Source organism: Ammospiza caudacuta, chromosome 6 (assembly GCF_027887145.1).
Source record: "Ammospiza caudacuta isolate bAmmCau1 chromosome 6, bAmmCau1.pri, whole genome shotgun sequence".
Classification (NCBI taxonomy): domain Eukaryota; kingdom Metazoa; phylum Chordata; class Aves; order Passeriformes; family Passerellidae; genus Ammospiza; species Ammospiza caudacuta.
In genome coordinates, this window is record NC_080598.1 from 12,929,627 (window position 1) to 13,166,514 (window position 236,888).

Consider the following 236,888-nt stretch of genomic DNA (forward strand, 5'->3'; position numbering starts at 1 on the left):
CACAGCTGTTTTACCGACCAGTGAGGCATCAAGAGGAGATTTCTAGAGCTTTCCAGAGCTTCTGTTAATATCTCCTTTTGGCCAGTTTATGGCACCTCTGGGGGATGTCACATGGTGCCACACACAGTGCTGGCACCACGAGGGGCAGGGGGAAAGCAGCAGCGCCCAGGAGCTGGCAGGAGGAGCTCGGCACTGTTACCTGTGCAGGGCGGTTCTGGGCTTGCCACTCCTCTGGGCGAGGGTGAAGGGCAGCTCCCTCACCTCCTCCTGATATCTGCCCACTGCTAGGCACAGGCAGCTCCCTCCCAAGGCAGGCACGGGTGCCACACGGAAGTCACAGCAGCTCTCGGTGCACATGAGACCTCGGGCCAAGGAGCTGGGGAAGGAAACCGCAGCCTGAGAGAGCCCAGGAGCCGCCAGCCCTCTCCTCAGGGATCTGCCCTGAGGGGCACCGAGGAAGGCTCTCCACTTCACCATGCAGGTAGGAACAGAAACTGCCCTGATATTCCCAGGATTCTGCTTTTCAGCACCTCTGAGCACCTGTGGCTTGGAAATACAGGATACACTAATCTCCAACCTCTACCACTCACCTGCTTTCACAGCCTTTAAGGTACAAAATTCCTACCACAGGTGTGTGACAGGGAAAGCAGGGTGTGCTGCCGGTCCCATGCACCATCCCAAGGTGCAGTGGGGTCACACTGGCCCCACATGTTGGTCCCAGAGCATAGATCAGGGAAGGATGGCGTGGATGGAACTTATGTAAACCTGGGAATGAGCACTGCAGAGGTGACAGCCCCAGGTGTTTCAGCAGCACATGGAATACAGCAAGGGCAGAGGGGGAGCTGTGATCTTTTTCTTCTCTAATTTGGAAGAAAATATGTGAGGTTTTTTCCTGGGAAAAGCCAGGCAAACTCCAAATTCAGGGTAGGTAGTAAAGGTACAGTGCTCTGCCTGTGCAAGCAAAGGCTGTCCCACTTCTCAGCAAGCCATGGGCTAAGGTGGAAGTGGTCCAAGGGAAGCTGAGTAAGAAACATCCTGGAGATAAAACCAATTTGATCATCCCAGTGTGGGTGAGGGAACCACCCAACCCCACACCAATTCGTGACTGGAAAGGAAAACAAGGATGCCAGATCCTATCCAGGTCCTTGTCCTGAGTTACTCACACTGGTGACTCTGCACACAGCCCAAGGGTGCCTGTGCCATTCCCAGAAGGAACTCTCAGGGCAGGGGTTTACCTGGCTGGGGACAAGGACCAGTGGTGCACCTTGGAGGCACTGAAACCCTTTTCAGTATGGAAATTCCTGCTTCACATTGTGCCAGTCACTTTTACACCTTTGCACAGAGGCATGTCCACATCCTGTTCCACAGGGCAGGAAGGAGTGAAACTGAAACTGTCCTTCCCAAGAGCAGGGACAGAGCCCAGGGTTCCTACAACCACTGCAGAGCCCAGGTGGCCTTACCAGCAGCCACAGTCTGACAGCATCCCGAATTCCCAGGAAAAAACAATTACTTGTGAGAGTAGCAGTGATCCAAAGTCCCTGCCCTCTGAGGCGATCGCTGCCCATACATCCCTGCCTTCCCACCAGGAACTGCAGCAGCAGGACAAGGGAGATGCCTTCAAACTGACAGAGGGCAGGATTAGATGGGATATTGGGAATAAATCCATCCCTGGGAGGGTGGTGGGGCCCTGGAATGGATTTCCCAGAGAGATGCTGTGGCTGTCCCATCCCTGGAAGTGTCCAAGGCCAGGCTGGAAAGGTTGGAGCAACCTGGGCCAGTGGAAGGTATCCATGCTCATGGCAGAGGATGGAACTGGACAGGCTTTAAGGTCCCTCTCACCCAAGCCACTCTGGGATTCTGGGATTCCATACACATCCCATATGGCCCCAAAAGCAACCTGGGCACCTGCATGGCAGCCTGAGCTCCAGCTGGGATGAATCCAACATCCCATTTGTGAGCCCACCTTGGTAACCTCCCAGCCTCTTCCCAGGGAAGTGGATGTGCTGGCTGGGATGCTCAGATGCCCAAGCAGGACGGTCCCTACAGATGCTGGAGTTGGGAGCCACCTGGGAACAGAAGGTGCGATGCCAGCAGGTGCCTTCACCTCATCTTAAGCTTTACTGGGAACAGCAGCAGCAGAAGTGTGCCAAGGTGGCATTAGGAACACCCCAAAACGTTCTCATACCCAAAGGATGCTTCCTCTCCACATCCATCCACAAGACCACAGGTGGCACCGGCTGGGAATTGCTGCAGGATGCAGCTGGTGCACATGGGGGCTGAGAGAAACCAGCCAGGCAGGAATGAGCCAACACAACAGTGGAGAGTGTGCCAGGCCAGATCCATGCCAGCATCCCAGCACTGGCAGTGGGCAGATCCCTGAGAGGCTCCCACCCTCTCCTGTGCCCAGAGGGAAGCTCATACCGGGATACAGGGAACTGCTGCACCCAATCCTGCCCCACAAACCTGGCCAGAGCAGATGACAGCACCAGAACCCTCCCTCTGCTTCTTGCTGTAATCTGGGGTACTTTTATCCAAGAGAAGTTCTGGCTCTTGGCACAACACCACCTCTGGGGAGAGCATCCCTCTTCTCAAGCCTTCCCACTCCTCATTCCTGTCAGTCAGTCTCCTCATGGCTCCTGTGCTCTGGCTGATCCATGTGAGCGAGCATCTGGCAGAATATCTCAGCCCTTTCCTCATCCTGGCCTCTCTGCTCCCATGGCCTCATTCTCCAGTGAAAGCTCGGGATGCAGATCTTACATCAGGGCACAGTTACACCACCACGGCTCTGCTGCCAAGATTACAGCTGGAGGAACTCGTCTGGCTGGCTGCTCTTTTAGGTCACAGTGTCTCTGGTGACACCAAGTGACAGTAATGCCATCCCTGGAATTCCCATTCCCCTTCCTGCTGCGTTGCTGCATCACCTTCCCTTGGGAACAGTGGTGTAACTGTGGGGACACACCACAAATCACACCAAAGGGTGGAAAAACCCTCACAGGGGCAGCTGATGGCTTCAGCTGAAGGAGAGCAGGGTTAGATAGGATATTGGGAATATATTCTTCCCTGTGGGGGTGCTGAGGCCCTGGCACAAGGAAGCTGTGGCTGTTCCAACCCTGGAGCATCCAAGGCCAGGTTGGAGCAACCTGGGATAGTGGAAGGTGTCCCTGGGGGGAGTGGATGGGTGTGAAGTTCCTTTCCAACACAAACCATTCCATCATGCTTGCTTTGTGCTCCCCCACATCTGCACCCTTGGGTGTCTGAGTGTAATTACCTGTACCCAGGAAGGTGGGAGCTGCACAGCTGCTCTCTCCAGAGCCGCTGACACACAGGAGGGGAACAGAAGCCAGAGTTCAAGCAGTGCTTGGACAACACTCCTAGACATATAGATGATTAAGGTGGTCCTGTGCAGGGCCAGGAGCTGGATTCAATTATCCTTGTGAGTCCTTTCCAACTTGGGATATTTTATGACTTCATGATCAGCAGCTCATCCTCCCCTCTCTGTCCCTTGGCTGCAGCCTGAGGTATCCAACAGGTTTTCCAAGGAATTTTTTCACCTGCTTTCCTGCAGAGTTGTGCCAGCCTCCAAGTGTCCATGCTCCACTCTCCCTTTACTGGAATTTAAAACTACCTTCCCCACCCTCCCCCAAAAAACCCAAAAACCTGTGACCTATCTGACAGGAACAACGGACAAATGGAAAAGGCTGATTAAAGCCTGTAAAATCCACTGTAGCATGAAGAGAGAGGGTGAAAGGCAAACATTTCCCAGTACAAATATCAGGGCATCAGGTGAAAGAGCTGAGAGAGGCTTTTTCCCCTGGTCCCCATCCCTCACAGCCCCAGGGCACAGCTGGGCACAAGGAGTTCTAGGGGAGGCTGCACACCCTCCCAGTCCCAGCAGCATTCCTAAACACAAACCCCTGGCTGGCCTGGCCAGACCCCAAACTGGTGATCAGGAGCTTGTGGGAGAATGTTTCACACCAGCTGCTCTTACCTTCCTCCCTGGGCACCTCTTGGAGGCTGCTGGAAGAGGAAAACACAGGATCTCCCAGGGAGCCTGCTGAAGCCTCCCCTTCACTGGTTTTCTTTTCACCAGGATGAAATTCTGCTGACTCCCTGCAGGGAATCCCCTGCTGAGGACACGGACTCCTTTGCCTCCCCGGTAAGCTCTGCTCCTTCTGCATCTGCAGCTCAGAGAGGGGACAAATCCCCATTTCCCCTGCTCATTCCCAGCTCCCCTCTACACAGCCACAATGGGGGTCCAAACCTCTAAAGGCTGGAGCTGGGAAGGAGAGCTCTCAGCTTTCCATCCCTAATAATTCCCTGCTTGTTTTGTGGGCAGAATGAAGAGAAGTGGGATTTTGTCCTGGTGAGTGACATCCATGAAATGGGCAGTGAGAAGGAGATCAAGAGGAAAAAGTTCCTGGATGAGCTGAGCAAGAAGGGTTTCACTATCAAGGTGAGAGGCTCTGGGAGGAAAAGGCAGCAGATACTTGGCCTGACTTGTGCTCCTGCATCCCAGAAAATGGGAGAGGCCTGAACCATTGAGCTGTTCACTATATCAGAGCTGGAAAAGTACCCACTTGCTCAACCAGCAGAGAAAGCAGAGAAAGACCCCAGCCCCAGGACTCACACAGCCCCCAGCCCTTCCAGCTCTGGCTCTTCCCTGCCTCTCTGGCTCTGTTTTAACAGCCCTTCTCTTCCCCTCACCAGAAAATCGAGGACACAAAGCTCTTTTATGGAGTCCGTGCCCCGCCGCACATCTTCTGGAAATACCAGCGTCTCCTGACGAACCCCAACAGCAGGCAGCAAAACTCCAGTGCCTACCAGGACGTCCCAATGACCACCAGGTGGGTGCTGAGCTGACTTCCAGCCTCCTGCATTCACTGTTCTCCACACCGAAATCGATTTTCCAAAAGGCTGTCCCAGCTTTTTAATTTTCCACAGAACCCTCCTTCACCTCCCACATAGAAAGCTGAGCATTTCTCACTGCTCAGATTTCTCCCTCCCTCACTTCCCTTGATTTTAGTGCACACCTTCTCCCTTCTCTGCCCTGTTTTCCTGAGGCACACAACACAAGTCTGTACCCCAGAGCAGCCTTTAAGCAGAGTTTCTCTTGTTCAGGATACGGGTTGTGCATTTCATCCTGCAGAACACTGTGACGTCCGACTTAGGTAAGGGAATGGGGATCACAGGGGTGATGCTCAGCCTGGATCTGCAGGAAGAATTCTGCCCAACAATCCTGGGCACTGGCATCCCAGCTGCCTTGCCATCCTGGGGAGAACAGAAAAGGGGGGAGCTCAGACAAGTCAATTTGCTGCTGCAGCCAGAGGCTGGGAGATTTGGACTGCAGGAACCAGCAGTTTCTCTGCTCTGTCTCCCCAAAACCCTAAGCCTAACCCTGTCCCTTCTGCCCTGCTCCCAGAGAAGCTGCATGACCTGATGAAGAAGAAGGTGTTTGAGGCAGCCTTTCCCCTGCACAAGGTGAGGCTGGGCACACAGTGCCTGGGTGGAAAATCCAGGAGAGATGGAGGAGCAGGATGGGGTGGGGGTGACTGGGGCTGCACCAGGAGCTCACTGGGTGAAGGGCACAGCAAAGCTCCCAGCAGGGCATTAAGGCTGCCCTGATGTTCCTGCATTCAACCAACTTCTCTACTCTCCAGAAAGAAGAGATAAGGGAAATACTAAAGAAGAAGTGGGCTCGCTGGAGAGTTCTATTTAAGGAACAGCCAATTGAACAGATCAGGTAACACAGGCACAAGAGGCAGATCTTTCTAACCAGAAGGTCCAACCTGAAACCCAGAGAGCTCAATGCCCTTTGCCAGGCTTCTGCATTGTCTTAAAAACCATTAGTTTGAACCTGGCTCTTCTCAGAAGCACTGGGCTGCCTCTGCAGCTTCCAAAGCTCTTAGCCTGAGGTTATCCCTGTGGCTCTGAGCTCCATCTGCTCATCCTGCAGCATCAAACAACCCCCTCGTCTCTGAGGACTGTAATGAACCTGTTTGGTTTCCAGGCACATTCAGAAGGCAGAAGAGGCGGGAATGGAGCATCAGTGCTGCACAGCCAGCCCGAGGCTGAACTCGGGGCAGGAAAGGCAACATGGGGCTCCTACAACCACATGAAATCCCAGGAAAGAGCAGGGCTCTTGTTTCTGAAAACTAACTCCATGGGCAGGGGGGCAAAAAAAACATGTTACCTTATAAACCTGCCAGGGGGCTCAGGTAGAGAGGGGAGATCTTAAAATAGAGGTGCACCTCTGACAGCTGGCACAGGATACAGGGCTCCCAGTCCCTCAGTCAGGTCATTTCTTATCCATGACTCCAACCTGCTCCCCACACCATGAAAACTGAGATACTGCCACCACGGGCATTTTCTAGTGCCTCCCAAATTCTGATCTCCAACCTCACCTTTCCTCCTAGGTGCTATTTTGGAGAGAAGGTGGCCTTGTACTTTGCCTGGCTGGGCTGGTACACCTACCTGCTGATTTTCGCTGCCGTGGCTGGGCTGGCGACCGTGGCAGCTGGAGCTACTGTTTTCAGCTCCAGCCAGGTGAGGTAAGGCCCTTGGGAATGCCAAATGCACATCCCATCCAGCTCTGCAGGTGGCTCTGAGGCACCCTCGTCCCCCTTGGCTTCTCTTCTCCTTTCTTCCAGCAAGGAGATCTGCAATGCCAACAACACCATCATGTGCCCGCTCTGCGACCAGAACTGCTCGTTCTGGCTCCTCTCAGACACCTGCACCTATGCCAAGGTAGGGAACCCCCTTTCCAGGGCAGGGTAAAGGTAAAGGATGGGGAAAGCAGCTCATACTGCTCCCACATCACTAAAAAGAAGCCCCACCCCAGATCGTTTTGCCCTCCTGTAGCACCTTTACATGTCTCAGGGGAGATGAGCATCCTAAGACTCCAAGGTACCACAGCCCCTGCACCTCAGTGCCCCATCACACTCTTCCCTCATCTCTTGCAGGTCACTCACATGATTGACAATGAGGCCACGGTGGTGTTTGCCATGTTCATGGCCATCTGGGGTAGGTGTCCATGCCTGGGTGCCCAGCATGTGTGGATGGGAGAGGGAGCAGAAGATGGAAAAAGGAACACCAACACAGCTTCCCCGTTTGGGAGAGGTTTATATCTCCTCTGTTTCCAGAGCCTTCAGCTCCCCTTCCAGACACAGCAAGAGACAAAACCACCCTGGTGATATCCTCCAGCTCCCCAAATATTCCTTACCTGAAGCTTGTCCTACCTCAATCTTCTGCTCAGCATAGCCTCCCCAAAGGCACCCAGCAATTTTCCAGCAGCTGCCTATAAATAGCCACGACCACAGGAAGGAGAGGCCTCCAAACTCCTCCTCCACCTTCCCAAATCACTGCAGGGCGTCGCATTTGCTGTGGGATGATGGGATCCCATCACTGCCTTAGTTACACACCCATCTGGCTTTTCCACAGCCTGCTCCCTGACCAGCCACCTCAGGAGTGGGCTGGGTGTCCCACCTGCAAAGCCATGGCACAGTCCTGAGTGTGTCCGTGGGCTGGCTCACACAGGGACACAATCAGGAGCATCCATCCAATTAACATAAGGGGTGGTTGGAATTGGAGTTGGGAGAGGTGTAGCCTTGCCAGGGAGCAGTGCAGGACACCCATTCCACCTGAAAAGTGACTTATCCCAAATTCCCAATGGACACACCAGACCAGGCCAGTGAAAGCTCACCTGCACCATCCCTGTTCCCTCACTGCTGCCTGTCCAGGGCCCTTCCAGGTCACCAAGGCACAGAGGGGACTGCCTGTCCATGGGCCAAGAGCAATCCAGGCTGGTTTGCCAGCAGGTTGGATGTGATATGACTCTGGGAGACAGAGCCATTCCTAAATGTCACTGCACTTTCTCCTTCCCAATCCAGCCACTGTATTCCTGGAGCTGTGGAAGAGGGAGAGAGCCAATGTGGTCACCAGCTGGGACCTGTATGGGTGGGATGAGGAAGAGGTGAGGACTTTCATCTTTCTTGCTCAGTGCTCCGCCTTTCACGGCAGGAGTCACCTGGTTCTCTAAAAGACACATCAGAGGGTCCCTTGCCCAGGCTGAACTCAATCAGGCTTGGCCACGCTCTTGTGGATTGGGTGCTCACCCCTGTCCTTCTCCAGCACTGCTCATCCCATAAGTTCACTGACACAAGGGGCACAATGCACTGCTGGGTGCTTTTTCTTTGCAATTTTTGACTTTTATTTTTTTATTTTTTGAAGGAGGAGCTGGCTCTGCAGCTGATCAATAACTCACAGCACGAGCCCCGGCTGTACCAGCACTCCTACCTGCGCAGCACCATCGTGCTCATCCTGGCCCTGCTGATGGTAGGTGCCAGCTGACAACGGGAACGTTTGGTTTGAGGGCACATGGACAAAGGAGCAAAGGTACAGATCAGGTTTTTGGGACACCTCCATGCCCATCACAAGGATCCTGGGGCTTCCTATGCCCACACCTCACTGTGCTGACAGCAGGGGCCACCCACCCTTTGGGGACATGGGCTGAAGGCTCTGCTCTTGCAGTGAGGATCAAGGCAGTGACATGGAGAGCAGGAAGAGGCAAATCCCAATGCGCTTGTCCCTGCTGTGGGTCACTGGAGACTGGCTTAGATGGAGACATAGAGTCCTGTAATCACAGAATGTTAAGGGTTGGAAGGGACCTTATCTAGTCCCAAGCCCCATGCCATGGGCAGGGACATCCCCACTACTCCAGGTTGTTCAAGGCCTTGAACACTGCCAGCGTTGGGGCATTCACAATGTCCCCGGGGAGCCTGTTCCAGTATCTCCCCACCCTCACAGGGAAGAATCTTTTCCTAACATCCAGCCTAAACTTCCCCTCCTTCAGTTTGCACCCGTTACTCCCTGTCCCATCACTACAACCACCTCACAAACTTGTCGGCCTCCACTGAAGTGCGCTGGTTTGCCTTTGAGGCCTCCTCCAGGGCCCTCCTGAGGGCACCATCAGGAGCGACGGAGCACTGGCCTGGGTGTGTCCTGAGCCCTCCTGTCGCTCCACACAGATCATGGTGCTGATTGGCATTGCCCACGCACTCGTCATCTACCGGGCGATGGCCGTGGCGGTGTTCACGCAGAGCGACACGAGCCTGCTGAGCCAACACGCTGACATTGTCGCCGTGCTGACGGGCGCTGTGCTGCACTATCTCACCATCGTCGTCATGACCAAGGTGGGGAGACACACGGCGTGCCTGGCAGCATTTCCCCATGGCCAGCTTCTCCCCCTGCTCATGGTATCCCTCTGTCCTGCAGGTCAACTGGAAAGTGGCCCTCTTCCTCTGTGACCTGGGTAAGGGAAATTAATGAGGTGTGTCCCACCTGCAGCGCCCAGCCAGCCTCCCATCCCCTTCCCTGCCTCCACCAGCACAAGGCAGTTCCCAGGCAGCTCCAGACAGGGGACCAGCAGCCCCCCAGCACACACTCACCTGTGCCCACATGGTGCCCCACAGCCAGCTCTGCAGAGCTGAGACCTGGCATGAGCGGGATCCACCCCAGCTCCAGGAGAGGTCACAACATGGATTTCCTCTCAGCTCTAAGGCCCTTTCTGCCTCAGCTCATGGCTCTGAGGGACCTCCCTGCTTGGCTGGACTTACCTCCCTCAGAGGGCTCAGGTGGAGGGCAGGGAAGGCTTCACAAGCAGCAGACACCCTTTGGATCTGTGATGGCACCCATGGGGGAGCAGGGCAAGGTCCCACTGCTCTATGAGCAAGCCCCTGGGCATTATTCCCTTTCCTAGAGAAACCACGGACCTCCACCCAGCATGAGAACAGCTTCACCATGAAGATCTTCCTCTTTCAGTTCTTCACACACTTCTCCTCACTCATCTATGTTGCCTTCTTCCTGGGACGGTGAGTGGAGAACACCGGGCAGCCAGGGTTTGGGATGGCTGCTCCTGACTCTCCCCAGGGTGTACGGACAGCCCAGCCCCTCTGCCCTCCCCACCAGGCACAGGGACCCCGCCTGGGACTCGGGAGGGCCATGACTCCATGGGTGTCACTGTTGCTTCCTTGCTCAGGGTCAATGGCCACCCAGGGCACTACGTGCGCATCGCGGGCCACTGGAGGCTGGAGGAGGTGAGGCACCCACTGACCCCACAAACAACTCCTCCTCTTCCTTTCCCTGCTGCCCAGGCAGCCTCTGGGAAGCTCAGCTTTCTCCCATAGCACCTGCCAAAGGGTCCCTCAGGCCCAGCCACCCTGCTTGCAGGGCACTACCCCTGTCTTGCTGTCCCCTCCAGTGCCACCCTAGCGGCTGCATCACCGACCTCTTCATCCAGATGGCTGTCATCATGGTGCTCAAGCAGACCATCAGCAACATCATGGAGTATCTCATCCCGTAAGCTCCCCACACTGGCACTTTCCATGGAGAGGAACCCTGGCCTTCTTCCTTTTCCCCTTCCTCCAGGGATGTGCTGACCTGACAGCAGCCCAACCCTGCTGTCCTCGTCAGGCAGCCACACAAATCCCTCTCTCCCGCTGCAGCTTGATATCCCACCAGCTACGGAAGAAGAAAAAGCACCCCCAGAGGAGAAGTCTGATGTTAGGAGAGGAGGAGGAGGCAGAGGACCCTTGCAAAAGGCAGTGGCTGAATAACTATGAACTCAACGAGGTCAATGTCTTCAGCTTGTTCAACGAGTACCTGGAGATAGGTACGTGGGGCAGATCCTTGGCTAGGGAGTGATGGATGCTAGGGAGTCCATTCACAGGCAGGGAGCCACAGTTCCACACCCAGCCCTGCTCTGAGAGCCCTGGGACACCAAGATCATTCCCAAAACTGAGAGAAAGCAACTGTGCTAGCAGAGAGCAAGAAACTGTGCTAGCCTTTGGCCTTGCCTTGGACCTCCTCTCCTTCCAGGGCTGTAACCCCAGGGTGTGCCTGTGCCTGGCTAGCTCAACTATCCCCACAGATCCCACTCTCTGACAGCCCTGTGAGAGCTGGGTGTCTCCAGGATGTGGCTATTTCCCTTTCCACCCCTGCAAACCCCTCTGACCCAAGCCACAAAGCAGGACAAACCCAAGCAGAGGGGACATCCCCTCTGTGGTGGCTTCACTCCAGCACCTGTGTTTGCCCTCCACAGTGATCCAGTACAGCTTCACCACCATCTTCGTGGCAGCCTTTCCCCTGGCCCCGCTGCTGGCCCTCGTCAACAACGTCATCGAGATCCACATGGATGCCATCAAGATGATGCGGCTGCGCCGGCGCATGGTGCCCAGGAAGGCCAAGGACATCGGTGAGAGGGTCCTGCCAGCACCAGCCTGAGCCCCCAAGCCCCCCACAGCCATGGGACAGCACAGGGAGAGCCATGGATGGGAGAAGGACAAGCTGCTTTGACTCTGCCAGAGGCTGAAGCGCAGCTTAGAGGCTCCCTCCTTGACCTGGCTATGCTAGAGCTGTCCCTGAGCTGGAATGGTGGCACTGAGCTGGCAGAGGGACCTCACTGGCTGCTCCTCTCCCACAGGGATCTGGCTGCAGGTCCTAGAGGCCATTGGCATCCTGGCTGTCATTGGGAACGGGCTGGTGATCGCCATCACCTCCGACTTCATCCCCGTGCAGGTCTACAAGTACATGTACAGCCCCTGCACGAGGGAGAACCACACCAACATGGAGTGAGTTCAGCTCTGAGACAGTCCCTGCCCACAGCATCCCCACAGCTCTGTCCCCACCACCGTGTCCCCTCCTGCCTCAGTGCCACCACTGCAGGAGCACAAGACAGCTGAGCTGTCCCCCAGAGCAAGGTGTGGGGGGAAAGGGGAGCAGGGGAACATTCCCATATGGCATCATCACATCATCCCTGTGGTGGGTAAACTGAGTGGAAAGGGCAGTGTGTAACACTGGAGAGCTACAGGATTCCCAGGGTGCAGGCACGCACTCTCTCCTGCCCTCCCCCTGTTTCTCTAAGCCTTGTTGACTGACCCAGCTCACTCAAACTAGACAGAAGTCTCTGAGCCCTCCATTTCCACCAGGCTTTGTGGAAGTGGGCAGTGAGAGCCCCAGGTGGGTCCTGCTTCCCCAGAACAGGAGGTACAACCCATGCTCAACCCACTCCTTCCCCACAGCTGCTCCACCGGGTACATCAACAACAGCCTCTCCGTATTCCACATCCAGGACTTCGAGCCCCACACCAAGGTGCTGCCAGTATTTAAAGGGGAGCAGATCAAGGAGTGCAGGTAAGAGCAGCCCCCTGGCACCCCCTGTGACATCCAGGCCAGAATGGAAGGGCCTGGGCTGGCCCTGACGGGGCTGTGCTGCAGGTACCGGGATTACCGCAATGCTGACGACTACACCTACACCGTCCAGTTCTGGCACATCTTCGCAGCCCGGCTCGCCTTCCTCATCCTCTTCGAGGTGAGCACCCAGGGAGGCAGGAGAGGGCTGGGAAAGGGGTTGGATCTGTGCCTCGTGTCCAGGCTGGGAGCCCCTGACTGCCTTTGCTTCCCACAGCACGTGGCTCTGTGTGTGAAGCTGATCGCAGCCTGGTACATCCCCGATGTGCCCCAGAGGGTCAAGAATAAAATTCTGACGGAAAAACACAACCATCTCCGTGAGGAACTGAGGTGGGTGATGCTCTGGAAGGTGCCAGGGGTTGCCAGGTTTCAGGATCTCTCTGCTCTGGAGCCCCTCTTCCTTCAGAAAAAGAAAAGCCCCAAGTTAAAACAAGAAGCAATTTTGACCAGGGAAAGAGTTGGTCTAATTTCTCCATCTAAACTTTGTTTAAAGAGAAAGGATTAAGTATTTCTGTAGGAAACAGAACTATTGTAGCTGCCCCAGTGCTGCTGTCCCATACAGACAGCCCTGCTCTGGGAAGGGCTCAGCCTGACCCCTTTCCATGGCCACCCTGTCCCAGCTGCCACACGTAATCCTGATGGGAGCAGATAGTGGGGTTCAGGAAACACCTACATCTCGGTTTTATTTTACATTTTCCTTCCTTGAAATGGAAAATGTAAACTCCCTCCCTCCAAATTTTTATAGTTTTGAAATTAAAGGGCCTCTCAGGCAAAGATATGGGAATAGGAATAACAGATCTTTACTAGGAAAACTAAAATTACAAATGTCATAGCACAAAAAAGAAAACAAACCACTGACAGAGTTAGAATAAAACCTGACACCCTGTGGGTCAGGGTGCTGGTAGCAGTCCCATTAAATGGTGGCTGCAGCCCTCCTGCAGTGCCAGGCGTGGTTCTGTTGGAGCAGGGATCCTGTAGAATGGTGGAGTTCCCCTCTGAAGGTCCAGCGGTGGTATAGATGGGCCTGGCTTTCCTCTGGGAATGCAGTGGAGAAGAAAGCTGCTTCTCTGGGAATCCAGTGGGAAAAGGGGGGCTCTGTGTTCTAAATCTCTGATTATATCCAGGTGGGAATGCTTGGCTCCTCCCCCTGGGCAGAGCATCTCCCAATGGGATGATGTAATTATATCAGTCATGCAATGAGATTCAATGGCCCATTAACAAAGATCTTTCCCGAAGGGAGGATTGGCTGTGGGAGAGATAAAGAAAAGTGCCAAATTTACAGAAGATAACTGCCCCACCTCTAACAGATGGCAAATAGAATACACACCCCCACTAACATCTTCCAAACTAAGACAACTTGTCATGGTTTGACACTGGCCAAACTCCAGGCACCCACAAAAGCCACTCACTCACACTCCCCTGCCACAGCTGGGGAGAGGAGAGAAAAAATTAGCAAAGGGTTCATGGGTTGAGATAAGGACCGGGAGAAAACACTCCAGGGGCCAAACAGGCTCAACTTAGAAGTACAAAGTGAATTTATAACTAACAAAATCAGAGGAGGATAATGAGAAGTAAAAAAAGCCCTTAAAACACCTTTGCTTCCCCCAGTCCTTCCCTCCTTCCCACTGACAGTGCAGGGACAGGGCATGGGGGTTTTGGTCAGTTCATCACCCAAGGTTTTCTTCCACTGCTCAGGAAGATGAGTCTTTCCCCTGCCTCACCATGGGGGCCCTTCCCACAGGAGAGAGTTCTCTGCAACCCTCTCCACCACGGCTCCAATCTCACGAGCAGGAATCCTCCCAAAACTGCTGCAACGTGAGTCCCTCCCATGGGCATGCAGTCCTCCCAAAGCTGCTGTGGTGTGGGTCACTCTTCCACAGGCTCAGTCCTTCAAGGACAGGCTGCTCCAGCTTGGAAGCAGGGCCCCCTCTCTCCACCAGGTCTCCCCTGGATCACAGCCTCCTCCAGGCACCCACCTGCTCCAGCCTGGGCATCTCCTCCACGGGCTATGGGGGGATCTCTGCATCTCTGCATCCCTGTGGATCCCCATGGGCTGTGGGGGTATCTCTACATCCCCATGGGCTGCAGGGACACAGCTGCTTCACCATGGGCTGCAGGGACACAGCTGCTTCACCACGGTCTCACCACAGTCTGCAGAAGAATCTCAGCTCCAGTGCCTGGAATGGCTCTTTCCCCTCCTTCTGCACTGACCTTGGTGTCTGCATGTTTCCCTCACATGTTCTCACCTCCTCCTCTTCTCTGGCTTGCCAAAAAACCCGCTCCCCTGTTTTGTTTTGATTTTCTTCTTACATATGTAATCTAGATCTCTAACTGGCCCAGCCTTGGCCAGTGGCATGTCCATCCTCAGAGCCATCAGGGACTGGCTCTGCCAGACAGGGTGGGAGCTTCCAGCAGCTTCTCACAGAAGTCACCTCTGTGCCCCCACACTACAAAAACCCAGGCTGTGCAAAACCAAGCCAACACCACACTGCCACAGCTTTCCATCTCTGCCTTCCTACTGACTCTGGGATTTCCCACAAACAGGGGTTCCCCACCAACAGCCTGTCATTCTTTCTCCATCTATTTTGGGGAAGAGGCCCTGTTCCAACTGGGAGTGTTTTCCCACACCTCCCAGCTCAGACAGTTCCCTTCCCAACGCCTCTCTCCTCTCTCCCCAGCACGGCAGAATACTCCACCGAGGTGTAGCCACTGCCCACCAAGGAGAACACAGACTCGAGCCTCTTTCCCAGCCTGGCAGTGCCAGGGGTGCTGGATGAACCCCAGGACACGGTGCCACATGTCCCATCTGGGACTGAGCTGGGAAGTGATGACAAGGACAGTGGCTTCACAGGAGCAGGCTGCTCTCTGACTCGGGAAGGAAGGATGCTGTGGAGAGCTGGGATGTGCCTCCCTGGCACGGGGAGTGGCTGGGACAGAGGGACAAACCCAGGGGCAGCACCAGGATGCTGTGCTGCAGGACATCACCTGGGTCCTTGTCACTCGCTTCCTTAAGCACAGGAAACACCACTTACCTTGTTCCAGCCTCCCTCTCCAGCCCTTTTGTTGCACTTTGGCCTCTTTTTCCGCCGCCTTCCGTGACCTCCTCACTCTTGCACCACCGGGGCATCCGAATCCCTCTTTCCCGAGCTCCTCCCCGTGTGTCAGGACTCCCACACGGCTGCAGCTCCGCCCGGCTGTCTCCATGGACGCGGCTCCACGGGAAAACGCCGCTGTTATCTCGGGTTCAACCAGGTCCTGATAGCTGTTTCTGGCCCAGCAGCCACCAGCCATCGGTAAATAAATACAGCACCCACGTGGAAAACTGCCTGGTATTGCTCCTGCCTTCCTCCTCTGCCACCCCAAATCATCCCCCAAATCCTTTCCTTGTCTTGGTGGGGACAATCACAGCTGCAGTGCCCGCGCTGAGGGCTGTGTGGGAGCTGGCTGGTGGGACACCAGGGTTTGGCCATGCACAGTGGGAACACAGCCTGGTAAACGTGCAAGGATAAAAGAAATACCTGGGAAAATTGGAAAAACACAGCAAATCTCAAATTATAGGGTTATCCCACCTTTTCCTTTAGACATCACTACTGGCTGGCCCCCCTGCTCCAGACAGAACGAGTTTGTCTGCAGCAGGAACGGGGTGACACCCCAGGGCTGGACAGGTGCCACAGCTCAGGGGGCTCTGACAGGGGACCCCAGAAGCAGGACTGGGGGGCAGCCCCCTCTTTCCCACCAGCAGTGACCCCAGCCTGGCTGGACACCACCCTGGCACTGCCCCTGTCCCACGAGGGTCCCACCACGGACACTTCCAAGGTGTCAGTCCTGGGAGCTGTGCCCTGGAGGTGACACACCCACAGCCAGGACTGCAGGGAAAGGCATCAGGGTCAACTCAGCCTCAAAACTTCGCTCCCAAGAGCATGGAAAACCACAAACAACCCCATAGGAGCTTGCTGAGCCCTCAGGCTTGTCCTGGTTTTGCACCATTGTGACCAAAACTGGATCTGCTCCTCCATGTAACTTACCTACCACAGGGATAACCCTGATGGACAAGAAAGGTCTTATCAGCTCCTGGTTTGCTCCCAAGCCTCCCCACACCCCTGCCATCCCCAGGACCTGGGCTTCTTCCATGCAATCCTTCACCAACCCACAAATCCAACAGATTTACACAGGATTTTCCAGCTGATGCATCACAGTGTCCATGAGAAGTGGGCAGCCCTCAAAAAAAGGCTGCTCCGATACCTGCTGCTCCAAACACACACAGCCAGTGGCTGTGGGGACCAAGAGCAGGGGATTCTCCCCAGGGATGCCAACGGGATCTGTCCCTTTCCCTCCCACACCAAGCCAACAGCACTGGTAGCTTATATCCTAAACAATGAGGAGTCAGAGTCTGGGTGTTTCTCCATGGGAACAGGCCCAGAGTCCAACCTGTGACCTGCACCTGTTTATTTATATATACATAGATATTCAATATACATCTACATATATTTATGTATTATTAAATATCATTATAATTATATATATATATATATATATATATATATGAAAAGACATACTCTGCACCCGTGGCCCTCTTCTCTTCTTGGCCTCAAATCACATGCTGGTTGATGTTTTTCTGGCTCAGGCTGGTGCTTGTCCAGGGGCTGCTGGTGCTGCTGCAACCACATCCATGATCCATGCCTGAGGCTCCAATCACCTCCATAGTAATTAGCACAGGGAATTTCTGCTATCCACAGTGGCCACGGCCGGATCTGGCTCCCCACGGCCAGTGCCAGCTGGAGCAACCACCTCCAGCACCAGCTTCATCTGGCAAAAAGGCTCTAAAGGCACGGAGAGAAGGAAAGGGAGGAGGAGGAAACAAACAGGAGCCCCCACAGCTCATGACAGGTTGCTCCTCGCCCTGACACCTCCGTGGGCTCTTTCAGCCTGGAAAACCGGGGGCTCCTCCTTGGCCCCCAAGCCTTGTGACACCTGCTGGGTGTGTTGCTGTCCCCCTCCTCCTGTTTTTCTCTTCTCTTTCCCTCTCCCCTGCAGCCGGAGCTGTCGAATTCCCTCCCGCAGGTTCAGGTGGAGGTGGAGCAGCGGGAGGGAGGGACAGCCAGCCCTTCCCAGGGCCTGGCGCCCGGGGATTGGGGCAGCGGGAGAGCCGGCAGGGGCTGAGCTGGGAGGAGAAATAGATAAACTATTAAAACAGAAAGGGGAAAAAAAAAACTCGAGAGAAATTCCAAGCACTGATCTGGCCGGTCGGGTCGGCTCAAGCGGGAGGCGACGAGCAGGAAGCCTGCGGCTGGGGAAGCTCCAAAGGTAAATGCGGCTCTGTTCTGCTTTTCTTTCCGTGCTGAAGCCGCCCCAGATGAGGTCAGCAGGCTCTCACCTTCACCCCATTCCCTGTGCATTCCCGTTTTGGCTCTCCTTCGCTCTCCATCCCGCTCCCTGCCTCGGCACACCCACCCCACAGCCCCCTGGCCAGGGTCCCCCCTGCCCTGCTCGCTTTCCCCATGGCTGTGGCTCCAGGGAATGCCGTGCCCAGCCATCATTCGCCACCCCACAACATCCACACGCTCCTCTGCCTCCAGTCCGGGGTGTCCCCATGCCAGGATGTGGGAAATGCAGCCTCTGCTGCCCGTTAGCCGGTGCTCCTCCCTCCCTGGCCCTGGGCAGCCCCAGCACCCACTCCCTGCCATCCAACACTGTCCTTTTCCTGGAGCAAGGGGATCCGGGGTTTTGGGGCCTCCCCACACCCCCTGGCCAGGCTGCAGTTTGTTTGAGCTTCCTCATTCCGACTATCAGAGGAAATGGTTTAGGAGTGACCCATCCAGAGACAGAGCTGGAGCATCACACCAGGCAGAGACAGCCCCATGCCACCCTCATGAGCGTCTCCCACCCTTTCCCCGTGTGAAATCCAGGTGGGCTGGCTCGTCTCCATCCCATCCTCTTCCTTCCCTGGCCATGGAGGAACCCAGTTAATCTTTTAGGTATAAATCACTCCCAGCCGGTCAAGCTGAACACGTACTGGGCGTCTCTCGTGTACCTTGATCCCTGGTTTCACCCCACGCCTGGCACTAGGCTGCTCCAGAGGGAAGTACCGTGCCTGCATCCCTGCTCCAAGCCAGAGCACAGACCTCCCCTTCCCATTCCACTCCCACAAACACGGGGGGACCAGCCCTGCTCCTACCCAAAATCAGGGTGCAGCCAGGAGTGCTGAAGCTCCACAGCAAAGAGGAGCCCTGGGAGAGGCTTTCAGCCCTCCTGATTCCCAGATTCCAGGTGTTTACCATGGAAACATAAGCCCTGGGACATCCCTGAGACTCCCACCCCAGCCCCAGCATCACCTGCATCACGTGCATGAGTTGTGTGGGGACAGAGCCCAGCCTTGCCAGGCTCTGCCTCTTCCCACGGGGTCATCACAGTGATGCCAGCTGGGGGGGTCCCTATGTGCCATCCCTGTGCTCCCTCCTTGCCTGGACTGTTGTGCCAATCCCCAGTCCCTGGGCACAGCCACAGGTTAACAACGCGCCGAGGCTCCCAACACGCCGGGGAGCTCTCCAGGTGGGAGCTGCGTTTCCATAAACAAACCAGACTGCTGGTAATTAGCAGGTTCAAGGGCATGTCAGGCTGGAGGCAGCTCTGCAGCCCAGGCAGGGGGTTGGCAGGGGAAGGAGGTACCACCGAGCCCCCCAAAGCTGGGGTTTCCCACGGCTGAGCTCATTTCCCCACTTTAGTTTTGGATTCAGTCTGAAGCCACATTTTTTTAAATCCTGCAACCCCCAGCTGGTCATTAATCACCTCCCACACATAAATTCACGGTTGGGAAAGCCGGGCTGGGAGGCAGTGCGGGGAGGGCAGGTGACACAGTGGCCACCAGGCTGTGGGTGAGACGTGGCTTTGCCTTCCCCGCAGAGCAGCACCCGCCACCCCCAGTGGGAATCACCCCCACCCGACGGGGTGGCCGGGCCCTCCCTGTGCCAGCACTCAGGAGCTGCTCCCGGTGTGTCCCAGGCCCAGCCCGCCCTGTGGCAGAGGCAGGTGGACTTTGTCCCCCCGGGAGATGCTGGCAGCGCCCGCGCCTGTCATCTGAGCGTGCCATGGCAGGTAGGTGAAATCCCACTTCTCCTCTGTTCTCTGCTGGGAAGGATACCTGTGCAAGCTCAGCCGGGGGTCCTGCTCTGGTGTCACCTCTTAGGGCGCCGAGGGTCCTTCCCAGCCCCCCAAACCGGCTCAGCGTGTTGCTAAACAGCCATGAACGCCACTCGCTGCCAGACCCCCAAGGCAGAGCTTGTTTTTCTAGGATGGCTACAGCAGTCATGATACAACCCTGGGGGGAGCTGGATCAGCTTTCCCATCCAAACCCCCTCCCCTCTGTGCCCCCAGACCTTTGCAGCGTGTCCCCCGAAATCCTGGTGCCAGCTGCCAACGAGACGCTGGAGCTGGTGCTGGGCAGCCAGGTCGAGCTGAACTGCACCGTGCGCTGGGCAGGCACCGAGCACTGCCAGCCCATTCCCACCTGGAGCAAGGACGGGCAGTGGCTGGGCAGGGGCAGCAGCCAGGACACTGTCTGGTAAGGAGCCTGCCCTGGGGACATCCCTCCATCTGCTTTTGGGGGCTGTCACCACACAACCCGACCCACAGCATCGCCCATGTCCTCCTGTCAGGTCTGGCCAAAACTCCTCGGAGCAGCTCCTGGCCAGCGTCCTGCAGCTCAACCTCACCCAGGATGCCGATTTTGGGGTGTTTGCCTGCTGGATCAGCAATGCCACGGCCACCTTCACCCTGCGGCAAGCAGGTAGGGACCTGCTGGTGACAGGGAGGGGGCATCCCACGGAGAGCCCAGGTGCAGGGGGATATTGAGGAGAGTGATAGGGGACCTGCTGCTTCTCCCACATTGGTGTGCAAACCCACCAAACCCAGGTGTGCTGCTCACTGTGCCTTTCCCTGTCCTGGCAGAGGCAGTGGGGCATGTGCCAGCCGTGCTGGCAGCCCTCCTGGTCCTGCTGCTCCTGGTGCTCCTGGCTGTGCTCTACGTCCAGTGCCGCCTGAACGCGCTGCTTTGGTACCGGGACCGCTACGGAGAGCTGGAGATCAACGGTGAGCCAGAGGTGTTCCCACTGGGAGCAGTCTCCTGTGGCCTCAGAGGGCTCACACAGCCCTTTCCACGTTATCCCTGCCCCGTGGATCTCCCCAGATGGGAAGCTGTACGATGCCTATGTCTCCCACGCCAATGCCCCTGATGATCGGAAGTTCATCCACTTCATCGTGAAACCGCAGCTGGAAAACCGCCACGGCTACAAGCTCTTCCTGGATGAGCAGAACATCCTGCCCAACTCAGGTAGGCACCAGGCAGGGCTGGGCAGGGGGTGGCACGGGGACCTGGGGGCTTGACACCCCTTTTTGCCCACAGAGCCATCAGCTGACCTCATCATGAATGTCAGCCGGTGCCGGCGCCTCATCGTGGTGCTCTCCGTGGCGTACCTGGAGCAGGAGTGGTGCAACAGCAGCTTCAGGTGGGAGCACAGCAGCTCCCACAGGAGGGGAGAGGGGCTGCCAGGTCCCTCAGCCTCCTGTCACCCACTTGTCTCACAGGGAAGGGCTCTGGAGGCTGCTGGAGCTTTCCAGGAACCCCATCTTCATCGTCTTTGAGAGCCAGTACCGGGAGATCACTCACCCCGCCATCACCCTGCTGAAGCAGCACCGAAGCGCAGTGACCCTGCTGGTGTGGAGAGCCGGCTCCATGGTGAGTGCCGAGCAGGATCCTGACCCCTCAGAGCCCCCTTTCCCTCCCCAGCACCCCACAGTGCCAATCCTGACCCCTCAGAGCCCCCTTTCCCTCCCCAGCACCCCCAATGCCAGCCTCCCTGCTGCCCTTTGGGGCTGCCCCATGGTGAGAGCAGAGCAGGGCCCATCCCACCAGCACCACCTTCTATTCCCAGCTCCCCATTTTGGGTCAGCCTCTCTGTTGCCCTCTGGGGCTGCGCCCCGGGCTCCAGAGCTAAAGAGCAGGTTGGGGCACTTACCTTTTGGAGGACATGTAAAAAACCCAACCAGAAGAGCCCCGGATCTGGGAGCTCACCCCCAAACCCACATGGTCAGGACCCCGTGACACCCCAGGGCCTCTCCAGGCTCAGCTCCTGGAGCAGAGCTTTGGCCCAGGGCCACTCCGGCCATTTCGGGGCCAGGCTGGCAGCCGGAGCCTGGGAGCGTTCTGGCAGGTCGGGCCGGTTTCTCCGCCGTGCGTGGGCACGGTGCCACGCTGGAGCACAGCCCTCAGCCCTCACCTTGGCCAAGCTCTCAGCGCCAGGGAGAGCGAGCCGGGCCCGGGGAACCCCGCGGGGCCGTGCTCTGGCGGTCCCGGCCCGGCTCATCCCCTCCGGGCCCTGCAGACCCCATCGTCGGACTTCTGGAAGGAGCTGTGCCTGGCCCTGCCGCGCAAGGTGTCCTTCCCGGCGGGAAGGAGCGTGGGGGACCCGCAGACCCAGCTGCAGGAGGACAAGGACCCCATGCTGATCCTGCACAGCAGCTACCTGGACGGCGCGGGAGACCTGGACCCCGACGGGGACCTCGGCACAGGTCCGTGTCCCCGCTGCTCCTCCCGAGGGGACAGACGTGCGCTGGATGTCACCCCTGTGGCGGCAGGGTGGGTCCTGCCCCTTCCCCCTCCAGCTAAACCCATGTCCCCGCTCCTGCCAGGCCTCCGAGGGCGCATCTTCGGCAGCCCCCCGCCCCCCCGCCTCGGTGGGCCCGGCATTCCCAGGGCTCCAGCCTCCAGCGGGATGGAGGAGGCACAGCTGAGGGACGGGCAGCGCTCCGAGATCGATGTCTCGGACCTGGGGTCGCGCAACTACGGCGCCCGCACGGACTTCTACTGTCTGGTGACAGAGGATGACATCTGAGCAGGACCTCAGCTGTCCCCCAGCACTGTGGGGACACACAGACCAGGTCAGGGCTGAGGAGCCCAGAGTTATGATGGGATCAGAGCCATGGCCATGCTGGGAAAGCAGGAGCTGGCTCCAGAGTGGAGGACTGGAAAACCATCACCAGGAGCACCCTGCCTGTAATACCTCAGTGCCACCCCTGGGCGCCACCCATGTGGCTGGGCCGTGTCCCTTGCCGTGGGTGGCAGGTATGTTCTTCCTGCACGATGGACAGTGCTGGGATGGGTGATGCTCTCCGAGGAACAACGTGTCCCAGCCCCAGGGAGTGCCCGACAGGAGTGGTGGCAGCACCTTTGTCCCATATGGAAACCCCCGTGACAATAAAAGGCTGCTGCACCCACGGCGTCTGTCCATGATAGGGACACAGGTGACACAGAGGGAGGGGCATTCCCCACTACAGGCAGTGCTTTGATCTGTCCTTCCCATGCCAGGGTCTCTGTCACGCTAACTTGGAGCCATGCCAGGCACAGAGCCTCACCCTGTGCTGGTGTCCCCATGGCACTGCTGTCACCGGAACACTGTCCCCCCTCTCCCAGGTGCCATCCAAATGCAGGTGCAGGTGGGCATCACTCAAGGCCTTTATTTCAGGGGTACACAGGGCGGGGGGGTTGTACACAGAGAGCTGCAGAGCCAAGCAGCCCATGCCCCGAGCCTGGACTGTGCCGGTGCCGCTCACTGTGGGGGCTGCTCCAGCCCCTCCGCCCGCTCCCCCCATCCTCCCACCCCTCTACCTACTCTACATCGTCCCCCCGGGGTGCCCTGTGCCCCCCAAGCCTGGGGGCTCCCCCAGCCCCAAACCCACCGGCAGCCCAAAGCCACCCCCAGCCCAGCCGTGTGTCCCCTCCCGTGAGCTGTGGCACAGAGAGCTCTGGACCCGTCTGCACCCAGCACAGGGACACCGGGGACATCTCCCCACCCACGGGGTGACACTGCTCAGCAAACATGACCCGGACGGCCCTGCCTGGATCCTGCTGTGCCAGCAGGGCCCAGCCCTGGCAGCAGCTGGTGAGGAGCCACTCTGCCACAGTGAGACAGTCCCCGCAGGGTGACAGATGGGGCCCTGAAGCTCTCCCAGGCTTCCCGCAGCGAGGGCATAGAACCCCGTCAGACACAACCCCCTGCCCACCCTCCACAGCAAAGGGGGAATGCAGCGCTGTCACAGCGTCCCTTCCCAGCTCCCTGCAGCTGCTGTGCCACCCCATAAATGTGGGAAGCCACCTCAGAGCCCTCCAAGCCCCCAAGCCATGCAAAGCTCCATCCCCCCCCCAGCCAGGGCAGAACAAAAGTGTAACCTGCAGCGCATCCCGCTCTGGCACAGGGCACGGACAGCCCTGGCCCTGCAGCTCAGGGAGCTGGGATGAAGCTCCACCAGAAGCCCCCTTGCCCCAGAATCGCTCTACAGGAGCCTTCCCAGCTCCCTACAGTTCCTGCCCCCCTGTCAAGCCAGGACAAGCCAAGTTTTGCAGACAGCTGCCTGAGCATGGGGACCATGGGGCAGCTCCCTCCTAACTGGTGCCCCACAGCAGAGCCAAAAGCAGCTGCTGGGTTTAAGGCTGGGCAGGAGGGAGGACAAGTGTCCCCCAGCCAGGGAAGGGGACCTGGCAGAGGGGGGAGGCATGTGGGACATAGGGATTAGGCTACAGAGTGGGGGTCTGGTGGCGAGCAGCCTCCCCACGGCATGGCTCGCAGCACGGAGCATCCCAGCGAGGCATTCCAGCTCCCAGGGTGTCCTCACAGGCTGAGGAAGTCCTCCTTCCGGTAGCCCTTCTGCAAGGAGACAGCCCCATCAGGCACAGGGAGCCCCTGTGCTCCGGCACTGATGGGCCACAGTGTCCCCACCCCACCCAGAGCACAGGGACAACGCTCTGGGATGGCCCCACACCTGGAGAAAAGCAGGTGTGGAGTGGGGCCCCACCATATCCTGGGAAGCATTTGGGTGGTGAGGCTCTCCAGGATGAATCTCCTTGGCCTCGATTCCCTAGGGATCCCCCCACTGGCAGCGGGAGGCTCTGGAATGGGTACGTACCATCTTGAAGTCCCGGTGGAGCTTGGTGTACTGCCACATGTTTCCCAGGAGGCTGGCGGCGGCCCGGGAGGACTTCTCGTTGTCCGAGCTGGGAAAGGGACAGGATGCCATGATGTTTTGGGGACCACTGAGCATGGGACAGCTCAAGGACACCACCCCAGAGGGGTCTGGAGGGATTTGGGGCTTGGTGAGAGTGGGGAGAGGCAGGAGATGAATGGCTGGATCCCACAATAACAGGAATAGGGAGAGGTTTTCTGATGGGAAAAGGCAGCTAAGGCGATGATGGGGTGTCCTTAGGGGGTGACAAAGGGCTGGCAGGTGGCCACGAGGCCACTCTGAGCTAGGGTGGGGACTCCCAACACCAAGGCTTGGGAAAGGAAACTTGTGACCCTCTTCCACTGTGCTGGAGCAGGGAGGGAGAGGAGAGCAGGACAGGAGGCCGGGTGTGAGCTGGGACACACAGCTCCCACCTGTCCCGTCGCTTCTTGATGAAGAAGAGCTTCCTGAGGCCGTCGAAGTAGACGATGTCGCGGGCGGCCATGGGGCTCTCCACCACCAGGTTGTTGAGCACGGCGATGATGTTCACGATGACATCAGCGGGCGGGGCCTTGTCCCCAACACTCCCCGGCAGCTTCTCGATCAGGTGGCTGACCACCTTGGTGGCTGTGGGCAAAGGGAACATCAGGGCTGGTGGCCAGAGCTGGAGGGACAGAGCGACGTCTGGAAACAGGGGACGGAACAGCCTGCAGGCTCAGCTGCATGGGGGGATGCAGCAGGCAGGATGGAGTTGGGATGTGGCTGGAGATAACGGGAGGCAAAGGAAAAGGTTGGGAAGCACCGCCCAGCCCTGGCTGACCCCTGGCACTCACACATCTCGTCCTTGTTGCGGGCGTGGCGGGACAGGTTGCGGATGAGGCCGGTGAGGGAGCGCAGCTGGTGGTGGTCGGCGGTGCGGACGCGGTCCAGCACGGGATTCAGGATGCGCTCCTGCTCCAGCGCCAGCCGGCTCAGCACCCCCGCCCACTGCAAGGCAAACATCCCCTTGGAGACCCCACCAGCCCCCTGCTCCTCCTCCTCCCACTCACTGGGAGCAGGTTGGGGTGAGCCCTGCCCAGGTGCCCCCCTCCCACAGGGCTGTGGTGGGCAGGCCATGGTGGGCAGGCTGTGGGATGCCGGTGTCCCCAGGCTCACCCTGCGGTCCCCAGCCGTGATGTTCTGCAGGGCACCCGAGGCCGCCTCTGTCGTGTGCTTGTTGAGCTCGCAGCGCTGCAGCAGCCGGTTGTAGATGCCCACGATCTGCGGGTTCCAGAGCCACTCCATGCCCTTGGGGTCCTTGGAGACCTCCGTGAAGGTGACGATGTCCGCGTTCAGGTAGTGCTGAGGGACAGGGGCATTGTTAGACTCCAGGGATGTCCCTTCCTCATGTCTCTCACTGCCAGTGTTGCCTTTTCCAAACCTGCCTGGCCTGAACTGCTGGGCAGGGAGCTGGCAGGTCACCCTGGCTACACCATGCCCCATAGTATGGAAAAGCAGGGGTTCAGCACCTGATTCACCCCAAACACCTGATTCACCCTCTGCTGAGCTCACCCATGTGTCCCACCCACCAGCTAAGGCTGGCGTCCACCTCCGCCCTGGCATCACCTCTGCTGCCAGCGCTTCCCAGTGCCAGCCCCACCCCGGTGACAGGGCCAGGATGTGCCCCCACTGACCTCCCGGGCTTTCTTGCTCTGGGGGCTGAAGCAGCCCACCAGCTCCCCTGTCACCGTGCCGCCGGCATTCCTGCGATGGCCCTCGAGGCGCTGCAGCGAGGACGGGGGCATCTCGTCGTACAAGCGGTAGGAGAGGTTGCGCAGGACACAGACAGCATTCTCCACGCTCTGGGGGGCACAGGGGACACGAGGGTGTCATCCCTGGGCCACCTGCAGGGTGTGTTCCGCTGGCACAGGGGCTCTACAGCAGAGTCATGAGGCTGGGTGTGCCCAGCGAGCCCAGCTGGTGGACTCCAGGAACTGGGCTGGCTCTCCCAGCAGCACACCAAGATGTGCCTTTGCACAATGGGGTGGGGAGCAGCACCTCAGCTCCTCTAGCACCACTTTGGGGTCTCACCTTGTCCTCCGACTTCCCCACCTCCAGGGAGCTGTTCACATAGTGGATCATGGAGTCCACCAGCCCGTGACACTCACGCATCTTCTGCCGGGTCTGCTGGCTGGCAGAGCTCAGGTTCCTGCATGGGAACAGGGTTTTGTCATGGAGAGAAGGGGATCCCCCACAGCCACCCCTTCCTGAGCCCAAAAACAAACCCTGCAGACAGTGCTCCTGTCTCTCCCTCCCTCCAAAACTTCACTCCCAGTGGGAGGAGCTGGAGGAGATACCTGAGGAAGCCTGTGGAGTTATAAAAAATCTCTGCCTCTGAGGGGTTCTGCTGGATGACACCCGAGGCCCCCAGCCCAGAGAGAGGGACCAGGACCAGGTCTGTGAGCTGCTCCAGTGTATCTCGGGCCAGGCGATCCTTCAGGTTGTCACTGGAGGACAGATTCCACAGGATCCCTGCACAGAGGGGGACCCTCAGTACTGGAACGGCTGGAGAGCACATCCACCCCAACTCCCCTCCCCACGGGGGTGGTGACAACCAAGCAAAGAGATCATCCCTGTGGAGCTGCACTCACAGAGGAACAGAAGCCACTCCTGGGGGAGGAGGACCCTTGCCCACCCCACCATTGTCCCCAACCTGTGACGTTCTTGCGGAGCTCGTCGTCGGGCTCCCGCAGGGTGCGCATCAGCTCGTAGATGCCGTTCTCCTCCACCAGCGCCAGCTTGTTCTCGGCGTTGTCGTAGATGAGGTTGCGCATGGCGCCGGTGGCGTGGCGCTGCACCTCCTGGTTCGGGCTGTTGAACAGCTTCACCAGCTTGGGCATGGCCTGCAGGCTGCGGGCCTGGGGGACAGCCCGGGGGATCAGACATGCTGCGTTCCCAGGGCTCCCTCCAGCCCCTGCACCTGCCTGCGGTGTCAGAGGGGCTGGGAAACCCCCTGTTCCTGCTGGGAAACCCCCTGCTCCCGCTGGGAAACCCCCTGCTTCCACCCTTCCAGGGCCTCACCTGCTTCTTGGCGCTGCTGTCGCTGTAGCACTTGTGCTGCAGGTAGGCAGCGCCCAGCACCTGCAGGTTGGGGTCACTGGCGATCAGGTACTTCACTGCTGAGGGCAGGTCGATGTCGTCAAACCTGGAACCACAGCCAGGTGAGTCCCAGCAGAGCATCCCAAAGGATCCTCCACCTCTGCACCCCACTGTGTCCCCCATGTCCATAGAGCCCAACCAACCCATCTATCCCCTTCCCACTGTGTTCTGGGCACGGGACTCCGTTCCCAGCGGGAAGAGCATCATCCTCCTGCCATGTCTCAGGATGTGTCCATGGAGGAGCCAGGATCAGGGGCAGGACACACTTGGAGGTCAGCCTTTGCGGTGGTCCAAGCTGCGCCCACCATCCCACCCCTCTTCCCAACATCCCTTGTGCCCAGTGGGAGTTGGAAGGGTTCGCCCTCCTCCAGCAGGGTGGGACACACTCCTGCCGTGGGGACAATGACCAGGACACCCCGAAGCATCCCCCAGCCCTCACCCTCCGGCATGGTGCCCGAGCAGCGTGCTGTGCCCGTTGTACATCTCCATGGCGCGCGGCTCCCCGAGGTGGTGGCCGGACTCGGCCAGGCTGCGCACGGAGGGGGCGCGGGAGCTGTGCTCCCCCAGCCCCAGGAAGGCGCCACCGCCTCCCGTGGGCATGGTGCCGAAGGAGCCGGCGCTCAGCCGGGAGCGGTTGTTGCTCTGGAAGCGCTGCAGCGTGCGCATGGCGGGCGCGCGGATGGCGCGGCTCGGCGGGCCCTCGGCGCCGTCCAGCCAGTCACAGGTGGCCTTGCCGGCCGTGCCGCCGCTCAGCTGCCGCTCGAAGGCAAAGGAGCGGCCGAAGCCGCCGCCGGCCTGGCTCTTGTAGAGCTGCCGGTGCCCGGGAGCATCCAGCTGCTCCGACAGGACGCTGTAGCGGTCGTCGGCGAGCGGGACGGGCCCGTCGGCCAGGCGCAGGGAGCGCAGCGACAGCGTGTCCAGGTTCTGGCGGCAGTGGAAGTTGCGCTCGTGGAAGGAGCTGGGCCGTGGCGAGGTGGCGGCTTGTGAGGCCGCGTAGCCGGGCACATACGCGCGGCCCTTGGGCAGGCCCCCGTTGCTGATGGTGGCCATACGCTTGTGAGGGGTCAGGTCCACGGCCGAGCGTGAGGACCAGCCACTGCCCCGCAGCGTGCCGAAATCCTTCTTGGCCAGCGGCTGGTACAGCTGCAGCGGGAAAAAATGGAAGGTTAGGAGTCCATCCCTCCACCAGGGGAGCACAGAGCTCTCCTCAGCACAGCCGAAGCGGTGGGCAGGGGACAGAGCCCCAGTGGGTACGTACCGAGGTCTTGGCGTCCACCCCATTGCTCTGGGAGCGGGAGCTGAAGGAGGAGCGCAGGGTCGAGCTGTACTGACCGCCTGCAGGACAGCCACAGAGGAGGCAGAGTGAGCACGGGCAGGGCAGGAAGGGATCGGCAGATCAAAGATCGCCCCAGCTCATCCCAGGGGGACCTGCTGCGGGAACCGTGGCACCGCAAGCAGAGCTGGGGGGACACAGGGGTGGGAGGAGGCCGCATTCACCTGCCCGCTGGCCACGGAGAGCCGAGGTGGCCTCCCCGCCCTGCCCGTGCCCCGACGGCGAGGGCACTAATTGCCACCTTCGTGGGGACGCCGCGGCGCAGCCCGGTCACCCCTGCCGCGGCTGGATCAGCAGCCTAGGCATCCCCAGAGCCAGTCCCGGCTCCCCCGCCCTGGGAACGGCACCTGGAAGCCCAGAGCCCCCCACGGCACCCCACGCTGCCCATCTGCCCTGCCACCGCCCCAGGGCCGCCGGCGGGATACGACAGGGACGGGACGGGACGCGACGGGACGGGAGAGGGACGCCGCCAGTGCTGGCGGTGCCAGGAGCGTGACTCACGCCTGGGGCAGCCTCGGGGTGTCAGAGGGGTCTGTCCCAGCACGGGGGTCCCCAGCGCAGGGGTCGGGCCCGGGGAATCCCGGCGGTGCCGGGCGGGGCGGCAGGGCGGAGGCCGCCGGCGCAGACGTTAAATGGAGGAGCTGGAGCCCGGCCAGCGCCGCCGCTCAGGGCTGGGGGGGCTCTGCCAGGGCGGGAAAATCCTCCCCCCTGCCAGCCCAAAGCGGGGCGTGGGACCCCAGCAGCGCAAAGGCCTCCAAGGGCAGCTGGGGGAACTGAGGCAGGACCCTGAGTGCGGTAAAACGAACCCACGCCGGGGCTGAGCTACCCCCGGTCCCAGCGCTGGGGATGCTCGGGGACACTGGGGGAACTCGGTCAGGGTGGGGGGCACCCCCAGCCCGCAGGCAGACTGCACCCAGAGCCCAGTTCCGACCGAGGGGCTCCCCCCCCCCATTTCCCACCGCGTGTTCCCAGGGGCTCCGGGGGGGTCTCCCACCTCTGGTGCCGTCGGCGAGGTCCTCGGGGCGGGCGGGCGCCTGTCCCCGCAGCATCATGCGGATGCGGACCTGCTCCTGGACACGGGCGCTGCGCAGCCGCTGGGCCTCGGCCGCCTCCCGGCCACGCTCGTCCAGCTGCCGGTCCGAGGGCAAGGCCAGCGAGCAGACGCCGGCCTCGGGCTGCAGGGCCGACAGCAGGAAGGCTGCGTTAGTCTCCTGCATGGTGCCGAGGGGTCGCGGCCAGCCCGGCCGCCCTGCGCAGGTGAGCGGCGGCAGTGGCGGCGTTCCGGCGTTCCCCAGCCGTAGGGAGGCTCCGTCCCGGCCCGTCCGTCCCGCCCCGCCGCCACGCCTCGCCGGGAAAAGGAGGGGGCCCCACCGGGGCCACTGTCACCATTGACAGCGTCGCCATCGTCACCGCCACAGGTGGAGGTGGCCAGGGGTGGCCTCGGGGATGGGGGAGGTGAGTGGTCCAGGGGTCTGGGGGTCCTACCTTGGGAAAAGCCAGGATCCCCTCAGACAGTCAACCCCTGACTCCTGGGCAGCCAAACAGTGAGCCCCAGATCCCCACAGTGTCTCATTAATGAGCCCAAGACCCCCAGGAAACCCCCCAGAAGAGCCCTGGGCCCCCACAAAGCCTCCCCATTGATCTCTGCCATTCAACCCTGGACACCCACATTGTTTCTCCAGTCAGCCCTGGAGACTCATGTGCTCTCCTAGGAGAGCCCCAGATCCTTGGAGAACCTTCCTGCTGATCTCCAGAGACTCACACAGCCCTGCCACTGAGCCCCAGATCCCTACAATGTCCCTCCAATGAGCTCACGACCCCCAGGAAACCTCTGAGGAGAGTGCTCTGGATCCCCATATGACCTCTCTGTCCAGCTCTAGACCGCCAGACTGTCACTCCAGTGAGCTCCAGATCCCTTTATGGGCTCCCAGGAGTGTCCCAGACCACCAGGGAGACCCCTCAACCAGCCCTGACCACAAAGCCCCAGGCCACCTCCACAGGGACACCCCCAGATCACTCAAGGCACTCTCCAGGAGCGCTCTGGACCCCAATGTGTCACAGGGGTCCAGCCTGGAGTGGGGGCTCCCTGCAGTAATTCCTGGCCGGGCCCTCCCTGCTTTGCTTTTCAAATCAGCCGGGGAATGAAAGAACAACAATAATAAAAAAGGGGCGGCAGAGCGCCGCGGGCCCGCGGTGACGAACGCGGTGACTCAGGCCCCGCTGCCACCACCACAGGTACTAATTAGCCTCGCCCCACCTGCCGAGCCGCCCCACGGCAGCCAGAGCGGGGACACCCCGTCCCCTCAGCCCGCCGTGCTCGGGGTCAGCTCCCAAATCCCCCCGCTGCCCACAGCCCCAGCTCGCGGCTCATTCCCGACCGAGCTCGGCCGTTCCCAGCCCCTGCTCGGGGTCACGGTGGCTCGGTGTCCCCGGCCGGGAGTTTTGGGGTGAGCATGGGTCTGGCTCTGCGGGCAGCCCTGGCTCAGCGCTTGGCGTCACCGCTGCGGCAGTGACAGCGGCGCTGCGGGCTGGGCCGGGTTTACAACACCCGGCGGTGACACCGTGCGCGCTTCAGTGGCGGGTGAAAAGGGCGGCTGTCCCCGAGGAATGTGCCGCCGTCAGCAGGAGCTGCGGCAGGGGCGGGGTGCCGACAGCTGCGGGACAGCAGTTTGGGGTGACAGTCCCCACAATCCCCCTTGGTGGCACCATCCCCATGTGGCAAGGACCAACGTGGGGGCAACCCATCTCCCCAACTCTGGGGTTTGTGGGACCCCCGTGTTTGCCCATGGGCCAGGCCTGGGCCTTTTGGGGTACAGCACCCAGGAAAGCCCCCGAGGTTCCCCCCAGCGCGGCACCACCCCACGGGCGCACGGGGTTTGGCAGCGCTCGGCGGGCGCTCCCAGCCCTCGGAGCCCGGATGAATCACGGGTTCCCCCCGCAGCGGAGGGGCGGAGGGGGTGGATCGCTCCCTCTGCAAGCCGACACTTGCCCGCCGTGCCCGTGCCAGGATCCCGGGGGATCGGGGCCATCCCAGCAGCCCCCCAACTCCGGGGGACAGAGGGGCTCCGGGGACAGCCCTGAGCCCACTGGCACCCCCACCTGCCCCCAGCTCTGCCTGCCTCCCAAACCCGCGTTCCCCCAGCATAACACTGCCCAGCAGCTGACAAATGGAAAATCGGGGGTCCAGGGGGATTCAAGGAATGCTTGGAGCAGGAATGGGCAGCGCTTGCCTCATCAAGCAGCTCGTTAATTGGGGAAGGTCAGATAGGAGGGGGATACACCAGGGGGCTTAGAAACAGCAAATCAGCAAAAAGAAAACGTTTGAAGCAAAATTGAGGGATTCCCGAGGGGATCCGACCGCAGCTGGAGTGACACGGAGTGAAATTAACCCAATCTGGGGTCCCTAAAGCGGCCGCTGACCACCCCCAGCCTGGAGTCACCTCTGTCACTCCCCCGCGGGGTGACAGAGCCACATTCCCGGGGAGCCCCGGCTCCTGGGAGCGCTCCGTCCTCTCCCACCCCCCGAGCAGCCCCGGGGGCCCGTGTCCCCATGCCCCGGTGCCCCGGGCTGGCCGTGCCCGTGGGGCCGTCGGTGTCGGGGCGGGAGCGGCCGCGGTGGCAGCGCGCAGCCCGGACAGCGCGCACGTGCCAGGAGCCACGCTGGGGACAGCGAGGCACAGCGAGGGACGGAGCGAGGGAAAAGCCTCCTGGGCAGAGCTGGCCGCTGTTGGGCAGCCGCCAGACCCACGTGTCGGAGCCCCAGACCCTCAGCACCACCCCGGGCAGGGGAAGGGGACAGGGTGCGTGGCAGGGCGAGTGACACCGGCTCTCCCCAGGGACCCGCCGTGGGGACGGTGGGGACAGTGGCGAGGATGGCCGCGCTGGGGACGGCACGTACCTGGCTGGGTGGCCCCGGAGGGCAGCTGTCCTGCAGCATCCTCGGGCGGGCAGGTGCACCCCTGGGTGCTGCGGGGCGCGGGTGGGCGCCGGCGTCTGCGGCGGGCGTGGGGCGTGCGGGCCCGCCCCGCACCTCGCCCAACCAGTCTCCTCGCAGGGCTTTTGCATGGAAGCCGCTCGCCTCCCCGCCGAGGCTGCCATCTCGGGGCTCACCGGGGCTCCTCAAAATGCTCAGCACGGCCAGGGGTCCGGGGGGGAGCATCCCCCACAGCAGAGCCACGTCTTGGCCGCCTTCGTGCTGCTGCAAAAAGTCCCCAGGGATCCCCACCGCCACCATGGCCGTGATCCAATGTGTCCTTCCCACCACATCCCCCTGAACAGCCAGCTCGGGGCACCCATGGGTGTAACAGGGAGGGTTTGGGGGTGTCAGAAGGAGAAGATGGAGGAGAGGCAGAGTTTGGGGGGCACAGACATTGTTTGGGATGCAGGGGGCTCCCCCTGGTTTGCAGCGAGCGTGTTTGTGTGCGTGGGATGGAGCAGGAGCCCTTTGAAGCCAGATAAGCTGAGAGGGAGCATTTGAAACAAGCCAAACCAGTTTGGGGGGATCACCACTTAGCTCCTACCACCACTAACCCAGGCCCCCCACCACACCCCACACCCACCAGGGAATGCCAGGAGGGAGCCCCTCAGCAAAGCCCAGTGCAGGGCAGGAGGTGCCAGCACCCTCCCCATGGCCACTGCTGTCACATGTGGGCTGTTGTCAGCCCGGGGGTGTCAGGGGGACCCTGTGCTCCCCTCAGCCTCCACAACCTCCAGTCTCAGGCCCATGGCTGGGGGAGCCCCTCAGCGAGGGAACTCCAGGCTGGAGTTCGCCTCCACCACCCCCGACAAGCCCCGACACCTTTGCAGTGTCCCCGCAGGGCAGGGAGGGCCAGGGCTGATCCTCCACCGTGGGGACCTGCCTGCACCCCGCTGTCACCTGGGGCTCCAACACCTGGCCCGGGACAGGCTCCCTGTGGCTCCTGCCATCCCCATGATCCCTGTGTAAACCTGTGGCCACAGCTCAGCCACCACCAGAGAAACAAACCCTCTGGCGCTGTGCTGCTGGCCCTGTCCCAAGCAGACACCATCAGCTGGCCCCAAACTGTCCCCAGCACTCGTGGGGATGGCACTGCTGGCACCAGCCCGTCCCAGCACCAGCAGCAGCTCTGGATTAGCTGGGCCCTGTGCCTGCTTTGATGGTGGTGGCTTTTGGAGCCCTCGTGGCTGGGAAGCTGCTGGAAAAGCTGTGCCTAAGGCCAGGCAGGTTTTGGGATGGGACTGGCGGCCCAGGGGCCGTGGGCCACCCGCTCTGCCCAGCCACAGAGCAGCTCCCAGCGCAGCGGGCACAGCCCTCACCCACAACAAAGCCTTCCCAAAGTGCTGCAAAAAAACAGGGAGCAGGGCAAGGAGAGGGGAGAAACAGCTCCTGCCTGCCAGGACCATCCTTTCCCAACAGAGCCTGGGGCCACAGCTACCAAATTTGGGACAAAATGCCCCCAGCTTGGCTGTTTGCTGATGGCATGTGGGTGGCTGAGCCCCCCTTTTCCACCCTCACCTCAAACTCGGGATGCTCGGAGCGAGCATGAAACACCTGGGGGAAACTCCAAGACTATTTCAGGGAGGAGCCCAGGGGATTTGAGAGACGGGGAACCTGGCTGAGGAGGAGCAGGAGCCCATGGCAGGTGGGACACGGCAGAACCCTCGAGACACCCCCACGGGAAGCACCAGCACAGGGCTGGGACAGGGGCAGGCAGGGATGAGTGTGCCAGGACATGCAGGAGCACGGGGAACCAGGGCAGCCCTCCCTGGAGCTGGGTGGAGCCCAGGTGTGGGGCGGAGGCTCAGCAAGCCCGGGCATGTGGCCGGGCATCAAACAGGGCGCAGCCTCCTCCTCCTCCTTGCATGAAAACAGCACGGGAATGCTGCTGCCCACTCCCACCCCAGAGAGGGGACCAAGGGACAAAGGCCAGCCTGGCTCCATTGCCCTGCATCCCTGTCCAGGCATGGGGGTGATGGAGCAGAGGGAAATCTCAGCCAAGACATTGATTTTAATTTTTTAGGAATAAAAAAAAGACCAAACCAAACAGACAAAAACTTCCTGAAAACAGCTTCCTACCTCATAATTTCACAGAAATTAGCTTGGAAATGTCACCTGCCCGTACCTGCTCCAGGCTCTGCCTGTCCCCCCCCAGCCCAGCCCCCCCTGGCACGGGCAGTGCCAGCCTCAGGGCTCTGCCCCCCACCCACAGAGTGTCCCCAGTGCCAGACCCCCCTCCCTCCGTGGGTCCTGGAAGGGGAACAGGAGGGTTTGGGCAGCCCTCATGAGCTCTTAGCCCCCCCACCAAAACTCAGCTCCCCAGCCTGACACAGGGATGAGGTACTGGGTATTTTGGGGAGGGGCAACACAGGAAAGGAGCTGCAAAGGGATCCTGGATGTCACAATTGCACCTCCAGTGTCCCCAGCCTGGCACAGCCCTCCAGAACCCAGCAAAGCCCCCGGCACCCACCGGCACGAAGGAGTTAATGAATTCATTGCTGACTAAATTAGACCCTTAAGGACAAAACCACTGCCACCACCCTGGCCCTCCCCAGGAAAGCCACAGCAGGCACAGGTGCCCCCGTGGTGGCTCAGTGGCTGTGGTGGCAGGGGACAGGCAGGTGCCAGGGGTCAGGGGCTGCAGGCTGGGCTCAGCACTACTCCTTGGAGGGCTTCTTGCTGCGGGTGTTCCACATGCCGCGCTTGGAGTGGTAGTAGTGGTAAAAGTTCCTGAGGCGCAAGCGCTCCACCTCCAGCCCGCTCTGGAGCACCCTGCGGACAGAGAGACAGAGCTCAGGGATGGAGGGACAGGGCTCAAGGGATGGATGGATGGATGGATGGATGGATGGATGGATGGATGGATGGATGGATGGACAGGGCTCAGGGATGGATGGATGGATGGATGGATGGATGGATGGATGGATGGATGGATGGATGGATGGATGGATGGACAGGGCTCAGGGATGGATGGATGGATGGATGGATGGATGGATGGATGGATGGATGGATGGATGGATGGATGGATGGATGGATGGGGCTCAGGGGATAGATGGATAGAGGGACAGGGCTCAGGGATGGATGGATGGATGGATGGATGGATGGATGGATGGATGGATGGATGGATGGATGGGGCTCAGGGGATAGATGGATAGAGGGACAGGGCTCAGGGATGGATGGATGGATGGATGGATGGATGGATGGATGGATGGATGGATGGACGGATGGACAAGGATCAGGGATGGAGGGATGAGGCTCCCTGCAGATGGAGGGAAGAGGGATGCTGCTCAAGGGACAGAGAGATAAAGGGACAGGGCTCAGGGGATGGATGGATGGACGGATGGACGGAAGGACAGGGCTCAGGGATAGATGGATAGAGGGACAGGGCTCAGGGATGGATGGATGGATGGATGGATGGATGGATGGATGGATGGATGGATGGATGGGGCTCAGGGGATAGATGGATAGAGGGACAGGGCTCAGGGATGGATGGATGGATGGATGGATGGATGGATGGATGGATGGATGGATGGATGGATGGGGCTCAGGGGATAGATGGATAGAGGGACAGGGCTCAGGGATGGATGGATGGATGGATGGATGGATGGATGGATGGATGGATGGATGGATGGATGGATGGGGCTCAGGGGATAGATGGATAGAGGGACAGGGCTCAGGGATGGATGGATGGATGGATGGATGGATGGATGGATGGATGGATGGATGGATGGATGGACGGATGGACAAGGATCAGGGATGGAGGGATGAGGCTCCCTGCAGATGGAGGGAAGAGGGATGCTGCTCAAGGGACAGAGAGATAAAGGGACAGGGCTCAGGGGATGGAGGAAAGAAGGGATGGGGTTCAAGAAATGGATGGACAGAGGGATGAAGCTCTCTGTGGATGGATAGATGGATGTGGCCTTCCCAAAGGGAAGTTTTCCCCTTCACCAGCCCATCATCCAGCCCCTAGCCAGCTTGATGGATGTGCCCAAATCCACGTGGCTGACCCTGCTCACAGGGGTTTAGGGGCTGCAGGACCCCCAGGCTCACCTGTCCAGGAGCTCCCAGTCCTCCCCGCCCCAGCGGTCCCGGAACTCCTCCGTGTTCATCCCTCCCACACGGTCAAAGTCCGACTTGTAGATGCCGAAGAGGCCAAAGCCATTCACCTCCCAGTAGCCTGGAGGGGGGGAGCAATGAGGTGAGGGGTGGGGGCACCCCCAAATGCCCATCTCATCCCCTCTGTGCTCTCCCCACCACCTGGGAGCCACAGGGATTCCCCATCCCAACCCCTCTTCCCACCCATCCCCATCCGTGCCAGCTTCTGCAGAGGTGCACCAGGTCTTGGCCTGGTTTTGGGGTGCTCCCAGCTGGAAAGGGGTCCCTGCTCACCATTGGGCTCCCGGGGGGAGCTGCCACAGCTCAGCCTCATGACGATGGGGGCGTAGGCCAGCTTCCCCTCCACGCAGTGCTTGCGGATGCTGTCCAGGATATTGGCAGGGAAATGGATGTGCAGGTCACACAGGAACACGATGCTGTGCTCGTCCTGGGAGGGCACACACACGGGTCAGGGGAATCAGAGAGGAAGAGCCCTGCGAGAGAAGCCACAGGCAGAGCTGGTGCCTGTTCCCACTCACCTCCACCATGTCCACACCCGCCTGGAGCCCGGCAGAGCGCTCGAAATTCCCCGTGCGCCGCAGGTACTGGAACCTGGGGAGAGAGGACAGGGCAGGTAGCACTGGGGACAGACAGGGACAGCCAGGAGGGACAGGAACCACCAGCATGGGGTTCCCAGGCAGGCTCAGGTGCTACAGCTCAAGCTGAGGCTTCCCCCATAGAGTCAAGTTTCTGCACCCCCAAATCCACATGGAAAAGTAGTTTAAACCCCCAAAAATGAGGGGGAGGGGAGGGGCAGCAAGGCAGGGACTGTGCAGGCGGGGAAGGAGCAGCAGGCTGTGTGTGTGAGCACCTGTCCCACCACAGGGAGCCCCCCCAGACCCCGAGGCTGCAGGTGGGAGTTACCGGGGCAACCGGGCATCCCGCAGGGCCTTCTCCACATCCATGTCCTCGCTGTCAAAGTCCACCAGGATCACGTTGAAGTTGGCGTCCCCCGTGGCCCCGTAGAGGCCGGCCATGTCCGAGATGAACTGCTGCACCCAGCGGGCCTGGTTCTTCACTGCCAGAGACACATCCCTCAGGCTCACAGAGGAACCCTCAGCACCTCCCCCTGGCCCAACCAACCCCTTCTGAGGAGAGGTGACACCCCCATCCCACTGGAGGCTGCTGAGGCAGCAGCACGGACCCCGCAGAGCCGTGTCCCGCTGTCACCTACCCGGCACCACGAAGTGCACCATGACGTCCTGCCTCCAGCTGAGCCGCAGCGGCCGGCACAGCACAGATTTCCCATAGAGGATGCTCCAGGCGCTGGGCTGGGGCTCGGTGGCACCCAGGGCCAGCCCGTCAGGGTTGGCCTCGGTGCTGTCGTCCTGCTTGCCCTGGTGCAGGAGCACGTAGACGTACTCGGAGAGCCGCACCGTGCGCTGGCCCCGCTCTGCCAGCTCCAGCTCCAGCAGGTAGCGGTTCCCCCGCGCCGTGTCCCGCCGCTTCTCCACGTTGATGATCCTCAGGAGGGTGTAGATCCTGCCGGGAAACGAGAAGCTTTGAAATCGCCGCCATCCTGAGCTCTGCTCCCCGCAATCCGGGACCCACCCTCCGAATTCCCACCGGCATCCTGCTCCCCCCGTACCCCCCGTTCTTCTCGTTGAGCCTCTCCATGTACTGGGCCACCACGTCCACCACCTCGCTCTCGGCCAGCTGCAGGTTTCCCGACACGTTGCAGCGCAGGTCGTTCCAGTCGGAGCGCAGCAGCTCGAAGTCCACGGAGCTGACGCTGAACGTCCGCTGCCAGTTGATGGAGTCCTCCAGCCAGCCCTGCTGCAGCTCCCCTGCCTCGTAGGAATAGTCCGACACCTCTTCCTCCTCATCCTCCTCCTCCTCCTGGCCCTTCCCCTCCTGCTGCTGCGACGCAGTGGTCTCCGACACCTTCAGAAAGGACGTCACCCTCGTCCCCTCGGAGCGGGTGGCCTCGGAGGAGTTGTAGCCAGCAGTGGCCGCTGTCCTGCCCGGAGCAGGGGTCGTGTCCTCGTGGCTGAAGAGCCCCTCGGTGCCCAGGGCCAGGAGGCCGGGCAGCACCCGCTGCTTGGGCGGCCGCTCCCACCTCCTGCCGCTCTTGTGCCTGGCAGGGTCCCTCTCCCTGGAGATGTTACCCAGGAGCCAGGGGCTCCAGTGGCCGGGGAGGGCCCGGAGCTTGCTGGGGGCGATGGGATGCTTCTGCGGGGTCTTGGAGCGGAGGTGGACTCTCCTCACAAGCTTTGGATACAGGAAAACTCCAGGGAAGGCCGGCTCCTGGGCCGGGGCTTTGCGCTTCCCGGGCTGCAGCCGGGTCACGTAGACCTTCTCCTGGCTTTTCCGGGGCTTCTTGTCCTCGCTGGGAGCCGCTGGCCTGCTGGGACCCGGCGTTTTGGCTTTGCCACCAAAGATGGGCACGGAGAGGTGGGGCTGGAGGTGCTTTGGAGATGCCGCCGGCAGCCCCAGCTCATCCTCCTCTTCCCCATCCTGGGGCAGCCAACGGAGCGCCCGGCGCGGGCCCCGCTCCAGCACGGGATCCCCCTGGAGTGCAGCTGGAGGGCTGGGGGTGCCCCATGTCCCCCCCAGCTGCCTGGGGGTGCCCCACGTGCCCCCCAGCTGCCCGGGGGTGCCCGGCCCAGCCTGTGCCCGGCCCCGCTGCTGGCGGAAGCTGTAATAGTCCAGGTCATCTCCGTAAGCCCCGGTGACCGGCGCAGGATCCTTCCCTTTGGCTCTGGGTGCCGGCCCAAAGCTCCGCTCCTTGGCCTCGGGAGGGGCGTCTGTGGGCTCAGGGCTGTCCACTCCTTCCTCTTCCTCCTCCTCGTCATCCAGGAAATCTAGGGAGTGAAGGCAGAGATCAGTACCCTGAGGCAGAGTCTGATCCCAGCAGGAGAGGAACCTGAGAGTGGCTGAGGTGAGGGAGCAGAGCTGGGGCACCAGGGGACGCCCACCCAGGAACACCCACACAGGGCTGGCAGCTCCAGTTGCTGCCACTTATCCCCACCTCAAATCTCAGCACCAATCCTACTCCATCCAGGAGCAAACCCGACCTGCCAGGGCTTTGCTAAGCTGCAAATTCACCAAGGCAGGCTCTGAACAGCCTCTGGCTCCCCAGGAGCACCCCCAGGCTCCACACTGGGTCTGGCTCCTGCTGCCACTGCCGAGGCCAATCCAGGAGATGCTGGAGGGACAGCAAATCCCAACCCAGTGTCCTGCTTCCCACACCCCACACCGCCCTGTTGTCATGCCAAGCAGGATGCTCAGAGGGGTGCTCTGAGGGATGCTGCTCTGCACAGCCCAGCCCTCCTGCAGCCTCTGGCACGGCTGGAGTCACTCCAATGAGCCACAGATCTGAGGAGATGAGCTGCCAGCAGCAGGATGCCGGGAGCTCGGCCCCGTGCCCAGCCATGCCTCACTGTGACTCACTGTCAGGGCCAAGGAAGAGAAACGCTCGCTGCCGCGGATCCTCCTCCTCCTCATCCATCTTCATGTACTTGTAGAACCCAAACCTGGGGATGAAGAGGGAGGGTGAGGGCCTGGGAGAGGGAGGAGTGAGGAGGTTCCCAAATCCAGGAGCGCTGCCAGCACTCAAGCTGCTGCACGCCTGGGAGATGGGGATAGAGCCAGCCTGGGGTGGCCCTCCCATGGGGACAGGGACACGTGGCTGAGGATGCATCATCCCAGCACTGCTGACATCAGCCCCCTGTGCACAGCACCCCAAAATCCCAGCCCCAGTACCTACTTTTCCAGGTAGAGGGGGGACTCCCTGTAGAAGCACTTGTTCTCTGTCTCCATGTGAGTGAGGCGTGTGAAGTCGTTGGGATACACAAACGAGAGGTAGACCTGGGGGGTAAATGGTGCCGTGTCACCCCAAGGAGTTGGGGACCCGAGGCCACCACCAACACCTAAGTGACCCAGTACTTCAAACACAGGGATTTAACCCCAATTCTCCCAGGCTGAGCCAGTGAGAGATGCTTCCCGCTGGATTTCACCCAGCTGGGAACATCCCTGGGCTCTGCCATGTCCCCATGGGGAGCGTGGCCCTGTCCCCAGGGAGACACTTACGAACTGCAGGCCCTGGTAGCGGGCGATGGGGAAATCCTTCACCACGTAGGTGGGGCTGTAGGCACAGGGCACCAGCACGTTCTCCACGCGGGACGCCTCGATGGCAGGGGCTGTGGAGAAGCCCAGAGCATCCCAACATGTTCCCACACACCCCAGCAGAGAGGCCTCCGCTCAAGAGATGGGCAGAGGCTGGCAGGGATGCCCAGAGCAGCCTCTGTGCTCCCCCAAACCCCACCAGGGACGCATCTTCGGGCACTCACTGAGGAAAAAGGTGTCTCTGGGGTCAGCCTTGAGCATGTCAGCCCCGTGCTCGTCCTGCTGGGCCTCCCAGAGGTGGCTCCCACTGTGGCTGGCCAAGGTCTGCGGGATGTGCTCCACGTGGTTCATCTTCAGGGACGACTCATCTGCGGGACAGGGCCGGGCTGAGCCCCCGGGCACACCCTCCAAGGGGGCATTTCCAACCCCTCCTGCTCCCAGGGAAAGCAATGCTGCCCTCCCAGCCATCTCAGAGACCCTGTGACTAATCAGCCTAATGATTATTGCATCCACTAATGAGGACAGGAGAGGGCACGGCTGATCCCAGCCAGGCCTCCTGCTCCCATTACCACAGCCTCAGAAAGGAGGGGATGCTCAGGGCTGTAACACAGGGGTTAAACCTTGGATGTCCTTCCTGCAGGTACCTGCAACACGAGCTGGTTTGCTTCCTACCCAGGCATGAGGGTGGCACGTCACCCTTGGCCACCAACCAGCCCCCAGGAGGTCACCCTGCTCCTGTCACCTCGGCCATGTTCCCATGGGTGCTCCCTTCCCTGCTGCAGGGCCACAGGGAAGCAGGATGCCCCTTCCCCAGCCCCAAATTCTCCTTCTTGTGGCAGGGAAAGGCTTCCCAAATGTGTCCCTGCAGCTGGCTGGGGTGGGGCTGAAGCCACTGGAAAAGAAGGGAAGGGAAGGGAAGGGAAGGGAAGGGAAGGGAAGGGAAGGGAAGGGAAGGGAAGGGAAGGGAAGGGAAGGGAAGGGAAGGGAAGGGAAGGGAAGGGAAGGGAAGGGAAGGGAAGGGAAGGGAAGGGAAGGGAAGGGAAGGGAAGGGAAGGGAAGGGAAGGGAAGGGAAGGGAAGGGAAGGGAAGGGAAGGGAAGAAGAGGAGCTCTGCCTGCTGCTGGCAGCCCCCAGCAGGGAGGGGCTCCCCAGGGCTGCCATGGCTTTGCCTCAGGGTGCTGCTGGGTCTGAGGGAGCAGGGAAGCAGGAAGGAGGAGCAGGAAGAGCCGGTGCTGAGGGACAGGGATTTATCTGCACATCATCCATCTCAGGGGCACCTGCATCAGCAGCACTGGCACCCCTCATCCCTCTTGTCCCCAGGGATGCTGCCTGCCCCCTCCTCCTCATGGACACCTCCCAGGGCAGGAGCGATGGCCACTCCCGCTGCGTGCGGAGTGCCAGGGCAGGGCCCATCCATCACAGCCCTCCCTGCTGCCAGGGCAGGGGCAGCAAGCACAAGATCTATAGATTTAATTAAAACCTCTGCCATCCATCCCCGCTTCCACGACAGCTCCTCGTAACTCAGGCCCCGGAGCCAGAGGGCTCTTGGCAGGCAGGACGAGCCTGGGGCACCAGCAGAGCTGCGCTTCCACGCTGTGGTGACTGCACAGCCCACTTTTAGCAGCATCTCATCTTGCTCCCAGCATCAATCCTACCCACTGCAGCCCCTGCAGCCCTCCTTACAGCAGGCAGAAATCCAGTGGGGGGATTCAGAGGCTGACATGTCCCCCCAGGACCCTATTTCCCAGGTTCTGCTTTCCTTCCCATCTCTCCCAGCACGCGCAGCCCCTGGAGAGCCTGCTGGCCGTGGCACCTGGCCCTTACCTGTGTACAAGGAGATGTAGGAGGAGTCAATCACCTCAAACTTCAGGCTGGGGAGGAAAACTCGCCACTGGGAAAAAAACAAAAGCGGATGGGGAATGAGCAGGGGGGTGGCAGGGGTCAGGATGCAGCTGCCCAAGCCCAGCACCCACAATGGGTCCTCCCTGTGCACAGCTCCCAGAAACTTCCCTGCAGAAGAGAAGCCAGAGAGAGGGCTGATCCTGCCCCATTTCCCACAGGGTTTGGGATCCCTGCAGGGTTGGAGGGAGAAAGGCTCCTGTGGGGGGTAGGATACAGGCTCATGCTGGCTCCCTCTGGGACTGCCAAAACTCCTGTGACCAAAGGGCTCCTTTCCTCACTCCAGTGCTTTATAAAGAAGAGCTTGCCTTGATTTAAGAGGGTCTCCAGAGCTGCCTGCCCTGATTTAACTCCAGCATTTTAAAAGCCAGTCTGGAGCCCTTGTCGGGACAAGCCCTTCAATGCCCCCGGGGCGAGACACATCAGGGTCCTGCTTTTGTTGTGGATGCTGTTGTTGTCTCTCTCTGCACAGCTGAGAGCTTTTTCTGCACGGCTGAAAGGCTTCACTCCCTCCCTCCAGCAAAAACATCCCATCTCAGAAACATCTCCCCCATCTATTTGCTTTCCCCACTATTTGTTTTTGCCCAAAGAAACGCAGATCTTATCAGATAGAGGGGATGGGGAGGAAGGGGTGTAGCTGGCCTCCCTGATGCTTTGCTGGCACCAGCTTGATCCCAGTGATTAATGAGTTCTTGGGAGAAAGGAAACCTTTGCTAACGAGCCAACATCTTGCCCTCAGCCAGCCTGAGCCCCTGACACATGCTCCAAGCTTTGCCAGGGCTGTGCTGCCAAGGCAGGCAAGTTCAGATTCGAAACCCATGGTAATTCCAAGGGGGAAAAAGAAGAAAACAGGGAATGGGAATGGCTCCATCGTCTGGGCCACCTCTCTCCCACTGCTGGGATGCAGCCTGCAAGGTGGGACCTGCCTGTGGGGGCTCTTCTTGCCCATGAGAGTCCATGGCAGGGCCACCAGCAGGAAAGGAGAACAGCACTCCATGCATCCCAGTGCTGGAATGACCAGGGAAACAGTGACACTGACTTGTCCCCACTGGCAGCCGTGGGAGGGGGAAACCTGGCTTTGCTCCAGGATAAAGCCCTTGGGGACACACATGGAAAAGCCCTGGCATGGGGGGTGGGCATTTACTCACCCCAACCTCCACGTGGTCCGAGCCCCGGTCGTCCTGCTTGTGCAGCAGCTCAAAGTAGTAACGTCGGGAGGACATGAGGCTGCAGGGGAGGGGACACAGCTGTCAGAGCCCAGGGCCAGCCTGGGAATTCCTCCCTGTCCTGCCCACGGGTGGGTAAAACCTTCCTGAGGCAAGGAGACAGGCAGCTGGGGAGGGTGTCTGCTCCCCATCCCAATGCTCCCCGTCTGTGGGATTGGGGGCACACTGTGACATCCCTGTCCTCATCTCATCACCTTCAAACCATGGGTCTGGGGTCCAGCCCAGCCCCACGTGCCTTTTGGGAAAGGAGCACGGCCCAGGGAGGTCAGAGGCAGCACCTGCATGTCCCAGACTCCATCCCCATGGGATGATCCCCATGGACACACGGACACACTCACCGCAGGGGCTTGGACACCTGCGAGCTGAACTTGGTGAACTCCCCTGGCGCCGTCCACTCAGTGCCCAGCTGGGAAGGAAGGAGGAGATGAGAGAAGCAGGACACCATACCAAAGCCCAGCAGCTTCCCATTACAGGAATTAACCCCAGGGAAATCTGGGAATAAATATTAAAGCTCCTGGTCTTTGGCAGCTCCAGCCAAGAAGGGACCAAGGGGCTCCTCTGGAAGCCAAGCCAGGCCTGGCCAGGGAGGGGAGCAGGCAGAAACAGCCTGGCATTCCCAAAGGAGCAGAGAGGCAGGAGAGCTGCCCCCAGCACAGGCACACACGGATCCCTCCCCCTGGAGCAGGACAAGGCAGAGGTGGTGCCATACCTTGCCCACAAATGCAGCCAGTCGGGAATTGGAGGGACTGTCGTCAGAGCTGAGCCAGAACTCTGAGTTGTCATCTGAAGCCACAGAAAACTGGAAATCCCCTGCAGAGAGCCATGGAGAGGGTCACCACTAGGGACACAGGGACCCTGGTGGTGTGGGATTGATTCTATTGCCTCGTGGTGAGATGGGGAACAGGGATGGGGCCATCCCAGACCTCACGTCATGGCTCTGTCCTGGATGGGATCAGGGCTTTGCCTCCCTTCAAAGCCACAGGGAAAAGGGGCTTTGTTTCAGAAGGATCCTCCTGCCCAGGAACCAGGATTTGGGGCCCATCTCCGAGAGCCTTTCTGTGCTCCTGTGGCCAGGAAGGGGAAGGACACAGCATCTCCACGTTGCTGCATGGGGGAAAAGCCACACTCCATCACTCACCATCCTTGAAGGGATGGATGTAGCCAAAAATCCTCAGCCCATAGTTCTTCCACTTGGGAGACACAGCCAGCTTCTTCACTGTGGTGCGGGTCTGCCGAGGAAACAGGCGTGGATCACCTTCTCCATGGTATCCTCCTCCATGGATCACCTCCTCCATGGTACCCCAGCCTCCCACACCCACAGAGGGGGCCCCATCACCTCCCCAAGCCAAGTCCTGCAAGCCAAGGTCCTGAGGAAGAGCAGGGGGCACCCAGGGAGGGATGTATGGACCCTCCCACCAGTTCCTGTACCGGGACTCACGTGGGGGAAGAGCGGGAAGTGGAGGTTCTTCCTCAGGTGCCTCACGGCCCCGCCACACCAGTCCTCGAAGACGTGCAGATTTGCCTTCCCTTTGTACTGTGGGAGAGGAGAGAGGGCTCAGTGGGGCTCCTGCTCCTCCCCATGCCCTCCCAGGCCGCTGCCCACACCCACCTGCTCGTTCCAGGGCAATGCCTGCTTGGTCAGGTTGAGCTTGGGGTGGGCGCTGGCGCGGCTGGAACGTTGCTGGCCTCTGGAAAACCAGGCATCCCCGTCCTGCCCGTCGCTCTGGGGAGGCACAGAGGGACACAAGGGATGGGTGATGAGGGCCAGCATGGCCTGTGCTTGTGGGATGGCTCTGAGCACCCGTGGCTGCCCAGAGAAGCTGTGGCTGCCCCATCCCTGGAAAAGCTCAAGGCCAGGTTAGACAGGACCCGGAGCAACCTGGGCTAGCAGAAGGTGTCCTTGCCCCTGGAAATGGATGGGCTCTAAGATCCCTTCCAACCCCAAACCATCCCAGGATTCCACGATCTAAACACCTCATTTTGAGCCTTGCCTAACCAAGGCAAAAGATTTCACGGCTCAGGGCAAAGGAAAACAGGAGGTGGCACAAAAATATTGGCAAGGTGTCCCAGGCAGCAGTTTCAAAATGTTCCAGCTAAACTTGTTTCCCTTCCTCTGCCAAAACTGCTCCAAAACAGTGAGTTTTCTGTTCATCCAAACTGTTTGGCCAGTCTTGGAGGCTGCTGGGATTTTGGGCTCTCTCTCTCTAAAAGCACAGAGGGAGCAGGATGCCTCTGCACTCCCCCTCTTCCTTTAAAGGGGATTAGGTTAATCCCATTGCTTGTATCTCGTAATTTAGAGATTAAGTGAGCATTTACCTGCCTGCAGCTCGCTGATGAGTGACAAGGAAGAGCCAGGGGCCCCTCCAGAGCATTCCCCTCTTCCTCAGCTTCCCCAGAGCATCATCCCCCTCTTCCTCCACCCCCCACTGTCACCACAGCACAGCCCATTTGGATGCACAGTGCCAGGGAGATAATTAGCAAACTGCCTAAACAAACTCATTAGAGCCCCGGAGGAGGGAGCAGTGCCCTTGGAAGACCTCACAAGGAGGGAGGGTTTTGTGCCAGGCTCACTGGAAGGATTCTCCCTCCTCCCAGGAAAAGCCAGGATGCAATTCCTGCTGTGCCCTCTGTCCTGACCCAGCACCAGCCTGTGCCTCCTCTGGGCACCTGAGGTTCCCCCTTTGTCCATCGGTCCCTTATTTCTGAGGAGTTGGGATAGGGCAGGGAATACCCTGTGGCTTCCCCCTTCCTCCATCCCACCTGGCTGCCTTGCTAGGAGGCCTCCTGGTGACAACAGGATGGACAGGGACAGCAGGGCCTTGGTGACACAGGCACAGCAAGGCCTTCAACAGGGACAGGGACAGCAGGGTGTCCCATGGCTACAATTCCAAGTGCCTCCTGCCTGCAGGCTCCACCTGGGGTGTAGTGGCTCTCCAGTCCAAGACAGAGCAGAACACACAAGAGCAGGTGGCTCTGCCCAGAACAGCAGGAACTGCAGAGCAGATGAAGCTGGGCCCTGCCCAGGGAAGCTGTGACAGGGCACATGGAGTACAGTGTGGGATATGGGGGGGATATCCCGCCCCGTTTCAATGGGATATTAGAGGGTTCATCCACTGTGAGGGCTGCTGGGCAGAACCAGAGGTTCTAATGCACCCCCAAACCCTTGGATCCCCTCAGCTGGACGAGACCTGGAGCACTGTGCCCGCCGTGACCTCCGCAGCCCCTCCTGCCCCGTTACCATGGGATCTTCCTCGCGGCTCTCGCTGGAATCCTCGGCCTTCCTGCGCCGCGCCAGGGCCGCCGGCCGCCTCCCCGGATCCGTCACCTCCCCCAGCCTCTCTCCATCTGCCAGAGAGCACAGGGGGTCACACCACAGCCTGCACCTCTCCTGGGGACACCCCTGTCCCTGGCACGGGGGACAAGGACACGGAGAGGGGGCCCTGGCTGCAATTCCCCTCATTCCATCTGCACTAAGCAGCTTTGCAGCAGCTCATCAGCAGCAGGTTTAATTACACCCCCCACAGCTCCCAGCCCTTTACATAAGAGGTTCTGGGATGGGCTGCTGGGGTCTTGCTCCCCTTCCATCCTCAGGGATGCATCCCTGCTTCCTGCCCCTCCAAATCCCAGCTCTCCCAAAGCATCCCACAGCTCTACCAACAGCACACCAGCCCCAAACCCCCTCAGACACCATCCCCTCAAACCATGTCTCTCTTCAAAATCACACTGACATCAAAACCTTGCTCCCAGACCCATCAGCTTCGTTAATTAATGTGCTGAGTTAATTATCCCCAACTTTTGACTCCTCTCTGCAGTTCCTTTTCCTTGGGCAGGCAATTTTAAACTAGCCCCCGCTTCCCACAAAACAACGGTTCAGACCTGGAAAATGTTACTTTCGGGGGGGGGGGATGACATCCTCTTTTTGTGCCACCCACCCCAAAACCCAGGGGGATCCACAGTTCAATCCAGAGTCAAGGGAAGCTCAAGGCAATGCTTGGAGAGGTGGGTGTCCAAGAACCACCTCCACAAACACCTGAGGCTCCCCAAAAACCAGCAATGAGGAGGAGCCCCAGGTGTGCTGAGCAGCGACCCCCACCATGGGAATTGCAGGAAAGAGGTCACAGACCCACTTCCAAGGGTATGGAAAGATGTCCCTGTCCCTCCAACCTCCTTCCCACCCCCAGCAGGTCCTGGGGGCTCCCATTCCCAGAATGGAGCAGCCTCAGTGACTGCCAGGCCAGGGAGAGGCTGGGGGTGCCCGGAGCCCCCCGCCCCACGCCTCCCACCCCATTGGTATTCCAGCGGCCGCGCTGCCGGCGTCTCCTTGGAGATGGCAGCACAAATCCCATCCCCACGGCAGGGACAGGAAATTAAGCTCTAAAGCCCCTTCTTCTGCTCCCGGCCATTCTTCAGCCCCTGGCAGCCCCAGCTGGCTCCTGGCAGCTCCCCAGGCTGCTCCCTCCCCTCTCCCAGCCCCATTCCCGCAGCCATCCATCCCTCTTCCCTGGGCAGCAGGGTGACGGGAGCGGCAGCACACACAGACAGCAGCATTCCCACATTCCCAGCGCTCTGATCCAAGCATCCATCACGGCCAGGAGGAGCTCAGCGCCCCCAGGGGACCTGCCCAGGGCTGGGAGTGGCTCTGTGGTACCCGCTCAGGGAGTGTCTCCCAGCCTTGGAGGAGATAAACCTGCCTCTCATGAGATCCTGTGGGATTTGCCATGGACAGAATTCCCTGGATGGCAACCTGAGCCAGCAGCCTCCCTGGGATGGCTGGATGTGGCCACCCTGCTTCACTCTCCTCCATGTCAGGACTGTGAACTGGAGGGGGATTATTTGATATAAATTGGGTAAAAACCAGGAGTTAATCCAAGCTCATCCTTGGAGCTCTCAGATCCCAGAGCCACGAGCCTCCTGCTTACTCCCATCCCTTCCAAGGGGCTCGCACATCCAGGGAGGAGCAAAAGCACCAGCAACGCTCCAGAAAAGGCTTCTGGGCTTCCCTGGCAGTTTAAATATTGGAAAGTGGCTTCTGATCAGGCTCTGGGGACCTGGGAACCAGTGCCACGGGGATAAGGGGTGGGGATGGGCAGTGCCTGGTGCCAATGAGCATCACTGCCCAAAAATCCTGAGCTCCTTGATCCCAACCACAGCCCTGTGGGAGGAGCAGCTCAGAGGCAGGAGAAGAGGAGGAAGAAGGATTCCAGCTCCTCCCAGCATCCCAGCAGGATGCAGAGCAGCTCTGCTGTGTCCATTCCCTCAGCCAGCCTCCCTCAAGGACCAGAGAGGGCAGGACAGGGACAGGGGAAGCTCTGGGGACAAGCTGTGGGCTGGGGATGCTCAGGGAAGGGATGGAGGCACTAAAAGCTCTTTCCTGGAGCGACACCGATGCTTTGGGAGCAGGGAGGAGCAGGCAGGAAGCACAAACCATGGCACAAAGCAGCTCTGAGTCACAGCAGCCTCCAGACAGGGAGCCAGGATCCTCACCCTGGGGAGGAGGCCATGGATACCAGGGATCCAGGCAGGGCACGGAGCGATGCCTCCCATGGGAGAAGCGCGTCCCGTTATCCCGGCCCTGGAACTCCGCTGGGAAGCACAGAGAGCCTTTCACATCCCACCTCCCTCCTCCTCCTCCCCAGCTCCAAACACAGCCCCTTTCTTCCAGGCCGGGGTTTCTCCTGGCCCTTTTCCAAGCCCTGCGACGTGGAGGAGACATCTAAACCCTGACACAGCTGCAGCAGAGGTGGTGGCAGCAGAGGTGGTGGCAGCAGAGGTGGTGGCGGTGCCTTCCTCAAACCCAGAGGTTCCATTCCCAAAATTTCCCCCCTCGGAGCAGGAGCATCCCTGCAGGAGCCTCCTAACGAGGTGTTGAGTAATTATACTTAGTGATAAAGGAATCAACACCACAAATCCCCCTGTCGGTGCCACAGAAACACGGGACAGAAATCCCAGACAGAGAGTGGTGGCACGGGCTGGGTGACAGCCGGTGACAGCAATGGGGAGGAGGGGAATGGGGTTTGTGACCACCCTGGACACCCCTGGGCGCTGCTGGCACCTGTCACTGCCTTGCAGAGGGAGCTGGAGCAGCCAGGGGGGTTTGAACTGCCTCCCCCATTCCTGGGCTGCTGTTTTCCCACTCGGTGGCAGCACTCTCAGCTGGAGCCGTGGAAATCGATGGAATCGCTCTGGCTGCTGATGGAGCTGCCATGAGACCACTCCAGCTGACAAACATCCACCAGGAGAGGCAGCTCCGACACTTCCACGCTCATCATCAGCATCTCAAATCCCTCCCAGGATTGGGCAGCTCCCAGACTCCCTGACTGTACATCCAGTGCCCCTCAACCCCAGGGAGAGCTGGATCAGGACCCTGCTCCATCCCAACAGGGATGATGCTCAGCTCACAGCCCCCAGCACAAAGATTTGGCTTCCTGGGATGCAGCCTCTGGAGGAGGTCACGGTGAAATTCTGGGAATTTTAGGGTGCGTTTCACCCCAGAAACATTCCAGCCTCTGAGCTCCACGTTGCCTGTGGGGTCACCATCCCAGGTTCAGCTTCCCAGCCTCTTGCAGCAGCTGGTTCCTCATCCAGCCAAAATCCCTGTCCTGACAGTGCCAAGGTCCCTGACACCCCAGGGACTGCTCAGTCCTTCCCAAGGAGCAGCTCTGGAGAGCCCCAGCTGCAGGCACAGGGAAAGGGATGGAGGGGAGATCCAGGGCAGATCCCAAACACCAACACAAAGAGCTCCTGGTGCTTGGGAAAACCCATCCCTCACCTCCCCTGGCTCCAAGGGATGGTTTTGGGGACCCTCCAGGTGCCAAGGGGGCTGGCTCACAGCCAGGCTGGGACAGTGCCACCCTGGGGTGCCACTTGTGCCTCTGAAGAGCCACATTTTTGATTCTGAAAAACCCAAAACAGGCAGGTGCCAAAGTTTTCCCATTGGGCACCCCAGAGGAGCAGGGCATGGAGCCTGGGGCTGTCCAGGAAGGGATTCCCATGTGGAAAAAGGACCCCAGTGACACCCAAACCAGCCTTTCCCAGCAGGGATGGGAGACTGGGGTGATGCCAGCAGAAGAAAGAGCAGCTCCCAGCCCAGTCCCAAATCCCACTGCCCTTCATCTTCAAAGGGCTCTCTCATCCCCTTCCCTACCTGCTCCTGGCATCCCTGACAAAAAGGATGAGCCCCACACCAGCTGCAGCATTCCAGGCTCCCAATTAAAATCAAAGGACCTGCAGAGATGGATCCCAGAGGGACACATTACCCCAAACCCTCTCCCCAAAAATGGGTCCCTGGGGACAGAAGAGCCAAGGACAGGACACAGAGCATCCATCCCACTGCTGCCTCGGGATCAGGGGGTTTGGGAGCCCTCTGGAGCATGGCAGAGGGGTGACCCAGGCCATGCCATGTCCAGCAGGCAGAGAGAGCCCCACTCCACCCCTGACCTGGCTTTACCCCCCTTGAGCGCCCATCCTGTGCTCCCCCAATCCCCCAAAACCTCACTCCAGGCTAAACCCCAAACCCCACACCCCCTCTGCCAGCCACTTCAGGGCATTATTGCCTTTTTCCCCAGTTCTTTTTTCCTTTTCCATCCTTTCCCCACCTGGCACATCCCCGTTTCCACCCCATTGCCTCAGCGGGTTTCCAGCCGGGAGAGCTGGAAATGGCCTCATTATTTCCACTGAGGAATCCTGTGCTCAATTAGCCAGAGAAGGGTAATTATCTACTTGGAGAAGATGAGGAAAGGGGGGGGATGTTTTATCAGGGACCAGCCCAGCTCCCAGCCCAGCCCCTGGATGCTCCAGGTGTCAGCAATGGCTGGGACATGGGAGCCCTGGGATAATCCCACTGGGATAACGCTCCCAACCCCACCTGGCTGGGTGTTCCCCACTTTACACCCCCAAAACTGCCTACAATCCTCATGCCCTGCACCTGCAGCCTCCAGCTGCTCACTGACATCCTGCTTAATGAGTAATTAACCTTTTTCCTTGTTAATTAACCAGGCAGCACCCCTGGCACAGACAGACAGGTCCTGGCTCATGGTGGCCAAATCCAGAAGTCATCTCCAAGCTCATTTTGGTGCACACACCCCTGGGGTGCCGCTCTTCCCCCAGACACTTGCAACAAGTTTTTTTTCCTTAATATGGTTTATTTCCTATGACCTATTTGGGATTTTTTTGTTTGTTTTGTTCTTTTTTTTCACTCCATTCCATGTTTTTCCACCTAAAACACTGCCTGCCTCTCCCACTCTGGCAGCAGCAGGATGAGGTCCATCTGTGCATGGCCAAACCCTTCCCCAACCTCCATCCAACCCCTTCCCACATCCAAAAAGGCCGAGTGGGACCTAAACTCTGCCTCTCCCACACCTTCACCCGGGTTTTAGGAGCCCACTGGAAAATCCAAGGAGCATCCCAGTTGGATCCAGCTTTCCCTGGAGAATCCCCCACCTCTCCACAGCCAAGGAAGGTGCCCTCCCCATGGCAAAGGGCAACATTTTCCCCTCCCAATGTACTTTCCCATCTCTGTCCCCACCTCCCAGAGACCCCGTTCTCCACCAAAGCCCAGCTCCCCTCACTCCCACTTTGCAGCCATTGCACCCCCTCCCTTCCACAGCAAAACCTCTGGAGCATCCCTAGGAGCCAGCCGGGATGCAGGGACAGCAGGGATGGGCACCTGGGAACGTCCCTGAGCATCCTCCCCGCAGGAAAACCACGGCTCGCCCCCCAACACCCGCGGGAATCCCATCCATGGTGTTCCCAGGGATGGGGACAGCGATCCCAAGCCAGGGTCTGGCCAGAGGACACACAGACACGGCCGTCCCAATCAGCAGCGGGGCCAGGGGGAAGCACCTCGGGTGGGGGTGGGAATACAAGGAAAACCGGGACACCGGGAAAAGCCCTCGGGCACGGAGGATCCCGCAGAGAGCCGGCAGCCCCGGTGCTCTCCCCTCCCTCTCTCCCTCCCAGCCTCATTTCCTGCCTCGCTCATTCCCATTATCCCGATTTCACCGCGAGGCCCAAAATTTTGCAGGCTCATGCTGCTGCTGCTCCGCTCGGAAACTTTGGGTTTTCCAGCCGGGAGGCTTCGCCAACCCCCGGGGCCGCTGGGACCCCCTCGGGAAAGGCTTTTCCTCCCAACACATCCCGGCCTCTTGGCGTTTTTTAGGACACGTTTTTTTTTAGGCGAGGTCGGTCCCGGAGAACGGCGCGGCTCAAGTTTCGCCCGGCGAATATCGCGAGTGGCTTCGTGTCCCCCCGGGCTGCCCAGGGACAGCTGGCCCGGGAAAAACGGACCGAGCCCCGGGGCACCTGTCCCTCCGGAGCATCCCGGAATCCATCCCGGAATCCAGCCCGGCCGCTACCCAAGGGAGGGGGACAGAAAAATGGAATTTTGGGTATTTTTACAGTAGAGAAGTACAGGCTGAGAAAGTGCTGGGATGGGATGGGATGGGGGGGTTGGGAAAGGATGGGAGCGTTGGGAAGGGATGGGAGAGCAGAGATTGTCCCTTCCAGCAGGGCGAGCGCCTATAAATGGCCTCTTTGTCATCTCAGCCAAGGCAGCGGGTGGAAAAATGAGGACGGAGCGAATCGAGGGGGGACAATGAATGTCCCGGCCGCTTTGGGGGCCCTCCTGGGTGTCCCCCCATCCCGAAGGGCCAACGCCGGGGCGCGGAGCCCACGGAGGGGTCCCGCTCGCCCCAAACCCACGCGGGTGCTGCGGGACAGAAACACAGCGCTGGAAATGGGGGGTGCTCCGGGTCCCCAGCGTGGCAGGGGGACCCCCGAACCGCAGGTGCTCTGACAGCACAGTGCGGGGGGAGCCCCGGCGCTCCCTGGGGACCCCCAAACCCCAGATGCTCCGGTAGCGCGGAGTGGCGGGGGAGACCCACCATCCCTCGGGGACCCCCAAAGGCCCCCGAGGCCCCGCTCCGAGGGCTGCCGGGGACCCGCCCGCCCCCGTTACCTTTGCCGTAGGCGAAGGGGAGGCGCAGGGCGCGGCCCTGGCGCACCAGGCTGATGTGCAGGTAGGTGAACCAGGCGGCCGAGGTGAGCAGCGCCAGCAGCAGCAGCAGCTTCAGCTGCTTCCGGAGCTTCTTCACCGGGAGCCGCGGCATCCTGCCGCCCGCATCGCCCCCGCCGCCACCACCGCCGCCGCCGGGCTAACCCCGGCCCATGGGGCCCCCCGCCCGTCCAGCCCGCGCGCTCCGGGCCGGCCGCGGGGCGGCTGCGGCTCGTGGGGCCGGGGCTCGGTGCGGGGCTCGGCGGCCCCGGGCCCGCCGGTGCATCGCCCCCCCCCGCGCCGCGCCCGCGGGGGGAATGAATGAGCGGGCGCTGCGCGCGGCCACGCCCCCGACCAGGAGCGACGGCCCCGCTGGCCAATCGCAGCCCGCCCACCGCGGGCTCTCCGCCAATGGGCGCGCCGCGGAGGCGGGGCCTGCGGAGGCGCCGCGCGTCTCCACGCCAACGGTCCGGCAGCCCCGCGGGGCGCCGCGGGCGCGACCATGAGGGGCGCGGGGGGAAACCGAGCCCCCGGGGCTGTCCCCGGCCCTGCGGGGCGGTGAAGAGGCGGAACCGAACGAGGTATCCGTGCCGAGGACGGAGGGCTCGGCGCGATTAGTGACGCGGGTCTCGGCCGGGTCACCCCCCGACCGCTCCCCCCCGGCGGCGTGGATGGTACGTTCCCGGCCGTCAGCGGCGGGGGCTGCAGCGCCCGGGCCGGTCCGCGGGGGGGCGCTATCCGCAGGCACGGACCGCACCGGGATCGTCCTGGGCCGATGAGTGCGGGCATCCCGGGATCAGGGCTGGGATTCCGGGATCGTCCCAGCAAGATGAGTGCGGACATCCCTGGGAGCATCCCCCCGCTGGGTGAGGGGGTCCCATGGGGGGTGCGACCCCCCGACTCCCACTCGCTGCGAGTCCCATGGGAGCTGGATCCCCAGGATCGCCCCAGCCGGATCCCCCGGGTCACGGCTCTGTGCCCTCTGCTCATCCCGGCCACAACTCGGTGTCCCGATCTGCCGGCCGGTTCTTCCCCCTGCAGCTCAGGGCTGGAAAATAACGGGACTTTTCCCTCCTCCGCCGTCCCACAGGTTGAGGCAGCGTCCCCGCCCTGCTGCGGCTCAGGGTAGGGGTGAAACCACGGGAGAAATTCGTCATTAAAGGAAGAAACACACGGCGGGGGAAACTAGAGGGCACCAATGCCCTGGGCTGAGATTCCCAGAAACCAAATCCCAATTTCCAGGGCGGGGCCATGCTCGTTCGGTTTATTTAATCAGAAACACTCCCAGAGTTGCCAGGAAAAGGTTCCAGGACAGCGGATCCTGCGGATTCCGGTGCATTAACACGGTCCAAGCACACCCCGAAGCCTGAGAGGGGGATTCCTTTAAGGGCAGCCCGAGCTTTCCAGGGATCCCAAATGGCATCCCCAAAAAGTGGCACCCACTGGCTTCAACCCTGTGTTTGTGGGATATGGAGGTGGGCTTGGGGCTCTGCAGGATTTGGGGATTTCACAGGGATTAGGGACAGAGAAAGAGTGGGAAAGAAGAGGAAAGAAAAAGAGGATAATGAAGGAGCTAGGGGCAAAAAAAGGGGAAATGAAGGGGGCATAGAAAGGCGGAAAACTGAGGAAAAAAGCAAAGGGGGAGGAAAGAACAGGGTAAGGAAATAAGCAGGCAACGAAGGGACAAAACAGGGGGAAAGGGAAGAAAAGGACAACACAGGTGGCAAAAAAAAGAAAAGGAAAGAATAGAATAAAGGATGAAGGGAGGACAGGGGGCAAAAAAAGTGAAAAAGGTGACAAGGAAAGGGAGGAGAAACAAGGGGGTAAAGAAAGAAAACGGTGAAGCAAAAAGCGGGCAAAGAACAGGTAAAGGTGGAGCTAAGGAAGGAAGCTGGCAATAAAGGGGCAACAAAAGAAGCGGGGAAATGAGTAAAGAGGAGGATTAAGCAAGGAACTAGGAAAGGGGCCCGGGGTTTCCCCGGCGCCGAGGAGGAGGCTCCCGTGCCTCACAGGGGCGTCCGGAGGGGCGGTCTGTTCCCGCTCCGTCCCAAATCTCGAGGAAACGAAACCGCGGCGCTGCGCCCGCCCCGCGGCGCCTCCACCTCCCGGAGCCGCACGCGTTCGCAGGTGCCACCACAGCTGTCCCCCAGCCCGAGGCATGCAGTCGCCGCTTCCGCCCTACGAGGTGCTGCCTACCGAGGTGAACATGGAGGAGATGCCCCGGAGCACCACGGTGGTGGTGGAGGAGACGCAGCAGCAGCAGCAGCCGCCGCCGCGGGACCACCTGGTGTGGTCCCTGTTCACCACCCTGTACGGCAACTTCTGCTGCCTCGGCCTCCTGGCATTCGTCTTCTCCGTCAAGGTGAGGAGCCCGGGGGGACACCGCGGGTGGGGGCCGCCCCAGGGACACCCACGGAGTCCCGGACATCAGAGACACCCACCGAGCCCTGGACCTCAGGGACACCCACCGAGCCCCCAGCCCGGGATGGCCCATGGACCCCACTGAGCCCCCGTGGACCCCACAGAGCTCCCCGTCCCAGGGTGACCCATGGACCCCTCAAACCCCAGACCAGAGGGTGTCCCAGGGTACCCCACAGAGTCCCCTCTTCATGGAGCCCTGACCCCAGGGAGTCCCCTCTTTACAGAGCGGTGACCCCAGGGAGTCCCCTCTTTATGAAGCCCTGACTCCACAGAGTCCCCCCTTCATGGAGCACTGATCCCACAGAGTCCCCTCTTTACAGAGCACTGACCCCAGGGAGTCCCGGCTACGAGTTCTGCAGGGTTTTGGGGCAGGGAAGGCAGTGGGCACCTCAGGGTATCCCCGGTGTTTTGGGGGGTTCAGCCCGGTCTGGCACCTCCAGCATCTCTCCCACAGCCCTGGGCCCCCCGGAACCCCCCCACCCCACTCCCCTGACTCTGCCTCTGCCTGTCCCCAGTCCAGGGACCGCAAAGTGCTGGGTGACTACAGCGGGGCCCTGAGCTACGGCTCCACGGCCAAGTACCTGAACATCACGGCCCTGGTGATCAACATCGTCATCGTCATCCTCGTCATTGTCTTCGTCTCCCTGGCCTTAGCCGGGGTCTTCAGCCCCCGCCACCCGTACGGGCCGTACGGGGGGTACGGGTACAGCCGCACTTAAGTGCCTGCCCTCCTTGCCCTCGGGCTGTGCTTCTCTCCCCGGGCTGGAGCCAAAATCCACGACAATCCACGACAATCCACGTGCCTCGCCCGGAGCCCGCTGCTCTCCTGTCCCTGTCCCTCCCCACTCGGAGCTTTCGTGGTGGCTGGAGCTGCCTGGGCATGGACACGACGCCCCCGAGAGCAGCTGAGCACCCCAGCCCTGCCACAGCCTGCTTGGAGCCCCAGCTGCCTCAAAACAATTCTGGGGAGAAGCGCCTGGTTCAGAGAAACCCTGCTCCCTGAAATAAAAGTTTCTTTTACTTTTGCCGTGTCTTGGTTTCGTATCATTGAGGATGTGGTTTGGGGTTTGTTCTGCAGCAGCTTGGCAGGATGAGAAACGGGGTCAGCCCGTGGGATGGGCCTGGGGGAGGAGGTGTTTGAGGGTCCCCAGGAGCAGGGGAGAGATGAGAATCTTGACTCCAGGTTTCAGAAGGCTGATTTATTATTTTATTATATGTATTATATTTTTTAAAATTATATACTAAAGCTACATTAAAGAAAGAGAAAGGAGACATGAGAAGGCTATCAAGGAAAGGAATGATAACAAAATCTTGTGACTGACCAGAGACACAACACAGCTGGACCTGTGATTGGTCATCAAGTAGAAACAGTTTGTGTGAGACCAATCAAAGATGTACCTGCCACATTTCGCAGCAGCAGATAATTATTGTTTGCATTTCTTTTCTGAAGCTTCTCAGGAGAAAAATCCTAGCGAAAGGATTTCCATAAAATGTGTCAGTGACACCTGAGGGAGGTGAAAAGTGTCCCCCATCACGGAGACACTGCTCAGGGGACACCACAGGCACCCTGAACCTGGATGCTGCATCTGCACGGGCAGTGAAGCTCTTGGAAGGGTCACACGAGGGTGAGGGTGGGAGCTGATCCCTGCTGGGCGTCACCAGGAGCATTCCCATCCTCACCGGCCCTCAGGAGGGGCTGGCAGCAAGCAGAGCTGAGGGCAAGCTGGCTTTGGGGGGGCAGGAGGTGCAAAGGGCTTGAGCAGGATGAGCTGGAATGGGACTGAGCAGGGCTGGAGAGGCTCCCAGAGGAAAGGGCCGGTGGGTTCTGCTGCTCCACCCCCAATCACCCCACCAGGGCTGGATTGCCCATCTCCCCCTGCAGCCAGGGGAGCTGTACGATGCTCACAGCCCCCATCCCACATGCCTGGAGCCCCGTTTGCCTGGGCACAGCCGCCCATGTGCCCGCAGCAGGAAGCAGGGCATGAATTCCGTGTCCCACCCGGCTGCCATGCGCAGCCTTCGCTTTCGCTATCAGCTCATCCCAGCCCGCAGCTCCCTCCCTTTGTGCTCCGGATTCCCTCCTCATCCCACAGGGGAGCGAGCTGCGGCCAGAGGGAGCCGCACCAAGCACCAGGAGTCCGTGTCCCTGTCCCTGGCTGGCAGGGCGGGATCCTCACACTTCGAGGGTGCCACACGTGTCGCTCCCTGCCCAGCCCGTGTCCCTGCCTGCCCGGCCCCGGAGTGGCCCCGGAGGGGACGTGGGCAGCCCTGGCCCAGCCCACGTGGCAGAGCCCCGGCCCTGCAGCTGGCCTGGCTCCCCCTTCCCCTGGGCACCCCTGGCCCTCGGCAGGGCCCGGTCCCGGGGGCTGGGGCCCCGCACGGAGGGGAACAAAAGCGCGATTTTGCCTCTCCCCACGAACATGGGGCTCCTGCCAAGACGCCACTCGTAAGATGTCAGAAATCCCACTCACAAACACAGCGGATATTTGTTGCAGGATCGCTGGCACGGAGCCTCCGGTGAATCATTTTCTGCTCTGCTTTTTTCCCGGAAAACACGGGCTCCTTGCTGCAAAAGGAATCCGCTGCCAGCCCAGCCCCAGGCTCGGCCTGCCCAAAACTAGCGCGGCCAATGGGACCTCAGGCCAGCAAAGGCCGCTGCTCCAAGATCCCCATTTCCCCCTTCTCCCTGTTTTTATCAGCAGCTTCCGGCACAAATCTAAAGGGCAACCCCACACAAGTTGACACGGAAAAAATTGACCCTTTCACATCCCAAAACAGCCACAGGCAAAGGCTCCCTCCCTCCCTCCTGTGACCACCCCAGGCTGCCATGGACAGCTCCCGCAGCCCACCTGCCACCCAAACTCGGGAGGAGAACAAAAACCCTCCAGCACGACGCTTGTAGTGACAGAGAATGAGGCATTGCTTTGTCCTGGCCAGGACATGCCATGGAAAACATTCCCATCCACGCATAGTTCCTTACATGGTGTTTCCCATGTCTACACGGACAAAAAGCCAAAGAAATTCCCGTTCAGACGTCTTAAATTACACTTAGGAATTGCACTTACACTTGAGAATTACAATTCTTAGTATTAGATCTCCTATCAGTTCTTGATCCCTTCACCTTCGAATCCCATTTTTCGGTTCTCTCAAGGATTGATTTCCCAGACAGGGAGGCGATGTTGGTTAATGGTCGCTAATGGTCCCTAATATTCGCTAATGTTCTCTAATGCTCTTTTGGCAACTCCCAATCTGTGCCTGTTCAGATCACGGCCCTCTCCCGATGAGCAGAATCTTTCGAAGAAAAACTTGATTTCCCCTCCCCTTTGGCATAGGCGAACAAAATCCTGATTAATGTTGCATTAAAAAAATTAAATTTTTTATCATTTCAAACATTCCCTCCAGTCCTCTCGGAGTCCTCAGGGCTCTCCCAAACCCCTTTAAGCCCCCCAGGGTCCCCAGGGCTGCCCTGCACCCCCAACCTGCGTGGGCTGGGGGTCCCAGCGGGCCGTGCCCCCCCTCCCCCTGCGGGGCGGTGCGGGGCCGGTCCCCCGCCCTGAGCGAGCTCCGCTCCCGTTCCCGGCGCTCATTCCCGGCCATGGAGCCCCGGCAGGCGGACGTGTCCATCCCGCTGCAGTCCTCCGGCTGGGGGGCGGCCGCCCCCGGGTCCCGCTCCGAGCCGCAGCCCCGGGACTACGTGCTCTGGTCGGTGTTCAATGTGCTGCTGTGGTGCGCCCTGGGCGGGATGGGCTGCTGCGGCTTCCCCGCGCTCGTCTGCTCCGTCAAGGTGAGGGAGGGGCCGGGGACCCCCGCCAGACCCGCCCCGGATCGAGCCCTGATCGGCCCCGGGACCCCCACCCAGACCGACCCCAGCCAGACCCTCCCGGGGCTCCTCGAGCCCGACCGAGCCCGGCACGGGAACCCCGACGTGTCCCGGCTCCATCCCCACCTCCGGAGCCCCGACCCAGCCCCACCCGGACCTTCCCCTCACCCGGGGATCCCCCGGCCCTCCCTGACACCCCCGCTCCTCTCCCCCTGCCCACCTCCCTCCAAACCCCTCTCCCCATCACCTGATCCCCTCTTCCATCCCGGACCCCCAGTCTGGTCTCCCATCCCCGATGCCAGCCCCCCCTGGGACCCCCAAATCCGTGTGCCCACTCCGGGACCCCCAAATCCGTATGCGCACCCCAGGATCCTCAAAGCCACACTGTGCCCACCCTGGGACCCCCAAAACCGTGTCCCCCCAGCCCCCGCTGGCCTCACCCCGTGCCCCGGGTGACACCCGCGTCCCCAGGGTCCCAGCACAGCCTCGCAGCCACCCCGGGGGTTTGGCCCCCCAGTCTGTGCCCCACACACCCCGAGCCCCCCGCTTGTCCCCCAGGCCCGTGACTGCAAGCAGGCGGGGGACCTGGAGGGTGCGCGGCGCCACAGCCACCGCGCCAGGGTGGCCAACATCGTCTGCTCCGTGGCGGTGGCCCTCGTCTGGCTCATCTTCATCGTCATCGCCGCCACCTTCATGTCCCGATTCAGGCACACCTGACCGGCGCCCGGCCCCACCCGCGGGGTGCTGCCCCCTCCTCCTGCCTCCAAAATGTGCCCGCCCGGGGCGCGGGGGCGCAGGGAGTGACCCCGCTGTCCCCGCTGTCCCCGCACGGCCGCGGGACGGGACGGGGCGGGGCGGCCAGGCTGGGGCGTGGGGGACAGGGGACAGCCCCCCACTCCCCCGCTTGGCTGCGCTCACACGCTCCCTGGCACCTGTGACACACCTGCGGGTCACTGCACCTGTGACACACCTGTGGGTCACCGCTGCCACCGATGGAGTTCGTCCCCTCGCTGTCACCTCCTCCACTGAGGGACATCGCGGAGAGAGAGTCCTCGGGCATCCTTGCGGCGTCCTCCTCCTCCTCCTGCTGCTCCCATCCCTGCCTCCATCCCGCCGCGGAGTAGGGCGCTTCCAGCCCAAATCCCATCTGGGATGTTATAGATACATATTATAATATTGGCTTTTCGCAAACATTAAAATAGATTTTATATGTGTAGCGTTATAACAAAGTTATACACCACACATTTTATACTTGTAGTGTATAACTCTGTTATAAATATATAGTTTTTATTTCTGCTGTTAATTAAGCTTGGGCATTTTGGTAAAACAGCTAAGATAAGCATACTTGTGTTAAAATGCCTGCTTAGATGAGATAACATCCAATAAACAAATAAAAAAAGACTCCTGCTTACAGATATACCAAGTATCAGCCCTCGCGATCTAGAGACAGTGTGGGCCAAACCAAAACTAAAAATAATAATAAAAAACCCCTAAAACCACGACCAAAAAATTACACATACTCTAAAAAAGTAAAACCAAAAAAGAGTCATAGTAAACAATCCTTAAAATATGCAAACTAGTTTAAGAAAAAAGTTGACTATACGTAAGAGTCTATAAATATACAACAGGCTGATATTAGAAAAAAGGTGTTTAAGAAGTGTCTCCGAAGATAACGGTGTGCTCTTGACTGAGCACCAAGGCACACCCAGCTATAATCTTTGTTCCTTATCTCCTACTATCCTTTATTAAACTTCTAAAATTTTCACAAGAGAGTAAAAGCGTTTTCCACGTTGGAGATGGCAGGAAAATGAAATCAAAGCCCCTCCGCGTGTTCTGGCTGCACCCTGCAGCCCGGGTGCCCGGGATCCCCATGGGTGCTGCTCTTCCCCCTTCCCACACGAACTTCCCATTCCATCCATCCCGCAGCCCCACAGGTGCTGCCGAGGAGGGTCAGCCCTGCCCAGCTCACCTGGAGCGGGGTTTGGAGGTGCCTGTGCCAGCCGGGGCCGCGCAGCTGCCGGGCTCCGCCCTGCAGCGCTCCTCATCCCGGGAGGAAGGCTGGGCTCGCCATCCCAGCGGGACAACCGCATCCCTCAGGGCTGTAATTTCCCGGGTTTATATTTAGCGGAGCAGGGATATAAAAGGGGCGCGGGCCGCCGGAGCCGCGGGGTCCCTCTCCGTGCCCACCATGGACACCTCGTACCCGCGGGAGGAGCGGCCGCGCCCCAAGCGGGGATCGCCCCCCGCCGCCCCCCAGGCGCCCCGCGACCACCTGCTCTGGGCCATCTTCAACACCCTCTACATGAACTTCTGCTGCCTGGGCTTCGTGGCGCTCGCCTTCGCCGTCAAGGTACGGCCCCGGAGCGCTCGGGGCTCGGGAGGGATGGGAGGGATGCCCGAGGAGGCAGCGAGCGCTCGGGAAAACTCCCGGAGGGGCTGGGGAGGGCAGATCCCAGCTCTCCACAGGCGGTGGGGTGGCACCTGCCGCTGGTGAATCCTCCCAGCTCTTCCTGCCACTGATTCCGGAGGCTGGAATAACCACAGCCCCCTGCCCAGCACCCGAGGAGCAGCTGTGTGATCCCAAAAAATGCCATGGGGGCTGTGATTTCATCAGCACCCCCCGGCAGGAGCAGCTCCAGCTGGGCAAAAGTGGGAACAAGCAGGGACTGGAGTCAGAGAGGCTCTGGAGGTAGCAGGAGGGAAAATAGGAGAGAAAATCGCAGTTCCAGCTGGGCTAGACTGGGACAGGAAAATGGGGACAGGCAGGGGCTGGAGCCAGAGAGGCTCTGGATGAAGTAGGGAGGAAAACACAAGTGGGAAAGGATGCAGGGCTGGAGGGGAGCCTGGGATGGATGGATGGATGGATGGATGGATGGATGGATGGATGGATGGATGGATGGATGGATGGATGGATGGATGGATGGATTGTGGGTTGCAAGGGGAACAAAGCCCTGGAGCAGGATGGGGCTGCAGGAAGGGGGTGCAGGAAGGGCTCAGGGAAAGAGCTGCAAGAGAGGGCTGTGGGAAGGGGATTTGGGAAGGGGTGAAGGAAGGGGCTGTGGGAAGGGAGCTTTGGAAAGGGGCTGTGGGAAGGAGCTAAGGGAAGGGGATGAGGGAAGGAGCTGTAGGAAGGGGCTGAGGGAAGGGGGCTTTGGAAAGGGCTGAGGGAAGGGGCTGAGGGAAGGCTCTCTCCTCGGCTGCTGCAGGCTCGGGACAGGAAGGTGTCCGGGGACGTGGAAGCCGCTCGTCACTTCAGCTCCAAGGCGCGGTGCTACAACGCGCTGGCCACGGCGGGCAGCGTGGTGCTGCCCCTGCTGCTCGGGGCCCTCATTGTCACCGGCGTCATCCACCTCTCCAAGCTGGCCCAGGACTCCGTGGGCTTCTTCACCTACCAGCTCAGCGGCAGCGACGACGAGGACCAGTGACCCCGGGTGGTGGCACCTCCTCTGCTCCCAAAAGGCCACCACCCCTGTCTGCCACCCCCCACCCCCCAAACCCCGTTATTTTTGTTTATCCTGTGGGATTTTTTACCTCCTGTTATCCCGTGTGGAGCCCCAGTTTCTGTTGTTGCTATTTAAATCATTAAACGCTTCACACAGCGCGAGTTTCTGCGTGTGGGAAGGGGCAGGGGGGTGCCAAAGGGAAAACATAAATTGGGATTTTTGGCTCTGATGGGGCTCCTGGCAGCCAGGCGACACCATTGTTCCCACAGCCTTTAGGGCCACCTTTGGCCCCAGGACTGAGGAGGGGAGGAAGCAGAGATGCTCCTGGGCCTCGTGGGGGCAGGATGAAGCAAACGGGTGGAGCAAAGGGGTGTCTCCTTCCCAAATGGGTGTCCCCTCCCCACCCCAAACGCAGCTGAGACTTGCAAAGCCATTGCAGCAACGCTGACACCCCCAGCCAGAACAGGGGGGAGTCGGGAAGCGCCGCCAGTGCTCCCTGCTCTCCGTGCCTGGGCTGGAGACAGCTCATTTTGGGATAAGGGACCCCTTTTTTGAGGCTGAACCCCCTTTAGTGCCGACTAGCCCTGGCTCCAGCGGGGCTGCATCCCAGCCCCATCCAAATCCCAACCCCGGTGCAGTGCACAGGGCTGGGGACAGCACGGTCCCTTTGTCGTGCCAAGGGCTGCCGCTAATTAGGGGCTGGCTCTAATTAGGGGCTGGCGGCTCTGATGAGGCTGGAGCAGGACCCGAGTAATTACAGGGCAGCGGGAACGTCCCTGCTCCAGCCCTGAGCATTCCCAGATGCCTCGGGGCACGGAGCAGCCGCGGGGCTTTTTATAAACCGGGCCGAGATTCCTGGGGTTGGCCTGGCCGGGACAGAGCCCTCGGGGCTGGGAACGCCCCCGGCATTCCCTGAATCCCACCCAGGACGGGACACGGAGGATGGAGAGAGGAGGAGGATGTGCAGCCCAGAGCCAGGGGCTGGGAGCACCGAGCCCGCCCTGGGCAGGCACGGGAATTCCTCGGGATTCCTGGGACACCAAACACCGTGTGCCAGAGCAAAGCCACAGCAGTTCTCTGCTCAGGCTGCCCTTGCCACCCTCGGACAGGATAACACTGCAGTTCTCTGGTGTCCAGGCTTCCTGCAGCCCTTCAGACGCCAAGTGAGAAAGGATTTAACTCCAGAAGTGCTTGAAAAGAGAGGAAATAGTGTAGATAAGGGTTTAAAAGCATGTGAGGGATGTTACACACCAAATAACAGGAGTGCAGCTGTGTGCTGCCCACACGGGGTTAAAAGGCTTTCTGCTGCATATTTTGGAGTAGTACTTAGAGCCAAAACATCGTTCATCTGGTGCAACAGCACTGGCTGAGCCTCCACAGCCCTTTGAGCCCACGGAGCAACACATGGGGAAGGCAAGGAGCAGCTGGAGGAGCTGGAGTCAGGAATGGGCTTCGTTACGAACACAAACATGCTGAGAGCAAAAACAGCTCCTGGGTGCTCAGCAAACACCTTTGAAAGGGACATTTTCAGGCTTGGTTTCCTCTCCTGTGCTGAGTAAGAGATGTGTGGAGGGGAGTGGGGGTTCAGACGTGGTGACAGCTCCAGCCATGGTGACAGCTCCAGCCCCTGAGTCCCTCGGGCCACAAGGACAGGTGGCACACAGGGGCAGGCGGCACACAGGGGCAGGCGGCACACAAGGGCAGCCCTGGGGGGGCAAAGGGCTCCTGGCACAGCCTGGCACCCCCTTTCCACCCCCTGTTACCTTTCCCCTGCACCAACATCCCGGATCCGCTGCTCCAGAGGGCAGCACCCGGATCAGGCAGGGCTCAGGGGGTGCTGCTGGGCGACCTCTGGATCCATCCAGGCGCTGTGGGGAAGGAGACACTCTGCCCTGCGACAGAAGAGCTTTGTGTGAGGGATGGGGATGGTTTCTCCCCAGGTTATTTCAGGGAGCAGATGCAGGCAGTGCTGCCGTACCCTCCCACAGGGGAAAGCGCTGTCCCGACTCCAGCACAACTTCCAGGGGAGGGGCTGGAGGGTCCCAGGAGGCTTCAGTCACTGCCATCCTGATCTCCTCGCTGGTGATGGTGACCTCCAGCCTGTTGCCCAAGTAGGAGATGCTGGAGAGTTTCAGCTTGGTGACACCGTCGGGAAAGGCGGGATCGAAGAGGAGGGCAGACCTCGTGATCCTGGAAAGGCAGGAGCAGTCAGGGGGGAACAGCAGGAGCCACAGAGGAGCCCAGCTCGGGGTCAGGGTCAGGGAGCAGCCACCCCTCCAGGCATCACCACCTCACGCACACCAGAGGGGTCTGGGAGGGTCCTCAGAGCATCCAAGGAGCTGCTGGGGCTGTGATTCCCAAGACATTCCTGCGTCCCATCCCAGTTCCACAGCTGGGGCCTGGGTTTTCCAGATTTCATATTTTAGAAACTTAGCCCAATTCCCTGCTCTTGGCTCCAGCAGCAGCTGTGCTGGCAGAGCTTGGGGAATGCCCTGCTCCTCCTGCTCTCAGAGCAGGGAACCCTCACACGCCCACCTCAGCTCCCATTCCCATGGGATGGAGGGCTGGGAGCTCAGCAGGAAATGCAGGCACAGGGAGCTCCCAAGGCTCAGAGACAGAGATGGATGCAGTGCTTGACCTAAGGCCTCAGAGAAGAGACTTGAAGGTTTAGAAAAGAAAAGAGAAACAGACACAAAGTAAGAATTAAGATTTGTAGTTGAAGCAGAAATGCGTTTTAAGCAAGCAGAAAAATGCCTCATGGAAGTGAATAAATATCTAAAGTGAGGTAGTAGAAAATTTTAAAGTCTAGCAGTAGAACTTGTTATAAAGCTGGCAAAAAGTAGAGGATCCAGCAACAAGTGTCTGGAGGGTTGTATGATTGGACAGAAAGAAGCACATTGCATCAGAGTCCCGTAAAATGTAGCAATGATTTCCAGCAGTTTGCTGTCATTGGTAGCAGTGATAACAAATTATTAATTGGGTTATGAACATCCTAGTGAGCTTTGTAGCTAATAAGGAATATATAAGATATGATAAGAAATATATGACAAGAAATATATAAAAGACATTGTAACTAAAATTAAAATGCCTTCTGACGTGCTGGCACTGAATGTCGGTCTCAGCCTTCCATGAGACTGATTTTGCAATAAATAAACCATCTTTTAATTGCCTCATCGGTTGACCCTGTCTGCTCTGTATCCCCAGCAGTGCTCCCTCCCCAGAAACAATGGAACAAACATCCCAGCCCAGCCCTGAGCCCTGGCCAAGCTGCCTGTGTGGGCGTTGGCTTTGGGTGAGGAAAAACAAGGGCCCCTCTTGTCCCCGGCTCAAATCCTGCACTCCAGAGCTCTCCACCAGCAGCTCCAGAGGCTGAGAGGGCTGGAGGGGACTCAGGGGAGGTGTGGGGGCCTGGGGAGCCCCAGCACTGCACAGGATCCGTGTCCTATGCAGGAAAAGGCAGGACTGTGGTTGCACAATGTCACCGTCACCTCTGGAACTTGGCCAGAGCACAAGGCTGTGGCTTGAGCCTGTGCCACCAGGGGCCTGACCCAGCACACACCGGGCACCTGGAGACCTCCCAGCTGGGCCAAAGCCCAGATTTCCAGCTGGGAATATGGGAGCTCACACCCAGCTCCACCAGGGGATGGGGAACGGGTGGCTTTTCCAGCTGGGAATGGGGCAGCTCACACCCAGCTCTGCCAGGGAATGGGGAGGGACTCCCAGCAGCTCTGGCCACACACATGGAGTGAAAATACATGGTTAGGGCTGGAAGTTTTCAGTGGGAATCAAAAGGCTCAATCCAGCCTCAATTAAACCAGGAATAGGCTGAAGAGACAGCGGCTCCAGGGTGGAAACCACCACGGCTCTGAAATTACATGAACAGCTCCATGTTTTTCCGGGATATTTTAAAGCTGAGGCGATGCCTGCCCAGCACTTGGCTCCAGGGAGGCTGCAGGAGGTGTTTCCTCACCACATCCAAACGAGACACGAGGATGCTGCTGCTGAAGCAGTGATGTCCTGGATTGTCAAACAAATTTATTCTATTTGCCACCTGTATGGCAGCTATCTTCTGTTAAGTGGGCAGTTTTCCTTATCTCCTCCATAACTATTCGGAGGAGACATCTGCTGATAACAGCTACTGAATGTCACTGCATGGCTGATAAGAACTACAGCATCCCATTGTGAGATGTGAGCCCAGAGGGGAGAGACAAGCATTCCTACTGGAGATATAATCTGGAGATTCTGGAACACCAGCACGGCTTCTCCACTGGATTTCCCAGAGGAACAGCAGCTGCCTCTGCTTCCACTGGCTCTTCAGAGGAAGACTACACCTTTCTACAGGATCCCTGCTCCAGCAGAACCACCCCTGACACTGCAGGAGGGCTGCAGCCACAATTCCAATGGGACAGCCGCCAACACCCTGACCCACAGGGTGTCAGGTTGGGTTCTGACTCTGTCAGCGTTGTTTTAGTTTATTGCATTGCTTGTTTTATCTTTTTATTTTCTTCCCCCTTAAAGAACTGTTATTTCCTGCTCATACATTTTTTGCCTGAGAGCCCCTTAATTTAAAATTTATAGCAATTCGGAGGGGTGGGGAGGGTTTACATTCTGCATTTCAGGGGAGGCTCCTGCCTTCCTTAGCAAACACCTGTCTTTCCAAACCAAGACAGACTGCTACCAACCCACAGGGTGTCAGGTTGTATTCTGACTCTGTCAGTGTTGTTTTAGTTTATTGCATTGGTTGTTTCATACTTTTATTTTCTTCCCTATTAAAGAACTGTATTTCCTACTCGTGTATTTTTTTGCCTGAGAGCCCCTTAATTTAAAATTTATAGCAATTTGGAGGGAGAGGCTTTACATTTTCCATTTTCTGCCTTCCTTGGCAGGCACCTGTCTTTCCAAACCAAGACAAAAGAACAGGCTTAGGGAATGGAATTTTGCTTCCCAAATGTGACCTGTCATGAGCTCTTACCTGGGAACAGGTAGGAGCTCCAGCCAAACAGGGACATTTTAAGGGACAAGTGATTGCTTGGGAGTTAAAAGTGACACAACAGGTCTCACCTGAACCCCGTGAAGCCGAAGAGGATGACCTGCAGGAATCCACCCATCCCTGTCAGGAAGTTCACAGCTCCCGACCCATCCGCGTTCTCCACCCAGACCTGACCAGCAGGAGAAAGAGGTGATGCAGGAGTTGGGTTGGGATGCCACCTGCCTGGGAGCAGGAGGGACCTGCAGCTCCTCCACTCACCTTGAAAGGCTCTGTGATGTTGCTGAAGCACTTTTCCAGCTGGCTCCAGGCTCTCTGTGGCTCCTTCAGCTCCAGCCAGCCCACGGCAAACATGCTCTGCCGGAGGGGCACGGTGACAGCGTGGTGGAGCAGCACCACCTCCCACCCCTCCATCCAGAGAGAGCATTTCCAGGGCACATCCCAGCTCGGCACTGTGCCCTGGATGGAGCCCCCGCTCCCAGGGGAGAGTGCCAGGCCGGGCTCTGCCCTCTCCTCACCCAGGTCATGGCTGGCCCGGCTGGGTCCGTGACGGGCTCGTACATCTCCAGGTCGTTCCTCCGCACCTCGGCACTCATGGGGTGCATCAGTGGGAACCCCAGCAGGACCACATCTGCCTGCTTCACCGGCTCACCTGGGGACAGGGCTGCTCAGACACCTCCCAAATTTCCTAAATTTTTGAGCCCACTAATGAGAAGCAATCCAGTGAGGCAGGAAAGCCTCCCCTAGCCCAGTTTGTTGCACTGCAGCAACAGCAGGGACTCTTCTTCTGCCATTCCCAATGGAATTCTGATCCTTCCAGGATTAAAAGTGTGATCCATGGGCTGAGCCACCTCCATGGGCTGCTGCCCCCTGCCTCCCCGCTCACCTGGGCTGTAGCCATCGTACTCAGGGTGGTATTTCCTCTCCTCATCAAAGGGCACTTTGATTTTCCTGGCACGGTCCTCCCACTCCTCTGGCGCTGGGAGCAGCAGGTCCCGAGCCAAGACAGTGGCAAAATTTAAGCTGGAAAGAAGGAGGAGCAAGGTTTTAATGTCAGGGATGGGTGCTGGTGAGAGGAGAGAGGGGACTGAAGGAGCTGCGAGTGAAAGCTGCTGTGAAAGAACAAGGGGCAGGGATTGAGCCAGGGATAACAGATCCTATCATGGAGCTGGGAGCTCCTTTCCCTGGCTGTGGGTGTCTCCAGCTGGCCAACAGCACAGACACCCCAGGAATGCCCAGGGAGAAGCCCTGCTGTGGATGGAGATCCCTCCCAGCCCCACATGGGCACCGAACAGGTCAGAGGAGCCAGGGGAGCTCCCACTCTCCCTGTGACTGCAGAGGGGAGTGAGGGGAGGGAGGAAGGATCCCCTTGGGACCCCCCTGCTCCCACCCCTACAGAGTGCCAGGGGGAAGAGCAGAGAGCCAGGCCAGGCTCCCAGGTGGGATCCCAAGCATTACCTGCGCCGGGCCACGGCGTTGGTGTAAGCAGAGTTATCCACCTGGCTGTGGTACTCGTCTGGGGGCATGACACCTGCAGGGACAGCAGGGGACACCTGGCACCCCAGCACACCCTGGGCTGCTCTGGGCCCCTCCTCGGGGACACAGTGGGGAAGGGGACCCTGCTGCCCAAATGGATCCCAGCGGGATGCTCAGTGAGGAACACGCACGGTGCTCTGTGGGAAATGGAAAGATAGAAACTTCCACAGATGCAGGAAGGTTTAATTTGCAGCCTTGGAAGGAGCTTGGATTGATGTAAAAATAAAGCATGCAGACATTAAGCAGAAAAATCAACTTGTGCTTCTATAGTTATAAGTAAGAATAAGCCTTAAGTAAGAAACTATTGATAAGATGGTGAAGGGTATATAAAGTAAGAGTGTAATTGTATAGAATAAGCTATGAGTTTAGATGTTACAATAGAGGTGTGTGTGTGTGTGTACATAAAATAACAGCCTGTTGGTTAAAAGTATCGACACTGCAGTAACAGTAAGCAAAGGTGACAGGTTAGAAAAGCAAAACATACTCTGTAGCAACAGTCCATTGGATAAGAGAGTTATATATCATCTTGTAAAGTTATACATTGTCTTGTAAAGTTATACATTGTCTTGTAACAAAGAACTTTTGACTATCTTGAGCTATGGCTGACTGCTTGCTGTCTCAAAATCTCACAGCCTCTGAGACTGATGTCTATTTAAACAATAAATTGTCTTTAGTCCTTAAAACTGATTTTAGTCCTGTTCCTTTAATGAATGCAGTGACAGTGCTGAAGCAGGAACAACCCGGGGTGCAGCTCTGGCTGGTGCATGTGGGCACCTCATCCTCAGGGCAGCCTGGAGGGCACCTCCAAGCCATGGAACCCCAGGGTGGTTTGGGTTGTCTTAAAGCTCATCCAGTTCCATGGGCAGGGACACCTTCCACTAGACCAGGTGGCTCCAGACCTCTGCTTTCCACCCCATTGCCATGGCAGATGTACCTCTGATGTGGTAGAGCTGCTCCTCCTCACTCCACACCATCCTGCTGCACCAGTACTGAGCCACGGCTTCCACCAGCTCCCAGCCCCCGTCCTCCTGGAACAGCTTCAGGTCCTGGGGAAAGACAGGGGAATAAGGGAGAGACTCCACCAGACCCAAAGCCAGCAGGAGGATGGAGAGGAGCTCTGAGGAGATGGAGGGAGCAGGAGGAAAGACTGGCCTGGTTTGAGCCAACAGCGTGCTGAGACGCCCACAGGAGCAAGGGCAGAGCAGGCAGGGCTGCAGGAGGGAGCCTGGGGAGCAGAGAGAGCAGAATTCCTCAGGGAAGGGACAGTGACAGTGTCCAGGTGTCCTGCCACCGGGCCATCAGGTGGAGCACCGTCCCTTTACCTGCGTAGTGCAGTAATACTGCTCGAAGGCCATCAGGACATCCCCGCTGATGTGGATTTCCTGCGCTCCGTAGATCTCCTCAGGACACACCTCCCGGCCCGTGGCTGCACTCTCCCACGGGAACTTCGCGCCCTGCCAGAGAAGGCATCAATGAGCACATAGCCCTGCGCTGCGCCCGCTGAAACAGCCCGGGACTGCCCTGGGGACAGGGGCTGGTGCCACCCCAGCCAAGGACTCCCCTGGGGACAGGGACAGGTGCCACCCCGCCCGGTGTCCCCTGGGGACAGGAGTTGGTGCCACCCCCGCCCGGTGTCCCCTGGGCACAGGGGCAGGTGCCACCCCGCCCGGTGTCCCCTGGGGACAGGAGTTGGTGCCACCCCCGCCCGGTGTCCCCTGGGGACAGGAGTTGGTGCCACCCCGCCCGGTGTCCCCTGGGGACAGGAGTTGGTGCCACCCCCGCCCGGTGTCCCCTGGGCACAGGGGCAGGTCCCACCCCGCCTGGTGTCCCCTGGGGACAGGGGCAGGTGCCACCCCGCCCGGTGTCCCCTGGGGACAGGGGCAGGTGCCACCCCGCCCGGTGTCCCCGTCGCACCTCGTAGCCCTGCTCCCGCGCGTTGCGCCTGGCGCCCTCCAGCGTGCGGATGCGGTAGTGCAGGATGGCGCGGGCAGCCCCGGGATGCAGCAGCAGGATATTCGGGAACATCCAGGTGTCCTGCGGGGCCGCCGGCGGCATTGGCTGGGGGGAGGCATCCGAATGCTCCCGCCAGCTCCGCCCTTCAAGCACACCCTCATCCCGATGGAAGGATGGAGTCTCCTCCATCGCAGTCGCCGTGCCAAGCCCCCAGGTGAGCACGGCCCCCCTCACCTGGTCCCAGAAGACGTGTCCCCAGTAGTCCTCGCCGCGGGTGCCGTTGGACAAGCCGCCGGGGCTGATGCCGTGGAAGGGCACTCCGGGGCTGTCCCGGGGCGGGAGGGCGCTCAGCAGGTAGTAGAGGCAGCCGTGGAGCGCCTGGCGCAGGGCCGGGGGCCCGTCCAGCTCCACGGAGCTGCCGCGGCGCAGCGCGGCCCAGGCGTGGATGTGGGAGCGGAGCAGGGAGCCCGCGGCCGCCAGAGACAGCCCCGCGCTGTAGCTGCGCTTCGCCTCCTCCTCGCTGCCGGCCACCGCCGTCAGGAACTGCCAGCAGCGCTCCCGCTCCTCCCCGCCCAGCGTCAGCCACTGCGGGATGGGGGTCCACAGCATGTGCACGGTGGGACGGGGGCCCCCCTCCACCTCCGGAACCAGCGTCTGCCCGTAGATGTAGCTGTGGGAGACGGGAAGCGATTGGGGAAAGTGTTTTTTCTCAGTGTCTCCCATCTAACCCTGCCCTCTGGCAGTGGGAAGCCATCACAAACGGCCTCTGGAACCAGGAAAGCTGTTCTAGAGGTCACATCCTACAAATCTCCTGTTTCCCCCAGCCTCACTTCTTTGGAATCACATCTAGCCCCTGTCACATTCACCGCCCTCACACATCAGAGTGAGGGATAATTCTGGAGTTTCAAGTAATAAAAATGTTTCTATGCTTCATTTCAGGGTCTTTTAAATACACTTACCAGGATGAAGCAGGTGTGAGAAGCCTCCACACCTCTCACAATTCCAATCCCACACTCCTCACCATCCCAGCCCTACACCCCTCACCATTCTGCCCCCATGCCCCTCACCATTCCAGCCTCACCGTTCCCCTCACCATTCCAACCCCACAATTCCAGCCCCAAACCCCTCACCATTCCAGTCCCACACCCCTCACCCTTCCAGCCCCACTCCAGCCTTACACCTGCAGTTTATTCTCCGGGGAGAGCAGGGCACTGCACCACAGCCCACAGAAGGTGAGCTCAGGGCAGGAACCCCAATCCCCACACTCACTGCGCTCCCTGGAAGTCTGGGCCTGAGCTCAAGTGCAGGTCCTGGCTCTGTGGCACGAACAGGCTCTGGAGCTGGACAGTGATGGGATGTGTGGAGCCATCCAAGCGCCGGATGGTGACACTGGAGGCCATCAGGTGCACCAGGGAGTGGTGGGCGTACAGCTGCTGCGTGGCCGTGTAGCCAGGGCACTGAATGGTGTGGCTGAAGGTCCCTGCAAGCACAGCCAGAGCCACCAGCCTTTGGAAACACTTGGATCCTGCCCTATCTATTGGTTCCGACTGGCCAAGGAATTGCTTTTCCCGGGATCAGACCCAGTTGTGGACTGGACAGCGGGCTCGGCCAAGCTGCTGAGGGATGGTCTGTGCCATCAAACATGATTAAAGAGCGTGTGCCGAGCCTGGCCCCAGCAGGGATAGAGCTACAGCCTGAAAATCACTTATCCCACACAAAAGGGGGATTTTCCGCTCGTTCCAGAGGAGCAGCGCCCCGAGGCAAACGGAGAACGGGAGAAGGAAGGTGTGACTGAGCACAGGAGGCAGCAGAAGCAGAGAGAATGGAGCCCTGCAGAGCCCCGGGGAGGTGCCGGCTCCCCGCTCACCTGTCCAGGTGTCGAGGGCGAAGCTCTGGGCGGCTCCGGGCGCTGCCATGCGCAGCCCCAGCGGGCTGGGGACATCGGCGCGGTGCGTGTCCCCCGCGGCGCCGCTGTACACGCCGGCGGCGTGCAGGATGTCCCGGAACACGCGGGTGCCCAGCAGGGCGTTGGTCACCGTGGGCAGCAGCCGCGGGTCCCCGGGCAGGGCCGTGGCCGTGAACACGCCGGGGTCGCCCTCGCCATCGGCCATCGCCCACCTGCGGAGCCGCAGGGATGGGATGAGGGTTGAGGGGACAAAGCCAGCTTCCTGTCACCCCCCCCGCCTGCCACCAGCGATCTCTGCTCCTTTTAGTGTCCCCTCTGGTCACCTCCAGCTGTTTTCCCCCATCCCAGCTACCTCCCAGCCCTGGGGTGCATCCCCTCCTCTCCCTCACCCCATCTCTAGCTGTCCCATAATCCCGACGGATGAAGGACGAAGCTCACGGGCTTCATCACTTCTCAGCCTCCTCCCTCCTCCTCTTCTGATGCTGGGAGGGGGTTGCACCAGTTTCTCCCAACACACACAGACACCTTCCCCATCTGGCCTCCTCTTCCTCCCGGTGCTGTTCCGTGACACTGAAAAGTTCCTGATACTTCCCCCTCTGTCATCTATCTCACTGCACCCCTCTGTTCCCTTCACTCCTGCATCTCCAGCTCAGTCTCCTGGGGCAGGACCTTTCAGTCCCACTGATTTATACATAAAACTATATAAATAATGTAATGTACAAACATATGAATAATTACAGACTAAAGATATGTACAGATACAGACGTGCACAAGCAGCCCTGACAAAAGGCAGCTGCAGCTGGCTCCTGGCAATGCCGGGCACAGGAAAAACACAGGAATGACAAAACGAGGCTGGGAGAGACTCCGAGCAGAGCTGACAATCCAGCCGGGGTGACACAGAGGCAAGGAGGGCGCCCAGCCCCCAAATCCTCCCCGACAGCAGCCGGATGCAGGAACGCCCAAGCTCAGCTCGGTTTCCTCACCGAGGCTGAGCTGGGAGGGAAATCCTGCCTTCGGGAAAGGGATAAATCCCGGCCCAGCCCAAGCCCCAGGGTGCGGGAGGGAGGAGGTGGCTCTTGCCTTCTGTCCCGAGGCCGGGCTGAGCCCGTGCGGGCGGAGAGACGCCGCTCCAGGCAAGGACGGAAGTTGCCCAACCGAGAAAGAAGGAAGGAAATCACTTTTTTCCCCCCCGTCTCCTTAAAAAGAAATAGTTGGAAAAATGATCCTGGGCACGCAGGTGTTTGTCCAGCTGAGCTGAGTGCCCGGGAGGGAGCGCGGCACTCCTGGGGCTGCCCTGTGCCGGAGGAGGAGGAACTGAAAGGGGAAAACCGAGTCGGATGAGCTGAGATCCCAACGCCGGTGGCAGAGAGCCGGGTTAGCAGCACACCCCACTGACCTCCCGTGGCCCCAGCCATGCTCTGACCCTTTCCCGTTTCCAGGGAGGACAAAAATTCCATCTGGACTTTGGCTTTGGCATGATTTCCCAGCCCCTTCCAGCTGGTGCCATGCTCGTGGGTCAGGGATCCAGGGCTGGAGCTGCAGCCAAGTGCCACTGGCTGCTCTGAGCAGCCTCAGGGGCTCACCGGGATCCAGCACTTGGCATAACACATCTGTCCTGTGCTGAAAATCCATGGAAAAGCCCCCTGGAGCCTGGCTGGGTCAGTCCTGCAGCTGCCAATGCCCCAGGGATCCAGGGCTGGGATCCCAAGCCTGAGCAGTAACACTTGCTCCCAGCTCTACTCCTTTGCTATTCCAGGGTCTAATCCCAGCTGGGCCCCAGCAGGATTCATCTCCCCTTTGGCTGGTTCCTCGCAACCAGCATAGGCTGAGTCCATGGCAAGGGCAGGAATATCCATCCCCTGGGCATCCATAGGGGTTCTGGGGCTCTGGAAGCGCCCTCCAGCAGCCACCAGCACTCAGGGACAAGCAGTTCCTTCCCCAGCTGATCCCAGTGGCATGCACCCCACTTCCTTCCCTTTATCAGAGGAATTTGGAAATAGCCCTTTCCAGTGAGCCCTTTCTCACTGAATGGTGCTTTGAGTGTTTCAAAGTTTATAAAAGCCCACAGAAAAGGATGTACAAGAAGAGAGTTCTGTTCCAAAGGAAGAATTTTGCTCTAAGGGTAAAGGCTCCTCCAAGAGGAGGTCTCTGCTCCCCTGCAGAGTCTCTCAGTGTCCCCCTGTGCTGGCTGGGGATTGTTTTTGTCTCAGAGTCCTGGGCAGTGCTAATGGGAAAAAAATCCAAAAACAATTAAGGGTAGAAGCAGAGATCAACTTGGGCAAACCTGACTGTGTCAGGCTGTCCCTCCCTGTGCCCTGGAGCTGTGCCAAGGAGTGGCAGGGGGTGGTGGCAGCAGTGACAGTGACAAGCTGGGCAGCTGCAGAGCAAGGAGGAGCAGCGGGATCGCCCTGAGAGCGCCATGAGGGGTTTCCAGAGGGGCTCCCAGCTCCTGGCAGCCGCACTCCGGATCAGCCGGGCCCCCCGGGCACAGATCCGCTCCCACCCCCCCGAGCACCCCATCTCTCCTGGTGTGAGTATCCTGGGGGGCTGAAAACGTGGGAACAGCCCACATGGAGGGGCCCAAACCCTCTGTGTCAGGGCCAAATTGTTTGGGAAGGGGTGGAAGCAAAAGGGGAGGGGGAGGAAAAGAAGGAATGAGCCCTCAGGTTCCAGCCCACACCCCCACAGTGTCCATGCCCTGCTCCCCACCAGCTCCTGCTTCTGTTTGGCTTTGTCCTTTCAGCCCCTTTTTTAACCTTTGAGGTTTGGGGGTCCCCCAATCGTCTCATTCTAAGCTGGAGCCTGCTTTGTTCACTCCTGGTCACATTTCACAGCAGACCCCAGGGAGAGGGTATTCTCATGGGGGCACTGGCTCTGTGCCAGGCCTAAACCATGACAGAGCCCAAGGTCCTTCTGACAGCCCCCCTGTGGGGACAGTCCCCCCAAAACCAGACCCTCCAGGCTGGGTGAAACAAGCTGGGAAAAAGGAGCTTTCCACCAAAATCCTGCCTGGTTCCCCCATCACCTCTTTATTCGGGGTTTTCCCTCTGCTGCCTTTCCAAGGTCTTCAAGCAAGGAGCTGCAGAAGCCTGGAGAGGCTTTTTCTAGGCAAATAAATCAAAGGAAGGTGCCCGTGTGGGATGTTAATGCTGTCCTGGTTGCACTAGGGAAATGAGGGGCTGCTGCTGGCTGCAATTCCCATCCCAAAGTCACCTGAAAGTCAGGAACACTGCAGGCCCTGGCCGCCGCCTCAAGGTCACACCCTGCTCCAGTGTCCCAGAGGAACAAACCTGGAGAGCACCAGCCCCATCCAGAGCCAGTGGGAACAGCTCTGCTCCCCACAGCTCCCTCCACAGTCCCAGGGCAGGTGCCAAGGGCTGGGAAGAGCACAGGGAAGCCAGCTGGGGGTGGTGTTGGATTGCAGCAGCGCAGCCATTTCAGGAGCCCTGTGAGCCGTGGCACAGCCATGCCACTGATTCCTGCTCCTTGTCCCCCTCAGGAACAAGCTGTGGCCTTCAGCCTGACGTTCTTGTCCTTCCTGGTGCCCACAGCCTGGGTCCTGAGCAACATCTACAACTACAGGAGCAGGCCTGAGTGAGGAATGGCAGGAGCAACCTGATCCCTGCTGAAAGCATCCCCAGGGAAGAGGCCTTGGGACAGAGCCTTGCAGGGATGGAACCCCCTGAACCTGCTCATTAAAATCCACCTTTGCATCCAACAAGGGCTCACTGGGTTTGCTCCATCCTGTAGGGAAGTAACCAGAGCTGTGCCCGCTGTCCTGATGGCAGCACTCCCTCAAGGGCTGCCAGCAGGTCCCCATGGGAAGGCACACTCCCTCTGGAGCCTCTAACACCTGCAGCACTGTGTGCACCAAGTCACTCTCCCAGCACAAGCAAGGAAACCATTCCAAGGCAAATTCCTAGCAGGAAAACTTCCCAAAGGCTGGAAGTGACATTAAAAGGGTGCCACAGGTTGGGGGCTGCATGCCGGCCCACTCCCTGCCCTGCAGGAGGGGCCTCTCCACCCACCACATCCCAAATTACCTGTGCCAGGGAAGCAGCCAGCACGTGGAAGGTTTGGGCAGCGAGGGGCACTTCCAGGTGACTTGGAAAAGCCTCTGGAGCTGTCACAGTTCCACAGATCTGACCCTCATTCCCAGGAGCTGCTCAGAGCTTCACAGCCAGGAGAGCGCAGCCACAGCATGGGAGCTGTTGGAATGCTCCTGGGAGAAGTTGGTACTGCTTCCCACAGTGACATTCTGGGTTTTGGATGCTGATCTCAAGCAGCAGCAGCCCCACAACTCAGTGACTCCAGTGGTTTCCTTTATTCCCTAAAGTGTAGCAACAGCCCTGGGAATGAGGATGAGATCTGACATGGCACTGGGAAGGAGACTGTGCTCCTTAAAGCCTCCTCCTGTCCTCAGCTATGAAATAAAGGGAGTATTTTCCTGATTGGAACACCTACTTCTTCCACATGCTCTCCTGAAGTCAGTAAAAGTGGCACCAGGAGTAAGCCTTGGAAGACAGGATGCAGCAGGAATTGGGCAAATCAAACCAAGTGGCTGGGCAGGGAAGAGGCAGGCACTGGGCACTGAAAAACCCCATCCAAGGGGGAATTTCAGCCAGAAGGGCCTGGAGAGCAGCAGGAGGAAGGTGAGCAGGGACAGACTCCAGCAATTCCATTTTGTCCTGTTTTCCAAACTTTGTCTCCCTTGTGTGAGGCATCTCTGCACCATGCTCCCTTCTTTCTCTTGCTGGATTTACACCCTCAGCCAAAGCAGGAAAAGCACAGAAATTCCAGCAGTGCCATTTGCTAATGACACCAGAGAACCAAACTGGTGAGGAAAGCTCCTGAATCCCAGGAGTGGCAAGGCCTGACCACAGAAACAGGTTTTTAAAGGCAACATCAGCAGCTGAGCTGCCAGGGATGGAGATGACACAGAATTCCCAAAAAGGGAAGGCAGAGACGTTTATTCCGGCAATGCCGCTGCACCTCACCTGAGCACAAAGCGTTGGTGAAAGACACCCACCCCTCATGTATGGACACACCCACTAACCAGGAATCCCGGGAAAACCCTTGGATGAGCAAACACTCCCTCTGCTGCAGATGAGGAGGGGCGGAGGGAAGCAGGGCCAGGGGAGGAAGAGGATTTGGGGAAGATGATTTGGGGAATGCTGCTTCAGGCTGCTGCAGGGGCAGGGGGAGAGGGCAGCAGGACAGGCTGTGTCCCCTAAGGCCAAGACCCCTTGGATCCTGCACTAGGATCCCACCCTCCCGCAGCAGCTGGAGGCAGGAGGGATCAGGAGTGATCCACGCCCCCTGAGCCACTCCTGCCAGCAGAGGGAAAGCTTGGCTCGAGCACCAAAGGGTCACACAGCAAAAGGCCACATCCTCCTGCTCACTGCATCCCAGGCTGCTCCTGCTCTGCCCACCCACCCCTCCAAGTACAGTCAGTGCTCTGAGTGCTGCTGGCCTCAGGAGCAGCAGGAATCTCTCCTCTATGTCAGGATGTCGTGGGCTTGGTGCTCCACCAGCATCTCCATGCTCCGCACGTCCGTGCACCAGAACTCCAGGCGATCCTTCATCCCCTTGATCTGCAAGGCAAGGCCACAGGGACAGAGTGCCTCAGCTCCTGGGAAGGCTCACAGGCTCCTTCTCACACCTGAGAGCTCAAACCATCCCTCAGAGCCCCACACACTGAGAAAGGGAGATGCCCCACTCCTGGAAGAGTTCCAGGCCAGGCTGGATGTGGCTGGAACAACCTGGTCTAGTGGAAGGTGTCCCTGCCCATGGATGGGCTTTAAGGTCCCTCCCAACCCAAACCATCCTGGGATTCTGGGATTAACAGCTTCTACCAGCACATCAGCAGGGGTTAAACTGAAATGCACCACAGGAATTGTCTGCAGTGGAATTTCAGGCACTTATTTTGGGTTTGAAGGTAAAGACACCCTGCACAGTCTCCTTAAGTGTTACAAGGATGAACTTGAGAAGCTCAACAGCTCCATTATATCCTGGACTTCTCTCTTCCCAAAAGGAATGTGCCTCCTACATCCCTGAAACTCCCAGAGGTTGTTTCATGCATTCAGGAATGAGGCCTGGGTCCTTCTGGAACACACAGCCATGGCTTCTGTGTTCCATAGTGTTTGTGTGGCTTTCACAAGGGAGGTGCCAGCCCTGTCCTGTCCCACCCCCTGGAAGGTTTCTGGGTGAAACACCCCGGGGGCAAAGCCAAGCCCCCAGGGAGGCTCATTCCCAAGCCATGACTCACCCCAGGTGACCTCACCCAGCCCAGCTGGAGCTGGTGGCCATTACCTGCTGCAGGTCCAGCACCCGTGGCTGCACCCATGTCATGTGCACCCTCTTGTCCACTTCATCGATGCTGCCCTTCACCAGCCCCACTGAGAGCGCCTTCATCACCAGCAGCTCCACCTGGCAACACAGATAATCCTGGGAAATGACCCAGACCACCCCATTCTCCCCCTGAGATGAATAAAACTTGACATCTTCACATGAGATCCCCTCAGAATCCAGGGCAGCAGCTCTCACAGCTGTCCCCTTCCAGGGGACAGAACTGCCTCGAGACTCAGTACCTTGGCAATGACGAGCTCTTATCCCTAGAACTTTTCCCTAAAACTGCATTTTAGGGTGGTTTTTTTTTTAGTTCTTTTCCCCCTAAAAAACTAGAGTTATTTTCTTTTCTCTGAAATCCAAGGAAGAAAAAGGCATTTGGAAAAAGCCAAAAGAACCCAACTGTCCCCAAGCAGCAGGTGGGAGCTGGTCTCTTATCCCAGGGAGCAAGTGACAGGACAAAAGGAAATTGCACCAGGGGAGGTTCAGGTTGAACATCAGGAAGAATTTCTCCATGGGAAGGGCTGCCAGGCATTAGAAGGGCTGCCCAGGTAGGTGGTGGAGTCCCCCTCCCTGAAGGTGCCCAAGGAATGACTGGATGTGGCACTCAGTGCTCCGGGCACAGGTTGGGCCCGATGACCTCAGAGCTTTTTTCCAGCACAAATGATTCTGGGATTCTGTGTGGTTCATGTCTATCCAGGCACTGTCAGAGCTCCAGAACCTGGACATGACCAAGGGTGTCCAACCCCAAACTCACCTCGTTGACGGTGACTTTGGCACTCTTGGCAATCTCCTCGAAGGTGAGCTGGCGGTGGTTGGCCGGGCGGGTGAAAGTCATCTGGATCCAGGGAAAAAATAATAAAAAACAATCCCCACAGGGTTTTAGGGATTCCCACAGCTCACAGAGCCTCCCCCAAACTGCCCTGCCCAGTCTCACTCTGCACTGGAAACTGCATTTCTCATGTTTAATCAAAATAAGTCAAACAAGAACGTTTTACACTGGCATGGTGACAACAGAGCCTTCCAGTGACAGGAAGGGACTGGTCCAGGCTATCCATCAGGGAAAGGACCCTCAGTCCTTGGGAAACAAAGATGTTGAAATCTGTTCTAAAAGCCTTTTTTTATCCTGGAACATACTGCAGACACCATCCCTGAAGGATTGCTCTCCCCTTCCTCCATACCACAGAATGAGCACCTTCCACTATCCCAGGCTGCTCCAAGCCCTGTCCAACCTGGTCTTGGACACTTCCAGGGATGGGGCAGCCACAGCTTCTCTGGGCAATCTGTGCCAAGGCCTCAGCACCGCCACAGGGAAGAATTTCTTCCCAATATCCCACCTAACCTTCTGTCAGAGAAGCCATTCCCCCTTGTCCTGGCACTCCACACAAGAGTCCCCCTGGAGTTAGGGACAAGCAGCCCAGCACAAGGCGTTTTCCCTCATGGCACCTGCTTGTGGCTCCATCTACAGGCCAAATCCTCACTTCCTGTATCCAGGAGTTCCTGTGGGTGGGTGACCAGACACACTGAGCACATCCCAACTCACCTCCATGAGACACAACAGCTGGATCTTCTGCAGCAGGAGAGCTTCGTTGGCAGCCAGGTCGGGCTGTGAGGGGAGAAAAGACAACAAATCAGGTCAGGATTACGTTTTCTCCCCATCCTGGGGCAGAACAGCTTTACATACAGGAATAAATCCCTGGCAGGGTTCATTTAAGGGGAAGGAGGCCACCACAACCGACCCACTAGCCAGGAACGGTTCCAGAAAACAATCCAAGCGCCAGTGAACTCACAAATCCACTGCTATGCCAGTGATTCCTGCTGTAGCCAGTGCAGGTAACATCCAACATCACTATTTCCCCCCACACTTCCCAGAACAGGAGGGAAACCCATTGTTTTCCACTGGAAGCAGTCCAGAGGGAAGCCAAAACAAAATTAATGATGTGTATCGAGATGGAATAACCACTCCTAGGCTCCGACCAGAACTGTACCAGTGCTCCAGAGCCAGGAATGAGGTAAAGCTGATTAAGAAAAAGCCCACAGACTCCAAGAGTCAGGTGGAACTCCCAAGCCTGGGCCTTGAGCAGCCCCAGAGCCCTCACCTGCTGCCCCCAGGCCGACTTGAGGGCCTGGAAGGTCTCCACGTTGCCGCTGTTGAAGGCGAAGAGGGTGTCAATGAGCCACTGCCGGTCTGTGCTGCGCAGGGACTCCAGCACAGGGTGCATCAGCTGCAGGGACAGGCAGGGGGCTGTCAGCAGGGGAACCCCACCTCCTGGGGCTCCAGGGATGAAGGGATGTGGCAGCACTCACCAGCTCCCCAAAGTTGTAGACGCCTTCTCCCAGCAGCCCGGCCAGCCCCAGGGTGAAGGCTCTCTCCTGCTGCTCTGATACTGGGAAAAAAAAAAACAAAACATAAAATAATTTGGATGAAAAAATACCCAAACCAAAACCATTACAGATAAAAAAATACCCTAACCAAAAATAATTGGGATAGGAAAAAAATATAAAGCCAAAAATAATTTGGATAAAGGACCACTTAAAGCTCCATTGAGCCCTCCCTCACCTACACTAGCATTAAACTATTCCCAGCTTTCATCTTCCTCCACACCATCTGAAATTCAGGAGCCTGCAGCAACCACAGCACAAAAGGGCTGCTTTTCTGAATCCAGACTGAAGATTTTTGGAAATTGGAACAAACTTGTCCTTCTGGAAGGAGCATTCCCCCTTTTCCTGCAGCGCAACTCAGGAGCAGCTCCTCAGGGGTCACTCCTCAGTCCAGCCACACCTCGGATCCAGCACAGCACAGCCAAACGACACAGAGGGAAAACCTCAGCCAGGGCACTTATCTGGGCTGGGGGCATGAGGCAGAGCGTGGAAGGTGGGATTTCCCCTGGGGAGGAGTTACCTGGCAGGTCCTTGACCTCGATGCAGCCCAGGAAGCGCAGCGCATCCTTGTAATAGGCGGCATGGTTGCCCACGGTCTGGTAGTACTTGCTGGAGAGGTCATAGAAGCGGCTGTGCACGGATGTCACCCCAGGGAGGGTGTTCAGCATCTCCTCCACCTCCTCAATGGTCTCCTGGGAAGGACAAGACCTGCCTCTTACAGCTCTGAGGATGGCAGCCTTCCTGAGGAATCCATGGTGACATCCCGGGCAAAGCCACCATGGCTCCCACTCCCTTCCCTGTGGGGGTGCTGAGGCCCTGGCACAGGGTGCCCAGAGAAGCTGAGGCTGATCCAGCCCTGGAAGTGTCCAAGGCCAGGGTGGAGCAACCTGGGATAGTGGAAGGAGTCCCTGTCCATGACTGGGTGATCTTCAAGATCCTTTCCAACCCAAACCCATCCCTCAGCACTTGCTCTAAGAGAACCAAAGCTGCCTCATGTTGCTATGACATTTTCTGAAAAATTTCTTTGCCAGGATTTTCCTCCTGAGAGGCTGAAAAGCCTCAGAGGAAAAGAAAAACAATAATTATCTGCTGCTGTGGAATGCAGCATCTTTGATTAGTCCATGTTGGTTGTTTCTAATTAATGGCCAATCACAGTCAGCTGGCTCAGACTCTCTGAAAGTCACGAGCTTTTGTTATTCATCCTTTTCTATGCCTTTCAAGCCTTCTGATGAAATTCTTTCTTCTATTCTTTTAGTATAGTTCCAATATATAATTTTCTTTTAATATAAAATATATAATGAAATAATAAATTAGCCTTCTGAAACATGGAGTCAAGATTCTTGTCTCTTCCCTTGTCCTAGGACCCCTGCAAAGACAATCACAGCCCTGCCTGAAAAACACCATTTTGGGTTTAAAAGACGGTTTTAAAACCAGCCAAGGATGACAAACCCCACGTGCTTCACTCAGGCAACAACACTGCAGGTCGCTGTGAGCAGCTCGCACATCCTGGTGAGCTCAAAAGCCCCTCAGGGCTGGCAGCTAGGATAACCAAGGAATGTCACAGCACTCCAAAACGCCCCTTATCCCAGGCCACCCCTCACCTTGGTGACCTGCAGGTCCCCGATGTTGAGCTTGAGGGCCCCGATGGCTGTTTTGCACAGGATCACGGCCTCGTCGCTGCTCTTCACCTGCAGGGACACAGGGACCTGTTCAGTGTCACCTGCAGCCAGGTGTGCTCAGCTCCAGGGGCTGGGTAAACGTCACTTGTGACCATATTCCTGCATTCAAATCCCTGTGGAAAGGTGCTGCTCTCCAGCACAGGTGACACACGTGCCAGTGACTCCTGGCCTGAGGAGGAACTCAGCAGGAACAACTTCCAACATACCTTTTCCCGGGTCTTCTCCAGAAAAGTCAGGGCCACATTGGGATCTGGAGTAGAGGGAAAAACAGATTTAAACGAGCAGCTCTCATACAGATAAACCTCACCTACCAGACCACCTTTGACAGGATTCCTAATGCTGGAATATGGGTTTTCCATGGTGTACCCTCAGCCTGCAGCAGCTGCTGGCAGGTAAGCTGGGCTTTTCCCCACCATCCCCCTCTCCAGGGCAGCTCTGGACTTCCGACTCCAGCAATCAACAACAACCTAAGCTTGCTAAGCCAGCACTTTCCCTCCCCAGCGCAGCAGAAGCACAACAACTTCCCATCCAAGACTGACCCATCCCTGGCCGCCTTCCAGAGGTCACAACAGGACAGGGAAGAGGGGAGGACACTCACCTGTCATCTGCCGGACCACGTGCAGGATAATCTCCACCAGGGACAGGGGGTTCACCCTGCAGGGAGCAGCTCAGAGTCAGCACCCCTCCAAGTGGCCCCCAAGCCCCCCAGGTGACCCCCAAGCCCCCCCAGGTGGCCCTCAGTAACTCACCTGTGCTCAAACTCACTGATGAAGTTCTCATAGAGCTGCAGGGACAAAGACAGGGACACTCAGGGCAACGGACACCTCAGTTCAGGGCTTCTCACCATATTTCCTCTCTATTCCAGCTCATTTGAACATTCCTGGAAAGTGCTGGACAGGGCTCTGAGCCAGCTGGGCAAGTGGAAGGTGTCCCTTCCAGGAAAGGTCGAACATGATGATCCTCAAGGTCTCTTCCAACCCACACCACTGAAATCCCTCAATCCCATGATTTTTCCGGAAAGTCGGGCAACCCATACAGAAATTCCAGCACTATTCAGAACTCAGAACTACTCATTTTAGCTTATCCTCATAGGCTTCTTCCAGAGAACACCCATCCTGCACTTGCAAAGCTCTTGCTAAAATATGTAGCGAAAAAAAAACTCTCCGCAACTCCCAAAAATAAAAATTTTAGTTAAGTGAGGTAAAGAACCACTTTGAAGTTTCTGAACCTGAGACATTTAACTTCAGTAGAGTTTCCACACAGCCACCAGTGCAAACACCCCAGGAGCTGAACCCACCCAGGTCAATAACTCTCCGAGAGAATTAGGGAAGAGAGAAGCCGCAGGCTGAGTTTTTCCCGGTACAAAGAGATAGGAAAAGTCTGCTCACCTTGATGAGCCCATCTCCCTGGGCGAAGCAGGGGTCCTGCACGAAGTCCAGCACCTGCAGAGTGAGCTGGTGCCATAGCCTGGGGACACAAACAGCGCCGTGAGCCCAGCGCCGCCGAACCGTACCCCATCCCGGGCCGTGCCGAGCCGGGACTGGCGAGGGCGCGGACCGGGGGTGAGCCGGGGGCTGGGGCAGGGGCAAACCCCGCCGGAGTCACCCCCCGGGCGGGCGGCTAAAGGGACGCGGGCCCAGCCCGGCCCCTCGGCCGAAGGGAGGAGGGCAGCGGGACCCGGGACGGGCGATCCCCCCGCACCCCGTCCCCGCTCACTTCTTGTTGTAGAGCTCCTCGAGGCGGTGCCACACGGCGGCCTGGCCCGGCCCCGCGCTCTGGCTCTGCTGCAGGAAGCCCGGCACGTCCTTCATGGCGGCGGCAGCGGCGGCGGGGCCCGGACGGAGCCGGGGCCGGGGCCGGGTCGGGGCCGGACGGGAGCGGAGCGAGGAGGCCGCGCCGTCCCCGCGGTGCGCACTCACTTCCGGCCGCGCGGGGCCCGCCGGGTACCGTAACGCCCCGCGCCCGCCGCCGCCGCGCACTCGCCCCGCGCCGCTCCCGCCGCGCCCCGCGGTCGCCACGGCAACGCCGCCGCGCCGCCGAGCCCCGGGCCTTCCCTCGCCGCCTCTCCCCGCGCCCGCCCCGCCGGAACCAGCCCGGGCGGGGTGAGCGGCGGCGGGCGGCGGCAGCGCGGGCGCGCGCGCTCGCGGCAGTGCGGTAGCGGCGATGGAGCGCGGGGCGCGGGCGCTGCTGGCGGCCGGTGAGCGCCGGGGCCGGGGGGAGCCCCGGGAGCCCCGGACCGCCCCCAGCACCGCTCTGCTCTCTTGCAGCCTGGAGGAGCCTGTGGGAGCGCCATGGGCCCTGCCACGGCGGCAGCGCGGCACGGGCCGCCCGGTGCGGCGGGCACGGGACGGGGCCGGCCGGCGGCGGAGCCCGGAGGTAGGTGGGGAATGCCCGGTTGGGGGTTGGAGCAGCCCTGCGGGAACAGGAGCACGGGAATCGGTGCTGGGATGGGACTTGCTCCCGTGATGGAGCGTGTCCCGTCCCCGTCCAAACAGGGACATCACTGTGAGAGCCAGGGCTGGCCTGGGAGCCCGGAGAGCGGGGATCTGCCAGGGAAAGCTCAGTGGATTTCCAAGAATGTGAGTTCAGACCCCCGGGAACCCGGTGTGACAGGGCAGAGCCGTATCCTTGTGACAGCAGGGAAAGGCAGTGCGGTGTCACAGCCCCGGGAAGGCGCTGTCACATCGCTGTGACAGCAGGATAAGGCAGGGTCACAACCCTGGGAAAGCAGAACCACATCCCTGTGACAGCAGGGAAAGACAGTGCAGGGCACCTCCTTTAGGAAGTCGGTGTCACACATCCCAGGGAAGGCAGTGTTACAGCCCTTGGAAGGCAGAGCCACGTCCCTGTGACAGGAGGCTAAGGCAGTGCAGTGCCACATCCCTGGGAAAGCAATGTCATGTCCCTGCAAAGGAACTGTCACATCCCAAGGCAGGCCGAGCTGACCACCCTGGGGCCTGGTAACACTTCCAGCTCTGTCCTTGCCAAGCTCTCTTGGCTCTCTCCCTGCCTGCTCTGGACTGCGCACAATACCGTGCTCCAGCAGCACTAATTTTCTGGGAGAAGCTGTTCCCTGTTGCTAATGACTGTTCCCGAACTGCTAATGACTGTTCCCTGATGATAATGGCTGTTGCCAGCCCAGCTGGGCACGGGGCTGTGATTCCTTTGGACAAGGACACACGGAGCCCAAGTGGGGAACAGGGACAGGACAGTGTCTGTGCTCACCCGGGCAGGGTGACATATCACCCTGAGAGAAGCTTGCTGATTTCAGGACACAGCAGGGTCTCCTGGACCCCAGAGGGGTGTAAATCAACACTGAGACTGGTGATTCCCAGTGAGTCCAGCCTTGTGTCCATCCCTGTCCAAAAAAAACCCTCACAAGAATACTAGTGACTTGGTATTTTAGACCCACATAAAGAATTGCTGAGGGATGTGTCTGCTCTCAGCCAAGCTTTCTCCTAGTGAAGCCCAAGCACAATCCTGCCCAGAGAAGAGCTTTCTGAGGAATTTTGGGGTGATTTTCTCCCCCTGAGCCAAAGTCACCGTCAGTTCTCTCAGTGCTGTGCTTCCCCCTGTGCCGAGCAGGATCCAAAGCTCCAGGCCCTTCTGTGTGAGTGCAGCTGCCAGAGCCATTTTGGGCAGGTGGGGAGGTGACAAGGGGAAGGAGAAGCTCACCTTGAAGGACGTGGCCGAGCTGCTCCGGAAGGAGGAATGTCGGAGTGTGGTGGTGATGGCCGGCGCTGGGATCAGCACGCCCAGCGGCATCCCCGACTTCAGGTGAGGCCTCTGTGTCCTTGGAGGGCTGAGGTCTTGTCCATGGAAAGGGTGATTAAACATTGGATGGGGCTGCCCAGGGAGGTGCTGGAGTCACCATCCTTGGAGGTGTCCGAGGAATGGCAGGATGTGACACTCCTGTGGACGTGGCACTCTTTTTGACAAAGTGATGATGCACCACAGGCTGGATAGGTTGATGCTCTTGGAGGTCTCTTCCAACCTCATTGATCCTGGGATTCTGTCTCCAGTCCAGGCCCCCCTGCAGCCCCTCTCAGCTGCCCTCTGTCCCTGCAGGTCCCCCGGGAGCGGCTTGTACAGCAACCTGGAGCAGTACAACATCCCCTACCCCGAGGCCATCTTTGAGCTGGGGTATTTCTTCGTCAACCCCAAGCCCTTCTTCACACTGGCCAAGGAGCTCTATCCTGGAAACTACCGCCCCAATTCCGCCCACTATTTCCTCCGGCTGCTGCACGACAAGGGGCTGCTCCTGCGCCTCTACACCCAGAACATCGATGGGCTGGAGAGAGGTGAGCTCCCTCCTCCCAGCTCCAGCAGCAGCACCAGGAGCTGAGGGGAGAAGCAGGACTGGGGAGATGCACAGGGAGGCTATGGCTCAGTCCTTTCCCCCATGCTGTATTCCAGTGGCTGGGATCCCTCCTGACAGGCTGGTGGAAGCCCACGGCACCTTTGCCACTGCCACCTGTACGGTGTGTCAGAGGAACTTCCCCGGAGAGGACTTCAGGGTGAGTGGGCCCAGCCGGGCATCAACACAATTAACACAAGGAGGCATTAATTATTACAGCAATGACAGATCCAAACCTGTTGTTTTGCCCTGGGGGACAAGAGGTTTGTGGAGGTGACCAGGTTTGGGGTTGGGTGTTGCTCTGAGGACACGTGGTAGTTCTGAAGCCCTGTGACAGGCAGGTTTGGGGTCTCCTTTCAGGGGGTCTGGGTCCCTGTGACAGGCAGTTTTGGGGTTTCTCCTTTCAGGGAGATGTCATGGGGGACAGGATCCCTTGCTGTCCTGTCTGCACCGGAGTTGTCAAGCCTGACATAGTGTTCTTCGGCGAGCAGCTCCCACCGCGCTTCCTCCTGCACCTCACAGACTTCCCCATGGCAGACCTGCTCTTCGTCATCGGGACATCCCTGGAGGTCTGGCAATAACGGAAACCCCTGGGAAAAACTCACATGGAGAACAGGGCCTGAAGGGACTCCAGAGGGGAGAGAGGGCTGAGAGAAGACAAGAAAATGGGTTAGGGAGGTGAAATTTGGGGTGGAGGGTAAAAAATAGGGTGGAAGTGCTCTGAGAGACCCTCTGGAAACCAGGTGACACCTGGAGAGCTGAGGAAAGGCCACCAGGTGACGGGTGACACTGTGACCTGCTCAGAGCCAAGAGTGCCAGGAGCAGGTTCCCCTGGCAGGGTGACTGTCCCTGTGTCCTCCCTCAGGTGGAGCCCTTTGCCAGCCTGGCCGACGCCGTGCGCAGCTCCGTGCCGCGGGTGCTCATCAACCGGGAGCTGGTGGGGCCCTTCGCGTGGCAGCAGCGCCACAACGACGTGGCCGAGCTCGGGGACGTGGTCGGTGGCGTCGAGAGGCTGGTGGAGCTGCTGGGCTGGAAGGAGGAGATGCAAACGCTGATCCAGAAGGAGAAAGAGAAGGTGGGAAGAGGCTCAGACCCCCCAGCTCCCCCCTCAGCCCCTGTGCTGGAGTTATGCACAGGAGTGGGTTTGTGCTTGCTGGGGTCACATTGCACAGAAAAGTGCAAAAAAAGCCCCATTCCAACCCAAACCTGAGTGCTGTTTCACAGCCAGTGTGCCAGGGCAGAGCCCTGTGGGCTGAATGTGTCTGTGGGAAGACGTGGATCTGCCAGTTCCAGATGAGTTAGGAACATGGAAAAGGACAGGATTTGGGCTGAAAGCAGTGATCCTCTCAGGGACTGAGAAGCTTCCAGTTACATCACCTGGTGTGTGATTTGTTCTCAGACAAACCCTGTATCTGTAGGTGCAGATGTCTGATTACTCCCAGCCCCTGGCAGGAAATGCCCTTGGCCAGCAGCACTAGGCTGTGAGGCGGCAAAGCCTCAAAACAGAACTGGGATGTTCCACAGGGAGCACTTCCCTCAGCTCTGAGGAGCTGGAAACTCACACCTCTACAGTCCCTTCATGCTGTGCTTCCAGAGATTCCTCTAGAGCAATAAGCTGTAGGAGAGAGGGAAGGGAGGCTCCAGTTGTGCTGAGACCCCACTAGTGCTGCCATGGCTGGACAGGGAGTGGGATTCCTGCTCCTGCTCCACTTGGCAGTGATGAATCCTTAAATCAACTTTTTTTCCCCCCAACATTCTCACATCTGTAACCTTCTGGGATCTTCAGGAGTGAGAAATTGCAGGGGAACAAGTTTGTAATTACTTGGAGCTTAGTGCTGATGTTAATTACTACATTCCTTTAGACCACTGGGAGGTTTTTTCCACATTTGACATCAAACACAGATGGTGTTTTTTAGGCATACATTGTCCAAACGTGACTTCATAAAATCTGGCTTCAAGGTTCCAGTTGTAACATCCAGGTTGTTCTTACTTCCCTCAGATTATGCAGCAGGAATGAGTAGGAATTCTTAGCCTTTTTGCCAGGTTTTTGATTTTTCAGTACCAACATTTTGGGAACCAGCCAGCCCTTGGCTTGATGCTTGTGCTGCTCTGAATCCCTGAAGGATAATGCTGATGCAACAGTGATGGAGGAAAACCAGTTGCTTGGAGCAACCTAGATTAGTGGAAAGTGTCCCTGTCCATGGCCAGGAGTGGGACTGGATGGCCTCTAAGGCCCCTTCCAAGCCAAACCATCCTGGGATTCCAGGATTCTGTGGGGATGAAGCTGGGGCTGGAATGTTGGATGCTCCCTGGCAAGCACTGTGGTCTCTGTTTCCAGCTGGATGCCAAGGACAAGTAGGAGGGCGCTCCTGTCACCCCTCAGCACATCACTTGAGGATCTCCAGCCATGAGTGTCGCCAGCAAGTGTCCGAGGGCCTGGGGGCTCGTGCCAGCACATCCAACGAGCTCTGTGGCTCTGTGGCAGCAGTTGGCTGTTTGGATCTCCCTCCTTCCGAGCCATCCATGTCAGAGCCCCTTAGAGGCACTGGTTCCATGGGGCAGGAGCTGGAATGCCATGAAGGTCAGGCCAGGACAGCCTGGAGAGTGTTTTCCAGCTCCCACTGGGCTGAGCATCCAGTTCCTGTCACAGCTCCTCCCCAGCCACTGTTCCCTTGGCTGTGATCCTCAGCTGCTGCAGGCTGTGTTTAGTCTTCCATAAAATCTCTGCTAATCAGGGGACAAGCCAGGGGCGGGGGGGCTGCCCCCCATTCCCATTCCAGCTCAAGCTGCTGGGGAATTTTTGAATCACTGGAGTGTTAATTATTTAATAATAAAGAAACAATTCATTTCTGGATGTCACCTGAGGGGTTTTCTGTAGAGTCACATCTGTCCCCACCACTGGTTTTTTCACGTGCTTTTTGGTACCTTTTCCACTCACACAAGTGCCTTTCCCTGCTGTAGATGCCATCCTGGGGGGTGGCAGTGCCATATCCTGCTCTGTCCCACACCTGACACAACACAATGCAGAACCTTGTGGCACGTCCAACTGGAAATGGTGGGGACTTAGTTTTTAACCATCCCCTGCTGCCTCCCAAACAGAGTTCCATGATTCTATGAACACCTCCTCCCAAAACACTCAGTGCCAAGCTCAGCCCCTGCTCCAGGGCATTCCAGGCCAGGCTTGACAGCTGTTCTTAGGGATTTAAGCACTCTGGAAAATTGCAACAATATCAGAAGCAGCTGCATTAAAAACATCAAACCCCCCTTTTCCTTTTGCACAGAAAGCTTGGGAAAGCTTCCACAGCTGGGAAGGGATCGTGGTCTGTGCCTGCACACAGAAGGGCTGGGGAGGGGGGTTTTGCTAGTTAAAAAAAGAAGATGAAATTGCCCTAAAAGCTCACACTGTGACACAGCAGGGCTGTCCCCAGCCCAGCAGCCTGGAATGGCATTTGGGGGTCAGTCAGGAACTAAACAGAAACAGAATCATCCAGGTTGGGAAAGACCTCCAAAATCATCGAGTTCAACCTGTGACTGATCCCTACCTTGTCACCAGCCCAGAGAACTGATTGCCATGTCCGGGCCTTCCCTGGACACCTCCAAGGATAAGGACTTCACCACCTCCCTGGGCAGCCCTTTCCAATGCCTGACAGCCCTTTCCATGAGGAAATTCTTACTGATGTTCAACCTGAACCACCCTTGGCGGAGTTTGAGGCTGTTTCCTCTTGTCCCATCCCTTGCTCCCTGGGAGCTGCACCCTCCTGGCAGGGAATTGTGGCAAGGCAGGTCCCCCCTGAGTATCCTTTTCTCCAGACTGAGCCCCCTCAGCTCCTTATGCTCGAGACCCTTCCCCAGCTCCATTCCCTCCCTTGGACATACTTCAGCCCCTCAATATCCTCCTTGCCATGAGGGGCCCAGAGCTGGACACAGCACTCGAGGGTTTCCTCAACAAACTCAGTTTCCTCAGCAGTGAAAACTGGAAAACCAACCAAAGCATCCCTCCAGCTCTTCACCTCCTAGACCACGCTCAGGAACACCCTCAGCTCCTAAGGACACATGGGCAGAACACTTGGGATGCTCTGCCACAGGAATTTCCTTGCTGGGAGGAATCACTGCCACACTCCCACGTGTCAGGTTGGCTTTATTCTAGCATCACTTGTGCATTCCTACTCGTGATGGGAGGTTTGGGAACTCAGATACATGAGACAAATGAGAAGATTTTCTCTCCAAAGAAAACAGGAATAAAAATAAAGAGAAATCTACACCAGGCCCAACAGCAGCCCCTGGGGGACACAGCGACCTGGGCACAGCAAGGATGAGCCAAGGACAGAGCACAGGTATTGGCCTTTTGTCTGGAAAGCAGGAGGTGGGGAGAGGCAAATGCCCAAACCCAGCTGGGTGGTGACAGGGACAGTGCCCAGTGCCAGGGAAGGGACATTGGAGCATTCCCAGCAGATGCCCACACGCTCTCTCCTGCGGCCAGCGCAATGCTGGAAGCTTCCAAGACCACACCAGCTCTGCTCACCCACACATTCTGGGTGTGCACAGACAGGGATACAGCCACCTGCACCATGCCCTGCAGGTCCCACTCCCACTGGAGGTCCACACCCCTCTCTGGCAGCCCCCCTTGCCATGGCATTCCTGGGGAGCAGTTCCCACTCTAGGGCTGGGCACACACACAGCCACAGGAGGCTCCATGGATGGCTGAACCCTGATAAGTGGCAGGAAGAGCCTCCCCCTGACCCTTTTTCCCAAACAGCATGTATTTAAAACCCAGAAATCCTACTGGAGAGTCCTGGAAGCAATTTGGAGTGTGAAATCCTCAAGGCTGTTGACAGGAGAGACCGAGGTGGAGCCAGGTCACAGAGACCTCTGGAAGGAGAGGTGGCTATGGAGCTGGGAAGGTGGCAGGTGTTCCATGTGGTGGGCTGTGAGGGGCCCAGGCTGGACCCACATCCCACAGGGAGAGTCCTGGCACAGTGCCAGCCCCTGGGTGCAGCACCAGTTCCGAGGGAGAGCGGCTGGAGCTGCCTCAGTCCAGCCCCAGGTCCGAGTCGGAGGACGAGCGCTCGTCGGCGATGTTGCGGATGGCGTTCTCCATGGGCGCCAGGTTGCCGCTCGGAGTGATGCCCATGGGCTGGATGACCTTCTCCCTGCAGCCAAGAGAGGGGACAGGTAAGGCAGAGCTGCAGCACAGCATGGGAACAAAGCAGGAATAAAGCAGCAAGGTGGGGCTTGTGGAAATGGCCTGGAACACACTTAGCATAACTAAAGATCCCCTCTGAGAAATGGGGACGGTGCCAGCCCTAAAAATTCCAGCATGGCCTGGAAGCACAATCCTATTCTCTGGAACAGGCTCCTTTCTAGAGTTCTGTTCTGTGTGGTTCGGGATTCCCAGAGGAAAACTAACACTGGTGTCCATGTTCCTTTCCCTCCAACACAGGATGGACTTCCCTCCTTTACTCTTGAAAGTCTGAACTCAGCTGGGCTCCTGTGGGTCAGAGATAACTGGAAAAAGCACTCCAACAGGGAAAGAGGCTGGTGGCACTGGCTGCCATCTGTCCCTGCTGTTTGTCCCCAGAATGCTGCTTCCTCCAAGCTGTATTGCCAGGACAGCAGCTGCTGTCCTTCCCAAGCACCTGGACAAACCTAGAGAGCACCAGGTGCTTGGGAACACCACAGACACAGTGAGGAATTCTGCAGTGTCCCATCATGCCAAAGCTGGAGGAGCTGGCAGTGCTTCCCTTGCATGCCATGGAGCCACACTGAGGGAAGAATTTCCCCACATATCCCCTGCCACTCCTGCTCCTAGATCCCTCCAGGCCTTGGGAACACAGCCAAAGGAAGGTTTGTCACAGATGTACCCCCTGACACACACATGTCCCAGTACCTGGACAACTTGTCAAACATGTTGACCAATTTCATGGCTTCATGCTCCTTCTGCTCCTCCGTCATCCCTTCCATGGGGTTGGGCAGCTTCTCCTCCACACGTCCTGTCACAGGGTTGATGCTGCACAGAGAGAGAGCAGTGAGGCCAGGGTTCAGGAGGGGACAGCAGGTGACAAAGGGCTGTTTAGAATCCTTCTAAGCCTCATGGAGCAGAGGAATGGCACAGCAGGACTGGCTGTCACCGCTGCTCATGCCCTGAGCCCCAAGTGCCATCACAGTGCTACTGGGGATTCTAACCTACATCCTTAAAAACACCTCCCTTTCCTCTACCATCCCCTCCTGCCAATGCCACAGGGCCACTGGAAATGAGGGATATGAGGGCAGGTGACATTCACTCCCTCTCCTCAAGGCAGGAGACAAAAGCTAATGGAGAAAATCCCAACAAACCCAACCTGCAGGGACACTGAAGAGATGTTTGGGGGATGCATAGGTGGGTACAGGCCTGGATCCCCCACCCTCAAGATACCACCCACTGCAGAGGAAAAGGAGAAAGAGAAGGGAAAAAGAGAGGGAAGGGAAAAAGAGGAACCAAGAACCAGCTGGGTGTAGCAACACTGAGCTCTGGAGAGGGGTAGGAAAAACAGTCGTTTCCACCCATGCTACACATGCATGAGCAGAACAGGGTGATGGCAGCAGGTACATGAAGAGGGATAAAGCAGGAGGAAGGTGTGGGAGAAGGGGAGCTCTAGAGGAAGAGGGGATCTCTTTACTTGGGCTTTGCCTCTTTGTACTCCTCCGTGTCCGTGTCTTCATCCTCCGAGTACTCGCCCTCTTCCCGGCCGCCGGCCATGAGGCCCCGTGCCGCCAGCAGCCCCGCGGCGTTCCCATAGCCCGTGTACTTCACAAACCGGGACACTGCCAGGACAAGGGAGAGAGACCATCCTTCTGTGCTCCCACCAGCCCCAGCAGCACAGTTTTGCCATGTCTCCAGGCCATGGAGGTGCTGGCAGGGAGCAAGGCCCGTATGTGGGAGCTGAACATGGGCCAGGCTGTGTGCAGGGGTGTCCTCCAGCACAGCCTGTCCCTCACCGCTGGCCTGAGGGACACCACCTCCTACCCACAGAGCTGCTGGAGCTCTCCCCTTCCCCCCACTCAGCAGGGCTGTCCTAAGGGAAGGCAGCAGCCCTGCAGAGGGTCTCCATCTCAGGGTCTCCCTGTGGAAGCCCCAGGACTCACCGCTCTCCTTGCAGAGCACGAAGAGGAACTCGGCGGCGCAGTGCTTGACGTCGGTGTCAATGTGCGTCATGAGCCTCACCAGCTTGTTCCGCAGGGAGTTCCCCACCTCCGGCCGGTTCCGCACGTCCCGCAGCGGCGGCAGCACCTGCAGGGCCACAGCAAGGGTGACAGGTCACTGTGGTACCAAAGCCACCCACAGCAGAGGTGTCTGGGGGTGGCCACAAGCAGGGCTCTGCTGGCCTCCCCTCAGGGCAGCACCTCTGAGCGTGGGGCTCAGCACAGCATACCCTGGCCTTCAGGAACTTCCTGGTCTGCCGGTGGACTCGGGCACTCTCCGTCAGCAGGTTCAGCACAGGGGTCAAGCTCTCCTTCAGCTTGTGGCCCTGCAGGAACATCCCCAGAAGGAGCAGCATGTCAGTCATGCTGAGCTCAGCTTGTCTGGCTCATGCTGGAGAACACGAGCACAGACCACCAGGGAGATGGATGGACAAGGAGCTTCCCAACATCTGCCACAGGCATTCAGTGCCTCCTTCCTCCCCACACCACTTGCTGTGGCACAGGCACTGACAGAAATATTTGGGCAGGGCATCCAGGGCAGAGAAGTGCAGTGGTAAAATCTGGAGGCCCTTTGGAACAACTCCAGAGGCTGAAAACTGTAGTCAGCTTAAAAATAACATGAACTCAGATTTCCAGAACTGCCCACTGGATCACGGCTGAATGAAACAGGGCTGATTTGTCAGTCACCCAATTAATTATCAGCTAATCATCCACTGTTCCACCAATCTCACTGCCTGCAGCCCCCAAAGCAATAGCAGTCACCTTCCCAGTTCAGGGATGTTGGTTTAGTCCCACCAAGCACAGCTCTGCCAAAAGCTGTCCCTCCTACAGAGGGCTAACTTCAAACCAAGCTTGCTGCTCCCACCAGGCTCTTCCAGGCTGAGGGAAAGGTGCCCCAGACCCGTGGGCAGAAGCAGCCCCACCGCTCACCCTGTCCAGGCGGCGCTCCAGGAAGTCCAGGAGGATGCTGACCGCATCCATGTTGACACCCATGTACTCCAGAGAGCCCGGCCGCACTTTGGGAGTCAGGAGCACATCCAGACACTTCAGGGGCAGGTTGCCCAGCAGGTTGACTGTGTGGCTGCACGTGTGAAAGAGAAGAGAAGTGAACACACAGTGATGGAGCTTTGCTCACAGAAGTTCTTCAGCTCTGCAGAAATGAAGGCCCATCATTAACTTGCAGGAGTGTGAGGACACTGTGATCCAAGTTTTCCTGGAGCATCTCAAGCTCCTCACACCACTGAAAGAGGATAACTTAAGACGCTTTTTGGGTAGCTAACTATATGCTGAGAGTCCAAAGTAACATCTGAGAACCCACAGATTTTGACACACAGCCAAGCAGGACCAATCTGGGTGGTCCAAGGTCTGTCTCTGGAGTCTCCTGTGTCACTCCTAATGCTGATGTTCCACACCAGCACTGCTTGGGATCCCTCCAGCTATGTATTCTTGGGGACAGGGTGGTGTCTCCTGCTCCAAGCTGAAACCCCTGCACCAATAATGCTTGGCAACATGACACAGCCAATTTCTCAGCACAGCTTAAGACTAATTAAGGCCATCTCATGGACATTTAAAGCAGCTTCTTCTCTGGCCAGTTGCCCACTGAGGTGGATGTCACCATTGGGACACAGAACATGGAACAAGATCTCAGGGGTCAGGATGCCATGGCACTCCCACATGGCATTCTCAGGCCAGGAAAGGCTGTTTCTGAGTTCCAGTAGCATGAGGGATCCCCAGGCTAAACCCAAAAGCTGCTGGTCATCAGGGTCCCTCCCAATCACCCACGGAGAGGCAGGATGTGCCTGGGGGAGCTGGGGAAGCTCCTCCCAACACAGACCTGTGGAACTCCTCGGTGCGGTCCTCGCCGTCGGCAGAGATCATGAGGCAGTGGCGCAGGAGGGCACCCAAGTGCCTGTACAAAGCAGCATCTTCCTGGCCCCAGCATGGAGAGAGGAACACCTCGGTCAGCAAAGGGCAGCCCACACACCCCAGAGCCTGCAGCCCATTCCCCCCTCCAGCAGCCTGATCATGAACTGCAGGGCGTTCCAGGGAAAGCAGACTCTCAATTCTCCATTTGGGAATGCTAAAAGCACAGGTAAAGTAAGGGATAACACTGCACTGGGGCAGTGCCCTAAGGACACCTGGAGTCCCTCACCACCCTGAGGGTGCACAAGGACCAGTCTGGGACATGAGTAACTGCAAGGGAGGAGAAAACCTGAAAAGCCAGAGCCCAGAGACACATGAATACCATGGGCCCAAGGAGCTCACCTCATCCACCTCCCTCTTGCTGGAATCAAAGGTGATGTTGAAGAGCACTTTGAGGATCTCCATGGCTCGCTCCGTCTCCTGCCGAGGCAAAGGTGGGAGCAGTCCCTCCTCGGTGGCCACCTCGTAGGGGTCCAACCACTTGACCCCAAGGGTCAGCTCCAGGGTGTCTGTCATGAGGCCGATTCCCCGGAGCTCCTGGGCCAGCTGCTGCCGGATGTCCACCCTGAGGGCCGTCAGCAGGAACAGCAGGCGCAGGTCAAAGAACTTGATGTCGTGAGGAAGACTCCGCTCGTTGTACAGCTTGATGCGCCGCGCCAGCCCCACCACCAGCCGCCCCTCGGCCGTCAGCTCCTGCGCCATGGCACTGCTGAACACGATGTTGCACAGGCATTTCAGGGATTCCAGGATTACATCCAGGTCCGGCACCTCCCGGATGAGCTCCTCAGAGTAATCGATGCCGGCGTGCCTGGACAGGGTCTTCAGGCCCTCCTTGGTGGTGAAGGGGTCGAGGCAGTGCTTGTCCCGGGACAGGATGCGGATGCTCTCCAGGCAGGTGACCTGGCAGGATGGCTGCAGTTCCCTCTCCAAGAACTTGATCAGCAGCTGGGCCATTTTCTGTGCAGTTGGAAATAAGCAATGCCTTGGATACTGACACTTCCCAGGGCTCCCTATGGCCCTGGCATGCTCTGCTCTGGACAACAGCAGTGTCACCTGGGCCTGCTCAGCTGTGCACTCAGGAAGTGCCTGGCTCTGGCATTGATCCTGACCAGTTTGGGCAAGGACAACCAGGAAAAGATGTCTTGCAGAGAGTGTTGGGTGCAAAGGGAGAGCACAAACAGGGCACTGTTGTAGCTCTGCCTTGGTGAGGATGGTTCAGGCTGACAGGGCCAACCTGCCCACTGCACAAAGGAGGGACACGGGACCCAAGGGATGTGAGGAGAGCACCTGATGCCTTGGGAAAAGAGGTGAAGAGACCCCAGGAGACTCAAATAAGCAGCATCTCCTTCATTTCAGTGCTGTCTGGAGACCTACTGGCCCAGATCTTCCATGGGTACAGACTGGCAGAACCCCACTAACACAATTCACAGGAGCTGCAAAGCTCATGGGGAACAGTCAGTCATGGAGCAGCACAAGAACACGGGTAAGGCCTCACAGACAGAGGCAGCTCAGGCTGAACCACATGTGGCAGCACTTCACATCACACCAGTAACCCACACACACTGCTGGGGGAGCCCACCAGACTGCAAACACAACACAGCTCCGAGCATGGGTCTTTCTGTGGGGTTACAAGAATGAAAGAACTCAAAAAATGAGGTTTGTAACCTCATTGGTCACACTTCAAAATAATCAGAGAATCATTAAGCTTGGAATCATTAGTCATAATCATCCAGGTTGGAAAAGACCTCCAAGACCAAGTCCAACCTGTAACCAATCAGCACCTTCATAACCAGACCAGAGCATGGAAGTCATTCCCTGAATACCTCCAGAGATTGATAATGGCTACACCACCTCCCTGGGCAGCCTCTTCCAAAGCCTGACCACCCTTTCCATGAAGAAATTCCTCCTGATATCCCACCTGACTCTCCCCTGGTGAAATGAAAATACTAAGGGAAAAAATTAAGAAAAACTGAACTTCAGTCCTTAATGTGGGGCTCATGGTGTGCCCCACACCCACAACCTGGGGAAGTGATGAAGTACAGCTGTTCCTCTTCTCCTTCCTCACAGGGAGACAAAGTTTCAGATACAGTCCCAGCAACCAAAGCCTCAGGCTGGCTCAGGGGAAAGGGATCTCAGGGTGTGTGCCTGAAGCTGAACCACCTAAACACCCAAGCACCAGGAAGTAGTGGTGATGTTCATCTCATATTTCATGGCAGACACCCCAAAAGTGGGACACTGTGCCTGAAGCCACTGTGTGACTGTCCCAGCTCACCCAGCAGGTCAGTGCAAGGCAAAGAGCTCAGATCTCATCAGATCCAGTCACATGTTTCAGGCTGTGCTGGAACTCTCCATGTGGCAGCAGCTGGCCCTGGCACAGCCAAAGGAGGTCCTGCTCTCCACCCAGGTCACCTGGCCTGCACTTGCTGTGCTCACAGGCATTGGCACCATCCACCAGTGAACTGACCAGAGAACTGAGCCAGCTGGAAAACAACCCAGGGAAAACAGTAATTTTTATGGCAGAACAGGCAGACTGAGGCCTGCCCTGTCACAAAGTGCTGCAGGAGCAGGAATGAGCAGGCAGAGTGTCCTTCCCTCCAAGTGCCAGATTACACCAGCTCAAAGGATTTGCTAATACACAGCTCCTGGGAAATCCCACTGCTGGCTCCCAGGGGAGCCCCTCACCCTCCCCCAGAGCCAGCACTGCTGTGATCCTTGCCCAGAGGCATCAGAGATCACATCCATGGCTGGGACTAAATGGATCATGGAACCATTGCTAGTGTCAGAAGGATGCTGACCTTTACCCAAAACAACCAACTACTGATGGAAAAAACCAGAGCCAGACACTCCAAGCACACAATTCCCTAACCAAGTTAATGGAAAACTCTCAGTTCCTCTCCTGTGGGAGCTGCTTGCCAAGCCCAGCTGGACATGAGCACAGAGCAGCAGATTTACACACTGACCAGAGGAGGAAAGCAAGCAGCATGTGCCTACCTTCCTCTCTTCCCGCTCCTCATCCTCAAAGATGAAGCACTGAGATTTCTGTGGGAAAAACAAAATCAATCAGAAAGAGGAATAGGTTAAAACTCCACAGGACCAGAGCAGAGCCATTCAGCTGGAAAGCAGCAGGTCCAAAACATGCTGCAACAGCAAACACACCATCTCCTGACAGTCCCCCTCACATCATGGGCATCACCCCTGGATGCACAGCACCAGTGCAATGCCACAAGCCAGCTGACAGATGGATTTAGTTTAAATACTGCAGCAGCACAGTGGGTATTCATCCCAATCCCAATATCCTATAAGAGCCGGTAATTCCTGCTCAGTGATATCACTGAGCTGTGCCTGCACGTCCTCCCCTTGATATTTATTGGTCCTTTTCCTGCCCCAAAGAAGTCCTGTCTCCTTGGTACATGGGAATGGATCCTTCTGGTTAGCAGGCTGTTCTTTAAACACAAGGGACTTCATGTCCAGATTCCATCCTGTCCCTATGCTAACAAACACTCCTGATCTCCATTCCTTGGGTTTCTCTTGCGATTTTGTTTGTTCTTCACTGCCAGTCTCCCTCCTGACTAAACCTGCTCCCATGGAACTGGAGACCACAGGTGCCTGGGGAGAAGCAGCACCTCCCAGTCATTGAGGCAATCCTTGTTCATACCAAGAGAGCATTTGATGCCAGCTTGGAGAACAAAAACACTTAAATCCATAAAACACTGATTATGTGTGTGCAGTCACCAAGAGCCCAGGGTTGTGTCCAGCCTGGAAGGAGAGATGGACACAGTGCCTGGAGCAGCCCCAAGTGTGTGCTCCAGCCAGGCTGTGTGTGAGCTGATCCATCCACACTACCAGGACCTGATGGCTCAGTGCTGTTCCACAAGCAGGCTGCTGCTTCTTCCCCCAAGCACATCCTCTTTTCAGGCTGTAATCCCATTTGGGGATATTTTGGCCACACCTGGGGTTTTGCTTTAGCTGTAGTATATTCCCAGCAAGCAAAAACTGTGTGCACAACAGTGAATTAAAACAAATCCTCAGGAAAAGCATACAGAACCATCAGCTTTGCAGCACAAGCAATGCCAAGCCGTGCCAGGTTTATCTGCAGTTTCATAATCCTCTTTGACTGCTCCATTTCCTCCAGACGGGCCAGCAAACCCTGTGCTTGCAGTTCCCTAGGCTTGATACCCCAGGAAGGACCCAGCTGGGGGAATCCAACAGGAAATATCTTGTTTTGGGGGCACACAGACACTATTTGCACCCCAAGGATGCTGGTGCTGCACCTGCTGCTGGTGCTGTTAATTCTCAGTGCTGTCCTTAACAAACACCTGCTCCTCCTTGGCCAATATCTCGCCATTCCAAATCTGACTGACAGGAATAGTTCCACACTCTCTCTCTCTCTCACACACACTCTTGCAAAATATTCCTCAGGTTTTCCCTCCTGGCTTCCACCTACTCCAGCCTGGTGCAGAGTGAGTCAGAGTGATCCACAGGGCCAGCCCCTCTCAGGGGAAACCTCTGAAGGAAATTTCCCTGACAACCAGAGTCTGTTTCAAACAGGATTTCAGAGAGCCATAGAATATCCTGAGCTGGAAGGAACCCACAGGATCCATGCAGTCCAGCTCCTGGCCCTGTGCAGACACCACAACAATCCCACCCTATACCTGAGAGCATTGTCCAAACCCTCCTGGAGCTCTGGCAGCCTTGGGGCTCTGCCCACTCCCTGGGGAGCCTGCTCAGTGCCTGACCACCCTCTGGGGGAAAGAAACTTTTCCTGATATCCAGCCTAAACCTCTCCAGCTGTTCCCTGGGGTCCTGTCACTGGTCAGAGAGAGAGACTGGAGCTGCCCCTCAGGAGGAAGCTGTAAACGGCTGAGGTCTCCCCTCAGTCTCCTATCTCCAAGCAGAGATTTACCACCACAGAAAATCTTTTCCTACTTTAAGGCGAGAAATGCTCCCATCTCTGCTTCCAGATCATTGGGGTTTGATATTCTACATTCATCATTTACTGCCTTCAGAGCTGCACCCATATGAGAGCCCAGCAGTCACCTCCAACCATCTTTTGACTTGCAAATCCCAACATCCTTTCACCTGCAGCTCCTCCCTGGACTCTTTCAGCACCTCCAAAACTGCCTTAACAAAAAAGCTCCTCTTACTCAGTCCTCACCCTGACTCCTATTTCCTGGCCAGGCTTTCTTGGAATCTGGATAACAATTTTTTAGGAGTCCCTGAGCTGAGGGAAGTGCTGATGCTCACTCACCTCTTGGTTGTAGACCTGGAGCACCTTGAGAACCGTGTCCTGCTCCCCGTTTTCCAGCGTGGATACCACAGCCTGGAGCTCCATTATCCCAACAGCTCAGCTACAGCACAGCCCAGAGGAAGGGGAGCAAGGGGATTTCCAGCGTGATGAAAAAGCAGCTCGGCACACAGACCTCTGAGAGGGAAGAGAGAAAGGGGCGGAGAGAGCAAGGAGGGAAAAAATGCAACACAAAAAAATCCCTAAGCGATATTGCTCACACTGCTGCATCCATAAAAGTGGAGCAGATGGATAACCCGAGCAAAGCCAGCAGCCAGCTTCCTCTCTCTCCTGCTAATCCTCTTCTTCCTCGCTTTGCTTTTCAATGTTTAATATATGCCCTCCCAGTAAAGCACTCAGGGAAAACCTTCCCCCCACCAGCTGGGGATTAACGTGGAGCAGATAACAGCAGCTCCCTGAAATAGCTCCCTGCCTCCTCCTCCTCCCCGCCGCCTGCCCTGATTTCTGCTGCCGCACAGGGGGGAAAATAACAAATAAAGCCAGAAACACTCCCGTGGAGTGACAAGGGATGGAGCGGCGAGGCAGCCGGGCGGGAGAGCATCCTCCGGCCGCAGGCGGAGCTACCTTGGCAGGTGGTGGGAAGCAGAGCGGGGAGGGCTTGGTGGCAGGCTGGATGATGGCCGGTCCCTGCAGGCGCGGCCAAAAGGCGCGTCCGGAGCCCCCGGGAGAGGCTGTCCCTGCCCACACTGCCAGCGAGCAGATGCGCAGCTCCGCGGGATTATTTTGGATACAGCACCGGGTTAGCGGCTCACGGAGCCCACGGTGCTGGGACAGCCAGCAGATTTGGGCTCGGACATGTGTTCGGCTTCCGTGTTGCCAGGAGGATGGGCTGAGCTGGTCACCCCAAGCTCAACAAACCGGGATCCCAGGGCCCCCAGGGCTTGGGAATCACACGGGCTGTCCTCTCCTGCCCACGCAGCCCCAGAGGGGCTTTTCGGGGGACCAAAAGAGGCAGATCCAGCATTTTGGAAGGCAGAAAGCCGTGGAGCCAGAGGCTGGGCTGGCCCGGGGCAGGGACACAGCATCCCCATGTGCAGGGGCTGGGATGCAGGGGATCCACCTCTGCTTTTGGGGGGATGACATGAACCAATGGACCATTGGGCATATCCCCATTTCCGTACTCCTACTGCTTCCTCACACTGCCACCTCCTTCCCCCACCATCTGGGTAAATCCCAAACCCCGGGTTTGTCCCCAAAACCCTGTTTATGTCCCTAAACCCCTACCTTCCCCCCCAAACATCTATTTTCGTCTCAAGCCCCTATTTTTGTCCACAAACCTTTCTTTTTATCCCAAGCCCCTATTTCCCCCCCAAACCTCTATTTTCCACCCCTAATTATTTCCCTAAAACTTGTTTTCGTCCCCAGCCCCTTATTCTTGTCCCCAAACCCCCATTTTCGTCCCAAATCCCCCCGTTTTTTGTCCTCAAGCCGTTGTTTTCCCCCCCAGCCCCCCGTCCCTCCCCTGTGCTCGGCAGGGTGCTGGCCGTACCTGCGGCCCGGGATCCCTCGGGGGGCACTTCCAGCCCTTCCGCCCCGGCCCGGGCGAGCGGCCCGAGGGTCCCGGTGCCGGGGGGAAGGAGGAGGAGGAGAAGGAGGAAGAGCGGGCGGACATTTCGTGGCGGCTCCGCCCGGCGGGGCGGGACGGGCCGGGGCAGCCATGGCGGAGCGGGGCCGAGGTGAGGGGACAAGGGACAGCGACAGGTTTGGGGGGGGGCAGAAGGGGCTGGAGCGGGTCAGAGGGAGGAGGAACTCCCGATCCCACTGAACCCCACGGCGCCTCTTGCAGTGCCCCGATTTCTTCCCCTATAGCCCGGGAATTACCCCCCCCCCCCAAAAACCCTAATTGCCTATCTGGGCCCCTTTTGGGGTCCTGGGCTGCCCCCCCAACCCCTAATTGCCCCCCGAAACCCTTAATTTCCCCTCTTGAAACCCTAAGTGCCCCTTTGAGCCCCCAGCTTCCCCATAGCCCCTAATTGCCCCAGAACCCCTAATTCCCCCCCCTCCCCTGGATCCCACCTGCCCCACAATGGGGGGCAATGCCGAGAGACCCCAACACAGCCGAGGGGCAAACGGCCCCGGATCTGCCGGGTTTCACCCAAATCTCACCCCTGGGTGTCACTGGCCACGGAACCCCCACAGCTGCTGCTGAGCCATGGTGGCAATCCAGGGTGCAAGTCTGGTTCTCGCCCTGGCGCGTTTGGGGGAAGTCTGTGGTGTTTTGGTCACATTTTCAGAGGGTTCCACGGTGCAAACCACACGAGGAGGGGCTGTGACAGGAACAGAGCTGTGCTGTGGCAGGGCAGGGATGATGTGGGCTCCTTGTTCCTCTCTCCAGGGCAGAGTCCGAGCGCCATGGAGGACCTGCTGGACGTGGAGAACAAGCGGATGGCTGACAGCCTGGCCAGCAAGGTCACCAGGCTGAAGTCGGTGAGTGCCGAGGTCACAGCGGGTGCTGAGCTGAAGGACAGGCTCTGATTACCTGGGAGTCCTGCAGGGGATCACCAAACCATGGAGAGGTTTGGGTTGGAAAGGACCTTAAGGCTCATCCAGTCTCACCCCTTCCCATGGGCAGGGGCACCTTCCACTAGACCAGGTTGCTCCAAGCCCTGTCCAGCCTGAGCACAGGGGTGTTGCTAAGCTCACTCCTCAGGGAAATATTAATGAAAAAAAGGCAGGTAGAATAATTTTGGAAAATACCTGTGTCTCTGTGTAGCTGTTCTTAAAGCTGGTTTGCTCCTATTAACATCAAACACTTTGATTTAAGCTTTAAGCTCTAAATTATTATTAAAAGCTTAGTACAAGCCATGAAAGAAGGCAATGACTCACTGTTGCCATCTTATTGCAGGGGTTCCATATGTTGTCTCCTTATCACAAAAGTTTCATACCCTCTTGGTGTTTCTCATGGGTAACCCCTTAGAGTACTGCCTCTTTCTTCTTCACAAAGTGGCCCACTAGCCCCCAATCGCTTCTCACCCAGACACCCCACCCTTTTATAGCACTCTTCTTCTCATTGCTTACAGCTGTGGCCTGTTAAAGTCAGGCCTGTTCCTAATCTTTGGTAATTGGCCCAGCTGCAACTCCTTAGGGGCAAGATTACTTTCTACACTATCTTTATTTTCTTATATTCTATCTCCCTACAGTTTGGTCCTATTAACATCAAACACTTTGATTTAGAGCTTTAAGCTCTATATTATTATTAAAAGTTTAGTACAAACCATGAAAGAACACAATGACTCACTGTGTAAAAGGGCAGGTTGAATTCCTGCCATTGTGTCCCAGGGTTTAAACTCCCCTCTCTAGCTGGCAGATTTAGACATCCAGGCTTTATTTTCAGAACTGGAAAACTTCACCTGCCTGGCAGGGAAATTCCATTTTCCTTGTTCCTGCACCAGACAAGCCCCTGCATGTCTGTTGGAGCTGGGAAAGCAGCAGCTTGTTCAAATAATTCACATTTCAGATTTTAGAGGTTCTCTGGACATTAAAAGCTCACTAATGCCCATTTCCTGCCTTGCCCTGCAGCTGGCTCTGGATATTGACAAGGATGCTGAGGAACAGAACCGCTACCTGGATGGCATGGTAAGGACCTGGGAGACAGGACAGACAGATGGGGCTTTCTGTGCAAATTAGGGAACTGGGATGAGAGGTGGGATGGCAAAAACCCTGAAGGGAGAAGCCCTAAATCAGCACTGGGATTGTTGGGTGTCCCGTGCAGGGCTTGGAGCTGGACTGGCTCATCCTTGTGACTCCTTCTGTGTAAATCAGGGAACTGGGATGAGAGGTGGGACAGCAAAAACCCTTAAGAGAGAAGCCCTAAATCAGCACTGGGATTGTTGGGTGTCCCGTGCAGGGCTTGGAGCTGGACTGGCTCATCCCTGTGAATCCCTCGGGACTCGGGATGTTCCCTTGGGAAACTTGGGAAGTTTCATGATTCTGCAAGGCCTCCAAGGTGTCCTTTCCCACCAGGACTCGGATTTCCTGAGCGTGACCGGGCTGCTGACGGGCAGCGTGAAGCGCTTCTCGGGCATGGCGCGCTCCGGCCGCGATAACCGCCGGCTGCTCCTGGCCGTGTCCGTGGCCCTCGTCCTCATCTTCTTCATCCTCTACTACCTGGTGTCCCGGGCGGGGACCTGAGCCCGGTCTGGGAGGTGGCACAGGCTGGACCCCACCATCCACAGACCTGCCCACACGTTTTCCAGAGGAGCCTCCAGCCACACCTCCACCTTCCCAGTGATTTTCCTCCCTCGCCGCTCTGGCTGGGCCCAGACTGCTCTTCCAAAACAAGTTTGGCTCCAAAGGGATCTTCGTGTCTAATGGGATTTTGGGGTCATGGCTCTGGCTATGACCTCCTGCCTTGTCCACATCCTGTGGGCTGTTCCTAAGGGCCACTTCCACCGTCACTTCCTTCAATGAAAACCAGGAACTAACAAATCCAATGACTTGTGGATACTCCATCCATAACCCAGCTGAGCTCTGCAAGCTGTACGATTTAGGATGCTGACTTATGGGATTTGGGAGTACCAGTGTGTGACTGACATTCCATGTGGCCACTCTCCATTTCCCTGGGCTGAAAGGAAACCTGTGCTGTGCTGCTTTTGGGTGGAATTGGCAATGGATCTGAGCGGGGATACTCCCAGATTGTTGCCGGGAAGAGATGCAGGGGAGCAGAACTTTCATTAAATCCTGGCTTGGTTTTTTTCATCATCCTTGTGGGAAAACTGGGCTGGACCCTGTGGGAAGGGAGGACCACAGTCCATAACCACACGGATTTGCACTTGTGTGGAACCTTCCAGAACCTTCCCACAAATTTAGTTGCTAAATCAGGGTAAAGAAATCCGGTGGCAGAAGGTCTAGTTAATTGTGGTTACTGTGCCACCTTGGTTTTAGAGCACTTTGTGGAGATGTAGTGCCAATAAAATGGAGGTTGAGGTGAGGTGGAATTCCCCTCTCAGTGCTGTCAGGAGTGGAGAGAAATCAAGGAGGGATTTGCTGATTTGTTTATGCATTTACAAGGTACAAAAGGAACCCCTGCCTTGCTTATTTCCTTCTCTCTTCCTGTAACAGCAAGGGCTCAGCCATTCCTCCTCCTCTGATTTAGACTCTCCAGCAAACCCTCTTCATAGATGGATGGCTGAGTGTTCCTTTGCTTTTTCCCTGTTCCCTTGGGCTGACTCGGGTCCACAGCTATGAAGGGAATGTTGTCCCACGTACCAAACTGCTCACAAAACACACCCTGGATTAGGTGTGCTCTTTTCCACGTTTGGGAAAAAATGTGCAGGAAAGGCAAGGAGCAAGGAGGCACCAGGAACTTCCTCTGGCTCTTCCTGCTTTCCTGGTGCAATGTGGCAGCTCTGGGCTCTTCCTTTGGGAAGAATCAATGGCCTGTGGTTCCTGGAGCAGGTGACTCCAGATGAAAGGACCCTGGAGCAGCCCGGCCCTCACTCTGGCGGGGTTTCTTTTGCCTTTTCTGCTGTAAATAAAGCTGATTTTAGACCTTTTAGCCCAGATGTTTGTTCCTTGTGCAAGGTGCAATGTCAGTCACCTGGTAGTACCTGTGGCCTCACAGCCCAATTCCAGCGTCACCGGGAGCCACCCCGGGGCTGGAGGGGGACCTCGGGTGGGGTGGGGGACTCACGGGGACTCACAGGGACACTGGGGAGGCCTGCGGATAGGTGGACAGTGGTGAAAATGGACGGTGAGAGACACAGGCCCCGGGTTGGGGGCGCCAGCGGCCTCTCACTCCTCGAGGGTCGGTGTCTCCACCCATGTCTGAGGCCTCACGGCAGTTCTGTCCCCATGGCGCAGCAGAACAGGGCCGCGCCGGCTCCGTCCCCGTGGCAGCCGTCCCGGGCCTCGGTAACTGGGCCCCGCCATGTCCGGCCCCGCTGTCTCGTCACCATGGCAACCGGGTGTCGCATCGGAAGTGTCGTAAGGGACAGGCCGGAAGTGGCTGCTGGGGCGGAAGCGGCGGCGCGATGGCGGCGGCGACAGCGGGGAGCGGGGCCGGGAGCGGGGCCGCGGGCAGCCCCGAGGCCACCGGCAGCAGCACCGGGGGCGGCGGGTGGCGGCGCCCCCACGGGCCGCTCCAGCGCTACTATGGCCCGTCCACTGCCGAGGCGGCCGAGGCGCCCCCGGACCCCACCGACATCAACGGGCCCCACTTCGACCCGGAGGTGTTCATGACCAAGGTGGGCACGGAGACCCCTCCCGCGGGCACTGCCACCTTGGCGACGGCTCCGAGGGGCCCTGGAAGGTCACGAGAGATCTCCATGGGTGGCCCCGACCTTGGCGGGGGGGAAACGCAGGGTCCCCAGAACCTTCGGGGCCCAAGGATCTTGAGAGGATCCCATAAAGATCCTGTTCGAGCATCTTATGGATCTGCTCCCCTGAGGACACCGATTCCGTGCGGGAACGGTGCTGAGGTGCTCGGCAGCAGCTGGATCGGGGCAGTTAGCAGGGCAGGGGAGGCTCCTGGGGATCACTTCCATATCCCGGCAGGAATCCAGGGAGGACAGTCAGGGATCCTGCAGGGAAGCTGAGGGTCTCAGATGTACTATGGAGAGCAATTGATATCAGCTGGGGGGCTCCGGAGGGGGCAGTGGAGGCAGATGTGTATCCGTTGTCCCCTCAGGTGCGCAGCGAGTGTCCCTTGGGACAGCTCCTGGCCCGTGAGGCCGCGCTAAGCCGGGAGATCCGCGCCCTGGACAGTGACATGCAGACCCTGCTGTACGAGAACTACAACAAGTTCATCTCCGCCACTGGTGAGCTGTTCCCTCTGGAGCCTGCTGATGGCAGCAATGGGAAATGGGGATTTGGGAGGGTTCACTCTGGAGCCTGCTGATGGCAGCAACGGGAAATGGGGATTTGGGGGTGATCTCTCTGGCAGCACTGGGAAGCTGCCCTGGGGGGTGTGGTGGTTCACTCTAGAGATCAGTGACCTGCAGTAACCAGGTTTCTCTGGGGGTTATGGCTGTGCTGTGTTAATCCTGGGTGGGCTGGGGGGGTCCTGGGCAGCTGAGGGACCTGGCACTTGGCTCGTGTTCCCCAGACACCATCCGGAAGATGAAGGTGGATTTCCGGCACATGGAGGCGGAGATGGACGACCTGGCGGCCAACATGGCGGCCATCAGCGCCTCGAGCGCCCGCGTCAGCGCCGCGCTGCAGGACCGACACCGCCGTGGCGCCCAGCTGGCCGGTACGGAGCGGGGCCATGCGGGGACACATTTATTGGGGTGAATTGTGTGGGGCAGAGGGGCAGATTTGTGGGGTGGAGATCCAGCAGGTGGTCCCACCGCTGTGCCTCATGCTGCTGTGTGCCCACCACTGACACCGTGTCCCTGCAGGGGTGCAGGCGCTGCTGCGGAAGCTGCAGGCGCTGGTGGAGGTGCCGGGGCGGCTGCGGCGCTGGGCGGGCACGGAGCCGGCGCGGGCCCTGCGCTGCCATGCCCGCGCCCGCGCCGTGCTGCGCCACTACCGGCACCTGCCGTCCTTCCGCGCCATCGAGGACGAGAGCCACGCCATCATGGCCGAGCTGGCCCAGCGCCTGCGCACACGCCTCCGGTGCGTTCACCCAGAGCCTGCTGAGGGCAGCGCTGGGAAATGCGGGTTTGGGGGTGCTCGCTCCAGAGCCTGCTGATGACTCCTATTGCTTATTCCCTATTTTCTGCCATCGGCCACCAGGGAGGAGACGCTGGACCCCAAGGAGCTCACCGAGTGCGTGGAGATGCTGCTGCAGCTGGAGGAGCCGGCCGAGGAGCTGAGCGAGGAGTTCCTGAGCCAGGCGGGCGCGCGCCTCGAGGCCGAGCTGGCGGCGCTGGAGGCCGAGCTGCCCGCGGCCGACCCCTCGGGCACGGCCACCACGCCGCCGCCGCCCGCCTCCGACATCCTGGACTTCGTGGACCGCGGCAGCTCGGCCTTCGTGGGCACGCTGTGCCAGCTGGCCGGCTCGTACCGCACGCTCTTCGGCGGGGACACGGGGCGCCTGGAGCCCTTCGCCGCCGCGCTGGCCACCCGCTACTTCGCGCTGCTGGAGCGGCGGCTGGCGCTGGAGCGCGGCCTGGGCGACACCTCCCTGCTGGTGCGGGCGCTCGACCGCTTCCACCGCCGGCTGCGCGCGCTGCTGGAGCTGCTGCCCGCGGGCGCCGATGCCGCCGCCGCACTGGTGGCCCGGGCCGCCCGCGAGCGCGTCGACCGCTACCTGCGCGCCCTGCAGACCTTCTTCCTGGGCTGCCTGGGTGACGTGCGCCAGGCGCTGGCTGCCCCTCGGCCCCCCGGCAAGGAGGGGCCTGGCCTGCCCGACCTGCTGGCCACGCTGGCCGCCTCCGTGCTGGGCCAGCTCAAGGCCGTCCTGGCCTACGTGCAGCTCTTCACCGCCAGAGACGTCGCCTTCGCCAGCCTGCCCTACTTCAAGGTGAGGTAACACGGAGTGGAGCGCTTTGGGGGGACAGGCCAAGGGGGCTAGGGGCATTTTAGGGGTCACTGGAGCAATCTGTGGGTGGCACAGGGTAGGTTGGGGGTCATACAGCGTGGTTTGGAGCCCGTACAGGCCAGTTTTGGGGTGTGACCTGCCCCCCATTTGTGGCACAGGGGGAGTTCTGTGTGACAGCAGTGCGTGAGGGACTGGTGGTGGCCTTCGTGCGCTGGCTGTGCCGCACCGCCCGCGGCTTTGCTGATGGCCCAGCTGAGCGGGGAGCTCCCGCTGCCCCCCCGGCCCTGCTGCTGCTCCTTGCCCGTCTCTGCCTGGACTACGAGAACTCCACCATCAGCTACATCCTCACCCTCACTGATGAGCAGTTCCCGCCCCAGGTGAGCCTCTAAATGGTCCTAAGGGGATCCTGCATGTCCCCAAGGGATTTTCGGGGGGGTTCTGCATGGCCTTAGGAGCCCCTGAAGCCCCAAGAACCTGTAAGAGGGGCAGTGATGCTGCTTCAAGGCAGAGTGTCCCACCTGTCCCCAATGTCCCTGTGCTCACAGCACATCAGATGTAGACTCACACGGAGGGCAGCATCTCCACGTGTGCCCATGCCCCTCCTGTTGCCAGCAGTGGCCGTGCAGCAGAGGAGGCACGGGGCTGACGGTGCCTGTGTGTGTCCCCAGGACTCGGGGCCGGCGGTGACGCCGGGGCCGGCGCTGTGTGCGGAGGCGCGGGCGGCAGCGCAGCGGCTGCTGGATCACTACGTGCAGGTGCAGGGCGCGGCCGTGGCGCAGATGCTGCGCAAGAGCGTCGAGACGCGCGACTGGCTGGGCACCGTGGAGCCGCGCAACGTGCGCGCCGTCATGAAGCGCGTGGTGGAGGACATCACCGCCATCGACGTGCAGGTCGGCTGACACCCCAGCTGAGAGGGGTGCCCAAGGTCCCTGTGCGGCCCTTTGGGGATTCTGGAAGGGTGTGGGAGGCTTGCAAATACTTGGAAGGATGCTGGGTGATTTCGGGGGTCCCAGGAGGGGGTTGTTGGTGCTGAGGGTGTGGTGCCACCCACAGGTGGGGCAGCTCTTCGAGGAGGGGGTGAGGCGGGCACAGAGCAGCGATTCCAGCCGGCGCGCCTTCTCCGTCTACAGCAGTTCACGGGCACCCGGCCGCTATGCCCCCAGCTACACCCCCAGGTCAGCCCCGCCACCCCTGGGTCACCCTGGGCTCCCCGTGTCACTGCCTGGGCCACCCAGGCACCCCTGGGCTCCCTGTCACTCCTTGAGTATCCACTGCATGTCCCCTGTCACCCTCTTCACTATCCCAGACTGTCCCAGGCTGTCTTGACAGCCCTTAGCTGTCCCCATATCCCCAGACTATGCTAATGATGATCCCGGTTTGTCCCAACACTCCCTGTGTTCTTACAACTGTCCCAGAATCCCCTGGTGATCCCCATCATCCCTGTGTCCTTCAGTTGTCTTGTCCCCCCATGTCCTGGAACCATTCTCACATTCCCCTGCCTTTCTGTCCCCAAAAGCATCCCTGCATCCTCTGACCCTCTCCATGGCCCCTAACGGTCCCTGTGTCCCTGTCCCCACATCCCTGGCTCTGTCAAGTCCCTGACTGTCCCTGTGTCCATGTCCTCAGTGCCCCTATGGACACCCACCTGCTCAGCAACATCCAGAAGCTTTTCTCTGAGCGCATTGACATCTTCAGCCCTGTTGAGTTCAACAAGGTGAGATCATGGGGACACCACCATGTCCCTAAACATCCCCAGAGGTCCCAAAGTGCCCGCCTTCTCACTGGCACATGTCCCTGGTGTCAGGGCTCAGGGAGTTGCTGGGAGCTGATGTCCAGGACAAGGGTGTCCCCAGTGTCCCCTGCCCTAGGACTCTGTGGGGAGGAAAAGGATCACTGTGGGATCAGTGCAGCGACCAGGCCAAGGGTGTCCATGTGCCACAAGTCCCCATGCTCAGGAGTGCCCTGGGTGGGGAGTGGCAGCCAGGACAAAGGCCCAGCATGCCGTGTGGACACCATCCCTGTGCCCACGTGCCATGTGTCCCCGCTGTCCCCTGGCCCAGGTGTCGGTGCTGACGGGGATCATCAAGATCAGCCTGAAGACTCTGCTGGAGTGCGTGCGGCTGCGCACGCTGGGGCGCTTCGGGCTGCAGCAGGTGCAGGTGGACGGGCACTACCTGCAGCTCTACCTGTGGCGCTTCGCCTCCGACGAGCGCGTGGTGCAGGGGCTGCTGGACGAGGTGGCCGCCAGCGCCGCCCACCGCTGCCTCGACCCCGTCCCCATGGAGCACAGCGTGGTGGAGCTCATCTGCGAGCGTGGGTAGGATCAGGGACAGGGACGTGCCACACCGGGGCCTGTTACACCTCTGGGGACAGACCTGGGCCCTCTGAGTCCCTGCACATACATGAGGGCAATCTGTGTGACCTTCCCAACAAGAGTGTCCTCACAAGGATGTCCTTGTCACACCATGTTGCTCAAACCCCCCCTTCCCCACTGCTTCCCCAGCCCAGTGACACAGTGTCATCCCCTCACCCTGGTGACATCCCCTCATGCCTGGAGACAGCCCCTTTGTCACTAATAAATTATGTGTGAGTTGAATTGGGTGTTGTGTCCCTGTCTGTGCCTGGGGGGTGGGAGCTGGCCCTGCACACAATGGGGTCCCACCTGCAGCTGGGCTGACAGCACAGGGACAGGGGCTGGGCACTGAGCAATGTCCCCAATGGACCCACAGCCACAAGGGCCCCAAACTTTAAAAATCAGCCTCCAAAAATCAGCCTTAAAAATCAAAAGCTTCCACAGATGCTACAAAGTGCTGGGGAACCCACAGGGACTAAGATCTTCCATAGGAGATCAGAAGTTCTCCCCAGATAGGACATTCTTGCCTCAAGGAATCAGCACAAAAGAGACAGACTCCAAACCCTCAATTTTTGTAACAAAAAGCTGAGAGGAGCCCAGAGATGATAAAACTCACTTTATCACACAGTTTTTGGCCAACTCAGAAGCTTTTGTACAAGAAATGGCGGTCGCAGGGATACAGACCTGGATGCACAGGACAGCCAATAGAAACACAGGCACTCCATGGGTACAGACAGCAATAGCCAGACCTGGATCTACAGAGCAACCCTAGCAGCACAGACACTCCAACATACAGATCTGCACATACAGACCAGCCCCAGCATACAGACACCAGTGTATTAAAATACAAAACTTTTAAAAACTTAGAAACAAAATTTAATTTGTTTTGTTTTGAAGAATATCTACTGGCAAACAGTGTGTTGGCTACAGACACACAGACAGGATCATGTCCCCTCACACAAAGCACAGTATCTACAAGGATTTTACAGGGCTGGGCTGGGTGCAGAAGGAATAACTAAACCACCACACACTCCTGGAATGGGAAGGCTGATCTGGAAGTTTTGGTTCAATGAAATTGGGTTGGCCAGAGTCCGGTTAGCAGTGGCTCACTGAACAGGAAGTGCTAAAAGGCTGAGACAACGAGCTGATGCTGAGTCACAGCCAAGGGTGAACAAAAGGGATTAAGGTTAAAAACATCCTCTCAAATCCCATCAGGCCTCATAGATGGAATTTCACCGAGAAACAAAAAAAAAATCTGCCAAAACCCTTGCAGAGTTTCTTCTATCAAGGCCTAGAGCTGGCTCACACACTTGCGGGTCCTCGGGGACATGGTCACACCTTGGTCATCTCTGGCAGAACGTCAGTGAGACCCTCACGGTGTTCCTGCCCCAGCTGTGCCAATGTCAGCTGTGCCCAGCTGATGGACACTGCCACACAGGTGGGGACAGAGCGACAAATCCCTTTGGGATTGCAGGAGATGAAGAGCACACCTGGGAACACCTTCCTGAGAAGAGCAGTGGAGCAGGCCGGACTGTGCCCTGGTGCAGTGGTCCCTGGCTGTCACTGACCTCGAGGGCAGCACAGACGTACAACTGAGGAATGCCAGGGCCTGCCAGGCCTGTGTGACAGAGGGGGGGAGATCCCACAGCTTCAGGTGACACCCCTCACCCGCTGAAGGTCTGAGTCCATGCCAGCTCCAAGCTAAGGGTACGAGAGAGACACTTCCTGGGGCAGCACCTCGTGGCTTGGCCTGACAGAAACCGGCCCCGCAAACCGAGCCGCAGGAACCCAGGAAAAGCTGCCATTTATTCAATGCTAGAACCTAAATATTAAAGTGAAGAGTGACTCCTTCCTCACCTGGAGACAGGAAGGCACACCTGCTGCACACCTGTGCTCACCTCAGGGCTTCTTGAGGCCGTAGGGCAGCCCCAGGGCTGGCTTGGCCGCCATGGAGGGCGGGGAGTGCCACACGGCCGAGCTGGTGCGCTTGAAGTAGCGGGGCTTGTTCTTGTAGAAGATGTCCTCCAGCTTGGGGCTGGGGATGGCCCCAAACAGCGCATCCACGTCAGGGGGGTTGTAGTACTGCCGGATCACAGCCTGGCTGAGCAGGTTCCCTGCAGGAACAGATGAGGATTGTGTTAGTTTTGTTCATTGGGATCGCTGTGTAGGCTGTTGTATGTGGTGTGTCCATGCTCTGCTCATCTCTCACCACCCCAAGGCAGCTTAGCTGTGCATTTGTCCCCCATCACGTTGTGATAAGATCCCCAAGTGGTGGAGGAGCCCTTGATTCCACATTCCACATAGAATCATGGAATGGTTTGGGTTGGAAGGGATTTTAAAACTCATCCAAGTTCCAACACCTGGCCATGGGCAGGGACACCTTCCACTAGACCAGGTTGCTCCAAGCTCCTGTCCAGTACTCATTTCATGCTGGAGTACTTTAAACTCCTCCAGGCAGGAGGAGCTGGGCAAAACCCCACAGCAGCTCCCACAGTCTGCTGGGGGTCCTGGACACACAGAACCCCCCACATCCCCCACACACACATACCAGTGGCCCAGGCAGGGACAGGCTTGCGTGGCTGGCTCTCGTCATCTGTTGAGTCATCGCTGTTCAGGTCCATCCCATAGTCATTGGAGCTTGTCAAAGGCACCTTGAGTTCCTTCTTGCTCTGAGGAGTCATCTCATACGAGTTGCAGGCAGGGGAATTCTAGAAGGAAAATACATTCCACAGGTCATGGGTGCAGCAGCATCATCAGGCTCCGAGCTACAGCAGGACCAGCTTGTCCGCACCTCCTGCTCTGTCACCTCAGAGCAAACCCTGAGTCTGGCAGGTCTCAAGTTTGGACCTGAGAGCTTGACCCAAGTTCCAAAGTTGTGACCCAATGATGGCTGTGCATGGCCTTCTCCTGTTTAATTAGGCTGATTAATTTGCCATCTGTGGCATGAGCACACAGCAGTAGATGAATCTAATGGGTCTAATAGAACAGAGCTCCACTCCAGCCAAGCCAAGGTTAACTGGAGGTTTTATGTTGCTGGAGCAGAGTCACACGCTCTAAACACTCTGCAACTCAACTTCTGAGCTTGATTAATGATGTAAAACTGCTAATTGCTGGACAGAGAACCTGCCCACCAGCTCAGCCAAATCGAGCTCACACTAATGGGAGCTGCACAGGCAGAAAGTGTAAGGGCAGGAGAAAACCTTCAACTGCAAATTTCAGGTTTTTTCAACTGGAAATTTTCAGCAGGAATTCTATTTTCATTCAGTAAGTGAGTCTCTGGAGAGCTGTACACAGTTGTCCTTCCCCACCAGAGACCTCCTTCATGGCTTTGTGTCCAGTGACATGAACTCCCACCCACTGGTCCTGCACTTAAAGATTAAGATTCTGAGCATTGCAAGGAGACAAGAGCCCCCTGTTTGTTGTCAATGCTCAGGACATGAACACACACCCGCAGGATTCTCCGCAGCCAAAGCACCACCATTCCACTTGGCTCTGCTGCCACCTTGTGCCTGTTCCCAAATTTGACCCGAAATAAAACTTTGAGCACTTTCTGCCCCCGAGGTCCTTCCGGTATTTAAGAGGCATTTAAGACAGCTCCAACACTTGCTGTCTTACCCACAGCTAGGAATCCTGTCCAATCCCTCCTGCTTCCCTTCCCTCTGTCATTGAAATATGCACAGTCAACCCTAGATAACCAGGATTTAAAGAATTCCTGTGTTATTGCAAAGGCAGATAAAAGCAGAGGGTGGAACAGCTCGAGGCAAGAGTGGGTCAGTGCTGGGACTGAACTCTGCTGTCACCCCTAAGGATCCATCCCCAGTTACCTCCTTGTTCTCCTGGAGTGGTGCCCGGGCATTGTCTTTGGCCTTTTGCTCCTCTGACAGTTTCTTCTGCTCTTCCTCCTGCCTCTTCTTCTCAGCCAGCATCTTCTGCTCCCTCTGCCAGGTGACACCCACAGGATTACCCTTAGGGACTACAATGCCAACCCAGCCACCCATCTTTGTGGCAGGCAAAATATCCAAGCACCTCATTACAGCTGTTCCTCGTGCTGCTGAGGAGCACTTGGGACATGGTGCACCTTCCTCAGAAGGGCACAAACACACTGACCCCCACGCCAGACCATCAGCTGCCTTTCCCTGACAAAGCCAAGGCCTCCCACCCTGGAAAACTTGCTGCTGACTTTATCTTGGGGCTATAAAAACCAGAAACCAGCTGACCACCTGCAGAAGTCTGTGCTACTGATCCTGGCCTCCTTCTAGACTAGTAAACAGTAAATTTAGAGGCCAAGTCTCCCCATGGTACCATAACCATGCCACACAGGTCTGACTTCCTGCTCAGAAGAGTCCCAGTAGGTCTTCAGGGCTGCCCACAGCATCCCAGCTGAGCTGCTCCAACAGCAACAGCTGCTGAGGCCAGACTATGTGGCTCCATCCCTTCCCAGAAATCAATCACTCACCTCCTTCTTCTCCATCTCCATCCGGAGCCTCTCCTTAGCAGCCGCTTCTTCCTTCTGCAGGCGGGCAGCCCTCTCCTGCTGCTCCCGGAGCCTGGGAAGCACAGCACAGGCCCTCACTCCCAGAGCCACACCAGGGCCCTCCCTGGCTTACAGCTCTTCAGGCACTCCCCATCACACCCCTGACATCCCTGAGCCCAGAGTTCCTCCTTGGCAGCTCAGGCCAGCAGCAGCCCAGAGCTGCGCTGCCAGGTCACTGCAGCTCCCTGCTGCTCCAGCCTTCCACTCCTGCCCTCTGCTCTGGCTGTGCTTCAACCCCGTCCCAGAATTTGGTACATAAATGGGGATTTTGCCTTACTTTTCTGCCTGGATCCGCTCCTGCTCCCTCTTCCTCTCCAGTTCTCTCTCTGCAGCCAGCTGTCTCTCCCGCTCCAGTTCCGCCTGCCTCTGCTCAGCGATCCTCCGGGCACGCTCCTGCTCCTCTTCCCTCCTCCTCTGCATCAGCTCCCTGCGCCGCCGCTCCTCCTCCTGGAAGCACAGGCAGGAGTCACTCACCTGGCAGGAGCAGGCTCCAGGGGAAGCACCAGGAACCTCTCACTTGACCCAAATTCCCATCCTACACAGCAGGGAAACATCCTGGGGGTAAATTCCCAGTGCCCAAGGCAGGTAGATGGATGCCCTGTCCAGCTCTGCCTGTGGGATAGAACAAGCCCACACAACAGACACACAGACCTGCTGCAGAGCTCTTTGTCTCCTGGCCTCCTCCTCTTGTCTGCGCCGGGCCTCAGCTTCCTCCATTTTCCTGGCAGCCACTCTCTTCTTGATCTTCTCCTCTGCCAGCCTTTCTTCCCTCACCTGGAGCACACACAGACCCAGTCTCAGGTAGGACAGCACAGTAGGACCCCTCACAGGGCAAACCCTGCCTCCTTTTCCCTCAGCAGCCAAGGGTTTGTGGTTGTGCTCCTGTTGTGGTCTGTTTTAAAAAGGTCATATTTAGGGCAATGACCTTGTTTTGCTCCTTCCCAGGAAGAGCTGACTACTGGAATATAACCTCAGAGCTGTGCAACCAGACAGGCAGCTGGGGATAATTAAAGCAGACAGATGACCACTAGGCCCCTGCACAAATTGCCTGGAAGTCTGGGATCTGAGGAATGCTCTGGAGGAAGGATGTTTGCTTTCCCCTGTCCAGCTAGCTATTAGTCAGCTGGGAAAAGCAGCAAATAAAACCTTGGGGCCATTAGGCCACCTTTATCTACTGCAAGTCCTTCTCCCATCTACCAGAGCATTAATAAAGCCCATTTAGATTCCTGATTATGGAAAAACAGGAGTTCAGCTGCCATTTGCTGTAGCCAAAGAAAGGCTGTCCCTAGGATCATCAGGGCCCTGGAAAGTTCTTTATTCAACTACTCTTTGATTCAGCCTCTGGAATCCAAGCAGCCTCCGTGCCCCTCTTTCCAGAGAGCACATTTCTGTGGTGCCAACTGCCTCAGTGGCTACTGAATGTCCCAAATAAGCTCTGCAGGGGCTTTACCTTCTCGCTCTTCTCATCAAAGAGCGCAATCTTCTGCTCAATCTTCCTCTTCCTCTCCTTCTCCATCTCCTCCGCCCGCTCCCGGGCTTGCAGCACCTTGCGCAGGCGCTCCTCGCGCTTCCTGAGGACACAGCCCGGCTCACCAGCGTGTTCCAGCCAGGTGAGCTCCCCCCAGCTCAGCACAAGAGACACAGCAGGAAATTCAATGGCCCAAATTCCACATTCATTTAAGCATCAGCCATGCTTAAGCTGGTCAGAAAGTGGGGACTCAAGACAAAAAGCTGCACCAGTGGGCAGCAAGGGCAGTCATGTAGAATGCTTTGTATCAGCACTCCAGGGATACCCCAAGGACAAACACTGCCTGTGTCCACAGGAGTTTCTGTTGCTTGCACAGTTCCTGCAAGATAAAACACCTGGACACAGGAACCTACAGGTGCCAAGAGCAGTGTGACCACATCTACTCACAGCTTCGCCTCTCCGAGTCGCCGTTTCCTCTCCTCCTCCACCTTTTGCCTTCTCAGCTGCTCAGCTTCTTGCTTCTTCCGCAGAGTCTCCAGCTTCTGCCTCTCCTTCTCCTGAGGGGAATTGAATGTCATTGTACCCACTGGCCAGAGCTCTATCGCACCTCAGCTGCTTTGGGCAAGGGCCCAGAGGTGACAGCCAGGAGCTGCAGGCATGGTGACAGCCTGGAGCAGAGCTCAGGCAGCCTGTGACCTGGTCATGAATGGACAAAGGCAAAGAAAACACTGGTGTGAGTCTCAGGGAGCAAGAGGAGAAGCTGGAGTGTTGTACAGGAGCACACACAGCTCTGGAAGCCCAGGCAGCATCCTCAGGGACTGCAGGCAGGCAGCCCCGTGCTTTCTTTTGGTGCAAAGGAGCCACCAAGCAGCGCTAATGGCTGGCACGGCTCCCGCTCCCTGCGGCGAGCGCGGGGACAGATGGAGCTCCAGGAAACACCTTGAGCTCCCGCTGGCGCCTGCACCTCCCACCAGACCCGCTCTGGGGGTGAACCACCAGCACTCCAGAGCTCCCAGCCTGCTCTGGCATGCAGCCAGAACCAGGGGCTTTCTCCTCATTCTCCTGACCCAGCCCAAGCACACTGTCAGCCAGGGGAGCGAGATCCAGCCACCGCTACAACCACAGCAAATGGACTGACATCAACCCACTCCATGCCCAAGCAGGCCTGGTCTCAGCACAGACCCACAGATCAGCATAGGCATTATCCATGGGAATCCTTACACTGGGCTCCATGCTGTAAATGCTTGGTGGTGTCAGCATCCAAACTGGTTAATATAAAACTAACAATTATATCTTATTGCTCTACTGCTATTTAGTTATGTTTAGCTCCCACATGGAAAATCTCCCGAGGGGGAGCTGCTTGCACTGGAATGAAACCTAAATCATTCCACAAACTGACAGCAGCAGAGGAAGCACTCTCTAGCCACAAGACTCTTTTCTCATCCTATTAACTCCTTTGTAGTACTGACACTAACATCAGCAGGGGCCCAGTGAGATTGAAGCTGGAATCTTTCACTGCTTCCCAGTGGCCTTCCCTGACCTGCTGGAGCACAGCCAGCCTCTGAGCAGAGCTCTAGGAAGCTCTGCCATCAGGCTGTTAGATGCAGGAATACCAATTCCTGCATCTTGCCCCCATCTTTCTCCCTCTCAGCTCTCCTGCAAGGAGAAAGTAGCCCTAGAGCTGCCTACTTTGCAGGTGAGTTGTTGGGTATCAGGAGTATGCGCAATTCCCGCTTAGCACACGGCTTCCAGCGTGGCTCTGAGTGAATCCAGGAAGGTACACCCTTGTCTAAAACCAGCTCTCAAATCCCTCCCTCCCAAACTGCTCCTGCCTTGGAAAACCAGGGCCTTGGAAAGCTCCCTGGGGTAGTGCAGGAGCACCTGCCTGCAGCCAGCCAAGGTGTGCTGCTGGTCCCAACAGGATCCATCAGTGATACTGATGCCTGCTCCATCTGGACACCAGCAGTTGTCTGACTGGCCTCACATCCAGGACAGCTTCATGTTTCCTCCTGCCTCAAGGGTTTGGAAAACCTCCAAGGTTTGAATTTAAGAGGTATTTGCTCAATCTTACTCATGAGAGAAGTCCTAGAAAGGAGACCTGGGATCAGGCCAGACTAAGAAAAGGAGACCTGGCTTCAGTTATCAATACAACTCAACATTCACAATCCACTCGATTTCTGTTCCCCAGTTTTCATCTCTGACTATTACTTGCCAATAGCTTGGGAGAATGATGCAGGAATAAAGCTTGGAGTTCAAACTGGAATTCTTCAGTAAGCTGACTAACCACAATTTTATTTATTTAAGTGTAAACAGAGCCCTTCAAATCACTCAGTTTCAAATGGGCTGCAAAGCTCCTCTCATAGCTGTGCTTTAAGTTAGGCACTTAATGAAACCACCGTGTACTGGCTTAGAGCAGAGCCTCCTCTTACCTTGGGATCAGCCTGGAGAGGGGTGTTGTACCTGATGAAGGATTTTATGACTCCATTCCTCCCCACAGAGCTGGGTGTCATGAGGAGCTGGTTCTTCTGCACAGTGTGCAGGAACGTTTTGAACGGACGCACCACCTGTGGGAGAAACAGCAAAGTGTGAGTGGGGCTGGGTAAAAAAGCGTCTTGGTCAGGCATTCCAGAGTTACAAGGATCTCACCTTGCTGGCTGGGAGGACTGGGGATAGGGTCTTTTTTCTCAGAGGAGACAGCCCTCCCTCCTCTGCCTGCTGGTGGTCGTAGCGCTCATCCACAGCTCTCTTGTAGCTTGGCTTCCTCCTGTGAGACAGCACAGGCTGTGAGACACACCAGGCAAATCCTCCTCGTGCCTCCAAGTCAGGGCTGAAAAGGGCCATGAGCTATCCTGGCCCTGAGAGAGATTCCAGTGTGGGCAGGCCCTGGCACAGGGTGCCCAGGGAAGCTGTGGCTGCCCCATGCCTGGAAGTGTCCATGGCCAGGTTGGTTGGGGCTTGGAGCAACCTGGGATAGTTGAAGGTGTCCCTGCCTAGGGCAGAGGGTGGCACTGGATGGGCTTTAATGTCTCTACCCACCCAAATCAGTCTGTGATTCCAAGATTGTGCATGCACAGTTAGCTAATAAATAAAATCCTAATGCAACAGAAAATTAAAATTAAATCATACAATCATGGAGGCAGGAAAAACTTATTTGCAGAAGTTTCACAAATACTAAAGGCCAGTGAACAACATCCCAGCACTGAACCTGTTTGGAACAGGACCACAGCCCGCCTGAGACACTTCCAACCAGGACATACCTGGCACTCTGGGGTGGCTCCAGGGTCCCCCCATTCTTATTTAAGTTGTTTTCTGAAAGAGAACAAGTACACAGTGAGTTCTAGCAGGAAAAATCCCCCCAGCACAGGTTTGACAGCAGAGAAGGGATGTAGCAGCTCTCTGAACAGCAAAACCACCTGCAGGAGTGGGCACAGCAGGACCTGGCTCACATGGCACCATTCCCACCTGGAAACTCCAGACAAAGCAGAGCTACCTAAATCTGTCTGGGTTCTGCACAGCTTCAGCAACAGAGCTCAGCTGGGCCTCCCACAACCCTCCAGCCTCATTACAACCATCTCCATGCACTTGCCAGGATGGAAATAACTCCAGCACAGAGTTTTCTCGCTGCTAATTGTCTGAAACAAATCCCTGCTCATCAAATATTAATTAATCTTTCAAAGTGAGCTCTCAAATTAACCAGTCAATCTTTCCAGCTTCCCAGCCAGCCTCCCAAAATGATAACTTCCCAAAGTGCTGCCCCCAAACCCTCTGGAATTACCACTGCTGTTCTGCTCCTGGGGCTGCCTGTGTTTGCTGATTGTGTGGGAGCGAAGGGACATCCGAGGGTTTTGGGATTCCTGTGGGAAAAGCAAAGGGGTTTCAGGACAATCACACATGGAAACTGTTCCTGGTTCACATTGTGGGGTGGCTCTGACAGGGGCATTACCAGGGAATGCCAACCCAGCTCCTGGCAAAGCCCTGGATGCTGCATCACCAGGAGAGGCAGGGACATTAACACGAGCATCTGCACTGCTTAAACTCAACCAGCTCATCAACTATTAAGGCCAGGAGCCTTCCAAGCTGTAAATCTGTGCTGCTGGAGCTCTGGCCAGAGCCAACATGCCCATATCCCTGAGCAGGGATGAGTGGGGAGCCTGGAGACAGCAGGCAAATGGCTCATTTCCATGATTTATCTGTTTGTTATGGGATACCCAGTGCTGCACTTAGGCTCTGCTGGGATAATGGGCTGTGGTTCTGGAATTGCTCTCTCCTAGCAGCACCAGCATTGCCTCCTGGTCAGCACTTCACAGTGCTGCACTGGGAAGAGAAGAATATTGATGGAGAATCCATCCTCCCCAATTGCTTCTGCAGGGCCTAGAAAAACTGACTTGGAGTTTCTGCACACCCATAATAGCTCTCCTTGTTTTCACAAGTGCTTCAGGTCACTGCTCTGCTCCATTAATTCAGGCTCTGCTCATTGAAACTTATTCTGGACTAAACACTGACATGATCCCAGCATTACTTTCTCAGTGAGGATTGTGGAGAAAAAGGTTTTGACCTCAATAATATGCACAAATTTCCATGTGAGTCCAAACTAACAAGTGCTGAATTACCTGCAGGATTGACCAAAAGCTCAAAAGAAGCTTAAAAAATACAATGTGCAAACCATGACACCAGCTGGACCAAACTTCCCTGAACTATAAGTTTTTTTAATCTGTAAAGTTTGGGGACTGAATCTTCACACAATGATCTCTAGCAAGAGGTTAAGAAGGAAGAACCAAGCAGGACTCAACCCTGAGGTCAGGCTCAGGGTGGTGTGCAACAATTTCAACAGATTTAGGAAAATGACAGAGGAAAGTCTTGGCAAGCATCCAAGCCTGTAACACCCTTCTGACAGAACACCGGCACCCAAAGCCATGTGCTGATTTCCCAAAGAAAACTTTGCTGGTTTTGGTTTTGCTGGTTCTGAAATGTTGTGATTAAGATTTTCCCTAGTCAGAGTACCAGAACCACAGAGGCTCAGATGGGCTCCTGCACTCTAAGCCAGATGCTCTGTGCCTTCCTCACTCACTGCCATGGGGACAGGTTACAAAGTCTGACAACCCACAGTCACAGCTCCCAAATTTCCCAATAAGCAGTAAGTCCACACATTTTTCTACCAAATCCATAGAGGCACAAATGCTTTTAATCCCTGCCCAAGTCTTACCAGCTTGGAGGGGGTGGAGGGTCCAGGAGGAGGCCTAGAAAAAAAAAAAGAAGGACAAAAGGGGCTGTGCTTAGCAAAACTAAGGAAACTGGGAAGCCACTTGGATTTTACACCAAGAATGGCAGTGAAAAAGTCCTGCAAGCAGGGTAGTGAGGATAAATAAATAAATAAACAAATAAATAAAAGCATTCTCACCCAGTTTTGACAACGGTTTCCTCATCCTCTGGCACACTTATGGAGCTGGAGGCTGTGGGAGAGGAAAAAACACACCTGAGCTGTAAGGCTGGGCTGCAGCCAAGGATCTGGAGGGACAAGGAGCTCCAGACATTGCAGAAGGGTTTGTCCTGCCCTGGGGCAGGGTGGGGCACGGGAGCACACCCAGGTGGCACTGCAGGAACATGGCCAGCAGCTCCGGTGCAGGAAAGCAATTTTCAATTATGGATGAGTTCGGGGTGATATTCCGTGAGCTGGCATTAAAGGGTCTTAGGCTTATGTGCAGGGACCTGACTGGACATCCAGAGCAGTTAGAGCCAGCCTTATTTACAGCAGGAATGCTGCTTCCCAAGCCAGCATTCCAGCTGGCCCTGCTGCACTGAGCTCAGGAACTCTGTCACAGCCAGAACCTGCCATGAATAACCACAGAATCAACAATCAGAGAATGGTTGGGGTGGGAAGGGACCTTAAAGCTCATCCAGTCCCACCCCCTGCCTTGAACAGGGACACCCTGCACTAGCCCAGGTTGCTCCAAGCCCTGTCCAACCTGGCCTTGGACACTTCCAGGGGTGGGGCAGCCACAGCATCTCCATCAACACGTGCCAGGAACTCGCCTCCCTCAAACAGAGGAATTCTTTGCATATATCCCATCTAAATTCCCCCTTTTTCAGTTTGAACCCATTTCCCCTTGTCCTGTCACTCCAGTTCCTGATGAAGAGTCTCTCTCCAGCTTGTTTGTTTAATAATTCCAGCAGTTTAGATGAGACTGTCCTAGCCTAAATCTGCCTCTGCCACCAACTGTAAAATTGTGGGAGACTTTTAATCTATGAAGTCCATCCTCGAAATTTCCCATCTCAAACAAACTCCAGAACCAGCAGCCAGATCCTGCTAAGGAGAAGGGAACTGATGGGAATTTCATCTTGCAGGAAACAGGAAGAGCTTTAGGAGAATCCATCACCCCTTTTGGCCCCCCAAATCCTTCTCAGCTTTGCCAGCTGTCCCCACAGAAATGGGAAGACCAGCAGACCAGAGGAGCTGTGGCTGCCCCATCTCTGGAAGCATCCAAGGCCAGGTTAGATGGGGCTTGGAATGACCTGGGTAATCTTTTAAGTCCTTCCAACCCAAACCATCCTGGGATTCCAGGATTAACAACTTCTCACAGCAAATCAGCAATGGTTAAAGCTACATTGAAATGGAGACACTGAGGGTAACCTCCCAGGTGATTTACAAGGCTGAATTCAGCTGTCTGGGTTTCTGTGCTCACAGGGGGCTCCAGAAAGCCAGGGAGGCCTTCCATGAGGAATTGCAGCCCTGGAAGCTCAGCTGCCACCCCACACTGAAGACCCAGGAAGCAGAATGCCCGCTATGACACCAAACTCACCATCCACAGAGCTGGAGAACACAGATCTCCTCTGAGTGGCCCTCTTCTTGCCCGCTGCCTTGGCGGTGGATGCCCGGATCATGCTCTCCCTCTTGCTGGCCAGGGAGTATTTCTCTGCCAGGGAGGTCCTGCGGCTCAGGGAGGGTTTCCCCATCAGGCTGCGGCGCACGGAGCGGCGGCTGAGCCTGGAGCCGGTCGGAGTCCCCGGGCTGCTCCTCCGGGGCTGCGAGGGCTCCTGGGCCTGGCTGTGGTCCCGTGGGGAGCCATCCCCCTCCTTCAGTCCTGCCCCCGGGCTCAGGATGACGGTGACATTGGCTGCCCTGCCTGCCTGTGGCTCGGGAGTACAGGGCACCATCAGCTCAGGGGCTGTGGGCACCACCGGTGATTTGAGAGCACCGTGTTCCTCGGGAGAGCCGTTCCCTGAGCCCGTGGGGAGCAGCTCTGCCGGCTTTGCCCCGCTCCTCTGGAGAGGCACTACAGTACCAACATGGTCAGCTTCCACCCAGCGATCCTTCCCTGCTGCCTGCAGGGCAGTAGGGGTCTCAGGAACCACCTTGGAGCTTATGGCAGAGGCTGCAGCCCGGGCCCGTGTCACACGCTGCAGTGGAGAGTCCTCCTTGGCCTCGGCCCTACTGAGTTCCAGGTTTTCTTTGTTCTTGAGTCGCTGAGAAGATCGCACAGATGGTCTGCTGCTGCCGTTCCTCCTCCTGGAGAGGCTGATCACAGGAACAGTGGGTGAGATGGGAACAGGAGTCAGGAACAGCCCCGAGTCCTTCCGTGCACAGACAGGCAGGAGCCAAAACACCTGGGCTGGGCCCAGAAGACACAGGGCTACACAAAGCAGCTAACGCAGACAGCAATCGAGGGATACAATGATTTTAAGCAGAAAGATAATAGACAGAAACACGGGGACATAGAAGCAGGCAACAATAAAAGCACTTCTCGGGAGAATCGAAATCCAATGTTTTTCGGCCGACAGTGTCCCAAACACAGGGTCTGAACCAGACCTTTAACACCAGCGGGACGAAGGAAGGGGAGCTCCCCCTGGACAAAGCAGAGCATCGCCAGGACATGCTCCGTGGAGGGCATTGTTTCCCTGAACCCTTGGCAGCCGGTCTGTTCAGCCTCGCACGGGCTCCCTCCCTTCTCCAGGCCCCGAGGACACCCCCTGCGCTCCCCCTTTCCACAGGGGCTCCCCCATCCCGCTCCCGCCGCCCCTCACCGCTTCCTGCCGGACTCCTGCTCTTCCTGTAAGGCCGACAGCCGCTTCCTCCGCTGCCGTTTCTTCTGCGACGGCGTCTTGGGCATCAGCTCGAGCTCCTCGCTGTAGTTGCTAGAGAGGAAGGGGAGATCAAGGCGGGATCAGCGCGAAGGGCGGCCGGTAGGGGCCGGGGCCTAGCGGGGTATGCAGGTACCTGACAAACATCTTGACCGCCTCCTCGTAGATCTCATCCAGCCACACCATATCGGTCTCGTCCTCCTGCCGCAGGAACTGGGCCAGACGCTGGTGGCCCTCTGAGGGCAGCTCCATCGTCCGCGCCGCGAGCTCCGCATACCCCATCGCCGCCGCGGCCGCCTTCGCCGCCATCGCTACAGCGCCAACGGCCGCGCGCGCGCGGCACGCCGTTCAAACACGGCCCCGCCCCCCCGCCACGGCCAATCACCGCCCGCCGCCCCCCACGGCCCCTCCTTCCCATTGGCTGCCAGGGAAAGAGTTCGCACTGGGCGCCGCTCTGCTAGCCCGTCTCTATGCTCCTGGAGGACTCGGCTGAGGAGGCGGGGCTTGAGGAGGCGGGGCCACAGGCTGCTCCTTTTAATAGTTGAGGGTGACGGACGGGCAAGTCAACCAATAAAACTCCGGCGATTGAGATGTGTGCTCTGTGATTGGCGGACGTCGGGTATAACCGCGGGGTGCGAATGGCTGGGCCACGCTGTGAGGGTGTGACGGGCGGACGAGGCAGCGGCCGCGGGAGGGGCAGCTCTGGTCGGGCGCCGAGCGCGTGCTCTGGAGGGTCTGGGGAGCTTGGGAGGGGTCCCCCCAATACCTAAACCCCGGTCCGTGTTCATACTCCCCCCGTGCCTGTGTCTCTCTTGTCTCTCCCACGTTGAGGGGTGTCGTGGCTGCCCCCCTTCTCCCCCCTTTATCAGCCTTGTCCTCTCTGTCTGTGTTCCAGGCGAGGCAATGGCGGAGGGTCCCCAGCAGCTGCTGCAAGTGTGCGGGCAGAGGCTGTCCCGCTTCCTCTCCGGCGCCCAGCACAAGCGCCTGGCCTGGCTGCGGGAGGTGGAGGAGCAGGGCATGAGGATGCTCAAGAGGTAAGGGCCGCCCTGAGGGGCCCCGCTGTGCCACACCAGGTGGGTGTGAGGGGTTTAATGTGGGCAGTGAGGGAAGCAATCTGTGCTCTGCCTCGTCTGCCCCACAGCAGCTTCAGGGATGAGCCCATGCTCTTGCCCAAAACGCCGTCGCAGAGGAGGAGGCTCAGGAAAAGGCAGTCCTCCTGGATGAGGGAGGAAAACAAAGAGCTGAGCAGGAGGAGGTAGGTGGGTCAGCTTGCTCCGGCTCCGCCTCGTGGTGTTTGGATGAAACAAAACAGTGCCTGCGGCCACTTTCCTTCACTATTTTTTTTCTGGTCATAGTTGTAGAATAATAAACACTCTATTTTCTTGTCTGTTTATATTTATGTTTTGTCTCACTGGGTTCGTTCTTTTGGGCTCAGGTTGCTGCTCCTGGTGTTCACTCCCTAAGCCTCTGCATCAGTGCCTGGAAAACTTGGGCAAGAGATGTGTTGCCAGCACCATGTCTGAGTTGGCAGGCAGGGAGACTCCAAGGGTTTAATGGAGGGACTGAAGTGGAAGTTCCAAGTGATTTGCTTAGAGCCCACGTCACTTTTAAAGCTGCCCAAACCTGATCCATTGGTGTTTTAGGGCACTAAAATCGTGCTGACTGTGGTGAGAAGCCCACAGGAGGAAGAGTTAGAGGTGGGAGACTGTCAGGAAGCAGACATGGAGGGTGGGGAGAGCAGCAGGAATAGCGGGAGCGTGGGAGGTTTGTGTGTGTGCAGGGAGAGCAGGAAAAGCAGCACTGCGGATCGGAGCAGGGAGAGCTCCAGGCCCTGCTCTGGGTGCTCAGGTCATGCCTTCTCCAGGGGGGCAGCCCAGCTAACTCCTGCTGGTGCTTTCCCTCCTTTAAACTTGGTTTGGCAAGAGCTGCTGTTGTCAGTAGGAGGGTGACACACTGTGTGTCCTTCTGTAGGGGCTGTCCTCTGGCATGTGCTGCTCCCAGGGCAGGGTTTAAAGCCAGCTCTTGGTGTAGGGCTGGATGCACCTTTCCCGCTGCCACTTCTCCACACCTGGCTGACTGTGTGGCACAGCCCTTGTGTGTGAGCTCCCATCTGGGCTGTGTCCATGTGCCTCTCCCCAGGGACAGGATGGGCTGTGAGGGGGAATGGTGGAGTGGAGAAGCAGCAGCATCTTCACTTTTACCCCATCTGCTTTTCCCTCAAAAACTTGCTTGGCAGTGGACGACTCCTTCATAGTTTCCTTCAAAATTCTTTTCCCTTAAGGTTATCCAGAAGGAGGAGTGGTGTCAAGCTGCAGTCTTCCAGCCTGAACTCCCAGCAGTGCCAGAGCCAGGAGCAGCCCCAGAGCCCTGGCTGTGAGGGGCAGGACGTGTCCGTGCCCGGCCGTGCTCCGGGATCTCAGGCTGGCATCACACCCCAGCTCCCAGCTCTGCCCAGGAAGCAGCCTGAGGAATCCCGTGTTCCCATGGCAGATCTGGATGGCCAGGAGTGTCCCCATGCTGCTGCTGGGGGTGATGCAGCCCCTCCGGCAGTTCTGGGGGAGCAGCTACCTGAGGTGGATGCAGCAGCAGAGCTCCAGGACATCCCTGGTGTCACTGGGATTGCGGCTGAACAGCCAGGAAGGGATGGGGAGCAGGGCCCCAGGAGAGCCAGCACCTCCACTCCCAAGGCTGCCCAGAATGGTGATCCTGCTGCACTCCAAGGAGATGGATCTCCTCAGGGCCTCGAGGCACTGCTCTTCCAGGACTCCCCCAGTAAAAGCGCAGCACAAAAATCCAGGACGCGCCGCCGGAGCGGGCTGGGTGCCCCCCGCAAGAGCCACAGGGCTTCCCTGGCAGAAAAGTGCTCCCTGGCCAGCAGGAGGGAGAACATCATCCGGAGAGCTGTCAGCAGGGCCAGGAAGGCAGCGGCTCGAGAATCCTCCTCTGCCTCCAGCAGAGTGAGCTGTGAGTCCCTGCACCGCTTCCATGTGGGAATGGAGCGGTGTGGAGCGGCTCATCCTTGCCTCCAGCTCCCCACAAGCCTCCTGTCTTTGTGGGATCCTGGGGTGCAGCTTCAAGCCAGGGTGTTGCTGCAGCAGGGGGAGGCTGGGGGGCAGGGGGAGTTGGGGTACACAGGTTGGGAATGGGCAAAAAGCACAATTGTGGAAGGGAGAGCGTGGCCAGGCTGGTTCCAGCCACGTGTGCCTTTGGATTGGGAGAGACTGCTGCATTCCCTGGGGAAGGGCTTTAATTTATGGTATCTGTCAGCTCTCCAAAAAATCAATAAGGCTGAAAGTGCAGCCCTGAAGTTAGGCTGCAGTGGGCAAAGGAGCTCAAATGCTTTTTGGGCATGGATAGCACAGACTCAAACTAGCTGTGTCACCAGAGGATCAGGGGTTGCGGAGCCCAGGCTATTCCCAGTAGCTCCAAATCCCTTGTATCAGCTATTCCTGCTGCTCCTGACAGGGTTTGGCTCTTTGGGCTTTCCAGAACCATTCCTGCTGCAGGCAAACAGGCTGTGGTGGAGCATGGAGGCCTCGGAAATTCAGCTTTGTCAGCCTTGAGTCACGCTGTATCCAGGCATTTGTTATAGCACTTGGAGCGAAGGGGTGTGATGGGGGGGTGGAATGAGCCTGGAATGAGCCCAAACCCCCTGGATCCCTGCACCAGAGCCTGCAGGGAGGTAGGAGCTGCAGCCAATGGCCTGGGAATGCTGGCTGTGACACAGGCAGCTGGAGCAGGCTGCAGAGCTGCTGCCTCAGTGCTGCTCTGCCTCCCCAGCCCACTCCAGATTCAGTGGCACTCGAGGGAGGTGTGGTGCTGGTGGGGAAAGCAGAGCAATCCATGTTTCTGGGAGGAAGCCTGAGCTCTTCCATGTGCACCCTGTGGCTGTTGGGAGCCTGGGAGTGAAATCTCAGCTCCACTTGTGCTTTCCTGTGCAGGTCAGAGCTCCTTGGAGGCTTTTGTGGAAGAGGATGTGACCAGCAGCACAAGGTGAGGATACTGTGTGAGGCAGGTGGGCAGGGATCCCGGCATTCCCTGTGGGGACACTCTGGGTGGCTTTTCTGTCACAGACTTTGTCAGGGACTGCTCAGGTGTTGCTGTCACCTGGGGCTGGGTGAGGTTTCAGGTTGTGCTGTTCAGGCACAGTGAGATGAAGTCCTTCACTGGGGTGGCTGGTGGTGTGTCCTAGGGTTCCTGGAATTCCTGGCTGCCACTAGCCCTGCAATGCTGGGGGCCAGTCAGGTCTGCTCTGGGCAAGGGACAGCCCAAGGCTGTCAGAGTCCCCTCCTTTCCTGCTCCTGGGGCCCAAGGTGGTTATGGGGTGTTCAGCAGCACAGCGGGACAGTCCCTCAGAGGGATTTACAGCCCAGCCTTGATGTGCCTGGCTGGAACAGCCTCTGGATGTGCTTAGGAACCTGCGCCTTTCTTGGAGTCCCATACACTGCTTCCATCACCCGTAACTTGTCTTCAGAGAGAATTTCAATTATTAAAATAGCTTTTCCTTCACAGGCCTGAGCTGGAGCCAAATTCCCCGAGGGAGAAGGTGAGTTCCAAGGAACAGCCTCAGACTGTGTGGATGCCTTCTTGCTGAGTCAGCACCTTTGCTGAGGTTGTCACTGGATGTGGGGATGTGGCCCATGTCCCCAAATGAGCCATCACAGCCCCTACCTGAGCTAGCAGCTGGCTTTTCCAGGGCAGCAGGTCCCTGCTAGCCCTGTTCTTTGGAGCAGCTGTGCCAAGGGAATGCTTGTCCTCTTTCCCTGCAGGCTCCTGGAGATGTCCTTGTTCCAAGCACAAGTCCCCGAGCTGCCAGCCCTTCTGCACAGCACCTGTCCCCTCTGGAGCAGCAGGCAGGGAATGCTGCAGGTAACTTCCAGGTGGTCTTGCTTTCCTTGCATGAAACCCTGAGAACACGCAGACCTCAGGGTCAGTCGGAGCATTCCTGGGAAATAAAGGGTTTATGTTGAAACTGAGCCACTTCTGACCAGTCAAGGAAGTTTTCCAGGTAAAGTTTGGACCTCCTGCAGAGGTGAGACATCAGTTAGGTAGGCAAGGACATGTAAATGTGTCCAAGCTGTGAGACAAACACTGCCCTGTCCAGCTTTAGTCTGTGCAATGAGTGAGTGGGGACATTTGGGAAGGAGCTCCTGGAGCTGGAGTCTTCCACAGAGTGTCATGTCCTTTTCCTTTGGGGTTGCATTATGTGAACATTTAGAGGTCCTGATTATTTTCTGTGCCTCTGAGCAAGAAGGAGGAGTTGGGGGGGGGGGTGTTCCCTGTGAGCTGCAGGATGTGATAAGCAGCTGGAATGGAGGAACCAGTCCCTGGAGAGACTTGGGTGCCTCACACGTGGCACTGACTGCAGGTTTCTCCACAGGAAGCCATGTAAATCCCAGGAGTGAACCCCAGAAGAGCCAGGAACAGCCCCACTGTGCCAAGCCCCTGGAGAGTTCCTCCCGCATGTGGTAGGAGACACTACAAGGAGCAGGGATGAGCCTGGGGTCTGGAAGGACTCAGGTTTAGCATTTTAAGTAATTTGTGCTAAAAAGGGGTGGGGGGCTTCTTTCCCTGCCTTCCTTCTCCAAATTCCAGTAGCTTTGAAATCTCCTTTGGCCAGATCCTGTGTCTTGAAGTCCCTTATGGCTTTTGGAGCCTTCTTTGGGTCTGATGTGGGGAGGAGCATCCAAGGTCCTGCACAAAGCAGCAGAGGTGCCCTAGCACAGTTAGCTCAGAGCTGGGAGGCGACTTCAAGGGCTCCAAGGGTGCAAGTGACTGACCTGGTTGTTTTTGTCTGTGTGAGTGTCAGGAATACCTGACCTGACTCCTGGAATACCTGATGTGCCTCCTCACTGTGTGTTGCTGGGGAGGTTTTGGGAGAAAGATGTAATAGCCAGTCAATCCCTCTGGAGGGTATGACAGCCACTTCATGTCCCTCCTGCTGATGCCACCAGGATGAAAGGCTGCAAGCAAGCCCTGGGTGTCCTGTGGCACGGGCAGCAGACGGGGGGCCGGGTCCTTTCCCCTTTGGATGAGAAGCACAAGACCTTGGCAAACCAGGCTCCAGCATCCCCCTCTCCATCCAGCAAGGTGAGTGGTGCCACAGCCCTGTGCCTCCTGTGCCAGGCAGGCCCTGAGCTCCCTCCCTCTCTCCCCTCAGGCTGTCAGGCCACTGAAGAACTTCCTGCAGGGACAAGGGGGTGGCATCAAGGACTTAATCAAGCGCAACACTCCCACCCGGTCCCACCTGAAGGTGCGTCACGTCTGAGGGGTGGGAGGAGAATGGGCTGTGTGTGCTGGGAAGGGGAGTTCTGTGTTAATTCCAGACTTTTAACTGTGTTTTTTATGCCCTTTCTCTGCAGGGAGACTTTGTTGTAAGTATGACACCTCATCCATGGGGCTGACACACTGACCACACTCTTCCGTCACGCTGATGTCCAGCAGCCCTCTGGCCACACCAGTGGTGAGGTAACAGGATCTCTGTGCAGGTGTGTTCTGCTGGGACTGGGCACTGCTGGGAGTTTCTGGCCTCTGAGCCAGGCTGCACTGTGCTGCCTCTCCACCATTTTCCTGGCTCCTGGGACAAGTGGTATGCAACACACAGGGGTGTGCTGTTCTTTTCTAAAGATCTCTGCAGCTGAAGGACTGAAGTTGTTCCTTCTGTACCTCTGCTTGCATTGGATAATCCCTGTTGCCAAATATGCGTTGTCTCCCCATCCCGGCGTCCAGGTGAATGACTCCCATAGTGCCTGTGTGTACTAGGCTGCCTGAGGGGAGACACAGCCCCCAGCACCTGGTACAGTCTGAGCTCTTCTCCCTTCAGGAGAAGGAGAGGCAGAGACTGGAGAACCTCCGGAAGAAGCAGGAGGCTGAGGAACAGAGGAAGAAGAAAGTGGAGGAGGAGAAGAGACAGCGTCAGGCAGAAATGAAGCAGTGAGTTGGGCTCCTTTCCCCCTGCTCTTTCCTTGGTCAGCACAGACTTGTCCTGTGTTCCCCCTTGGAATGAGCACTTTGGGAGCAGGCAGGGCTGATGGCCCCTCTTGCCCACGCTGCCCAGGAAGAGGGAAGAGCGCCTGAGGAAGGCCCTGCAGGCGCGAGAGCGTGCAGAACAGATGGAAGAGAAGAAGAAAAAGCGGGTGGAGCAGAAGATCCTGCAGAGTGATGAGAAGGTGAGAAGGCTGAGTGGGCTTTGGGCCTCTCTGAGAGCTGTGAGACCAGGAGGTGTGAGCAGGGCCCTGACAAGCTCCATGCATGCCAGGATTCCTTCTGACAAAGGGAGCCTTTTGTTCTCCTTCCCTCTGCACATTCCTGTTGGGACAGGCCCTGTTCATGCTGCTCTGAGTTCAGGGAATGCAGCACAGCCCACAGGTGACAGCCTCACCTGGCCCACGTGCTTGGAGTGTGTGACTCAGTAGGGGGTGCATTTGGGTCAGGTTTGGGTTTCAGAGCCTGACCTGGCCCTTTTTAGGGGGGCAGGCTGGCCTGGTGGCAGTGCTGCTGCTGTGTAATGGCTGTGAAGGGCTGAGGGAGCTGTGCCTGCGGGCCCAGAGCCTGAGCAAGGACTGGGTGAAGCTTGGCTGCTCTTTTTGGCTGGACTGAAGGGACCTTTGGAAAGATCAGCTTTTGAAAATGAGGAGTCATGTTCCTTTCAGCCCTTCCTAAACCCTGAGTGGACAAATGTGCCCCCACTGCTGGGTCCTCAGTCTGCTTAGGATCTGGGATATCCCAAGCTCCAGCCCTCCCTCCAAGGCTGTGAAGTGTGTCCTTGGAGCAGTGGAGTTGACAGATGTGGCTTTCCCAGTTGCACACCTCACAGGTGAGGGAAGAGAAGGTGGCAGAGGAGCGGAGCAAGAGGAAGGGGTCCAAGAAACACGGGGAAGCAGAGGCACGGAAGCAGAAATCCCTGAGAGGGGTAAGAGCAACTCAGGACCCTCCTGCACGTGGGAAAGGACAGGGACAGCAGGAACCTGCTGTATTGGTGTGGCTGGTGGGATAGAGACAGGTCACTGCCTGCTTCTGCAGGGATTTTGGGGTCTGGGCTGCCAGATTTCTGTCCAGGCAGCTGATGCTGGGTTGGGGCACAAGGGAGAAACATTCCAACTGCTGGAGCCTTGCAGGGTTTTCCTCTTGTTTCTTCAGGATGAAAATGAGCAGCAAGAACCACTGCAGAAAAGAAGAGAGGATGAAGTGAAGGAAAGAGGGAAAACAGTTTTGGAACTGAAGAACCTTCTGGAGCAGAAACAGCTGGGACAAGCAAAGGAGAGGTGTGAGCTGGTGCCTGTCCTGGAGAAGGGAATTGGCCACAGCTGTGAGGAAGCAGTGGGTGTAAATGTGAGGTTGCACCTGGGCTCTGGGGCTGCCTGGAGGTTGGGGAGCAGGAGCAGGAGGCTGTGAGAGGGTGAGGGACAGCTAGGCATGCTTCCTTCTCTAAATCCTTTCTTTTCTCCCAGATATCCCAAGCAGCGAGGGAAGGAGAAGCCCCCCCAAGCAGAGCAGGAGCCAGCAGCATTGGCTGGCAAGGCCACCAAGGTGGGATTGGAGTGTTCTGGGGGCAGCTTCTCTACACACAGCACACAGGCTGGGCTCAGCATCAAGTGTTTTCCAAGTGCTGTGTTGCTGGGATGTTGTTTAGAGGATCAAATGCAATAAAACTAATGATGGTTATTGTACAGAGGTGCTGTGCAGGAGCAAGCCAAGGGCTGGGGCTTCCCTGACTCACAAGTGGGCCCTCAGCCCTGTCATGGTATGGGGACAGTCATGAAATGGCATTTGGAAGAACACTTCAAAGAGCATTCACTGATCCTGAAACCAATGGTGAGAAGGCTCACCATTAGAGATTTTAGGAAATCTCTAGTGGAAATTAGAGCTTTATTAATGTTTTACTGCCACATTTCCTCACTGTACGCAAAGGATGTGACCCCCAAACCTCGGGTGCCACATGGCTCTGTGTCACTTCATTTGCACTCACACAAAGAACACCGGGGCTTCAAGTCAGGGTTGTTGGTCTTGAAATATCACATTAACATTTGCTTTCACTCTCTACTCTTAAATTCATTGCTTCATTAGTGAAAAATCAATGCCCCAAATGGTTCTTCCTCTTCAGGATCAATTCTTCCTCCTATGTGGGCTCCTGCTGCACTCCTTCCCTCAGTCCCTGGCACTTGGACTCTTTTGTGCTGTATAAATTTAATTTAAGGTCTGAATCCTTCCTGTGCTGCCAGCAGCAGGTCCAGAATGAGTCTGGCAAAGCTTTTCCAGGCAGGAGAAAATGGCTGACCAGCACAGGAGGGGAAACTCTCAGAGAAATGGTTTGAGTCAAAAAGAAACTTCAGCAGTTAATTTTTTCTTCTTTGTTAGGGGAAAGAAAGTTCCAAAAAGCTGCCTCTCTGGCCTGGGCTGGAGAAAAGATATGAGCCACCAGAATCCTTTTTCTCAGCTCTTAATGTCTGGCTCCAAGCAGAGAGGGTGAGTGTGGGCTCCAAAGAGCCAGGCTGGACCTAAGCAGAGACAGGTTTGGCTTTATCTGGTAGTCTTGGATTTGGGGTTATTTCTGCAGGAGAAGCCACAGAGGCACTGAGGGCTGGGTGTTGCCAGAGCTGCTGCCGAGAACACAGCTCTGTGTCAGAGCCTGTTCTGTGTGAGTGAGGAATGACTTCATTCCCGTGTCTTACAGGAGGCTGACGGTCAGCAGCAGCCGAGAGAGGAGAAAAAACCCATTCCACCAGCAGCCCCTGGGACGTGGCCCAACAAAGCCGTCAAGGTGAGCCCTGGCCCCGGCACCACCCTCGGGCGGCCCTCGCCTGCTGTGGCTGCTTGTCCCCCGCGGTACAGCCATGGCACGGAGGAGCAGGGGGAAAAACAAGGGGCTGGAGGCGGAAAAGATGCTGGAAGCGGCCACGGGAGGGCAGCAGGGCCTGAGGCGACGTCCCGAGGGGAGCGGCCCTGGGCAGCCGGGCTTGTGCCGGCCGCAGATGCGGACGGAGCCTTCTTCCATGGGCAGAGCGGCAGGAGAGGCTGCTCGGAGCTGGGATGCAGCGCTGCCTCTGCCGGGAATCTGCTCTGGGCTCCGTCCTGGCTGTGCCAGAGCTCCAGCGAGGGAAAACTGAAGGGTTTAGGTGCAGAGTTGAGTGCTGGGACATGCACAGTGTGCCTTTCCCAGGTTTTTCCACAGAAAACAGGAGGGGAGGGAGTGTTAAGAGCAGGTGTCAAGGCACAGAGCCCAGTGATGGTTTTGTATTGGTTCAGGATTTGAGCACTTTGGGGCTCTGGTGGCCATCCCAGCCATGGAAGTGCTGCTCCCCTTGCTCATCACTGCTCTCTGTGTGATTTCAGAAATCCCTCTCCACATCCTGCCTCGGGTCCCTGGAGGCTGCTGAGGTACCAGCATCGCCCCCGGCCAACGAGAACAGCTACGGGCTGGATCTGAACAGCGACGACTCCACAGATGATGAGAGCAATCCTCGGAAGCCCATCCCTGCCTGGGCCGATGGTAGGTGCCAGCTCTGGGCTGGCTTCCTTCCCCTCCTGCCCTGGAGCTTTCCAGCCTTGCTTGGAGCCATCCCAGCACGCAGTCCAGGAGTGTGTGCCCCTCTGGCAGCTCCCAGCGCTGTGTGCTGAGGGCATCAGCGCCGCTTCCCGCGAGCTCCCATGGGCTGAGGTGACACCAGAGCCCTCTGAAAGGGACACAGCTCCTGAGGAGCAGCGGGGTGTGGTGGCAGTGGGACGTGTCCCACCGCTGCTGCCCGGCCGGTGGCTCTCGGAGGGGAAGGGGAGTGCCGGTGCTGCGGGCCTGCAGTGTGTGCTGTTCCCGTTGTTCCCGCAGGAGCGCAGCTCCAGCAGGCCATCGTGCACCAGTACTACCACCCGGTGGACCTGGAGGCGCTGTTCGGGACCATCCCCAGCCCCAAGCTGGAGGACATCTTCTACAAGAACAAGCCCCGCTACTTCAAGCGCACCAGCTCGGCCGTGTGGCACTCCCCGCCCGGCCCCTCCTGCTCCTTCCAGAGCTGAACCGAGGTGGTTTCTAGGCTCTGTGTTCTACTTGCCCTGTGTTGACAATTTTAACTTTGTATTCTTCTTTTGTACAGAAATAAAGTTGTTTATTCACGTCCAGCAGTTACTGGGTGTGTCTCCTTCCCTGCACCTTGGTGCCTGTTGCTTTTGCCTTGCAGGAATCACAGTTGCTAATCTGCAACCAGAGCCATTTCCTAGTCTGCCTCATTTCCTATTCACTTAGGATATTCTCTTGCTCAAGGAAGCTTGGAAATTGCTTTAAGGAAGATCAGGTTTTTAAATCATTGAGGGGAAAATGTTTTTGTAACCCTTTTTTATGTGTTTACTGTATTTATATCTTTATCTATACTATCTTAATTATCTGCAATTCCTTTTCTTCAACAATGCCTGTGCACTCATCTTAGTCTGAGCCAGAATCTTCCTCCTGCTGTTGGAAAAACCTCCCTGAGCAATTCAAGCAGTGGCTAATGCCTCCTCACCCTTTTTTTTCTAATGGGAAAAGGAAGCCCAGGCTCAGCTCTGGATACTGTTGTGGCAGGATCAGTGGGACAGCCTCTCTTGAGCAGAAGCTGGGTTGATTTGGGAAGGGTGAGGAAGGGGGCATGGTTCCCCAGGGATCTGTCAGTGTGGCATCCTAAGCAGCAGAGCTGCACCCATCCCACTCCTTTCTTCCTTTCCCAAGCCTGAGTGCACATGGATTGACAGGAGCAAGGATGGATTGAAACAGAAACGGCTCTGGCTGTAAGGTGGATTTATGGAGCCAGAATCCCTGGAGCTGTCCTGTCACTCCTTCCACAGAAAGAGGCTGAAAGTGCTTGGAGTGCCTTGTTCCAGAGCCAGTGCTCACCCAAGGGCCCTTTTGTCCCGGGAATGCATTTTGGATGGGATCAGGCACGGAGTTCATGGGTAAGCTGGGAAGGACAGCCAGGCTCCTCCCCACCCCAGAGGGCAGCATCTGTCCCCTGGCTTCCTCAGGGATGCTGTCCCCATGGCCACCTCCACAGGGGATTGGGTGAGGAGGACACAAGCTCTGCTGCAGTCCAGCATCAGTCAGGACCATTTCCCAGTTTCTTTGGTGCCAGTGGAGCCCGGAACAGTGCGGGAGTGGAAAAAACCCTCGGCGCCAACAGCTGCTGGCAGGGCTGCACTGCCAGGCTCCAGGCTGAGTGCTAATGAGGAGTCTGTGCTGCTGCTGGCTCTGCTCGGCTCCTGGAGCCCGCTGGGAGCCCGGCCTCACGCTCCAGGAGCTCCCAGGAGCTTGCAGGGAGCTGGGAGCAGCGCTGGTTAATGCCACCCCAGGAGAGGCGGCAGTGCCGTCTGTCTGCCAGCTCCGCACCGGGGAGGATCCATCCCATGGGATGCGGGGAGCGAAAGGCCCCCCAGCACTGGCATCGGGCTCCAGTGCCAGCTGGAAAAAGGAGCAGCTCCATGGAATCAGCAGGAGAGAATCGAGCAGGGATCCCCTAAACGTGGGCGGGCTGGATGTGGAAGTGCCTCCTTCCTAGAAATGCTGGAGCCATGGTATTGCACCATTCCAGGAGCAAACTGTGAGCATCCCTGTGATCCCAAAGGGCCCTTCTCAGGTGGGAGGGGGCAGGTGGCTGACCCCACTGTGTCCCTCCAAACGGAGAAGGGAATGTTTCAGCTTGCGTGAAGCAAAATAATCCACGTCAACCTGAGGCATTTTCCAGGGCTGTGAGCACAGCAGGAGCATGGAAGGGTGACAGTGCCCCTTGAATCCCAGCAGTCCCTTCGGATCCTAGAGCTCCCCTTGGATCCCGGCTGCCTCGTTTCTCCCCTCTGCCGCCACGTCATCTGTTTCTGTTTTCAGTGCCTGGGAACCCCTGATTCACCCCATCCCACGAGGATGCTTCCCGGGGCTGGGAGAGAGTGGGATGGCTGGGGATCGGGGCAGGGGAGCAGGATGGAGCCCTCTGCCTGCTCCATCCCTGCCGGGTGCCGGGGCCGTGCGGGTGTGGATCCCCCGGCCTGGGCAGGGGGTCCCTGAGGCGGGGGCACCTCCGCCCGCCGCTGTCTCCCCGGCTCGGCGGCTCCGCATCCCGCTCTCCTGTTGCTCAGAGATGTGGAGGCAGTTGCTAAGAGACACCGACACGTCAGTATCTGGCCCTAAGGAAAAAAAGAGGAAAAAAAAAAAAGAGACAGAGAAAGAGAGAGACAAGGGAGGACGAGGAGGAGGAGGGGAGGAAGGAGGTGGGGAAAGACCTGCTCCCATCGCCGGGCTCGCAGCAGCCTTGGCCGCCGCTGCCGAAGCCCAGCTCCCGACTTGGCGGCCTCCGGGGTGTGGCCGGCCACCGGGGACCCCGCCATCCCCATCTGGAGCCCCCCACATCGCCCCTCCGGACCCCCACATCACCGCAGGGAGCCAGGCCCTGCTCCCTCGCTGGCCAGTGAGTACCCCGGGGCAGCCCGGCCTCACCGGAGGGCTCGGGGCGCTGTGGGCATGGGAGTGACCGGGCTAAGGTGGGCCGGTGGGAGAGGATGGAGCTGGGGCTGCGGGCGAGGGAGGATGAAGCAGACACGGTCAGGTGGCGGGGGGCGAGGGCAGGCCTGGGGCGACCCCGGTGGGTGCTGGGAATGGGGATCTTCCCTCGGGAGAGAGGCGGGGAGGGTGTCCCTGGCACCGGGCTCAGCTCGTGGTGGCGGGGGGCTGCTGGGGGGCCGTGGAGCAGCACCTCTGCTCTGCCCACCACCAGCCAAGACGGGCTGGACAAGGTCAGCAGGTCTGGGGGGGCCTTTTCTGCCTGGAATCCCGGGGGGATGCTTGGAGGAGCGACCCTGGCCCGGGGGGCACGGGGAGGCTGTGGGTGCCCCGGAGGCCACGCCGGGCTGCAGCAGTGGCGCTCCCCCGGCGGGGTGTGCGGCCGGCACGGCTCCCCCCTCTGCTCTTCCTCGCAGGCGGCTGGTGACGGCCCGACGCCGGCCCCGCCGGTGCCCCCGGAGGGGTTGGCCTTGCCCCCCGGATGCCGCCGGGATGCCGGGAACGTCGCCGTGACCGCCGCCAGCCCGGCCCCGCGGCCGGCCGCCGGCAGCCCTCGGCGTGAGCGGGCGGGCGGGATGGCCCCCGGCGGTGCCCCGTGAGGGCCGCGGCCACGAGGCCATGCTGCTGGGCCCCTGGCTGCTGGCGGCGGCGGCGGCGGTGGCGGCGGCGGGCGCGGGCTGCCCGGTGCTGTGCAGCTGCCGCGGGCAGGCCGTGGACTGCAGCGGGCAGCGGCTCTTCTCCGTGCCCCCCGAGCTGCCGCTGGACACCGGCAACCTGAGCCTTGCCCACAACCGCATCGCCAGCATCCCGCCGGGCTACCTGGGCTGCTACGGGCAGCTGCGCGCCCTCGACCTGCGCAACAACTCGCTGGCGGCGCTGCCGGCCGGGCTGTTCCGCGGCGCCCGGCGCCTGGCGCACCTGGACCTGAGCTACAACAACTTCAGCCTGGTGCCCGCCGACATGTTCCGCGAGGCCAGCGCGCTGCTGCGCCTCGACCTCAGCCACAACCCGGGGCTGCGCCGCGTCCACCCGCAGGCCTTCCGCGGCCTGGCCCAGCTGCGGGAGCTGGACCTCAGCTACGGCGGCCTGGCCGCCCTCAGCCTCGACGCCCTGGAGGGGCTGCCCGGCCTCGTGGGGCTGCGCCTGGGGGGCAACCCCTGGCTCTGCGGCTGCGCCATGGAGCCGCTCCTCAAGTGGCTGCGGGGCCGCATCCAGCGCTGCTCCTCGGGTACGTGCCGCCGGGACCCCCGCGCCCCGTCCCATACGGGGGCCGGCCGCCGGGCTGACGCCATCCCCGTCCTTCCATCCCGCAGATTCGCAGCAGGCCGAGTGCTGGGCTCCCCCCGAAGTGGCGGGGGCCCCGCTGTTGTCGCTGACGGAGGAGAGCTTCCAGGCCTGCCACCTGACGCTGACCCTCGACGACTATCTCTTCATCGCCTTCGTCGGCTTCGTCGTCTCCATCGCCTCGGTGGCCACCAACTTCCTGCTGGGCATCACGGCCAACTGCTGCCACCGCTGGAGCAAGGCCAGCGAGGACGAGGACGTTTAGGGACCGCCGCTGCCACCGCCGCCGATTGACCCCCGCCCCGGCCACCCCCCGGCCCGGCCGCCCCCGCGGGGACACCAGACTGTGCCTTGTCCGCGTCCCCTCCTGCCGCCCCCCGTGCCGGGGTGGCCCTCGAGGCGCCGGGGACACCAGGGGACAGCCCCGCTCCCTTCTGCCCCAAAGTGGGGAGTTTTTGCACCCCCATCACCGTGAGCTTGGACCCCCTCCTGTGCTGTTCCCACTGCCCAGGACTGGTTGAGCCAGCGATTTGGGAATCCCTTGGGAACCTCCTCACCTCTGCCTGGGAGAAACAGAGGACAAAGTGTGTGTGTCTTGGGAACCACGGTCACTCTCCTGGGGGCAGTGAGGGAATCCCTGCTTTCAGCCCCAAAGCAGCACGGCTGGAGCCCCCCAAATCCTGCACATTATCTCCAGCCTCCCCAAAAATCCAGGGGGCCAGGAAGCGTTGCTGACACCCAGCTTGTCACCACCGTTCCAGGGCGTGCCTGCACCTTGCTGGTGACATCAGGATGTGCTGGAACAGCACCGGGACCACCAAGCCTGGCAGTGGGATGGGCTCTGACATCTCCAGGGGATGGGATCTCCCAAGGATGGCACCTTCCAGGGACTGCATCTCCCAGAGATGACATCTGCCTCCTCTTCAGGGCCAACCCGGGCACCAGCACTGCCCACCCTGGGGGAGGTTTGGGAGGCGGAAGGAGCTCTAAAAAAGGGCAAAACAAGAAAAAAAAAGCAAAAAGCAGAAAGCAAACGACCCTCTGTCCAGCCGGGACAGCCATGTCCCCAGTGCCTGTGTCACCTGTCCCTGGTGTCTGTGTCACCCTGTCACTGTGGGAGCACATCAGTGGGGAGCGGGGCTGGGGTCACCTGAGGGCTGCTTTGTCCCTTCCCCTGTCCCCCATGGAGGCTGAGTGCATGGGGAGGGGGGTTTGGTTTAACCCCAGCCCACCCCAAAAGGGCTCCTGCTGCACCCCAGCCTCAGCACTGCCCCCAGGAAAGGGAACTTGGCCTCTGCCTTCTCTGTTTTGTCTGGGGTTTTATTATTTTCCTTTCAGTGAGTCCAAGAACCGCCCTGCTCCACACCCCCTGCACCCCCCACAACTCCTGCACCCCAGGATCAGCCACATGGGCATGGAGCATCCACCTGCATCCCACCAGCTCCTTCCCCTGCCTCACCTCATCCTCTTCTTTTTGTATTTATATTTATGTTTTATTTTCCTTGTCTTTTGTTTCTCCTTATCTTTTGTTTCTCCTTGTCTTTTGATTTCCTTTCCTTTCCTTTCCTTTCCTTTCCTTTCCTTTCCTTTCCTTTCCTTTCCTTTCCTTTCCTTTCCTTTCCTTTCCTTTCCTTTCCTTTCCTTTCCTCCCCTTGTCTTCTATTTTTCTTTTCTTTTCTTTTCTTTTCTTTTCTTTTCTTTTCTTTTCTTTTCTTTTCTTTTCTTTTCTTTTCTTTTCTTTTCTTTTCTTTTCTTCTTTTCTTTTCTTTTTTCTTTTTTTTTTCTTTTCTTTTCTCTTTTCTTTTCTTTTCTTTTCTTTTCTTTTCTTTTCTTTTCTTTTCTTTTCTTTTCTTTTCTTTTCTTTTCCTTTCTCCTTTCTTTTTTTCCTTTATTTCCCTTTTTATTTCCCTTTTTTCCTTTATTTCCCTTTTTCTTTCCCTTTTTTCCTTTCTTTTCCTTTCCTTTTTCTCTCTTCTCCCCTGACCCCGCTCTTTGTACGTTTTGTAACCGCGGGTTTTGTACCACGGGGCACTTTTTCAGCGCCAAACCTCGACAATAAAGAGTGTCAGCGCAGCCGGGGCCGGGGCACGCGTGTGGCGGGGGGACACGCGTGTGTGACAGGGACATGTGTGGGGACACTGTGTGTGTGTGTGACAGGGACATGTGTGGGGACACTGTGTGTGTGTGACAGTGCCGTGTTTGGGGACACTGTGTGTGTGTGACAGGGCCATGTGTGTGTGGGGACACTGTGTGTGTGTGACAGTGCCGTGTGTGGGGACACTGTGTGTGTGACAGTGCCGTGTGTGGGGACACTGTGTGTGTGTGACAGGGCCATGTGTGTGTGTGGGGACACTGTGTGTGTGTGACAGGGCCATGTGTGTGTGTGGGGACACTGTGTGTGTGTCATAGGGCCATGTGTGGGGACACTGTGTGTGTGTGACAGTGCCGTGTGTGGGGACACTGTGTGTGTGTGACAGGGCCATGTGTGTGTGTGGGGACACTGTGTGTGTGTGACAGTGCCGTGTGTGGGGACACTGTGTGTGTGACAGTGCCGTGTGTGGGGACACTGTGTGTGTGTGTGACAGTGCCGTGTGTGGGGACACTGTGTGTGTGACAGTGCCGTGTGTGGGGACACTGTGTGTGTGTGACAGTGCCGTGTGTGGGGACACTGTGTGTGTGTCACAGGGCCATGTGTGGGGACACTGTGTGTGTGTGACAGGGCCATGTGTGTGTGTGGGGACACTGTGTGTGTGTGACAGGGCCATGTGTGTGTGTGGGGACACTGTGTGTGTGTGACAGTGCCGTGTGTGGGGACACTGTGTGTGTGACAGTGCCGTGTGTGGGGACACTGTGTGTGTGACAGGGCCGTGTGTGGGGACACTGTGTGTGTGACAGGGCCGTGTGTGTGGCAGACACCCGGCTGCGTGCAGCGGGCACAGCAGCGTCCCGCAGCCTGCAGAAGGCATCAGCCGCGCTCTTCCCTCCAGCGCTTCCTGTTATTCCTCCGGCAGCATCTCCCGGCCCCGGCGGGGCCCAGCTGTGGCCGCCGGGTCACCTCCGCGTCCCCCCCTCCCCGGGAGCCCCTCGGGGGGACGCGGGCCCGTCCCGCCCGGCCGGAGCGCAGAGGTCGGGCAGCAGCTGTGCCGCGTCCGGCCGCGTCGGGGGAGCCGTGGGGACAGCGGCCGTCAGTGGCACCCCCCAACCCTGGCATTGCCCTGCCATCCCTCTTTCCATGCACTCATCCTTCCCTTCCTCCCATCCATCCATCCATCCATCCATCCATCCATCCATCCATCCATCCATCCATCCACATAATACAATCCCACCTCCCATCCCAAACCTCCCCCACCCACCAAAACTGGTCCCCCATCTTTTCTGCCCCTTTTCCTCTCTCTGTCCCTTCCTCAATCCTGCAGGGTCACACGGGGCCCACCAGACCTTCGGGGGTCCCCTCATATTGCGGGGGGAGAGGGGTTGGACCCTCCTGAAATGCCCCCCCCGGCAGCCACCGCTCCCACCCCCCAAAAGTGACAAAAGTTTCAGAGCCCTGGGTGCGGTGCCGAAGCTTTCCCGCGGCTTTGGCAAATCCGAGTTTTCCCGGCACAAACGGGAGCTGCAGCCCCCCCACCCACGCGGGCCCCCCCTCCGTTTGCTGTGGGGCGGGAGGTGTGAAGGAGCCCGAGCCGGGCTGTAAACACGGAGGGCACTTCAAAGGGGACGCCCGGGGACATCCTTAGCACCACCAGATTATTTCGGCACCCCCGGGCGGGATGCGAGGCGGGGGGAGGTCGGGGGGCTGAACATCCCGTTTGGCAGCTTGGAAAAGCGCAGTGAGGGGAGAGCTGCGGTGACTGGGGAGGACCTGTCCCTATCCTTGTCCCGATTCCTGGTGCATCCATCCTCCCCGGACCCCACTTTTACTCCGTGTGCAGAATAATCTCTGTTTCCCCAGTGTCACATTCCCACAACCACGGTTTGGGGGAACCCTGGCCGTGCCCCCCAGCCCTGCAGCGTCCCCAAGGCATGGCACTGCGGGATTTGAGGGCTCCCTGAGGATCACAACCCCCCCACACTCCCCAGCCACCCTTTCCAAGGATGCTCCCATCCCCCCGTGCCTGCTGTCCCACTCTATCTTCCCTCCTCATCTTCCCCAGGCGCTCTCAGGAAAGCAACACCTTCCTTATCTTCTTCCGACGGGTGGTCCGGCCCTGCTGCCCCTCACCCCCAGCTCCGGCCTTGTTATTTTCTGGAGTGTCCCTGCATTTCTCCCCAGGGACTCCTCAACCAAACATTTCCCTCCTGGAAGGGAAAGGGAAATCTCCAAGACGCGGATAGAAAGTCGGCAGCTCCGTCTCCGCTGGCCGGGCGCCTGCGGCCATTTCCGCGCCCGGCGGCTGAGCCGGACGGGGGGAGGCAGCAAAGCCGAAACCCTCACAGGGCTGGGGGGTTTGGGGGTCGTGGAGGGATGGAAGGAGAGGAGGAGGGTGGGATGGAGGCATGGGCAAAGGGAGGGAGAGAAGGGAATAATCGTAGAATCATCAAGGTTGGAAGACCTTTATGATCAGATCCAACCATCAACCCAGCAACGCCCCTGTAACCCCAAAACCATTAACCCACGGATGGATGGATGGATGGATGGATGGATGGATGGATGGATGGATGGATGGATGGATGGAGGAGGGACTGTTGGACTGATGGATGTACAGCTGGATTGACAGATGGATGAGAGATATCCAGGGGTCTCTCCAGGCTGAGGGAGCCTGGATGGCACTGGAATATAAACACACTTTGGGACGTGTCCCTGGATGCAGCATTCCCACTCCTCAAGCCCCCCCAACCCAAAAACCAGATCCATCTGGAAACTCCCCAAAACGCTCAAGGAGGCTCCCACCCCTCCAGCTGGGGGGTTGTGCAGTCCCCAGCCCCATGGCCACCCCGTCTGTTCCCTGTCTCTGGACAAAGGACGGTCCCCACACGGGGAGACCCCGGGCGGTGGCCCCCAAACACGGCGGGGGCCGGTAGGAAGGCGGAGGCAGCTCCCCCGACGGGAAGCATCCCAAGGAACCCAGTAATGATCCCGCATCCTTTCCAAGAGAGAACAAAGGCTGAGGAGATAGCATAGTTCATCACCCATAAATGAAGGATGTAAATAGCAAATACGGGGAAGATTTATTTCGAGCAGAGCCTCAGGAAACGGCGGGGGCTGGGAGGGGGGGAAATGGGACAGGAGCCATTTGCTGGCTCATCCAAATCCTGGTTGGGGTGAGCCAGGGTCCTGCCCGGTGCCCAAACCTCCCATCAATGCCCAGAGGGATCTGTGTCCCTCTTCAGACCCCGAGGGTCCCGTGTCCCCATCTGCACCCGGGGGCTCCCATGTCCCCATCCCTCAGGTTTGGGTGTTTCACACCACCAGCTCCTGTTTGCACACCCGGTGAGTCACCCGGGGCTCGTCCCAGCTTCAGATAAAGAAAAAAGCCCCAAAATGGGATTTAGGATTTCAGTGCTGCCGCCTGATACAATCACGGCTGGGGGGCTGTGGCAGGCAGGTGCCCACCCCACGGGGTCCAACACCCCCACCCCGATGCTGCAATGCCCCGAAGGGTTGGGATGGAGGTTTTCCTGCGTTTCCCAAAGTGTTGCTGAGGAACAGACCAGGAGAATCCGTCCCAGGCAGAGATGCCCCATAGTGCACACACACACTACGCCCTCGCTCACGGACACCCTCCATCCTCCACACCCCCACCCCTCCATCCTCCCTTCCACCACATCCCCCAGCCCCCCGAGGGAACTGCGCACACCCTGCTCCTTTTTTAACCAAAAATTCATTTATTTGTCACAAAACACAAAGCCTTGGGGGTGCCGGGGGAGCCGCCCCCCTCTGAGCCCCCCAGGGGCTCCTCCCCGGCTGTGCCTCAGTTTCCCCTTCCCGCGAGCGGGGCTTTCCAGCGGGGCATCCCCAAAGCAAGCCAGGCTTTGGGGCGAGGCCGAGGGGGGTGTTCCCCCCGAGGAGACCAGCTCGGGGGGCGCCGGGGGCGGTCGGGGACGGGCTCAGGAGCGGAAGAGCGTCTCCTGGGTGGCGGGGTCCAGCTTGCCGCCCGGGCCGGGGCCGCCCTTGCCGCCAGGGGGGTGGCTGTGCCCCGAGGAGTAGCTGGCGGAGCGCTCGGGGCCGGGGCCGGGGGTCCGGCAGCAGAGCAGGGCGGCGCAGGCGTGGCGGAACCGGGGGTCGAAGAAGGCGTAGAGGAAGGGGTTGAGGCAGCTGTTGATGTAGGCGATGCCCGTGCAGTAGGGATGCAGGTTGTTGAGGAAGGTGTGGAGGGCGCAGGACCAGGGCAGCACCTCCAGGTCCATCAGCACGTAGAGGGTCTTGACCAGGTGGAAGGGCAGCCAGCAGCCCCCGAAGGCGGCCACCAGCACCGTGATGATGGTGAGCAGCCGCTTGCGCTTGCGGGGCCCCTCGGCCCGCTCCCGGCGGAAGTGAGTGGCCACGGTGCGGGCGATGAAGAAGTAGCAGGTCAGCATCACGGCGAACGGGGCCACGAAGCCCAGGGCGGTGGAGGAGAGCCCCAGCCCCACCTCCCAGGCGCCCTCGGTGCCCTGCGCCGCCAGGTCCCCGTAGTCCATGTAGCAGGTGATCTTGGTGTCCCCGTCGAGCGCGGCCGCCCGCCGCAGCACCAGCGCGGGCAGCGCCAGCAGCGCGGCCAGCAGCCACAGCGCCACCGTGGCCACCAGCCCGCTGACCCGCGAGCGCAGCTTGGCCGTGGCCAGCGGCCGCACGATGGCCAGGTAGCGGTCGAAGCTGAGGCCGGTGAGGCAGAAGACGCTGGCGTACATGTTGACGAACACCAGGTAGCTGCTGACCTTGCAGGCGGCCGTGCCGAAGGGCCAGTGGTAGCCCATCCAGGCGTAGGCGGCCCACAGCGGCAGCGTCACCACGAAGGTGAGGTCGGCCACGGCCAGGTTGGCGATGAAGGTGTCGGCCGAGCGCCGGCGGTCGCGGCCGCCCTTGAAGACGGTCCAGAGGACGAGCCCGTTGCCGGTGGTGCCCAGCAGGAAGACCAGCAGGTAGATGGTGGGCAGCAGGGCCAGCGAGGGGCCCCACTCCTCGTACTCGCACGAGTACTCCGTATCGTTGTCGAAGCCGTAGGTGTAGGCGCCCGTCGTCTCCTCCATCCCGGCGCTGGGCTCCGCTCCGCTCAGCTCATCCCGGGCTCAGCCGCTCCTGCGGCCCCGGCGCGAGTCCCACCGCGTTACCTCCCCTTCCTCCTCCTCCCCGCCCTCCTCCTGGAGGGGACGGGCGGGACAGGGCAGGAGGCAGGGCCGGGGGGAGCCCCCGTGGGAAACTTCACAGCTCCCCCCACCTCCATCTGGCTCCTGCCCGGGCGGTTTTATCGAGCTCTCACCCGCGTGTCAACGCGCCGACCCCCGCGATAACCCCGGCCTCGCCGCGCCCGCGGGTTCGGGCGCCCACCACGGCGGCGGTGGGGCTGGGATCCGGCTCTGGGGAGCTCAGGAACGGGGGGGGGGGCTGCAGGCAGCATTTGGGATTTCACCTCGGGGTGCCGCATGCGGCGCTGGGGTGTCACACATCGGGGCTGCGTTTCGCACGGGCGGTGTCACATCGGGCACTTGGCGGCGGGGGGGTCGCGCTGGGGGTTGGTGTCACACTGGAGGGAGTGGCACTGCGGGGGGGGGGGGAGGGTGTGCATTTGGCATTTTGCATTTGGCATTTTGCGTTTGGCACTCGGGATTCCCCGTTTTGCTGCCAGCTTTGCACACAGCGGTGGCTCCGCTCCCCCCTCAAAGCGCCGGGGCTCCACTTTGAGCACAAAGTGCCGAGGAGATTTATACATTTAGCAAAAATCCTGGGCGGGGAGGGGGGGCTCTGGGACCCCCCACGCTGTAAAATGACCATTTTAGGGCAGCAGCTGCCGCAGGACTGGCTGCCACCGGAGCTCTCGGTGTGTCCCAGCTCCGCGGGTTGCTGATGGAGCGGCAACGCTGAGCCAAGAGGGAACAAACTTCCCCCACCCCACAAATAAACATTGGGGGGAGGAGGGAAGGCCCCCGAGGTGGTCTGGGATTGTCCCACTGGGACTGAACTCTCACAGTTCCAGCTCTGGGGAAAACCGAAGAAGTTGAGCGGGATGTCTGAAGAGCCCCAAATCCCCCGGGACACGCAGGGGGGCTGGGCTGGGGCTGTAGGGGGGGATTAAGCGCGGGATAGGCTGTGGGAAGGGGCAGGTTTAACACCCCAGTGCAGGGACGGAGGTTGGTGGGGGGGCACAGAGCCCCCGGGACCCCCCACCGGCTCAGTGGGGCCCTTCTACCAGCAAAGAGGTGCGAAGGAGGGGCTGTGGGGGGAATTCAGCGGCTGAAATAGCGGGGGAGAGCTCACAGGAGCTCCAAAATGAGTGGTGTCGGGGGGAAAGGGCTCTGTAAATGGGGGTGCAGGTTAGGGGACTCCGGGGGTGGGGGCACCAAACCAGACACCCAGAGCTGCAGCATCAGCCGGGAGAGCAAACCAGGCTGGAGATAAGGAGTGATCCGGTATCGCAGTGCCGGGACAGCCGGCATGCGTGGGGAGAGAGGTATGAAAGGCAGGAGCTGCTGAAAGTGGCGGCAGAACCGCGAGGTGCCCAGCTCCGGCTCAAATCCCAGGCTGGAATGAAGAAGGGCCGGAACCCCGCAGTCCCCAGCGCAGACACAGCTCGAGCCTTTCCGCTAATTAGCAGCATAAACAGGGAAACACCAGCGCTGCTAATGAGCCCCCCGGGATCGCAGCGAGGCTCCCCGGGCCGCTCCCGCCCTGGCCGGAGCCCCGTTAATGAGCAGGACCGCTAATGAGCGGTTCTATTAATGACTATTAATAACACTCCCAGCTCTCTGTGTCCTAATTGGAGCGCGGCACAAGTATCCATTTCCAGCCGCCGCAGACCAATCCGTTTCCAGTCTCTTCCCTTTCCAAAAGCTGCGGGTTGAGTGTCCCTGTCCCCCCCTCGCTGTCCTGAAGCTGGGGTGCCTCGCCCTCGGTGCCACCCTGGGGGTTCCTTGGTCCCGGCGCCGCGGACGGAGCCCCCCAGGCTGGGTTTGTGGTGGTGGGTGGGCGGCCAGGGCTGGGCTGATAAGGAATCCGTGGGGCTGATAAGGAATCCGTGGGGCTGATAAGGAGCCCCGCTATCTGCAGCGGGGGGAGGGCAGGAGCCGCTCTCCCTGCGGGGCGGGGGCTGCCTTGGGCACCAGCGAGGGGCTGCGGGACCCTCGTTTGGCATTCCCAGGAATTAACCCCAGCGGATCCATTAGGAGCAAGCCAGGCTCACAGCATCCCTCCCCACTGGTTCTGCAGGGGGATTGGGGTGGGAGCCCCCACGGGGCAGGATGAGGAGCCAGAGCTCACCCCCCTCACCCCATCCTGGGAGCCAGAGCTCACCCCCTCGCCCCATCCCGAGCAGGAAGGGCAGCGCTTGGCCCTGCATGAGGAGCCATCCGGGAGCTTCCTCCGAATCCACAGTTACTCACATCCGACGGAGGAAGGGACAGCCCGAGGGCACAGCTCCTGTCCCTCTGTGCCGTCTTCCCTTCCACGGGCGCTCCTCCTGTTGGCAGCTCCCCCCGCGGTGTCCCGCATCCCAGGGACAGCACCCTGACCCCTCTTCCCTCTGTTCCTGCACCCCAACCCTGCCCGTCAGTCCCCCAAAAACCACTCCGCGACCCCCCAAGGCTGGACACGGGTGGGTGCTGCGAGCCACGGGTTTATTGGGGGGCATGGGGTGGCAAGGACAGGGAGGTGCTGCCGGAGGGGCACCCTGGGGGCAAGGGACAGGCATCGTATGGACACTGGAGACACTGGGATGTACCCGGGGTGGGCATTGGGGGCAGCCAGATGCTGATGGGGCTCACAGAGGGAGCACTGGGGACTGGGGGGCAATAGGAGCCCGACGGGGGTCTCGGCTGCCCCACAGCGTGGTGGGCAGGCAGGAGCTGCCCCATGGCCCCCGGGCTAGAGGCCGAGGGAGAAGGTGCCCGAGTCGGTGGATTGCTTGTCCCGGGAGCAGGTCCCCAGCGCCCCGGGGGGACACGCTGAGGGGGTGGCGGGCACGCCGGCCTCTGACACCTATGGGGCAGGGGACAGAGGCACTGGGTGAGTCACTGCAGCCGGGGGGGCTGGTCGAGCCCCCAGAGGTGTCCCCATCCCCAGGGAACCCCGGCCCCGTGTCTGACCTCCTCGAACTTGCGGGCCTTGTAGTGCTCAGCGCCCTTGAGGAAGTTGAGCAGGATGATGTCGCACAGCACCGTGCCCTGGGAGCAGCAGTGTTGGGGTGAGGGGGCCCGCGCTGTGGAGCACCCCCGTACTCCCACAGAGCCAGGCCGCTGTCACCCTGCAGCTGTGCTGTGTCCCCATGCCCTCTAGCCACGGGATTTCCCCCTTGTGCCCTGGGAGGTGTCACCACTGCGAGGCTGAGAACGTCCCCCACTCACCACACCGATGGAGGTGAAAGCAGCCACCGTGTTGATGAGGGTGGGCACGATGCCGAACTTGCCGGCCTAGGGGAGCAAAGCCCTTGTTGGCCAGGGTCCCCAACCCCCTGTGACCCCACAAGTCCCCGGCCCCGCACGTACGCTGCCATACACCAGGACATCGAAGCGGATCCCAAAGGCCTTGATGAGGGTGCGGCGCTCGGAGCCGTCGGGCCAGCGATAGTACCTGGCGTGCCTGCGGTGACACGGGGACATGGGGACATGGTGACAGGAGCTGTGCCAGGCAGTGCACACCCCTGTGCCGTGCGTGTCCTGGCCATACCTGAAGTTGTATCCAGGGGCAGGGGTCCGGGCCAGGCTGTCCAGGCGGGTGAAGGAGTAGCGGGGCAGGCAGCGCTCCCAGGCCCGGTCCAGGTCACACACCCACCCGATCTTGATCCCCAGCACCCCCCCCTGCCCCAGCCCCACATCAGCACCACGGACCCTGGCCCCATGGCGCCAAGTCCCCACAGCTTCACAGTCCTGCATCCCCATGGCCCTGCACTCCATGTCCTATGAACCCACAGCCACATTCTCATCTCCCCAAGTTCCACATCCCCCTGCACCCCATGTCTCCAGTCTCCATGTCTGTACACCCCATGTCCCCGTGTCACACATCCCAAACCCCATCCGTGTCCCAGTGTCAAGCCCCACATCATCACTCTGTCCCGTGTTCCTGTATCCCCATGTCCTCTTCCCAACATCCTCATCCCTGCGTCCCGTGTCCCCATGTTATGCAAGCCCATGTCCCCGTCTTCCATGTCCACATCCCACCACCCCATATCCCCCCATCCATGTCCCATGTCCCCATGTCCCACATCCCATGTCTCTGTGTCCCCAAGTCCCACATCCCATGTCTCTGTGTCCCCAAGTCCCATGTCCCTATGCCCTTCCACCCCACGCACTTGTACCCCTGTGTCCCCACACCCACGCCATTGTCCCCCCGTGCCTCCCGTGTCCCTGCTCACGGTGGCAGCCAGCGCAGGGAAGTCCTGCCCAGCCAGACGTGCCACGTCCCCCAGGCGCAGGATGGGGCACAGGGGCTGCAGCTGTGGGTGGAAGCGACACCGGCCCAGCTCCACCCCACTGCCAGGGGGTGGCAGGTTGGTCCTGGGGACACAGGAGGACACCGAGGGATGTGCCATCAGGCAGCAGTCTGGGGTTCATGGACCCCCATCCCAGTATCTCCCCACCATCTTGTGCCTGTGTCCCCATGTCCCCTGTCCATGTCCCTGTGTTACCCCACACCCTGTCCTCATGTCCCCCCGTGTCCCCCCGTGGCTTGTGCCACTCACTTCTCGAAGCCAAAGAGCGGGAAGCGGATGCTGTTCTTGATGAGGAGGGTGAAGTTCTCAGCTTCCAGCATGACGGGACTGGAGGAAGGGGGGTGACGCTGAGGACATGGCAGGGGGCATGTCCCCTGCTCCTCCCTGTGTCCTCCCAGCCCCACTTACACATCAATGGTGTCCACCTCGGGCGGGCACCAGCCCTGGATCTCGCAGGTGCGCAGGGTCGCGTTGTAGGGGACGCAGCGCCCTGTCAGCACCCCTGGGACCCCCAACCCTGTCAGCACCCATGGGACCTCGGGCCCTGAACTGTCAGCAGCCCTGGGACCCCCAACCCTGTCAGCACACCAGGCACCTGGGCTTCTGAACTCTGTCAGCACCCCTGTGACTCCTCTACTCCCATCAGTACCCTCGGGGGCATCTCTGAGACCCCGGACCCCCATAGGCACCCCTGGGACCCCCGGACCACTGTCAGCACCTCTGCCAGCAGCACTGAGACCCCAGACCCCCTTCAGCTCTCTTGCGACCCCCAGACCACTGTCAGACCCCCGGGAGCACCCCTGAGACCCCAGATCTCTGTCAACACCCCGGCGATCCTCATACCTCTGTCAGTACCCTCGGGAGCACCCCTGCGACGCCAGACCCCCATCAGCACCCCGGGGATCCCCATACCCCCTTTGGCACCCCTGGGACCCTGAACCTCCGCTCCCCCAGCCCTCCAGCTCCAGAGCCCCGGGCCCCCCCAGCCCACCGAGCCCACCGAGGGTCCCTCACTCCCGCCCGCGGTGGCTCCCGCGGTCCCTCGGTGCCCTGAGCCCCGTTGCCAGCGGGTCCCTCACCGTTGCTCGTGCCCGGGCTCAGCTCCCGGCAGTCCCGGTCCGCCGAGCAGTGGAACGCGGCTTCGCTCTGCGGGGCGGGGGTCAGCGGACGGGGGGCTCACCGAGGGGTCCCCCCGAGCGCCCCCTGCCCCCCCGCACCTCCGGGCACACGCCCTGCGCCTGCTCCTCGGTCCGGATCTGCTTGGTGACCACCACGAACACCGAGGTGCCCTGCGGGACGTCGCTGTCACACAACCCCGTCCGGAACCGAGGCGGGAGTGGCCCCGCGCCCCTCAGCGACCCCTCCGGTCCCCGGTGCTCACCTGGGGGGGCGTGACGTAGTCGGCCGTGTCCATCACCTGCCCCGCGTAGCGCCCCACGCCCTTCACCTTGGTGACCACGGAGGACTCGATGGCGGTGTCCCGCACCTGGTACGCTTTCTCATGGAGGAACACCCAGCTGGGACAGCACCGCGGGTGACGCTGGGGACAGCCACCCTCGGACACCACCGGCACCCCCCTGGCCCCTCCTGCCTCTCCCGGACCTGCCCGTGACCCCCGGAGCTATCAGCGCCAGCGGCTGCGGGTCCCCGACTGCCACTTCTCATCCCCCCGCCGGTGGCTGCTGTCACCCCCGGGAGCACTCGGGGACAGGGACCCCAGCGGGGCTCATCCCCTTCTGTCACCCCCTGGAGCCGAGCGGCTTCTCTGCCCCTCGGTGTCACCCACGCTGTCCCCTTCCCGTCATCCACCCGAGATGCTCTCCTGGATGTCCCCCTTGCGTCACCCGTACCGACACCTTGCTGTCCCCATCGTGTCACCTGCGCTGCCACCCTCCTGTCACCCGCACCGGCACGCACTCCGGCTGTCCCCCTTGTGTCACCCGTACCGACTTCCTCCGTCCCGCCTTGTCAACCGGCACGCTCTCTGGCTGTCCCCATCGTGTCACCCGCTCCGGCACACCTGAATTCCCGGCACTGACACATTGTCACCCGCTCTCCCATCCTTCCTCTGCTCCCGGCCTGGCCACCCCCTCACCCCGCGTACCGCCCGGTGTCCCCTCGCTGTGACCCCACGCCACATGCCGTCACCCCCGGGTGTCACCTGCAGCAGCGAGTGGCTGTCACCGCGCTGTCGCGGTGCCGGGAAGGGTTCGGGGGTGTGTCCCGGGGGATGTCCCGGGGCGGGCTGTCCCGGAGATGCCCGGGGGTGTTCCGGCGGCTGCCGGGGGGGCTCACCCGACGAAGTAGGTGAGGATGAGGAGCTGGACGCCGCGGTTGACGACACCCACCACCCAGCTCTTCACCACCACCGACTTGGTGGTCTCGTAGGAGAAGAAGTCGCTCACCCAGCGGGTGCGGGAGCTCGGGAGGGACATGGGCAGCGCGGGGGCGGCCGGAGACCGGGCTGCGGGCAGGGCAAGGCAGGGCTGCGGGAACCGAGGAGGATGCGGGAAGGGCAGGGCAGGGGTGCGGGCAGTGAGCGGGGATGCGGGCAGGGCAGGGCAGAGCAGGGCGGGCGCGGGTGCAGGCAGCGGTACCGGCAGGGGCACGGACAGCGTGCGGGTACCGGAGGGTGTGGGCAGCACCCGCAGGGGTGCGGGCAGCGAGGGCGGTGCGGGCGGGCGGGCGGAGGCGGGGGCAGGGCGGGGGCCGGGGGCGGGCGCACGGCCCGGGGGGACGGGAGGGATGGCCCCCCCATTCCTGGATGGATGGCGGGGTGCAGGCGGGCTCCTTCCCCGGGGTTCCCCCCTAAAGGGGGGACCCATTCGGGCACCGGGGAGCCCCGCATTGGGATGCACGTGGCGGGTGCGCCCCAGACTGGGGATGCCTGGTTTGGGGAGACACCCCTGCAGGGGAGGACGGTGAGGGAGCCCCGTGCGCGCGGTTTCGGGGGTGCCGCGCTCTGGGCCACCCCATGGTCCGGTTCCAACACTTTGGGGCGCCCCGGGTTTGGGGGAGGGGGGTGTCCCCAGAAGAGGTGACGTCACGGGGCTCGCCCCGTGCTGGCCAATGGGGTCTCTCCCCCTTGTCTCTATTGTTCTGGGCGGGGCAGAGCGGCGGGTGGGGGGCGGAGTCCCGGCCGCTCTGACCCCGCCCCCGCCGCTCGGTGCGGCGGAGAGCGCTGCACGGGCCCGCCCAACCGCCAGGGGGCGCACGCGCGGTACCGGCGCCATGGCGGAAGTCCGAGCGACTTCCGGCGGCGGCGGCTCCGCGCGGTTCGCGCTGCGCAGGCGGGAAAAGCGGCGGCAGCGGTGCGGGGGGGCCGGCGGGCTTACCGGGGGATAGGGGGGGGTGTCTGGATCTCGCAGGGATAACCCGGAGTCAGGGCAGGCCGGCTGGGATGGGGGAACGGGCCTGAGATGGAAGTGGGCTCGGAGCGGGTGGGCAGGCCCGGGGTTGTGGGGAAGCCTGGGGGGCGCTTGGGAGCTCGGGCTCGGAAGGAATTCGGGGATGCGGTGGATGGTTTGGGGTGCGGAGAGGCCGCAGGAAGGACGGGAAGGGCAGGGATAAGGGCAGTCGAGAGGTGCGATGACACAGCGGCGGCCGAGGGCCGCAGGAAGGGGCGGCCCTAGGGCCACGGCCCGGCTGGGGAAGGGGCGAGGTGGGCCGGGGGTTGCCCCCGTCAGTGAGTCAGAGGCAGCGTCCGGGGCGGGGGCAGCCTGGGGAGTGGGGTTTGGTTTTGGGGGCGCTGGGGAGCGCCAGGAGCCTGTCGCCGGCCCGGCTCACCCGCTGTCCTCCCACAGCTGCCGTGAGTGACTCCCGTGCCGCTGCCCCGGGCATGCCGGGCTGGGGAGGCTGCTGAACCCCCCTGAGATCGTCCCCGTCCCTTCCCACACCCCGCAGCTGCCATGGCCGACACGCTGGAGTTCAACGAGATCTACCAGGAGGTGAAGGGGTCCATGGTGAGCGAGGGGACACGGGGATGGCCCCAGGGGCACTCCCAGCGTTGGGGTGTGGATGAGGGGAGCGAATGCTGTGCGGTGAGGAGGGTGTGGGGGATGAAGCTGTCGCTGATTTGAGGGGAGTTGGTGGTGTGGGTGCCTGGAGCACCCAACGGGGCCGTGGTTCCTCCATGGGGCCGAGTCCCCTCATGCCCAGCTGTGCCACAGAACGATGGGCGGCTGCGGCTGAGCCGGCAGGGCGTCATCTTCAAGAACAGCAAGACGGGGAAGGTGGACAACATCCAGGCCTCAGAGCTGGCTGAGGGCGTGTGGCGGCGCGTGGCGCTGGGGCACGGCCTCAAGCTGCTCACCAAGAACGGCCACGTCTACAAGTATGACGGGTTCCGGGAGTCGGTGAGTCCCTGCTCCCGCTGCTTTGGCCCTGTCCCAGATCCGGCTGTGCTCCCTGTCAGCACCAGAGCAGTTCTGCCCCCTGCATCTCCATGCCCAGGGCTGTGTGTCACCCAGGGCTCTGGGCACTACTGGTTCCTGATGGTGTTGCCTCTCTCTTTCCCAACCCAGGAGTTTGACAAGCTCTCAGATTTCTTCAAGGCCCACTATTGCCTGGAGCTTGCAGAGAAGGATCTGTGTGTGAAGGGCTGGAACTGGGGTACAGTGAGGTTTGGAGGTGAGTTCCAGTGGCAGCCTGAGGCCTTGGGGTGGGATGCTCCCACCAGTGTGGCTGTTCTGCTGCCACAGCCATTCCCTTAGGAGCAGCTGTTTTCTAGGGATGTCCTCAGAGACAGTGAGAACATTTGCCATCTCAGGAGAGCAGGAGGGCCCTGAATCCCAGGGGGCTGTGCTTGATGTGGAATGTGCATCTATGTGCCATTCTTCAGGGAGCCAGGGAAGCTGGTGGATGTGCCTTCAGCTCAGGGACAGGGACACATGGGGTCAGATAGTTCCTTTTTGTCTGTTTCTGATCAGTGTCATTTTCCAGTGATGCAGCCGGAAGGGAGAAAGCCTGGGGATTTTGGAGGGTGGGAATGTAGTGATGAGAGCAGAGGCACTGCTGGATTTTAGGGGAGGAGCGAGACTGTGGCTGGAGATGGGATTTGTGGGGTGCAGCTCTGAGCTGGCTGTGGTGTCCCCGCAGGGCAGCTGCTGTCCTTCGACATCGGGGAGCAGCCAGTGTTCGAGATCCCGCTCAGCAACGTGTCCCAGTGCACCACGGGCAAGAACGAGGTGACGCTGGAGTTCCACCAGAACGACGACGCTGAGGTCTCCCTCATGGAGGTCCGGTTCTACGTGCCCCCCACCCAGGAGGACGGCGTGGACCCCGTGGAGGTGCGTGGGGCCGGCAGGAGGGCGGGGGCTGGCGGCGAGGGACCCTTTGTGACCGCTCCCCCGGCAGGCCTTCGCCCAGAACGTGCTGTCCAAGGCGGACGTGATCCAGGCCACTGGAGATGCCATCTGCATCTTCCGGGAGCTGCAGTGTCTGACGCCGCGCGGGCGCTACGACATCCGCATCTACCCCACCTTCCTGCACCTGCACGGCAAGACCTTCGACTACAAGATCCCCTACACCACCGTGCTGCGCCTCTTCCTGCTCCCGCACAAGGACCAGCGCCAGATGTTCTTCGTGGTGAGCGGGAATGGCTCAGCCCTCCCCTGGAAGGGCATTGAGGGTGCTCTGGGGGGGTTTATTGTTTTCACCTCCTCTTGTCTTTCCAGATCAGCCTGGACCCCCCGATAAAGCAAGGCCAGACCCGATACCACTTCCTGATCCTGCTCTTCTCCAAGGATGAGGACATCTCCCTGACCCTCAACATGAATGAGTGAGCTCCCTGATGCCATGCTGCCCTCCCTGGATCCTGAGGGAGCTCCTTACACCCCAGACCCTGTTCTCACCTCTGCCCTCCTTCCCTCCACACAGGGAGGAGGTGGAGAAGCGCTTTGAGGGGCGGCTCACCAAGAACATGTCAGGCTCCCTCTATGAGATGGTCAGCCGGGTGATGAAGGCACTGGTGAACCGCAAGATCACCGTGCCTGGAAATTTCCAGGGGTGAGCAGCTGCAGGGAAGGGAAAGTCCTTCCCTTTCCACCTCGTTCCCATGGCTGGGGGAAGGGGCTCTGTGTGTGATTGATGCTGGGGAGCAGGGCCTGTCTGCCAGGGCTGGGCACAGGGACGATGTTTGTCCCCATGGATAGCACTGTTTGTCCTGCAGACACTCTGGAGCCCAGTGCATCACCTGCTCCTACAAGGCCAGCTCAGGGCTGCTGTACCCGCTGGAGAGAGGCTTCATCTACGTGCACAAGCCCCCCGTGCACATTCGCTTCGACGAGATCTCCTTTGTCAACTTCGCCCGCGGCACCACCACCACCCGCTCCTTCGACTTCGAGATCGAGACTAAGCAGGGCACCCAGTACACCTTCAGCAGCATCGAGAGGTGGGTGTGGGCTGTGGGCCAGCCTGGCTGTGCCCACCGGGGCCCCCTGGCACCCCTAGCCTGACTGTGCCCTTTCCCCCAGGGAGGAGTACGGGAAGCTCTTCGACTTCGTCAATGCCAAGAAGCTGAACATCAAGAACCGGGGCCTGAAGGAGGTATCAGCACACAGGGCTGGGCTCGCGCCCACTGGTGCTGCCCTCTCCCAGAATCCAGCTGCTTTTCCCTCCTTTTTTCACCTCTCTTTTCTCTCCTTGCCCTTGTAGAGGAAAAAGGTCCGTGCGATATCCCTTCCTCTTTCTCCTCCTCCTGGTGCAGGTTTCCTGTGCATGGCTGTGGTGGTCTCTGACTAACCCAGTAACCCTAGTGTGGTGTGCAGGGGCCCCCCTAACCCCCATAACTGCTCTGCCCCTCTCTCTCTGGGGCCCTGAGGGGGGAAGGAGGGAACATGGTTGTGTCTGTGCCCTGGCCTGTGCGTGCCCAGGCTGTGCTCACCCAGGGCTGTGTTCCTGGGTGAGCACAGGGAGCAGCTCCCATCCTGCCTCTCTGCAGGGAATGAAGCAGAGCTATGATGAATATGCTGACTCTGATGAGGACCAGCACGATGCCTACTTGGAGAGGATGAAAGAGGAGGGCAAGATCCGGGAGGAGAATGCCAATGACAGCAGTGATGGCTCTGGGGAGGAGACAGGTGAGGGCTGGGACTGTGAGGGAGTGCCATGGTGCTCCAGCTCCTGCTCCCCATGATGATCTGTAACACTGAGCCCTCACTTTGTCCTCCAGACTCATCCTTCAACCCTGGAGAAGAGGATGATGATGTGGCAGAAGAGTGAGTAGAGGCCAGGCAGGGCTTTATCCAAAAGCCCCATGGGAAGGTGCTGTTCTAGGGCTGTGTGAGCACTGAGAGATGCTCACAGCATGACTGGGATCACCTGGATTTGGGAATGTACAGCCCTGGGTTTGGGAATATTGGGCAGCTGGGGCAGTTCTGGGCTCACTTCATTGTAATGGCATCAGGCAGTATGAGAAAGTTCTGGAAGGGCTCCAGGGGAAGCCTTTGCTGCACTTTTTGGGAAAGAGAACATTTGGGAGGACGGTTAAAGCCCCAGGCTGGGGTGAGGATGGGTGAGAGTTGTGAAGCTGAGCCCTGGCACCACGAGAACTCTGAATGTACAGGAAGCAGAACACAATGAGCTGTGTTCGTGGAAGGCCACTCCCCTGAGGGCTGTTAACGGGAGGAGGGCAGCTCTGGCCAAGGCAGCCTCAGGGCTCTGGTGTCTAGGGGCAGCTCTGAGGCTGGTGCCCCCATGCAGGTTTGACAGCAATGCCTCAGCCAGTTCCTCCAGCGGTGACGGCGACAGCGACCGCGACGACAAGAAACCGGCCAAGAAGGCCAAGATTGTCAAGGAGCGCAAGCCCCGCAAGAAACAGCCCGAGGTGAGGCTGCTGTGGGAGCAGGACCAGCTCCTGCAGGAACAGGACCAGCTCCTGGAGCGGGGTCAGGCCGGTCACAGCCCCACCAGAGCTGCCTGACCTCAGCCTCTGCAGCACTCACCAGTGCCCTGGCCAGAGCTGGTGTCTGGCCTGGTGTTGCTGCCTCCAGCTGGCTCCAGGCCGAGCCTCTCCCAAGGGCACGTTGTTGCCATGCCCAGCCTATCTGATTGTTTTTGGGCTGTTCTCCAGCAGCCTGACCCCCAGCTGTGGCCCTTCAGCCCCACTCCCCAGCTGGATTGCTGGGGGCTGCAGAGGCAAGCAGAGCCTGCTTCTGAGGTGTTGGGTGAGGGGTGCATTGGGTTTCCACGGGTGTTCTCCACCTCCCAGAGCAAGAAGGGGAAGGACCCCAACGCTCCCAAGCGCCCAATGTCGGCCTACATGCTCTGGCTGAATGCCAGCCGGGAGAAGATCAAGTCGGACCACCCTGGCATCAGCATCACCGATCTGTCCAAGAAGGCTGGGGAGCTCTGGAAGGCCATGTCCAAGGAGAAGAAGGAGGTAAGGGATGGGAGGCCCAGGGTATAGCTGGGCCTGGTACAGGAGGGGAGGCTGGCTGTGGAAGGCCCTTCCTTGCTCCTGGGAGCTGGGAGTTGAACAGATGGGGAGTTGGGTAGGGCTGGGGACATCCTCGGGCTGGTGAGCTGGGTGATCAGGAGTGGGAGCAGGGTGGGATGCAGGTGGGTGCTGGAGGATGGTTTAGGAGGAGGGGTGGCCTCGCTGACCATGTGCTCTGGCTGCAGGAGTGGGATCGGAAGGCAGAAGATGCCAGGCGGGAGTACGAAAAGGCCATGAAGGAATACAGTGTGGGCAGCAAGGCCGACAGCCACAGGGGGTGAGTGTGCTGCCAAGGGGCTGCCAGGGCTTGGCCCCCCAAAATCGGGGTGTTCCCAGGGCCAGCCGGGTAACGTGGCTCCTCTCCCTTCTGCTCACCCAACCCCACACAGGGAGAGGTCGAAGAAGAAGAAAAAGAAGCAGGAGAAGCAGGTGAAGGGGAAAGGGGACAAGAAAGGTGCCACCTCAAAGTCTTCATCCTCCAAGTCCCCGGCTAAGGGCCTGAGTGACAGCTTCAAGAGCAAGGAATTTGTGTCCAGCGACGAGAGCTCCTCTGCAGAGAGCAAGAAGGAGGTGGGGTCACAACTGGGGAGGTCCTGGTCCCTTTTCCCTGGGGAACAACTGTCTGGGAGGGCCCCAGCCCCTCTTCCTTGGGGAACACCCTGGTGGTTTCTGATGGAGAGGCTGGGTCCTTGTGGTACTTCATGTCCTTGGGGACATCCCTTGGTGTGTCCCCATGTCACCACCATCACCCTGTCCCCACTGTAGTGGGGGATACTGCCCTGCCTTCACTGTCCCCTGCTGACCTCTCTGTCCCCCGCCCGCAGGACTCGGAGGAGGAGGGAGCTGCCAGCCCGGCCCCCAGCTCAGAGGACTCTGCCTCGGGCTCAGATTAGCTCCATCCCAGCTGGCTCCAGGCTGGATCCCAGAGGAGAGGACTGGGCAGGCCAGCCCCACGGCAGGGACCAGGGTCCTGGACTCTGTATGGCTCCCAGCCGGGAGCAGGGCCAGGTTCCCCTGTACCCCCAGCACCCCGTGGTGGCAGGAGGTGCCTCCTCAGTCCCTCACCGTTGTATTCCATCAATTTATTTTTTCTAAACACTTGGCTTTCTCTCCTTTCCTTTCCTTCCCTCGTTGGTTTTTTTTTTTTTGGTGTTGTTTTTTTGTATTTTGGGTCTGTTCACATGGCAACTCGGGTTGAATAAAAAAAAAACCCCACTGATGGTGTTTGTGTGGGTGTGGGGCTGGCTCCCCCTTCCCTCCTTCCTTCCTGCAGCCATCCGGGAGCTCATTCCCCTCCTTGAACCGCTTCCAGGGCTGACTTCACTCTCTCCCCACCCTCCATTAGCGGCCCCCAGCCCCTGCTCAGCCATCAGGGCTCCTAATTACAGCCCCTCGCTCGATCCTGATGCCATTTGGGGGTTTTTCTACCTCCCTCGTGAGGGGGTTGATCCGATTAAGGCCTGTTTCCCCTCCGGTGTTGATTGCAGCCGATTCCCGGTCTGGAACCAGCCCCGGGGGGACCCCATGGCTGCCCGTTCCCCCCTCCTTCCACTGCCTTTACCGGCACCGCTGGGATGGGGCTACGGGGAAGCACGAGTCTCCCGGGGCGGAAGCCAGCCGCGTGTCCCCGGTGGGCACAAGGGACCCTGGACGGTGGGGTCCATGCTGGGGGGCTCTATTGTCACAGCAACCTCCGCCTGAATACGCGTTACCGCCCCGCGCCTGGAGGACCCCGGGAATGGGATAATTTGCAATCAGGGGGAGGTCCAGGGGTCCTGCTCGGCTGTTTGGGCCCCCGAGGGTGATTGGGACAGTGCTGGACGTTCTCAGCGTGTCCCCCACCCCCATTTCGGAGGACTCTCCGCCCGCCCCTCTCTATGGTCCGCCCGCCACGCGGCGCCGCTCTGCCCCGCCCCGCTCCGCCGCCGGGGGCGTGGCCAAGCCGTCATGAATATGCATGAGCAGCGGCCGTGGAGGGTGAGTGGGGGTCTCTCCGCCGGCATGTGGCTACGGGTAACCGGCATTCCCCCCGGGCCCGTGACGCCCGCCCGGGGGATCACACGGCTTCGGCCCCGGCGGGCAACATGGGCCCGGGACCCCCCAATTGAGTGGGGGGCTTCGTTGTCATGGGGACGGCGCTAGGCCGCGGTCGCGGCCTACTCAGCCACTCGATCGGAGGCTTCGTTGCCGTGGCAACGAGGCTAGGCCGCGCTGGCGGAGGACCCCGGGGGGCTGGACCCGCATCCCGGGGCCTCGCCGCCATCCCGGGCTGGGAAACGGGCCGGATGGTCGCCAGATGTGGGCTGTGGCGGCGGTTGCCCCGTGGAAGGCGAGAGGAGGGGGGGTCGTGGGGAGGGTGGACCCCGGCGGGGTAGGAGGGAGCGAGGCGGGGAGAGGAGGGCGGCGGGGGGGAGGGCAGGGGAGAGAGGGCAGGGCCGGGAGGAGGCACCGAGCGGGTTTTTCCTGTCCCCGCAGCCCCGGTGAGTCACGGGAGAGGCGGCGGCGGCAGCGTGAGACCCGCGGGGACAGTAACCCCTCCTCCCCGCCCGCTCTGCGCCCCCCACGTGTGTCCCCGGCCCGCCCCCGACCATGAGGCTGCGGTGGGGAAGGTGAGTGGGGCGCCCGCGGCCCCTGAGAGGGGCTGGCCGAGGGTCTCGGGGGACCGGGCGGTGCCTCCTGGGCTGCCGGGGGCTCGGGGGGGCCGGGAGTGACCTGGGCAGGGAGCTCAGATGGGGATCGGGGCAAAGTGGGGGTCAGCTCGGCGCTGGGGGTTTGGCGAAGGTCGGTGAGAGTGACACGTGTGTGCTGGGACAGGTTAGCGCAGGGTCACACAGGTACAGGAGCGGCCCTGCGGCGTTAAGGGGTGTCGTGTGGGGTCCCTGTGGTTACGGGGGGGTTGGGACCGTGTCTGGCTCTGCTGCTGGGGCCAGGCTGGCTCAGGTGAGCCGGGGCCAATGTACTAAGGGTGGCACCGCGGTGTGATCACCGTTTGGCACAGCTGGACAGGGCTTGGCACGGGGCCTCACAGGGTGGTTGGGTTCCCCCAGGCTCGGAGCGCTCCCCAAAACCGTTCTCCCTCTCTTACCAGGGGCTGACCCCGTGCTGAGCCCCCCACTTCCCTGCGTCACCATGGCCTCCCAGCCGCAGCCCCTGCCCCCCGCCGTGCCCTGCGCCTCCCCTGCCGGCACCGCGGGGGCCGGGCTGGCCGGCAGCCCCGATAAAGGTCAGTACCCCGGGCTGGGGGACACCGGTGGGGGGGGGCTGCTGGGGCGGCCCCCCGAGGGCTGTTCCTGGTTTGGGGGGCCGCAGCACTCCGCTGACCAAGTCCCCCTCCCTTGCTCTCTGCAGGCAGCGCACGCCCCAAGCCCCCGGTGCGGCCCAAGCCCCGCGTGCTCCCCAAGCCGGCCGTGCCCGCCAAGCCCCCGGTGCCGCCCCCCACGCCGGGCCCGCGGCACCCCCGGCCCGAGCTGCCCTCGGCCGAGAAGATGAACCGCCTGGCCGGGCCCCAGCCCTACAGCGGGGCCGGCGCGGGGGGGCCCCTCCGGCGCCCCTCCTTCACTGTCAGATCTCCCGAGACCCCCAACGGGAAGGGGCCCTCGTCGCCCTCGGTCACGGGCACCGAGGAGGAGATGCCGCCGGCCCCACCAACCCCCTCGCGCAAGGGCCCGGCGCCCTTCAAGGTGACGCCGGTGCCGGTGGCCGCCAGGCCGGAGCGGTTCCCGGGCACCACCGTGGAGGAGATCCTGGCCAAGATGGACAGCAGGGAGGGCCCGGGCAGCCCGGACCGGGCCTGGCTGTCGCCCTTCTGCACCGACCCCTCCTCCCGCTTCGGCTCCAAGACCTTTGTTGCGTTCCGGAAGCGTCCCAGCGGGGAGGCAGACGTAGACCCTGCCGGCGAAGCCCCGCAGATGCCCCGACCTACGGCAGGCGAGCTGGGAATGGGGGATGATGGACACCCTGTGGCTGAGATGAGGTGAGGGCACAGGGACCGACGCCGGGAGGAGTGGCAGTGGGAACAGGGGATATCGCTCCGAGCCATCCCAGGCTTGGGAATGTAACGGAGCTGAGGTCTGGTCGCCGGCACGGGGCCCGGGTTCCTCCCGAGCCGCAGTGCCTCGAGCTGCCTCCGTGGGAAGGCCGGGGTGGCTGGTGCCAACCACAGAATGGGCTGTCCCGGGCCAGGAGCAGCCTGTGGGCGGGCTCTGAGCCAGCCCCTGGGCTGGGAGTTACAGACAGGGGGTCGGTCCCCCAGGAAATGCTCCTGATTTTCCAGCCTTGCTATTTTTTCCCTGCTGGGCCATGGCAGGGCACAGGGAGCAGTCAGATCGGCAGGACTCCCAGCTGCAGGATGTCCTGGGCTAGGGCCAGGGCTTGGCCACGATCCCGAGAGCCGGGCACCTCAGGGAGAGCTGGGCGGGGGCTGCTGTGAGCCACAGTGTGAGAAACTCGCTCCCAAAGGACCGAAAACTTTCCGGAAGGGGAGCTGGGGCCGCTTTGCCTCCTTCCCCTCGCAGCCCAAGCTGGAGACTGTGCAGCTGTGGCAGGGCCCGACCCCTTGTACCCTGCATCCGTGAAGGGTGGTGGGCGAATAGCACTGAAGCACACAGTGGGATTTACCCCCCTTCCCCTTCTCTCTCCACAGCAGCTCCCCCCCAGCCGGGCCGAGCTGTGCCGGGGACCCCTGTGGACGCCGGAGGCCGCCATCCCCTCCTGACGTGAGTGCTGGCCTCGCCCTCCGGCGCCATGGCGGCTCCGCTCCTGGGCTCTCTCCTTCGGGGCTCTCCTGTCTCCTCCGGGGCTCCCTCTCTGCGGGGTGCGTGTCTCTCCTTTCTCCTTGGGGTGCTGGCTGTCCCTTCCTGATGGGGGCCAGGGCCCCCTGTGCCGAAAGCCCGCTGTGGGGCCTGGGGCTGTGGGGGTGGCGTGTGCCAGCAGCAGTGCCAGGCGTGGGCAGGGAGCAGCCGTGAGTCACCAGCTGGGGTTCGGTGACCCGGCAGGTATGTGGCAGGGCAGGCCCCACGGGCACCCCGCCAGCCCCTTTCCCCGTGCCGCGCTCACTCAGGGCGGTGACCGGGACACCGGGCCGTGGTGACACTGTGGGTGGCAGCCTGGGCAGCGGCACCAGGTCACCCCACCAAAGGGGCAAACCCCACACTGCTGGGCAGGGGGGTGCCAGCCACAGGCAGGGCAGGGGGCTGTGCTGGGGGTTCTGACTTCTTCCTGCTTCATTTCTTGTCTCCGTCTGTCCAGGCACTCTGGGGGCTGCAGGGGGCCGGGCAGGGAGCAGGGCTGGGGCGCCGGGCGCCGCCCTGGCTGAGTCACACGGGAGCAGCCTGGTTCTGGCACGCAGCATGGGCACTTCCTGCCCCGGGTGCAGGGAGGAGAGCAGGGCTGCAGGGAGGGACCCTCCAGAGGTTTGGGGGGCTGGCTTTTGGATGGATGATGGTTGGACGTGCCTCTTGAGTGACGTGACCCCCTGCTGGCTTTTTTCCACAGCTTTCCACTCTACAGCTGGGTGCCCTCGGACCTCCAGGCTCCCCAAGGCCCCCCAACTGCCCAGCTCCAGCCCCAGGAGCTCCTTTCCAGCCTGCTGAGCCCTCTGCCCCAGCCCCTGGCTCCCCTGATGCCCCCCCTGAGCTCCTGGCCCCTGACTCCCCCACACTGCCCCCTGGCTCCCCTGAATCCCCCACTCGGCCTCCAGTCGAGGTCCCTGTTACCTCCATCCAGGCCCCGGGCGCTCCCTCGGCCACCGATCCCCAGCTCAGCGTCTCTCGTTCCCCTGGCTCCCCACACACTCCAGGGGAGGGATCCCCTGGCACTGCCAGCCCCCCTGGCACTCCTGAACTGCCCCCACGAGTCACCTGCCCCCCCGGCTCTCCCGAGGCTGCTGCTGAGTACCTGGGCCCCCCCAGCCCACCCCTTGCCAAAGCCTCTCGTCCCCCAGGCTCCCCAGAGGGACCTGATGACTCCGCAGTGTCCCCACGGCTCCATGAGGGTCCTGATTTCAACCCCCCTCCCCGGGATGTGGGGCTCCGGCGCTCCTCAGAGGGAGTGCTGCGGCCCCCACCCACGGGGCAGGGCCTGGGGGAGCTGGGGGGCTCACTGAGTGCCCTGCCCCGGGCTGGAGACCTCCTGTCAGAGCCCTCCCTGGGCAGCGAGTCGGGCTGGAGCCTTTCCCAGTCCTTTGAGTGGACGTTCCCATCACGGGGGGCACGCTTGCCAGCCTTCCCTCCACGCTCCCCCATCCGGGAGACGCCCGACTCAGGGCTCTCTGAAGAGGGGGACTCAGATGGGGAGGCTGCAGAACCCAGCCCTCCAAGGGACAGCAGGGCTGAAGGACCTGGCAGCCAGCAGGCAGAAGGGGCTCCATGCCCAGGGGGTCCCGTGGCACAGCAAGAGGCTGAGCACTCAGCAGAGGAGGAGGAAAGGGAGGCAGAGCAGGATGCTCCCATGTCCCACTCCCCACTTCATGTGACAGAGCCTGGCCAGCAGCCAGCTGAGCCTGAGTCCCCCACCCAGCCCAGCCTTACCATAGCTGCCCCCCTGGATCCAGCCCCACCACATCCAGCTGCTCCAGCTGACTCAGCCTGGGCAGGTGATGGCCCCAAGAGCCTGCAGGGTCCTGGGGGCCCAGGCCAAGCTGAAAAACCCTCGCAGGAGCCTGACCCCCACACTGACCCAGGCTGGCTGACAGAGCTGTTGGAGTCACCTGGGGTCCACAGCTCTCCAGAGGTGAGGGGTGTGGGGGCTCTGTGGGGTTGGTGTGGGCTGGGCTTCTCCTCCCTGCCCTCCCTGGAGCAGTGGGATGAAACAGGTTGGGTGGGGGTCGGTGGAGGCTGAGCAGGACTGTGTGCTGAGGGGCAGGGGGTGGGGTCTGCCCCCTCCCTGGGATGACCTCCACTGTGTCCCTGAGGTGTTCCCCTCCTCCCCAGCTCCGCTGCTGTGGGAGCCAGAGCTGCACTCCCTTCAAACTCCTCTCTCCTTTCTAACCTCTTTTCCCCCTCTAACTCCTCCCCCCTTTATTTTACCAGAACCTCCTGGGCTGGTCACGGAAGGACCTGTGCAGTGAGTTCGGCATTGGCCACCCTCGCCAGGACAGCACCTTTGACTGGATCCACCCAGGTGCATCCAGGGAGAGAGACTGGCCTGTTGAGACCAAGCAGGACCAGGAATTTGGGACCAAATCCAGCTGGGACAGCAACCACAGCAACAAGGACAGCACTGCCTGTGAGAGCTGGAGCAGTGACTACAGAGCAGCGGAGCTGATGGGGGACACGAAACTGGGCTGCAGCGACTGGTCCCGGTCCCTTGGCACTGCAAAGAGCTGCCCACAGGATCCAGACTTCAGTGCCAGCACAGCTGAGTGGGGCCAGGGCTATGGCAGCACGGAGGAGCTTGGCTCCAGACAGGCCAACTGGGGCAGTGGCCTTGGCACGGGACACGTCCGGCAGCTGGACAAGGAGCCACGCTCCGGGCAGCCCACCTGGGCAGACAGGTACAGCGACAGGGACACGGAGATGAAGGACAGGGAGCTCACCCCAGACTGGGCCAGTAAATACAGCAGCCAGGATGCTGGGAGCAAGGAGGAGAATTTAACACTGGGCTGGGCTGGCAGATCCAGCACTGGGGACAGCCCAGATAAGGAGCTCAGCCCCAGCCGGCCAGCCTGGGATAGGAGGTATAACCCCAGGGACATGGAGAGCCAGGACAGGGAGTTCAGCCCCAGCCGGCCGGCCTGGACTGGTGAAATCAGGGACATGGAAAGCCAGGACCAGGAGTTCAGCCCCAGCAGACCAGCCTGGGGTGACAGATCCAGCAGCAGGGACATGGAGAGCCAGGACCAAGAGTTCAGCCCCAGCAGACCAGCCTGGGATGACAGATCCAGCACCAAGGAGATGGAGAGCCAGGACCGGGAGTTCAGCCCCAATAAGCCAGCCTGGGATGACAGATCCAGCAGCAAGGAGATGGAGAGCCAGGACCGGGAGTTCAGCCCCAGTAGGCTGGCTGAAGCCAGTGAATGCAGTACCCGGGCTTTGGAAACCCATGAGTTCAGTCCCAGCGGAGCAGCCTGGGGTGACAGATCCAGCAGCAAGGACATGGAGACCCAGGACAGTGAATTCACATCCAGCAGAGCAGCCAGGGATGGCAGGCACAGCACTGGAGACATGGAGACCCAGAATGGGGAGTTCAGCCCCAGCAGAAGTGTCTGGGATGACACATCCAGCACCAGGGATATGAAGGTGCAGGACAGAGAGTTGAGCCCCAGTGGAGCAGCCCAGGATGGGCAGCACAGCTCTGTGACCCCCAGGGAGGAAGAGCAGGAGCGGGTCCCAGCCCGGCTGAGCTGGCCCAGTGAGGGCAGCATCGGACAGAGCGGGCTGGGCAGGGTTGGTGAGCAGGACATGCCCAGCTCCCACCGCCCCAAGCCCCCAGCCCAGGAGCCCACCTGGAGCAGTGCCCACCAGCAGGAGCATCACAGCTCTGTCAGCAGGGACTGGGCTGGGGAGCTTGGAGCAGCTGAGTGCCAGAGCCAGTTTGGTGTCATTGGCACAGAGCGGGTGCCAGATCCCTGCGGTGCCGGAGCCTCGGATGGCTCCATGTCCGGGGTCCTGCCACAGCCCCGGGCAGGCTTGCACAGGGATCTCTCTCTGGACATGGGCAATGCCCGCTGGAGCCAGGACCTGGACAGCTGGAGTGTGGAGCCACAGGATGCTGAGGCCAGGCGCCAGGAGTGGGCAAGTGCCTTCAGTGCCCGCTGTGCTGCCCGCAGCCGGGACCTTGGTGCGGGGGAGCGGAGCGTGGGAGGGGACACCGGCGCAGAGCACGGGTAAGGAGGGCACTGGCGGTGGCAGGGAGGGAGCAGCTTCCCCTGTGTCAGACTGAGGGGTTTGGGGCAGGGCTTGTGTTACCTGGGGCTAGAGCAACTCTGAGATTTTGTTCCCCAAGCAGGTCGGCCCCCAGCCCTTCGATGGATGACGTTCCAGCTGATTGCTTGGCTGTGGAGCCCCCCTGGAGTGAGTCACCCAGCCACTCTGAGGAGGAGAGGCATCCCTCTGAACCAGCCACTGCCTCACAGAGCCCCACGGTCCCCCCTCTGCTGCCAGAGGCTGTCAGTGGGATCCCAATGGACACAGGAAATGAGGAACAGCCTTCAGACCACCCAGATGGAGAGAGCTCCTTGAGCTGGGGGGAGCAGCAGCTCTCACTGACTACCCCCCAGCCCGAGGGGTCCATGGAGCAGGGGCAGGAATTTCCTCTTCTGGAGGTGAGTGGAAGTGGGGACATTCCAGTCACCCTGTATGGCCTGGGACACAGCATATGTCTGTGGATGGGGCTCTCAGACCCTGCTGCCCCCAGGGACAGCCATGGATTGAGGGCCCCCAGCACTGCTGTGGGGGCTGTGGGTGTGCTCGCTGGGGTGGGGGGTCTCTGGGCTCCCTGTGCCAGCCGTGACCTGTCCCCTGGGCTCAGCAGGACACGGAGCTCCTGGACAGCAGCGTGTTCCGCTGCAAGGCCAGCCTGGGCCGCAAGCGCCAGCACCGGGCACCATCCCTGCGCCCCACCACCAGCGAGGGGGAGAGCTGGATCTTCCAGGACTCCACAGGTGAGCCCAGTGGGGATGGGGGTGGGAGCAGGGTGTCTGTCCTGGCACAGTGTCGTGGTGACACTGTCCCTGTGTCCCCACAGAGCCCCGGCCAGCCCCAGCAGTGTCCTCCGACGAGGAGGCAGCGGAGGAGCCCCGGAGCCGGCGGATGCGCGGCTCATCCTCGGGCAGGGGGGTTAAGGTGCCGCTCTTTCCTGGCCTCAGTGCCTCTGCCATCAAGGTGAGTCCCTTGGACTCGTGGCTGCAGGGTGGAACACAGGGAGACTAAGGCAGGGTGGGGCTGGGGCCTGGCTAAAGACAGGGAGAAGGCAGTGGGGGGATTTGGGAGACAGAGCACTGTGTTTCTCCCTGACCTCTCTCTCTGCCCCCAGGCCAAGCTGAGGGGTCGCAACCGCTCGGCCGAGGAGGGGGCATCATCAGGGGACAGCAAGGGGACCCCTCCTAAAGATCCCCATGTGCAGCGCTCCAAGTCCTGCAAGATCCCTGGTGTGAGTGGGAAACCCCCAGCCCTGCCCCCCAAGCCAGAGAAATCCTCAGGGTGAGTGTGGGGCCAGGATCCTCCTCACGGAGGCAGAAGGGGAAAGGGGGGGCTGAGGGGTCAGTCTGGGTCCCAGGACTGGTTTTGGGGGGCTCATGCTGAAACTCTGCCAATACACCAGATCCGAGGCCTCTCCGCCCCACTGGCTGCAGGCCCTGAAGCTGAAAAGGAAGAAGCCTTGAGCAGGGTGAGTGTGGGATTTCATGCAGTGCTGGGGACAGCCCCCAGCTCAGGCTTCCCCATGTCTGCACTGCTGGGGGTAGCCCCTTCCCTCCTCTGTGCTCTGGCTGGGTCCCCCCAGGCTGGGTCATCCCTGGGGGGGCCCTGCAGGGTCCTCACTCCTTCCCCCTGTGTCACTTCCAGGCTCACTCCGATGCTGAAGCCCGCTGTCCCTGGACCAGGGCTGTCCCCTCCCGTGGGGACACACACACACACACACACACACACACACACACCTATGCACTTTGTACGAGCTTGCAGGGTCCCTGTCTTCCCAGCACCTCCTCCCCAACCCCCCATTGTACCCCATCCCCTTGGTCCCCCAGGGCCTGGGGGTGGGCACAAGCCCCCCCTTCCCCTCCGCCCTGCTCGTGTATGGCCCCGGACACAGGGCAACGGGTCCAGCTCGTGGTGCCACTGCCACAGACAATAAAACCTCGCTGGTCAGTTCAGAGTCCTGACTCTTCTCCTGGGCCGTGGGCAGGGATCACAGAGATCCTTGAAGAGGGGACCCTGTCACTGCCATTGCCCACACAGGAGCTGTGCAGGAAAGAAGGGACACCTCCAAAACCCCTCTGTGCCCACCCTGGGTGCACCCAGCCTGGCCCTGCCCAAACACCAAGTGCGTGCTGACGGCAAGACTTTATTGTACTCTGAGGGAGGGGGTGCGGCCCCCTGTAGGGGAACAGCAGTAGGGGAGGACTCGGGGGGACTGAGCCCCTCATATCTCGCAGATGAAGGGCAGCTGCCTCTTGCAGCGCACGCTCCTCCAGAGCCCATCTGGGGAGAGAAGAGGGGGGATCAGCCCATGGCCTGCCCACCAGCACCCCACCCCCAGGGACCCCTGCAGCCCCAGATACCTTACACCAGCCCCCCAGTGCACCTCCCCATCCCGAGCCCCCCAGCGCCCCCCTGGCCCCCCGGAGCCCCCACTGACTGTTGGTGCAGAGGGCGGTGCAGAAGCGGCGGCCGGGCAGGGGGTGCCCCCGCACCCACCGGCTGTAGTTCCAGGGGCTCCGGTCAGTCCAGTGGCAGTTCGGGTATGGCACCTGCCAGGGGAGAAAGGGTGTGGGGACCGCCAGCACTGGGGGACAGTGGGGTGGGAATGGGACATGCAGGGTGGGCATTAGGGACACTGGGACAAGGCTGGAGCAGCCAGGTGGGCACTGAGGTGGAGTTGGGGCTCTCTTGGTGGGCACGGAGAGCACTGGGAATGGGATCCGGGAACCCAGGTTGTGCACTAGGAGTCGTGGCACGGGGCTGGGACACCCGGGGTGGGCACCGGGGACACTGGGAGGAGACAGGGTGCCCCGAGGGCAGGGTGGGGGGCGCGAGGTGGGATCCTTACTGCGGGCTGGCTGACGGCACCGATCCAGACCAGGCCGGCATTGGTGTGCCGGCGCGCCAGGAGCAGCAGGAAGGTGTTGGTGTGGGAATCGTGGATCGAGGCCAGGCGCCCGCGGTAGCGCCGGGCACAGATGCGCTGCAGGGACACGGCTGTCAGGGTGGGCACCGATGCCCCCAGGCTGAGCCCCCTCCCAGCTCAGCCCACCCCATCCCACCTGGGCACGGCGGAAGCTCCGGCAGCGGGGGAAGATGACGTAGCGGCAGGTGGCGGTGCCCGGCATGCTGGGGACACCGGGTGCCTGCTTGTCACTGCCCCCCCGGCACCCGCTGAACTCCTCAGGCATCTCCAGCTCCGTCACGTCCTCCTCATCCTCCACCGCAGGGCTGGCAAGAGCTGGGGACACTGGCTGGGTCACCCTGGGATCAGGGGTGTCCCCAGGATGTCCCCGGGAGCGGGGAGGGGGGTGTGGGGGGCGCTCACCGGAGTGGCTGACAGGAACTGTGCCCAGCAGGGCCAGAGCAATCAGCAGGCAGGGCCGCATGGCACAGGGACACTGGGGACACCACTAGCACCCTTGGGAGATCCCAGAGTGCCATCACTCTCAGCCACCCTGGGAACATCCCCATGCCACCCCCAGCGTCACCCTCTCCTCCCCATGTCCCCTCGGAAACCCTTCATATCCCCACTGTCCCTCTGCCATCCCCAGTGCCACTCCATGCCCCATCCCCTCTGCCACCCCCAGCATCACCCTGTCCTCCCCATGTCCCCTCGGAAACCCCCCATATCCCCACTGTCCCTCCCCCATCCCCAGTGCCACCCCATGCCCCGTCCCCAGTGCCACCCCCAGAGACCCCAGCCCTCCTGTGTCCACCATCTGCCCAGTTCCTCACTTCCCACCCTTGGGTCACTCCCTCCCCTTGCTATCCTGTGCCATTCTGTCCCCCACCATGCCCCCTCCACCCCTGGGCCCCCCATTGACAGACTGAGGAACCCCCCAGCCCTGGCAGCTGAGGGCTGAGCCCACCCCCGTGTTCCTCTCTCCGCTCCTCACCTGGGTCTTGTGGGGCTGTGCCCACTGCCACCCTTATATTGGTGACAGGGACACGTGCCCCCAACCACAGCCTTGTGACATCCTCAACCACCAACTGTTGGGGACATGGTGGGGGACACCCCAGGAGGGCTCTGTCAGCGCCCTGCCCAGCCAGTGCCACAGCCTGGGGTGGGCTTGGTCCAGGGGAGGGGCTGTGGGGTTTGGGGTGCAGGGTGTGGGGAGGGGTCTGTGGGCATTTGGGGTGCAGGGTGTGGGGAGGGGGCTGTGGGGTTTGGGGTACAGGGTGTGGGGAGGGGGCTGTGGGCGTTTGGGGTGCAGGGTGTGGGGAGGGGGCTGTGGGCGTTTGGGGTGCAGGTTGGTAGTACAGGGGCTCAGGGAGGTTGGGGTACAGTGGCTGGAGGGGTTGGGGTGCAGAGGTGCACAAGGTGTGGGGAGGGGGCTGTGAGAGTTTGGGGTGCAGGTTGACAGTGCAGGGGCTCAGGGAGATTGGGTGCAGGGGCTGGAGGCGTTGGGGTGCAGGGGTGCACAGGGCATGGAGATAAGGATTGGGGGAGCTGTGGGTGCTCAGCTGCAGGCCGGGGGGCTGGTCAGGGCAATGAGAGATTTAGGGGGGCTCAGTGGGGTCTGTGGGCAAACGGCCAGGCCGGACCAGGGGGCCACGGCCGTTGGAAAGGAAATGGCCCTTGGGCAAGCATGGCCGGCGGGAGATGCTATCAGCACCCCAACATCCCCTCTGCACCCCCAGCACCCCCAGCCCAGCCCGTGCTGCACCCCAAACACCCGCCTTGCACCCCTCAAACTGGAGCAGCCCCCACCCCTGCACCCACCCTCTGCCTTGGCACCCCCAACCTGCAGCCCCCCTTCCCTGGGGGCCAAGGACTCCCTTCTCCCCAGTGCCACCCCAATGTCCCCATGGTGTCCCCAGGGCCAGGCTGGGTGATGCAAGGCTGTGGTGGTGACATGTGGCTTTGTCCCCCCTATAAAGGGGACAATGGGCAGGGCCCCCCAGACCTCAGGTGAGGAGCAGGGATAGGGACAGGGACATGGAGGAGGACATGGGAGTGGGCTCAGCCCCTGGCTGCTGGGGAGGGGACCAGGGGTGGGCATTCCTGAGGCTGGGACAAGGGTGTTGGGGGACACGGGGGTCTCTGGGATTCCAGGAGTACATGGAAGTGGCACAGGGGATGATGGGGCACAGAGGGGCAGGATGGGGTGAGGGACACAAGGTGGAACTGAGGGTGGCAGTAGGACAGTGGGGACATGGGGGATGGCAGAAGGGCCACAGAGAGAACAGATTGTTACCAAGGGTGGCAGAGGGGCTCTGGACTGTGGTGCAGGGTGATAGGGTGACAGGGCTGTGGCATCTCCAGAGGGTGCTGGTGCTGTCCCCCGTGTCCCTGCGTGTCCCACTGCCATGTGCCCGTGCCTGCTGCTCGCTCTTGCCCTGCTGGGCACTGTCCCTGCCAGCCACCATGGTGAGTGTCCCCCACACCCCTGCCCGCTCCCAGGGACACCTGGGGACACCCTCAGTCCCTGCCACCCCAGTGCCATGCCCACACCGCCGGTGCCACATGCCTGGGGCTGACGGTGGGTGGCAGAGGGACCCCCCCCCAGCACCTACCCTCCCCCAGCTGTGCCCGCAGCCCCCCGGCAGCCCCAGGAGGTCCCCGCTGGTGACACCACCCAGCTGTACTACGCCGTGGTGAAGAAGCTGCGCACCTACTCGGGCGCCCAGGTGAGGGGACGTGGGCACAGGGGGTGCTCCGGGATGCCAGGCCATGCCCGTGCCACAGCAGCACGGCCGGGAGGTGCCTGTGGGCACAGGTGCCTGGTGCCAGCCCGTGCCCGTCCCACAGCGCTACTGCCAGGACGTGTACCGGGGCCGGCTGGCCTCCGTGCACAGCGCTGCCCGCAACCAGGAGCTGCAGAAACTGGCACAAACCTACCACATCATCATCTCACCCTGGATTGGAGCTGTCACCAGCCGCAGGGTGAGGGCACTCTGGGGACAAGGGGCTGCCAAGGGATGCTGGGAGCTGCTTTGGGGGGTGAGGGGCTGGGGCTGCTTTGTGTGGGACGAGCCTGGGGCTCGAGGCTGGGTTTTGAGGCGTGAGGGGCTGGCTGCTGGTTGCTGGTTTTTGGGGTTGAGAGGCTGGGGAGGGGTGGTGGGGGCTCTCCCTGGGGACTGAGGTGTTGGCACAGCAGGCAGGGCAGTGGGAGTCCTACTGGGAGGACTCCAGCCCCTGGAACTACGCGAACTGGGCGCCCACCCACCCCTTCCACATCGTCACCACCTGCACCACCCTCAGCATCCGAGGTAAGCTCACCCAGCCACCGTGTCCAGGCTTGGGGGGTGCTGGGGAGGGGAGCACAGGCTGCTGGGGCATTGGAGGGACATTGGGAGGGCACTGTGGGGAGGGGAGCACAGGGCACTGGGGGAGGCAAGGGGGGGGGGGCTAGAGGGGGCACTGGAAGTGGTTGCAGGGTACTGAAGGGCCCTGGGAACCAGCCATGGCCCTGACACTGTCCTTGTCCCCAGATGGGCTCTGGCGAAGCCGCTTCTGCTTCCAGCTGCGTCCTTTCATCTGCCAGTACTGAGCCCCCGGCGCTGCCATGGCAGCCCAGTTCCTTTCCCAGTAAAGCAGAGAAGCCCTGAGCCGTGTCTGTGTGCACCAGGGGCCTGGGGACGGGGCTGGGGGCTCGAGGGGCAGCACAGTGAGGAGAGGCGGCAGCGATGTTTATTATCCCCACCCCGCTGGCACAGCGCCCCCAGGCCGGTACAAAAATGGTGTTTGGGCGTGGGGCTCAGTGCGGGGTCTCGGCGTGGATTTCAGTGCTGGGGGGGGCTGCCAGGGGGGTGCCAGCCATGCCCAGCTCCTTGGCTCGCCGCTGGCACTCGCGGGCCACCACCACGGGGCTGACAAAAGCCACCAGCACCACGGTGATGAGCCCCAAGTTCATCTGCAGAGGGGAAGAGTGTCAGGGCAGGGGTCTGGGGGGCCGTCCCCCATCCCCTGTGTTAGGCCAGGACCCTTGTGGCAGCACCTCCATTTCCCCAGGACAGGAGCAGGACACCCATCCCTCTCTGGTGCAGGACCCCCATTTCTCATGGCATAAGACCCAACCATTCCTGGGGGAAGGACTCCATCCCTCCCGGGGCAGCATCCTCATTTCCCCATGTGGCAGGACCCCATTATCATATGGGCAGGACCAGGATCCCCATTGTCCCAAGGGCTGAGACCCCCATTTCCCCATGTGGCAAGCCCCCTTCCCTCCCAGAGCAGGACCCCATATCCCCGTGGAGCAGCCCCCCATCCCTCACTCTGGGGGCACACTCACATAGAAGGGGTCCCCCTGGAGCGGCCCCTGCACCAGGGTGACACAGGGGTACTGCAGCAGGGCCACCAGCGCCGACAGTGCCATGGCCAGCCCGTAGAGCTTCCCAAAGTGCTGCGGGGGAAACCTGCCAGGCACCCATGTCACCAATGGGCACCTCCTGAGCCCTGACACCTCCACTGTGTCACCTGCCACCCTCCAGTGCCACCGCCATCCCCTCCCACCGCATGCTGACCATGCCGCCCTGGCTGTCCCCTGCCACACCCACAACGACAGTGCCACCATGCCCTGTCCCGCTGAGCCCTGCGCCCCCCGAGGCTGTCCCCAGTCACTCACGCGATGGCCAGGAAGGCGGCGTTGCCGCCGTACAGGAAGGAGCGGCTGATGACCTGCAGCACGAAGGTGCCGAACTGCGCGGGCAGGACAGGCACGGCGGCCAGCACGGAGAACAGCAGGCATAGCGCCACCGTCACCGCCAGCGACAGCACCGCCGAGCGCAGGTCTGCCAGCGCGGCCAGCGTCCCTGTGGGCAGGGGGGTCACGCCATGGGGACACCGCCCCCAGGGACCGCGGGCTCGGGCATGTGGTGGTGGCAGCAATGAGGACAGAGGGGACAGGGAGCACAGGACAGGACTGGGAGGGGTGTTACCCCCCTAGTGTGGGTCAGGGAGGGGTTCTGCGTGGGGTGAAGGGCCGTGGGGGTCAATCACCCGCGGGCATGGGCTGGGGGCTCAGTTACCCTCGGGGCGGGCGCCCTTTCCCCGCTTGTGCCGGTCGAGGATGAGGCCGTTCCAGGGGGCGCAGAGCACCCCGCAGAGCTGGGTGAAGGCGAAGGCGTTGGTGTATGTGCTCACTGTGGGGGGACAGCGTCAGGCGGGCAGGACCAGCTCGGGGGTCCCTGCCGTGTCCCCCCGCCGCCATGCCGTACCCAGGGCGGGGTCCCCGTGCGCCAGGTGCTCCAGCTGCGGGTTGAGGGTGCCGATGAACAGGTAATGGCGCAGCTGCATCATCGAGAGCCAGGCCACGTGCCAGGCGAACAGCCACGAGCAGGCGCAGGCCCGGAACTGCGTCCCAGGGGTGTCCCCACCTGTGCAGGTGTCAGGGTGGGGCACGTACAGACACACCCACCCAGGTCACACCCACACCTTGTCCCAGCCACCCACTGGGGCCTCACAGCCAGGGTATGACCCTGCCCATTCAGGTATGTCACCGTGGCCACCCTTTGACCACGCCCACACACTGCCACACCCAGCACTCCCTCATTTGCATATCCTTGCTGTCCTCCAGCCGCATGCATCAACAGCCACGCCCACCCATCAGAAGACCACACCCATCTATTTGCATATGCATTGTTCCCTCCAACCCGGCCATGAACAGCCACACCCCCAGGTGACACTCCTTAATTACGTAGCACAGCCCACATCCAGCTGTGGTCACGCCCACCCACTCAAGCCCCTCCCCAAATATAAGCCCCACCCCAGCGAGCAGATCCCCACTCCGGCACCTCGAGCGATGGGGGGCTCCAGGGGTGTCTCCTCGGGTCCGGCCTCTCCCGGCGTTTGCTTGTCCTTGTGGGCTCGGTAGGAGCGGGAACGGCCCCGGCACTGCAGCCTGCGGCAGCGCCTGTGTCACCTCGTGTCCACCTGCCGGGGCTGGACCTGCCCAGGGGACAGGACCCGCTGCCCGCAGGGTGGCACCCAGCCCCGGGTGGGACCATCCCCTTCTCCCCAGAGCCCCCAGAGGCGGGGCACAGGCACCCCCATACCCGTAGTCGTAGTCGGGGGGCAGCGGGTAGGGGATGCGGCTGCGCGGCATCAGGAAGAGGGTGCGCAGGAGGTGCCAGGCACTGCAGGCTGCCAGGAACAGGAACACGGCCCGCAGGGACAGCCCCTGCTCGTACAGCAGCTGGGGACAAGGACAGAGTCAGGGACAGGGACAGGCTGCAAGCGGCCACCTGCTCAAGCCTTAGGTGTGTCCCCATATGTGACTCAGTGTGTCCCAGACTGTGTCCCCAATGTGTCCGTGGATGTGACACAGCTGTTCCCAGCTCTGCCCTGCCCTGCCACGTCCCTCACACCCACCTTGACGATGAGGAAGATGGCGGAGGAGGAGTCGAAGGCCCCGTTGTAGAGGGTGATGATGATGGAGCGGTAGTTCCCGAACAGGTTCCCCACCTGGCACCGAGAGACCCCTGTGTGCCATCAAAGCCATCCGTGCCACAGAGGGTGGGTGTTGGACAGGTGTCCCGCCACCATATGGGTGTCAGGGTGCAGGGGGAACCCACCTGCATGTTGGTGAGGATGAGGAGGATGCCACCCACCGACAGCATGGACATGGCCGGGAAGAGCAGCACCGCCAGCTCTGGGGACACAGGGGTCAGTGGGGACAGGGGTTACCAAAGAGGTCCCCCCAGGCTGGGACCCCCTGGCCACAGGGTCTCACCTGGCGTGGAGAAGGCGACGAGCAAGGTCCCACCAGTGTAGAGGGAGCTAAAGGGGACAGCGGTGACATGTGGGGACAGGAATCACAGGAGATTCCCCTCCCCCACTCCAATGACCCCCATTCCCGGCAGCCCCAGCCGTGTCCCCCGTGTCCCCCGTCACTCACATGGCAATGAGGCGTGCGGCCGTGGTGCCGAAGCGGTCGAAGACGACGCCCATGGGGAAGGTCATGAAGTTGTTCATGAAGGAGCCGATGGTGAAGACCAGGGAGAACTGCTCATCCTGCCCACTGCAGTCTGGGAACGGCCACAAGTGGGGCATGGGGACACGGAGACAGGGGCATGGGGACACCGGGAATACCACGGGCATGGGGACGCAGGAACCCGGGGACACGGGTCAGCGGAGATGCAGGGGACACCGGGCATATGGGGACACCACGGACATGATGGTAGTGGAGACATGGACTGGGGGACGGCAGGCACATGGGCTTGGGGACAGCGGGGACACAGAGCACTGCAGGGCATCAGGACACCGCAGACAGCAAAGACACAGGAACAGTGGGGACATGGGACAGCTCGGGGCATTGGGACAGCGGGGTCACGAGTCAGGGGACCATGGGGACACGGGGGGGGGGGGGGGGGTCCATACCAGACCCCAGGGTGAGGTTGGGGCCCGGGGTGGCGGAGGGCTGGCACAGCCCCTCGAAGTAGCCCAGGTCCTTGAGGACGAAGACGAGGGAGGCCCAGCCGAAGATGATGCCGCAGAAGGCGCCGCACTCCAGCAGCCCCGAGAGGAGCGTCCCCAGGCGCTTGGCCAGCCCTGCTCCCCCTGCCATGGCACCTGCCCAGGCACCCACGGGCCTGGCACCAGCCTGGGGCGTCTTCACCAAGCCTGTGGGTCACAAAGGGCAGGCGTCACACCGTGCTGGCACCCACCGGGGCACGGGGACACCGGGGTGCACAGGGCACATGGGCAAAGGGCACTGTCACCCCGGCTCTGCCCCTGTCCCTGGCCACAGCGGCTCGCACCGGTGTCCCCCCATGTGCCGGGGTGCAGGGCAGGGCCTGCAGCAGCCAGGGCTTGCACATGTGGGGACAGCTGGTGACATGTGGCACACGGCCATTGACAGACACACACAGATTTATGGGCACAAACAGCTGTTCACAGGCACTCACACAGGTTTGCAGGCGTGCACACCTGCACCGTGCCTGCTGACTCCCGTCCTGCACCCCTCACCCACCTGCATGAGGCCAGGCCCTGCTGCTGTCACTGTCACCTTCACCGCTGCCCTGCAGCCTGACCCCCGGCAGCATGGCTGGGTCACACCTCCACACCCCAGTGACTCCCCCATAATCTCTTGGGAGCACACTCGGGTCCCCCGGGCTGCTGGTCCCCGATAGTGCCTCGGGCCCCCTGATAGCACCTCGGGCCCCCCGATGGGGGCTCGGTCCCCTCGCTGTGCAGGAGCCCCCTTTGCTGTCCCTCTGGCCCCGAGCCAGCCTGGCCCAGGTCCTGGCACAGCCACAGGGACACTGGCACACTGCTGGGCACCCTGGTGTGAGCACTGGGGACGCCACAACAATACAGCTCACCCCAGGGACACCAGCACCCTGCTGGGGACCTGGCACGGCCCTTGGGAAACTGGCACTCTTCCTGGTGATGCTGGCACAGCCCCTGGGGACATTGGCACCCCCTCAGGGACACCAACACACCCTCCCCCCCAGGGCCTGGCACAGTGCTTGGGAATCTGGGACAATCCCTGGAGATGCTGGCACAGGGACACAGGCACGCTGCAGGGGACAGTGACACACCCCCAGGGCGCCAGCACAGCCCCTGAGACCCTCCCTTGGGGACCCTGGCACAGCCCTCGGGGACACTGTCACACCTCTGGAACCCTGCCACCCCCTGAGGGATCCTGTCATGTCCCCAGGGATCCCCTCACACTGCTGGGGACCGTGACAGGTGTCCTGGGGACGCTGCTGCCCCAAGCACTGCACTGCACTGGGGCTGTCACCGTGCTGGGGCTGACCACAGGTCACCCCACAATGCAGCTGGGACTCCCCTGTGACCCACAGCCGGGTGCCAAAGGCACCGAGGCCACGTCACCCCCAGCTCCCTCAGCCACACAGAGCCTGGCTCTGCTGCTCCTGTCCCCGTGTCACTGCCCAGGGCCTGTGGCTGTCCCGAGGTAATGAGGGTAATGAGCCTCATTACAGTGGCCAGCAGCTAAAGATTAACCTGCACAGAGCCGGGGGGGGGGGGGGGCGGGGGGACCTGTGCTGTGCTTAGCCACTCAGGTGGTTAAAAATAGCACAGGCAGGGGCTGTGACAGCAGCTGGGGGCACTGGGGCTCCCTGACATGTGGGGGGCACCCCGAGCCACTCACTATGGGCGCCAGCAACTGGGCCTGGCTGGGGTGTCCTGGACACGCTGTCCCTGCAAGCCACACGGGTGTGTCCCTCAGCAGTGACCCCCCCATACTGGTGAGAGCCCCCCTGCACTGGTGAGCCCTCCACGAGGGAGCAGGAGGCTCCAGCTCGGGTCAGCATCAGTGGCTCTATCCCCTTTGTCCCTGCCGTGTCCCTCAAGCTCTTCCCGGGCCGTGAAGGGGCAGGGGGTGTCACAGGACCCCTGGGGTCTGCCCAAGGGCTGGGCGCCCCTCCCCGCCCCGCTGCCCCAGCGGGACGCGGTGTCCCGGGGCGGGCACTGCCCGCGGCCCCCGGAGCGGAGCAGCCCCGGCCGCGGGGATCGGCCCGCACTCGTGTGGCGGGGGGACACACGCGTGTCCCGGGGGTGGGCAGCCGTGGGGCTCGGCCGTGCCGGCCCCCCGAGCCTCCCAACGGCCCTGAGGCCGAGGCGGCTCCGCCACGCGTACCCCGACACCGCCCCGGACACCCCAGACACTCCGGGCACCCCGGACAGCCCGGGCACCCGCGCCGCGCCCGCGCCGAGCCCAGTCCCGCAGGCCACGGGGCCAAGGCCCTCGGTCCTTCCGCATCCTCCCGTCCCGGTCACAACCCCCTCCCGCCGCCGCTCCGTGTCCATCCGGGCCCCTCCGGCTCCTCCCGCCGCATCCCCGCGCCGCTCACCCGCCTCCCGCCCGGCCCGGCGGGGAGGGGACCGGGCTCTCCCCGCCCGGCGCTCCCGGCGCTCCCAGTGCTCTCGGTGCCCCCGGTGCCGCGGCCTCTCCCGCCCGCCGCCCCCTCACCGCGGGCGGAGCAGACCGGAGCTGCCGGGCCTGGCCGGGCCCCGCCCCCGGGCCCGCGGTTGGGGGGGCGCGGGAGGCGGCCTCGGTGCAGCGGCCCCGGCACCCGCGGGTCCGCCCAGGAGGGGCCGGCCCGGCACGGAGCCCGTCCCCGGCGCCGCCCGCGCGCCCCTCGGCGTGTGCAGGTGTGGCAGCTCACCTGCCGCCCCCAAGGTGCGCTCCCGGCGGCGCCACCCTTGGCTCGCCCTGCTGCCCACTCTCGGGCCGGTTCTCAGTGATGCTTGGGTCACCCCTCGGGCCATTCCCGGACACCCCAGGGCCACCCTTGGGCCATCCCTGGGCCCCTCCCGCTGTGCCATCCCAGAGCCATGCCTATGCCACCCCGCCGCGCTGGGCTGTGTCCCCTGGCTGTCCCTGGTCCCCCACCTCCTGCCTTCGCCCCGCCCAGGACACTGCTGTCCCTCCTGTCACCCTCTCCTCCACATCCTCTCCTCTGTCCCTCTGTCCATCCACCAGTGCTTGCAGCCACCCGGTCTGTCCCCACCTGTCCCCACTGCTGCAGCCTCTCATCTGCTCTGCCAGCTGCCCTTCTGTCTGTTCATCACCCGTCCATCTGTCCATCACCCATCCATCTGTCTGTCACCCATCCATCTGTCCATCATCGGTCTGTCTGTCACCTGTCCATCTGTCCCCCTCCAATCACAACTCCATCCATCCCACCCATCTGTCCCGCAACCATCCACCTGCCCGTTACCTGCCCTTCCCTCCACCTGTCCATCTGTCTGTCCTCCCCATCCTTCACCCATCTCTCCATTCGTCCACCCAAACTCCAGATGTTCTCCGTGAATGTCTGTCCATCTGTCCTCCTCTCCTTATGTCCACCTGTCCATCAATCCATCCTCCACCTCTCTGTCCACCCATCTGTCCCCTCCTTCCATCCATCCATCCTCCACCGTCCGTCCGTCCGTCCGTCCGTCCGTCCATCCCCTCCCTACCCACCCTGTCCCAGCTCCAGCACCCAGAGCAGCCCTCCCGGACGGGCTCCCCGTCCCGGTTCCAGACCGGCGCTGTCCGGCCGGGGGCTCGGCACCGGGCCGGGGGCACGGGCGGGGGGAGCGGATGGCGGCCCCTGACTCAGCCCCGCGCCGCCCACGCCCCCTCCCACGGCTGCCGCCGCACCAGCTTGTGGCATTTCGCTCGCCGGAGACGGCGCCGCAAACACGCGCCGGTGCCAGCCGGTGCCGGTGCCGCCGCAGCCCGCGCGGCCACGCGTGTCCCCCCACGCGCGGCACGGCCGCGGGGCCCGCGCGTCCCGCACCGCCGCCACCCGCTCTGCCCCGGGCCGGCACCGCCGCGGCGGCACCACGGACAGCGCCGGTCCGGCACCGCGAACAGCGCCGCGGTCCCGCGTGGGTGCGGACACCGCCCCCCGCGCCCTCCCGGCGGCTCGCTGGGTGCGGGGCTCCCGGTCCCGCCGCACCCGCCCCGGGGACAGCCCCCGCCGGGTCCCGCCGTCCACGGGGGCACCAAAGCCCGGCGCCGGGCCGGGAATCGTGGGACAGAGGGAGGGACGGACGGACAGACAGACGGACGGATGGACGGAGACCACCCTCCGTGTCCCGCGGTCACAGCTGCCCACGCTCCCCCGCGCCCTTTCCCAGTGGGGGGAGCGCATCACACCCCGTGTCCCCGTTGGGGTTCCCCTCCTGAGTCCCGCAGGGCGTGGCCCCCGCGGGCGCCCGCAGAGCGTCCCCCCCCTGTCCCTGCTGTCCCCGCTGTCCCCGCTGTCCCCGCCGGGAGTCCCTGTGCCCACCCCTGTCCCGCCTGGGGCGGGCCAGCCCGGGAAGGGTTAAACGGCGGGGCCGGCGCGGGGGGCGGAGCGGCCGCCCCGGGATAAGGCGCGGCGCGGGGAGGGCTCAGCCCCACGGAGCCGCGGGCAGCGCCGCGCCGAGCCCACCCGTGCCCGAGCCCGAGCCCACCCGTGCCATGCCCCGGGGCGGCGGCGGCTGCTGCTCCCGGCGGCGCGGCGGGGGCGAAGGGGGCGAGCGGCCCCCCCCGGCACCGGCCATGACCCCGCGGGTGGGCAGCGCCTGAGCGGCCGCCCCGCCATGCGGCCCCCCACGGCTCGGGACCTGCCCCCAGGTAGGCGCGGGGTCGGGCGGGGTCCCGCGGGGGTCGGGCGGACCCGGGGGTGCCCCCCGGAGACCTCGGTCCCGGCTCGGGGCGCCCCGCGGCGCTCGGGGTGCGGGCGCCCCGGGGTGAGCGGGGAGCCCCCGGTGCGCGGCGACCCCGCGGCCGCCCCGAAGGCGCGGCCCGGCGCGGGGGCGCAGTCCCGGGGCACCCCAGGCTGAGTCCCCCCGCGACCCCCGGCGCGAGGGTGCCCCCGACCCACGAGGCGCTGCTGCCAGCCCAGCCCGAGGTGTGGCTGTCTCCCGACCCGCGGAGGGGCCGGTGCCAGCCGGGACCCCCAGCCCGGCGTGGCAGTGCCCCGTGACACGTGGGTACCCGCTGCCGTCCCGGGGCACCGTGCGGGTGCCCCACGAACCCCGGCACGCCCTGTGCAGCACCGGCGTGCACAGCCCGGCTGCTGGCGCTCCACGATCCACGGGGTACCCGGTGGCACCTCGAGAGCCCCAGCCCGGAGTGTGGGTACCCCACGATGCCCAGCGGGGTGTGCCCCGCGACTCACGGGGTACGCGGTGCCACCCCCGGACCCCCAGCGCGGCGCGGAGACGCCCCGCGGTTCCCCGAGTGGCACGGCGGGGAGCCGGGAGCGCCCGGGTCACGCCGCGGGTGGGTGCCGCGGGTCCGTGGGGTACCCGCAACTACCGGGGTGGGGGGGGGTTGGCACCCGGGGGGGGGAAGCTGAGAACCGGTGACTTCAGCTCCCAACTGAGTCAGCCCGCGGCGTGGGGGAGTGACAGATGGGACGCGGGTGGGGGGCGCACGCCGGCACGGGGCGCCGGGGGAGGGGGGCGGCGCTGAGCAGATGCGCCGGACGCCTCCGTGGGTGGCTGGGGGGTGGGCACCCCCCCAGCTCGCGGAGCACCGGCAGAGGGGAAGGGAGGGAAGGGGGCGGCGGGACCCCTCGGTGCATCTCCGGTGTGACCTCCGGTGCACCGGAGGGTCCCGCCGCCCCCCTCCTTCCTCTCCCCTCCCCCGGCAGCGGCGACTGGGCGCATCCACGCATCCCCGGGCGTGGATCCAGGCCGCCGGGCTGAATTATGGATGAAGCTCTCGGGTTGCAGCCTGAGGGGGGGATGGACACGGGTGGGGGGGGGGGGGGAAGGGGGGGATGCTGAACACCCGGAGCGGCGGCGCGTGTCGTCAGCCCGCGCCCACGCGTGCCCCGCCCCACACGTGGCCGCGGCACGCGCGCACGTGGCACCGCCCCGTTTGGGGAGGGGGCTCGGACCCCCCCCCAGAGTGGGGTGAGGGGGGTCCCAGGGGTCCGTGACCCCGTGAGGGGTTCCGGTGGACCGTGGGGCGGGTACGGTCCCGCGGGAGTGTGGGCACGGCAGGGGGGGTTGGGGAGCTTTGAGGGTCCCTGGGGAGCGTGGCCCCAGTGGCAGGGGCAGCCCCAGAAGGTCGCAGATGGACGGCCACGTTTTGGGGTGCCCAGCCTTGGTGCTGTGCAGCAGCACTGCCCTGGGGAGATCTCTGGGGATCACAGTGCTATGGGCTGATGTGGGTCTGGGGGCTGCAAGGGGCGCTCAGTGCTATGGGGTGTCATGACCTTGGGATTCTCTAGGGCTCTGTGGTCCTAGGGATCTCCTCGGGGCCATGGCTGTGTGGGTGGGCATGGCCTTGGGGGGTCCCTGGGGGGGAGACATGGCCCTCAGGGCCCTCCTGGGGGCCATGGCCCTGTGGGTGGGCACAGTCCCCTGCCTCGGGGTGTCCAGCCCTACAGGGTGGTGATGACCTTGGCATTCTCCTGGGGAACCGTGGCCCTCTGGAGCTGGCGTGGCTTTGGAGGGCTTCTAAGAGTGCCCAGCCCTATGGGGTTGTCATGACCTTGCGATTCTCCTGGATAACATCGGCCCTAAGGGTGGGTTCAGTCCTGGGGGCCTCCTTGGGGTGCCCAGGATCAGGACCTTGGGACTCTCCCTAAGGATGGGGTGGGCACGGCCCCGGGGGGCTCCCAGAGCCGTCCGTGGCCCCGGGATGTTCCTGGTGGGCACGGCCCGGGGAGGGCACGGCTCTGCGGGCTCCGGGGGGCGGCGGGGGGCGGGCGGTGGCGGCGCGGGGGTCGGGGACGCGGGTGCCCCGCGCTGACGCCCCGCTGTGCCCTCAGGCGGGCGCCCGGCGGCCCTGCTGCTGCTGGCGGCGCTGGTGTGGGTGCCCGGCGGGGCTCCCGCCTGCCCCGCGCTCTGCACCTGCTACGTCTCGCCGCCCACCGTCAGCTGCCAGGCCAACAACTTCTCCTCGGTGCCCGCGGGGCTCCCGCCCGGCGCCCGCCGCCTCTTCCTGCAGAACAACGTCATCGGGGCGCTGCGGGCGGGCACCTTCGGGCCCAGCACCGTCACCCTCTGGCTCTACTCCAACAACATCTCCTCCATCCAGCCGGGCACCTTCCGCCACCTGCCCGCCCTGGAGGAGCTCGACCTGGGTGACAACCCGCACCTCCGCGTCCTGGCCCCCGACACCTTCCACGGCCTCCACCGCCTCCAGGCCCTGCACCTGTACCGGTGCCGGCTGGCCAACCTGCCCAGCGGCATCTTCCGCGGCCTCCGCAGCCTCCAGTACCTCTACCTGCAGGAGAACGGGCTGCTCTACCTCCAGGTGGGTGAGCAGCGGGGCACAGAGGTGGGACTGGGCAGGGGGATGGTGACAAGCCATGAATACAGGATGTGGGACAAGGGTGGTGCTGGCACGGCCATAATGCGGGGCAGGAGATGCTGAGGGAGCAGGGTGATGGCCGTGGGGCAGGACCGTGGGTGACACCAGCATGGCAGGGACATAGGACAAGGTCTTGCACGATTCTTACAGAGCAGGGACACAGGAAAGGGCGATGGGCAATGCTGGCAGGACTGGGCCCCATGGCAGGGCTCTGTGGGGCACACACCAGTGTCTCTGCAGCTGATGCCCACCAGGCAGGGCCACAGAGCAGCACAGTGAGCCCTCACCCCACACCCACCCCTCTCCCGTTCCCCGCAGGACGATCTCTTTGCCGATCTGGCCAACCTGAGCCACCTCTTCCTGCACGGCAACCGGCTGCGGGCGCTGTCCGAGGGCGTCTTCCGCGGGCTCTCGAGCCTGGACCGCCTGCTGCTGCACGCCAACCGGCTGGCAGCCATCCACCGCCGCGCCTTCGGCGGGCTGGCGCGCCTCACCATCCTCTACCTGTTCAACAACAGCCTGGTGGCCCTGCCCGGGGACCCGCTGGCCGCGCTGCCCTCGCTGCAGTTCCTGCGCCTCAACGCCAACCCCTGGGCCTGCGACTGCCGCGCGCGCCCGCTCTGGGCCTGGTTCCGGCGCACGCGCGTCTCCAGCTCGCCCGTGCCGTGCGCGAGCCCCCCTCAGCGCCGCGGCACCGACCTGCGCCACCTGCGCCCCCGCGACTTCGACGCCTGCCCCGAGGACGACGACGACGACGACGAGGAGATGGAAGACGGCAACGGCAGCAACGGGGTGGCGGTGATGGGCACCCCGGGGCGGGCGCTGGGGCGCCCCGGCACCCTCCCGGCCGCGCCGCCCTCCGCCTTCTACCGCGACGGGCTGCCCCCCCACGACCTGCGGGGACCCCAGCCCCGGCCGCCGCCCCCGTCCCGTGACTCCCGCGGGCCCCCCGAGGACGCCAGCTGCCCCCACGACCCCTGCGCCCCCATGGCTGCCGCCGCGCCCCGCCGGGCCCCCACCCTCCTGCCCCTCCTGGCTCTAATCCTGCCCCGACTCTGAGCCCCCCTCGGGGGTCCCGGCTCCTCGGGGCAACCGCGCCCCCCTTCTCCCCAGGGGAGGCCTCAAGAACTGTGGGGAACAGCCGGCGCGGGGGGGGGCCGCAGGATGCAGAAGGGGGTCCCCTCCCATCCTGAACGGGAAAAACCCCCAACAGGAACCAAAAGGTGGGAAATTATTTATTAAAAATGGTCTTATTTTGGGAGAGCGGGGCCTGGCTGCTGTGGGTGGGCCACTGTCGATCCAGGTCACCGCCTGCCGCTCCTGAAATATTGATGGGAGCGGCGGGTGGCAGGGCAGCGAGGCGTGCAGGGCGCTGCGGGGGGGACGGACGGACGGACACCCCCTGCAGGACACACAGCCCACCGCGGGGCCGGTGACACGCAGGCTGCCGTGACGGCGCCACCCCGCACCCCGGGCAGTGCTGGCGGGTGTCACGGGAGCCGCGGGCGCAGAGCAGAGCCACCCCCGCGCCCTGCACTGCCTGACCCACTTCCCGCAGGCACACGGATGGAGCACACGGATGGAGCACACGCTGCCGGGCTGTGGGCACAGGGACAGCGCCCACCCCCTGCCCGTGGTCCCTCTGGGTGTGTGTCACATCCTGCCCCTCGGTGGGTGTCCCTCACACAGCGTGGGGTGTCCCTCAGCGGGTGTAACTCACTGGGTGTCCGTGTCTCCCAGTCCCTCATCCCCTCCAGGTGTCCCCAGGGGTGTGTGGGGTGTCTGTCTGTGTGTGTGCACACTGTCCTCACGTGGGTGTGCTCGTGTCCCCGTATGTGGGACTGTCCCCATGCCCCCTCCCCGTGGTCTCTGGCTGTCCCCACATGGTCCTTGCCCAGGCAGAGTTGTCCCTGGGTTGTCCCCACGTGGTCCCATCTGTGTATCCTCAAACAGGGCTGGGTGTTCTGGGGGTGTCCCTGCGAGGGTGTCCCTGTGCCCTGCCCCTCGAGGGCTGTGTCCCTGTGCACGGCCCCCCGCTGTCCCCTCTGGTGACCCCCAGCACAGACAGACAGGGAGGGGCTCAGCCCTGTCCCACCCCACTGGGGATTACAAGGGGCTCAGCCCAGCTCTGCCTAATCCGGGGGATTACACGGGCTGGGCCCAGCCGGGGGGGCACCCAGGGGTGCCCCCCACAAGGGCACAGCACGTGGCAGCTGGGGATAACAAGGGGGGCTCCCAGCAGCAACCACAGGCACCACGTACCCCAACAGACGGCCACAGGGTGGGTTTGGGGACGAGGGGAGCGCAGCAGACGCCCAGGTTTATTTGGTGATGGGTGGGGGCTCAGGCGGTGCCGCTGCCCTGCTGCATGCGCTTGAGCAGCTCCTCGTCCTGCAGCGACAGCTCCGTCAGCTTCTTGCCCATCCGCTCGTGCACCTCCAGGTACTTGGCCACGCAGCGGTCCAGGCACACGCATTCCCCTTTGGACAGCTCCGACTCCTTGTAGAACGGTGGGACGCACTTGCGGTGGCACGCCTGGGTCATCCTGCACGGAGCGCACCGCGCCTGAGCCCTGCGCCGGCCGGGACCCGGCCCCGCAGCCCAGCACACCCCGACCCCGCCATCGCCACCCCCGGCACCCCGACCCCGCACCCCAACATCTCCTGTGCCCCGCCATCGCCACCCCGGCACCCAGCCCCGCACCTCAGCACCCCCTGTTATCGCCATCCCCGGCGCCCCCATCCCTTGCACCCCAACACCTCCTGCACCCACATCATCGCCCAGCGGGGCCCCGGCCTCTGCACCCCAACCAGCCCAGCATCCCCCGTCATCGCCACCCGGGCACCCCTAGGACCCCCCGCCGTCCCCATCCTCAGGCATCTCCGGTTCCCCTCCCCATTTCCCGGCTGTCTCCCAGGATCCCCCGCATTCCCCTACAGCCCCAGGGTCCCCCAGTGCCTCTGACACCCGCTAGTGTCCCCCAAGCCACTGACACCCCCGGTATCCCGGCGCCGCCAGTGCTCTCTCCCGGCGGGCCTCACCGGTTGTACATGTCGGCCATCATCTCAACCTCCAGCTCGGCCGCCAGCTGCTGAGCCCGCAGCGGATCCATGGCGGCCAGCACCGGCCCCGCTCGGTCCCGGTCCCGATCACGGTCCCTCTGGGCCCGACCCCGCTCGGATCCGCCCCGCTGGACCCGCACGGTCCCGCTCGGTTCGGGACCCGGCGGCGGCTCCTGCAGGAACCACGTGGGCGCCGCGCTTCCGCCCACCCGCGCAGCGGCCCCGCCCCACCGCCGGCGCCGGCCAATCGCGTGCAGGAAGAGGCGGGACCAGGGGTGCGCCTCTGTCGCTGAATGGTCCTGCGGAAGGGGCGTGGCGGCGGCCGCGGCCGAGCGGCGGGAGGGGAGCGGCGGAGCGCGCGCTCGGCCCGGCCTTTGCCCCGCAGGGGGCGGGGTCACGGCAAGGGGGCGTGTCCAGGCCCGGGAGGGCGTGGCCATCGCCGGGACCTCACCCGGGCATGGCCGGGGGGCTTCGGGTCCCTCCCTGGGTGTCCCCTGTTCCTCGTGTCCCCGGGTCCTCCTGTGTCCCGCCGTGCTGTTCGGGCTGTCCCCGTGTGCCCTGTGTCCCCACGTGTCTGTGTCCCCCATTGTCCCCGAGAGTCTGTTTCCCCCGCTCTCCCCATGTCTCCGGTGTGTCCCCCGTGTGCCCGTGTCCCCGCTGTGTCCCCCGACCAACCCCGCATGTCCATGTTCCCCACCTCGCTCGTGTGCCTGTGACCCTCAAGTCTCCCTGTCCCTGCCCAGGGTGTCCGTGTCCCCTGTGTCCCCCGGGTCGCACGGCACGGTTCGGTCCCCTCCCCGTGCGGTGTCGCCGCTGTCCGGGAGGGGCTGTCGGCGCGTTCCCCCTCCGCAGCCGTGCCCGGTGTCCGGCCCGGCCCCACGCGTGCCCCGCGGGTGGGCGGTGAGTGAAGGCGGCACCTGCCCCCGCCGGGTAAAAATAGCGCCGGGCGGGGGGGCCGGGGCGCAGCGGGGCCGGCGGAGCGGGAGCAGCCGCAGGGTACGGGCCGAGGGGCTCGGGGGGCTCCGGGGGGCTCCGGGGGGATCCGGGAGCACCGGGGCTACGGGAGCGGCCGGGAGGGTGCGGGCTGGGGGGCACCGGGGAGAAGCACCGGAGGGCAGCTAGGGAGACCGGGAATGGGCTGTAGGGGGCGGGCAGTGGGAACGGGAGGGCAGCGAGAAGACATGTGGGGCCGGGAGGGGGACATGGCGGGGCCGGGATGGGATCTGGGCGCTCGGGAGGGGACAGGGGGGCAGGAGGGGTCACGGGGGGGCTGACATGGGGCATGAGGGCAATGGGAGGGTTGGTTTGGGGCTCGGGGGGCTGCTGGAAGACCTGAGGGGCCGGGCTGTGCTGTTGGGGTGCCGGGATGGGGCACGGGGGGCCGGAGAGGGACAACTGGAGTGCACAGCGTGGGAGTAGCAGGGCTGGGGGAGGGCATGGGGACAGGGACGGGGACAGGAGGGGGCTTAGCCGGGCTGGGGGGCTATGGGGGGCACGGGCAGGCTCACGGCGTCATCGGGGGGCACCCTAGTGACAGCCCTGTGCCCCTGCAGCAGTGACCGCAGCAACATGGATGCTCTGGGAGACGCTGAAACCCCCACCTCGGACACCCCCATTTCGACAACCCTCACCTCGGACACCCCCGCCTCGGACACCCCGACCCCCGGCACCCCCACCCAGGACACCCCCACTGCGAGCACCCCGACCCCCGGCACCCCCACCTCGGACACCCCGATCCCCAGCACCCCCACCCAGGACACCCCCACTGCGAGCACCCCGACCCCCGGCACCCCCACCCGGGACACCCCCTCTGACCCCGCCGCGGGGCCCGGGGAGGGCAGCGGGGAGGCGACGACTCCCGGGGCTGGGGAGGAGGCTCAGGAAGCGGGGGGCGATGGGAGGGACACGGGGGGTGAAGGGAAGGATACGGGGGGCTCAGGGGAGGGTACGGGGGGAGAGGCTGCCGGGGATGGCGGGGCAGAAGGGCCCCGGGGTGCCGGGGGCGATGCTGGGGATGGTGGTGCCGATGCCGGGGCAGGGACAGCCGGGGGCACCGGAGGGGGCACCGAGGGCGGTACCGAGGAGGGCACCGAGGGAAAAGCGGCGGCGGCAGCAGCGGGCAGCTCCCAGCGCCGACAGGTGAGGAGGGGTCGGGAGGGAGGCGGCGGCACAGCCAGGGCAGGAGGAGGTGGGGAGGGCAGCTGCGGTACGGATGGGGACCGGAGTGGCTCTACTGGGGCAGGGTGAGAGTGCCAGGGCCAGCATGACAGTGCCAGGGACATTGTGTGAGTGACACTGACCGTGCTGGCAGTGCCACCCTGCCTGTGCCTTACAGGAACCCACTTGGCTTCAGGACGAGGACGACGAGCTGTGGCCTGAGTTCCCTCCCTGCTCGTCCCCAGAGGGGGCCACCAGCCCCACGTCCCCCATGTCCCCTACGTCCCCCATGTCCCCTACATGTCCCACGTCCCCTACGTCCCCTGTGTCCCCAGCATCCCCAGTGTCCCCCACAGGTAAGAGCCATTTGGGCAATGGCACCCGGGTGTCCTGGGGTCACTGCTGCCCCACAGTGCCCTCTTCCAGCGCTCTGACCCCTCTCTCCTCTCTCCTTGCAGCTGGCACCGCCGAGGACACGGGGGGCAGCACGAGGTGTGTCCCCACGGGTGGCACCCCGGTCCCCCACGGCAGGGATGGCACCCCACAGCACCCTGCTCATGGCTGTCCCACCCGTGTGTGCCTGCAGGGCTGCTCCAGCGGGGGGGACACGGGACAAGGCAGCCCCCGGCTCGGCGGGACAGAGGCTGAGGCTGGAGGGGGCCGGGGGACGCCCACGAGTGGGGACCCGGGCACAGGGGCGCAGCGCCATCCTGGAGAAGTTCGGAGGGTGAGGGGGCCTGGCCCCGCGGGGGCAGGAGGGGCACTGAGGGAATGGGGGACCCGGAGTTTTTGGGGGCTGTAGATTAGCCAGGGATAGTGGGATGGATGAGCCGTGGAGCAGTGGGGGTGCTGGAAGGCAAAGGGAGGGACAGGGGAAATTGGGGGGCATGGGACAGGGGGGCTGTTGGGGGGCTCTGGGCAATGGGGTCACTGGGGAACTGGGGCTCTGTGGGGCAGTGGTGGTACAGGGGGGACATGGGGCAATGAGGGAGGGTTTGGGACAGAGGGGGTATTGGGGGCATGGGGCAATGAGGGGTACAGGGAGGAATGGGGGGTCCGTAAAGCAGTGGGGTGGTGGGACAGGGGGCTGTGTGGCCATGGGGCAAGTAGGGAGGGTTTGGGACAGAGGGGGTATTGGGGACATGGGGCAATGAGGGGTACAGGGAGGAATGGGAGGTCCACAGAGCAGTAGGGGGTTGAGACAGGGGGGCCTGTGCGACCATGGGGCATTGGGGGCCCAGAGCCACAGGGCAATGGGGTCACGGAGGGGCTGGGGTCCCTGTGAGGGACCGTGGGGTGGGGATCCCACATGCCAGGTCCCCCCAGGGCTGCCAAGGGCCCAGCCCCGCACCTGCGGCGCTCGGGGGGGGCCGCCACGGTCAAGACGATGCTGCTGGAGTGGTGCCGCGCCCGCACCCGCGGGTACCCGGTGAGCACCGGGGGGGCGGCGGGAGGGTCCGGGGGCCCGGGGGTGGCCTGACCCCCCTGTCCGCGCAGAACGTGGACGTGCAGAACTTCTCGGGGAGCTGGGGCAGCGGCCTGGCTTTCTGCGCCCTCCTGCACAGCTTCTTCCCCGACGCCTTCGACTTCGCCGCGCTGGAGCCCAGCGCCCGCCGGGACAACTTCGCCCTGGCCTTCGCCACCGCCGAGTGCGTGAGCGCAGCGCCGGCCCCTCGGTGCCCCCGGACACCCCGGGTGGCGCCGGTGACCGCCGTGTCCCTTGTCGCAGGGAGCGGGCGGGCTGTGCCCCGCTGCTGGAGGTGGAGGACATGGTGCGGCTGCCGGTGCCCGACGCCAAGTGCGTGTACACGTACGTGCAGGAGCTCTACCGCTGCCTGGTGGCCAAGGGGCTCGTCAAGACCAAGAAGCGCTGAGAGGGAGGGTCCCCCACAGCCCCCAAGATGTGCCACCCCGTCCTCGTCCCCTGCTCTGTCCCCCAGCAGTAAAGGCCGTGCTTCCAGGCGGTGGTGGCCTCGTCTCTGCCCAGTGTCTGGGCACTGTCACCAGGTTGGGGCACAGCCAACCAGGATGGTGACATATCCCCCAGGGCTACCGGAGCCCCCCACCCTCCCAGTGAGGGCCCACGGAGCCGGAGCAGGTGATGCAGAGAATTTACTGCCCTATGTGCGGGGCTGGGGGCGCGGCTCGGCGTGGAGCCGGGTGTGCTCCTCCGCCCGGAGCAGGAACTCCTCGGGGCGCTCCTGCAGCTCCCGGGCCACGTCGGGCCGCAGCAGCCGCCGGGGGTCCGGGCTGTCCAGCTGCAGCAGCAGGTCCTGGAGCACTGCAGGGGCACGGGGGATGTCAGGGGGGCGCCCAGCCCCTGCGCCGTGCCCCTGCCCCCGCCGTGCCCACCTTGGATGGCGCGGGTGGCGGGCTCCCAGTGCCCGTGGCTGGTGAGGGGCTGGCACACGCGGCCCTCGAGGTCCACGCTGGGGTGGTAGATGGGCGTGCGGAGGGTGGCGCAGGGCGGCTCATGCGGGTGGTTCGGGGAGAAGGTCAGCTCGAAGCGGAAGGCGCCAGCGTTGTATGGGGGGTTGTTCTGCCGGGGTATGGGGGCACCTCAGCCCCCTCTGCCGCAGCGTCCATCGCGGGAGGGGGGGTCTGTCCAGCCCTGATACCCTGTGCCCCTCATAGAAACTACCTGTGCCAGCCCGAGCCCCTCAGGAGGGGAATCTCCACCCAGTGTCCTCAGAGGGACCCTCCCCAGTTCTGTCCTGCGGGGAACCCTCACTCAGTGACACAGCCCCGTCCCAAGGGGGACCCTCACTCAGTGACACAGCCCCGTCCCAAGGGGGACCCTCACTCAGTGACACAGCCCCGTCCCAAGTGGGACCCTCACTCAGTGACACAGCCCCGTCCCAAGGGGGACCCTCACTCAGTGACACAGCCCCGTCCCAAGGGTCACCCCCGTCCCTCCCACGCCCCCAGGGGCACATCCTTCCTCAAGCCCCCATGTTCCCCATGCGCAGGGGACCCCCCCGGCCCCACTCCCCAGGACTCCCCGCAGCCCCCCGTGCCCCCCGTGCCTCTCCCCACGCACGGGCAGCAGGAGTCCCGTCCAGCGCCGCACGTTCCCGTCCAGCGGCCGCACGTCGCGGGCCCCCTCCCAGCTCCGCGCCTCCTCCAGCTCCTGCGGGAAGGGGTGGGGCAGGTGTGGGCGGAGGTGTGTCTCCAGAGACCCCTCCATAGGGTAATCCTCCCTCCGGGACACCCCCCCTCTGGGCGGGGCCGCCTGCAGACCCCGCCTCAATAGGCAGGGTTTATTTACCGGCACGCTTTTATGGATGGGGCCCGAATTCTGGACACACCCCTGGGCGGGGCCGCCCCGCCGGGGAAACGAAACTGAAACGTGCCGGGGTGTTTGTCAGCCCCGCACCGGAGACCCTGCACCCCGGTACTGCTTCTCTCGCACCCCGCCACCGGGACCCCCGGCACTGACACCCGCAGCACTGCCTCTCCCCGGCACCGGGACCCCCTTACCGGGCGCTGACATCCCCTAGCACTGCCTCCTACCGGTACCGGGACCCCCTCACCGGGCACTGACACCCCCAGCACTGCCTCTCTCCGGTACCGGGACCGCTTTACCGGGCGCTGACATCCCCCAGCACTGCCTCTCTCCGGTACCGGGACCCCCGCCCCGGCACTGACACCCCCAGCACCGCCTCTCCTCCCCGGTACCGGGACCCCCTCACCGGGCATTGACACCCCCAGCACCGCCTCGGTACCGCTATCCCCGCATTGGCACTAACACTCCCCAGAACCCCCTTTCGCACCCCGGTACCGGGACCCGCGCACGGCGAGCTCGGCTGCCCCCGGTCCCCGCTCCGGTACGGACACCAGGATCCCCGCACCGGTACCGCAGCGGCACCGGAGTCCTGCTCCCGTCCCGGTGCCCCCGGTGCCCACCTTGGCGATCCGCCCGGCCATGGTGATCGGTACCCGGTGCCACGGGGATGGGCTCCGTGGGGTCACGCCTCCGGGCGGGCGGGACGCGGTTCTGCGGCCGCGCCCCCGGCACGGGTGGGTGGGCACGGACGGGCCGGGGGCGGCCGGCGACCCCCGTCACCGCGGGGTGTGCCAGGGGTGACACAGAGCCGGCACCCCGCGCAGACGGGCGGCTGACGGGAGCGAAACGGGACGCGGGGCCGCATCCCGGCTGCCTCCGCACCGCCGTGCCCGCCCCCGCATTACCGGCCGTGTCCCGGCTGATTTACGGGAAGCTCCTTAATTTTTAACTAGGCAGGGTCGGAGCCGGCCAGATCTCCCGGCGCCGCTGGACACGCAGGGACCGACCCGCCGGGCACCCAGGTGGGCCCGGGGCGCTGCCGCCCTCCGCCCCTCACAGCCGGTCCAACGGGGGGACAGAGCGGGGGCACCCCGGGATGGGGGTACTGGTGGGGGTGCGGGCGGTGCAGGGTGCGGGGTGTCGGGGTGGGGGATGCTGGTGTCTGTCCTGTCCTTGACCTGTGCCCTCCCGCCAGCATGGCCATCAAGACACTCTGGCTGCCTCTGGCCTGGCTGGTGGCCACAGCCACGGTCACTGTCACCCCGGTAAGTGCGGCTCAGGGACACGGCTCCCTGTGCCCGACACTCCTCCTCATCCGAGCCCCCACGCGGGTGCCCCATGCCTCCCTCACACATTTCCCTGCGCCCAGGTGCTCGCTCTGGAGGCCCCTCCCAGCTGGACGCCACTGTTTGGGGAGCCCCCGACACCTCCTGTGCCCCCTGTGCCCCCTGCTCGCACCCCCGCTCCCTCGCAGGACGTGGGGACCCCCAGCGCTCACCCCGAGGGGCTGCCGGGCTGGGGTGTCACAGATGTGACAGCGCCGGCGGGGACACTGGAGGAGCTGGACCCTGCAGACCATGGCTGGGGTGTCACAGATGTCCCCAGCCCCGCAGCGCCGGAGGGGCCACTGGAGGAGCTGGACACTGCAGACCATGGCTGGGGTGTCACAGATGCCCCCAGCCCCAGCCCCGCAGCGCCGGAGGGGCCACTGGAGGAGCTGGACACCGCAGCCAATGGTTGGGGTATCACAGATGCCCCCACCCCCAGCCCCGCAGCGCCGGAGGGGCCACTGGAGGAGCTGGACACCGCAGCCAATGGTTGGGGTATCACAGATGCCCCCAGCCCCACAGCGACAGAGGGGGCACTGGAGGAGCTGGACCCCATTGGCACCACGGCAGTGCCCCCGCCCGGCACCAGCGCCCCGCCGTGCCCTGGGGACGAGGAGGCGCCCGACGCCTGCGGGGAGCCCACGAGGGAGCAGCGGGCTGCCGTGGCCGAGGCTCTGGGCACCTTCGCCCTCCGCTTCTACCAGCGCATGGCAGAGGAGGCCGGGCCCGACGCCAACCTGCTCTTCTCCCCCATCACCGTCGCCACGGGGCTCTCGCACCTGCTGCTGGGTGAGGGGCTGCCCGCGGGCACCGGCGCCGCCGTGTCACCGCTGTCCCAGCCGGGCACCGAGCCGAGCCTCCTCTGTGCCCGCAGGCGCCCGCGGAGAAACCCAGGAGCGTCTGGCCGCCCTCCTGGCGTACCCGCCCGGGCTGCGCTGCGTGCACGGCGCCCTGCAGCAGCTGGCCAGCACGCCAGGCCTCTTCTCGGCCGCCCAGATCTTCCACAACCCAGGTGAGGCGGGCACCGGGTGCCGGTGGGGCGCCGCTCTCCGCCGGGCACCGGGGCTGACAGCGGGCCGTGCCGCCGCGCAGAGCTGCAGCTCCGGCCCCGCTTCCTCAACGACTCCCTGCGCTTCTACGGCGCCCGCCCGTACGCCCTGAGCGGCAACGAGAGCCTGGACCTGCAGCGCATCAACGCCTGGGTGCGGGAGGCCAGCAAGGGGCTGCTGCCCTCGCTGCTCTCCGCGCTGCCCCCCGAGCCCAGCCTGCTGCTGCTCAGCGCCGTCCATCTGCGCGGTACGGCTCCGCCACTGGGCATCCCCCGGGCATCTCCCGTGTATCCCCCCGGCCATCCCCCTGTGCATCCCCTCGGGCATTCCCCTAGCTTTCCCCCAGGCATCCCCCTGGCATTCCCTCGGGCATCCCCCTGAGCATCCTCCGGGCATCCCCTGGGTATCCCCTGGGCATCCCCCCGTGCATACCCCGAGCATCCCCCGGGCATCTCTCGGGTATGCCCCCGGCCATCCCCTGGGTATCCCCCGGTCATGCCCCGGGCATCCCTCGGGCATCCTTCGGACATCTCCCGGGCATCCCCCTGAGCATCCCCTGGCCATCCCCCCACCATCCCCCGGGCATCCTCCGGGCACGGGGCGCCCGGCGCGGCCGCCCCGGTGCCCCAGCCGCAGTGCCGTGTCCCCGCAGCCGCCTGGCGCACGCCGCTGGACCGCAAGAAGACGGTGCTGCTGCCCTTCCTGCGTCCCGGGCACCGCCCCCGCAAGGTGCCCACCATGACCAGCGCCAAGTACCCCGTGGCCTCCTTCAGCGACTCCCGCCTGCGGGTCCAGGTAGCCCCGCCAGGTGCTGGGGGTCACTGCTGGGGGGATGGTGGCATGATGTCACTGCAGCGGCACTAAGGAGGAGTGCCAGGCTGTGATATAGCTCCTGCGACACTCGGGGAAGGTGCCAGGCTGATGTAACTGCCCTGGCACTGAAAGGGGCACAGGCTGTGCCCTCGCTCCCCTGGGGCTTTGGGGGACGCCAGGCTGGCACCTCTCTGGTGGTACCGTGGGGGTGCCGGTCCGTGGGGTCCCGCAGTGGCCCTTAGGGGGGTTCTGCCCCACAGGTGGGGCGGCTGGAGCTGCACGGGGGGCTGAGCCTCGTGGTGCTGATGCCGCGGGAGCCGCTGGAGCCCCTGGAGAGCCTGGAGCGGGCGCTGGACCCCGCCACCTTCCTGGCGCTGCTGCGGCGGGCGGTCCGCACCCCGCCCCGGGCCACCGCGCTGTCCCTGCCCCGCCTGCGCCTCGACCTCGCCCTGGACGTGGTGCCTCTGCTCCACGACATGGGTAAGGACACCTCTGGTGGCACCGCTGGGGCTGGCTGGGTCACATCGCTCCCGGTGCGGTCACCTTACACGGGCCCCTTCCCTCCCCTGAGGGTCACTTTCCCCAAGGTCCCCAAAGGCCACAGTGTCCCCGGTATCCCCTGAGTCCCCCCCACCCTCCCGTGTCCCTGGTGTCCCCCATGTCCCCAGTGCCCCGGATGTGCCCCGCTGCCCCCAGCGCCCCTAAATGTCCCCTTACATCCCAGTATCTCCAAATTATCCCCAGCGGCCCGAGCGTCCCCATCCTCCCCGGTGTCCCCCTCATATCCCTGAGCGTCCCCTGGCGCCCCCCAGTGTCCCCGCTGTGTCCCTGTGTCCCCATGTCTCCGTCCCTCCGGTTTTCTCCTGACCCCCCGTGCCCCCGGCTCCCCTCGGTGTCCCCTCGGCCGCCGCTGCCCCCGCGTTGGGCGGGAGTGTCGCTGAGGCCGGTGCCGCAGATTTCGGGCTGTTCCTGGACGCGGAGCTGTGCGGGCTGGCGCGGGGCCCGGCCGCGGTGGACACGGCGCGGCACCGGGCGGTGCTGGCGCTGGACGAGGCCGGCGTGGAGGCGGCGGCGGCCATGGCCACCTCGGTGGCGCGCTCGGCCCTGGTGCTGGAGGCTCTGCGCCCCTTCCTCTTCGTCCTCTGGCACAACAGCGGCGACTTCCCCGTCTTCATGGGCCGTCTCAGCGACCCGCAGCCCTGACTCTGCTCCTCCTGTGCCTGTCCTCCCTCCTTCCATCTCTCCATCCTTCCCTCCCGCCCCCTCCTCCCTCCATCCCTGCCTCCTCCTCTCCCTGCTTCCCTCCTTCCCTCTCTCTTTTACCCCTCTCGTCCCATCCTTCCCTTGTCCCTCCTCCCTCCCTTCCTTCATCTCCTCTCCTCTCCTCTCCTCTCCTCTCCTCTCCTCTCCTCTCCTCTCCTCTCCTCTCCTCTCCTCTCCTCTCCTCTCCTCTCCTCTCCTCTCCTCTCCTCTCCTCTCCTCTCCTCTCCTCTCCTCTCCTCTCCTCTCCTCTCCTCTCCTCTCCTCTCCTCTCCTCTCCTCTCCTCTCCTCTCCTCTCCTCTCCTCTCCTCTCCTCTCCTCTCCTCTCCTCTCCTCCCTCCTCACTCCCCAGGGCACCAGGAGATCCCTTCCCCTCCCGTGCCTCAGTTTCCCCGCCAGCTCGGGGTCCCAATAAATGCACCATCCACCTCCTGCCTCCTGCGTGTGAGGAGGGGAAGGGACAGGCTGGGGGCACCAGGGACCCCCGTTCTGTGCCAGGCTGTGTGCCAGGGGTGGTGGCAGCGTGGGAGCAGGTGACAATCAGCACCTTCCTAAAAAAAAAGCGCCTTTATTGCCCTAGAAAAGCCCCGCGACCCCCGCGGCCGGTGCCACCCGGGGGGCGCCGGGGGGCACAGCAAAGGTGCCAAGGAGGGGGTGACCCAGCGCCCCTCCAGGTGCCCCCCAGTGCCAGCCGCGGCCCCGCCTCAGTCCCAGCCGTTCTCCTTCACCATGTGCGACATCTCGATGATGAACTTCCCCTCCTTGTACTTCTGGCTGCTCTCGAACGCCTGCTCCTGTGGAGGGGGACGGGGACACACACAGTGTCACCCCCGTGTCCCCACGGGCACTGCCTTCCCCGGGCCTTGGGGGTGTCCTCAGCAAAGGATTGGGGTGCCCAGAGCAGGGATTGGGGTGCCCAGGGCAGGGATTGGGGTGCCCAGGGTGGGGATTTCGGTGCCCAGGGCAGGTTTGGGGTGCCCAGGGATGCCCATGGAAAGGGTTTGGGGTGCCCGGGGCAGAGTTTGGGGTGCCTTGGGATGCCTATGGAAAGGGTTGGGGTGCCCAGAGCAGGGATTGGGGTGCCCGAGGATAACCATGGAAGGGTTTGGGGTCCCCAGGACAGGGTTTGGGGTGCCCAGGGCAGGGTTTGGGGTGCTCAGGGATGTCCATGGAAAGGGTTGGGGTGCGCAGGGCAGGGTTTGGGGTGCCCAGGGATGCCCATGGAAGGGTTTAGGGTGCCCAGGGTAGGGTTTAGGGTGCCCGGGGATGCCCATGGAAAGGGTTGGGATGCCAGGGTAGGGTTTGTGGTGCCCGGGGTGGGGACTGGGGTGCCCAGAGCAGGGTTTGGGGTGCCCAGGGATGCCCATGGAAAGGGTTTGGGGTGCCCAGGGATGCCCATGGAAAGGGTTTGGGGTGCCCAGACAGGGATTGGGGTGCCTGAGGATACCTGTGGAAAGGGTTGGGGTGCCCAGGGCAGGGACTGGGGTACCCAGAGCAAGGTCTGGGGTGCCCAGGAATGCCCATGGAAAGGGTTGTGGCCCCCAGACAGGGGTTGTGGCCCCCGGGCAGTGCCAGCAGCAGGAGGAGGTCCCAGCTGGGGGTGGCACTCACGTATTTCCAGCCCAGGGTGGTCTTGCAGCTCTGGCAGAAGATGTCGGCCACCGAGTGCAGCCCCGTGAGCAGCAGGCGCTGTTCGGCCGGCCCGCAGCCCACGTTCACCCTGCACCGAGCACAGCGGGGCTCCCACCACCGGCCCGGCACCCCCGGGCTCCCCTCCCGCCGCCAGCCCCGGTGCCCCGGTACTCACACGGAGTTGAACAGGTAGGCACGGCCGTGGCTGCCCTGGAAGGACTGTGGGGACACGGCGAGTGTCACCGGTGCGGCCCCCATGGTTCCCGCACCCCTCCCTCCATGTCCTGCTCCCATCGCGCCGCACTGCCACCGGCTGGGGACACCGTGGGGGACACCTGCCAGCCCGGGGACACTCAGGGGGACACGGCTACCTCCGTGGGAGCCACACGGGTCACGTTCCACCGCCAGCACACCGCGCCGTGGCGGGGGGGTAGGGGGGGGTGCTTCAAACTCAGCACTCTGGGGACACGGCAAGGGGACACCCGCTGTCCTAGGACACCCCGGGGACACGGCAAGGGGACACCCGCTGTCCTAGGACACCCCGGGGACACGGCAAGGGGACACCCGCAGTCGCAGCACACAAGGGACAGTGCCCGCCCGGGCCGGGGGTGGCGGTGGCACCTTGGAGATGAGCTCCTCGTGGCGGGCCAGGTGCGCCCGGCAGTGCACGCAGCTGTAGGTGCGGTGCGAGCGCGGCAGGTAGCTGCGGAAGGTGCGCGGCGGCAGGCGGGCGGCGGGCGGCAGGCGGCGGCGGGCCGGGCCCGGGGGCGGCATGGCGGCGGCGGGCAGCGCCCCGGGGGGCACCGCGCAGCCCCCGCACAGCCGCTCGCACGGGAAGCAGCGCAGCAGCGCGCCCAGAGCCGCCGTCCCGCCCGGCAGAAGGAGGCGGAAAAGGGGGGCGGCCTGCGAGGGGAAGGGGGGCGGTGAGGGGGGACCCCTCCGCAGCCTCCCAGGGGTGGGCGCTCCGCGAATGGAACCGGCTGAGAACGGGCGGAGTGACACCGGGACAGCGGGGACACCGGGACAGCCGGGGGGGCAACGGGGGGGCCGTCCCAGCATGGGTCTGGGGTCTCTTCTCGAAGCGTGGGGGAGTCCCCGGGAGTCCCCAGGGAGTGATGGAGGTCCTGAGGGGGAAACCTGCGGGTACCGAGCGGAGGGAATGTGGAACCGGGGGAAGGATGGTGGGAGTCCCGCCGGGAGATGGTGGGGGTCCTCACGGGGGTGATGATGATGGGGGTCCCAAGGGGCCGGTTGGGGGTCCCGGGGGGGGATGCCGGGGATTCCCGGGAGGCAGGAGGGTGCCGGGGGGATGTTTGCGGTGGCGGTGAAGGAGGACAGGGATGTCGCCGTGGTGGGGGGGGGGGGGGGGAGGAATGTCAGGATCGCTGAGGGACACGACGGGGGCTCGGTGGGGCTGTGGGGACTCGCGGCGACACGATGGGGGGGGGGGGGTACCGGGTTCCGTGGCTTCCCGGGAGCCGCTCACCGCCCGCCGCTGTCCCCGCCGCCGCTGCCGCTGATGTCGCCGCTGTCCCCGGGGCGGGCGCGGGGGGGCCCTGCGTGCCCGGGAGCCGCATCACGGCACCGTGACTCATCCCGCGGCCGTGACGTCACCGCCCGCCACCGCCGCCGTGACGTCACCTCACGGCCCTCCGACGTCAGCCCGGCCGCCGGGGATGCGCTGCGACCCCCGGGGCACCTCCCGCTCCCTCATGGCCCCCCACATTCCCATGGATACCCCGTCCCTCCAGACCCCGTGTCCCCCCGTGTACCCGTGTTCTGCCTTGTCCCCAGGGTCCCTCCGTGTGTCCCTGTCCCCCCGTGTCCCCATGTCTCGCCTTGTCCTCAGTGTCCCTCCGTGTGTCCCTGTCCCCTCGTGTCCCCCCTGTGAGATGTAAATCAGGCGGGGGGCGGGACTGTGTAAATGTCGTGCGAACGTCATGCAAAGGATCCCGGGACTCATCCCGAGGGATCGGGGGGGGTGTGGGAGAGGGGGAGCCCCACTGTGATGAGATGCAAACTCGGGGCGGGGCCGCAGGCGATATGCAAATGAGATGCAAACGAGCCGCAGGACCGGGACAGGACACTCCCCCTCCCCACGTGACCCGAGTCACTCGCGCTCCCGGCGCGCCTCTCTGACGCCACTTCCGTCTCGGCGGCGGCGGCCGGGGGACACCGGGCCCGGGACCCCCGCGTCGCCGTCATGGCGGACGACGGCGGCGAGGAGAAGAAGCAGGTGGCCAAGTTCGAGCTGGAGCGGGAGACGGAGCTGCGCTTCGAGGTGGAGGCGGGGCAGACGGTGCAGCTGGAGCTGCTGACCGGCATGGCCGAGGTGTTCGGCACCGAGCTCACCCGCAACAAGAAGTTCACGTTCGACGCGGGCGCCAAGGTGGCCGTGTTCACGTGGCACGGCTGCACCGTGCAGCTCAGCGGCCGCACCGAGGTGGCCTACGTGTCGCGGGACACGCCGATGCTGCTGTACCTGAACACGCACACGGCGCTGGAGCAGATGCGGCGCCAGGCCGAGCGGGAGGACGAGCGCGGGCCCCGCGTCATGGTGGTGGGGCCCACCGACGTGGGCAAGACCACCGTGTGCCGCCTGCTGCTCAACTACGCCGTGCGCCTGGGCCGCCGGCCCACCTTCGTGGAGCTGGACGTGGGGCAGGGCTCGGTGTCCATCCCCGGCACCATGGGCGCGCTGTACATCGAGCGCCCGGCCGACGTGGAGGAGGGCTTCTCCCTGCAAGCCCCCCTCGTCTATCACTTCGGCTCCACCACGCCCGGCACCAACATCAAGCTCTACAACAAGGTGAGCGTGGAGGGCTTGGCCCGGCTCGGGTCTGGCCCTGGAGTTCCCCGGGATTTCCCTGCGGGGTGTCTGAATCCCCGGGTGCTGTTTGGGGACGGCAGAACGTGTTTTAAAAACAGCCTCGTGCGCGGCCAGTCACCCCTTCCCAGCTGTGGGATGAGACAGGAGGACACGAAGTTGATGAAGGGAGACAGAGCACCTCCCCTATGGAGACGGGCTGGGAGAGGTGGGGCAGTTCAGCCCGAAGGAGGAAAGTTTGTGCCCTGACCTCAGAGCAGCCTTTTCCATCCTGAGGGCCTACAGGGAATCTGGAGAGGGATTCTTGTCAGGATCTGGAGTGATAGGGTGGGGTGGAATGGGTTCACAGTGAGAAGTTTAGGGTGGATATTGGAGAGAAATTCTTTTAGTGTGAGGACAGTGAGGCCCTTCAGGGTCGCCTAAAGAGGCTGTGACTGCTCCATCTCTGGAAGTGCCCCAGGCCAGGCTGGATGGGGCTTGGAGGAAGCTGGGCTGGTGGAAGGAGTCCCTGCCATAGGGAACTGGGTGGGCAGGGACATCTATTCCAAGCCAGACCATTCCACAATTCCATGATTTCGGAATGGAGGCCTTGAGAGTTCTGAAGGAGCTAGAGATGGTGTGGGGATGGTGTGGGGACAGCGTGGGGACACGGGTGCCTGGGTGTGACCCCTCCTCCCGCAGATCACGTCGTGCCTGGCCGACGTCTTCAACCAGCGCTGCGAGGTGAACCGGCGGGCGTCCGTCAGCGGCTGCGTCATCAACACCTGCGGCTGGGTCAAGAGCTCGGGCTACCAGGCGCTGGTGCACGCCGCCTCCGCCTTCGAGGTGGACGTGGTGGTGGTGCTGGACCAGGAGCGCCTCTACAACGAGCTCAAGCGGGACCTGCCGCACTTTGTGCGCACCGTGCTGCTGCCCAAGTCGGGCGGCGTGGTGGAGCGCTCCAAGGACTTCCGCCGCGAGTGCCGGGACGAGCGCATCCGCGAGTACTTCTACGGCTTCCGCGGCTGCTTCTACCCGCACGCCTTCGACGTCAAGTTCTCCGACGTCAAGATCTACAAGGTGGGCGCGCCCACCATCCCGGACTCGTGCCTGCCGCTGGGAATGTCGCAGGAGGACAACCAGCTGAAGCTGGTGCCGGTGACGCCGGGGCGGGACATGGTGCACCACCTGCTGAGCGTCAGCACTGCCGACAGCCCAGACGACAACATCTCCGAGACCAGCGTGGCCGGCTTCATCGTGGTCACCGGCGTGGACCTGGAGCGCCAGGTCTTCACCGTGCTGTCCCCGGCCCCGCGGCCCCTCCCCAAGAACTTCCTGCTCATCATGGACATTCGCTTCATGGACCTCAAGTAGGGGAGGGGCGGGATTTTCCTCCCCTGCCTCCTCCTCCCTGTGCTCCCCCCTTGTCCCCCCAGCGCGGTGTGACCCTGCTACAGCACCCGCCCTTCGGTTTTATACTTTTTGTACAATTTGCTATTAAATCTGGAAGCCTTTGCCGCTGGTGAGCGTTTGCTGAGGGTGGTGGGTCCCCGAGGGGAGCGGGGATTGCCGGCCCCGGGCTCCCCCCGCGCCCGGAGTGCGCAGCGCCCGGTCCCAGCCGCCCTCCGTCCGCCCCCTCCGGCTCCCGGTGTGGTACGGCCCGCGCAGGCGCCGAGCCTCCGGCCGTGGCCCCGCCCACCGCGGCGTGAACGCGCACGCCCGCTCCGCGGCCTTGCGCATGCGCGCCGCGGCTGCCGGGGCGGGCCGGCGGAAGGCGGCCAATGGAGGCGCGCGGGGGGGCGCGGTGCGCACGCGCGCGCGTGACGTCCCGCCCGCCGCAGCCGCCGCCGTCCGTGCCCGGAGCCGCCGCCGCGCGCGGCCTCCTGCCGGTGAGTCACGTGGGCCGCGCGACCCCGCCGGGTCCCCGCCGCTCCGGCACCGCCGCCGCCTCCCCGGCCCGCCGCTCCCTCGCGCCTTTCGCCGGGGCCCGGCCGCAGCCGCCCCCGCCCCGCCGCTGCCCCCGCGGCTCCCCCCGCGCGCGACTCGGGCTGTGCCCCGGTGCCCCCTCACCGCGCCGCGGACCCTCCTGCCCGGCGCCCCAGCGAGCACCGACCCCTGCCCCGCCCGCCCCTCTGGCCGCGGCCCCGTTCCGCACGGCCGCCTGCCCGATGGTCGCGGTGCCTCCGCCCGGGAGCGCCGCTTCCTCCTGCCCCGGCTGCCGTGCCCGCGGCCCCGCCGCCACCGGGACCTTCTCCTGTGCCGCGGGGGCTGCGGGAGCGGCGGTGCGGGGCCGGCGGGGAGCGGTGCCCCGCGGGCTGGGGCCGCCCCTGCGCACGGTGCGGGGTGAGCGCTCCGGAACGGGGCTCGTTCCCCGCCTGGAAACCGCCCGGGGCCCGGGAGCGGCCGCAGGGAGCCCCGGGGGACTGTCCCGCACCCGGCCTGTCCCCGGTGCCCCCGGGAACGCCGCCACCGCGCTGTTGTGGGGCACCGGAGCGCGGCCTCTGTGCCGCGGCCCATGGGGACCCGTGTTTACAGCACGGCCTCCCCTCACGGCACCGTCCCTGTTCCCGGTGCGGGGCACTGGAACGGCTCCAGCCCGGCCTCCCCTCAGAGGGAATTCCCACATTCCCGAACGCCTGAGCTGTGTCCCCCCACCGCGCCGGTTCGGAGGGGATCGGCTGCCCCGTGCTCCCCGTGGCTCCGGGAGTGGTTTCCCCGGATTTGCCGCTCCCGCCCCGGCACAGAGCTGGGTTTGGGCCTCAGGGGGCTGCACCCTGCACCGGGGGCTGCTCGGGATTTTTGGGGTGTGTGAAGTACAACCGGAGCCTTGTTCCGATCAAAGCCAGAGTTATCTTGGAGCCTCTTCCTGAGCTTAACCCAGTCACCACCGGCCCTCGGCCGGGCCCGGGTGCTGCTTTGGCGGGCGTTTATTCCCGCTGGTTCCCAGACCAGCAGCCTCATCTGGGAATGGAGAGGGCGGTGGTTGGGTGGGTCCAAGGGGAGACCTTGAACTCCCCTGTGAGGGGCCTGTCCGGGGACATTCCCACCTGTCGCTGTGCCCGGTGTCTCCCGACACAGTGACAAGAGGCTGGCGCTGTCCTTGCTCGCTGTGGGGCCCGTTGGGACGCGGCCTCGATGGATGAGGCATTGTTCCTCCTGCTTTGGCCATAAAATGGGGCTAATCCCGTGTAAAGCAGCGGGATGGGCTGCGGAAGGAGGATGGGAGCGGTGTAAGCCCTGGGCAGGAGATAAGCAGAGAGTGATTCCAGCCTTCTGGCTGTCTGCAGTGGAGTATTTCTCCATGTTCTGTGTTGATCCTTCTGTACATCCACCTGGGAGAAAGGCAGGTGTGCAGGGTGCACCTGGAGCTGAGGAGCAGCCAGACAGACATTGCTGTACATCCTCCTTTGGAATTAAGAGCAGGGAGGTGTCCCAAAGTGTCCTGTTGGGGCAGATGCTCCGGTTTGGACACAGGGCAGTGACCAGTGGGCATCTCACGCTGGCATTGCTCCAGCCATAGTGCCAGGTTTGGGAAAATTTGCACTTTCTCTGATGGATTTTGGGGTGTGAATTGTTAGCTGGCTGGGACAGGGTGAGCAAAGGGAGGAGGGAGTTCCTTGTTCCATGGGCACCCCTCACTCACTGTGCCAGGCAGGGAGCTCTGGAAGGGCTCTGTGGAACTCTGGGCTGCAGCTGATCCAAACACAGTGGGAACAGGTGAAGCACATCCCGTCTGCCTCCCTGCAGCCGGGATCTGCCCTGTCTGGGAGTTGCCTCACGTGGAAGGAATTGTTTGTGTGTTTGCCCTGTGCCATCGGGGCAGGTCCCTGGGAGCTGTGGGTTTGGGAGGTTTGGGAGCCGGTGACCGGGAGGGAGCTCTGTCTGTCCTGCCTGTGCCATGGATCCCAGGGGTGGCAGGGGCCATGTGGTTGATGCCAAGGTGCATTTCCTCCTTCCCGGGCAGGAACAGAGTGAGGGAGGAGGGAATGTTGGGAGCTGGGGACACGTGTGTCCCCATCCCAGTAGAGGTGGGGAGCACCTCCTGCTCCAGAAGGGACAAGGCATGGAGCACCTGGCTGTGTGTGGGAAGGCTGGAGAGGGGCTGGAGCAGATGAGCAGAGTGGGGAAGGAGGAGAACAGGGCTGGGAGGGGAGTAAAGGGAGGAAATCAGTGAGGCTTTACAGGGCCTTGAACCAAGAAAAGGAGATGCAGGCTCAGAGAAATGGAAGGTGACAGCAGCTGTGCTTGCACATATGCCGAGGGAGGGAATTTGGAATGAGAAGAAATCCCCAGAAATGGAGGTGAAGGAAACAGGAGCAGCTCCCCTGTATGAGTGCAGAGAAACCCTGGAGAGTGGAGGTGACTGCTCCAGAGGTGGCTGAGCAGAGCAGAGCTGGGAAAGTGCTCCAAAAAGGCAGTGCTGGGATGGGAAAACCAGGTGGAATTTCTGAGGGAGAGGGAAGGGGGAGTGAGCAGTGACACAGGCGCTGGGGGAGGAAGGAGCAGGGCAGGTTTGGAGGAGCAGCGGGAGAGGAGGAGTTGCTGGGCTGGAATTGGCAGAGGGAGAGGAATGGGAGGCAAGAGCAGAAAGGAATGGGAGGCAAGAGCAGAGCCTATGCAGGCCACAGGTAGGCAAGATGAGCTGGGAGCTCTTTGGAGCAGGGAGGTCTGTGAGTGGCCTTTGTGGATAGGGACAAAGTGGCCAGTGAGACAGAGGATTTGGGGCAAAAGTGGAGGGAAAGGAAGGGTTGGTTGACCAGAGGTGAGGAGGTTGTAGGGCTGGGAAGGAATATGTGTGTTTGGGAGAATTGGGGCCTGAATTTGTGGAATCTGTGGGAATCTGCAGTGGGTTTTCCTTGTGTTTCTCCTGGACCCCTTAAGGATTGCAGAGCAGAAATCCCACATGTTGACAGCTTTTTCTCTGGGCCTCTGCAGCAGGGCTGGGGAGTGCTGTGGGGTCTCAGCACACATGGGGATCAGGAAGGCATTCTGGGGAGCAGTGAGGTGGCTCTGGGAGCCGGGATGGGCTCCTGTTTGATCAGTTGTGGAGTTATTCCAGGCACAGGCAGCTGGAGCAGGGATGCATTTGCATCGCCTCTCGCTGGGGTGTCACTAGTGACAGCGCTGGGGCTCTCCCCCTGCTCAGGGGTGCCTGATTCCATGGGGAGCTAGCTCTGGCACACACAGCTCCGCAGGGATCACCCTGTGAAGGGCTCCTGGATCTCTGGCTGGGAGGGCTGGGGCAGAGCAGGGCCACGAGGCGCATGCCCGCGGCGCCCTGCGAGGGCAGGGTGGGGATCTCCGGAGCAGGAATTATCAGGGAACAGCTCCTTCTGCCTGGCAGCGCCTGTTTGAGGCCGAGGTGTGGCCGTGCCTCCATGGCGGAGCGTTCAAAGGGCCGGGTGCTCAGGGAGCAGATTGCTCCTGCTAAAGCAATCAGCCGTGATGTCAGGCCCGCACTTCCGATAGCCCATCCCTGGAATTGCTGTTGGGCTCGGCTCTGTGGGGTGTTGGGCTCTTCCCCGAGCAGGCAGAGCGGGGCTGGGAAACTGCTGCTCTCCAGGGAACTCTGTCCCTGCTAAGGAAAGCAGCTTTCCCTGGTGTTACTGTTCAGTTTGCTCCGCTCAGGAGCTGCTGCCAGGTGAAACCTGCACATTCCCTGCCGGGCAGAGCCTCAGCCCCACGTTTCCTCTCACTCCCAAGGGCAGGGAAACCTCGGGGTGGGAAGTTGAGCTTTGGTCCTGCAGAGGCCGAGTGGCAGGAGCTGTTGCTGGGTGAGTCAGGCGGAGTGGCCGTGAGCTGGGGCTGAGCCCACTTGGTGGTAACACATCCTTGTCATTAAAGCCGCCTTTAATTGGGCGCCGCAGCTCTCCCAGCCTTCACTCGCGTTTAGTCAGCGCTGGAGAGTTCCCTGCCCACCCCGAAGGACAAGCTGGGGAGGCAGAGAAAGCTGGAAGGGAGAAAGGAGTGAGCTGTGGGCTGTGCTTGGACCTGCACATGGAGGCAGCAAGGGGAGGGCAGGTGACAGACGGTGACAAGGTGAGGAGTGGTGGCTGTGGCAGCAGGAACTGGTGGGATATGATGGGTGATGGGCTGGTGGCTGCTTGGGGCAGGGACGCCTTCCACTATCCCAGGCTGCTCCAAACCCCATCCAGCCTGGCCTTGGACACTTCCAGGAATGTGGCATCCCCAGCTTCTCTGGGCAACCTGTGCCAGGGCCTCACCACCCTCACAGGGAAGAATTCCTTCCCAATATCCCATCCAACCCTGAGCTCTGTCATTTCAAATCCACTTTTCCATGTCCTGGCACTGCAGTCCCTGATGAATCCAGAGCTGCAAAGGCCACCTCTGATCATGGGATTGGTGTTTTCCATGGGTCTCTCCTGTCTCCTACCCTCCAGGGAAGGGGCTGAGATTCCTGGGTGTTTTTTCCTGCTGTGGTCTCCACCCTTATGTTAAATCCTGGAGTCTCTGCTCAGCCCCTGCCCCTCAGGGAGCCAGCACTCGCTGGTGCTGGGATCTGAGCTGGAGCTGCAGGAAGGAATTCATGGTGTCCCTCCAGTCCTTCCAGGACTCAGGGTGGGTTTCTCAGGGATAGAGGGAATAGCTTGGAGTTCCTGCAGCAGCCAATGCCCCTGGGCTGGGACGGGAGACGCTGTGGCCAGGCTGCTGTGGCTAATGACAGCCGGCTCCTTCCCTTCTCTGCCATGCTAATTTCTGTTGCTGTTTTTTCCAGGCGAGCTGTGGCACACCAGACCTCGAGTTTTAATGGTTTTATGTAGTATTTTTTAAAAGACTGATGGATGGATGAATGAAGAAGGATTTTAACGAAGGAAGGGGACGGGAAAAATGGAGCTGTTTGGAACAAACTGAGGTTTCTCCCTGCACTGCCCGGGCCATGGGTGAGACAGAGCTGCTCAGCACCCCTTCCACCCTTTGGTGTCTGCTGGGGTTGTAAAGGCGCTCCCTGAACACCCCCTTCCCGTTCACCTGCTGGGAAATGGTTGCTGCAGAGAAGATTTAATGAAATTCCTGTCGCTCCCCAACCGTCGAGTGGATCCTGAGCCCATGGAAGGGCCTGGGGGGTCAGGAGAAAGGAGCAAGTAGGAAAACCCACAATCCACCAGACCTTCCCCTCCGCCCCCCCTCGAAAGAAAGGATTTACAGCTCAACCTTGCACCAGCTGTTCCTCGGCTTTAACAGACAAGAGAGAAATAAATAAAATTAAACGGCCACCGCCAGCCAGCCCCAGATCCCGGTGAAATCAGGGAGAGTGTTTCCGTGACCCCTCCAGCGAGGGGAGGAGGAGGAGGCATGGCAGCTCCGTGAGGAAGCTGGGATTGCTTGGAGACCACCCCCTCCTCCCGTGCAGCACCGGGGGCTGCGCACAGCAGAGGCGGATTAAAAAGGAGAAGTGGCTGCCCTGAGGCTCCCGGAGTGGCTTTTTTGCAAGCACTTTGCTGATCCTGTGCTCTTCTTGGGGTGCTGGCTGGGTGGGAAGCAGCCTGCCCGAGCCTGGGGAATTCCCTCCCTGCTGAGCCTGCCTGTGGGCTGCTGCCTGGACTGAGGCTTGCAAGGGCTCTCAGCATTCCCACTCCAACGGTTGTCCTAAACCCAAATCCCCTTCTCTGTTGTGAATTTTTAATGTTTTTAACCCTCCTTCCCCGTGCCCAGGAGCTCTCACGGGGCAGAGCTTAGAGTGGGCTCCTCTCCTGGGCCTCCTGCTCCAGACCCTTCTCCGGACTCCGCGCCCCAGTTGGAGCTTGCCCCAGGAGCAGGCGTGGGGGCAGGGTAGGGGTCAGCCCCTGTCTCCCTCCCCTTCTCATCCTGCTCTGAGTCCCCTGGGGCCTGGGCTATGCTGCGGGGCGGACCCCCCACCACAGCTCCAACATGCCAGCAGCCTCTGGAAAGAGATTCAAACCCAGCAAGTACGTGCCGGTCTCCGCTGCTGCCATCTTCCTAGTGGGAGCCACCACCCTCTTCTTCGCCTTCACGTGAGTCCCGGCGGCTGGGCCAGAGCGGGGAGGGCCGGCAAGGACAGGGGACAGGAGCTGGTATTTCCTCCCAGAGGGAAGAGGGATATTGTGCTCTGGGTGCTGCAGCCACACCAGGAGCCATGAGTTCATGGAGTTTCACTCCATGAGTTTTCCCAGGGGAAGCTGCTTGCTGGCAGTCCTGGTGGTGAGGCACCACTCAGCTCCAGGTCCGCTGGGTTGGGAACTGGTTTGTGACCTGTGGGTGGGAAAGGCATGGATCACTTTCTCCTTTGGAGCCAGGCGAGGCGGATTGGTGGGCTGGGGCAGGACACGTGTTATTTTTAGTTTCGTAATCGATTTGTGAGCCACAAAGGAAAGTTCAGGGAGGAGAACTCTGACCCCTGTGCGTGGATCACTCGCTGTGTTCTGTCCCCTGCCCTGGGGCAACAAGGGTTCCATGTCCCTGGAGAGGGTCCCAGGGAAGTGGCCAGCAGGTCACTGGGGCCTGGGAGGGCACCGGGCTGGGAGATGGTGCTGGGTGCTGGAGAGGCGTGGTGACATCCCTGGGCTGCTGCTCTTCCCTGCCCGGTGACACGTGCCCTAGTGACGTGCTCGGGGGGTGACAGGCGGGGGAGCAGAACCTCGAGGTGCTGAGGGAGCCCAGCAGAGGGTGGCTCGGCTGGGCTGGCACCATGGCACAGTGTGCCAGGCAGGAAAGCCAGAGCATGGCAGCTGGAATGGCCACCAGATCCTGCAGGGCATCCCCGGGGTCTCAGCGGGGATGTGTTTGGGGTCCTGGCAGGGTGCGGGAACGAGGTGCACCCTCTGCTTCCGGGAGCCTCTCCCACTGCCTGGGCTTTTCCTGCTGGGGCCGCAGGAATCAGCTGGAGCTGTGGGAGGCCAGAGGGACAGGTGCCATGGCTGCTGCCACTCCCTGGGAAGGCTCCATTGGTGGCAGGAAGGTCACCGTGGCTTTGGTGACAGGGGAACATGACAACTGGGCAGGGACGGGGGAACTTGACAACCAAAGAGGGGAGCGGGTTGGTTTGCCCCATCCAGCGCCCAGTGCAGCTGGCAGTGTCACTCAGCAGCGTGTGGCTGTCCCCTGCTGGGGCACCGGGCAGTCACCAGGCTCCCAGGCTTGGGGTTGGGCTGCTCCAGACTGCCTGATGCCTGTGGAAGTCGCTGACTCTTGCTGCTGCGCCAGGGGATGAAGGAGAGGCAGAGGGAGCGGGCAGTGCCCTCCGAGCTGCGTGTGCCACCCCGTGTGTGACCTTAGGGGACAGGCTGGCTCTGGTTTGGCACAGTGGCTGCCGGACAGCTGGACCCCGGGCCCATCCCAGCCACGGGTGCCAGCAGCGCTGGGAGCAGCCGCTTATCAGCGGGCGGTGAGAGGCAGCGCCGGCGCCCCGTGGAGGAGCAGGTTTGGCCGGGGCAGGAGCTCCTGGGCAGGTCGCTGTAATTGCAGGTCAGCAATGTTGTTTATCCGACTGCAGAACATCCCATTAAAGCCCAGGCACGGCGTTCACATGCTCCCTGCGGGATGGATCCTTTGGGACAGGGTCTGCCTGGTGCTGGAGCAGGTTGGCAGGGATGTGGGGCTCCAGGTTTGCCTCCTGCATGGTCCTGGGGGCCACTGTGCCCCTTCCCCCTGTCAGCATCCGACCTAAGGCTGGTCCTTTGGGAAGTGCGATGGAAGCTGTGGGGACAGGCTCTGGGAGACATCTCCAAAACAGGGAGCAGCCAGGGGTCAGCACAGCTCTCAAGGCTCCAGTTGTGTTGCTTCCAGCCTGTCCACTGGATGCCTTTTGGTCCGTCCAGGATTTGTGTCTCTGGGCCAAGAACTCTCTTTAATTGATTAATTTAATTAGGAGCTGCTGCTGCTGCTGCTGAGCACGTGGTGGTGGAAATGAGGCCGGTTGCCCTAGAGGGAGGGGAGCAGGAGAGGGGATGTTCCTGCCTCCCCCTGGGATGAGTGGGGGTCTCAGGCTTGCTGGGCTCTCAGACAGGTGCTGATTTAGGATGGAAATTGCCCCTTGGGGTCCATTTGTCCATTCCTGCACCTCCTCACTGGCTGGTCCCAGCTCCTGGTGCAGTTGGCTCTCAGGTTCCCTGTCCCCTCCCTGGGGCTGGCAGTGCCACTGGGACACAGCGCCATGCCCACTCCCAGTCAGATCCAAACCTGTGTGAGGGTGAGCAGGGATTGTGTTTGTGCCAGGGCCTTTGGAGAGCCCATGGGTCAGAGCCCAGGGAACAGGAGGGAGGGAAGGCTGTGCCTGGGAGAGTGCAGGGGCTGAGGGGCTGGGGAGGGGATGCCAGCAGGGAGGGAGGGACAGGCTTCTCCCGGGCGTGACTGGTAGCAAGAAGCCCGTGTCTCATCCTGCTGTGACTCATGGTGCCCGAGGTTCCCCGAGTCCTCTCATGTGCTGCCAGGGACAAGTCCCAACAGCTCCTCTGGCCACGAGCGTGTTGCATGCCGATCCTGAGGGGCAGCCCGATGGGTGCTGCGGGACCTGCGTGGCTGGTGATGGGGAGGAGCCTCCCTGCTGCTCCTGCTGCTCCTGCCCCGTGTGCCCCGGGCTCGAGGCAGGGCCTGCAGCCCTGCACTCTCTGTTCAGGAGAGCAAAAGGCAGGAACACATCACTCCCCTGATAAGGAGGTTCCCTTGGTATGGGCACCACCTTTGCTCTCTGCGGAGAACCCCTGATCCCTCCAGTGGGTGGGGGTGGTCCCAGGAGGTGACTCCCTGGTTGTGGGGTCACCAGCATGGTGCCACCAGCTCTGTGGGGATTCCCATGGCACAGGGAGTCAGGAAGGCAGCAGGTCCTGGTGTTCCCTATGGAGGGTGTTGTGCTTGCCCTGGCCCATGAATCCCACCCAGGGGGTCTCATCAGTGTGTCTGAGCCCACTGTCCTGCCCCAGGAGCTGTGTGTCCCTCCAGGAAGGGCTGGCTGCTGGGACAGCACAGAGGTGTTCCCTTCCCCTGGTCCCTCCCTCTCTGTGTGCCCCTGAGCTTTCCGAGGCAGCTGGATCCTTCCCTGCCTCCCTGGGCTCTGTCTCTCAGGATCCAGGCTGTGTCCTTGGCTCAGCCTGCCTGTTGGCTGTGCCCTGTGTGGAATGACTGCCTGGGCATGGGTCTTCCTGGCTCCCCTCCATCTCTTTCAAGCAAAGGTTTGGGCTGGGATTTCCCTTCCTGGAAAGAGGAGCTCCTTCCACAAGGTTTCTGGAAGGGCATTTCCTACTTTGAGGGCTCCTGTGAGCTCCCTGGCCCTCTCTGTCCAGCAGAGAGCAGAGCCAGGGAGGCTTCTCTCAAGTGGAGTAGGAGTTCAGCTCAGGGACATGGGATCCTTGGTTCTGTTGTGTCCTCACACTCGACAATCCCCTGACAGGAGGGTGTGGCCAGGTGAGGTTGGGCTCTTCTCCCAAGGAACAAGTGATGGGACAAGAGGAAGCAGCCTCAGGTGGTGCCAGGAGAGTTTTAGTTTGGATGTTAGAGAAAATTTCCTCATGGAAAGGGTTGTTTGGTGAGTAGCGCTGCCCAGGGCAGTGGTGGAGTCACCAAAAAACATGTGGATGTGGCACTTGGGGACACAGTTCAGTGGTGGCCCTGACAGTGCTGGGGAATTGGAATTGGTGATCTTGGAGGCTCTTTCCAACCTGAACAATTCTGTGATTCCATGACTCCATGATTTGTCCCTTGCTTGGGTTGTGGCCTGGCACTGTCACTTAGGTCCTGTGCCTCCAGCACTGCTCTCGGAGGGTTTTGGGGCACAGATTGGAGGGAACTCCTCCTCTGCAGCCCGTCCCAGCTGGGAGAATCCGCCTGGCTGGCTTCCAGTGCAGGCAGCAGGGCCGGCATGGCCGGTGCCGCTCAGGAGCCGCTCCCTGGCCCGGGGCACAGCTCGGGGGGCTGGGCCAGGAGATGCCATTCGGGAAATGCCATCCCGGGAGATGCCAGCCTGATATGGAGCAGGGAGGCAGCACCCAGGGTGCCCAGCAGGGTGGCTCCTCAGGAATGAGGGGGAAGAGGCTTTGGGGAAGGTGGTGTGTGGGGCCTGGGGGGCCAGAGAGGAGGAGGAGGAGGAGGAAGAAGAAGATAAGTGTGCTGGATGGCTTGGCCATGCTGTCCTCCTTGCCAGGGATGTCTTCCAACCAAAAGTCTGCCCTCCTGCTGTCTCACCCTTGTGCCTGGACGGGGACAGCCTCAGCCTTGGCCTGTGAGAGCAGGTCCCAGCCTCCCTGGGGCACGGAGTGGTGCCCGGTGCTGGGAGCGCCCTGCCCGCCTCACCCTCTGTGCTGCCAGGTGTGTGCTGGAAGGGTGTGCCCGCTTCTCCTGCCCTGCCCCTGACACAGCTGCTGCTCCCCACCCGGGGGTGCCCCCTGCCCTCCTCAGGGCCCTGAATTGGGACAGAGCCCTGCACCAGCTGGAGCCTTGGCATGGCTCTGGGAGCTGCTGTGACAAGGACGGGGGCTGGCGATGGGACCCGTCTCTGTGGGTGGTGGTGGAGGAGGGGACGGGGCCAGCGCCTGCCCCTTCACCCCAGCCTGGGGGGATTACAGCCCTGGCACCATATGTCACCCTGCCCGCCCAGCCCCACGCTGCTCCGGCCACCTAAATCCATCGGCACTTAGCCCAGTGGGGGGAAGAGAGGGACAGATGCTGCCCTAGATCTGTGGGATTTAATCCCAGCAGCAAAGCAGATTAGGGAATTACGCTGGCGCCTGCAAGGGGGAAGCCCGCTGTCCTGAGCCCTCCTGCTGGGACAGGAGGGAGCAGGGTGATTCCCTCACTGCGCTCCCACGGCCTTTTTGGAGGAGCTGGGTGCTCGCTGGGGTCCCCGTGTCCTGCAGGAGCTGTCCCTGGGATGTGAGGAGCATGAGTGGCTGTGGAGGTACCAGAACTGGTGCTGGTTTCGTGTCCCCTCTCTCACAGGGTCCCCTGTGCCCTGAGCAGCTGGTGGGGCACAGGGAGGATGACATCCTGCTTTCTGGCAGGTCCCCTGGGTGCCCCCCATGCCATTGGCCTGGTTTTTCCTATTGCCAGCACTACTGCTTTGTGGTACCCTCCAGTGGGGTCCCAAAGGGGAATTTTGCTCCCTGAAGGATGCCTGGAGCACGTCCCACTGTGGCCCGCATGTGCTCCCCAGACTGTGCTGTGGAAGTGGCTGCAGTGTGGGTGTGGGATGCACTGCTGGAAGGCGGTGGGAGTGACACAAGTGAGGGTCTGAGGGTCTCACAGCTGCTGTGCCTGCAGGTGCCCAGGGCTCAGTATCTACGTGTCCCCCATCATCCCCGCCTACAATGCCGTCGTCTTCCTCTTCGTGCTGGCCAACTTCAGCATGGCCACCTTCATGGACCCAGGCATATTCCCACGAGGTAAGTCTGGCTCTGGCTGGGAGGAGCTGCCTCCTTGCACCCTTCCTCTGAGGTAAAGGGGATTTCTGGGTCCCAGAAGGCTGGTGAGGAGCCTTCCTCGCCCTGCCTGGTGGGATCAGGCAGTGACAAGCGCTACAGGGATGGGTTCAGCATCCCCTGTTGGGTCCTTGGGACGCAGGCAGTGTCAGGATTCTGGGACAAGGCCTGGCAGAGCTCCCCCCAGCCTGTGTTTGGGGATCCCTGGCTGTCCCTGTGCCAGGTGACAGCAAGGTGATGCTGGGAGCCTTTGGCTCAGGCAGAAGGGGCTGCCTGGGCCCTGATGCCATGCCGGGGTGTCCCCATCAGCTGAGGAGGACGAGGACAAAGAGGATGATTTCCGGGCGCCGCTGTACAAGACGGTGGAGATCAAGGGCATCCAGGTGCGCATGAAGTGGTGCGCGACCTGCCGCTTCTACCGCCCGCCGCGCTGCTCCCACTGCAGCGTCTGCGACAACTGCGTGGAGGTGAGGAGCCGCAGGGCCTCCACCAGCCCCCCACGGGGCAGGGAGCCCCCCAGCACCCCCTCACTGAGCCCCATCCCCGGCAGGAGTTCGACCACCACTGCCCCTGGGTCAACAACTGCATCGGGCGGCGCAACTACCGCTACTTCTTCCTGTTCCTGCTGTCGCTCACCACGCACATCATGGGCGTCTTCGGCTTCGGGCTGCTCTACGTCCTGTACCAGGTGGAGGAGCTCTCCGGCGTCCGCATGGCGGTCACGTATCCTCCTGGGCAGCGCGGGTGGGCAGGGCGGGCTGGGCTCTGGGTGCGGCGCGGTGCCCAGCGGGGCTGTGGCTGCTCCTTAGCTGGCTGTGGCAGCATGGTGGTGATGTGCGTGGCTGGGCTCTTCTTCATTCCCGTCGCTGGCCTGACAGGCTTCCACGTGGTGCTCGTGGCCAGGGGCCGCACTACCAATGAACAGGTACGTCCAAGGGACTATGGGGAGACTGCCTGCTGGCCAGGCCACCTAGGGACACAGTTTGGGATTTCCTGGGACGGGTTGGATTAAAGTTGGGGGAGGCCCCTGAGCTGCAGAGGTAGAGCACAGGGTGACTGAAAGGCAGTTGCATTCATGGGGGTGCAGTCAGAGGATGGAGCCAGGCAGGCACTTCTGGGGCCCAGGAGGTGAAATTGAGGAGACCTGACCCCCTCAAGGGTATCTGAGCACTGAAACAGGCACTAGGAAAAGGAGCAGGATCTCGGAGTATCTCTGTCCTGGTCCTGAGGGGGTGTCCTGAGGGAGCTGGCGTGGCTGGCTGTGACACTCCTTTGTCCCACAGGTGACGGGCAAGTTCCGCGGGGGCGTCAACCCCTTCACCAACGGTTGCTGTAAGAATGTCAGCCGGGTCCTCTGCAGCTCCCCGGCGCCCAGGTGAGCCTGGCCTCTGCATCCCTTGGAAAACTGCCCCATCCTGGGCTCCAGGCCATGACCTTCCTCCCCCCTCCCCAGGTACCTCGGGCGCCCGAAGGCCGAGCAGACAGTGCTGGTGAGACCCCCGTTCCTGCGGCCCGAGGTGTCAGACGGTCAGATCACTGTCAAGATCATGGACAATGGTATCCAGACAGAGCTGAAAAGGACGAAGGTGAGGAAGGTGGGGACCAGCGCTGCCTGCGCTGGGGCCCTCCACGGATCCCAGGGGTGCAAGCCTGTATCCGTGAGTAGAGAACCGAGAGAGCCTGGTCACGTTCCCTGTCCCAGTCCGTGTCGTCTTGTTCTATGTCCCCATGGGTTGGAAACTCCCCCTCCCATGTGGCAGTGACCACATGAGGCTTTGCCCCCTCCATTGCCCTTACTGCTCCCATCCTTCCCCACCCTCTGGAGGTTCCTCTTCCTTGGCACTTCCAGCACCCACCCGGGGCACGCGCTGCCCCCTGTTCTGTTGGATGCCCCAGAAGCAGCGGGACCCCCCGGCGCCGCTGTCTGTGCCCTACCAGCCCAGGGGGGGCTGAGGCCCTGGCCCCTCCTGACCCTGCCTGCGCTTTGTCTCTGCAGTCCAAGGGGAGCCTGGAGGTGACGGAGAGCCAGTCTGCTGACGCCGAGCCACCACCCCCACCTAAGCCCGACCTCAGCCGCTACACGGGCCTGAGGACACACTTAACCCTGGCCACCACTGAGGGTAAGGAGGGCACCAGGGCCCTGGCAGCCGCTGGGAGGGGAGCCCAGGGCTGCACCAGGCAGGCCAGGAGTCAGGGCTGTAGGGCAGACCTGGAGCACATCAGCATTCCTGGGCTGATGTATATGGCCCATTGCACTTGGAGAAGCCTGCGGGGGATGCTCAGAGCCAGCGTGGCGTTGTCTGGAGCCACCAGGAGCTGTGCCTTGCAGCCGCCGCGCTGCCAGGACGGAGGAGGCGAAGTGGTGGCGGGCCTGACTCAGCGGCACAGAGCGTCTGTGGCCAGCTCCGTGTGGGCCTGGCCAGAGGTGGGATGTGATGGGCAGAGCCTGTGGCAGCTGCTTTCTGCAGCAGCTGGAGACCCCACAGCTCTCCCGGCCCTGCCTGGGTCTGCTTCCCGCTGAGGGCTGTGCTGTGTGTGCTTCCCATGGAGCTCCCTGACACCCCCGTGCCGTGCACCCCCAGGGTGTCACCCAGCCGGGGCTGCCGCAGGGGCACGGAAGTGCCAGCCCCACGCACGTGGCTGTGGGGACATCCCTTCCTCCCGGTCTGTCTCTCCCACCCTGGTGCACCTCCCCTGCAGCCCGTTCCTGACCATGGTCTGTCCGCCCCAGGCTCGCAGTCGGTTCTGAGGCAGGGAGGGCGGGGCTCGGCGCATTCCCTGCCCGCAGCCGCCCTGAGCGTGCCCCTCTCTCCCGGTGCAGACAGCAGCTTGCTAGGCAAAGACAGCCCCCCGACTCCCACCATGTACAAGTACCGGCCCGGTTACAGCAGCAGCAGCAGCTCGGCAGCCCTGCCCCACTCCACCAGTGCCAAGGTAAGGCTGAGCCTTGTGTGGCACGGGGGATGCCACCCCATTCGTGATGTAGGAAGGGTTTAGGGCGTGCATTGGGAGATCCACGGGGGCCCCATGGTCATTCTGGGGGTAACTGCTGCCCCTCTGCCCCTCAGCTGAGCCGAGTGAACAGCCTGAAGGAGCCCAACTCCATCTGTGACAGCGGCCACAAGCCCAGCTACCGCTCAGAGCCGAGCCTGGAACCTGAGAGCTTCCGCTCTCCCACCTTTGGCAAGAGCTTCCACTTTGACCCTCTCTCCAGTGGCTCCCGCTCCTCCAGCCTCAAGTCGGCCCAGGGCACAGGCTTTGAGACAGGCCACCTGCAGTCCATCCGCTCCGAGGGCACCACCTCCACCTCCTACAAGAGCCTGGTGAACCAGACGCGCAACGGCAGCCTCTCGTACGACAGCCTGCTCACGCCCTCCGACAGCCCCGACTTCGAGTCGGTGCAGGCGGGTCCGGAGCCCGAGCCGCCCATGGGCTACACCTCGCCCTTCCTGTCGGCGCGCATCGCCCAGCAGCGAGAGACCGACCTGCACGGCCGCTTCGCCAGCGCCGCCTCCCCCAAGCACGCGGTGCCCCGCGAGCCCTCGCCCGTGCGCTATGACAATCTGTCCCGCCACATCGTGGCCTCCATCCAGGAGCGGGAGAAGCTGCTGCAGCAGCCGCCGGCCCCGGGCCGGGAGGAGGACGTGGGGCTGGCGGACTCGGGCATCCAGTCGACGCCGGGCTCCAGCAACGCCCCCCGCACCAGCTCCTCCTCGGACGATTCGAAGCGCTCGCCCCTGGGCAAGAACCCGCTCACCCGCCCGGCCCTGCCCCGCTTCGGCAAGCCCGAGCCCCCCCCGGCGCTGCGGGTGCGCTCGCTGGGCTCCCCCGAGCAGCCTGCCGCCCCCCACCTGGGCAAATCCGTGTCTTACAGCAGCCAAAAAACAGCCTCTCAGGCCGGCGGCCCCGAGACCGAGGAGGTGGCCTTGCAGCCCTTACTGGCACCAAAGTGAGTACCGTGGTGGCACAGGGGCCTGTCTGGCCTGTGGGGGGACCCTTGCCCTGTGTCCCTCCAAGCCCCTGGGGCAGCAGAACACCCCTCCCTGCGGAGAGATGCTGGGAAGAGCAAGAGAAATCTTCCTGCTCTCCCAGAACAGAGCTGGTGCTCCCCACACCTCCTCAGTCATGCCATGGGCCCCTCGGAATCTGGAGCCGGTGCTGGTGGTCCCTGGGCTGGGCAGGGCTGTGGCAATGCTGGGTGCCAGCAACCTGTTCCCTCTCCTGACCCCGTGTCCGTGCTTCCTTCCCGCAGGGACGAGGTGCAGATGAGAACAGCCTACAGCAAGTCCAACGGGCAGCCCAAGAGCCTGGGCTCGGCCCCAGCGGGCTCGGGGCCAGTGCCCCTCAGCAGCCCCACCCGCGGCGGTGTCAAGAAGGTCTCGGGTGTGGGGGGCACCACCTACGAGATCTCGGTATGAGGGGCAGAGCCGCCGCCCCTCCCCTGCTCCCCGGCGGCCCCAGGGACCCGCCGTGCCCAGACGCTTGTGGACTCCCGGAGAGCCGGGCGGGTCCCCCCTGCTCCTCCCTGTGCGCCACGGGGGCTGCACACACCCGCGGGGGGCTCGGGGAGGGCTCGGGGGGTGGGGGGGCCGCAGCCCCGGCACCGCGTCGGCTGCGCCAGCCACTTGTGGGCCTTGTGCAATCACCCGCTCGCCTGGCGTGGTAGGAACGGATTGTTTTTAAACCAGAATACTTTTTTTTATTATTATTGTTACGGATTCTATTTTTTTTCTCTTTCCGAGTTACCAGGTGTGTGTATATATAAATATCTATATATATAAATATAAATATTAAAAAAAAAAAAAAAAAAAGAAGAAGCAGAAATTATATATCTTACCCAGAGAGAGGAAGAAGCTACCCTGCTCAGGGCCTGGGCCGCCCCCCCACCTTGTCCCTGTCCCCAAAGGAGGGACGTGGGGCTGCCTCCTGCACCCATGGAAGGAGCTGTGGTAGGTGCTGGGTGTCACTGTTCCCTCCCTGAGGGGGCCAGGGGGTGCCAGGCACCCACCCTTGGACACTCCCCTCCCTGATCCGTGGTGTCTGCAGCCTCCAGCCCCCTTGGGGGGCCCAGGGTGGGGGCAGCACCCCCACACCCCCAGCCCGAGCTGGCACAAAGGCCCCAGCATCCCCCACCCGCAGTTTTCGCTCTTTGTTCTCTTTGTCCAGGGGCTGTGATCGGGGGGTTGTTGGTTTCGTTGCCTTTTTTTATTTCTGTTAATGATTCCGAGGAGGTTTCTCACTGTCACAAGGGTTGTTTTTATTTCCGCTCGCTCGGGGGAGAGGCAGGTGCATCCCCAGAAAGCAATATTTTCTCATCACATGCCAAAAAAACGCAGCCAAGGAGCCCCGTGCTCCCTGTCCCCAAAGCCCTGCCGGCACTACCGGACTCTTTCTCTACGGCAATAGCTCCCGTGGCCCCGCACAGCCACGCCAGGGTTTTTTATTATTATCAGCCATTTTAAAAACAAGGAATAAAAGGATATTTAATGAGCCACCCCGGGGCCGTGTGTGTGCTTTGTTTGGTGTCCAGGGATGGAGCAGCCCCTCCAGGGCTCCTGATCCTCAGGGTCTCGGCCTTCCCCCCCATCACGAGGGAGAGAGAGAAGGGGGTCTGGTAAGAGCTGAGCCTGGCTCACTTTTGGGGAGGCTCTGACTTGAGGCAAACTCTGCTCCCACAGAAGGTAAGGATTTTCCAGGCATGGGAAAAGAGGCTCCAGGGGAGGTGTCCTGGGTGCTGGTGAGGTTTGGGATCCAAAGGAGGGCACCCTGCACGCTCCAGGGACACTTTGGTTTGGGCTCCACCATGGCAGCCAAGGGTCACAGCAGCCACGGCCACCAGCCCCTCCTCAGAGCAGAGTTTGAAAGGTGACTAAAAAAGAGGCTTTGATGCTCCAGGTTCTTCAGGTACAAAAGCCCGAGGTCAGCACCCACAGAGTCCGCGCCCCTGGTCCTGGGGGGCTGCAGGGGTGTCCTCTTAGCCAGGGGGGACAGGCCAGCCCCAGTGTCCCTGGGGTCAGCTAGGGCTGTTCCCATGGGCCGGGGGATCCCCAGGGCGACGCCGGCGTGGCCTCACCGTAAGCTGCTGCTGGCCTGGGAGCTGCCCACCCCCGGGTGCTCCGGGCTGTGCCGGTTCTGCGGAGGAAGGACAGACAGAGCCTGTGAGAGCTGCTGGCCAGCAGCCCCTTGGGGATGGCCACTCACAGAGCCCCTCAGAAGTCCAGGGGCTGGGCACCGCACCCCAGCCTTGACACTCACCTTCTTTTTCTTCTTCTCTTTCTTCTTCCTCTTCCGCTCTGGATCCTCCTCTTTTTTCTTCTTTTTCTTCTTGTGGTCGGAGTCCGAAGGGGTTTCTGGAGAAGCAGAAGCGCCGGATGAGCTGATGCTCTGCTGGTGCTGAAGGGGAGCAGGGGGGTGGCTGTGGCAGCCTTACCTGGGGGGACGGGGTCCTGCGTGCGGCTCTGTTTGTGCTTGTGCTTGTTCTTCTTCTTAGGCGGCTGGATGTGCATCAGCCGGCACTGCTCGGGCAGCTGTGGAGAAAAGGGGCTGGTCAGGCCACGCCGGGTGCCTCCCACCCCCCCGGGTGCTTCCAGGCCCCGGGGCTCACCGGGCCGGCATGCAGGCGGAAGCCGGTCAGCATGGCCCCCGTGAGCGGGGTGAAGGAGCTGCCACAGATGGGCGGCTTCTCGATGAGCGAGCGCAGGCTGCTGCTGTCGTGGGAGCCAGGCAGGTCGATCATGCCGGGCAGGTCGGGGAGGAAGTTGCTGAGCTTCTCCTTCACCTTCTTCCCGCAGAACTTGTTGTAGGCGTGCTCCAGGTTATAGTGTGTGATCAGGTTCGTGCTGCCCGTCAGCTCCGTCGTGCCTGTGCGGCCGCGGGAAGAGTTGGGAAGGGGGAAACGCCCCGACGACACCCCTGGCCCCTCTGCCCGGCCGAGCCTGGGCTCCCGGACCCCCTGCACCCCCCGAGCACCGCGATCCCGGTCCTGGGGTCCCCCCCCGCCGCCCACTTCCCCACCGGTCCGCGCGTTGCGTGACCCCGCCCCCGCAGCCTCATTGGCTCCTGGCGCTGTCAGTTCCCTCCAGGGCCGCGATTCGCTGCGCTGATTGGTCGAGCGCGGCATCCGCCCCGCCCCGCGGCCCGCCCGCACCTGGCAGCTCCCGCAGCAGGTAGAAGGGGCCGGCGGCGGCCTTGCGGGCCGCGTCCTCGCCCGGCTGCGGTGCGGCGGCTGAGGCAGCGGGCGGCGGTGCGGCTCCGGCGCCGGGAGCCTTGGCGGGCCCGAATCCGAGCGCGGCGGCGGCGGCGGGCGGCGGCTCCGCCGCGCCGAACAGCGCCGAGAAGTTCTCCATATTCCCAGCGTGCCCCGCGCGGGGCAGCCCCGCCCCGCCATTGGCCGAGCACCGCCCCTACACCGGCCTGCCTCCCGTTGCTATGGGAGACTCGTCCCAGCCTTCTGATTGGCCGCTTCTATCTCTCCTCTCATTGCCTGCGCCGCACAGGAGCGGCTGCCTCGCAGCTCGCCATTGGTCGGCCCGGGGAGGCCCCGCCCCCGGCAGTGAGAGGGGCGGAGGGAAGATGGCGGTGGTGGCGCCGCTGCTGGCGCTGCTGTGGGGCCTGCCCGGGCTCTGCCGATGGCTCGCCCAGCCCTACTACCCGCTCTCCGCGCTGCTCGCCGCCGCTTTCCTGCTCGTGCGCAAGGTCCCGCCGCTCTGCCGTGGGCTGCCCTCGCAGCGGGAGGATGGTAACCCGTGTGACTTTGACTGGGTGAGGCGGCGCGACCTGTCCTCGGGCCTGTCCCCGCATCCCTGGGCTGTCCCCGGCCTTGTCCCCACACCCCCGGCCCTGGCTTGGCTCCCCTCCTGCTCTCACAGCACCCCGGCCTGTGGGAGGAGATGCCCGGTAGCCCCTGGCGTTGCTCTGCGGTGTTCCCCTGCAGCCGAGAGCCTCCAGGCACTGGTCGATCCCATTGCCGCAGGGCAGCCCGTCTGCTCGCTGGTCTCCCCCGGGAGGGATGGGGGCTCTGGGCTCGGGCAGGGCCTTGGGGCCAGTAGGGCCTGGCATGGCCACAGTTCCCTGTGTGATGCCAGGCCAGGCATGGCTCCAAGGTGTCCTGGGCACTTCCAGCTCATGCTGTCCCTTCTCTGTGCCAGAGGGAGGTGGAGATCCTCATGTTCCTCAGCGCCATTGTCATGATGAAGAACCGGCGCTCCAGTGAGTCAGGGGACTTGGGGGGCTGGGGCTGCTTGTGAGGTCTCCTGCAAGGAGCTGAGTGGGGTGGTGTCTGGAGGACCAGATCCAGCCCTCCCTGAAGTTACCCCCAACCTTCTGGGGGCATCTGGCCCCATCCCTTATTCCTGTCTCCACATCACAGTCACCGTGGAGCAGCACATCGGGAACATCTTCATGTTCAGCAAAGTGGCCAACGCCATCCTGTTCTTCCGCCTCGACATCCGCATGGGGCTGCTCTACCTCACGCTCTGCATAGGTGAGCCTGCACGTCTTCCTGCCTTGTCCTGGCTCCCCCTCGCTGCTCTGGGCTGGAGGAGCTCTGTCCCAGGCCCAGCCTGGCCCTCCTGGCACTGAGGGGCTCAGGAATGACTGCTGTCATTCCAGTGTTCCTGATGACCTGCAAGCCACCCCTTTACATGGGCCCTGAGTACATCAAGTACTTCAGTGACAAGACCATCGATGTGAGTATCTCCCCAGCCCTGGGGCTTTTGGGGGGCTCTGCCCACCCCCCCTAAGCCCATGCTCCTGTGGCAGGAGGAGCTGGAGAAGGACAAGCGGGTGACGTGGATCGTTGAGTTCTTTGCCAACTGGTCCAGTGAGTGCCAGTCCTTTGCCCCCATCTTCGCCGACCTCTCTCTCAAGTGAGTGGCACCCATTGGAATCTTGGTGGGTAGCGGGGCCTGTGGTCCCCTGCGTCCCTCACAGCCATGTGTCCCCATCCTGCCCAGGTACAACTGCTCAGGACTCCAGTTTGGGAAGGTGGATGTTGGCCGGTACACGGACGTCAGCACCAGGTGTGGGGAGTGCAGCCTGGGGCGAGCAGGGCTCGCTCTAGGGCAGTTCCTGTGACCCCCCAGCCCCCTCAGGATGCCCGAGGGTCACTGTGGGCTTGTCCTCACACAGGTACAAGGTCAGCACCTCACCTCTCACCAAGCAGCTGCCCACCCTCATCCTCTTCCAGGGTGGGACAGAGATCATGCGGCGGCCGCAGATCGACAAGAAGGGCCGGGCTGTGTCCTGGACCTTCTCTGAGGTGCGTGGGACCCTCCAGCCCACTGCTTCCCTACCCCGCCTGTGCCTGGGAAGAAGGGGGAGGTCCCAGGGGTGCTGATGCTACCTCTTGGCCACAGGAGAATGTGATCCGGGAGTTCAACCTCAACGAGCTCTACCACAAGGCCAAGAAGCAGCAGAAGCCGCGGGAGGAGGGCCCTGAGGAGCCCCCAGCCGTGCCGGCGCCTCAGGAGACCAAGAAGGACAAGTAGAAGCTGCCCTGTACTGTCGCCCATCACTGTGTCACCATCAGCCTGGTGGCAGCGGCCCCGCGGGCCTGCTCAGCCCTGCCCTGAGCCGCTCTCCGAGGGGACTTGTCCCGGCTGAGCCCCGGGAAAGCAGCGGTGCCCCCCGGGCCCGTGCGGGCAGGGCGGTAGGAGGGGCCCCGCCTCGGTTAACGCTCGCTCTCATCCATCGCTGACAATAAACGGTCCGTGCCGTGCCTGTGTCCCGTGTCCGTGTCCGTGTCCGTGTCGCCGGTCCCGGGCCGCGCATGGGGGCGGAACCCGCGCTCTGTGATTGGCTGGGGCGGCGCGGGCGGAACCGCAGCCCACCGGGGGGCTCTGGGGCCCTTGCCGGCCCCGCCCCTTCCGGCCCCGTCTCCCGCGGCGGCGCGCGCTCCCGGCACGCGGCCAGCGGCAGGTAGGAGACGGCGCGGCCGCCCCTGCCCCGCGTCTGTTCCCCGCCCCATCCCGCCCCCTTCCCCGGAGCCCGGCGTCTGTCCCCCCCCATTCCCCGGGGCCCCGCTTCCCCTCTCTCCTCAGCCCCACAGTGCCCCGCCATCCCTGCGGAGCCGCTTCCCGCCCTCCCCAGCAGGATCCCCCATTGCCCCCAGTGGCGCACGGCCGGGGACTGGCCCTTCCTGGCCCTCTCCCACAGCAGTGTCCCCACAGGGACCCAGCTTTCACTCCCCTGACAGCGGGGTACATGAGATCTCTTCCCACCCCAGAGCGGCGTTCCTGGAGCCCCCTTCCTGCTCCGGCGTAGGCTCCACCGCCTCGGCTCTCCCAGGATGGCTCCCCGCGGGAGGAAGCGCGGAGCCCGGCAGCCGGCGGCGGCCGAGGCACCGGAGACAGCGGGAGCCCCGCAGAAGCGGGCGCGGGCCCAGGCCCAAGATGAGGGCAGCCCCGGGGACACCGGCCCCCGTGTGGTGATCGAGCACTGGTGAGCCGCCGCGGTGCCGAGGGTGGTGCGGGCCCTGGGGTGCCCGCGGGTCGCTGAGCGCCGTGTCCCCGCAGCAAGAGCTGACGCGTGTTCGGGCGGAACGCGGCGGCGGTGAGCGCGGCCCTGCGCGGGGCCATGGCCCAGCTGCCCGTGGACATCAACCCCCGGCCGCCGCGCAGGAACAGCTTCGAGGTGTCCCTGGTGAAGGAGGACGGCAGCAGTAAGTGCTGGGCTGGGGGCGGCGGGGGCTTCCCGGCACCCCTGATCCCATAAATCTCCTTTGTCTCTGCAGCCGTGGAGCTGTGGAGTGGTATTGGGAAGGGCCCCCCCCGCAAGCTGAAGTTTCCCCAGCCAGAGACCGTGGTGGAAGCCCTGAAGAGCAACATTGCGTAGAGACATTGGCCAAGTGAGCAGGGATGGGATTGGGATTGGCATGGGATGGGACAGCAGGGACCAACTTCCTTCTCTCCACAGCTGAGCCAGGACCAGTGCAGGCGGCATGAGCATCCATGAAGAGGCGAGACCAAGTGGGGGGCACCCGCCAGCCCCAGTCCCGTCCCTGATGCTGCAGCTCTGCCACTGCCAGACCCCTGGCTCCCTCCACACCCCATTGTCCCCCCAGTCTTCAATAAAGTTCAGTACTCCAAAGCATAGCTCCAACACTTTATTCCGAGGACATACAGCCCAAGGGGTGCAGGCACTGGTGGGTGGTGGGAGAGGCAGTGCCACCCCTCCTAGGTGAGGACATCCACCTCCTCTTCTGACTCAGATGAGGGACTGGGCCAGAGGCAGACTGTGCCAGGGGGCAGGAACAGCTCCCCTGTCCCCACATCCACCTCCTCCTCCTCCTTGGTGTCACTTCCTGGGGTCCCTGGGGGTGCTGCCTGCTGGCAGCCCTGTGGGGACACAGGGGAGTCCCCACGCTGCTGCATCCCGTTTGCACTGGGGGGCTGCCGGGGTGGGGAGCGCTTGCTCACCTGCTCCCGTGTATCCTCATTCTGGGCGGGCTGTGCTTCTGTCCCCCCCACATCCCCTGCCAGCACTGGTGGAGGCACAGGGGGGGGCTGTGCCTCCCGCACCACCTCCCAGCACCCCCAGCGCTCCACCTTCCGCAGCCTCATCCGTCCGATGGGGCTGGGCTGTGAGGGCCCCACAGACTGTGGCTGTCTCTGGGGGGACACCCCAGAGCTGCCACTACCAGGCTCAGCTGTGTTAGGTGCCACCACAGGGGAAACTTCCTGAGTGGAGTGCAGGCAGGAGCGGTCAAGTTGCCGCTGGGGTCCCAGCCTCACCAGGCGTCCTCCCCAGAGCTGCAGTGACTCGAGCTCGGTGACACGGAGGCGGCGGGCGGCCGCCAGCACCTCGTGCACCTCCTCCTGCGTGACCTCCAGCTCGGCAGTGTAGAAGAAGCGCACCAGCTTGCGCAGCACCCCGATCTTCAGCCCCGCCAGCTCCAGCACCACCCTGCAACCCTGTGGGGGCAGCTCCCGGCCCAGTTGCTCCATGAAGAAGGGGCTGCAGACGGAGAGAACACTGCAGTGGGCCACCACTGCCTCGCCTGCAAAGCAACAGTGGCTGTTACTGCCCTGCAGCCCTTCCTGCTCACGCCAGTGTTTCCTAGGGGAGTTGCAGAGACCCTGCCCGCAGCTCCCTCGGCGATGCTGCCCGCTCACCTTCAGCCCACAGGACCACATCGCAGAAAACATCAGCTCGCTGCTGCTGCTGGTGGAGGTGCTGGAAGGCGGTGCGCAGCAGGCGGGTGCTGCGGTACAGCAGCTGCGGCGAGGCTGTGGGAGACCCCATGGCCGTCCTGCAGGGACACACAGCGCCGTGCTGGGGACGCGGGGACCAGCGCCTGCCTGCCCTCTTTGGGCTGTCACAATAGTTTGGGGCTGGGATGTGGCGGGGCCGATGTCTGCAGAGCCCCGTGTGCCCATGCCCTGTCCCCGCGCTGTCCCCGCGCTGTTCCCGCACTGTCCCGGTGTCCGCCCCGTCCCCGCCGCCCCGACCTCCGCGCGTCCGCCAGGGGGCGCCACAGCGGGAGCCGTGAGGCCGCCGCAGCCTGAGGCGTCCCCGGCCCGACCCCGCCGCCGCCCCGACCCCGCCCGTACCTGCCGAGGGGGGCGCGGGCCGCCGCCGAATCGCCCCGAGGGTGAGTGCCGAGCTCACGGCGCGGACGCGGGGGGCGGTGACCGGGATCGGGGCCCTGCGCGTCCTCGCTTCGCGCCCGCGGCCTCACGTGGCGCGGCGGCCTCGGCCCACCCATTGTCCCGCCCGCCGGCAATGGCGCCCCGGCAGCCAATGGCGGCGCGGCGGGAACGGTGTGGCGGCGGTGGCGGGGAGCGCGCTGGGGCGGCACCGGAGGGCACCGGGAGCGCTGCTCGGGGCAGACCCGCCTGCTGTGACCGACCCCTTCCCGCAGCTCTCCCGCAGCCGCGGTGACCCCGCTCTGCCCAGGCGTTGGAGGCACCGCTCGGGTTTTGCCGTGTGATGGCGGCTGCGCTGAGGGCAGCCTGGGTGCCCCTCATCCCTCCCTCATCCTCATCGGGCCACGGACACGACAGCCAGGCCAGGGCTGCTTGTGGTCACTGCAGTGGTGGCAACGAAGAACACGAGGTCGATAATGGGGAAGGTGCTGTCTGGAGCAGCTCCGGGTTCGAGGGCTCAGAGCCCCGCGATGCACCCTGGTTTGGATTTTCAGGCTCCACTGTGCCCTCTCGTGTGAGGATCGGTGTTTTCGTGCCCCAGGCTCCTGAAGGGGAGGATTGATGGCCCTTTGGAAGGCATCATTCAAGCAGGCAATGCTGCCCACTTAGATTGAAAGTATTTTGTCACTTTATAAAGTGCCCATTGTACAAACATCTGCATAAGTCACTCCACATACAAGAACAAAGATTATAATCCATCCCCATCGCCTGGAGACAGTGGCTGTTCCTACAAACAACCCAAGTGGGTGGAAGTTTCAGGAGCTGCAGAAGGACAGGAGCCTAAATGTCGCCATAGAGTTTAAATCTACAAAGTCTTCAAATGCGGTCTTGCAGAGGGATTTTCATCTGGTTGGACATGTGAGGGTGGTTTTTCTTCTCTGTTTTTGCAAAATGGACACAAACCAAGGAGGAAAGTGGCTGGTGCCAGGCCTGGGCCAGCAGCCTTTGAGGTCACTGGCAGTCTGTCACTGCCCCCGGGTGGCTTGGAGCCCAGCCCGGAATACCAAGGGATGCAGCAAAACAAGTAATTTCATATCAAAGTGCTATCATATGCTCATAAAAATAGAAGGAAAATAGAGATGTTTCCTCCCCCACTCCTTGCAATCCTTTGGAATTACAATGATCGGAGCTGTCGCCTGGAAAGCCTGACCTCACTCGGAGTGCCTGGATGCAGATGCCATGCAGTGCCCTGTGACAGTGAGTGGGACCACAGTGGGACAGGGGCACCCACATTCCAGCGAGCAGGGCTGGGGTGCTGGGGTTCAATGTTCCAGCACTAAACCCTGCCAGGCAAAGCCCCCACTCCACTATACCCCAACATCTGCAGCGCTGCTTCCCCTCCCCACCAGTGGCCTTGTCTGCCCTTAAAATTCACTGATACTCAAACTGGCAACCGAGCAACCACTCCCATTGTAGGTACGCAAAAGAGGCCTTTTATGACTGTCATTTTCACTAGTATCCAAAGCCAAATAATGTAGAGTGGAAAATTCACCAGCAACCTTTGGTCCCTCTCTCTAAATTCCATTTATGCTACCAGATTTTCCTGGAAAAAAGTATGGGATTGCAGTTTTCACTGCAAAACCTGTCAGACCCTGAATCCTTCTGTCCACCTTCAGGTGCTCAGAGGCTGCAGACCTGCAGCACACCTGGTGTCCTTGGCCATTGGCTCATGGCTGGGCACAACCCTGGGTGACTCAGAGGGTTGGGAATGTCCAGCAGGGCTTATCTCCTGGTGGGATTCACTGCAGAGGGGAAGGCAAGGCCTAAACTGTGCTGGCTGTTCAAGCTCCTTCTGATATTGATAGGAGGAGAGGCCTCCTCACAGGACAAATCTTGTCTTTCCAGTGTCTCCCAAGCCCTCAAATCAGCAGTTTCTGAGCCAGTTTCTGTAAGAGAAGGGAAATTCCCATCTCAAGTCTCATAGCCAGGATCATTTTCAGCTATGTTGCCTTTGCCTGTGTTGCAGGACAGGACCTGCCTCTGAGTCCCTGCTCTCCAGAGCGACCTTGGACCCTGTGCAGCGGCAAAAGGGATGGATGAAGGCAAGATCTGAGCCTGGGAAAGGAGAGGAAGGAGAGACGGTAAGTGGCAATAGATCCTTGTGGGGATGGGAGGGAGGGAGATTTCTGTGCATGCTTCAGTCACATGTACATTTGGGCAAAAGATGTACCAGGAATTTGACAGTCTGAGGGCACGATACGATGCAGCCAGGCTGAAAGCAGGATGGTCTGTGGGCATGGGAGAGCCCAACACCGTGGGAAGCTGGTGGGAAGGAGGGACAACACCAAGCACATGGAGCTGCACTGGGAAGGTGTCAGGGTGGGCTCTGGGCTTGCTTTGTGGCCTGGCATCTTCCAGTTGGAGCTGGAAAGCTCCTTCAGGCCCCACTTCCCTCCTTCTCCCCCTTCATGAGTGCCTTCACCCCCCTGGTGCCGCACTTCCCCTCCTGCAGGGAGGGACAGCGACCTGTCAGGATTCCCATAGGAAAGGGGCTGCGGAAGAGCCTTGTTATCCTGACCTGGAACAATGCAGGCCATCCCCTGAGCTGCCTCCGTGGACCTGGAGACGGCAGCCTCCCCTTCCTGCTGCCCTCGGCCGCCGGGAGCTCGGGCCTGCCTTGTAAACAAATTGTCTTGCTCTGTTCCGGTGGCAGCTGCACTTCTGGGCGTCTCATCTGGGAAAGGCATCAGCTGTAGGATGAAAGGGGATGTGCAAGATGTTATTACAAGCAATTACTGTAAAAGAGGGGAAACTTTCCCATGCTAGGAACACATCTCTCTTCTTTCCAGAACACAGTGGGACAGGCTCCTCTGCCCCAGGAGTTATAGTGAAACAAGAGTGTGATCTGCTGCAGAGTGAGCTGAAGCTGCAGGATCAGGGTCCAGCCTGCCTTCCAAAGTCAGCATGTGCTGCCGGGTGTTCCAGCTGTCAGGGCAGGGCTGGGGCAGGGCCAGTGCCTGGATAAACCCTGTGCAGCTCCGTCCTGGGGACAGGAGGCACTCTCCCAGCATCAGAGCAGTGTTTGTAAGAGCACTTTGAGTCTTTGAGGAGGGCAGAGGGAGGGTGTGACTGTGCTGGGACCATGCATGAACCTCTGAGACCCTGCTGCCCCAACTGCCCAGGCAGAGGCCTTGAAGGATGTGTCATTGGTGCTGGGTTGGAGGAGCAACGTGTTTCTGATGCTTTTTTCCTTAGGGAGAGCTGTCCCTTGGGAGGTGTCAGGTGAGCGAGGAGTCTTCCTCCCAGAAGGAATTTTGAGAGCACTTCTTCTCCCTCCTTGTCTCTGAGACTCAGGGGATGGATTCACCTTCCTCTTTGTGTGGGCCAAGAGGAAGGGAGGGCAGACAGGGATTATTTCTAATCTGGGAGCTGTTCTCGCTCAAGACACAAGGCTGACAGGGGGCCCAACTTGCTCATTTTGGGTGACAACGAGGATGAAGGGATGCAGAGAGAAGGTCTCACTCGCCTGCTGTGGAATGGAGAGATCCTCTCCTCCCTGGGAGATGTGGACCAGCTCTCCCTCTCCTGCCAGCTGCTTGGATAGTCTATTTTACAAACCAAACAGCAGGGAAGGTTTGGGGGTCCCACGCCCAGATCATTTCCCTAGATGTGCCCTTTGTATGCATGAAATCCCATTTCGCCTCATTGCACCTTTCTTCACCACCTTTACCAATCCCCGCTGAGCTCGGGATCACGTCCTTCACACCTCCATCCTCAGGCTGTTATCACATCCTCCCTGCCTCCCAGTGCATATTTACCCCAGGAATCACCTGTCCCACCCAAAACCGTCCCCAGCTCTTTTCCTCTATCATTATCTCACTAAGAGTTTGGCAGGCAGGAGCAGGCAGAGCTCTCCCCGGTGCCTGATCAGGGACGAGGCAGAAAACCTTCAGGGGACCTGGACTTCTCCCAGGTGAGCAGCCGGGAACACGCGCTGGGGCTGTCCCGGCGTTACTTCCTTGCCTCCCAGGGAACG

General features: G+C 61.4%; 34 protein-coding genes and 1 long non-coding RNA gene across 38 annotated transcripts; 21 read left to right on the forward strand and 14 right to left on the reverse strand.

Moving 5' to 3' along the window:
• Positions 1-322: 322 nt before the first annotated feature.
• On the forward strand, positions 323-12,875 carry ANO9 (anoctamin 9). Its single transcript, XM_058806839.1, has 24 exons — positions 323-481; positions 4,091-4,156; positions 4,337-4,453; positions 4,708-4,844; positions 5,119-5,168; positions 5,420-5,478; positions 5,658-5,740; positions 6,414-6,548; positions 6,648-6,744; positions 6,960-7,020; positions 7,887-7,969; positions 8,227-8,331; positions 9,024-9,188; positions 9,271-9,307; positions 9,755-9,866; positions 10,034-10,091; positions 10,256-10,353; positions 10,500-10,666; positions 11,096-11,248; positions 11,477-11,624; positions 12,075-12,185; positions 12,270-12,363; positions 12,460-12,572; positions 12,863-12,875. The coding sequence occupies exons 1-24, from the start codon at positions 476-478 to the stop codon at positions 12,873-12,875; spliced, it is 2,268 nt and encodes a 755-aa protein (XP_058662822.1). The 5' UTR covers positions 323-475.
• Positions 12,876-17,498: 4,623 nt separating this feature from the next.
• On the forward strand, positions 17,499-22,417 carry SIGIRR (single Ig and TIR domain containing). Its single transcript, XM_058807632.1, has 10 exons — positions 17,499-17,546; positions 19,143-19,334; positions 19,614-19,800; positions 19,895-20,025; positions 20,187-20,327; positions 20,425-20,568; positions 20,641-20,743; positions 20,823-20,973; positions 21,620-21,806; positions 21,927-22,417. Exons 2-10 carry the CDS (start codon positions 19,328-19,330, stop codon positions 22,127-22,129), a joined length of 1,254 nt encoding a protein of 417 aa, XP_058663615.1. The 5' UTR covers positions 17,499-17,546; positions 19,143-19,327; the 3' UTR covers positions 22,130-22,417.
• A 1,083-nt stretch (positions 22,418-23,500) lies between these two features.
• PKP3 (plakophilin 3) lies at positions 23,501-29,921 on the reverse strand. Its single transcript, XM_058807332.1, has 13 exons — positions 29,699-29,921; positions 28,630-28,706; positions 27,811-28,514; positions 27,294-27,417; positions 26,926-27,130; positions 26,570-26,744; positions 26,304-26,421; positions 25,907-26,074; positions 25,389-25,574; positions 25,067-25,220; positions 24,668-24,860; positions 24,198-24,285; positions 23,501-23,938 (listed from the first exon to the last, which is right to left on the reverse strand). Exons 1-13 carry the CDS (start codon positions 29,919-29,921, stop codon positions 23,903-23,905), a joined length of 2,451 nt encoding a protein of 816 aa, XP_058663315.1. The 3' UTR covers positions 23,501-23,902.
• Positions 29,922-34,950: 5,029 nt separating this feature from the next.
• B4GALNT4 (beta-1,4-N-acetyl-galactosaminyltransferase 4) lies at positions 34,951-54,132 on the reverse strand. The gene is made up of 20 exons (XM_058807210.1): positions 53,980-54,132; positions 47,263-47,369; positions 45,634-45,747; positions 45,463-45,558; positions 45,163-45,253; positions 44,734-44,834; positions 44,363-44,430; positions 43,947-44,025; positions 42,724-42,790; positions 41,125-41,268; positions 40,865-40,974; positions 40,542-40,642; positions 40,226-40,308; positions 38,421-39,636; positions 38,007-38,314; positions 37,697-37,850; positions 37,312-37,384; positions 37,067-37,220; positions 36,728-36,854; positions 34,951-35,452 (listed from the first exon to the last, which is right to left on the reverse strand). The coding sequence occupies exons 1-20, from the start codon at positions 54,128-54,130 to the stop codon at positions 35,338-35,340; spliced, it is 3,459 nt and encodes a 1,152-aa protein (XP_058663193.1). The 5' UTR covers positions 54,131-54,132; the 3' UTR covers positions 34,951-35,337.
• Positions 54,133-55,918: 1,786 nt separating this feature from the next.
• LOC131559088 (dispanin subfamily A member 2b-like) lies at positions 55,919-57,461 on the forward strand. The gene is made up of 2 exons (XM_058807331.1): positions 55,919-56,377; positions 56,952-57,461. Exons 1-2 carry the CDS (start codon positions 56,174-56,176, stop codon positions 57,153-57,155), a joined length of 408 nt encoding a protein of 135 aa, XP_058663314.1. The 5' UTR covers positions 55,919-56,173; the 3' UTR covers positions 57,156-57,461.
• A 2,570-nt stretch (positions 57,462-60,031) lies between these two features.
• Positions 60,032-62,012, forward strand: LOC131558984 (dispanin subfamily A member 2b-like). Its single transcript, XM_058807150.1, has 2 exons — positions 60,032-60,220; positions 60,815-62,012. Exons 1-2 carry the CDS (start codon positions 60,032-60,034, stop codon positions 60,971-60,973), a joined length of 348 nt encoding a protein of 115 aa, XP_058663133.1. The 3' UTR covers positions 60,974-62,012.
• A 336-nt stretch (positions 62,013-62,348) lies between these two features.
• On the forward strand, positions 62,349-63,814 carry LOC131558983 (interferon-induced transmembrane protein 5-like). Its single transcript, XM_058807149.1, has 2 exons — positions 62,349-62,606; positions 63,463-63,814. The coding sequence occupies exons 1-2, from the start codon at positions 62,445-62,447 to the stop codon at positions 63,679-63,681; spliced, it is 381 nt and encodes a 126-aa protein (XP_058663132.1). The 5' UTR covers positions 62,349-62,444; the 3' UTR covers positions 63,682-63,814.
• A 1,150-nt stretch (positions 63,815-64,964) lies between these two features.
• PGGHG (protein-glucosylgalactosylhydroxylysine glucosidase) lies at positions 64,965-74,286 on the reverse strand. Its single transcript, XM_058807598.1, has 13 exons — positions 74,043-74,286; positions 73,445-73,655; positions 72,410-72,845; positions 72,137-72,256; positions 71,545-71,676; positions 71,157-71,268; positions 70,145-70,217; positions 69,573-69,709; positions 69,205-69,338; positions 68,948-69,043; positions 68,761-68,858; positions 65,678-65,889; positions 64,965-65,591 (listed from the first exon to the last, which is right to left on the reverse strand). The coding sequence occupies exons 1-13, from the start codon at positions 74,284-74,286 to the stop codon at positions 65,527-65,529; spliced, it is 2,070 nt and encodes a 689-aa protein (XP_058663581.1). The 3' UTR covers positions 64,965-65,526.
• Positions 74,287-76,418: 2,132 nt separating this feature from the next.
• LOC131559543 (uncharacterized) lies at positions 76,419-77,802 on the forward strand. The gene is made up of 2 exons (XR_009274895.1): positions 76,419-76,611; positions 77,581-77,802. It is a non-coding gene; the product is annotated as an uncharacterized LOC131559543 (long non-coding RNA).
• Positions 77,803-79,046: 1,244 nt separating this feature from the next.
• On the reverse strand, positions 79,047-86,401 carry PSMD13 (proteasome 26S subunit, non-ATPase 13). The gene is made up of 13 exons (XM_058806836.1): positions 86,207-86,401; positions 85,879-85,957; positions 85,240-85,274; positions 85,089-85,144; positions 84,697-84,740; positions 84,413-84,499; positions 83,332-83,503; positions 82,737-82,816; positions 82,529-82,654; positions 81,973-82,035; positions 81,187-81,267; positions 80,394-80,510; positions 79,047-79,675 (listed from the first exon to the last, which is right to left on the reverse strand). The coding sequence occupies exons 1-13, from the start codon at positions 86,299-86,301 to the stop codon at positions 79,580-79,582; spliced, it is 1,131 nt and encodes a 376-aa protein (XP_058662819.1). The 5' UTR covers positions 86,302-86,401; the 3' UTR covers positions 79,047-79,579.
• Positions 86,402-86,529: 128 nt separating this feature from the next.
• On the forward strand, positions 86,530-91,652 carry SIRT3 (sirtuin 3). Its single transcript, XM_058807375.1, has 8 exons — positions 86,530-86,592; positions 86,758-86,866; positions 88,076-88,267; positions 88,559-88,791; positions 88,907-89,007; positions 89,255-89,416; positions 89,713-89,922; positions 91,186-91,652. Exons 3-8 carry the CDS (start codon positions 88,221-88,223, stop codon positions 91,204-91,206), a joined length of 774 nt encoding a protein of 257 aa, XP_058663358.1. The 5' UTR covers positions 86,530-86,592; positions 86,758-86,866; positions 88,076-88,220; the 3' UTR covers positions 91,207-91,652.
• A 1,333-nt stretch (positions 91,653-92,985) lies between these two features.
• Positions 92,986-106,182, reverse strand: RIC8A (RIC8 guanine nucleotide exchange factor A). 2 transcript variants are annotated; one of them, XM_058806456.1, is made up of 11 exons: positions 105,952-106,182; positions 103,198-103,371; positions 100,941-100,988; positions 98,292-98,906; positions 97,861-97,955; positions 96,957-97,107; positions 96,257-96,352; positions 95,970-96,114; positions 95,504-95,648; positions 94,735-94,854; positions 92,986-93,997 (listed from the first exon to the last, which is right to left on the reverse strand). In XM_058806456.1, the coding sequence occupies exons 2-11, from the start codon at positions 103,279-103,281 to the stop codon at positions 93,877-93,879; spliced, it is 1,620 nt and encodes a 539-aa protein (XP_058662439.1). In that variant the 5' UTR covers positions 103,282-103,371; positions 105,952-106,182; the 3' UTR covers positions 92,986-93,876. The 2 variants fall into 2 exon arrangements, with proteins under 2 accessions (XP_058662439.1, XP_058662438.1); XM_058806455.1 differs by lacking the exon at positions 105,952-106,182 and adding an exon at positions 104,744-104,847.
• BET1L (Bet1 golgi vesicular membrane trafficking protein like) lies at positions 104,894-108,716 on the forward strand. Its single transcript, XM_058806457.1, has 4 exons — positions 104,894-104,930; positions 105,590-105,681; positions 106,774-106,830; positions 107,218-108,716. Exons 1-4 carry the CDS (start codon positions 104,912-104,914, stop codon positions 107,383-107,385), a joined length of 336 nt encoding a protein of 111 aa, XP_058662440.1. The 5' UTR covers positions 104,894-104,911; the 3' UTR covers positions 107,386-108,716.
• Positions 108,717-109,226: 510 nt separating this feature from the next.
• On the forward strand, positions 109,227-114,237 carry VPS51 (VPS51 subunit of GARP complex). The gene is made up of 10 exons (XM_058807501.1): positions 109,227-109,439; positions 109,883-110,012; positions 110,300-110,446; positions 110,595-110,811; positions 110,932-111,661; positions 111,838-112,056; positions 112,348-112,569; positions 112,733-112,854; positions 113,306-113,393; positions 113,740-114,237. Exons 1-10 carry the CDS (start codon positions 109,227-109,229, stop codon positions 113,998-114,000), a joined length of 2,349 nt encoding a protein of 782 aa, XP_058663484.1. The 3' UTR covers positions 114,001-114,237.
• A 1,503-nt stretch (positions 114,238-115,740) lies between these two features.
• Positions 115,741-128,428, reverse strand: INCENP (inner centromere protein). Its single transcript, XM_058807228.1, has 17 exons — positions 128,247-128,428; positions 128,054-128,164; positions 126,832-127,547; positions 125,433-125,484; positions 125,238-125,271; positions 123,810-123,888; positions 123,292-123,343; positions 122,681-122,798; positions 122,464-122,598; positions 120,482-120,591; positions 120,017-120,137; positions 119,218-119,340; positions 118,844-119,013; positions 118,489-118,579; positions 117,857-117,970; positions 116,581-116,740; positions 115,741-116,146 (listed from the first exon to the last, which is right to left on the reverse strand). The coding sequence occupies exons 1-17, from the start codon at positions 128,417-128,419 to the stop codon at positions 115,932-115,934; spliced, it is 2,574 nt and encodes an 857-aa protein (XP_058663211.1). The 5' UTR covers positions 128,420-128,428; the 3' UTR covers positions 115,741-115,931.
• Positions 128,429-128,780: 352 nt separating this feature from the next.
• On the forward strand, positions 128,781-139,161 carry LOC131559243 (inner centromere protein-like). 3 transcript variants are annotated; one of them, XM_058807544.1, is made up of 20 exons: positions 128,781-128,886; positions 129,006-129,144; positions 129,252-129,365; positions 130,392-131,074; positions 132,052-132,103; positions 132,623-132,656; positions 132,880-132,979; positions 133,491-133,578; positions 134,065-134,200; positions 134,271-134,363; positions 134,473-134,484; positions 134,934-135,043; positions 135,168-135,279; positions 135,912-136,022; positions 136,250-136,374; positions 136,561-136,639; positions 137,468-137,575; positions 137,784-137,870; positions 138,443-138,599; positions 138,933-139,161. In XM_058807544.1, the coding sequence occupies exons 2-20, from the start codon at positions 129,014-129,016 to the stop codon at positions 139,118-139,120; spliced, it is 2,520 nt and encodes an 839-aa protein (XP_058663527.1). In that variant the 5' UTR covers positions 128,781-128,886; positions 129,006-129,013; the 3' UTR covers positions 139,121-139,161. The 3 variants fall into 3 exon arrangements, with proteins under 3 accessions (XP_058663527.1, XP_058663529.1, XP_058663530.1); XM_058807546.1 differs by having other exon boundaries at positions 128,781-128,843; XM_058807547.1 differs by lacking the exon at positions 137,468-137,575.
• Positions 139,162-142,241: 3,080 nt separating this feature from the next.
• On the forward strand, positions 142,242-143,172 carry LRRC55 (leucine rich repeat containing 55). Its single transcript, XM_058807792.1, has 2 exons — positions 142,242-142,851; positions 142,937-143,172. The coding sequence occupies exons 1-2, from the start codon at positions 142,242-142,244 to the stop codon at positions 143,170-143,172; spliced, it is 846 nt and encodes a 281-aa protein (XP_058663775.1).
• A 5,642-nt stretch (positions 143,173-148,814) lies between these two features.
• On the reverse strand, positions 148,815-150,088 carry APLNR (apelin receptor). The gene has a single exon (XM_058807555.1). The coding sequence runs from the start codon at positions 150,075-150,077 to the stop codon at positions 148,956-148,958; it is 1,122 nt and encodes a 373-aa protein (XP_058663538.1). The 5' UTR covers positions 150,078-150,088; the 3' UTR covers positions 148,815-148,955.
• A 2,690-nt stretch (positions 150,089-152,778) lies between these two features.
• P2RX3 (purinergic receptor P2X 3) lies at positions 152,779-156,903 on the reverse strand. Its single transcript, XM_058807362.1, has 12 exons — positions 156,764-156,903; positions 155,850-155,985; positions 155,686-155,757; positions 155,548-155,614; positions 154,877-154,970; positions 154,718-154,795; positions 154,391-154,532; positions 153,706-153,836; positions 153,525-153,618; positions 153,384-153,449; positions 153,126-153,203; positions 152,779-153,018 (listed from the first exon to the last, which is right to left on the reverse strand). The coding sequence occupies exons 1-12, from the start codon at positions 156,901-156,903 to the stop codon at positions 152,905-152,907; spliced, it is 1,212 nt and encodes a 403-aa protein (XP_058663345.1). The 3' UTR covers positions 152,779-152,904.
• Positions 156,904-157,718: 815 nt separating this feature from the next.
• SSRP1 (structure specific recognition protein 1) lies at positions 157,719-164,092 on the forward strand. The gene is made up of 17 exons (XM_058806936.1): positions 157,719-157,779; positions 158,272-158,430; positions 158,638-158,823; positions 158,992-159,097; positions 159,566-159,756; positions 159,824-160,054; positions 160,144-160,247; positions 160,346-160,474; positions 160,638-160,859; positions 160,942-161,014; positions 161,409-161,547; positions 161,640-161,685; positions 162,170-162,293; positions 162,678-162,848; positions 163,091-163,182; positions 163,295-163,475; positions 163,730-164,092. The coding sequence occupies exons 2-17, from the start codon at positions 158,377-158,379 to the stop codon at positions 163,796-163,798; spliced, it is 2,118 nt and encodes a 705-aa protein (XP_058662919.1). The 5' UTR covers positions 157,719-157,779; positions 158,272-158,376; the 3' UTR covers positions 163,799-164,092.
• A 1,258-nt stretch (positions 164,093-165,350) lies between these two features.
• On the forward strand, positions 165,351-173,650 carry TNKS1BP1 (tankyrase 1 binding protein 1). Its single transcript, XM_058807356.1, has 12 exons — positions 165,351-165,514; positions 165,994-166,128; positions 166,254-166,878; positions 167,548-167,620; positions 168,399-169,634; positions 169,934-171,729; positions 171,852-172,167; positions 172,377-172,506; positions 172,590-172,726; positions 172,878-173,044; positions 173,166-173,231; positions 173,408-173,650. The coding sequence occupies exons 2-11, from the start codon at positions 166,035-166,037 to the stop codon at positions 173,224-173,226; spliced, it is 4,635 nt and encodes a 1,544-aa protein (XP_058663339.1). The 5' UTR covers positions 165,351-165,514; positions 165,994-166,034; the 3' UTR covers positions 173,227-173,231; positions 173,408-173,650.
• Positions 173,651-173,886: 236 nt separating this feature from the next.
• LOC131559463 (bone marrow proteoglycan-like) lies at positions 173,887-175,661 on the reverse strand. Its single transcript, XM_058807818.1, has 6 exons — positions 175,636-175,661; positions 175,092-175,184; positions 174,826-175,004; positions 174,612-174,746; positions 174,201-174,312; positions 173,887-174,043 (listed from the first exon to the last, which is right to left on the reverse strand). Exons 2-6 carry the CDS (start codon positions 175,150-175,152, stop codon positions 173,985-173,987), a joined length of 546 nt encoding a protein of 181 aa, XP_058663801.1. The 5' UTR covers positions 175,153-175,184; positions 175,636-175,661; the 3' UTR covers positions 173,887-173,984.
• A 1,299-nt stretch (positions 175,662-176,960) lies between these two features.
• Positions 176,961-178,260, forward strand: LOC131558813 (proteoglycan 3-like). The gene is made up of 5 exons (XM_058806845.1): positions 176,961-177,137; positions 177,294-177,397; positions 177,519-177,653; positions 177,868-178,015; positions 178,202-178,260. Exons 1-5 carry the CDS (start codon positions 177,077-177,079, stop codon positions 178,258-178,260), a joined length of 507 nt encoding a protein of 168 aa, XP_058662828.1. The 5' UTR covers positions 176,961-177,076.
• Positions 178,261-178,423: 163 nt separating this feature from the next.
• Positions 178,424-182,274, reverse strand: SLC43A3 (solute carrier family 43 member 3). Its single transcript, XM_058807707.1, has 12 exons — positions 182,088-182,274; positions 181,606-181,735; positions 181,441-181,487; positions 181,283-181,359; positions 181,080-181,172; positions 180,764-180,903; positions 180,503-180,609; positions 179,927-180,085; positions 179,738-179,851; positions 179,335-179,521; positions 179,002-179,125; positions 178,424-178,623 (listed from the first exon to the last, which is right to left on the reverse strand). Exons 1-12 carry the CDS (start codon positions 182,272-182,274, stop codon positions 178,468-178,470), a joined length of 1,521 nt encoding a protein of 506 aa, XP_058663690.1. The 3' UTR covers positions 178,424-178,467.
• A 4,437-nt stretch (positions 182,275-186,711) lies between these two features.
• On the forward strand, positions 186,712-190,725 carry RTN4RL2 (reticulon 4 receptor like 2). The gene is made up of 3 exons (XM_058807367.1): positions 186,712-186,786; positions 188,939-189,426; positions 189,802-190,725. The coding sequence occupies exons 1-3, from the start codon at positions 186,753-186,755 to the stop codon at positions 190,540-190,542; spliced, it is 1,263 nt and encodes a 420-aa protein (XP_058663350.1). The 5' UTR covers positions 186,712-186,752; the 3' UTR covers positions 190,543-190,725.
• TIMM10 (translocase of inner mitochondrial membrane 10) lies at positions 190,715-192,745 on the reverse strand. Its single transcript, XM_058807368.1, has 2 exons — positions 192,525-192,745; positions 190,715-192,028 (listed from the first exon to the last, which is right to left on the reverse strand). The coding sequence occupies exons 1-2, from the start codon at positions 192,593-192,595 to the stop codon at positions 191,827-191,829; spliced, it is 273 nt and encodes a 90-aa protein (XP_058663351.1). The 5' UTR covers positions 192,596-192,745; the 3' UTR covers positions 190,715-191,826.
• On the forward strand, positions 192,594-196,661 carry SMTNL1 (smoothelin like 1). The gene is made up of 9 exons (XM_058806848.1): positions 192,594-192,696; positions 192,854-193,445; positions 194,099-194,684; positions 194,881-195,058; positions 195,161-195,194; positions 195,289-195,429; positions 196,029-196,131; positions 196,200-196,351; positions 196,432-196,661. The coding sequence occupies exons 1-9, from the start codon at positions 192,594-192,596 to the stop codon at positions 196,574-196,576; spliced, it is 2,034 nt and encodes a 677-aa protein (XP_058662831.1). The 3' UTR covers positions 196,577-196,661.
• Positions 196,662-196,799: 138 nt separating this feature from the next.
• On the reverse strand, positions 196,800-198,873 carry LOC131559128 (ubiquitin-conjugating enzyme E2-18 kDa-like). The gene is made up of 4 exons (XM_058807380.1): positions 198,609-198,873; positions 197,743-197,832; positions 197,055-197,241; positions 196,800-196,983 (listed from the first exon to the last, which is right to left on the reverse strand). Exons 1-4 carry the CDS (start codon positions 198,627-198,629, stop codon positions 196,823-196,825), a joined length of 459 nt encoding a protein of 152 aa, XP_058663363.1. The 5' UTR covers positions 198,630-198,873; the 3' UTR covers positions 196,800-196,822.
• Positions 198,656-202,574, forward strand: SERPING1 (serpin family G member 1). Its single transcript, XM_058807381.1, is given in 10 exon segments — positions 198,656-198,722; positions 198,942-198,968; positions 198,971-199,010; positions 199,184-199,253; positions 199,358-200,105; positions 200,191-200,328; positions 200,409-200,612; positions 201,018-201,160; positions 201,439-201,658; positions 202,134-202,574. Coding segments are annotated over 10 exon segments (1,905 nt in total). The 3' UTR covers positions 202,382-202,574.
• Positions 202,575-203,006: 432 nt separating this feature from the next.
• On the reverse strand, positions 203,007-205,785 carry YPEL4 (yippee like 4). The gene is made up of 6 exons (XM_058806849.1): positions 205,718-205,785; positions 205,049-205,208; positions 204,693-204,974; positions 204,247-204,290; positions 204,051-204,159; positions 203,007-203,233 (listed from the first exon to the last, which is right to left on the reverse strand). Exons 1-6 carry the CDS (start codon positions 205,783-205,785, stop codon positions 203,144-203,146), a joined length of 753 nt encoding a protein of 250 aa, XP_058662832.1. The 3' UTR covers positions 203,007-203,143.
• Positions 205,786-206,084: 299 nt separating this feature from the next.
• CLP1 (cleavage factor polyribonucleotide kinase subunit 1) lies at positions 206,085-208,378 on the forward strand. Its single transcript, XM_058807422.1, is given in 3 exon segments — positions 206,085-206,203; positions 206,205-206,880; positions 207,580-208,378. Coding segments are annotated over 3 exon segments (1,467 nt in total). The 3' UTR covers positions 208,252-208,378.
• A 336-nt stretch (positions 208,379-208,714) lies between these two features.
• ZDHHC5 (zinc finger DHHC-type palmitoyltransferase 5) lies at positions 208,715-225,752 on the forward strand. Its single transcript, XM_058806334.1, has 12 exons — positions 208,715-208,766; positions 213,614-214,871; positions 220,108-220,229; positions 220,575-220,732; positions 220,816-220,988; positions 221,088-221,190; positions 221,549-221,640; positions 221,719-221,851; positions 222,262-222,385; positions 223,087-223,199; positions 223,334-224,214; positions 224,518-225,752. The coding sequence occupies exons 2-12, from the start codon at positions 214,768-214,770 to the stop codon at positions 224,681-224,683; spliced, it is 2,169 nt and encodes a 722-aa protein (XP_058662317.1). The 5' UTR covers positions 208,715-208,766; positions 213,614-214,767; the 3' UTR covers positions 224,684-225,752.
• MED19 (mediator complex subunit 19) lies at positions 225,511-227,614 on the reverse strand. Its single transcript, XM_058806335.1, has 5 exons — positions 227,413-227,614; positions 226,870-227,126; positions 226,696-226,792; positions 226,521-226,615; positions 225,511-226,397 (listed from the first exon to the last, which is right to left on the reverse strand). Exons 1-5 carry the CDS (start codon positions 227,609-227,611, stop codon positions 226,335-226,337), a joined length of 711 nt encoding a protein of 236 aa, XP_058662318.1. The 5' UTR covers positions 227,612-227,614; the 3' UTR covers positions 225,511-226,334.
• A 217-nt stretch (positions 227,615-227,831) lies between these two features.
• Positions 227,832-229,983, forward strand: TMX2 (thioredoxin related transmembrane protein 2). The gene is made up of 8 exons (XM_058807206.1): positions 227,832-228,026; positions 228,413-228,473; positions 228,634-228,747; positions 228,876-228,952; positions 229,026-229,132; positions 229,220-229,285; positions 229,395-229,524; positions 229,622-229,983. Exons 1-8 carry the CDS (start codon positions 227,838-227,840, stop codon positions 229,751-229,753), a joined length of 876 nt encoding a protein of 291 aa, XP_058663189.1. The 5' UTR covers positions 227,832-227,837; the 3' UTR covers positions 229,754-229,983.
• Positions 229,984-230,144: 161 nt separating this feature from the next.
• SELENOH (selenoprotein H) lies at positions 230,145-231,353 on the forward strand. Its single transcript, XM_058807763.1, has 5 exons — positions 230,145-230,183; positions 230,491-230,705; positions 230,780-230,925; positions 230,998-231,111; positions 231,180-231,353. Exons 2-4 carry the CDS (start codon positions 230,554-230,556, stop codon positions 231,096-231,098), a joined length of 399 nt encoding a protein of 132 aa, XP_058663746.1. The 5' UTR covers positions 230,145-230,183; positions 230,491-230,553; the 3' UTR covers positions 231,099-231,111; positions 231,180-231,353.
• Positions 231,354-236,888: the final 5,535 nt, after the last annotated feature.

Bases quoted from the DNA above. Each gene is read 5' to 3' on its own strand.
- APLNR (XM_058807555.1), bottom strand. From the start codon at position 150,077: ATGGAGGAGACGACGGGCGCCTACACCTACGGCTTCGACAACGATACG.
- PKP3 (XM_058807332.1), bottom strand. From the start codon at position 29,921: ATGCAGGAGACTAACGCAGCCTTCCTGCTGTCGGCCCTGCAGCCCGAG. The intron at 28,707-29,698 runs GTGGGAGACCCC...GCTGTCCTGCAG, and splicing joins CCTCGCCGACGGCACCAGAG to GCGGTCAGTACAGCTCGACC. The intron at 25,221-25,388 runs GTGAGCCTGGGG...TTTGCCTTGCAG, and splicing joins TCACGGCTGGGGACCGCAGG to TGGGCGGGGGTGCTGAGCCG.
- LOC131558813 (XM_058806845.1), top strand. From the start codon at position 177,077: ATGTGCCCGTGCCTGCTGCTCGCTCTTGCCCTGCTGGGCACTGTCCCT. The intron at 177,138-177,293 runs GTGAGTGTCCCC...ACCCTCCCCCAG, and splicing joins TGTCCCTGCCAGCCACCATG to CTGTGCCCGCAGCCCCCCGG. The intron at 178,016-178,201 runs GTGCTGGGGAGG...CCTTGTCCCCAG, and splicing joins ACCGTGTCCAGGCTTGGGGG to ATGGGCTCTGGCGAAGCCGC.
- SIRT3 (XM_058807375.1), top strand. From the start codon at position 88,221: ATGGCCGGCGCTGGGATCAGCACGCCCAGCGGCATCCCCGACTTCAG. The intron at 89,417-89,712 runs GTCTGGCAATAA...GTCCTCCCTCAG, and splicing joins TCATCGGGACATCCCTGGAG to GTGGAGCCCTTTGCCAGCCT. The intron at 89,923-91,185 runs GTGGGAAGAGGC...CTCTGTTTCCAG, and splicing joins TCCAGAAGGAGAAAGAGAAG to CTGGATGCCAAGGACAAGTA.
- LOC131559463 (XM_058807818.1), bottom strand. From the start codon at position 175,152: ATGCGGCCCTGCCTGCTGATTGCTCTGGCCCTGCTGGGCACAGTTCCT. The intron at 174,747-174,825 runs GTGGGATGGGGT...GTGTCCCTGCAG, and splicing joins GGAGCTTCCGCCGTGCCCAG to CGCATCTGTGCCCGGCGCTA. The intron at 174,044-174,200 runs GTCAGTGGGGGC...TTCTCTCCCCAG, and splicing joins CACCGCCCTCTGCACCAACA to ATGGGCTCTGGAGGAGCGTG.
- SLC43A3 (XM_058807707.1), bottom strand. From the start codon at position 182,274: ATGGCAGGGGGAGCAGGGCTGGCCAAGCGCCTGGGGACGCTCCTCTCG. The intron at 181,488-181,605 runs GTGAGTGACGGG...TGTCCCCTTTAG, and splicing joins GCCGCACGCCTCATTGCCAT to CTCCCTCTACACTGGTGGGA. The intron at 180,610-180,763 runs GTATGGGGGTGC...GCGCTGCCGCAG, and splicing joins CCCCCCGACTACGACTACGG to GCTGCAGTGCCGGGGCCGTT.
- LOC131559088 (XM_058807331.1), top strand. From the start codon at position 56,174: ATGCAGTCGCCGCTTCCGCCCTACGAGGTGCTGCCTACCGAGGTGAAC. The intron at 56,378-56,951 runs GTGAGGAGCCCG...GCCTGTCCCCAG, and splicing joins CATTCGTCTTCTCCGTCAAG to TCCAGGGACCGCAAAGTGCT.
- ZDHHC5 (XM_058806334.1), top strand. From the start codon at position 214,768: ATGCCAGCAGCCTCTGGAAAGAGATTCAAACCCAGCAAGTACGTGCCG. The intron at 220,230-220,574 runs GTAAGTCTGGCT...TGTCCCCATCAG, and splicing joins CCCAGGCATATTCCCACGAG to CTGAGGAGGACGAGGACAAA. The intron at 221,641-221,718 runs GTGAGCCTGGCC...CCCCCTCCCCAG, and splicing joins TGCAGCTCCCCGGCGCCCAG to GTACCTCGGGCGCCCGAAGG.
- INCENP (XM_058807228.1), bottom strand. From the start codon at position 128,419: ATGGCGGCGAAGGCGGCCGCGGCGGCGATGGGGTATGCGGAGCTCGCG. The intron at 127,548-128,053 runs GTGAGGGGCGGC...TCCTGTGATCAG, and splicing joins CAGGAGTCCGGCAGGAAGCG to CCTCTCCAGGAGGAGGAACG. The intron at 120,592-122,463 runs GTAAGAGGAGGC...AATTCCCCTCAG, and splicing joins CTCTCCAGGCTGATCCCAAG to GAGAAGGAGAGGCAGAAGCT.
- TIMM10 (XM_058807368.1), bottom strand. From the start codon at position 192,595: ATGGATCCGCTGCGGGCTCAGCAGCTGGCGGCCGAGCTGGAGGTTGAG. The intron at 192,029-192,524 runs GTGAGGCCCGCC...CGCTCCGTGCAG, and splicing joins ATGGCCGACATGTACAACCG to GATGACCCAGGCGTGCCACC.
- LRRC55 (XM_058807792.1), top strand. From the start codon at position 142,242: ATGCTGCTGGGCCCCTGGCTGCTGGCGGCGGCGGCGGCGGTGGCGGCG. The intron at 142,852-142,936 runs GTACGTGCCGCC...TCCATCCCGCAG, and splicing joins CATCCAGCGCTGCTCCTCGG to ATTCGCAGCAGGCCGAGTGC.
- RTN4RL2 (XM_058807367.1), top strand. From the start codon at position 186,753: ATGCGGCCCCCCACGGCTCGGGACCTGCCCCCAG. The intron at 186,787-188,938 runs GTAGGCGCGGGG...CTGTGCCCTCAG, and splicing joins GGCTCGGGACCTGCCCCCAG to GCGGGCGCCCGGCGGCCCTG. The intron at 189,427-189,801 runs GTGGGTGAGCAG...CGTTCCCCGCAG, and splicing joins ACGGGCTGCTCTACCTCCAG to GACGATCTCTTTGCCGATCT.
- SIGIRR (XM_058807632.1), top strand. The intron at 19,801-19,894 runs GTAAGGAGCCTG...TCCTCCTGTCAG, and splicing joins AGCAGCCAGGACACTGTCTG to GTCTGGCCAAAACTCCTCGG. The intron at 20,744-20,822 runs GTGGGAGCACAG...CTTGTCTCACAG, and splicing joins TGGTGCAACAGCAGCTTCAG to GGAAGGGCTCTGGAGGCTGC.
- LOC131558983 (XM_058807149.1), top strand. From the start codon at position 62,445: ATGGACACCTCGTACCCGCGGGAGGAGCGGCCGCGCCCCAAGCGGGGA. The intron at 62,607-63,462 runs GTACGGCCCCGG...CGGCTGCTGCAG, and splicing joins CGCTCGCCTTCGCCGTCAAG to GCTCGGGACAGGAAGGTGTC.
- PGGHG (XM_058807598.1), bottom strand. From the start codon at position 74,286: ATGGCCGATGGCGAGGGCGACCCCGGCGTGTTCACGGCCACGGCCCTG. The intron at 71,677-72,136 runs GTGCGACGGGGA...CTTCTCTGGCAG, and splicing joins CGCGGGAGCAGGGCTACGAG to GGCGCGAAGTTCCCGTGGGA. The intron at 65,592-65,677 runs GTACGGCAGCAC...CTTCTGTCGCAG, and splicing joins GCGCTTTCCCCTGTGGGAGG to GGCAGAGTGTCTCCTTCCCC.
- ANO9 (XM_058806839.1), top strand. The intron at 7,021-7,886 runs GTAGGTGTCCAT...TTCCCAATCCAG, and splicing joins CATGTTCATGGCCATCTGGG to CCACTGTATTCCTGGAGCTG. The intron at 12,186-12,269 runs GTAAGAGCAGCC...GCTGTGCTGCAG, and splicing joins GAGCAGATCAAGGAGTGCAG to GTACCGGGATTACCGCAATG.
- PSMD13 (XM_058806836.1), bottom strand. From the start codon at position 86,301: ATGAAGGACGTGCCGGGCTTCCTGCAGCAGAGCCAGAGCGCGGGGCCG. The intron at 84,500-84,696 runs GTATGTTGGAAG...GTGTCCCTGCAG, and splicing joins TGGAGAAGACCCGGGAAAAG to GTGAAGAGCAGCGACGAGGC. The intron at 81,268-81,972 runs GTGAGTTGGGAT...CCCTGGATCCAG, and splicing joins AGCTGTTGTGTCTCATGGAG to ATGACTTTCACCCGCCCGGC.
- TMX2 (XM_058807206.1), top strand. From the start codon at position 227,838: ATGGCGGTGGTGGCGCCGCTGCTGGCGCTGCTGTGGGGCCTGCCCGGG. The intron at 228,027-228,412 runs GTGAGGCGGCGC...TCTCTGTGCCAG, and splicing joins ACCCGTGTGACTTTGACTGG to AGGGAGGTGGAGATCCTCAT. The intron at 229,286-229,394 runs GTGTGGGGAGTG...GTCCTCACACAG, and splicing joins TACACGGACGTCAGCACCAG to GTACAAGGTCAGCACCTCAC.
- VPS51 (XM_058807501.1), top strand. From the start codon at position 109,227: ATGGCGGCGGCGACAGCGGGGAGCGGGGCCGGGAGCGGGGCCGCGGGC. The intron at 109,440-109,882 runs GTGGGCACGGAG...TTGTCCCCTCAG, and splicing joins CGGAGGTGTTCATGACCAAG to GTGCGCAGCGAGTGTCCCTT. The intron at 112,057-112,347 runs GTGAGCCTCTAA...GTGTGTCCCCAG, and splicing joins ATGAGCAGTTCCCGCCCCAG to GACTCGGGGCCGGCGGTGAC.
- YPEL4 (XM_058806849.1), bottom strand. From the start codon at position 205,785: ATGAGGGAGCGGGAGGTGCCCCGGGGGTCGCAGCGCATCCCCGGCGGC. The intron at 204,975-205,048 runs GTTCCATTCGCG...TTCCCCTCGCAG, and splicing joins ACTCCGCCCGTTCTCAGCCG to GCCGCCCCCCTTTTCCGCCT. The intron at 203,234-204,050 runs GTGAGTGCCACC...CCCCCTCCACAG, and splicing joins CCACCCTGGGCTGGAAATAC to GAGCAGGCGTTCGAGAGCAG.
- LOC131559128 (XM_058807380.1), bottom strand. From the start codon at position 198,629: ATGGCCGGGCGGATCGCCAAG. The intron at 197,833-198,608 runs GTGGGCACCGGG...CCCTTCCCGCAG, and splicing joins TGGCCGGGCGGATCGCCAAG to GAGCTGGAGGAGGCGCGGAG. The intron at 197,242-197,742 runs GTGCGTGGGGAG...ATACCCCGGCAG, and splicing joins GGACGGGACTCCTGCTGCCC to AACAACCCCCCATACAACGC.
- LOC131558984 (XM_058807150.1), top strand. From the start codon at position 60,032: ATGGAGCCCCGGCAGGCGGACGTGTCCATCCCGCTGCAGTCCTCCGGC. The intron at 60,221-60,814 runs GTGAGGGAGGGG...CTTGTCCCCCAG, and splicing joins CGCTCGTCTGCTCCGTCAAG to GCCCGTGACTGCAAGCAGGC.
- P2RX3 (XM_058807362.1), bottom strand. From the start codon at position 156,903: ATGTCCCTCCCGAGCTCCCGCACCCGCTGGGTGAGCGACTTCTTCTCC. The intron at 155,615-155,685 runs GTGCGGGGGGGC...CCCGCCCCGCAG, and splicing joins CGCAGGGCGTGTGCCCGGAG to AGCGAAGCCGCGTTCCACTG. The intron at 154,971-155,547 runs GTGAGGGACCCG...TGGGGGTCCCAG, and splicing joins GAGCCCGGGCACGAGCAACG to GGGTGCTGACAGGGCGCTGC.
- TNKS1BP1 (XM_058807356.1), top strand. From the start codon at position 166,035: ATGGCCTCCCAGCCGCAGCCCCTGCCCCCCGCCGTGCCCTGCGCCTCC. The intron at 166,129-166,253 runs GTCAGTACCCCG...TGCTCTCTGCAG, and splicing joins GGCCGGCAGCCCCGATAAAG to GCAGCGCACGCCCCAAGCCC. The intron at 172,727-172,877 runs GTGAGTCCCTTG...CTCTGCCCCCAG, and splicing joins TCAGTGCCTCTGCCATCAAG to GCCAAGCTGAGGGGTCGCAA.
- MED19 (XM_058806335.1), bottom strand. From the start codon at position 227,611: ATGGAGAACTTCTCGGCGCTGTTCGGCGCGGCGGAGCCGCCGCCCGCC. The intron at 226,793-226,869 runs GTGAGCCCCGGG...TTTTCTCCACAG, and splicing joins TCCGCCTGCATGCCGGCCCG to CTGCCCGAGCAGTGCCGGCT. The intron at 226,616-226,695 runs GTAAGGCTGCCA...CTGCTTCTCCAG, and splicing joins GCAGGACCCCGTCCCCCCAG to AAACCCCTTCGGACTCCGAC.
- SSRP1 (XM_058806936.1), top strand. From the start codon at position 158,377: ATGGCCGACACGCTGGAGTTCAACGAGATCTACCAGGAGGTGAAGGGG. The intron at 159,098-159,565 runs GTGAGTTCCAGT...GTGTCCCCGCAG, and splicing joins GGGTACAGTGAGGTTTGGAG to GGCAGCTGCTGTCCTTCGAC. The intron at 162,294-162,677 runs GTGAGGCTGCTG...TCCACCTCCCAG, and splicing joins CCCGCAAGAAACAGCCCGAG to AGCAAGAAGGGGAAGGACCC.
- BET1L (XM_058806457.1), top strand. The intron at 105,682-106,773 runs GTGAGTGCCGAG...CTTGCCCTGCAG, and splicing joins AGGTCACCAGGCTGAAGTCG to CTGGCTCTGGATATTGACAA. The intron at 106,831-107,217 runs GTAAGGACCTGG...CTTTCCCACCAG, and splicing joins ACCGCTACCTGGATGGCATG to GACTCGGATTTCCTGAGCGT.
- LOC131559243 (XM_058807544.1), top strand. From the start codon at position 129,014: ATGGCGGAGGGTCCCCAGCAGCTGCTGCAAGTGTGCGGGCAGAGGCTG. The intron at 129,366-130,391 runs GTAGGTGGGTCA...TTTTCCCTTAAG, and splicing joins AAAGAGCTGAGCAGGAGGAG to GTTATCCAGAAGGAGGAGTG. The intron at 136,023-136,249 runs GTAAGAGCAACT...TTGTTTCTTCAG, and splicing joins AGCAGAAATCCCTGAGAGGG to GATGAAAATGAGCAGCAAGA.
- B4GALNT4 (XM_058807210.1), bottom strand. From the start codon at position 54,130: ATGCCGCGGCTCCCGGTGAAGAAGCTCCGGAAGCAGCTGAAGCTGCTG. The intron at 45,254-45,462 runs GTGAGTCCCGGT...TTTCCTCGGCAG, and splicing joins ACTTCCCGCTCTTCCCCCAC to ACCCGCACCACAGTGAAGAA. The intron at 44,431-44,733 runs GTATGGCACCAC...CTTCCTTCCCAG, and splicing joins TGGCTGCATTTGTGGGCAAG to CTGGGCACTGAGTGGACGGC.
- RIC8A (XM_058806456.1), bottom strand. From the start codon at position 103,281: ATGGAGCTCCAGGCTGTGGTATCCACGCTGGAAAACGGGGAGCAGGAC. The intron at 100,989-103,197 runs GTGAGTGAGCAT...TTTTTCCCACAG, and splicing joins TCCAGGTCTACAACCAAGAG to AAATCTCAGTGCTTCATCTT. The intron at 98,907-100,940 runs GTAGGCACATGC...CCAACTGCACAG, and splicing joins AGGAGCGGGAAGAGAGGAAG to AAAATGGCCCAGCTGCTGAT.
- SMTNL1 (XM_058806848.1), top strand. From the start codon at position 192,594: ATGGCGGCCAGCACCGGCCCCGCTCGGTCCCGGTCCCGATCACGGTCC. The intron at 195,195-195,288 runs GTGTGTCCCCAC...GTGTGCCTGCAG, and splicing joins GACACGGGGGGCAGCACGAG to GGCTGCTCCAGCGGGGGGGA. The intron at 195,430-196,028 runs GTGAGGGGGCCT...AGGTCCCCCCAG, and splicing joins ATCCTGGAGAAGTTCGGAGG to GGCTGCCAAGGGCCCAGCCC.